The following is a 235,082-nucleotide window of genomic DNA, read 5'->3' on the forward strand; positions in this document are numbered from 1 at the left end:
CACACCTATAAAATCCCAGCACTTTGGGAGGCAGAGGCGGGCGGATCACCTGACGTCAGGAGTTCAAGACTAGCCTGGCCAACATGGTGAAACCCCGTCTCTACTAAAAATACAAAAATTAGCCAGGTATGGTAGTGTGGACCTATGGTCCCAGCTACTCTGAGGCAGGAGAATCGCTTGAACCCAGTAGACGGAGGTTGCAGTGAGCCAAGATCGTGCCACTGCACGCCAGCCTGTGCAGCAGAGCAAGATTCCGTCTCAAAAAAAAGGAAGAGGAAAGCTTCCAATTCATTTTATGAGTACAACATAAACCTAACACCAAAATAGATGGTGGATAAATTTCGTGTATGTATACCACAATTTGTGTATCCATTCATCAGTTGATAATGATACTTCTTGCTTTTAGTTTTTTACTATTATAATGGAGCTGATAGAACATTTAAGTACAGATCTTTTTCCTTTGCTTTTATTTATTTATTTATTTATTTATTTGAGACGGAGTCTCACTCTGTAGCCAGGCTAGAGTGCAGTGGCGCTATCTCAGCTGACAGCAACCTCCGCCTCCCAGGTTCAAGCAGTTCTCCTGTCTCAGCCTCCAGAGTAGCTGGTACTACAGGCACACGCTGCCACACCTGGCTAACGTTGGTTTTTTTGGTTTTTTTTTTTTTTTTGAGATGGAATCTAGCTCTGTAACTCAAGCTGGAGTGCAGTGGCACAGTCTTGGCTCACTGCAACCTCCACCTCCCTTGTTCAAGCAATTCTCCTGCCTCCGCCTCCCGAGTAGCTGGGATTACATGTGCCCACCACCATGCGCAGCTAATTTGTGTATTTTTAGTAGAGACAGGGTTTCCCTGTGTTGGCCAGGCTGGTCTCGAGCTTCTGACCTCAAAGTGCTGGGATTACAAGTGTGCGCCGCCTCGCCCGGCCAATTTTTGTATTTTTAGTAGATACGGGGTTTCACCATGTTGGCCAGGATGGTCTCAATCTCTTGACCTCATGATCCGCCCGCCTGGGCCTCCCAAAGGGCTGGGATTACAGGCATGAGCCATTGTGCTGGGCTGATAATGTCAGCCTTTTACATTTGAGACCTTCTAATGGATGTGTATATCATGGTGGTTTTCATTTGCATTTTCCTCATGACTAATGGTGTTGAATTTGTTTTCATTTTTTTTTTTTTTGCAATCCGTATTTTTTTGAAGACTGTTAAAATATTTTGCCCATTTAAATGTTTTTGGTTTTCTTTTATTATTGAATTTTGAGAATGATTTATATTTTCCAGATATGAGGCTTTTATCCGATATTTTTCTCCCAGAGTGTGGCTTGTCTTTCCATTCTTTTAACAGTGTCTTTTAAAAAGCAGACGTTAATTTTATTGACGTCTAATTTCTCAAATGTTGGTTTAATGAATCACTTTGGGTCATATTTAAGAAATCTTTCCCTAACCAAAGGTCACAAAGATTTTTCCCTTATGTTTTCTACTAGAAGTTTTATAGTTTTAGGTTTTCTATTTAGTTCATAATCCACTCGAGTTAATTTTTATATATAGCATGAGGTACAGATCAAAGTTCATTTTTTGGCTGGGTGCGGCGGCTCATGCCTGTAACCCCAGCATTTTGGGAGGCCGAGGTGGGTGGATCACCTGAGGTCAGGAGTTAGAGATCAACCTGACCAACATGGTGAAACCCCGTCTCTACTAAAAATACAAAAAAAAAATTAGCCAAGTGTGGTGGCATGTGCCTGTAATCCCTGCTACTTGGGAGGCTGAGGCAGGAGAATTACTTGAACCCGGGAGGCAGAGGTTGCAGTGAGCCGAGATCGTGCACTCCAGCCTGAGCAACAAGAGCGAAACTCTGTCTCAAAACAAACAAACAAACAAAAAACAAAGTTCGCTTTTTGTTTAAGAATACCCATTTGTGGCTGGGTGTGGTGGCTCACGCCTGTAATCTCAACACTTTGGGAGGCCAAGTGGGTGGATCACCTGAGGTCAGGAGTTCAAGCACCCTGACCAATATGGTGAAACCCTGTCTCTACTAAAATTACAAAAATTAGCCGGGAGTGGTGGGGGGTGCCTGTAATCCCAGCTACTCGGGAGGCAGAGGCAGGAGAATCACTTGAACCTGGGAGGTGGAGGTTGCAGTGAGCTGAGATCGCACCACTACACTCCAGCCCGGGTGACAGAGTGAGATCTCGTCAAGAAAAAAAATTTTTTTCAGAAGGAGGTCGTGAGCAGTGGCTCACATCTGTAATCCCAGCACTTTGGGAGACCAGGATGGGAGGATCACTTGAATTCAGGAGTTTGAGACCAGCCTGGGCAACATAGCAAGACCCCATCTCTAAACAAAAAAAAATTTTTTTAATTAGCTAGGCGTGGTGGCACATGCCTGCGGTCCCAGCTACTTGGAAGGCTGAGTTGGGAGGATCGCTTGAACTCGGGAAGCGGAGGTTGCAGTGAGCTGAGATCACACCCCCCTGCACTGCAGCCTGGGCAACAGAGGGAGACTCCGTAAAAAAAAAAAAGAATACCCATTTGTTTCAGCACATTTTTTTTTTTTACAAAAGACCATCCTTTCCCCACTGAATTACCTGTGTATCTCTGTTGAAAATAACCTGTATATGAAATGACCTACTTCTGAACTCTGTTTTATTCAGTTGCTTTTTTTTTTTTTTTTTTTTTTGACAGAGTCTCTCTCTGTCACCCAGGCTGGAGTGCAGTGGTGCAATCAGAACTCATTGCGACCTTGGCCTCCTGGGCTGAAACAATCCTCCCACCTCAGCCTCCCAAGTAGCTGGGACCACAGATGCTGCCACCATGGCCGGCTCACTTTTTTTTTTTTTTTTAGTAGAGATTGTAGAGGTGGGGTTTCACAGTGTTGCCCAGGCTGGTCTTGAACTCCTGAGCTCAAGTGATTCACCCATCTCAGTCTCCGAAAGTGCTGGGATTACAGGTGTGAGCCACTGCGCCCAGCTATTTGTCTGTCTTTATGCCAACATCACACTCTCTTGATTACTGTAGCTTTACATTTTGTCTCGAAATTGAGTAGTGCAAGTTTTCCAACTTTTTTTTTCAAAGTTGTTTTTGTAATTCAAGGTCCTTTGAATTTCCACATGAACTTTAGAAGCAGCTAGTCAATTTCTACACCCCATAACCCCCACAAAAACACCTACTGGATTTTAGCTTGGCTTGCATTGAAAGTGTAGATCAGGCCGGGAGCGGTGGCTCACGCCTGTAATTCCAGCACTTCGGGAGGCTGAGGCAAGAGGATCACTTGAGGTCAGGAGTTTGAGGCCAGCCTGGGCAACATGGAGAAACCCCATCTCTACCAAAAATACAAAAATCAGCCGGTCGTAGTAGAACGCACCTGTATTTCCAGCTACTCAGGAAGCTGAGGTGGGAGGGTCACTTAAGCCCTGGAGATGCTGCCATGAGAGCACCACTGCACTCCAGCCTGGGCGACAGAGTGAGACTGTCTCAAACCAACAACCAAACAAACCCAAAACAGTCATTTTAGCTGTTAAATGACTAATGATTAGTCATTTAGTCATGATTGTGTGTGTGTGTGTGGTAATAAGGTAAATTAGCGTGATTTGCAAACACTAAACCAACCTTGCATTCAAAGGATAAACTCCATTTGATCATGATGTTGTAATGTTTTTACATATTGTAAGGATTCAAAAAAATTTTGTTTAAACTTTTGCGTCTATGTTCATAAAGGATATTGTTCGGTAGATTTTTCTTGATAAGTCTTTTTAAAGTTTTCATATCAGGATAATACTGGCTTCTTACACTGAGTTGGGCAGTATTCTCTCCTCTTCAATTTTCTGTTAAGAGTTTATATATAATTGGTGTTATTCCAGAAATGTTTGGTAAAATTCACTAATGAAACTGTCTGGGCCTGGAGTCTTCCTTGTGGGAAGGTTTTTAAATACAAATCCAATTATTGAACATGTAAGTCCGTTCAGTTTATCTGTTTCTTCAGTGGGCTTTGGTAGTTTGTGTTTTTCAAGGAATTTGTCTATTTTATCTAAGTTGTCCAGTTTATTGGAATAAAGTCGTTAATATTTTGTTATATTTTTTAAATCTGTAAACATTTTAATGATGCCATTTTACTAATTTCTGATAATGGCAATTCATGTCTTCTCTCTTCCTGATTATTCTGGCCAGAGATTTATCAATTTTATTGATGTTCAAAAATATCCTTTTTTTTTCCTATTGTTTTACTTTTCTAATATCATTGGTTTCTGCTCTGACCTTTATTGCTTCTCCCTACCCCACCTTACTTTAAGGCAGACAGCTTTTTAAAAAGCTTTCAGGCCAGGCACGGTGGCTCACGCCTGTAATCCCAGCACTTTGGGAGACTGAGGCAGGTGGATCACCTGAGGTCAGGAGCTCCAGACCAGCCTGACCAACGTGGAGAAACCCCGTCTCTACTAAAAACACAAAAAAATACAAAATTAGCCAAGCGTGGTGGCGGGCACCTGTAGTCCCAGCTACTCAGGAGGCTGAGGGAGGAGAATGGTGTGAACCCAGGAGGCGGAGTTTGCAGTGAGCAGGGAGCAGTGATTGCGCCACTGCACTCCAGCCTGGGAGACAGAGTGAAACTCCTTCTCAAAAATAAATAAAATAAAATAAAATAAAATAAAATAAAAAATACTTAGCCAGGCATGGTAGTGCATGCCTGTAATCCTAGCTACTTGGGAGGCTGAGGCAGGAGAATCGCTTGAACCCGGGAGGCGGAGGTTGCAGTGAGCCGAGATCGCACCACTGCACTCCAGCCTGGGCAACAAGAGCAAAACTCCGTCTCAAAAAAAAAAAAAAAAAAAAAAAAGTCATGTTCCCCTGTTGGCTTGCATGGTTTATGTCAAGAAGTTTGTTGTTACTCTTTCCTTGGACTTCTTGTACACTTATCTTTTTTTCCACCTCCTTTACAATATTCTTTTTTCTTTTCTTTTTTTTTTTTTTGAGATGGAGTCTTGCTCTGTCACCCAGGCTGGAGTGCAGTGGCTCGATCTCGGCTCACTGCAACCTCTGCCTCCCGGGTTCAAGCGATTCTCCTGCTTCAGCCTCCCAAGTAGCTGGGATTACAGGCGTGCACCACTGCATCCGGCTAATTTTTGTATTTTTAGTAGAGACTGGGTTTCTCCATGTTGGTCGGACTGGTCTTGAGCTCCTAACCTTTGGTGATCCGCCCACCTCAGCCTTCCAAAGTGCTAGTGTTACAGGCATGAGTGACCGCACCGGTACAATTCATTGTTTTCAACAGGAACCCAGGCATGGCATTTGAAAGGAGGGGCATATCAACAAAGGATGGAAGATGAGGACAGACAGAAGCTTAGGTGTTGGGAAGGTGAAGGGGATCCACAGTGATGAGATTCCATGTTGTCAGGGTATATGAGGTTAGGTCACAGATGGGGATGATGATGGAGGAGGGCCTGAAAGCAGAAGGCTACTGCAGGGAGGAAAAAGTATGAGTTATCTCAATGAATAGGAAATTACACCAATTCAATCAATACAGCATGGTGTTATGAGCTGAACTGTGTCCCACAAAATTCTATAGTATGTTGAAGTCCTAACCTCCATCACCTCAGAATGTAACTGTCTTTGGAAATAGGTCTTTAAAGGAGGTAATTAAGTTAAAATTAGACAGTTGTGGTGGCCCTTAATTGAATATGGTTGGTAGCCTTTTAAGAGGAAATTTGGAAATACAGATTTTTTATTATACAGATCTTAATTTTTATATCTACCTCTTTTAAGCAGATGATATTCAAAAATCTTCCTTGGCATACTGATTCACAAGAAAAAAATATTGACTGAACCAGCCACCAAGTTTAACTATACAAAAACACTAAAAACACGGAATAACTGGGAGTTCAGAGATGCTCCACTTGACTGTCACTCAGAAGCTGACTGCTCCCAGCGTAAACTTGGTAAAGCCGGAACAAGGATTTTCTTGATGATGGGAAAAAGTTGTGTAGAACTCTGTTCTTGGTGCCAGAGTTGAGCCTGGACACTAGGATGTTCAGGAGATTAAGACATCTTTTTGTGCACTGGCCTTCGAGTGTTCTTGAATGAATCATACAGAATTTCACAGCCTTGGCCAAAGGTACCTTGGTTTAACATAAAAGGATTAAGTTTCTCCCAATCATATTTCAGCTTTGAAGTGAAATACAATGCTAAAAATTACCTGAGAATTATATGAATAAAATATAGATGATGGGAAAGGTAGATTTAAGTGCAATAGATATCACTGAAAAACTGTAATCAATGTTAAAACTCCCCATACCCCAATTAATGTCACAAATTAAAGCAAATCCCACTCTCCATCACCTCATACTTATGAGAAACATGAGAATAGTCTTTGACTATTATTTTACAATCTCCAAATCATGTTTTCAAAGAACTGCCAAAAACAAAAGCCTATGAATACCGCAAATTTTAGAAAATAGTTCCATCCACACTGTGTATCAAAAAAAATAGCAGAACATGAAAGAGTACGTATGAAAATTTTAATTAGTATAAAAGAATGCATCAATTATGCTTTACAACCAACTGCTTTTATGCAAAATTTAAATTGTTTCTTTCCAAACTATACCTTCCAGCAAAACAGACACCACTATTTACATACCGTTTATTTTAAAATAGCATATTATCTTTCAGAAAGGTGCTGAAAGCATGATATAGCAAACCATAGTGATGTTTTATGAGAAATAGCTATGCTATGATCAGTGTCTGATGAATTACATTTGTGGTATGAGTCATATATGATTCCTTAAATGTAATTTTAAATAAACATGACCAACATACACATTTTTAAATATAGTTATGACTTTGTTTTGCAATAAACATTATAATGTGATAAAATCAGTTTCTCCCTAGTATTGAAAATCAAAATAGGTATTTGATAGTAAAGGGAGCTAATCAGATTCCAATGACTCTAGCCATTCTCAAGTAATTATCTGCTTTTTAAAATCACTTCTTGAACTGTACTACTTGGATGTCTCAGCATTATCTTGAAAAAAACAAACAAACAATAAAAAAAAAACCACTGCCATTCCTTGAAGACAAATGGTCCTAACCCATCAGACAAGTTTTACTGGAGAAATGTCCAAACTTTGGGGAAATATTTACAACAATGCAGAGTCAAGCCATCTTTTAATACTTCTAGAAACCTACAATCTCAAGAAATGCCTAATTCACCAGAAATCACACAACAAATCTTCACTTAACATCCAACCCAACAGTATTGTTTTATTTTAAAGAATGTTTAACACTAACTGTATGATAATAATCGGGTAAGGTCTAGATATTGAAACCAAATAAATAATGGCAGATATGTTTAAAACTAGACATTATTTTTTATAAGCAAAAGAGATTTGCCTTCAAACAGTTTTTTTCAAGATGAAAAAGATTTATTTGGAAAAATCAGCACAGGACAAAGATATCCTTAATAATCTGTCTCAGAATACCTGAATATTCAGAATCTATATGAAATGTAGCTGGAAATTCCGATTTCACAGAACATCAGTGGTTTATACAAATTAAACTCCCATACCCTCCCACCCCCACATATACTACTCTATCTACCCCTTATTGACATTAGCTTTCATTAATTAAGCTTCTATCTTTAGTGCTATTTGCGCAAATTAAAAAGCAAAATCATTTTCATTTTTAATGATAGGATTAGTTAAAGCAACCAAAGCATTACTGTTACAGCAAAGTTTAGTAAGACCGTAAGAGAATACCACTAATAACAGTTTTAAATTATCCAAAACGATTTCTTTATTGAGATTAAGTAACTACATAGATTTCACAGTACTATGGAATACTTATATTTAGCTAAAGTCACGAACACATTTCAACATTCAAAATGATGAGCATCATTACCATTCTAATCTACAAAGCTCATGAATAAAGAAAAATACAAAAACTTCAAGTTTTACAAAAAAAAAAACCTTTTAAGTCTACATACATTAACAATAAAACCATTTCTTCCAGATAACAGGTAAAAGTATAAAGGCATACCACTGACTTTTTTTTTCTAGATAGCCAGGAATGAACGAATGTTTAATATCTACGACGCTTATTAGGGCCTTCAAAGTTGCCCCCTTGACTTCCTCTACCAAAGCCACCAGGACCACCACTCACAGGACCTACACCACTCATTGGTGCTTGAGGGGTTTCAGAACCTGTTCTACTCCCCATAGGTGAACCCATCTGAGATGGCGGTCCTTGAGGAAATCTGTCATTGTGCTATGATACCACACAATAAGGAATAGAATATGAAGTCCATTTGGAACACGCCAAATATAAGTGACAAGAAAAATTGGCAAAATCCCAAGTGGTGGTGTCATGAAGTTCAGCAGAAAGTCCAACAGAATCAGGATCACACATAGAAGGAAGAAAGGAGCAATTTAATTAGTTACTATGTTTTTTAAAAAAAATGCAGCATCTGAAGATTTACATATTGCTAATGCTATGCCCCAATTTCAAGAACAAAGAACTGATTTCGTGACAGAAGCAAATGTAATCTTAAGCCTAAACAATATTATTATACATCGCTGATTCCTTTTTTCAAAAGTTTATATTGCATGAAACTATGCTATGTAAGAAAAATACTTTTTTTTTTTTTTTTTTGGAGACGGAGTCTCGCTCTGTCGCCCAGGCTGGAGTGCAGTGGTGCAATCTCGGCTCACTGCAAGCTCCACCTTCCGGGTTCATGCCATTCTCCTGCCTCAGCCTCCTGAGTAGCTGGGACTACAGGCGCCTGCCACCATGTCCGGCTAATTTTTTGTAAGAAAAATACTTTTTAAAAAAAATCAGAGAAATAAAGCTGGGGAGCAGCATCAATTCAGTTTTTTAGAAGTAAACATTCTAAAAAAAAATCTTTACATCAATTCCTTGAAGATAGAAAGCACTAATACAAACATACACAAAGAATTATGATTTCAGTATAGAAACTTCTGAGAGTGTTTTCCTTGAAAGATTATCATGGGAAAAGTTTTAAAAATTAATGTAATAACATGCACTAATAAGCACAATTAAATATCTGAATTAAATGTTTTGAAAAACTTCACAATAATCATACATATTAATCTGAAAGGTTGGATAGAACTCCCTGAAGTGTAGCAGTAAAATGTCAGTGCAAAACAGACCAAGGGTGATATTTAAATAAAGTTTACAATTTCAGGGAGACAATAAAAAAATGGGACAGTTAATGTTACTTCTATGTTTCTATTGATGATTATATGCCACACAAAAACTTACTTCACAATAATCATACATATTAATCTGAAAGGTTGGATAGAACTCCCTGAAGTGTAGCAGTAAAATGTCAGTGCAAAACAGACCAAGGGTGATATTTAAATAAAGTTTACAATTTCAGGGAGACAATAAAAAAATGGGACAGTTAATGTTACTTCTATGTTTCTATTGATGATTATATGCCACACAAAAACTTAACCAAAGTAGTATAAGTTTTTACTAGCTTTCAAACATATCACTATAAAATAAAGCCTCTACTGAAGGAAATAAATGCAATCACTGTGTTAAGCGCCATCTGTTCATAGTAGCCGTGCACTGCCTCTTTATCTCCCTGTATAAACTATCATTTTAAAAAATCCAACTGCCAGCATGTCCAATTTCTCCAAATTCTTAAAAGACTACATTTGAAGCAAATAAAATAATGATAAATGCTGCATTCAACTCTGAGACATACAATGCATTGCTTTTAACGTCTCTGATCACGGTGGATTTACAACTGATGACAGGTCTGAGTCTAACAGGCAGTGCTTTCTTTCTTTCTTAGCAGCATTGGCGCCTCAAGATTTCATACAGTAGTTTCAAAACTAAACTGCCTTTTCAAAATAGATAACCAAACAATTTCCCTTTCAAAATGTTATTTAGAACAAGCATTAACAAACACTAAATGAGAAAACGGTTTGCCTATATAAAGTTCGATTTATATAGTGATAGACTTTAATGGAAATGATAAAAAGGTATCATTCTTGCTACTAATATATTTAAATATAATAAAAATTAAAACAAAAAACCTTGTTTTCATAGTATTTAATCCACACAAAGATATATTCACACTCTCAGATCAAGATAAAAAACTGTCTACTTTAAATTTACTAAATATAATTTAAAATCTGTGAAAAGAATGCCACAATGGTGGTTTGGAAATACACAAACACTTTAATGTTAATTTATAGCTAAATTATTTGCAATAAATCATGACAGGTAATATTTTTATCAAAAATATTTACTGAAAACTGTGTGTTCATACATATTGGACTTTTGTCCCCATCAAATATAAGGAGTCCACACAGGAAAAGAACACCATCATAAAATGCTTGAACATTAGAATGCTGGTAAAAGATGGAAACAAATTAAAAAGCACAGAAAAATATCTGTAATTAACATATGCATTTGCTATATACTGAGGTACCACAGCATGCCACAGACAGTAATCCTAATTCTTGGACTACTTAAAAACTATCTCAGCTGGACGCGGTGGCTCACGCCTGTAATCCCAGCACTTTGGGAGCCTGAGGCGGGTGGAACACCAGGTCAGGAGTTTGAGACCAGCCTGGCCAACATAGTGAAACCCTGTCTCTACTAAAAATACAAAAATTAGCCGGGCGTGCTGGCGCACACCTGTAGCCCCAACTACTCCAGAGGCTGAGGCAGGAGAGTTGCTTGAACCTTGGAGGCAGAGGTTGCAGCAAGCCGAGATTGCGCCACTGCATACCAGCCTGGGTGACAGCGCGAGACTCCATCTGAAAGAAAAACAAAAACAAAAACAAAAAAACTATCTCTAATAAATCAACATATGAGGTCACAAAATTTTCTTCTTCATTGGCTGCCAAAACAAATGATATCAAATTATATTAAGTGTGAAGTTATCCTTGATGCAGAAGTGTACATTACTGAATATAATCAAAACAATGTTTATGATACATTACCACTGCTCCATTATCTGGCATCATTGGAGTTCCCATATTTGTGGCTCCTTCTGGTCCCATGGCAGGACCAGGACCCATTGGTGGGCCAGGTATAGTTGCTCTGTTGTTCATATTCATACCCATCATTGGAGGAGGACCTTGGTTACCAGCAGGGGCTGGGCTAAACGCATCTATGTAAAACAATCTATACTTAGAGCTGTCCTATCTTAGTTTAGTAAACATTAACAATTTAACAATATTTATGCAATCTATATACCAAGACCGTTATCAAAATTATTTTCGCTCCTTAAGAATGGGATATGCGTTATCTACTCTGTAATAGGGCATTACCTACACTCTAGAATTAGAATTTTCATCCCCAAGCCAAACGTACATAAAATCAAGGAGGAAACTATCAATTATTTTAGAGCATTTGAGACTGTAACAGTTTGCAAGCTTTGAGACATCACCATTATTTGTTATACTAGACTTTTTTTTTTTTTTTTTTTTGAGACAGAGTCTTGCTCTGTCGCCCAGGCTGGAGTGCAGTGGCGCGATCTCGGGTCACTGCAAACTCCGCCTTCCCAGTTCACGCCATTCTCCTGCCTCAGCCTCCCGAGTAGCTGGGACTACAGGCGCCCGCCACTACGTCCGGCTAATTTTTTTTCTCTTTTTAGTAGAGACGGGGTTTCACCGTGTTAGCCAGGCTGGTCTCGATCTCCTGACCTTTTGATCTGCTGACCTCGGCCTCCCAAAGTGCTGGGATTACAGGCGTGAGCCACCGCGGCTGGCCTACAGTAGGCTTTTAAACCAAATAATCCCTAACAATGGGGACTACATTTTACAGTTTAAATGAGTAACAAATGATTAGCACTTACAAAACCACTTAATTTTTTTTAAGCCATGGCTAAAAATATTAGCAGTAAATTATGCTAAGTTGCCAGAGAGGAAATCATTTCCTGCAATATATAAATAAAGATCATTATAACTAGCCTCTCATCTTAGTTTTTTGTTTTTCCTCCCTGAGTTTATGGAATACCTTGCTAAATTACATGAGGTACTCTTTTTTTAACTTTTTATTTTGAAATATGGAATCTAAACCAAAAAATTGAAATGACTTATAAGAAAACTTATTTTTAAAAGCAACCGCAACCAAATACAGATAAAATATTAATATAGCTATCTGGATCTTTCTGACAAGCTTAAATTCCATAAATGGGGACAATCTGATAATATTTCAAGTTTTTTCATTAAAAAATCCACCTACCTCATATTAATTTTAATAGTGTTTGTGCTCTAATACTACATATATGATGATCTCAGATGCAACACATTTTTAGGTATTTTCTTTGAAAATTTTTTTCCCTTTTAAGTGTTAGTACTTGTTTATCATTAAAAATTCACGACAAAGCCATTCTAATTTAGGATTTTATTCTAGTATTTCATTACATAGGTCAATTTTCTGACAATAAGACCTCAATTTCTCAAATATACATTATAATGCAGCTAAAATCTCTATATGGCTGAGTCCCTACCAGCCCCTGGCATCATACTTCTGCTCTTTGAATCCAATCCCCAGAAACCTAGCAAATTCATAGGAAGGAATTATTTCCTTCATCCCCAAATGCTCTTGCCGATAAATATACTTTATCCAAGAGTCTTTCCACTCCCTCAGTATAGCTCTAAATAGCTATTTTTAATACTTTCTAGAAATGAAGAGAGTATAAGAATAGTATCTAAGAGGTGTCTTAACTCAACTATCCCCTAGAAAACAAATTAAGTTTTCTTTTTCCTCTCTTTCTCTTTAATAGAATGTAATTTTACAATGGTGGGTTCAGAATATAACTATACAACTATAGGTATAAAAAATCAAAAATAATATTTCCAACTAACAATAGTTAGCTTAGAGCCTTACTTTTAGTACTCACATCTTCCACCACATAGCTATAAATAAATTTAAAGATATAAAAAATGTTAGCATTATCTGATTACTAGAAAGGTAGCATTATAATGTAGGTTTCGCTTGGTTATACACACTAGTGATACACCAGAAAATCTGCTGCCACTTTCCATCAATGTAATTTGATGAGTTATGATAGTTTTAACTTCTCAACAACCCAACTGGATGATAATGATTAATAGCTCTACAAAACCAGTATGATGAAGTCCCACAATGAATGAAGACTGAAGAGAAAATTAAATAAACTGGGCTTTAGGAGAGTTAAGTGCTAAAATGTAAGTAAATCCTCTGGTGAATAAAATGTCACAAAAATTTTAAGTTGTCTTCAACTCCTAACTAAATAAGGACTCTAAAGGCATATTTTTAGATTTCTTCTGATAAAATTGCAGAGTATCTCTGCACCATCAGAAATGGTTTTAAGTTTTATACTATTTTAAAGTTTAGCTCTGATGTTAATGTCACTCTAATAATGATAACAGCCTTTTAAACTGCCTATAATCTACAATAACCTTATTCCTAAAATCCTTAAAATTACATGGATTATATTAAATAGCATCCCAGCATTTACTCTAAAAGAAAGACATAAATATTGGACCACTTGGACATCATTATACTCAATTATGCTTCATAATTTAGAACGTAGATGCTCTTGGTTCATTGATTATTTCACGTATCCACTGTAGTAATTTCACAATTAAGTTATTTATGGGCGAGGGCCATGTTTCTTGCTTCCTGCATATACCAGAGATAGTCACTAACTACTTGTTGGTAAAAAGTGACCAAGTAAACAGCAATATATGACTCTACATTATCTGATTAGTAGTATTGAAAAACTGGCAACAGAAGTTTAAGAAAAAAAAAGCTGATCATGGAAAATGTTTATTCCACACATGACTTAAGTTTCATTTGATAGACTATATATGCTGAGAACACACTTGATTTTGTAAATGGGTGTGCATGTTAAGTACATTGTTTGCCATGGTAGTGTAATCTTTAAAACAATATGTACATTTAAGTTATGTAAAGATTTTCAGCTTCATAACAACTTTTGTGGGACAATTTAATGTGGGACAGCTTTTGTGGGACAATTAATTTCATAAAATTTAATTCCTTACCCAACTTTTAAATGTATGACATTTCAAATTTCAAATTTAGTAAGGCCTACGATATGCCACATTTGTTTTTCCTTCAGGTTATTTACTTGGCATTATTTCCCTTGCAACTTGGCTATACGAGCAAATCCATACTAAAGTTGCTAATATGCTTTCTTAAAAGCTTAGTCAACTCTAAAACATGCATTGGCGACACACATGTAATTCCCTTAACGAGTCATAGTCTACAAAACTGAGTGCGCTTCCGTGCACAACACTGTAGGTTAAAGGAAAAAAGTTCAATATTCATTAAAGTGAAGGAAAACAGCTTCAAAGTTACACAAAAAGCTAGTTTAAGATAGAAATGTATAAAATGCTCTCTAAAAGCCTAAAAACACAACTCAGAAACAATCTATTTCCAACTAAGAAACTATCAATTTCCAGTGTCCAATTAGGACATGTGAGGTGGCTCATGCCTGGAATATCAGCACGTTGGGAAGCTGATGCGGGCAAAGTGGTTCAACCCAGGAGTTCGAGACCAGCCTGGGCAAGAAGGTGAAATCCCCACTCTACTAAAAATACAAAAAATAAGCCAGGTGTGGTGGCGCGTGCCTGTAGTCCCAGCTACTTGGTAAGATGGAAGGACCACTTGAGCCCAGGAAGTTGAGGTTTCAGCAAGCCGAGATTGCGCCACTGTACTCCAGCCTGGGCAACAGAGTGGCGTCCTGCCTCAAAAAAAAAAAAAAAAAAAAAAAGCCAAATAGAAGGCATATAAATTGATTTTAAAACTGCAAAGACAGAGCTGTATTACACAATGCAATGACTAAACTACCTTCAGGCTGTATTGCAACCTGGTTTATATGTTTCTTTCATTAAGCCTATGAATGTATAACACATCTTTTAGCCTTCAAACAAAAACAAAATGAGAATTTTCTTCCCAGACATATATTTTTAATATAATTGTATTGTATTCCAGTTTAATGGATGTAAGAGATTTCACCTTTAGAAATGTTGGTTCCGTATTTTAGTTTCTTACTGATATGTAGATACCACAAACAGCATAAACAGTCCCCCCAAAAATGATAAACTACAAAAGCCTTTTGCTTCAAATCCCTACCTCCCATGTTTATTGCTCCACGGGGACCCATATCACCCATTCTCATTTCCTGTTCTCTCTGTAAGTAAACATAGTTGTCACAGTCAACCTATCGATCTTATGACTTTACATTTCCCATCTAAAATCAAAAAGAAAAGAGTGAATTGGGACATCATTTTCCATTAAAGATTTTGAAAAGTTTCCATCATCATAAACTTAATAAGAACGCTGAAAAGAAACTTCAGTCTCCCAGGCTTAATATACTACAAATGTTTAATGCACCCAGTTTATATTGCAAGATTAGATTACTAATGAATCAGATTATAAAAAATATATCACAAATTATTTTTAATGTTTTTATTCCAACAGATGAAAGATATATGCCTAGATTCCAAGCAAAGGAAAATCTAGTAATGATAACCACCAGAGCCAATTATTTTCTCCTCCCAGGTCACTGAAGTCTTAAAATAGAAATGACTGTTACCAAGTTCATATTGAAATGTATTCAAACATATAACACAAATAGCTTTAGGGAATTATGCTAAAAATAAGGTTACAATCTTCATTGTCTAAATATTATAATTCATTCATGTATTTGTATTCATCTACTCAAGCATTATTCCATCCAGGGACTATAGATAGCACACACAAGCAATTACTGAAAGCTCGACATAACATTGCTTTCCTTTAACTGCGCAGTAATTTTATTTGAAAACCTGAATAAAAGTATTACACAGTTAACTATAAAACAGAAATATTCAGAACATTTGAAATTTCATTACAGAAACTGCTTCCTAAAAGCTGTTCATTTACCAACAATAGTGACATAGAATTAACTTCAATGAAATCTCTAAGTGAAATTTCTCAAGATAACATAGGAAAATTGCAATTTTCACTTGGACTTGATGACCATTTCCAATCACAGAAAACTGTTATATGTAGCAATCATGAAAAACATTCCATTATGAGACAAATGCAGCAATGTTTAAAGAAAGCATAATTACTGTACTTTTGAAAAAGCAATCTTATTAAAATCTAAATGTTCATTTAAAGTTCCATTTTATAATACGAAAGACTGTTGAAGAGCACCTATAAAGCTGGAAATAAAATAAAAGCCTATGATGGAAATGTAATTGCCATTAAGCCACAAGTGGCTCCTTAAAAAACTGCCTAACTTAAATGGAGATGTCCAAAGGTAATCTTAATGAAGCTACGGTACAATGAATGAAGCTACAGTACAACAAAAACACCATCATGAAGAGAGAAAATGCTTTCTCACGATACCAATCTTTTTAAAGCTTCTTAAAAAAATTTTTTTTTCAGAGATCCTCACTCTGTTGCCCTGGCTGCAGTGCAGTGGTGTCATCATAGCTCACTGCAATCTCGAACTCCTCAGCTCAAGTGATCCTCCTGCCTCAGCTTCCCGAATAGATGGGATGACAAGCATGCACCATCATGCCTGGTGAATTTTTTCATTATTTTTTTGTAGAGATAGGGTCTTGCTATGTCAACCAGGCTGGTATCTAACTACTGGGCTCAAGCAATCCTCCTGCCTCACGCTCGCAATGTGCTGGGATTATAAGCATAATCAGGAGTTTAAGACCAGCCTAGTCAACATGGTGAAACCCTGTCTCTATTAAAAACACAAAAAATTAGCCGGGCATGGTGGCAGGTGCCTGTAGTCCCAGCTACTCGGGAGGCTGAGGCAGGAGAATGGCTTGAACCCAGAAGGTGGAGGCTGCAGTGAGCCGAGATCAACCCACTACACTCCAGCCTGGGCGACAGAGCAAGACTCCATCTCAAAAAAAAAAAAAAAAAAAAAAAAGGAAATAAGGGTCAGGCATGATGTCCAGTGCCTGTAATCTCAGGGTTTTGGGGGACCAACGCAGGAGGATCCCTTGAGGTCAGGAATTAGAGGTACGGTAACCTATGATCGCGTCACTGCGCTCCAGCCTGGGTGACAAAATGAGACCTCACTCCAAAAAATTTTTTAAAGTTTTGAACTGAAAAGGAAAAAAAAATACATTTATATTGATACAACTCAATAGCATGTAAACTTTCCAACCTAACCAAAAGTGAGTGCTTGGAAAGCTTAACATTTTAAATTCCGGGAATTAAAAACAACAATTTCCAATATACTGTGTTATTCACTGCTAGTTAGTGAGGGGTAGTTTAAAAAATATAAGACAATCTCTTCATATGTATATATATACCCAAAGGCGGGTTTTCTCCCCTCAATACATGCATTCCTAAATATCTTCACCCATGAATATCTGGGAAAATATTCCTCAGTTACATGATTGTTAAAATGAAACTTTACATCGTATGCCATTGATAGAATTGCAAATTACATTGACGGAACTGCAAATTAAAATGAGATAGCACTACAAAACCTACTAGAATGGTGACGATCCGAAACACCGACAAAAACAAATGCTGGCCAAGATGCGATACAACAACAACTTCAACGTATTGCTGAAGGGAATACAAACAAGGGTAACCATTTTGCAAGACAGTCTGGCAGTTTCCGATAAAATTAAACATACTCTTACCATCTGATACAGCAATATCACTCTTTGCATTTTACCCAAAGGAGGTGCAAACTTATGTCTACACAAAAACCTACGCATGAATGTTTATAGCAGCTTGATTCATAATTGCTAAAACCTGGAAGCAACCAAGATGTCCTTTAGTATATGAATGGGTGAACTGTGGTACAACCAAAATATTATTCAGTGCTAAAAAGAAATGAGCTATCAACCCATGAAAAGACATAGAGGAAATTTAAATGCATATTGCCAGGTGACTAGAAGCCAATCTGAAGAGGCTGTATACTGTATGATTCCAACTATATGACATTCTGGAAAAAACTAAACTATGGAGACGATAGAAGGATCAGTGGTTGCCAAGGGTTAGGTGGAAGGGATAAAGAAGCAGAGCACAGAAGATTTTTAAGGAGGTGAAAATACTCTGTATGATACTATAATCATAGGTTCATGTCATAGATTTGTCAAAACCCTCATAATGTACACCCAGAGCAAATCTAAAGGTAAACTATAGACTTTGGTTGATAAGCACGTGTCAATGTAGCTTCAGCAATTGTTATAAGTGTATCATTCTGGTAAAACATTTTGATAGCAGGAGAAGCTGTAGGCATGTGGCACAGGGTAGACGGGAAATCTCTGTACCTTCCACACAATCTTGCTGTGGACCTAAAGCTCTTTTGAAAAAGGCTACTAAAATATTGAAACTTTAAAATGAATCCTTTTGAATAATCAATTACATTAAAAATAATAATAATAAATCAAGACAAGTCTCACTATGTTGCCCAGGCTGGACTTATACTCACTGGGCTCAACGGATCCTCCTGCCTCAGGCTCCCTAGTAGCTGGAACTACAATCATGCCACCACACCCAGCTAATTACATCTTAATTTATACTGCAAGGTTTAGTCAAGAAACAAAAAGTAGTTGTTACTTGTTAAATACTAAATCAGAAATGGAGGCAACGACAAATAGAAGTAGAGAAACTTACTGTGTTCATTAACTTGACATGTGCCTCTTAAACCAAATACATTCAACAATGTATTTTGAAAGCCTCGGTCAGGTAATTGAGTGAATAGATTGCTCTGATATTACTGTCAAATTCAACTGAATGTGTAGCAAAATTAATGGCTGTTTTTTAATACATAGGGTGGCTTTCTAACCGAAGATTAATTAAATGTAAACACAATCTAGCACACATCAAGGGACAGAAGGAAATAAGTATTTTACATAAATTAATTGTTAAAGAAGCTTCTATTCGGCTGAGATTTTAAGAGACGGGCCTTGGTCGGGCAGGGTGGCTCATGCCTACAATCCCAGCACTTTGGGAGGCCGAGGCAGGAGGATCACGAGGTCAGGAGATCAAAACCATCCTGGCTAACACGGTGAAACCCCATCACTACTAAAAATACAAAACAATTAGCCGGGCACAGTGGCAGGCACCTGTAGTCCCAGCTACTTGGGAGGCTGAGGCAGGAGAATGGCGTGAACCCGGGAGGCGGAGCTTGCAGTGAGCCGAGATTGCGCCACTGCACTCCAGCCTGGGCGACAGAGCGAGATTCTGTCTCAAAGAAAAAAAAAAAGAGAGAGAGAGACGGGCCTCTCACTATGTTGCCCAAGCTGGCCTCGAATTCCTGAGCTCAACTGATCCTCCCACCTCAGCCTCCCAAGTAGCTGGGACTACAGGGCACACAACACTGCTCCTAAGAATTTTATTTGTAATGCATACACCTGAGAGCATTTTCAAGATTACCAGTTTCAATTGTCAGGTGTAAACTCACTCTGAAGAGGTTCTTTTAAAACCTAAATTTTTTGCCCATTCAGTATGATATTGGCTGTGGGTTTGTCATAGATAGCTCTTATTATTTTGAGATACGTCCCATCAATACCTAATTTACTGAGAGTTTTTAGCATGAAGCGTTGTTGAATTTTGTCAAAGGCTTTTTCTGCATCTATTGAGATAATCCTGTGGTTTTTGTCTTTGGTTCTGTTTATATGCTGGATTACATTTATTGATTTGCGTATATTGAACCAGCCTTGCATCCCAGGGATGAAGCCCACTTGATCATGGTGGATAAGCTTTTTGATGTGCTGCTGGATTCGGTCTGTCAGTATTGTATTGAGGATTTTTGCATCAATGTTCATCAAGGATATTGGTCTAAAATACTCTTTTTTGGTTGTGTCTCTGCCCGGCTTTGGCATCAGGATGATGCTGGCCTCATAAAATGAGTTAGAGAGGATTCCCTCTTTTTCTATTGATTGGAATAGTTTCAGAAGGAATGGTGCCAGTTCCTCCTTGTACCTCTGGTAGAATTCGGCTGTGAATCCATCTAGTCCTGGACTCTTTTTGATTGGTAAGCTATTGATTATTACCACAATTTCGGAGCCTGTTATTGGTCTATTCAGAGATTCAACTTCTTCCTGGTTTAGTCTTGGGAGGGTGTATGTGTCGAGGAATTTATCCATTTCTTCTAGATTTTCTAGTTTATTTGTGTAGAGGTGTTTGTAGTATTCTCTGATGGTAGTTTGTATTTGTGTGGGATCGGTGGTGATATCCCCTTTATCATTTTTTATTGCATCTATTTGATTCTTCTCTCATTTCTTCTTTATTAGTCTTGCTAGCAGTCTATCAATTTTGTTGATCCTTTCAAAAAACCAGCTCCTGGATTCGTTAATTTTTTGAAGGGTTTTTTGTGTCTCTATTTCCTTCAGTTCTGCTCTGATCTTAGTTATTTCTTGCCTTCTGCTAGCTTTTGAATGTGTTTGCTCTTGCTTTTCTAGTTCTTTTAATTGTGATGTTAGGGTGTCAATTTTGGATCTTTCCTGCTTTCTCTTGTGGGCATTTAGTGCTATAAATTTCCCTCTACACACTGCTTTGAATGTGTCCCAGAGATTCTGGTATGTTGTGTCTTTGTTCTCATTGGTTTCAAAGAACATCTTTATTTCTGCCTTCATTTCGTTATGTACCCAGTAGTCATTCAGGAGCAGGTTGTTCAGTTTCCATGTAGTTGAGCGGTTTTGAGTGAGTTTCTTAATCCTGAGTTCTAGTTTGATTGCACTGTGGTCAGAGAGATAGTTTGTTATAATTTCTGTTCTTTTACATTTGCTGAGGAGAGCTTTACTTCCAAGTATGTGGTCAATTTTGGAATAGGTGTGGTGTGGTGCTGAAAAAAATGTATATTCTGTTGATTTGGGGTGGAGAGTTCTGTAGATGTCTATTAGGTCTGCTTGGTGCAGAGCTGAGTTCAATTCCTGGGTATCCTTGTTAACCTTCTGTCTCGTTGATCTCTCTAATGTTGACGGTGGGGTGTTAAAGTGTCCCATTATTATTGTGTGGGAGTCTAAGTCTCTTGTACGTCACTCAGGACTTGCTTTATGAATCTGGGTGCTCCTGTATTGGGTGCATAAATATTTAGGATAGTTAGCTCTTCTTGTTGAATTGATCCCTTTACCATTGTGTAATGGCCTTCTTTGTCTCTTTTGGTCTTTGTTGGTGTAAAGTCTGTTTTATCAGAGACTAGGATTGCAACATCTGCCTTTTTTGGTTTTCCATTTGCTTGGTAGATCTTCCTCCATCCTTTTATTTTGAGCCTATGTGTGTCTCTGCACCTGAGATGGGTTTCCTGAATACAGCACACTGATGAGTCTTGACTTTTTATCCAATTTGCCAGTCTATGTCTTTTAATTGGAGCATTTAGTCCATTTACATTTAAAGCTAATATTGTTGTGTGTGAATTTGATCCTGTCATTATGATGTTAGCTGGTTATTTTGCTCATTAGTTTATGCAGTTTCTTCCTAGCCTCGATGGTCTTTACAATTTGGCATGATTTTGCAGCGGCTGATACTGGTTGTTCCTTTCCATGTTTAGTGCTTCCTTCAGGAGCTCTTTTAGGGCAGGCCTGGTGGTGACAAAATCTCTCAGCATTTGCTTGTCTGTAAAGTATTTTATTTCTCCTTCACTTATGAAGCTTAGTTTGGCTGGATATGAAATTCTGGGTTGAAAATTATTTTCTTTAAGAATGTTGAATATTGGCCCCCACTTTCCTTTGGCTTGTAGAGTTTCTGCTGAGAGATCAGCTGTTAGTCTGATGGGCTTCCCTTTGTGGGTAACCCGACCTTTCTCTCTGGCTGCCCTTAACATTTTTTCCTTCATTTCAACTTTGGTGAATATGACAATTATGTGTCTTGGAGTTGCTCTTCTCAAGGAGTATCTTTGTGGCATTCTCTGTATTTCCTGAATCTGAATGTTGGCCTGCCTTGCTAGATTGGGGAAGTTCTCCTGGATAATATCCTGCAGAGTGTTTTCAACTTGTTTCCATTCTCCCCGTCACTTTCAGGTACACCAATCAGATGTAGATTTGGTCTTTTCACATTGTCCCATATTTGTTGGAGGCTTTGTTCGTTTCTTTCTATTCTTTTTTCTCTAAACTTCCCTTCTCGCTTCATTTCATTCATTTGATCTTCCATCACTGATACCCTGTCTTGCAGTTGATTGCATCGGCTCCTGAGGCTTCTGCATTCTTCACGTAGTTCTCGAGCCTTGGCTTTCAGCTGCATCAGCAACTTTAAGCACTTCTCTGTATTGGTTATTCTAGTTATACATTCGTGTAAATTTTTTTCAAAGTTTTTAACTTCTTTGCATTTGGTTTGAATTTCCTCCTGTAGCTCAGAGTAGTTTGATTGTCTGAAGCCTTCTTCTCTCAACTCGTCAAAGTCATTCTCCATCCAGCTTTGTTCCGTTGCTAGTGAGGAACTGCATTCCTTTGGAGGAGGAGAGGTGCTCTGCTTTTTAGAGTTTCCAGTTTTTCTGCTCTGTTTTTTCCCCATCTTTGTGGTTTTATCTACTTTTGGTCTTTGATGATGGTGATGTACAGATGGGTTTTTGGTGTGGATGTCCTTTATGTTTGTTAGTTTTCCTTCTAAGAGACAGGACCCTCAGCTGCAGGTCTGTTGGAGTTTGCTAGAGGTCCACTCCAGACCCTGTTTGCCTGGGTATCAGCAGCATTGGCTGCAGAACAGCGGATTTTTGTGAACCGCGAATGCTGTTGTCTGATCATTCCTCTGGAAGTTTTGTCTCAGAGGAGTACCCGGCCGTGTGAGGTGTCAGTCTGCCCCTACTGGGGGGGGGGGGTGCCTCCCGGTTAGGCTGCTTGGGGGTCAGTGGTCAGGGACTCACTTGAGGAGGCAGTCTGCCTGTTCTCAGATACCCAGCTGTGTGCTGGGAGAAGCACTGCTCTCTTCAAAGCTGTCAGACAGGGACATTTAAGTCTGCAGAGGTTACTGCTGTTTTTTTGTTTGTCTGTGCCCTGCCCCCAGAGGTGGAGCCTACAGAGGCAGGCAGGCGTCCTTGAGCTGTGGTGGGCTCCACCCAGTTTGAGCTTCCCGGCTGCTTTGTTTACCTAAGGGAGCCTGGGCAATGGCGGGAGCCCCTCCCCCAGCCTCCCTGCCACCTTAGAGTTTGATCTCAGACTGCTGTGCTAGCAATCAGCAAGACTCGGTGGGCATAGGACCCTCTGAGCCATGTGCGGGATATAATCTCCCGGTGTGCCGTTTTTTAAGCGTGTCGGAAAAGTGCAGTATTAGGGTGGGAGTGACCCGATTTTCCAGGTGCCGTCTGTCACCCCTTTCTTTGACTAGGAAAGGGAACTCCCTGACCCCTTGCACTTCCCGAGTGAGGCAATGCCTCACCCTGCTTCTGCTCGCACACGGTGCACTGCACCCACTGACCTGCGCCCACTGTCTGGCACTCCCTAGTGAGATGAACCCAGTACCTCAGATGGAAATGCAGAAATCACCTGTCTTCTGCATCACTCACGCTGGGAGCTGTAGACCAGAGCTGTTCCTATTTGGCCATCTTGGCTCCTCTGACCTCGAGTTTCTTAATCCTGAGTTCTAGTTTGATTGCACTGTGGTCTGAGAGACAGTTTGTCAAATTTCTGTTCTTTACCTTTGCTGAGGAGTGCTTTACTTCCAACTATGTGGTCAATTTTGGAATAGGTGTGGTGTGGTGCTGAAAAAAATGTATATTCTGTTGATTTGGAGTGAAGAGTTCTGTAGATCTCTATTAGGTCTGCTTGGTGCAGAGCTGAGTTCAATTCCTGGATATCCTTGTTAACTTCCTGTCTCATTGATCTGTCTAATGTTGACAGTGGGGTGTTAAAGTCTCCCATTATTATTGTGTGGGAGTCTAAGTCTCTTTGTAGGTCTCTAAGGACTTGCTTTATGAATCTGGGTGCTCCTGTATTGGGTGCATATATTTTTAGGATGGTTAGCTCTTCTTGTTGAACTGATCCCTTTACCATTATGTAATGGCCTTCTTTGTCTCTTTTGATCTTTGTTGGTTTAAAGTCTGTTTTATCAGAGACCAGTATTGCAACCCCTGCTTTTTTTTGTTTTCCATTTGCTTGGTAGATCTTCCTCCATCCTTTTATTTTGAGCCTATGTGTGTCTCTGCACGTGAGATGAGTTTCCTGAATACAGCATACTGATGGGTCTTGACTCTTTATCTAATTTGCCAGTCTGTGTCTTTTAATTGGAGCATTTAGCCCATTTACATTTAAGGTTAATATTGTTGTGTGTGAATTTGATCCTGTCATTATGATGTTAGCTGGTGATTTTGCTATTTAGTTGATGCAATTTCTTCCTTGCCTCGATGGTCTTTACAATTTGGTGTGTTTTTGCAGTGGCTGATACCGGTTGTTCCTTTCCATGTTTAGTGCTTCCTTCAGGAGCTCTTTTAGGGCAGGCCTGGTGGTGACAAAATCTCTTAGCATTTGCTTATCTGTAAAGTATTTTATTGCTCCTTCACTTATGAAGCTTAGTTTGGCTGGATATGAAATTCTGGGTTGAAAATTCTTTTCTTTAAGAATGTTGAATATTGGCCCCCACTCTCTTCTGGCTTGTAGAGTTTCTGCCAGGAGGATCAGCTGTTAGTCTGATGGGCTTCCCTTTGTGGGTAACCTGACCTTTCTTTCTGGCTGCCCTTAACATTTTTTCCTTCATTTCAACTTTGGTGAATCTGACAATTATGTGTATTGGAATTGCTCTACTCGAGGAGTATCTTTGTGGTGTTCTCTGTATTTCCTGAATCTCAATGTTGGCCTGCCTTGCTAGATTGGGGAAGTTCTCCTGGATAATATCCTGCAGAGTGTTTTCCAACTTGGTTCCATTCTCCCCATCATTTTCAGGTACACCAATCAGATGCAGATTTGGTCTTTTCACATAGTCCCATATTTCTTGGAGGCTTTCTTCATTTCTTTCTATTCTTTTTTCTCTAAACTTCTCTTCTTGCTTCATGTCATTCATTTGATCTTCCATCACTGATATCCTTTCTTCCAGTTGATTGATTCGGCTACTGAGGCTTCTGCATTCGTCACGTAGTTCTCGTGCCTTGGTTTTCAGCTCCATCAGGTCCTTTAAGGAATTCTCTGCATTGGTTATTCTAGTTAGCCATTCATCTAATCTTTTTTCAAGGTTTTTAACTTCTTTGCCATGGGTTCAAACTTCTTCCTTTAGCTCAGAATAGTTTGATCGTCTGAAGCCTTCTTCTCTCAACTCGTCAAAGTCATTCTCCATCCAGCTTTGTTCCGTTGCTGGTGAGGAGCTGCATTCCTTTGGAGGAAGAGAGGCACTCTGATTTTTAGAATTTTCAGTTTTTCTGCTCTGTTTTTTCCCCATCTTTGTGGTTTTATCTACCTTTGGTCTTTGATGATGGTGACATACAGATGGGGTTTTGGTGTGGATGTCCTTTCCGTTTGTTAGTTTTCCTTCTAACATTCAGTACCCTCAGCTGCAGGTCTGTTGGAGTTTGCTGGAGGTCCACTCCAGAGCCTGTTTGCCTGGATATCAGCAGCAGAAGCTGCAGAACAGCGGATATTGGTGAACAGCAAATGTTGCTGCTTGATCGTTCCTCTGAAAGTTTTGTCTCAGAGGAGAACCTGGCCGTGTGAGGTGTCAGTCTGCCCCTACTGGGGGGTGCCTCCCAGTTAGGCTACTCGGGGGTCAGGGACCCACCTGAGGAGGCAGTCTGTCCATTCTCAGATATCCAGCTGTGTGCTGGGAGAAGCACTGCTCTCTTCAAAGCTGTCAGACAGGGACATTTAAGTCTGCAGAGGTTTCTGCTGCCTTTTGCTTGGCTATGCCCTGCCCCCAGAGGTGGAGTCTACAGAGGCAGGCAGGCCTCCTTGAGCTGCGATGGGCTCCACCCAGTTCGAGCTTCCCAGCCGCTTTGTTTACCTACTCGAGCCTCGGCAATCATGGGCACCCCTCCCCCAGACTGGCAGCTGCCTTGCAGTTCAATCTCAGACTGCTGTGCTAGCAATGAGCGAGGCTCCATGGGCGTAGGACCCTCCAAGCCAGGTGCGGAATATAATCTCCTGGTGTGCCATTTGCTAAGACCATCAGAAAAGCGCAGTATTAGGGTGGGAGTGACCCGATTTTCCAGGTGCCGTCTGTCACCCCTTTCCTTGGCTAGGAAAGGGAATTCCCTGACCCCTTGTGCTTCCTGGGTGAGGCAATGCCTCACCCTGCTTTGGCTCATGCTTGGTGCGCTGCACCCACTGTCCTGCACCCACTGTCTGACAATCCCCAGTGAGATGAATCTGGTACCTCAGTTGGAAATGCAGAAATCATTCGTCTTCTGCGTCGCTCATGCTGGGAGCTGTAGAATGGAGCTGTTCCTATTTGGCCATCTTGGCTCCACCCTCTGCAACTCTTGATTTCTGAGTTCTTCCAAGCATCTGAGTTCTTCTTGATGCCTCATTACATCTACAAAATAATGACTACACAGTAATATTTTTAGTTTCCCTTTCCATATTTTTATACCAATAAGCATAGAAGTTCTCTGTCACTGGCAATATATTGGTATATTGCTCATTTTATAATAAATTGTAAGCTGGGTAATTAATCAAATAAATATCCTTACTGAGCACGTTTCTTCATGTATATAAAAAAGAGTATTCAAGTTCATTCTTGGCCAGGTGTAGTGGCCCACGCCTGTAATCCCAATACTTTGGGAGGCGAAGGCAGGCGGACAACTCGAGGCCAGGAGTTTGAAACCAGTCTGGCCAACAAGGCAAAACCCCAACTCCACCAAAACTACAAAAATTAGCTGGGCATGGTGGTGCATGCCTGCAGTCCCAGCTACTCAGAAGGCTGAGGTAGGAGAATCACTTGAACTCGGGAAGTGGAGGATGCAGTGAGTCGAGATTGTGCCACTGCACTCCAGCCTGAATGACAGAGCAAGACTCCATCTCAAAAACAAGTTCATTCTTCTTGGGGAAAAAAAGTGTAATAAACTCCTCTTGGCTGGGCGTGGTGGCTCATGCTTATAATCCCAACAGTTTGGGAGACCCAGGTGGGCAACAGAGTGGGTTGCATAGCAGGACTGTCTCTAAAATAAAATGCAACAGAGCAAATGCAAAAGAGTGAGTTGACTCCATTTCAAAAAATAAATAAATAAATAAAAATTCATCTTTATGTCAAGAAATTAAAGAGGCTGGCTTGTGCCTGTAATCCCAGCACTTCAGTAAGCCGAGGCAGGCAGATCACTTCAGCTGAGGAGTTCAAGACCAGCCTAAGTAACACGGTGAAACCCTGTCTACAAAAAATACAAAATTAGGGCCAGGTGTGGTGCCTCACGGCTGTAATCCCAGCATTTTGGGAGGCCAAGGCAGGTGGATCACCTGAGGTCGGGAGTTCGAGGCCAGCCTGACCAACATGGAGAAACCCCGTCTCAACTAAAAACACAAAAATTAGCCGGGTGTGGTAGGGCATGCCTGTAATCCCAGCTACTCAAGAGGCTTAGGTGGGAGAATCGCTTGAACCCGGGAGGCGGAGGTTGCAGTGAGCCGAGATCAGACAATTGCACTCCAGCCTGGGAAACAATAGCAAAACTCCGTCTTAAAAAAAAAAAAAAGGGGGGGGAGGAGCCAAGATGGCCGAATAGGAACAGCTCCGTTCTACAGCTCCCAGCGTGAGCGACGCAGAAGACTGGTGATTTCTGCATTTCCATCTGAGGTACCGGGTTCATCTCACTAGGGAGTGCCAGACAGTGGGCGCAGGCCAGTGGGTGCGCACACTGTGTGTGAGCCGAAGCAGGGCGAGGCATTGCCTCACCTGGGAAGCGCAAGGGGTCAGGGAGTTCCCTTTCCGAGTCAAAGAAAGGGGTGACGGACGCACCTGGAAAATCGGGTCACTCCCACCCGAATATTGCGCTTTTCAGACCGGCTTAAAAAACGGCGCACCACGAGACTATATCCCACACCTGGCTTGGAGGGTCCTACGCCCACGGAATCTCGCTGATTGCCAGCACAGCAGTCTGAGATCAAACTGCAAGGCGGCAGCGAGGCTGGGGGAGGGGCGCCCGCCATTGCCCAGGCTTGCTTAGGTAAACAAAGCAGCCAGGAAGCTCAAACTGGGTGGAGCCCACCACAGCTGAAGGAGGCCTGCCTGCCTCTGTAGGCTCCACCTCTGGGGGCAGGGCACAGACAAACAAAAAGACAGCAGTAACCTCTGCAGACTTAAATGTCCCTGTCTGACAGCTTTGAAGAGAGCAGTGGTTCTCCCAGCACGCAGCTGGAGATCTGAGAACGGGCAGACTGCCTCCTCAAGTGAGTCCCTGACCCCTGACCCCCGAGCAGCCTAACTGGGAGGCACCCCCCAGCAGGGGCACACTGACACCTCACACGGCAGGGTATTCCAACAGACCTGCAGCTGAGGGTCCTGTCTGTTAGAAGGAAAACTAACAAACAGAAAGGACATCCACACCGAAAACCCATCTGTACATCACCATCATCAAAGACCAAAAGCAGATAAAACCACAAAGATGGGGAAAAAACAGAACAGAAAAACTGGAAACTCTAAAACGCAGAGCGCCTCTCCTCCTCCAAAGGAACGCAGTTCCTCACCAGCAACGGAACAAAGCTGGATGGAGAATGATTTTGACGAGCTGAGAGAGGAAGGCTTCAGACGATCAAATTACTCTGAGCTACGGGAGGACATTCAAACCAAAGGCAAAGAAGTTGAAAACTTTGAAAAAAATTTAGAAGAATGTATAACTAGAATAACCAATACAGAGAAGTGCTTAAAGGAGCTGATGGAACTGAAAACCAAGGCTCGAGAACTACGTGAAGAATGCAGAAGACTCAGGAGCCGATGCGATCAACTGGAAGAAAGGGTATCAGCGATGGAAGATGAAGCGAATGAAATGAAGCGAGAAGGGAAGTTTAGAGAAAAAAGAATAAAAAGAAATGAGCAAAGCCTCCAAGAAATATGGGACTATGTGAAAAGACCAAATCTACGTCTGATTGGTGTACCTGAAAGTGATGGGGAGAATGGAACCAAGTTGGAAAACACTCTGCAGGATATTATCCAGGAGAACTTCCCCAATCTAGCAAGGCAGGCCAACGTTCAGATTCAGGAAATACAGAGAACGCCACAAAGATACTCCTCGAGAAGAGCAACTCCAAGACACATAATTGTCAGATTCACCAAAGTTGAAATGAAGGAAAAAATGTTAAGGGCACCCAGAGAGAAAGGTCAGGTTACCCTCAAAGGGAAGCCCATCAGACTAACAGCGGATCTCTCGGCAGAAACTCTACAAGCCAGAAGAGAGTGGGGGCCAATATTCAACATTCTTAAAGAAAAGAATTTTCAACCCAGAATTTCATATCCAGCCAAACTAAGCTTCATAAGTGAAGGAGAAATAAAATACTTTACAGACAAGCAAATGCTGAGAGATTTTGTCACCACCAGGCCTGCCCTAAAAGAGCTCCTGAAGGAAGCGCTAAACATGGAAAGGAACAACCGGTACCAGCCGCTGCAAAATCATGCCAAAATGTAAAGACCATCGAGACTAGGAAGAAACTGCATCAACTAACGAGCAAAATCACCAGCTAACATCATAATGACAGGATCAAATTCACACATAACAATATTAACTTTAAATGTAAAGGGACTAAATTCTCCAATTAAAACACACAGACTGGCAAGTTGGATAAAGAGTCAAGACCCATCAGTGTGCTGTATTCAGGAAACCCATCTCACGTGCAGAGACACACATAGGCTCAAAATAAAAGGATGGAGGAAGATCTACCAAGCAAATGGAAAACAAAAAAAGGCAGGGGTTGCAATCCTAGTCTCTGATAAAACAGACTTTAAACCAACAAAGATCAAAAGAGACAAAGAAGGCCATTACATAATGGTAAAGGGATCAATTCAACAAGAGGAGCTAACTATCCTAAATATATATGCACCCAATACAGGAGCTCCCAGATTCATAAAGCAAGTCCTGAGTGACCTACAAAGAGACTTAGACTCCCACACATTAATAATGGGAGACTTTAACACCCCACTGTCAACATTAGACAGATCAACGAGACAGAAAGTCAACAAGGATACCCAGGAATTGAACTCAGCTCTGCACCAAGCGGACCTAATAGACATCTACAGAACTCTCCACCCCAAATCAACAGAATATACATTTTTTTCAGCACCACACCACACCTATTCCAAAATTGACCACATACTTGGAAGTAAAGCTCTCCTCAGCAAATGTAAAAGAACAGAATTTATAACAAACTATCTCTCAGACCACAGTGCAATCAAACTAGAACTCAGGATTAAGAATCTCACTCAAAGCCGCTCAACTACATGGAAACTGAACAACCTGCTCCTGAATGACTACTGGGTACATAACGAAATGAAGGCAGAAATAAAGATGTTCTTTGAAACCAACGAGAACAAAGACACAACATACCAGAATCTCTGGGATGCATTCAAAGCAGTGTGTAGAGGGAAATTTATAGCACTAAATGCCCACAAGAGAAAGCAGGAAAGATCCAAAATTGACACCCTAACATCACAATTAAAAGAACTAGAAAAGCAAGAGCAAACACATTCAAAAGCTAGCAGAAGGCAAGAAATAACTAAAATCAGAGCAGAACTGAAGGAAATAGAGACACAAAAAACCCTTCAAAAAATCAATGAATCCAGGAGCTGGTTTTTTGAAAGGATCAACAAAATTGATAGACCGCTAGCAAGACTAATAAAGAAAAAAAGAGAGAAGAATCAAATAGACACAATAAAAAATGATAAAGGGGATATCACCACCGATCCCACAGAAATACAAACTACCATCAGAGAACACTACAAACACCTCTACGCAAATAAACTAGAAAATCTAGAAGAAATGGATACATTCCTTGACACATACACTCTCCCAAGACTAAACCAGGAAGAAGTTGAATCTCTGAATAGACCAATAACAGGAGCTGAAATTGTGGCAATAATCAATAGTTTACCAACCAAAAAGAGTCCAGGACCAGATGGATTCACAGCCGAATTCTATCAGAGGTACAAGGAGGAACTGGTACCATTCCTTCTGAAACTATTCCAATCAATAGAAAAAGAGGGAATCCTCCCTAACTCATTTTATGAGGCCAGCATCATTCTCATACCAAAGCCGGGCAGAGACACAACCAAAAAAGAGAATTTTAGACCAATATCCTTGATGAACATTGATGCAAAAATCCTCAATAAAATACTGGCAAACCGAATCCAGCAGCACATCAAAAAGCTTATCCACCATGATCAAGTGGGCTTCATCCCTGGGATGCAAGGCTGGTTCAATATACGCAAATCAATAAATGTAATCCAGCATATAAACAGAGCCAAAGACAAAAACCACATGATTATCTCAATAGATGCAGAAAAAGCCTTTGACAAAATTCAACAACCCTTCATGCTAAAAACTCTCAATAAATTAGGTATTGATGGGACGTATTTCAAAATAATAAGAGCTATCTATGACAAACCCACAGCCAATATCATACTGAATGGGCAAAAACTGGAAGCATTCCCTTTGAAAACTGGCACAAGACAGGGATGCCCTCTCTCACCGCTCCTATTCAACATAGTGTTGGAAGTTCTGGCCAGGGCAATCAGGCAGGAGAAGGAAATAAAGGGTATTCAATTAGGAAAAGAGGAAGTCAAATTGTCCCTGTTTGCAGACGACATGGTTGTTTATCTAGAAAACCCCATTGTCTCAGCCCAAAATCTCCTTAAGCTGATAAGCAACTTCAGCAAAGTCTCAGGATACAAAATCAATGTACAAAAATCACAAGCATTCCTATACACCAACAACAGACAAACAGAGAGCCAAATCATGAGTGAACTCCCATTCACAATTGCTTCAAAGAGAATAAAATACCTAGGAATCCAACTTACAAGGGATTTGAAGGACCTCTTCAAGGAGAACTACAAACCACTGCTCAAGGAAATAAAAGAGGATACAAACAAAAGGAAGAACATTCCATGCTCATGGGTAGGAAGAATCAATATCGTGAAAATGGCCATACTGCCCAAGGTAATTTACAGATTCAATGCCATCCCCATCAAGCTACCAATGACTTTCTTCACAGAATTGGAAAAAACTACTTTAAAGTTCATATGGAACCAAAAAAGAGCCCGCATCGCCAAGTCAATCCTAAGCCAAAAGAACAAAGCTGGAGGCATCACACTACCTGACTTCAAACTATACTACAAGGCTACAGTAACCAAAACAGCATGGTACTGGTACCAAAACAGAGATATAGATCAATGGAACAGAACAGAGACCTCAGAAATAACGCCGCATACCTACAACTATCTGATCTTTGACAAACCTGAGAAAAACAAGCAATGGGGAAAGGATTCCCTATTTAATAAATGGTGCTGGGAAAACTGGCTAGCCACATGTAGAAAGCTGAAACTGGATCCCTTCCTTACACCTTATACAAAAATCAATTCAAGATGGATTAAAGATTTAAACGTTAGACCTAAAACCATAAAAACCCTAGAAGAAAACCTAGGCATTACCATTCAGGACATAGGTGTGGGCAAGGACTTCATGTCCAAAACACCAAAAGCAATGGCAACCAAAGCCAAAATTGACAAATGGGATCTAATTAAACTAAAGAGCTTCTGCACAGCAAAAGAAACTACCATCAGAGTGAACAGGCAACCTACCAAATGGGAGAAAATTTTCGCAACCTACTCATCTGACAAAGGGCTAATATCCAGAATCTACAATGAACTCAAACAAATTTACAAGAAAAAAACAAACAAACCCATCAAAAAGTGGGCAAGGGAGTTGAACAGACACTTCTCAAAAGAAGACATTTATGCAGCCAAAAAACACATGAAAAAATGCTCATCATCACTGGCCATCAGAGAAATGCAAATCAAAACCACTATGAGATATCATCTCACACCAGTTAGAATGGCAATCATTAAAAAGTCAGGAAACAACAGGTGCTGGAGAGGATGTGGAGAAATAGGAACACTTTTACACTGTTGGTGGGACTGTAAACTAGTTCAACCATTGTGGAAGTCAGTGTGGCGATTCCTCAGGGATCTAGAACTAGAAATACCATTTGACCCAGCCATCCCATTACTGGGTATATACCCAAAGGACTATAAATCATGCTGCTATAAAGACACATGCACATGTATGTTTATTGCGGCATTATTCACAATAGCAAAGACTTGGAACCAAGCCAAATGTCCAACAATGATAGACTGGATTAAGAAAATGTGGCACATATACACCATGGAATACTATGCAGCCATAAAAAATGATGAGTTCATGTCCTTTGTAGGGACATGGATGAAACTGGAAACCATCATTCTCAGTAAGCTATCGCAAGAACAAAAAACCAAACACCGCATATTCTCACTCATAGGTGGGAATTGAACAATGAGATCACATGGACACAGGAAGGGGAATATCACACTCTGGGGACTGTGGTGGGGAGGGGGGAGGGGGGAGGGATAGCATTGGGAGATATACCTAATGCTAGATGACGAGTTAGTGGGTGCAGCGCACCAGCATGGCACATGTATACATATGTAACTAACCTGCACAATGTGCACATGTACCCTAAAACTTAAAGTATAATAATAAAAAAAAAGATAAAAAAAAAAAAACAATTACTTAAATACCTTTTTTTTCCCTCTCAGAGACAGGGTCTCACTCTGGCACCCAGGCTGGAGTAGAGTGGCATGATGGTAGCTCACTACAGCCTCAAACTCCCGGGCTCAAGAGATCCTCCCACCTCAGTCTCCCAAACAGCCAGGACTGACAGGCTTTTAACCTCTCAGATCTTATCACCTTACCTGTAACATTGGTATAATTAGCTCAAAGGCTCCAACAATGAAATTATCAAATAAGCACAATTAGCTAATACTTAAAAGAACTATAGACTTAAAACTACCATTTTATGCTGACTAAATTATAAATTTTTTAAAGTTTCTAATACCCAAAGTTCCCGAAATTTCACTAAAGCTTATACATCTGTACACTGCCATGATAACATCTTTGTAAGGGAAAAAAACTGTAAAAAGTACATAACTAGAGATGTCTTTATCTTTTGATCCAGGAAATTACACTCAGGAATTTTTCTTAACAAAATAAAGCCATCTACAGTCATGAAGGCATCATCTACAGTATTACTTATTACTTACTAAATCAAATAACACTTTGAAATGCTTTCCTGGCTGGGCACAGTGACTTACCAAAGTGGGAGGCTGCCTCGGCCTCTGAAAGTAATCCCAGCACTTTGGGAGGCCAAGGTGGGTGGATCACTTGAGGTCAGGAGTTTGAGACCGGCCTGGCCAACATGGCAAAACACTGTCTCTACTAAAACTACAAAAATAAGCCGGGCATGGTGGCACACGCCTGTATCCCAGCTACTCAAGGAGGATGAGGCAGAAGAATCACTTGAACCTGGGAGGCACAGGTTGCAGTGAGCAGAGATTGCGCCAACGCAGTCCAGCCTGGTTGACGAGTAAGACTGTCTCAAATTAATTAATTAATTAATTAATTAAAATGCTGTCCTAACAAATTTAATGATAAAATTACATGAAATTATATGCTATAATTTCAATGTATCATAAATACAGGTACAGAAAAAAGGAATATAAGCAAACTAAAATTTTGATTTGCTAGACTGTGAGACAGTGTTTTCTCAATTTAAAATTGCACAAGTCATGAAAACTGAATGTATAAGTTCTGATCTAACAATTCTATTTTCTAAAAATACTAGTCTCTTTATTTTTCTTTCAGTTTTTATTTTACCTCTGATCTGTCTGGATTTATGACACTGAATTAATTTTTTTTTTTTTCGAGACGGAGTCTTGCTCTGTCACCCTGGCTGGAGTGCAGTGGCATGGTCTTGGCTCACTGCAACCTCCACCTCCTGGGTTCAAGCAATTCTCCTGCCTCAGCTTCCCAAGTAGCTGGGACTACAGGCGCACGCCACCAGGCCTGGCTAATTTTTTGTATTTCCAATAGAGATGGGGTTTCACCATGTTAGCCAGGATGGTCTCGATCTCCTGTCAGCATTAATGTTCTTTAATCATAAACCACACATGTATTTAAATCCTAATATCTCAAGTAGGTTCAGGCATGACTGTTCTGTTCTTCACTTGTCTGATGTTTATCCTCTTTTGATTTCTTTAAGAAGGGCTCAGAGCAACATATTTGTTTTGTTTGGTTTGTTTTGTTTTTGTTTTTTGAGATGGAGTCTCGCTCTGTCGCCAGGCTGGAGTGCGGTGGTGCGATCTCCGCTCACTGCAACTTCCGACTCCCTGGTTCAAGCGATTCTCCTGCCTCGGCTTCCCAAGTAGCTCACACCTGTAATCCTAGCACTTTGGGAGTAATCCTAGCACTTTGGGAGTGCTCAGGGATCCACCTGAGGCAGGCGGATCACGAGGTCAGGAGTTCAAGATCAGCCTGACCAACATGGAGAAATATCGTTTCTACTACTAATACAAAAAGTAGCCAAGTGTGGTGGTGTGCACCTGTAATACCAGCTACTCAGGAGGCTGAGGCAGGAGAATCACTTCAAACGCAGAGGCAGAGGTTGCAGTAAGCCGAGATTGCACCACTGCACTCCAGCCTGGGCAACAGAGAGAGATTCCATCTCTAAATAAATAAAAGTTTAAAAAAAAATGTAATGGAGCCAGGCACAGTGGCTCATGCCTGTAATCCTGGCACTTTGGGAGGCTGAGATGGGCAGATCACTTGAGGCCTGGAGTTTGAGACCAGCCTGGCCAACATGGCAAAGCCCCGTCTCTACTAAAAATACAAAAATTAGCCAGGTATGGTGGCTCATGCCTGAGGGAGGAGAACCACTTGAACTCGGGAGCCGGAGGTTGTAGTGAGCTGAGATTGTGCCACTGAACACCAGCCTGGGCAACAGAGTGAGACTCCATCTCAAAAAAAAAAAATTTTTAATGTAATGGGATTTGAATCTAGAAAGGACTAAATAACTATCAGTAAAGTATAAATGAAACAATTATTATTATAAGGTACCCATGTGTTCAATAAGAATCAACATTTACGGCTGGGTGTGTGGTGGCTCACGCCTGTAACCCCAACACTTTGGGAGGCTGAGGCGGGCGGATCACTTGAGGTCAGGAGTTCGAGACCAGCCTGACCAACGTGGAGAAACCCCGTCTCTACTAAAATACAAAATTAGCCAGGCGTGGTGGCGCATGCCTGTAATCCCAGCTACTCAGGAGGCTGAAGCAGGAGAATCGCTTGAACCCAGGAGGTGGAGGTTGCAGTGAGCCGAGATCACGCCACTGCACTCCAGCCTGGGTGACAGAGCGAGATTCTGTCTCGAAAAAAAATCAACATTTACAAAAATTTTCTGATACATGCATATATATTCTTTGCAGCACTGCTTTTAAAAACAAACTGAAAAGAGAAATTGTTATCGAAAGAGGATGAACTAAACTAATTATACCCATATAAAAGAATATCATACAACCATTAAAAATATAAGGCGGATATTTACATATATATTCATGTAGAAAGTAAAAAAGGTACAGAAAAGGTAAACAGCTTTTTTTTTGGAGACAGAGTCTCGTTCTGTCATCCAGGCTGGAGTACAGTGGCATAATTACAGCTCACTACAGCCTCAAGCTCCCAGGCTCAAGTGATCCTCCCACCTAAGCCTTCCCAAGTAGCTGCAACTACAGACACATGCCACCATGCCCAGCTAATTTCTGTACTTTTGGTAGAGATGGGGTCTCACTGTGTTACTGAGGTTAGTCTTGAACTGCTGGACTCAAGCAATCCTCCCACCTCAGCTTCCCAAAGTGCTAGAATTACAGGCATGAGCCACTGTGCCCAGCCAGTTTGTTTTTTCGTTATGAATTTTGGGTTTTTTTGCTTACAAATACACACAAACATCTAATGACATATGCAAATTTTTTTCATTAAAGGATACAAAAGAGACTTAAAATACAGAAGAGTGATTCCTACAAAAAAGCAGAAGGTAGGTTACAGTGAGCTGAGGTTGTACCACTGCACTCCAGCTTGGGCAACAGAGAGTCTGTCTCAAAAAAGAAAAAAAAAGAAATATGAAACTGTAGAACAAATGGGAGAAAGTTGTAACTTTTTAAATTTTTAAACAAACTACAACTGAAATTTACCAATTGCAGACTTTGGATCAAATAAGTACAAGTACTTCGGCACAAGTGAACCCAGAAGCCGGGAGTAGGATGCAATAGGCAATGTGATTTTCTAATATTATAAACTAAGATATTGTTAACAGAGGCTTTAAATGAACACACACGATAAACAACAAAAAAACTCATGGGAAATAACTTTGCAAAATTACTCTACTTCAAACATCAAAATACCTTCAGGCAAAGTTTTCTAAGAGCTCAAGAAAAAACTGAAGTCTAAGGAAATGTTCTTTGCCATCAATATATCCTCAGTACCTCAGACATGTCTCCCATAACTGACATTAAAGATGTGCTAAATTAGTGAATGTTATACCACTGTTTGTAGCATCAACACAAATCTTTAGTACAGATGCTTCCACATCTAATCAACATTATTATCTAACTAGGGCACAACCGTAGGTAGGTGGGAAACAAAATGGCAGAGAAGTGCCTAGCAGGCTAAGAGAAAACAATTCATATTGAACAGAAGGGCTAGGGCAACCACAGAGCCCAGGAAACGAAATTTCAAAAATTTCCAAGATGATTCTAATGGGTAATAAAATTTCAAAACCACTGGGCTGGACAAACTCTAAGATCTCTTGGCTGGGCACGGTGGCTCATATCTGTAATCCCAGCACTATGGGAGGCCAAGGTGGGTAGATCACTCGAGGCTAGGAGTTCAAGACCAGCTTGGCCAACATGGAGAAATCCCATCTCTACTAAAAATACAAAAAAACTGGCCAGGCACGGTGGCTCATGCCTGCAATCCCAGCACTTTGGGAGGCCGAGGTGGGTGGATCACCTGAGGTCAGGAGTTCAAGAGCAGCCTGGCCAACATGGTAAAACCCCATCTCTACTAAAAATACAAAAAATTAGCCGAGTGTGGAGGCACACACTTGTAATCCCACCCACTTAGGAGGCTGAGGCAGGAGGATCACTTGAACCCCGGAGGTGGAGGTTGCAGTGAGCTAAGATCACACCAGTGTACTCCAGTCTGGGCGACAGAGTGAGATTTTGTCCAAAAAAAAAAAAAGTCTCTCTTCCAGCTCTAACAACTAATGCATGATTCAGTACCTTTATCTCAAATAACAACTTGCAAATTTTCCACAAAATAAAAGACAGTTTATCTTTTTTTTTTTTTTTTTTTTTTGAAATGGAGTCTCGCTCTCTCGCCCAGGCTGGAGTTCAGTGGCGTGATCTTGGCTCACTGCAACCTCCACCTCCTGGGTTCTAGTACTTCTCTGCCTCAGCCTCCCGAGTAGCTGGTATTACAGGCACCTGCCACCACAGCCAGCTAATGACAGTTTATCTTTAAATCTACTATAAGATATAAATGAGTTCAATTTTGTTAGAAGAGTGAACTTATAGAACTACCAAGCTTAGGGTCCAAATTAAACCAAAACACCTAACTAGTTTCTATGGTTTGCTGGGTTTGATTTTGTTTTAACGTATGTGGCATCAGCACAGTTACTCAATGACTTGATCATAATTGCTCAATAAACATTTACTGAATAGTGATGTACGAAATACTAGAACACACATACCAAAAAAACCTACACTTCATTCTAAAGTAAGTGAGAATTTACCCAAAAGGATTTAGAGAAGAATGATCAAATTTTCACCTGCTAAGAAAAATACTGAATCTAGTACACAGAACGGTTTAAAGAAAGCCAAGATTAGATGGCAGAAATGTTCAGCAGGAATGCTGCTGCAGAAACTCAGGCAGGCAGCTGTGGTATCTTGATCTCTGGGGACAGCCAAGAGAAGGTAAATACAAAAAAATTAGCCGGGCATTGTGGTGTGTGCCTGTAATCCCAGCTACTTAGGAGACTGAGGCAGGAGAATTGCTTGAGCCCAGGAGGCAGAGGTTGCAGTGAAACGATATCACACCATTACACTCCAGCCTGGGCAACAGAGCAAGACTCCACCTCAAAAAAAAAATACACACACACACACACACACACACACACATATGTGTATATATATATGTATATATTCTTGCCAATTACTAACTTTCCCTAAATCCCCATATGAGTCTCCCATGAATCTTTTTCTTCTCTACAAGATTATCCATCTGTACTCTTTCAAACATGTAATAATAATCTTAAATAGCCAGCATTTGTCCAAATTCTTCTTCTCATCAAATAAAAATTCCTGTATGTGCCATGTCTACCTACCAAAATTCACCCACTATGTTTCTGTTTGCCAAGAGAATCATGTATTTGGTACTGGCACAATTTAATATCCTCAAATTACCTCCAACAATACTACTTGCATAAGTAAAACTAATTTTTTTTTTTCAGACAGAGTTTCGCTCTTGTTGCCCAGGCTGGAGTGCAATGACACGATCTCAGCTCGCCGCAACCTCCACCTCCCAGGTTCAAGAGATTCTGCTGCCTCAGCCTCCAACTAGCTGGGATTACAGGTGCACACCGCCATGCCTGGCTAATTTTGTATTTTTAGTAGAGATGGGGTTTCCCCATGTTGGTCAGGCTTGTCTCGAACTCCCGAGCTCAGGTGATCCACCTGCCTTGGCCTCCCAAAGTGCCGGGATTATGGACATGAGCCACCATGCCCGGCAAGTAAAACTAACTTTTAATAAGTTGTGTTTTTTTTTAAGGTAAGTTATCTGGGAAAAGGGAGATTTTCACACCTAATATGTTGGGTTCCAACTTTGTCTCTAAACTCCTAAATGGCACTTTACACAGGAGTACGTGAATGGTACATACACTTAAGGAAAAAAAAAATCATACCACATGTACATGAAAATCCATGTTTACCTTGCCTCATTAGCATTAATTGGTGTTCATGCCTAGCTGCTTCCATTTCTGCCTCCAGTTTCTCTTTGGCTTCTCTGATGTTTCTATCAACCTGCTCACGCTGCTGCTTTTCCATTTCTTCAAGAGCCTTCCATCGAGATGCATACTCAAATTCAAATGTCCCAGGTTGAGCAAAACGTGGTGGTTGTTCTCTTTCCCTAAATTAACATTAAAACATACAGAAATGTATGCTTAAAAGGTAAAACAACAACAAATGAGAACAACAAGCACTTACAATGTCCAAGACACCGTGTGAGACACCGTGTCTACATGAATTACCTCGTGACAATATTGTGATTACAGGCCTGAGTTTAAGAACTGCCCAAGAATGTTCAACTAATAATGGAACAATAATTCAAACTTACACAATCTGATGCTACAACCTGCATTCTCCTAATTATTACCTGCAAAATTTCTGCTTTGGGAGGTTTCATTTTCTGGTTTTCAGTCAATGAAATATTTTACAAAGGAAAGTCTGGAACATATGAATTAACTGTCTGGATCAGATGTTTTCACTAGTAAAACCAGCTAGATTTTATTGAGTGTTATGTGCCAATTAATTGGGTAGGCCCCAAAAATCAAGGCCTAACTTACTACCATTGTAGTTAATTATTTAATACCTCTTTCCCTTGATAGACTATAAACTCAATTGACAACATCAAATGTGGCTGTTAAATGCTGTACCTCAAGTACCTAGAGTGCAGTATATACATTTAATATATATTTCTTGAATGAATAAATTAGTAAACAAATTACCAAATAAAAGGCTATGAATGTATTTGAAAGTCTTCATTTTTTTCATATATACATATATGTGTATATGTAAATATTTATTTTAGAGACATATAAAAAATATGACTGATCTCAAACTCCTGGCCTTAAGTAATCTTCATTCTTCAGCCTCCAAAAGTGCCAAAACTACAGGTGCAAGACACCACACCTGGTCCCCAATCAATTTTTTTTTTCACTTTTAACAATTTTTGTTGTTGTTGCTTTGGGTTTTTCGAGACAGGGTCTTGCTCAGTTTCCCAGGCTGGAGTGTAGTGGCACAGTTAAGACTCACTGCCAAGACCAGGCATGGTGGCTCACGCTTGTAATCTCAGCACTTTGGGCAGCCGAGGTGGGCAGATCACAAGGTCAGGAGTTCAAGACCAGCCTGTCCAACATGGCGAAACCCCATCTCTACTAAAAATACAAAAACTAGCTGGGAGTGGTGGCAGGCACCTGTAATCCCAGCTACTCAGGAGGCTAAGGCAGGAGAATCGCTTGAACCTGGGAGGCAGAGGTTGCAGTGAGCCGAGATCCTGCCATTGCACTCCAGCCTGGGCAACAAGAGTAAGACACTGTCTCAAAAAAAAAAAAAAGAAAGAAAAAAAAAAGGCTCACTGCCGAATCAACCTCCCAGGCTTAAGCAATCCTACCACCTGAGGCTGCAGAGCACCTAAGACTACAGGGGCATGCCACCATGACTGGCTAATTTTTGTATTTTTTGTAGAGATGAGGTACCAGTATGTTGCCCAGGCTGGTCTCAAACTCCTGGAAGCAATGCTTCTGCCTCCCAAAGTGCTGGGATTACAGGTGGGAACCACCACACCCAGCCAACTTTCAAGAAATTTTTGCATAAATATGTTCAATTAGTCTCGCCTATAACAGCCTGTATTTAAAAGTACTCATGGGAAAACAATTCCCACTCCATGAATAAAAGCATAGATACCTTGCTATAAATGTAAATTTTAACTTTTATTTTGGGGTAGGGAGGTGAGGAGGGGTGGGTATGACAAATCTAGGAGAGAAGAAGGCTGTCACAGAGGGAAAGATGTAATAACAAGAGAGGGAAAGATATTCAGAAGCATGTGAAGAAAAATCAAAGACAGCCATGATCCTAGGGACTCTATATCTGAAAACCCTACCTGGATTTTTCTCTGTTTAAAGCACTGACTGGAAAGTGGGAAAGATTGGGAGAATCTACCAACCACTAATTTTCCTAAAAGAATTGTTTACTAGTCAGCAGTTCCGAAGTCAAAGACTGACTATATTTTTAAATTATTTGTTTTCTCCCACAGGAAAAAAACATTGAAATAACATGATTTTTTGAACTTGCAAGTGAATTTGAATCTTGGCTCTTTTGCTTTGTGAACATTTTCTTTTTTCTTTTGCTTTTTTTTTTTTTTTTTTTTTTTTGAGACAGAGTTTCATTCTTGTCGCCCAGGCTGGAATGCAATGACGCGATCTCGATTCACTGCAACCTCCGCCTCCCGGGTTCAAGCGATTCTCCTGCCTCAGCCTCCCAAGTAGCTAGGGTTACAGGCACCTACCACCACACCCAGCTAATTTTTTGTATTTTTAGTAGAGACGGAGTTTCACCATGTTAGCCAGGCTGGTCTCCAACTCCCGATCTCAGGTGATCCACCCACTTTGGCCTCCCAAAGTGCAGGGATTACAGGTGTGAGGCACTGCACCTGGCCCTGTAAGCATTTTCTTCTGGGAATAAATCTTTAGTAATAAAAGTGGGAATATAACTAACTCTTTTTTGGGGGGCGGGGTGGGGGGCGGGGGACAGAGTCTTGCTCTGCTGCCCAGACTGGAGTGCAGTGGCGCTGTGTTGGCTCCAGCTCCCGGGTTCAAGCAATACTCCTGCCTCAGCCTCCTGAGTAGCTGGGATTACAGGTGCGTGCCACTGCATCCGGCTAATTTTTATAGTTTTAGTAGAGATGGGGTTTCACTCTGTTGGCTGGGGTGGTCTTGAACTCCTGACCTCGGGTGATCTACCCACCTCGGCTTCCCAAAGTGCTGGGATTACAGACGTAAGTCACCGCGCCCAGCCATAACTAGCTCTTATTAAGGTTTGCTGAGATAATTAACTATATAAACAAATGTTGTCTATAAAGTCTATTCTTGTAACAACCTCGTACTTCTAGTTCTCTAACTCCCAAATCCAAACGTATGCTCTATTTCAAATTTGTAATGGTGACCTATAACAAGGAAAAAGTTAAGTGAAGAGGAAATCACAGGAACCCTTCAAACAATGGCATTGTGGCCAGGTGCAGTGCCTCACACCTGTAAACCCAACACTTTGAGAGGCCAATGCGGGCAGATTGCTTGAGCCCAGGAGTTCAAGACCACACTGAGCAGCATGATGATAACTTATAAAAAAAATTTAAAAATTAGACGGGCATGGTGGCCCACATCTGTAGTCCCAGCTGCTTGGGGAGTGCTGAGGTGGATCACTTGAGACCAGGAGGTAGAGGCTGCAGTGAGCCATGACCATGCCATTGCACTGCAGTCTGGGCAACAGAGCCAGACCCTGTTTCAAAAAAAAAAAAAAAAAAGCGAGAAATAGCATTGTAAAGGAAATAAGAATAGATATTAATTAGGCCGAGTGTGGTGGCTCATGCCTGACTTTGGGAGGCTGAGGCAGGTGACAAGGTCAGGAGTTCCAGACCAACCTGGCCAACATAGTGAAACCCTGTCTCTACTAAAAATACAAACATTAGCTGGGCATGGTTGCGTGCGCCTGTAGTTCCAGCTACTTGGGAGGCTGAGGCAGGAGAATCATTTGAACCTGGGAGGCAGAGGTGGTGAGCCAAGATGGTGCCACTGCACTCCAGCCTGGGCAACAAGAGCGAAACTCCATCAAAAAAAAAAAAAGATAGATATGAATTACAATCAATGCTAATGCTAATGCTTCCTCCCTGAAATACTCTCCTCCGTTGCTTCCAGGACACAGTCTGATGGTTCTTCCCCCTATTCCAATGAATGAATGCTCCCTTCTCAGTCGTTATTGATTCCTTCTGATCTTCCCAATCTCTACACACTAAAGAACTCCAAGGTTCAAGGTTTGGCCCTTTGACTTTAAAATATCATGTTCATAAATCCAGCCAGGACAGTTGCTCTAAATCTAGGTATAAATCCAACTACCTGCTTGACTACACTGCTAGCACCTAGAACAGTGGCTAACACAAAGGCACTCCAAGTTTTATTTATGTAATAAACAAGTGAACCAGGTGCAGTGGCTCACACCTGTAATCCCAGCACCTTGGGAGGCTGAGGCGGGTGGATCATCTGAGGTCAGGAGTTCAAGACCAGCCTGGCCAATATGGTAAAACCTCATCTCTGTGACAGACCATATGTTAGGCCATAGTAAAGGGCTCTACAAATTTTAAAACCTCAAAATCATATACAGTATCTTCTCAGACCACAAGAGAATTATAGATATCAATAACAAGAGCAACTTTATAAACTGTACAGTTACATGGAAATTAAACATGCTTATGAATGAATACTGGGTCAATGAAGAAATTAAGAAGAAAATAAAAAAAGTCTTCAATGAAAGCAAATAAAAATGAAACACAAAATACCAAAACCTATGGGATACAGCAAGAGCAGTGTTAAGAGGAAAATTTATATCAACAAACACCTATATCAAAAGGCTAAAAAGCTTTCAAATAAACAACCTAATGATTCACCTAAAGAAACTAGAAAAGCCTCATGCCTGTAATCCCAGCACTTTCGGAGGCCGAGATGGGTGGATCAGCTGAGGTCGGGAGTACGAGACCAGCCTGACCAACATGGAGAAACCCTGTCTCTACTAAAAATACAAAATTAGCCAGGCGTGGTGGTACATGCCTGTAATCCCAGCTACTTGGGAGGCTGAGGCAGGAGAATCGCTTGAACACAGGAGGCAGAAGTTGCAGTGAGCCGAGATCGTGCCATTGTACTCCAGCCTGGGCAACAAGAGCGAAACTCTGTCTCAAAAAAAAAAAAAAAAAAAAAAAAAGAAGAAGAAGAAGAAGAAAAGCAAGAACAAAGCGAACTCAAAATTTGTAGAAGGAAAGACATAGTAAAGAGCAGAACAGAATGAAATAGAGGCGAACAAAAAATACAAAGCATCAACCAAATGAATGGTTTTTCAAAAGATAAAGAAAACTAGTAAACTGCTACTTATACTAAATAAGAAAAACAGAAAAGAGACCCAAGTAAATAAAACCAGAAACAAAACAGGAGATTTTGCAACTGATACCATAGAAATAGAAATGATTATTAGAGACATTTATGAAAAACTATATGACAACAAATTGGAAAACCTAGAGGAAACTGATAAATTCCTGGACACATTAACTTACAGGATTTGACAAGGAAAATCTAGAAGACCTGATCAGAGGAATCACAGGTAATGAGATTGAACCAGTAATAAGAAGTTCACAATAAAGTCCCAAACCAGATTATCTTTACTGCCAAATTCTACTAATTCTTTACATTAAAACTAATACCAATTCTTCTCAAATGATTCCAAAATCTTCCTAGTTTATTCTATAAGGTCAGTTTTACCCTGACACTAAGACTAGACAAGAACACATCAAAAAAAAAAAAAAAAAGAAAGAAAGAAAGAAAGAAAGAAAACTACCGGCCAATATCCCTGGTGAATATAGATGCAAAAACCCTCCACAAAATAATAGCAAACTGAATCCAATAACACAAAAAAATTAATACACCATGATAAGTTGGGACTTCTTCCTGGGATGTAAGGATGGCTCAATATATTCAAATCAATACATCTGCTAAATCTCATTAACAGAATAAAGGGAAAAACACATAGAAGTATCTCCACAAATGCAGAAAAGCATTTGATAAGATTCAACATACTTTCATCAGAAAAACTCTCACAAATCAGGCATACAAGGAACAACCTTCAACATAATAAAGGTCACGTATGACAAAGCCACAGCTTACATCATACTGAATAGAGAAAAGCTGAAAGCCTTTCTTCTTAGAACTGGAACAAGACAAGGATACCCACTTTCACCATTCATATGCAACACAGTACTAGAAGTCCTAGCCAGAGCAAGTAGGCGAGAGAAAGAAATAAAGGGCATCCACATTGGAAAAAAAGGAAGTCAAATGGTCCCTCTTCGTAGGTGACCTCATCTCACAGAAAAATAAACCTAAAGATGCTACCAAAAAAGACTTCGGACAGACACACAAATTAGCAAAGTTGCAGAATACCAAATCAGCATACAAAAATCAATCGTGTTTCTATACACCAATAATGAACTAGCTGAACAACTATCAAGAAAGCACTCTCACTTAAAATAGCAACAAAAAGATCAAATATCTAGTAATAAATTTAACCAAGGAGAAGAAAGACCTCTACGGGGAACACTAAACAATACTAATAAAAGAAATTAGAAAAGATACAAACAAATGGACAGACATCCCATGGTCGTGAATTGGAAGAAATCATACTGTTAAAATAACCATACTACCCAAAGCAATCTATAGATTCAATGCAATCCTTATCAGAATAATGTTGTTTTTCTCATAAATGCAAAAAACAATCCTAAAATTTGTATGGAACCTAAAAATGATTCCGAATAGCCAAACCACTCCTGAGCAAAAAGAAAGAAGCTGAAGAAATCACATTACCTGACTTCAAAATACGTTAAGAGGCAATATACTCAAAACAACATAGTGTTGATATGAAAAGAAATACACCAGTGAAACAGAACTGAAAACTGAGAAATAAATCCAGGTATTTACAGCCAACTGATTTTAAACAAAGGCACCGAGAAGATACACTGGGGAAAGAACACCATTTTCAATAAATGGTGCTGGGAAAACTGGATATCCATAGGCAGAATAATGAAACTGGGTCCTTACCTCTCACCATATACAAAATGTACTCCAAATGGGTGCATTCAACATAATAAAATTACTAGAAGAAAACTCAGGATAAATGCTTCAGAACATTGGTCTAGACAATGATTTTATGGCTAAGACTTCGAAAGCACAGGCAAAAACCCCCAAATAGACCATTGAGACTACGGTGGAATAAAAACCTGCAAACAAAGAAAACAACCGACAGAGCGAAGAGGCAATCTGAAGAACAGGTATAAGTATTTTCGAATGAGTCATCCAACAAGGGACTAACTAACATCCAGGATATACAAGAATCTCAAACAGCAGTAAAAAACAAATAATCTAATTAAAGATTAAATCAAGGATCTGAAGAGACATTTGTCAAAAGAACATGTACAAATGGCTAACAAATGGGTGAAAAAATATCCAACATCACTAATTATCAGGGAAATGCAAATCAAAACCACTATGTGATACCATCTCACATGTGTCAGAATGGCTATCACTGAAAAGTAAAAAATAACAGATTCTGGTGAGGCTAAAGAAAAAAAGGGAATGCTTTGACACTACTTGTGAGAATGTAAGTTAGTTCAGCCACAATGAAAAGCAGTTTGGTGATTTCTCAAAGAACTTAGAACTACCATTTGACCCAGCAATCTCATTATTGGGTATATACCCAAAAGAAAATAAATTGTTCTACCATAAAGACACACGTATGTGTTTGTTCCTTGCAACACTATTCACAATAGCAAAGACATAAAATCAATCTAAATGCCCATCAATGACAGAGTGGATAAAGAAAATGTGATACACATACACCATGGAATCCTTTGCAGCCATTATAAAGAATGAGATAATACTCTTCACAGCAACATGGATGGAGATGGAGGCCATTATTCTAAGTGAACACACACAGGAGCAGAAAACCAAACATCACATGTTCTCACTTCTAAGTAGGAGCTAAACACTGAGTACACGTGGACAAAAAGAAAGGAACGATAGACACCAGGGCCTACTTGAGGCTGGAGGGTAAGATGAGGATAAGGATTGAAAACCTACCTATCAAATTCTATGCTTATTACCTAGGTGACAAAATAATCTGTACATCAAACCCCTGCAACACAGAAGTTATCTGTAGAACCAACCTGCACATGGACCACTGAAAGGAAAATAAAAGATAAAAGATTATATTTTAAAAAGAGTCCCCAGGAACCTAGCTCCCCAGGTACATTTTATCCAGGTGGTCTTCAGGTCTGTCTGTAGGTTTGTGTAGATTTGGCTACAAATGGCCAGAACAGGCTTACTCAAGACCGGGTAGACATCAGCATCTGGGCCCATTTTTCTGACCCTCCAAAAGGCCCCAATAACCCTCAGTGCACATCTCCATGGCCTGGCTGTCCTACCTTCCCAGTATCAGGTTCTGTCTCCCACACTTGCAATGTCCCCAACATATCCTGAGACCAATGTCACCAACATATCCTGAGACCAAGCCTTGCTGCCTCTCCATTGTCTGCCCCATCATAGGTGTCCAATAGAAAACCACCTCTCCTGACTTACAGGTTCAGGATAGGTGGACAGCTTTCCCACCAAGGAATGTTAGTCCTTTGGCTTTGTCTGTTTGAAATTGCTGGCCTGCTCTTTGCCAGGGGAATACGGTCCCATAGAACTTGCCAGGAAGAACTCCAGCGGCCTTTTGTTGTCACTTCAGTTACAGGAGAGGACCCAGTTACAGGAGAGGACCCAAAGGCCGGCCAGAAAGCTTGCAGAGCTTCAGGCCTTTGGCCAGATGTTTGGCCTGTGGCCTCAGGGCTCTTTGTATGTCTAAGGCTTTCATGTGCACAATACACATCCATCGTGCTGAAGCCACCCCACCACACAAGGTAGGCACTAGTTTTCACACTAGGATCATCCATCCACCTGGGTAGGCAGTGTCCAACAGTCTGTTTTAGACATGGGGTTCATGCATTTATTTAATTTTATCTCATTTTATGTATTCTTTTGCCTGTCATCTTCTTTGGAGTCCAGAAGTGTTCATCAAGCCAGCTTCCCTTTTTCCCATGCTTCTCGTTCTTATCAAGGAGACCACAGGGAAAATATTTTTTACAGTATGTTTTTAATTCAGGCATTCTTCAGATGTGTGAATGTTTTGTTTGTTTGTTTGTTTTTTGGATTTAGTTGTGAACAGCCCGCATAGACTTGCTCAAGACTCAGTAGCCTTCAACACCTGTGACAATTTTTCTGGCCTCCAAAAGGCCCCAGTGGCCCTCACTGCAGCCCTGCGATGGCCTGGCTGTTCTTCCATACTGGGACCACATTCTGCCATCCACACTCTCAATGCCTGCAAGGACTCAGACCTAGCTTTTTTCCTCTCCACGGAAAGCCTGTTCTCCATCCACACAAACTGAAACACCTCTGTCTGCACACACCTCAGATGTTCAAAAGAAGAGTACCTGTCCTGACTGAAAGGGAGAAGTGAACGGCCTTTCCACTGTGGGATGATGGCCCTTTAAATGAGTCTGGTTAATATCTCTGGCCTGGTAGTTTTACTAATTTGTGTTTTCCTCTGATTGTAAATGCCTACTAGTTCAAGACACCATCTTTTTTTTTTTTTTTTTTTTTTTTTTTGAGACAGAGTCTCACTCTCTCGCCTAGGCTGCAGTGCAGTGGCATGATCTTGGCTCACTGCAAGCTCCGCCTCCCAAGTTCACGCAATTCTCATGCCTCAGCCTCCTGAGCAGCTGAGATCACAGGCTTGCGCCACCACACTTGGCAAATTTTTTGTATTTTTAGTAGAGACGGGGTTTCACCATGATGGCCAGGCTGGTCTGGAACTCCTGACCTCAAGTGATCGACCTGTCTTGGCCTCCCAAAGTGTTGGGATTACAGGCATGAGCCACCGTGCTGGGCCCATCCCCATCTTAATGAATGCCATGGAGAGCAGATCTTTGCTTTCTTTATATCATGGTCACTTCTCTCTGACATATTGCAAACAATGTAAAGTCAAGGGAGTTTAGACATCACCTATTTCCATGGCTGTGAAAACTAAAAGAGACACCAGTCATTTCAAGCCTTCTGTGCCCAGAATGCAGGGCTGTTCCAGGTGTTCTGGGCCACTGAGCTCCCTGAGGAAGAAGCTGCATCCGGCCAACAGGCTACAACCCCTCTGGACCAGTCTTGCAAAGGGAGGGATGCCCAGCTGCCATGCCAGCACAGGAACTCATACCATAGTCTTCTCAGTGTTCTGAGAGTGGGGGCTCCTCCCGTGCTTGAGCTCAGGCCACAGACCTCAGCCCAATACCCCTACACAGTGTGCTTGACTCCTGGGGCACTGAGACAAAGCCTGCAGTTTTGTGTTTGGCCCCTTGGGGTTGAACAGTGACCATCCAAGGGTCCAAACTGCTCCCAGGCCTTTGGTAAAATGCTCAGGCTGGGCAGTGGAGGCTGTGCTGTGGGGTGAGGATGTGGAGAAAACAGAATCCTCATACAGTTAGTGGAAATGTAAATGAGTACAATCACCATGGATAATAGTGTGGAGGTTCCTAAAAAAGCCCTAAGCCTAGAACTACCATATGATCCAGCAATCACACTGCTAGGTATATACCCCAAAGAAAGGAAATCAGTATATCAAAGAGATATGTGCACATTTATGTTTATTGCAGCATTATTCACAATAGCTAAGATGTGGAAGCAATCTAGGTGCCCATCGACAGACGAATGGATTTTTGAAATGTGGCGCACATACACAACGAACTACTATTCAGCCATAAGAAGAATCAGATTCTGTGATTTGCAACAATACAGATGGAACTGAAGACCATTATGTTAAATGAAATAAGCCAGGCACAGAAAGACAGACTTATCATGTTCTCATTCATTTGTGACAGCTAAAAATTAAAACACTTGTACTCGTGGAGGTAGAGAGTAGAATGATGGTTATCAGAGGCTGGGAAGTGGGGAGGGGGTTGGGGAGAAGTAAGGATGGTTAATGAGTATAAAAATATAGCTACATAGAATAAGATCTGCTTTATAGCACAACAGGTAACTACAGTCAACAGTGATTTATAGTACATTTAAAAATAACTAAAAGAGTGTAATTGGAATGTTTATAACACAAAGAAATGATAAATGTTTGAGGTGATGAATTTAGCCTGATGTGATTACAATGCATTGTATGCTTCTATCAAAGCATCTCCTGTAGTCCATAAATACATACACCTACTATGTACCCACAAAAATTAAATTAAGAAAAAGAAATAGGGTACAAGAGATAGAGGTTACAAGTTAGACTACTTTGAATATACTTGTTTTACAGATTGATTTTGAAATTATGTAAATATTCCACATAATCATAAGACAAAATTAAATCTAAAAGAGTAATCGCTATGACTTGAAAGTAAAATAAACTCATACCCACTTGATGTCATAAGTCCTCACAGAGGGGCTATTCCTTGTGCTTTTATTTAAACACATAACAATTTGGAGAAAATGTCTAAACTGCTCATAGTAATTATATGTTGTAGTATTGATATTTTGAGACTCATGCATGTATTATGGATAAATCAAAATATTAGGATGATATCACTAAGACAAAAACAAAAATCTCAACAGAATTAAACTAGAAATTGATAAAACAAAGGTAGCTGGAAAATCCCCAAATACTTGGGAATTAAGGAGCACACTTCTGATAACACATGGGTGAAAGAAGAAATCTCAAGAGAAAATTTAATGAAAATGAAAACACAACTTTTCAAAAATTGTAGGAAGTAGAAAAAGCAGTACCTCATGAGAAATGTAGAGCAGGGAATGCATATATTAAAGAAGAAAGTTTTAACACCAATAATCTAAACTTCCACAGCACAAAAAGGGAAAAGAAGAGCAAATAAAATTTAAAGCAAGCAGAAGAAAAGAAATAATTAAATTTAGAAGAGACTCATTACAATTCAAAATAGGAAATCAAGAGAGAAAACAAAAGCTAGTTATTTGAAAAGGTCAAAAAAACCAATAAGCTAACTTAGAAAAAAAGAGAGAGGACACAGATTACTATTGTCAGAAATGAAACATCACTACATCACTCGTTCACCTCCTCCATGGACACTAGGGTCGGTTTCTGGAGATTCATTTCCCCGGCTTCATACTGGGGCAGAATTTCACCAATAGGCCTGGCTAGATATTCTGGGGGCCTCTCTAACCTTTGTGGGCATACATCTTCTCTGGTCTTGTGCATGTAATTTTCCAGTTCCAGAGGTTTGCCACATTTTCAGAATCTCATAATCTCTTGCTCCTTCTGGTATCTGCCTGCACACAGGCTCTCTGGTACTGCAACAAGATACTGAACTCTCTGTTCTCCATGGCCACCAGTTATTCAAAGTAGGTGGATTTTCTGTCAGCACTCCACGTCATACAACACACAATCCAGTCCCTCAGGTAGCCCCTGAAAAGTCAGAATGTTACCCTTAGATTCCCTTCTTAACTTCTATTCCTGAGGGAGAAGCCAAGAGTTGAACATGTTCTCCTGATCAAACCAAACTATGCCCACTTGAGGAAAGGGCTATATCACGGGTAAAATGCAACATCTTTTCTCATCCATTCGAATGCAGCTGTTCTTGGTTTTGCACTGGCCTGGGTTACTGCTGGTTTCTGGAGCCTCCTAAAGTCTTGCAGGTTGCAGTCAAGATGTCAGCCAGGGCTACAGTCATCTCGCAGGTGGAGGGTTCACTTCCAAGATGACTCAGTCATGTGCTTTTGGCTGAAGGCCTGTCAGTTCCTTGCCACATGTATCTCCCTGCAAAGCTGCCTGAAAGTCTGTACCGCATAGCAGCTGGCTTTTGCTAGAGCTGTTGATCAGAGAGAGGGAGAGAGAGTTAAAGAGGTGGAGGAGGAGGAAGAGGAGGAAACAATGGTGCCTTTTATTAACTAGCTTTCTTCTTTTATTTTCTTTCACCATCATGTTCATCTCTGATATTGTCTAGTCTTCCAACATACACATTGTCACATCCACATCCACTTTCTCTGTTCATTAGAAATGTGCTCATAAGTCTAGCCCATATTCAAGGGGAGAAGTATTAGGCTTTACCTCTCAAAGGGGAAAAAAGTGAAATAATTTTAACATATTTAATAATACATTTTAACATCACCACAAATATAAAACTTTAGTCATAAACACATTTCAATTTTTTCCTATTCTTATGCATTATCAAATGATTTATATATTCGCAGAATGTCCAAACGTTTGGCTGATTTTTAATACATACTTGTTTTGTTATCTTAACATCAATAAGGTAATCTAAAGTGTGTACTTGTAAATTATCATCTAGGCAATCCTTGGATTCCTGTCTTCTTTCGAGTTTTCTCTGTGACTGAAGAAAACAAGAGTTAGTTGTTTTAAATAAAGGTGGTAATTAACAGAAATAATTAAGACTATAGTTGTATACTAATTACAAAACTTTAATATGTAAACAGTCAAAGGTAATGGTAAAAGAAGATGGTTTACTAAAGGGAGTAATTTAAACATAACAATGTATTTTTATTTAAATTCAGGTAAGATGAATCATATCTTAAAATTAAAATCCAACTTTTAAATTCATTATCCACTTACATTCTTATGAGTTTATACATGTCTGAACATATATAATTGTCTACTAAAATAAATTTTGTAATTTCTATGTAGATGAATAAGAAATATGGAAAACTCAATGTTAGTGATTTTATTCATTTCTAATAGTCTGATTTATAAAACCTTAACTAAAAATTATTATATGGAGTATATATAAAATGAGTAGATGTAGACTTGGGGTTTTCTTTTGTATTGTGACCAAACTATTATGTGCTCAGATAAAAGAGATACCCATTTAACAACAAAATAGTATGGCAACTCTGTTGACTTCTGATAAACTCTTAAATGGCTTTGAAAAATATGTTTTTTACTTTCTAAAATGAGTAAAGATCATTGCTACTGATTATTTTGAAATATTACTCATAATAACTGCATTTTGTTTATGCAGCTATGACTTACATCATGACTGCCCCACCTAACAATTATTCTTAACTTTGTGTTTCCTGTATTTGGCCCTAAATTTTCAAAAGTAAAATCACCCAAATGTCTTTTATGCTTATAATATCATTGGATTTGCTGAAATGACCACTGGGTGGCACAAAATTTTGCTCTTTTGCCTTATAAATAGAATGAATAAGAAAATAATTAGATGTGTTTTGGCATTTTCCAAATTTAATAAGTTTAAAATTATCATAAACACTCTTCTTTTTACTTTTAAAAATTTAAGATGTATCCTAAAAAGGAACATCAAGCTTAATCCATTTTATTCCTGAGTTCTACCAGAGTTCAAGAAAGAAATCATACGTTACTTTAATTTTAAGAATACAGAAAAAGATGAAGCATTTTTAAACTCATGCGAAAAGACTAACATGACCATGACTGCAGATAAAGTAAGTATTCAAAATATCAATAGCTTTCCTTACTTTGCCATAACAAATCACAAAAGAAGATTACAATCACAATAGGAAAAAGTAGTTATTAAATTTATAGAAATGGACTAAAATTAAATAAGATGCACTCACTTAAGCAAACTGCAAATCTTTTATGAAAAATCTAAATCTAAATCCTGGGTGAGAAACATTTTTAAAAAATGGAGATAATCTTAGTCCCGAAATTTCTATCTAAAAAGATAGAAATTTCAGCGAGTCAGAGGAAAAGGGTGGATTGGAGACAGGACCAACCTGCAGGTCCCACTTGGATGGACAGAATAGTGTGTAGAAAATCACACTGTGAACTTTTGCTCCAAGAACAACTTCAGAAAAGAATTCACAGACCCTTTGAAAGCAGCATCTTGCTGCTGCAAACTCCATGAGATGGCTGAAAACCTGTGAGCTCCCAAAGTGTGAGAAGGGGAAAAGTCAGCCTCTGAACACACATCCTCACTGGGGAACCTGAAAATCCAGGTCATGAAAGAAGGATCTGACCTTACCTATAGCTGAAATGGATTTAGGTAGCTAAGTGAAATATACAAGTAGAAGAAGCAGCAGGGAGAGCCCTGTAGGCACTCCCTGTCCCCAGCTTAAGACCAGGGAAGCCATTCCTGGCCATGTCTCACAGGGATCCTTGGGGAAGGCAGCCAGCAAAACTTGGGAGGGGCACAGAGTGAAGGACACTCCTAATTGAACTGACAATAATTTCCACTGAGCAAAAATTTTCTTGAGCAGAATTGGGGTGGGGGAGCAAACAGGAAGTGCAGATACCAGCATAGAAGTTGCAGCCAAAGGTGCAGGCAGGTGGGGAGAGGTGAGGCCTGGGAGCCATGCTTGCTTTCTCAGTGGGGAGGCTTGTAGCCTGGGGCAAGATTTCAGCCCTGCTTGCGGCTGCCTGGATGTAAACTTAGTGCTGTGAGTGGGGCACAGCGAGAGTGAGATGGCCTTGCTGGCTGTGTGGGAGCTGGGTGAAGCCTGTCACTGCCAGCTTTCCTCCACTTTCAGGCAACCTTTATGATGTAGCAGAGGCAGCCATAATCCCCCTAAGAACATAACTCCACTGGCCTGGGAACCACACCCCCATCTGCCACAGTGGCAGCAGCAAGCACCATCCAAGGAGAGTCTGAGCTCAGACCCACCTAACTGTGCCCTCACCTGATGGTTTTTCTCTACCCACCCCGATAGCCAAAGACAAATGACATAAACTCTTGGGAGCTCTATGGCCCCACCCATCACCTAAGAAACCCGAGTACTTATCCTGGCCAATCTAGGGCAAGCTTACATCCCCTTTCTCCTACCACAGCTGGTGCTCTCTTCCAAGTGCCACCTGCCGGTTGAAGGCCAACCAACTCAAGCTATTACAGCAACTCATACCAGAACAATCCTGCTCCAAAGAAGCTAACCAGAGCTGTGTCCCCAATCAGCTTCACTCCTAGCATAACCAGCATTCAATAAAGCCAGGGCACTAAACAAAACTACAACCAAGGACTCCCACAGAGTCTGCTTCACTCCCCTGCCACCTCCACTGAAGCAGGTGCTGTTATCCATGGGTGGGAGACTCGAAGACAAATCACATCACAGGACTCTGCAGACATCCCCAGTACCACCATGGAGGCTGGTAGCACTGCTGGGTAGCTAGACCCAGAAGGACAATAACAATCACTGAAGTCTGGCTCTCAGGAAGCTCCATCCCTAGAAAAAGGAGGAGAATACCACATCAAAGGATCACCCTGTGGGGGAAAAAAATCTGAACAACCACCCTTGAGTTCCAGATCTTTTCACTGAAACAGTCTACACAAATAAAAAGAAATCAGAAAAGTAATTCTGGTAATATGACAAATCAAGTTTCTATAACACCCCAAAAAGATCACACTAGCTCTCCAGCAATGGATGCAAACCAAGAAGAAATCTCTGAATTGCCAAATAAAGAATTCAGAAAGTTAATTATTAAGCTACTCAAGGAAGCAACAGAGAAAGGTAAAAACCAACTTAAAGAAATTTAAAAAACAAGCTCTGAGGGAAAAATGGCAGATGGGAAGCAGGACTAGATTCCAGCTCCCACTCAGATAGAGAGAGCAGTGTGTGGAGACTTGCATCATGAATTTTTGCTCCAGAACTACTGCAGGAATAATTCACGAAAGTCAAGAAAACCCACAGACCTTCTGAAAAAAGTGGATTGCTCCTGCAGGACCAGGAAAACAACCCAAATACTGTAAGTGCCAAGCTTTGAAAGTGAGAAAGGGGGAGCATCTGCCCCTGAACACATATCCTCACTGGGAAACCTGAAGGTCTAGATCATAGGAGAAGGATCTGATCTTACCTGGGGCTGAGTCAATTTAGAGATCTGAGCAAAACACAGAGGTAGATGAAGCAGCAGAAAAAGCCCTGTGGGCTCTCTGGGTCCCCCAGGAAGCTATTTCATACCTGTCTCACAGGGGTCCTTGGGGAGAGCTGCCAGAGTTGCGGAAAGACCACAGTAAGAAGGAAACCTCCAGCTGAACGTTGTTAACAATTCCAACCGAAGGCAAAGTCTCCTGGCCAAAACTTGGGGGAGGGCATGAATCCTGTGTGCACACTCAACAGTGGGGAAGCACCAAAACCCTGCTTGTTTTTGCACCTGGGATGCTGGTAGCCTGGGGCAAGTTCTCAGCCTTGCTCACCTACTGTCTGGAAACAGACTCAGAGCTGTTGGTGGGGGTGCACAGTGGGAGTGAGACCGGTCTTTTGGGTTGCGCGGGAGCTGGGTGAGGCCTGTGACTGACAGCTTTCCCCAACTTCCCTGACAACCTGCATGACACAGCGGAGGCAACCATAATCCTCCTAGGAACATAACTCCATTGACCTGCGAACCACACCTTCATCTCCCAGAGCAGTTGCAGAAAGACCTGCCCAAGGAGAGTCTGAGCTCAGACATGCCTAGCCCTGCCCCAACCTGATGGTCCTTCCCTACCCACCCTGGTAGCTGAAGACAAAGGACATGTACTCGGGAGTTCTAGGGCCCCACCCACTGTCTATTCTCCTTATACTACCACAGATGCTCTCTTGAAAGCATCACCTCCTGGCAAGAGGCCAACCAGCACAAAAATAGTGCATTAAACAACCAAAACTAAGGACCCTCACAGAGTCCATTTCACTCCCATGCCACCTTCACCAGAGCAGGTACTGGTATCCATGGCTGAGAGACCTGCAGACAGTCTACATCACAGGACTCTGTGCAGACACCTCCCAGTACCAGCCTGGAGCCTGGCAGCCCTGTTGGGTGGCTAGATCCAGAAGAGAGGTAACAATCGCTGCAGCTCGGCTCTCAGGAAGCCACATCCCTAGGAAAAAAGGGAGAGTACTACATCACAGGAATAGCCTGTGGGACAAAAGAATCTGAACAGCAGCCTTGAGCCCTAGATCTTCCCTCTGACGTAGCCTACCCAAATGAGAAGGAAACAGATAAACAATTCTGGTAATATGACAAAACAAGGTTCTTTAACACCTCCAAAAAATCACATTAGCTCACCAGCAATGGATCCAAACCAAGAAGAAATCCCTGATTTACCTGAAAATGAATTCAGAAGTTCAGTTATTAAGCTAATAAAGGAGGCACCAGAGAAACGTGAAGTCCAATTTAAGGATATCCAAAAAATGATACAAGAAATGAGGGGAGATATCTTCAGTGAAAAACATAGCATAAATAAAAAACAATCACAGCTTCAGGAAATAAAGGATGCACTTCGAGAAATGCAAAATGTTCTGGAAACTCTCAGCAATAGAATCAAACAAGCAGAAGAAAGAATTTCAGAGCTCGAAGACAAAGTTATTGAATTAACCCAATCCAACAAAGACCACAAAAAAAGAATAAGAAAAAATGAACAAAGCCTCCAAGAAGTTTGGGATTATGTTAAGTGACCAAACCTAAGAATGATTGGCGTTCCTGAGGAAGAAGAGAAATCTACAAGTTTGGAAAACATATTTTGGGAAATAATCAGGGATCACTTCCCCAGCCTTGCTAGAGACCTAGATATTCAAATAAAATAAGCTAAAAAGACATCTGGGAAATTCATCATAAAAAGATCATCACCTAGGCACACTGTCATCAGGTTATCTAAAGTCAAGATGAAGGAAATAATCCTAAGAGCTGTGAGGCAAAAGCACCAGGTAACCTATAAAGAAAAATCTATCAGATTAACAGATTTCTCACCAGAAACCCTACAAGCTAGCAGTGATTGGGGTCCTATCTTCAGCTTCCTTAAACAAAACAATTATCAGCCAAGAATTTTGTATAAGGTGGACTAGATGGCTCTCACCTTCCTATGTCTAAGGTGGACCAGATGGCTATTACCTTGCCGTGTCTAAGTTGGATCAGATGGCTCTCGCCTTGCAGCTTCATAAATGAAGGGAAGATGTAGTCTTTTTCAGACAAACAAATGCTGAGAAAATTCACCACTACCAACCCAGCACTACAAGAACTGTAAAAGGAGCTCTAAATCTTGAAACAAATCCTGGAAACACATAAAAACAGAAACTCTTTAAAGCATAAATCTCCCAGAACAAGGTCGACTAGATGGCTCTCGCCTTGCCATGTCTAAGGTTGACCAGATGGCTCTCGCCTTGCCATGCCTAAGGTTGACCAGCTGGCTCTTGGCTTGTCATGGCTGAGGTTGACCAGATGGCTCTTGCCTTGCCATGCCTAAAATTGACCAGATGGCTCTCACCTTGCCATGCCTAAGGTCGACCAGATGGCTCTCACCTTGCCATGTCTAAGGTTGACCAGATGGCTTTTGTGTGCCTATGTCTAAGGTCAACCAGATGGCTCTCACTTTGTTCTATGTAAGGTCAACTAGATGGCTCTCACTTTTCCATGTCTCATAGGACCTATAAAACAATAACAGAATGAAAAAAAAACATGGTATACAGGCAACAAATAGCATGATGAATGGAATAGTACCTCACATCTCAATATTAACATTGAATGTTAATGGTCTAAATGCTCTGCTTAAAAGATATAGAATTGTAGAATGGATAAGAATTCACCAACCAACTATTTGCTGCCTTCAAGAAACTCACCTAACACATAAGGACTCATGTAACTTAAGGTAAAGGGGCGAAAAAAAAACATTCCATGCAAATGGACACCAAAAGTAACCAGGAGTAGCTATTCTTACATCAGACAGAAAAAACTTTAAAGCAACAGCAGTTAAAAAAGATGAAGGACATTATATAATGATAAAAAGCCTTGTGCAACAGAAAAATATCACAATCCTAAATATATATGCACCTAACACTGGAACTCCCAAAGTTATAAAACAATTACTGCTAGACCTAAGAAATGAGATAGACAGCAACACAATAATAGTAAGGGACTCCAATACTCCACTGACAGCACTAGACAGGTCATCAAGACAGAAAGTTGATGAAGAAACAATGGATATAACCATACCCTGGAACAAATGCACTTAACAGATATTTACAGAACATTCTATCCAACAAGTGCAGAATATACATTCTTTTCATCAGTGCATGGAACTTTCTCCAAGATAGACTATATGATAGGCCACAAAATAAGTCTCAATAAATTTAAGAAAACTAAAACTGTATCAAGTACTCTCTCAGACCACAGTGGAATATAATTGGAAATCAACTCCAAAAGGAACCTTCAAACCATGCAAATACAGGGAAATTAAATAATCTGCTCCTGAATGATCACTGGGTCAACACTGAAATCAAGAAGGAAATTTAAAAATTCTTCAAACTAAAAGATAATAATGACACAACCTATCAATACCTCTGGGATATAGCAAAGGAGGTGCTAAGAGGAAAGTTTATAGCCTAAATGCCTACATCAGAAAGTCTGAAAAAGCACAAATATACCATCGAACATCACAACTCAAGGAACTAGAGAAATAAGAACAAATCGAAGCCAAACCCAGTAGAAGAAAGGAAATAACCAAGATCAGAGCAGAACTAAATGAAATTGAAACAAACAAACAAACAAAAATCAGAAAGATAAATGAAACAGAAAGCTGATTGTTTGAAAAGATAAACAAAATTCATAGACCATTAGCAAGATTAATAAAGAAAAGAGAGAGAAATTCCAAATAAGCTCAATTAGAAAAGAAATGAGAGATATTACAAACAACACCACAGAAATACAAAAGATCATTCAAGGCTACTATGAACACCTTTATGCACATAAACCAGAAAGTAAAGAAGATGGATATATTCCTGGATAGACAAAACCCTCCTGGCTTAAATAAGAAAGAAATAGATAACCCGAACAGGCCAATAACAAGCAGCAATATTAAAATAGTAATAAAAAAATTACCAACAAAAATGTCCAGGACCAGATAGATTTACAGTTGAATTCTACCAGACATTCAAAGAATTGGTACCAATCCTATTGACACTATTCCACAGACAGAGAAAGAGGGAATCCTCCCTAAATCATTCTATGAAGCCAGTATCACGCTAACACCCAAACCAAGAAAGAACATAACAAAAAAAGAAAACTACAGACCATATGAACACAGATGCAAAAGTCCTTAACAAAATACTAGCTAACCATGTCCAACAACATATCAAAAAGATAATCTATCATGATCAAGTGGGTTTCATACCAGGGATGCAGGGATGGTTTAACATACACAAATCAATAAATGTGATACACCACATAAAGATAATTAAAAACAAAAATCACATGATCATCTCAATAGATGCAGAAAAAGCACTGGACAAAATCCAGCATACCTTTATGATTTAAACCCTCAGCAAAATTGGCATCCAAGGGTCATACCTCAATGTAATAAAAGCGATCTATGACAAAGCCACATCCAAAATTATACTGAATGGGGAATAGCTGAAAGCATTCCCTCTGAGAACTGGAACAAAACATGGGTGCCCACTCTTACCTCTTCTATTCAGCATAGTACTGGAAGTCCTATCCAGAGCAATCAGATAAAAGAAAGAAACAAAGAGCATCCATATCAGTAAAGAGGAAGTCAAAGTGTCATTGCTTGCCAAAGATATAATTGTATACCTAGAAAACCCTGAAGACTCCTCCAAAAAGCTCCTAGAACTGATAAATGAATTCAGCAAAGTTTCAGGATACAAAATCAATGTACACAAATCAGTACAAAGTTTGCTGAGTTCGTTTATCAGCTCTAGGCGATTTTTGGAGGAGTCTTTAGGGTTTTCTAGGTATACGATCATATCATCATGACAAGGCAAGTGCCATCTGATCAACCCTAGACATGGGAAGACAAGAGCCATCTGGTTGACCTTAGACATGGCAAGGTGAGAGCCTTCTGGTCGACCTTAGACATGGCAAAATGAGAGCTATCTTGTCAACCTTAGACATGGCAAGGTAAGAGCCATCTGGTTAACATTCAACATGGGAAGGTGAGAACCATCTGGTTGACCTTAGACATGGCAAGGCAAGAGCTATCTGGTCGACCTAGACATGGCAAGGCAAGGATGATCTGGTTGACCTTAGACATAGCAAGGCGAGAGTCATCTGGTCAACCTTAGACATAGGAAGACGAGAGCCATCTGGTCGACCTTAGACATGGGAATGTGACAGCCATCTGGTTGACCTTAGACACAGCAAGGCAAGAGCCATCTGGTTGACCTTAGATATGGGAAGGTGACAGCCATCTGGTCCACCATAGACATGGGAAGGCGAGAGCCATCTCATCGATCTTAGACATGGGAATGCAACAGCCATCTTGTCAACCTTAGACATGGCAAGGTGAGAGCCATCTTGTCGACCTTAGACATGGGAAGGTGACAGCCATCTGGTCCACCTTAGACATGGGAAGGCAAGAGCCATCTCATCGATCTTAGACATGGGAAGGCAACAGCCATTTGGTCAACCTTAGACGTGGCAAGGTGAGAGCCATCTGGTCCACCTTAGACATGGTAAGGGGAGAGCCATCTGGTTAACCTTAAACTTAGAAAGGCGAGAGCCATCTGATTGACCTTACTCAGAATAAGGCAACGTCATCTGGTTGACCTTAGACATAGGAAGGCAAGGGCCATCTGGTTGCCTTAGACATGGCAAGGCAATAGCCATCCTGGTCAACCTCAGACATGTGAAGGCAAGATCCATATGGTCGACCTTAGACATGGCAAATTCAGCAAAGCTTCACGATATAAAATCAATGTACACAAACCAGTAGCTCTACTATACACCAACAGTGACCAAGCTCAGAATCAAATAAAGAACTTAACCCCTTTTACAATAGCTGCAAAAAAACCAATACTTAGAAATATACCTAACCAAGGGATGAAAGACCTCTACAAGGAAAACTACAAAACACTGCTGAAATAAATCATAGATGACACAAACAAATGGAAACACATCCCATGTGCATGGATGGGTAGAATCAATATTGTGAAAATGACCATACTGCCAAAAGCCATCTGTAAATTCGATGTAATTCCCTGCAAAATACCACCATCATTTTTCAGAGAACTAGAAAAAACAATCTTAAAGTTTGTATAGGAAAAAAAAAAAAAAGCCTGCACAGTCAAAGCAAGACTAAGCAAAAAGAACAAATAGGGAGGCATCACATTACCTGATTTCAAACTATACTACAAGGCCATAGTCATCACCAAAACAGCATGGTATTCGTATAAAAACAGGTACATAGAACAATTGAACAAATAGAGAACCCAGAAATAAAGCAAAATACTTACCACCAACTGATCTTTGACAAAGCAAACAAAAACATAAAGTGGGGAAAGGATACCGTATTCAACAAATGGTGCTGGGATAATTGGCAAGCCACATGTAGGATAGTGAACCTGGATCCCCATCTCTCACCTTATACAAAAATCAACTCAAGATGGATCAAGAACTTAACTCTAAGACCTGAAACTGTAAAAATTCTAGAAGGTAACATCAGAAAACCCTTTGTAGACACTGGTTTAGGCAAGGATTTTGTGACCAAGAACCCAAAATCAAATGCAATAAAAACAAAGATAAATAGCTAGGACTTAAATAAACTAAAGAGTATTTGCCCAGCAAAAGGAACAGTCAGCAGAGTAAAGAGACAACCCACAGAGTGGGAGAAAATCTTCACAATCTACCCATCTGACACAGGACTAATATCCAGAAATTAACTCAAAGAAATTAGCAAGATAAAACCAAACAATCCCATCAAATAGTGAGCTAAGGACATGAACAGACAATTCTCAAAAGAAGATATACAAATGGCAACAAACATATGAAAAAATGCTCAACATCACTAATGATCAGGGAAATGCAAATCAAAACCACAATGTGATACCACCTTACTCCTGCAAGAATGGCCATAATAGAAAAATTAATAATAATAGATGTTGGCATGGATGCAGTGAATAGGGAACACTTCTGCACTACTGGTGGGAATCTAAACTAGTACAATCACTATGGAAAACAGTGTGGAGATTTCTCAAAGAACTAAAAGTAGAACTAACATTTGATCCAGCAATCCCACTACTGGATATCTACCTAGAGGAAAAGAAGCCCTTTATGAAAAAGATTTTGCACACACGTTTATAGCAGCACAATTCGCAATTGCAAAAATATAGAACCAACCGAAATGCCCATCAATCAATGAATGGATAAAGAAACTGTGGTATACATATATGAAGGAATACTACTTAGCCACAATAAGGAATGAAGTAATGGCATTTGCAGCAACCTGGATGGGATTGGAGACTATTATTCTAAGTGAAGTAATTCAGAAATGGAAAACCAAACATCTATGCCCTCACTCATAAGTGGGAACTAAGCTATGAGGATGCAAAGGCATAAGAATGGCACAATGAACTTTGGGGACTCAGGGGAAAGGGTAAGAAGGTAAGGGATAAAAGACTACAAATTGGGTTCAGTTTACTGCTCAGGTGATGGGTGCAATCACCACTAAAGAATTTATGTAACCGAATACCACCTGTTCCCCAAAAACCTATGGCAATAAAAAAATTAAAAAATAAAGAAACTAAAAACAGTACAGCATGCGGTTGAAAGAGTCTCCAGAGAAATAGATATCACATAGAAAAGACAATCACAACTTTTGGAAATGAAAGACACACTTAGAGAAAAGCAAAATACAGTGGAAAGTTTCAAGAACAGATTTCAAACAAACAGAAGAAAGAAATTCAGAGTTTGAAGACAAGGTTTTCAAATTAACCTAATCTGACAAAAAGAAAAAAGAATTAAAATAAATAAGCAAACCTCCAAGAAATGTGAAATTATGTTAAACAACCAAACATAAGAATACTTGCTGTTCCTGAGGAAGGAGAGAAATTTAAAAGTTTGGAAAATGTATTTGAGAAAATAATAGAGGAAAACTTCCCTGGTCTTGCTAGAGATCTAGACATCCAAATACGAGAAGTTCCAAGAACACCCTGGAAATTCATCACAGAAATTATCACCACCTAGGCACATAGTCATCAGGTTTCCTAAAGTCAAGATGAAGGAAAACAATTTTAAGAGCTGTGAAGCAAAAGCATCAGGTAACCTATAAAGGAAAATAAACCAGATTAACAGCAGATTTCTCAGCAGAAACCCTACAAGCCAGAATAATTGGCATTCTATCTTTAGCCTCCTTAAACAAAAAAATTATCAGCTAAAAATTTTGTATCTAGTGAAACTAAGCTTCCTAAATGAAGAGTGGTAAAGTCCTTTTCCAACAAAAAATGCTGAGAGAATTCACCACTACCAAGCCAGCATAAAAAATGCTGAAAGGAGCTCTAAACCTTGAAACAAAACCTCCACAGACACCAAAATAGAACCTCCTTAAAGGTTAAATCTCATAGGGCCTATAAAACAATAACACAATGAAAAAAACCCAAGGTATTCAGGCAACAACTGGCATGATAAACAGAAGCCCCTCGCATGTCAAAACTAACATTTAATGTAAATGGCCAAATGTTCCACTTATAAGACACGGAATGGCAGAATGGATAAAAATCCACCAACCGTTTCCTGTCTTCAAGAGACTCACCTAACACATAAGGACTCACATAAACTTAAGGCAAAGGAGTAGAAAAAGATATTCCATCTAAATAAAAATGAAAAGTAAGCAGGAGTAGCTGTTTTTATATCAGACAAAACAGACTTTAAAGCAACAACAGTAAAAAAAGATAAAGAGAGACATTATATAATGATAAAAGGATTAGTTCAACTGGAAAAATATCACATTCCTAAATGTATATGCACCTAACACTGGAGCTCCCAAATTTATAAAACAACTACTACTAGACCTAAGAAATAAAACAGATGCCAACACAATAATAGTGGGAGACTTCACTCCTCCACTGATAGTACTAGACAGGTGATCACGACAGAAAGTTGACAAAGGAGCAATGAACTTAAACTATACCCTGGAACAAATGGACTTAACAGATATTTACAGAGCACTATACCCAATAAATGCAGAATATACATTCTTTTCATCAGCACATGGAGCATTCTTCAAGATAAAACATATGATAGGCCACAAAACAAGTCTCAATAAATTTTAAAAAACTGAAATTATATCAAGTACTGTCAGACCACAGTGCAATAAAATTGGAAATTAATTCCAAAAAGAACCCTCAAAACTAAACAAATACATGAAAACTAAATAATGTGCTCCTGAATGATCTTTAAACAATGAAATCAAGAGGGAAATTTAAAAATTGTTTTAACTGAATGATAATAGTGACATAACCTATCAAAACCTCTGGGATACAGCAAAGGTGGTGCTAAGAGGAAAGTTCATGGTGTTAAATGTCTACATCAAAATGTCCGAAAGTGCACAAATAGACAATCGAAGCTCATACCTCAAGGAACTAGAGAAACAGAACAAACAAAAGGCAAACCCAGCAGAAGAAAAGAAATAACCAAAATCAGAGCAAAACTCAATGAAATTGAAACAAAATAGAACAAAAAAACACAAAAGATAAATGAAACAAAAAGCTGGTTCTTTGAAAAAATAAACAAACTCCATAGACCATTAGTGAGAGTAACAAAGAAAAGAAGGAAGAAGATCCAAATAAGCTCAATTAGAAATGAAATGGAAGATTTACGACCAATACCAGAGAAATCATTCAAAGCTACTATGAACACCTTTATGCGCATAAACTAGAGAACCTAGAGGAGATGGATAGATTCCTGGAAATATACAACACGCCTAGATTAAACCAGGAGGAAATAAAAACTCTGAACAGACCAATAACAAGTAGCAAGATTGAAACATAAATTAAAAAATTGCCAATAAAAAAAGCCCAGGACCAGATGGATTCACAGCTGAATTTTATCAGACATTCAAAGAAGAACAGATACCAATCCTACTGAAAGTATTCCAAAAGAGAGAGAAAGAGGGAATCCTCCCTAAATCATTCTATGAGGTTAGTATCACCCTAATACCAAAAACAGGAAAGGACATAACAAAAAAAGGAAACTACAGACTGGAATACCTGATGAACATAGATGCAAAAATCCTTAACAAAATACTAGCTAACTGAATCCATTAGCATATCAAAGAGATAATACACCACGATCAAGTGGGTTTCATATCAGGGATGCAGAGTTGGTTTACCTTATGCAAGTCAAAAACTGTGGTACACCACATAAAGAGAATTTTTTTAAAAATCACATGATCACCTCAATAGAGGCAGAAAAATCATTTGACAAAATCCAGCATACCTTTATGATTAAAACCCTTAGCAAAATCAGCATAGAAGAGACATACCTTGAGGTAATAAATGCCATCTATGACAAACCCATAGTGAACGTCATACTGAGTAGGGAAATGTTGAAATCATTCCCCCTGAGAATTGGAACAAGATAACAATGCCAATTTTCACCACTTCTATTCAACATAGTACTGGAAGTCCTAGCCAGAGCAATCGGACATGAGAAAGAAACAAAGGGCATCCATATCAGTAAAGAGGAAGTCAAACTGTTGCTGTTCACCAGTGATAAGATCATATACCTAGAAAACCCTAAAGACTCATCCAAAAATCTCCTAGAACTGATAAATGAATACAGTAAAGTTTCAAGATACAAAACCATGTACACAAATCAGTAGCATTGCTATACACCAACAGTGACCAAGCTGAGAATCAAATAAAGAACTCAACCCCTTTTAAAACAGCAGCAAATAATAAATAAATAAATAAATAAATAAATAAATAAATAAATAATAAATAAATAAATAAAATAAAATACTTGGGACTATACCTAACCAAGATGAAAGACCTCTACAAGGAAAACTACAAAACACTGCCAAAAGAAATTATAGGTAACATCAAAAAATGGAAACACATCCCATGTCCATGGATGGATATAATCAATATTGCAAAAATAACCATACTGCCAAAAACCATCAATAAATTCAATGAAATTTCCATCAAAATACCATCATCATTCTTCACAGAACTAAAAAAAAAAAAATCTTAAAAATCATACAGAACCAAAAAAGAGCCCACATAGCTAAAGCTAGACTAAGCAAAAACAACGAATCTGAAGGCATCACATTACCCAACTTCAAACTATGCTACAAGGTTATAGTTACAAAAACAGCATGGTACTGGTATAAAAACAGGTATGTACACCAAAGGAATAGAATAGAGAACCAAGAAATAAAGCCAATTACTTACAGCCAACTGATCTTCTACAAGGCAAACAAAAATATAAAATGGGGAAGAGACACCCTATTCAACAAATGGTGCTGGGATAATTGGCAAGCCACATGTAGAAGAATGAAACTAGATCATCATCTCTCACCTTATACAAAAATCAACTCAAGGTGCATCAAATACTTAAAACTAAGACCTGAAACCATAAAAATTCTAGAAGATGACACTGGAAAACTTCTTCTAGACATTGGCTTAGGCAGAGTTCATGACCAAGCATCTGAAAGCAAATGCAACAAAAACAGAGGTAAATAGAAGGGACTTAATTAAACTAAAAAGGTTCTGCACAGCAAATTAAATATTCAGTACAGTGAGCAGACAACCCACAGAGTGGGGAAAAATATTCACAAACTATGCATTCAACAAAGGACCTAATATCCAGAATCTACAAGGAACTCAAACACATCAGCAAGAAAAAAACAAATAATCCCATCAAAATGTGGGCTGAGGACATGAATAGAAAATACTCAAGATATATAAATGGCCAAACAAACATGAAAAAATGCTCAACATCATTAATCATCAAGGAAATGGAAATCAAAACCACATTGAGATACCACCTTACTCCTGCAAGAATGGCCATAATTAAAAAATAAAAAAACAATAGATATTGGTGTGGATGTGGTGAAAAGGGAACACGTTTCCACTGCTGGTGGGAATGTAAACTAGGACAACCACCATAGAAAACACTATAGCGATTCCTTAAATAACTAAAAGTAGAACTACCATTTGATCCAGCAATCCCACTACTGAGTATCTAACCAGAGGAAAAGAATTTAAAAAGACACTTGCACGCACATGTTTATAGAAGCACAATTCCCAATTGCAGAAATATAGAACCAGCCTAAATGCCTATCAGTTATCGAGTGGATAAAGAAAATGTGGTATATAGGTGTACCATGGAATAGTACTTAGTCATAAAAAGATATGAAATAATGGCATTCATAGTAACCTGAATGAGATTGGAGATTATCATTGTAAGTGAAGTAGCTGAAGTCTGGAAACCAAATATCGTATGTTCTCATTCATAAGTGGGAGATAAGCCATGAGGATGCAATGGCATAAGAATGACACAATGGACTTTTGGGACTCTAGGGGAAAGGGTGGAGGGGTGGTAGATTAAAGACTAAACATTGGGTGCAATGTACACTGCTTGGGTGATGGGTACACCAAAATCTCAGACATCAACACTAAAGAATTTATCCATTAACCAGACCCCACCCATTCCTCCAAAACTATTGAAATAATAATAAAAAATTTTTAAAAGATGGAAATTTCAGATGTTAGTATGTATGTGAATTAATAAAGTAATTTTAAAGTTCATAAAGCAAAGATGCCATCCAATAGTAGCTACTTTTTTCTCCAATAGTGAGTGGAAGTCAGCGCCCATTGGACATCAGGAGATATTATAATCCTAGACTACTGTGCTGATACAAAACGCATCCATGGCATCAGCATGATAATCAGACATGACTTACATTATATGCAAGAATTTAAGACATTAGAAATGTAGCCTTTGAAATCAGTAGAGAACAGAATTGTTTTGAGAAAGTTATTTAGAATTTGAAAAAACCAAAAGTATAAATTTCAAATAACATCGACATCAATATAAAAATAAAATTAGTATTATAAGAAAATATAACTTTTTACATTCTTGCAGTAAATTATTCCTTTTACACATGACATGAAATGCAAATATTATGAAGTAAAAGATAGACAAATGTTCCTAACCAAAATGATCAAATCATTTTGTTAGCAATGTATTGATAAACGATGTTAAAAAAATAAGTGAAAGACTGGAAGAAAATGTTTACTATGTATATATAATAAAAATATACTATTCAGAATATACAAAGAGTTCATTCCAATAAGAAAGAACTTGCAAAACCCAATGAGAAAATGGGCAAAGAATATTAAGAGGAATTGCACAGAAGAAAAAGACAAATTGTGTATAAACAAATGAAAAGCTGCTTCACCTGTCTAATGGCCAAAATGTCTATTAAAATATAAGATAGTATTCCCCCATCTCATGGATAAAATTAAAAAGTACATATCCATTACAGAAATTACCTGTAATATCTATCACCTCACAAAACAATGGAAAGGTATTTATTTGTAGTGGAATTCTAAACAGATTCCCCAGATAAAAAATCAATAATGACCAAACTAATTGGAAGAGTGATAAATCTAACAAACCTTATTTTTTGATCAGTGAAGACTAATTTTTTATTTTAATTAAAGATTTTTTGATTTAGCCCTGGATAATAAAGCTAGTTAATATAGAGAATGTTCACTAGCATATATAAATTCAAATGAATTGTTAATTTAGAATGATTATTTAATATCAATAAAAATTGTCTAACCTTTTCAGGAAAAACAATAGATATATATAACTTCAGGTAAGTTTAAGAGAAGGCGGACTGTATCCTGTTTATCATCTTGTTCCTGTTTTTATTCTGATTCAGCATACTACATGAATTTTTTTTAAAAAGCTTCATGTGACTGTGGCCATTCCGCTCCTCTCTCAGGTAATATTTGATCGTTCTGTCAGAAACAGTTTTAAGGTTTGCAGAGTTGTATCTATATCAAGCAGTCTGATTAGAGGAGTTTGAACCTTTAGATCATGAAAGAGCTTACTTTGAAGTGTCATAGCTGGCATGGAGTCTATGCCTTATGATGTGAGCAATGTGAACATCATAACGTCTTTTGAGGTTTCTATTCACGAAGACACTAGCCCAAGAAGTGGTGTACTCATCTGATGATATCCGAGATGAAGAATAAGTAAACCGAATCTTCCAGAAAACCGAATTCATCTTGGATTCTTTGGAGAAATGAATTCTAAGAGATGGAACTTGGGAAAGGTTTTCTGTATTTACCTGAATTACATCTGACTATAGTTTGTTGAGAATTATTCAGAATTAAGCATGTTTAGAGATACTCATGGATTTTGGATATTTGAAGAGTAAGTATTTCTCTGATGGCTAAAACACTTGGAAGATGGTGTTTGTTTAGCAGTAATTCAAGAGTCAAGGCTCCCCAGTTAATTGATTGTACAGCAGAAACCCAGTTCCTGAGATAGTGGTAGAAGATGTTCAGGAAAGAGTTAGCAGCAGTATAAGTGGCTTGCACTTATACTATACTTGCACTTATATAAGAGGCTCTTGTCATGTCAGAACAAATCCTGGATTGAGATGATCCACATTTCTTATTGTTCTGTAGGTGAACACTGTCACACAACAATCAGCATTTTAGTCTTTTAGAGGCAAAATAAGTTGATGAAATGCCTCATAGCACTTTGTTAGTTATTGAAGAAGTGTTCATGGGATGTCTTTATTTAGATTTTGAATTTTGTACATTAATAAAACATAATGGAAGTCCTTGATTTCAGTTTTCATCTTATCACATATTCTCATCTCAAAATCTCATTGTCCATTTCTGAAACCCAACATACTTGGAGTCATAAGGCAAAGAATTTTTAAGCTGTTGGGCTAATCTAATGTGTCAGTCAGAACAAGTAACAGAGCTACTTCACTGGGGTTCACAAGCATTTGAATCTGATATTTGTTTCTGCATGTTTTCAAGGAGGTTATCAGATTATATTTGTCTACTATACATGAACACAGTGTCTTCTAGCCTTGCTAAAATGGAACTATATTTGTTTCTAAAGAATCTACATACTTCAAAGTAGTTTTCTGTACATTTGATGGCCTTTATGTATACATTCACCTCCCCTTTCTGATTTTTGAAAACTCAATTTGTCTATCTCTGATGGAAAGCCAGCTTTTCCTCCAATCTTTCTGTCTCTTGTGTTCATGACAAATGCCATTTGCAAGAAACAATCTAACGGCACCAGATGGACATGATATTCATAGATGTCTCTCTGAAGATCTTCACTAACTTTGTTTTTCTGCTTTCCTTTCACTTATTGCAAAATGAGAAGTCTTTTAACTGTTTTAAAATGGTACAATATTGGAAACCAACATGAAAGAGTTATTCAGCAACCTCATCACTGGTCAAAATCAACTTGCACCTTTGAAAGATGCTCCCAAGAAAAATGTGTTGTTTCACTCAAAGATTTTTAAAAATGTTTTTAACTTCTTTCATTACATGAACTACTAATGAGAAAATATTATTTTAAATTTCCATTCTGTTTCTCCAGATTCCAACCGCATCTTTAGAGATGATCTAAAAACTTTTGACTCACCACACAGGGAGCTAAAAAAGCAACTCTTACCTGATATGTACTCAGAGGTGCTCTGGGTTTTAAACTGTCCATCACACAAGCCAAACCAGACTCCACAAAACAGGAACCAGGAACCTAAGTAGTTCCATTGTTTTGTGCTCAAAAACACGGGGTGCTGTATCCCGAGTTCTGAAGCAACTGAAATCTATGTTGTCACTTGTAATACTAATGAGAGGATGACTGGAGTAAGCTATTTTTTTTCTGCAACTAACGACTCTTTACATAAGTCTTAAGATTCTTGTGATCAAGTTGATACCTCAGGTAACCTGTTGTTTTCAAACCTTCATAAAAGCATGGCCAGTTAAGGTTGTGTCCATATTCAAATAGAGTTTGCACCAAATCAAAAACAGTCTCATACTCTTTTTTTGGCTGTAGAAAAGAGAAAATGTAGGTTTCTTCACCTATGATTTACCTGATGTTTCTTTGGAGGGCTCTCTTAGGGGCTATTTCAACAAACATGACATTTTCCCTTCATTTGGCTGCAGTTGTGAGAGCCTGGATGAAACCAACTGGCTCTGGAATGTTCCTGTATCAATATTTACCAGTAGTCAAATCTTCACAAGCTGTTTTTCCTGTTGTTATTGAAATCAGCTCCATTTCTGGCTCCATCTTCCCCAAATTCCCAATGCTCTCTTTAATGTCTTTGCACACTGGATCCATCATATAATTGTGATTAGCAGCTGGAACTGACAGAATATATGAAAATATCCTGCTTTTCTCAAACTGCTGAGCCACCTCTTCATGACACTTGGCTATAGCTTCTCCCTCTCCTGACAGGGTACAGGAGCAAGGACTGTTAAAGGTGCCTTGCTCATTCTTTTGGAGGACACTAGAGCCTTTGAGATTTCTGTTCTGGGAACCTAAAAAAGCTCTAAAATATAAAGTCCCTTATTAAAAAATAAAATATAAATCATAACTACATACAGTTAAATATATTACATGCTTTACTACTATATCTGTTTCATAGCCACCTCCTGTTGCTATTGCAGTGAGCCCCAGTGTTGCAGGTATCCACTTAAAACACCGAGTGATGCTCATCATCTCCACAGGAGCAGTTTGTCTCGCCGGTAAATCCTGTTTCACAGTGAAAAGTGATCTCTCATGGTATTTTTTAAAAATTATTTTTATATGTGCATAATATATATATATATATGGTACATGAGATGTTATGCTCAAGGCATACAAAGCATAATAATCACATCAAGGTAAATAGTGTATACATCACCTCAAGCATGTATCACTTCTTTGTCTTACAAACACTCTATCTATACTTTTTTTAGTTTTAGGTTTGTTTTTTTTTAAGACTGAGTTTCACTCTTGTTGCCCAGGCTGCAGTGCAATGACGCGATTGATCTCGGCTCACCGCAACCTCCGCTTCCCCGGGTTCAAGCAATTCTCCTGCCTCAGCCACCCGAGTAGCTGGGATTACAGGCATGTGCCACCACACCCAGCTAATTTTGTATTTTTAGTACAGACAGGGTTTCTCCATGTTGGTCAGGCTAGTCTTGAACTCCTGACCTCAGGTGATCTGCGCACCTCGGCCTCCCAAAGTGCTGGGATTACAGGCATGAGCCTAGGGTACAGAGCATGACCCTGTCTCAATAAAAAAAAGAAAAGAAAAAGAAAAAATCACCAATGCAATACTAAATCTAGTGGGTGAAATTTTGAGGCGTAACTAGACCTTTATAGAGCCACAAAGTATTGCCACACAAGGTATCAGTGAAATACAAAAGGTAAACTGTAACTTTACCATGGACAAACCTGACAGATACTCCTTAACCAAAGAAGCAAAGTCAACACTGGCCAGCAATGAAACCAAGTGACAGCCTCCAGATATGCTGCATAAGCCTCCAGATATGTTGTACTGGGAAGAAGTCAGCATCACCTGTGTGACATTCCTGCCTGAATGACATAACCTGAATCTAATAATGAGGAAACATCATATGAACACAAACTGAGAAAAAAATCCATAAAATAATTGACCCATACTCTTCAAAAACGTGAATGTTATGAAAAATCAAAGAAAGGCTCAAAAACAGTCCCAGATTAAAGGAGAACAAAGAAAGAGGACAATTGGACCCAATACATCATGGAATGTGAAAATCCCTCATCTTGGATTTTCTTTGGCTATAAAGGATATTATGGGGGAAATTGGCAAAATCTTCATAAGGTCTGTCAATTAGATGTTAATATTGAATCAGTTTCAATTTCCTGATTTTGATAACGATAATCATAGTTATGTAAGAAAATTTCTTTTTAGGAAATAGTAAAGTATTTAGAAATAAAGAGGCATCATGTCTGTGACTAACAAATGGTTCAGGAAGAGAAATATATATTGTGTACCTAAATTTATATTTATTTAGAAAGAGAAGAAGAAAAGTGGGTGAAGAAGTAAAGCAAATGCAGTAAAATGTTAACATTTGAGGAATGAGACACAAAGATTCTTTGTACTATTTTTAAAATTTTTCCTTAAGTCTGAAATTGTCAAAACATATCTAAGAAGAAAAACAAATTTTTAAAAATATCAACAAATTATATCCCATTGTATGAAATAAACCATGCATCCATGTTGATCTAAGTAAATGAATAAATTGAAGATTTTATGAGGAACAGAGATATTTACATAGTCTTAAATTACCTCCCCACAATATATGAATTAATTACAAGATGAAAAAGTAACACTGCAGAAAAGAAATCCAGCAGATACCATCATTAATTGTCAATGCTAATATCACCAGTAATAAGACAAATCAAAATTATAGGTTATATGGTAGGATGCAATGAGAAGATCCCAGGATCACCTCTGAGATACTCTTGCTGAAAATAACACAATCTAAATCTAATCATAATGAAACATCAGGAAAAAACAACTGAGAGACATTCTATCCTCTGAACTTTACTCTTCAAAAGATTCAAAGCCATGAAGTCAAGGAAACCTGAGGAACTGCTCCAGACTGAAGGAGTGTAAGAGACACAACATCTACATGCAACCCATGGCTCTGAATGGGATCCGTCTGCTATAAAGGACATGACAGACAATTAATAAAAGCTCAAAAGAAGCTGAAGATTGAATGACATGATGTATTAAAGTTAACTTACTGATTATCAAGGTTGTTATGTAGAGTGTCCTGACTTGTGGGAATACCTACTAAAGCAATCAGGAGTGCTGGCCTAATGTCAGCAATTTACTCTCACATGGTTCAGGGGGGAAATTATTTGTAATATAACTTGGAACTTTTCTATAATTTTAAGAGTGTTTCCAAAAGGTTCACAAATAAAAATAAAAATAAAAATAAATAAATAGAAAAGGTGAAAAGCCTAAGGCAACTCATATATTTCCAGAAGAAAAGATCTACATATATCAGTGCTTAAAATTAAGATTATGTAAGTTCGACAGCACTGTAACAGTTGACATACATCCAAACATTGACAATGACCACAGTATCAATATGTCAAAAGGATGTCTGTCTAAATCAAAATCTATCACCATAGAAAAATTATAAAATAAGAATAAACCATCTAACTCCACTGAAGTATTAATGACAACTTAGCTGTTTGGCTGTTTAACCAGCTAGCATTTTGAAAGTTTGAGTATGTAAAACTCAATAATACTCGTTTTCTTTTTCTTTTCTTTCTTTTCTCTTTTTTTTTTTTTTTTTTTTTTGAGACGTAGTCTTGCTCTATCGCCCAAGCTAGAGTGCAGTGGCACGATCTTGGCTCACTGCAACCTCCACCTCCTGGGTTCAAGGGATTCTCCTGCCTCAGCCTCCTGAGTAGCTGGGATTAAAGGTGCGCCACCACACCCGGCTAATTTTTGTATTTTTAGTAGAGACGGGGTTTCACCATGTTGGTCAGGCTGGTCTCGGTCTGACCTCATGATCCATCCACCTCGGCCTCCCAAGTGCTGGGATTACAGGTGTGAGCCACGACACCCGGCCAATAATACTAGTTTACATTTGTAAGATCCATTTGAGAGTTACTCAAGAGGACCAAGAATCATTACTTTACATACTATATAAGTTTTCATCAGACAGGCATGATACAAAAATACTTTCCTTTAATAAAGATTTTCACGTCATATACATAATGGGAAGCAAAATGTCAGGTAAACAGACCAACAATTACATTCTACTGTCTTTCAGATCATATATTTCTGGTTAAAATCAATACATATTTCTTAATATTTCCAAACTATATCTTAATTTATATTTGACTCATCACTAGTTCCTAGATGAGGAACCACATACGATCCCAATTCAAATTCAGCAGCATCTGGAAAAAAAAAAGAAAGAATTACTTATCTCAAATATTCCACAGTTAACTAAGTGTAAGTCAGTAACATGAGTTGAGAACTTCATCAGTGTTCATAAGAATAAAAAATACGTATGCAATATTACAATACAAAATTACTGTGAAATATAATTTGGTCATAGTCACAGATTGAATTACCATTGTGGTTAAGTATCAGAACTCCTGGTTTTCTCATTTTTCATTCATTTATTCAACAACCATATGTTCAGGAACTAGGACAAGCACCGAAATTACAAGACGAAGATGATACAGTCCACCCCTCAACATTGCATGCTACAACCTGAAAAGCAAGCAGACACGCAGGCAATTTCCACAGACAGTCACAGACACTATGGCAGGTATTAAACAGGGCACTGTTGGAACACACAGACGAGACATGTATCTCAGTTTCACGTCAATATTGTAGGCTGTTTGCTGGAGACAATATGTAGGTTAATACCTGAAGGACAAGAGAGAAGAATGGCTGATGGAGGGAAGAACACGTGCAGAGAGCTGGAGCTGAGGAAGGTCCCTGTGTTCTGCGTAGCCGACTTTGGCAAGATGCTAGAGCAAAGGGACAGAGTATGGCAAGTGATGAGAGATGAGGCAGAATAACTTGACAGGAGCCAAACTGATTTGGGTGTTTTTACTCCATGCTAGGAATCTGGAACCTTTCCTGAGAGCAAAAGTAAACCAATGACAAAGTAAATGACTGGAGATTTAAAATGTCACCTGTCACGTGGCTGCCTTTGAACTGGAGTAGCCTGAGTGTTACTAGATGAGCCTGGAGTCTGTCTCTTGGCCTTAAATCACCACCATAAACCTGGGAAGTCGATGATGCCTTTGTTTTCTGAGAACAGTTTCAGTGTGCTGGCTGGCAGGTCCATAGGGACGGTAGAAGTGAAGAAAGTGTAGAGCCAGAGGAAAAAGGATACACAGACTTCTTGAGATTTCTCTGAAGCTAAGGTACATGATGAATTAATGACGAGTTAAGTATACTTTTCATTATAAATGTTAATGCTTTCACATCTTTCATTAGTGGTGTGTATGAAAAAATATTTAACATATTACCTGTTAACCAAATTATGGAAAGGGATGCTTGCTATTTGCTATTCATAGCTTGTTTCAGAAATCAATGAATTAAATTTAGTTCATAAACTTTGGCAACATACCTTTTAGTAGCTCTCTAGCTATACTGTCTTGAAACTCCTGCGGCATCTGAAATATGTCAAATATAATTTATAATGTTTAAGTTAAACAGGAAACATTATTATGAGAATGATACATCACTTATAAAAATGTAGCCTTTTATATAATAATTTCAAAGGCTAGATCTAACTTGAGAATTGCTTAAACAATAACCATATAAATAAAATTCCTACTTATTTTAAGTTTAGATAACAGAGAACATATATGTGTTGTGCTGTTTAGATTAATACTAACAGCATTGATAAAAACTACAATTAATATTGATATATTAAAAATAACAACTATATCATGGTGATAAGAACTAAGCTCTGATTTTTATCTTATCCAAACTCCTACCTAGGAGTCTGGGGAGTCATGCCCCAGAAACCATAAATTCTCATCAGATGGGTTTTATTTAACTCTATATATTGTGACTTTCTTTTCAATCTGACTCTAGCATAACATTATGAGACAAGGAAAAAAAATTAACCCCAAAATATATTTCCTTGCCATACCTTGAAATTGCCCTGCAAAATCTCTTATGGGAAAAATCCAGATTCTATAGAGAATCCCCTGGCCCCTTTCCCTCCCTCCCTCCCTTCCTTCCTTCCTTCCTTTCTTCCTTCCTTCCCTCCCAGATCCAGGAGATAATCGACTGATAGCCAGGCACCCTTTTAAGTCCAATAAAAACAATTTACAACCTGCTGGCTCTAAAGTGTGCTATCAAAGTGCTTCCTCTGCTCAAGGTCTCCACAATCCTGGTTATCTTTAGATTATCTGTCTAGGCTATCCACAATCTAGGTTATCTTTAAGAGGAACATTCCTTTCTATTGATCCCAGGTCTTTAGACAAACTCAACCAATTGTCCACTAGAAACGTTTAAATTTACCTATAGCCTGGAAGCCCCCGCTTTCAGTTTTCCTGCCTTCCGAAGCCAAACCCATGTATTTCTTAAATGTACTTGACTGATGTTTCATGCCTTCCTAAGATATATAAAACCAAGCTGTACCCCAACCACCTCGGGCACATGTTCTCAGAATCTCCTGAGGGCTGTGTCATGGGCCACGGTCACTCATATTTGGCTCAGAATAAATCTCTTCAAATATTTTACAGAATTTGACTCTTTTCACCCACAGTGATCATGATAATATGATATCCAATGCCTTCACAAATTTTGGGTGTAAAGACATTTTTCTGACTAACAGGTTTAGGAATAGAGAGACAGTTTTCTATAACTTTTTGTGACAATAACATTATAGATAGACTTTATAAAATGGGTGACATGACAAAATCATTACTAGCTGGGTCTTATAAAAGTAATAACTCAATACCAGATAAAGGGAGAAGCCTTTATTGAAGAAATCTTACGTTATCATTCATTAACACTGTGTAAAATGTGCAGTTTTACATCACTTGAACTAAGAACCTACAAATGTAATGTTATTATTTTCTTTTCTTCCAAAAGCTCTTCTCCTAAATATTTCCTTTGTGTAATAGATTGTATTAGTTCATTATACCACAGTCACAAATACTTTCATAATACTGACATGTTACTTAGATTACAAATCAAATACTTTTCTCGATAGGCTTCTTACTTTTATCCTCAAGAAGTCTTAACTCTCTAGATAGAGGGAACTTTTTGTAGAATAGATTTAAGTAAAGGTCATTCTTTTCCCTCCTAACTCTGAAAGAGTGTAGAAGTAGTTGCCTCTAGTCCAATCCTGGAGCTGCCTCTCCCTACATAAATCCTCTTCCAGCCTTTTGCTGACTTTTGAATATTTTACCACACAAATGACTGCTGAGGGCAACTCTCTTTGGGAAAGAGATACCAGGTCAGATTTGCAGGGTCAGAGGGAAAAGGGACAGACCAGAACACAGGGAGGCAGCTGTTCTGAAAGGGGCTCCCAAGAGCTGTCAGAAGGGTTGATGGCCCCAGTTTTGTCCTGGCTGGTGGCAGGCTGGGGCAGTTCTGCCCATATTCAGCAGTGAAAACTGGCAAATATGAAATGACTTTTCAAAATCCCTTTCATTTTATTCTTGCTTTTCCATTAAATAATATATTTTCCTAATAATTCCCTTAATAGAAATTCAGAACTGTTGTCACCCATTGAATGACTTAATACAGTGCCTGGTACAGGTTATAGAAGGAAAATGGCGAGAAAAGCGTCTTGGTGACATTAATCACTGTCCTATTCAGTTAGAGACAAAGGTGGCATCAATGGCTTTGGAAGTGTGTAGAGCAACAGCTTAGGAGAAACTGAACGTTGTCAGAGGAAATAAAAAAGCTTAGTAAACTGCTTATCTTCATTTTATGCAATATACCAATCAAATCAAAAGCTAAATTAGCTCCTAATGAATTAAAATACATAAACTTTTCATTAAACACATTCTTCCTTTCTCCGTGGTCTTTCTGTTTATTTCCAGGTGGAGATTATGTTTCAGATGATGGAGGCGGCTTCAAGTCCAAAATTAATAAGGGGAGCACATTTGAAACTTCATTTGTACTTTTTCATTAAAAAAATCAGTAGGTGACAAATTATACACAGAACAATGTACCAACTTTTAGCTAATTAGAAAAATTCTCTCATAACTGGTAGTTTTCAAACTACGTCCCAAAGAAATCTAAGGTTCCACGCAGGACACTGCAGGATTAAAAGATAAGGAAGTCACAGTTTAGAGCTCCCATCCCTCCCTTAGCCAGACAGCTGGACTTCTGTCTTACAGAATACAGTTTCGTAGACGTTTTATTAAAAAGGAAAGTGCTATTCTTCAATTTTTTAAGGTATGCCACCAATGTAGTTAAAGTCCCTAACTTTTCATAGGAGGCAACACAGGCTCAGAGAGATTGTAGCTTGCCTGAGGTCACGTAGTTAAATAGCTACATACAGGCCGGAAATGGGCTTCAGGTCTCCTTACTGAGCCTGGAGTTCTATGCCAGCTGCTTCCTTCTTATTCAGAAAACAGACACAGATTTTAAAATACAACTCAGAGGAAATGCATATGTAAAACTGTCACATAGCTCAATAATGTTTAGGCATGAGACAGAAAACAGTACTTCTCTAAATTTTAAGTTTGAAAGTTATGAAAAAAAACTAGAACAGCAATTAACGTCAGAACTTTTGTTAGTAGCAGTGAATGTACTCAATGTATAAAGAACTTTTTTTTTTTAAGTCACAGGACAGGGAACATGAAATAAAGAGCCTTTAGTTGAACTAAGCAAGCTGAAGTTGAGAAAAATTATTCCTCAAAAGGACTATTAATTTTCTCCAAATAAAACATGGTTTACCACAATCAATCAGTAAGTCAATTATCCATGTTGTTGGTTATTTATAGCAAAATTGAAGACACAAAACAGATTTCTCTTTTTCATCTAGCACACTTCTGTCCACTGCCTCATCATTACAAAGACATGGATTTAATTTCAATTACAATTTAAATCCAGGCAGAAATGATAGGAGAACCTTGGTTTCCCTGGCCTCACATTTCCATGTGAGGACCTACATTCTCTCTACGTTCCTCTTGGAAAGATTTACCAAAAGGGTGAATTTGTGCTCGCTTGGTTCTATGTCTGTCCTGTGAAATGATGTGACTGCCCACAGTGACATGAATTCAAGTCAGCTGTCATCTCTGCAGCAGGCAGCCTGCTTTGGGGATGGGTATCAAGCTTTCTCCACTTATAACTGTGTGGGTGGGTGCCTGATCTGGGATGAAGTGTTCAGAAGCCCACTGTGCCTGCACATCTGAGCCACATCCCTCATTAGTTATTCTGAGTCAGTAATAAAAGCTAGTATGTTGCTGTTCATCTGTCTGACTCCTATGTTCCCAACTTCAAAGGGGATTTGCTGCCTACCTCCCCACAGCCTCAGCAAGAAAGCTGACCTTACAACACGTATACCAATGTTTCCTTCTTCCTCAGTTACATGCTCTTACTGTACATTCTCCAACACATCCCACACTTTAAGAGGAGAAGATTCAAAAGGAAAATTTTAGAAAAAGAAATATAGTGAAATCAATAACAATGGGAAAGCCCATTGAATGAATGAATATAGTTCATTCATTCAACAATAGTGTCTAGTAACAGGCTACTGTCAAATAACACTTGAGATTACTGGCTGGAAAATACTGCTGCATTTTTCGAGACTGATTTAATAAATACATGCACACCACACACACACACACATTTTTATAGCTACTATATTTTCAGTAACTTTTGATGTTTTCAAATTAAACTGTGATAGCATTCTCTATTTTAAGGACCATTCAAGTGTTGTAAAAGTAAATATGCACTCAAGTGTCATAGAATCAAATATGTTTGCCTATTTAAACCACTGCAATTCAATATAAATTTAAATAGGCTAATGAATGGAGGAAATGATATTTGTCAGTCTGTGATTATGAAATACATGTATTTTGTCACAGAGAAAATGAGTGGGGAAGAGTCTGGTGATTGAGGAGCTAAAGGACTCAGCACAGAGCCACGCATATATTTAAAGACCTTCTGAAAAAAGTGAAGAGAAAGAATGGGAAGAAGGTGAGAGATTGCCTGAAACTTTCAAAGGGTAAACTGAGTACTGGACATTTGGTAAGAAAGTACAATAAAGTGCAGACAGAAGGGATTATATAGAACATATATAACTGATGTAACAAAAGGTTTAGCAAACACTGTCTTTGTATCCTGAATAAACAGTGTAACTATTATGATAGCTTCATTGAAGTTAAAATTTGGAGTAGAGAGTCACTGCCTTCATGATGCAAACAGGCCTCTTTTTAGTTAGGAAGAAACGCAACTCACTCTGTTGAGACACAATGCTCCACCATGAAAAAAAATCAAAGATTTAGAAATGTTGTTTTAGCTTGGATGTACCTGTATAACCACATTTAGAAGAAGGTGCTAAATAGAAAGCATCTTTGAGAAATAGAGAAATTACTGAAATAAACATTTCTGAATGTGTCAGTAGTGCACCCCAAATCCAAAACTAATCAATGTAAAAAAGAGTCTTCCTATTTAAAACATTAAAAGAAAACATTTACTCAGTGACTACTGTGGGTTATGCATTCTGTTAGGCACACAAGTGTTAAATAATGCTTGAACATACATAGTTTTTAAACCAGGTAAGTTTTATCTTTTATAAAATTGGAATCATTTTTTAAGATTCCGTGATCAGAAAATTATTATATGTGCAAAAAAGTCCCACAGTGAAGTAGCTGTTCAGGCTAATTTTAAGTTTCGTTTTTATAACAATATAATTAAAAGAGGAACCAATCAAATTTTAAAATTACTCCTCATATATAAAACAAAGCATACCAGAATTAAACTAGAATGTACAAACGGAAAGTAAAAATTAGCCAAGTATATGTACAGGAATCTCTAATCACTCTATCGCTAATCGATTAGTGGCGAAGCTAGACTTCACGGAATAGTGAGAGATGCCTTTAAGGCTAAACATTATGAACATAGAAAAATAACTGCTTCAACCACCAGTACAACTGAAATCATATACTAGAGAAATAAGTAATATAATTTTCCTTAAAGTTAGGGAAAATGCAATCCACAGACCAGGAGACTCTCTCATGTGCCTACACCACCAGGGCCCTGGGTTTCAAGCACAAAACTGGGCAGCAGTTTGGGCAGACACTGAGCTAGCTACAGGAGTTTTTTTTTTTTTTCATACCCCAGTGGCACCTGGAACCCCAGAGAGACAGAATTCTTCACTCCCATATAAAGGGGGCTGAAGCCAGGGAGCCAAGTGGTCTCGCTCAGCACGTCCTACTCCCATGGAGCCAAGCAAGCTTTGAACCATTGGCTTGAAATTCTCGTTGCCAGCACAGCAGTCTGAAGTCAACCTGGGATGCTCAAACTTGGTGAGAGGAGGGGCGTCTGCCATTACTGAGGCTTGAGTAGGCAGCTTTCCCATGACATTGCTAAGGAAGCTGGGAAGTTTGGACTAGGGGGACCTCACCACAGCACAGCAAAGCAGCTGTGGCCAGACTGCCTCTCTAGATTCCTCCTCACGGGGCAGAGCACCTCTGAAAGAAAGGCAGCAGCCCCAGTGAGGGGCTTATAGATAAAACACCCATCTCCCTAGGACAGAGCACCTCGGGGAAGGGGCAGCTATGGGCACAGCTTTAGCAGACTTAAATGTTTCTGCCTGCCAGCTCTGAAGAGAGCAGCGGATCCTGACAAGGAAGATTACCCTAGCACAGTGCTCAAGCTCTGCTAAGGGGCAGAGTGTCTCCACAAGCAGGTCCCTCACCCCCATGCCTCTTGACTGGAAGAGACCTCCCAGCAGAGGTCGACAGATACCTCATACAGTAGCGATCTGGCTGGCATCAGGCCAGTGACCCTCTGGGACAAAGCTTCCAGAGGAAGAAACAGGCAGCAATCTTTGCTGTTCTGCAGCCTCTGCTGGTGATACCCAGGCAAGTGGGTCTGGAGTGGACCTCCAGCAAACTGCAGCAGACCTGCGGAAGAGGGGCCTGACTGTTAGAAGGAAAACTAACAAACAGAAAGCAACAACATCAACATCAGAAAAAAGGACCCCCCCACACAGAAACCCCATCCAAAGGTCATCAGCCTCAAAGATCAATGGTAGATAAATCCACGAAGATGAGGAAAAACCAGCATAAAAATGCCGAAAATTCCCAAAACCGGAATGCCTCTTCTCCTCCAAATGATCACAACTCCTCTCCAGCAAGGGCACAAAACTGGACGGAGAATGAGATTGACAAACTGACAGTAGCAGGCTTCAGAAGGTGGGTAATAGCAAACTCCTCTGAGCTAAAGCAGCCTGCTCTAACCCAATGCAAGGAAGCTAACCAAGAACCTTGATAAAAGGTTACAGGACCTGCTAGCTAGAATAACCAGTTTAGGGAAGAACATAAATGACCTTATGGAGCTGAAAATCATAGCATGAGAACTTCGTGAAGCATGCAGAAGTACCAATAGCTGAATCAATCAAGTGGAAGCAAGGACATCAGAGATTGAAGATCAACTTACTGAAATAGGGCGTGAAGACAAGATTAGAGAAAAAAGAATGAAAAGGAACAAACAAATCCTCCAAGAAATATGAGACTATGCAAAAAGACCAAACCTATGATAGATTGGTGTACCTCAAAGTCATGGGGAGAATGGAACCAAGTTGGAAAACACTATTCAGGATATTATCCAGAACTTCCCCAACCTAGCAAGACAGGCCAATATTCAAATTCAGGAAATACAGACAACACCACTAAGATACTCCTCGAGAAGAGCAACCACAAGACACATGATCACAAGATTCTCCAAGATTGAAGTGAAGGAAAAAATGTTAAGGGCAGCCAGAGACCAAGGTCAGGTTACCTACAAAAGGAAGCCCATCAGACTCACAGCAGATCACACTGCAGAAACTCTACAAGCCAGAAAAGAGTGGGGGCCAATATTCAACATTCTTAAAGAAAAGAATTTTCAACCTATAATTTCTTTTTTTTTTAATTATACTTTAAGTTCTAGGATACATGTGCACAATGTGCAGGTTTGTTACATAGGTATACATGTGCCATGTTGGTTTGCTGCACCCATTGACTCATCATTTACACTAGGTACTTCTCCTAATGCTATCCCTCCTCCAGCCTCCCACCCCCCGACAGGCCCGTGTATATGGGTGTGTGATGTTCCCTGCCCTGTGTCCAAGTGTTCTCATTGTTCAATTCCCACCTATGAGTGAGAACATGTGGTGTTTGGTTTTCTGTCCTTGTGATAGTTTGCTGAGAATGATGTCAACCCATACTTTCATATCCAGCCAAACTAAGCTTCATAAGCGAAGGAGAAATAAAATCCTTTACAGGCAAGCAAATGCTGAGAGATTTTGTCACCACCAGGCCTGCCTTACAAGAGCTACTAAAGTAAGCACTCAACATGGAAAGGAAAAACTGGTACCAGCCACTGCAAAAACATACCAAATTGTAAAGGCCATCAACACTATGAAGAAACTGCATCAACTAACGGGCAAAATAACCAGCTAACATCATGATGACAGGACCAAATTCACACATAACAATATTAACCTTAAGTGTAAGTGGGCTAAATGCCACAATTAAAAGATACAGATTGGCAAATTGGATAGAGTCAAGACCCATAGGTGTGCTGTATTCAGGAGACCCATCTCATGTGCAAAGAAACACATAGGCTCAAAAGTAAATGGATGGAAGAATATGTACCAAGCAAATGGAAAGCAAACAAAGCAGGGGTTGCAATACTAGTCTCTCATAAAACAGACTTTAAACCTACAAAGATCAAAAAGGACAAAGAAAGGCATTAAATAATGGTAAAGAGACCAATGCAACAAGAAGAGCTAACTATCCTAAATATATATGCACCCAATACAGGAGCACCCAGATTAATAAAGCAAGTTCTTAGAGACCTACAAAGAGACTTAGACTCCCACACCATAATGGTGGGAGACTTTAACACCCCACTGTCAATATCAGACAAATCAATGAGACAGAAACTTAACAAGGATATTCAGGACTTGAATTCAGCTCTGGACCAAGCAGATCTAATACACATCTACAGAACTCTCCACCCCAAATCAACAGAATATACATTCTTCTCAGTGCCACATAGCACATATTCTAAAATCAACCACATAATTGGAAGTAGAACATTCCTCAGCAAATTCAAAAGAACTGAAATCATAACAAACAGTCTCTCGGACCATGGTGCAATCAAATTAGAACTCAGGATTAAGAAACTCACTCAAAGGGAGGACCCAAGATAGCCGAATAGGAACAGCTCCGGTCTACAGCTCCCAGCGTGAGCGACACAGAAGACGGGTGATTTCTGCATTTCCATCTGAGGTACCAGGTTCATCTCACTAGGGAGTGCCAGACAGTAGGTGCAGGTCAGTGAGTGCACGCACCGTGTGCGAGCCAAAGCAGGGCGAGGCATTGCCTCACTTCGGAAGCACAAGGGGTCAGGGAGTTCCCTTTCCTAGTCAAAGAAAGGGGTGACAGACAGCACCTGGAAAATCGGGTCACTCCCACCCGAATACTGCGCTTTTCCGACGGGCTTAAAAAACGGCGCACCACGAGATTATATCCCGCACCTGGCTCAGAGGGTCCTATGCCCACGGAGTCTCACTGATTGCTAGCACAGCAGTCTGAGATCAAACTGCAAGGCGGCAGCGAGGCTGGGGGAGGGGCGCCCGCCATTGCCCAGGCTTGATTAGGTAAACAAAGCAGCCCCGAAGCTCGAACTGGGTGGAGCCCATCACAGCTCAAGGAGGCCTGCCTGCCTCTGTAGGCTCCACCTCTGGGGGCAGGGCACAGGCAAACAAAAAGACAGCAGTAACCTCTGCAGACTTAAATGTCCCTGTCTGACAGCTTTGAAGAGAGCAGTGGTTCTCCCAGCATGCAGCTGGAGATCTGAGAACGGGCAGACTGCCTCCTCAAGTGGGTCCCTGACCCCTGACCCCTGAGCAGCCTAACTGGGAGGCACCCCCCAGCAGGGGCACACTGACACCTCACACGGCAGGGTATTCCAACAGACCTGCAGCTGAGGGTCCTGTCTGTTAGAAGGAAAACTAACAAACAGAAAGGACATCCACACCAAAAACCCATCTGTACATCACCATCATCAAAGACCAAAAGTAGATAAAACCACAAAGATGAGGAAAAAACAGAAGAGAAAAACTGGAAACTCTAAAAAGCAGAGCGCCTCTCCTCCTCCAAAGGAACGCAGTTCCTCACAAGCAACAGAACAAAGCTGGATGGAGAATGACTTTGACGAGCTGAGAGAAGAAGGCTTCAGACAATCAAACTACTCTGAGCTACGGGAGGACATTCAAACCAAAGGCAAAGAAGTTGAAAACTTTGAAAAAAATTTCGAAAAAGGTTTAACTAGAATAACCAATACAGAGAAGTGCTTAAAGGAGCTGATGGAGCTGAAAACCAAGGCTGAAGAACTACGTGAAGAATGCAGAAGCCTCAGGAGCTGATGTGATCAACTGGAAGAAAGGGTATCAGCAATGGAAGATGAAATGAATGAAATGAAGTGAGAAGGGAAGTTTAGAGAAAAAAGAATAAAAAGAAATGAGCAAATCCTCCAAGAAATATAGGACTATGTGAAAACACCAAATCTACGTCTGATTGGTGTGCCTGAAAGTGATGGGGAGAATGGAACCAAGTTGGAAAACACTGCAAGATATTATCCAGGAGAACTTCCCCAATCTAGCAAGGCAGGCCAATGTTCAGATTCAGGAAATACAGAGAATGCGACAAAGATATTCCTCGAGAAGAGCAACTCCAAGACACATAATTGTCAGATTCACCAAAGTTGAAATGAAGGAAAAAATGTTAAGGGCACCCAGAGAGAAAGGTCAGGTTACCCTCAAAGGGAAGCCCATCAGACTAACAGCTGATCTCTCCGCAGAAACCTTACAAGCCAGAAGAGAGTGGGGGCCAATATTCAACATTCTTAAAGAAAAGAATTTTCAACCCAGAATTTCATATCCAGCCAAACTATGCTTCATAAGCGAAGGAGAAATAAAATATTTTACAGACAAGCAAACGCTAAGAGATTTTGTCACCACCAGGCCTGCCCTAAAAGAGCTCCTGAAGGAAGCGCTAAACATGGAAAGGAACAACTGGTACCAGCCACTGCAAAATCATGCCAAAATGTAAAGACCATCGAGACTAGGAAGAAACTGCATCAACTAACGAGCAAAATAACCAGTTAACATCATAATGACAGGATCAAATTCACACATAACAATATTAACTTTAAATGTAAATGGACTAAATGCTCCAATTAAAAGACACAGGCTGGCAAATTGGATAAAGAGTCAAGACCCATCAGTGTGCTGTATTCAGGAAACCCATCTCACATGCACAGACACACATAGGCTCAAAATAAAAGGATGGAGGAAGATCTACCAAGCAAATGGAAAACAAAAAAAGGCAGGGGTTGCAATCCTAGTCTCTGATAAAACAGACTTTAAACCAACAAAGATCAAAAGAGACAAAGAAGGCCATTACATAATGGTAAAGGGATCAATTCAACAAGAAAAGCTAACTATCCTAAATATATATGCACCCAATACAGGAGCACCCAGATTCATAAAGCAAGTCCTGAGTGACTTACAAAGAGACTTAGACTCCCACACATTAATAATGGGAGACTTTAACACCCCACTGTCAACATTAGACAGATCAATGAGACAGAAAGTCAACAAGGATACCCAGGAATTGAACTCAGCTCTGCACCAAGTGGACCTAATAGACATCTACAGAACTCTCCACCCCAAATCAACAGAATATACATTTTTTTCAGCACCACACCACACCTATTCCAAAATTGACCACATACCACATAAAGCTCTCCTCAGCAAATATAAAAGAACAGAAATTATAACAAACTATCTCTCAGACCACAGTGCAATCAAACTAGAACTCAGGATTAAGAAACTCACTCAAAACCGCTCAACTACATGGAAACTGAACAACCTGCTCCTGAATGACTACTGGGTACATAATGAAATGAAGGCAGAAATAAAGATGTTCTTTGAAACCAATGAGAACAAAGACACAACATACCAGAATCTCTGGGACGCATTCAAAGCAGTGTGCAGAGGGAAATTTATAGCACTAAATGTCCACAAGAGAAAGCAGGAAAGATCCAAAATTGACACCCTAACATCACAATTAAAAGAACTAGAAAAGCAAGAGCAAATATATTCAAAAGCTTGCAGAAGGCAAGAAATAACTAAAATCAGAGCAGAAGTGAAGGAAATAGAGACACAAAAAACCCTTCAAAAAATTAATGAATCCAGGAGCTGGTTTTTTGAAAGGATCAACAAAATTGATAGACCGCTGGCAAGACTAATAAAGAAAAAAAGAGAGAAGAATCAAATAGACACAATAAAAAATGATAAAGGGGATATCACCACCGATCCCACAGAAATACAAACTACCATCAGAGAATACTACAAACACCTCTACGCAAATAAACTAGAAAATCTAGAAGAAATGGATAAATTCCTCGACATATACACTCTCCCAAGACTAAACCAGGAAGAAGTTGAATCTCTGAATAGACCAATAACAGGAGTTGAAATTGTGGCAATAATCAATAGCTTACCAACCAAAAAAAGTCCAGGACCAGATGGATTCACAGCCGAATTCTACCAGAGGTACAAGGAGGAACTGGTACCATTCCTTCTGAAACTATTCCAATCAATAGAAAAAGAGGGAATCCTCCCTAACTCATTTTATGAGGCCAGCATCATTCTCATACCAAAGCCGGGCAGAGACACAACCAAAAAAGAGAATTTTAGACCAATATCCCTGATGAACATTGATGCAAAAATCCTCAGTAAAATACTGGCAAACCGAATCCAGCAGCACATCAAAAAGCTTATCCACCATGATCAAGTGGGCTTCATCCCTGGGATGCAAGGCTGGTTCAATATACGCAAATCAATAAATGTAATCCAGCATATAAACAGAGCCAAAGACAAAAACCACATGATTATCTCAATAGATGCAGAAAAAGCCTTTGACAAAATTCAACAACCCTTCATGCTAAAAACTCTCAATAAATTAGGTATTGATGGGACATATCTCAAAATAATAAGAGCTATCTATGACAAACCCACAGCCAATATCATACTGAATGGGCAAAAACTGGAAGCATTCCCTTTGAAAACTGGCACAAGACAAGGATGCCCTCTCTCACCGCTCCTATTCAACATAGTGTTGGAAGTTCTGGCCAGGGCAATTAGGCAGGAGAAGGAAATAAAGGGTATTCAATGAGGAAAAGAGGAAGTCAAATTGTCCCTGTTTGCAGACGACATGATTGTATATCTAGAAAACCCCATTGTCTCAGCCCAAAATCTCCTTAAGCTGATAAGCAACTTCAGCAAAGTCTCAGGATACAAAATCAATGTACAAAAATCACAAGCATTCTGATACACCAACAACAGACAAACAGAGAGCCAAATCATGAGTGAACTCCCATTCACAAGTGCTTCAAAGAGAATAAAATACCTAGGAATCCAACTTACAAGGGATTTGAAGGACCTCTTCAAGGAGAACTACAAACCACTGCTCAAGGAAATAAAAGAGGATACAAAGAAATGGAAGAACATTCCATGCTCATGGGTAGGAAGAATCAATATCATGAAAATGGCCATACTGCCCAAGGTAATTTACAGATTCAATGCCATCCCCATCAAGCTACCAATGACTTTCTTCACAGAATTGGAAAAAACTACTTTAAAGTTCATATGGAACCAAAAAAGAGCCCGCATCACCAAGTCAATCCTAAGCCAAAAGAACAAAGCTGGAGGCATCACACTACCTGACTTCAAACTATGCTACAAGGCTACAGTAACCAAAACAGCATGGTACTGCTACCAAAACAGAGATATAGATCAATGGGACAGAACAGAACCCTCAGAAATAACACCGCATATCGACAACTATCTGGTCTTTGACAAACCTGAGAAAAACAAGCAATGGGGAAAGGATTCCCTATTTAATAAATGGTGCTGGGAAAACTGGCTAGCCATATGTAGAAAGTTGAAACTGGAACCCTTCCTTACACCTTATACAAAAATCAATTCAAGATGGATTAAAGACTTAAACGTTAGACCTGAAACCATAAAAACCCTAGAAGAAAACCTAGGCATTACCATTCAGGACATAGGCATGGGCAAGGACTTCATGTCTAAAACACCAAAAGCAATGGCAACAAAAGACAAAATTGACAAATGGGATCTAATTAAACTCAAGAGCTTCTGCACAGCAAAAGAAACTACCATCAGAGTGAACAGGCAACCTACCAAATGGGAGAAAATTTTCGCAACCTACTCATCTGACAAAGGGCTAATATCCAGAATCTACAATGAACTCAACAAATTTATGAGAAAAAAAAACAACCCCATCAAAAAGTGGGTGAAGGACATGAACAGACACTTCTCAAAAGAAGACATTTATGCAGCCAAAAAACAGACAAAAAAATGCCCACCATCACTGGCCATCAGAGAAATGCAAATCAAAACCACAATGAGATACCATCTCACACCAGTTAGAATGGCCATCATTAAAAAGTCAGGAAACAACAGGTGCTGGAGAGGATGTGGAGAAATAGGAACACTTTTACACTGTTGGTGGGACTGTAAACTAGTTCAACCATTGTGGAAGTCAGTGTGGCGATTCCTCAGGGATCTAGAACTAGAAATACCATTTGACCCAGCCATCCCATTACTGGGTATATACCCAAAGGACTATAAATCATGCTGTTATAAAGACACATGCACGTGTATGTTTATTGCGGCATTATTCGCAATAGCAAAGACTTGGAACCAACCCAAATGTCCAACAACGATAGACTGGATTAAGAAAATGTGGCACATATACACCATGGAATACTATGCAGCCATAAAAAATGATGAGTTCATGTCCTTTGTAGGGACATGGATGAAATTGGAAATCATCACTCTTAGTAAACTATCGCAAGAACAAAAAACCAAACACCGCATATTCTCACTCATAGGTGGGAATTGAACAATGAGATCACATGGACACAGGAAGAGGAATATCACACTCTGGGGACTGTTGTGGGGTGGGGGGAGTGGGGAGGGATAGCATTGGGAGATATACCTAATGCTAGATGACGAGTTAGTGGGTGCAGCGCACCAGCATGGCACATGTATACATATGTAACTAACCTGCACAATGTGCACATGTACCCTAAAACTTAAAGTATAATTTAAAAAAAATTAAATACTAAACAAATTAATATCAAAATAAAATAACCGAGCTCAAAAAGATATCCCATAATGCAAAGAAGAAGAGATTGAAATGAGGAAATTGATGATATTCAATGTGAAAAGCAAGAATTTAAAGAAATATATAATATGAACTCGAGATGGAGAGAGTAGAGCACAAAGGAAGAAAAGCAATAATTAAAGTTTTACAGGAAAGCTATATAAATTTAAAGTCCATATTTTATATAATACATTTTTTCAGTTATTTTCCTTAATTCTGAGGATTTGGCAAACCTAAGGAGGTCTGTAACCTCTGTTATATATTCATAAGGTAGAAAGAAGTTAGAGGAAAGGGAGAGAAGCAAGGGAAAAATAAAAGAGCTAAAGGCAAGGAGAAAACAAAGATAAAAATTTATCAGGAGTAACTGCTTTTTGTTAGAGGAACAAAAAATGATCTAAAATGCTTACCATTAAGTTTTGTGATAAATGCAATAAAACATGTTCTTTTATATTCCAGAGAATGTTCAGTAAAGATTTGCATCACTGGTTCATGTAAAAAAAAAAAAAGAAGCTCACTCAAAACCACACAACTACATGGAACTGAACAACCTGCTCCTGAATGACTAGTGGGTAAATAATGAAATTAAGGCAGAAATAAATAAGTTCTTTGAAACCAATGAGAACAAAGACACAATGACCAGAATCTCTGGGACACATTTAAAGGAGTGTTTAGAGGGAAATTTATAGCACTAAATGCCCACAAGAGAAAGCAGGAAAGATCTAAAACCAACACCCTAACATCACAATTAGAAGAACTAGAGAAGCAAGAGCAAATAAATTCAAAAGCTAGCAGAAGACAAGAAATAGCTAAGATCAGAGTGGAACTGAAGGAGATAGAGACACGAAAAACCCTTTAAAACATCAATGAATCCAGGAGCTGGTTTTTTGAAAAGATTAACAAAATAGATGGACCACTAGCTAGAGTAATAAAGAAGAAAAGAGAGAAGAATCAAATAGACATGATAAAAATGACAAAGGGGATATTACCACTGATCCCACAGAAATACAAACTACCATCCGAGAATACTATAAACATCTCTATACAAATAAACTAGAAAATCTAGAAGAAATGGATAAATTCCTGGACACATACACCCTCCTAAGACTAAAGCAGGAAGAAGTCGAATCCCTGAATAGACCAATAACAAGTTCTGAAATTGAGGCAGTAATTAATAGCCCACCAACCAAAAAAAGCCCAGGACCAGACAGATTCACAGCAGAATTCTACTAGGGTTACAAAGAGGAGTTGGTACCATTCCTTCTGAAACTATTCTAAACAATAGAAAAAGGACTCCTCCCTACTCATTTTATGAGGCCACCATCATACTGATACCAAAACCTGGCAGAGACACAACAAAAAAAGAAAATTTCAGGCTGATATCCCTGATGAACATTGATGCAAAAATCCTCAATAAAATACTGGCAAACCGAATCCAGCAGCAAATCAAAAAGCTTATCCACCACAATCAAGTCAGTTTCATCCCTGGGATGCAAGGCTGTTTCAACATACACAAATCAATAAACGTAATCCATCACATAGAACCAATGACAAAAACCACATGATTATCTTAATAGATGCAGAAAAGGCCTTCAATAAAATTCAATACTCTTCATGCTAAAAACTCAATAAACTAGGTAGTGATAGAACATATCTCAAAATAATAAAAGCTATTTATGACAAACCCATAGCCAATATCATACTGAATGTGCAAAAGCTGGAAGCATTCCCATTGAAAACCAGCACAAGACAAAGATGCCCTCTCTAACCACTCCTATTCAACATAGTATTGGAAGTTCTGGCCAGGGCAATCAGGCAAGATAAAGAAATAAAGGGTATTCAAATAGGAGAAGAGAAAGTGAAATTGTCCCTGTTTGCAGATGACATGATTGTATATTTAGAAAACTCCATCATCTCAGCCCAAAAACGCCTTAAGCTGATAAGCAACTTCAGCAAAGTCTCAGGATACAAAATCAATGTTCAAAAATCACAATCATTCTTATACACGAATAGACAAGCAGAGAGCCAAATCATGAGTGAACTACCGTTCACAATTGCTACAAAACAAACAAACAAAAAAACCTAGGAATACATCTTATAAGGGACATGAAGGACCTCTTCGAGGAGAACTACAAACCACTGCTCAAGGAAATAAGAGAGGACAGAAACAAATGGAAAAACATTCCATGCTCATGGATAGGAAGAATCAATATCGTGAAAATGGCCATACTGCCCAACATAATTAATAGATTCAATGCTATTCCCATCAAGTTACTATTGACTTTCTGGACAGAATTATAATAAACTACTTTAAATTTCATATGGAACCAAAAAAGCTTGTATAGCCAAGACAATCCTAAGCAAAAAGAACACAGCTGGAGGCATCACGCTACCTGACTTCAAACTATACTACAAGGCTTCAGTAACCAACACACCACGGTACTGGTACCAAAACAGATATATAGACCAATGGAACAGAACAGAGGCTTCGGAAACAACACCACACATCTACAACCATGTGATCTTCAACAAACCTGACAAAAACAAGCAATGGGGAAAGGATTCCCTATTTAATAAATAATGCTGGGAAAACTGGCTAACCATATGCAGAAAACAGAAACTGGACCCCTTCCTTACACTTTATACAAAAATTAACTCAAGATGGATTACAGACTTAAACCTAAAACCTAAAACCATAAAACCCTAGAAGAAAACCTAGGCAATACTATTCAGGGCATAGGCATGGGCAAAGACTTCATGACTAAAACACAAAAAGCAATTGCAACTAAAGCCAAAATTGACAAATGGGATCTAATTAAACTAAAGAGCTTCTGCACAGGAAAAGAAACTATCATCAGAGTGACCAGACAACCTACAGAATGGGAGAAAATTTCTGCAATCTATCCATCTGACAAAGTCTAATATCCAGAATCTACAAGGAATTTAAACAAATTTACAAGAAAAAACAACCCAATCAAAAGTGGGTGAAGGATATGAACAGGCACCTCTCAAAAGAAGATATTTATGTGGCTCACAAACCTATGAAAAAAAGCTCATCACCACTGGTCATCAGAGAAATGCAAATCAAAACTGCAATGAGATACCATCTCACTCCAGTTAGAATGGCAGTCATTAAAAAGTCAGCAAGCAACGGATACTGGAGAGGATGTGGAGAAACAGGAATGCTTTTACACTGTTGGTGGGAGTGTAAATTAGTTCAACTATTGTGGAAGACAGTGTGGCGATTCCTCAAGCCTCTAGAACCAGAAATATAATTTGACCCAGCAATCCCATTAGTGGGTATATACCCAAAGGATTATAAATCATTCTACTATAAAGACACATGCACATGTATGTTTACTGCAGCGCTATTCACAATAGCAAAGACTTTGAACCAACCCAAATGCCCATCAATGATAGACTGGATAAAGAAAATGTGGCACATATACACCAAGAAAATACTATGCAGCCATAAAAAAGAATGAGTTCATGTCCTTTGTAGGGACATGAACGAAGCTGGAAACCATCATTCTCAGCAAACTAACACAGGAACAGAAAACCAAACACCGCATGTTCTCACTCATAAGTGAGAGTCGAACAATGAGAACACATGGACACAGAGAGGGGAACGTCACACACCAGGGCCTGCCGGGGTTGGGAGCAAGGGGAGGGAGAGCATTAGGACAGATACCTAATCCATGCGGGGCTTAAAACTTAGATGACAAGTTGATAGGTGCAGCAAACGACCATGGCACAATTATCCCTATGTAACAAACCTGCACGCTCTGCACATTTATCCCAGAATCTAAAGTTAAAAAAAATCTTCCCTTGAATCACATCTGCATTTACACACATCATCCTCTGGTAAAATGACAGATATATGACCTGATTTTTCTGGTAAGAACTAATGAGAACATTTTATATTTGCCTCATCCTTAACAATTTACAGAGGTATGTAACATTCATCTTTTCATGCCCAGTTGTACAATTTCATGGCTCTGAAGCACTTAGATTTAAATCATCTCTTATTTTCAGAAAAACAAAATAAGCCAGCAAAATGATGAAAATAAAATCAGCTAGCTAGAATCTCCTAATATATGTACAAAACCAATCATTTTCTTTGTTACCTTTTAAGCTCCTTGGCTGCAATGCTGTCCAAGAAACCCTCAGTTTGCTCTTCTATGTTCTGTCAGGATATAAAGCCAAGAAAAGAAACAAGGTCGAGTCTTCACTTAACATGGGCTTATGCTACTTTTCTCTGCATTAAGGAGGTCATAAAAACCCCACCAAAATTATAAATGAAAGTTCATTGATTGAAATGATTATTTTAGTAACGATACACAAAGAAAACTAGTTGCTGTTTATTTATTTTTGTTCAACCAATGCTTTAAGGGGCCAGGCATGGTGGCTCACACCTGTAATTCTGGCAGTTTGGGAGGCTGAGGAAAGAGAATTGCATGAGGCCAGGAATTTCAGACCAGCGTGGGCAGCATAGTGAGACTCCATCTCTACAAGAAAAAAAAAAAAAAAAAGGTCAGGCATGGTGGCACGTGCCTGTAGTCCCAGTTACTCAGGAGGTTGAGGTGGGAGAATTGCTTGAGTCCAGCAGGCTGAATCAACAGTGAGCCATGATTGTGCCACCATAAGCCACCCTGGGTGACAGAGTAAGACACTGTCTTAAAAAAAGTGTTTTATGGTTTCTGTAATTTTTTTGAGACAGGGTCTCACTACATGATCCAGGCTGGAGTACAGTGGCTATAAACATGCAGAATCATGGCATGCAACAACCTTGAACTCTTGGGCTCAACTGATCTTCCTGCCTCAGTTTCTGGAATAGCGAGAACTTTTAAGCATGTGCCACTGTGACTGGCTTTTGTAATTTTCCCCCACTTGAAAATGGTCAAACATTACACAAGTGTCTTAAACTGGGTCAAGCGTGATTGAACTACCCTTTCCCTTACAATCTCTACAATTGCTATAGCTTGTCATTGTTGGATTTATTTTTAGATTCCCAGAAATGGACTCTTACCATGAGTGAAATCACATGGTTGAACTGGAAGGTTCTTGTCACATTTCCAGGGTAGACGGCGACCATGCATGGCTTTTCATGGAATTCTGGGAAGGAAGAATATAATTAATTCTGTTTGGTGTATTGGCAAGTTAACGACTTTATATCACTACCATATTAGTTGCCAATCATTCAAGTGATGACAAGATAGACATCTGTGAACTTTATTTTAAAAATTCAAATATTTGCTTGATTTAACTACTTAAAAGTTGTTGTACAATTGCCCAGCAATAGACATATTTTACAAAAATTGAGATGAAAATGTTGCAAGTACAACAGCAATTAACGATGTACTCTTATGTAAGAAAATGACAAAACTTTTAACTTAAAAACATAAATTAATCTTGTATAGTGTCACAGGTGTATTTAATTCATAAAAATTGTTTATCTTAGACTCCTTTAAATAATAAACAACCATTTGTGATTAAATGTTAAGGTACCAATCATTTACATAAGATTAGGAGTGGAAAGCTTTACAAGTGTTGTGAACAACAGCCATATTAACATCAGTTAGAAAGTAAGCCAAAGCATCTCTAAGTTTACCTCTAGTTATTAGGCAATAACATTCAATTTCTAAAACCTAACAAATACAGCTTTTAAAGGATTTAAATGCATCCATTTACTTACAGTTATTGAATAGAATTAGCAAATGGGTCGCTCCTGAAAATGAGAGCTCCAGGGACTTAAACTGTAAAATTATTTCCTCCCTTTATTAACACAGATAATTATGACCTTTACTTAACTATTGTGAGGCAATTAAGCAACTCAATATATTTCACTAAATAAACTGCAAGAATTACATCAGAAATCTGAAAGCTAAAGAAAAAAAGATTATATAGCTAACCTTAAACAAGTAGTCATCTACACTGTTATTTGAAGTTCATGAGCATGAGGTAGGGATCCTTAGATTTTCTCTTGGAATATGATTTCTGTTGAGATCTAAACCATTATTAACATTTCACATACAAGGTGACTCTAGAACTGGCCTTGTACTATGAGCAGTGGATAAAGATCTGGTCTTCTCTCTCTACATCAGAGGCTTGGTCGCCTCTACTACCCTCTCATGAGTTCTGTGAAGAGTACAAGAGACGAATGCTTAGTATTTCATTTTTTTTCCTAAATAATTCCTCCATAATTTGCATTTTTGATGACATTCCCAGCAACAGTGTTTTAACTATGAAAATAGGTCAGAGCATGACTACTGTATGCAATTATAGTTTTGAAGTTGTCCTAAAGAATTATACATACTTCTAGGGGGATTTCTAACAAATAAGTAATTCAAAAAAGTAGGGAGTGGGGAGAAATGACTATCAATGATACATGGCTTAACAGATAACACTTGCTGCCTCCTGGTTCTGAGAATGCCATTAGAAATACTGATATATAAAGAAGAACTATGTGAGATGATGAATATGTTAATTTGCTTGACTATAACCACTTCACTGTGTATAAATGTATCAAAATATCATGTTGTATTCCTTAAATATATGCAATAAAATAAATTAAATGAAAATAAGCTAGAGATATTTGTATTTAGTAAACCAGTGTAGAGATTAAAAAAAAATCCCTCAAAGACATTTTCAAGCATTTGCTTTTACCATGTTTGTACATTTCATTCATTATGTGGGAAAAATTAAGCATTTGGCACTGAGGTATAATTCAGAGCAACGCCTCCGAGGGGAGGATGATATAGTGGAGCTGGTGACCAAAGAGATCTAAAGCAGCTCCAAACGCAATTAGCTCCTAACATTGTAAGCCAGCTATTGGAGGTGGGGCCTGCCCATTCTGGCTTCCATACGTCCCCTCAGGCTGACTGAGGTGTTATTTTTAACCATTTGTGAATTATACTTCCCTTTACTCCTGTATTAATCATTCCCTATTTCACAAGTATATCTTTATGTAGAATGGCAAAACTAGACAGGCTATTTTTGTCTCCAGGTGCCCTCTTGTGATAATACCAAAGATCACAATCAAGGAAAATCTAGAAGACCTGATCAGAGGAATCACACATAATGAGATTGAACCAGTAATAAGTTCACAAAAAAAGAAAGACCCCAAACCAGATAACTTTACTGATGAATTCTACTAATCATTTACAGGAAAACTAACACCAATTCTTCTCATACCACTTCAAAATCTTCCTAGTTTGTTCTATAAGGTCAGCATTATCCTGATATCAAGACTAGAAAGGGGATGACAACAACAAACTACAGGCCAATAACCCTGATGAACGCAAATGCAAAAACTCTCCACAAAATACTAGCAAACTGAATCCAGTAACACAACAAAAAGTTAACACCCCAGGATAAAGTAGGACTTCTCCCTGGGATGCAAGGATGGTTCAACATATGTAAATCAATAAACATCATACATCTCATCAACAGAATGAAGGGAAAAACACATACAACTATCTCAACAGATGCAGAAAAGCATCTGATAAGATTCATGAGAAAAACTCTCAACAAATCAAGCACACAAGGAACATCCCTCAACATAATAAAAGTCACATAAGCAAAGCCACAGCTAACATCATACTGAATAGCGAAAAGCGGAAAGCCTTTCCTCTAAGAACTGGAACAAGACAAAGATACTCACTCTCACCATTTGTATTCAACACAGTACTAGAATTCCTAGCCAGAGCAAGTGGCTGAGAAAAAGAAATAAAGGGCATCCACATTGGAAAAAGAAGTCAAATGGTCTCTCTTTGTAGATGACCTTATCTTAAAGAAAGAAAAACCTGGGAGGGGGAGGGACAGCATTAGGAGATATACCTAATGTTAAATGACGAGTTAATGGGTGCAGCACACCAACATGGCACATGTATACATATGTAACTAACCTGCACGTTGTGCACATGTACCCTAAAACTTAATGTATAATAAAAAAAAGAAAATAAAATAAAAGAAAAGAAAAACCTAAAGACTCTACCAAAAAAGTCTTAGAACTGATATACAAATTTAGTAAAGTTGCAGGATACCAAATCAGCATACAAAAATCAGTAGTGCTTCTATATATCAAATGAACTAGCTGGAAAATGATCAAGAAAGCAATCCCACTTATAATACCTACAAAAAGATTAAATAGGAATAAATAAGGTAAAAGATCTCTATGAGGAATACTAAACAGTACTAATGAAAGAAACTGAAGAAGATACAAACAAATGGACAGACATCCCATGGTCATGAATTGGAAAAAAAAATCATACTGTTAAAATAACCATACTATCCAAAGCAATCTACAGATTCAATGCAATCCTTATCAAAATACCATTGTTTTTCACAGAAATTGAAAAAGCAATCTTAAAATTTGTATGGAACTGAAAGAAGATCCCGAACAGCCAAATCACTCCTGAGCAAAAAGAACAAAGCTGGAGAAATTGCACTACCTGACTTCAAAATATATTAAGAGGCTATAGTATCCAAAATAACATAGTGTTGATATGAAGACAGATACGTCAGTGAAACAGATCTGAAAACTGAGAAATAAATCCATGTATTTACAGCCAACTGATTGTCAACAAAGGTGCCAGGAAGATACACTGGGGAAATAACACCGTTTTCAATAAATGATGCTGGGAAAACTGGATATCCATAGGCAGAAGAATGAACCTGGGTCCCTTCCTCTCATTATATACAAAATGCACTCAGAATGGATTAAAGACTTAAACATAAAACCCAACATTATAAAATTACTGGAAGAATACCTAGGAGAAATGCTTCAGGACATTGGTCTAGGTAATGATTTTATGGTTATGATTCAAAAGTACAGCCCAAATCCTCAAAATAGACCATTGAGACTACGGTGAAATAAAAACCTGCTGCAAACAAAGGAAACAGCCAACAGAGTGAAGGGGCAATCTGCAGAATGGGTGAAAGTATTCGCAAACAATTCATGTGACTAGGGACTAATATCTGGAATACACAAGGATCTGAAACAACAATTTTAAAAAGTCCAATTAATGGTTAAACTAAGGATCTGAAGAGATATTTGTCCAAAGAACATGTACAAATCGACAAGAAAGTAGATAAAAAATATCAGTGAGATATCTGTGAGACTGTGAGAAAAGTGAAAAGCAATGTAAAATTAAGGGATAAGTGTCTTGCACAGACTAGACAGCTGCTGAAGCATATGGTCAGTGACAGAACAGTGAGGGAAAGTTTCATGAAAAAGGGAAAATTGGGCTCCAGGTCTGAAAGAACGAGGCTAGATAAACAGAAGCTGAAAAGTCAGGAAGGACAGCATGGGTAATGCAAAGAGATGGTGAAATCAGCCCAATAACTTGAGGATAAAATCCAACAGCAGTGGGGAAAAAATAAACATATGTCCACACACAATAACATTCAACTGATGAATGGACAACTGGTATGTCCACACAATAGAATATTATTCAACCATAAAAAGAAATAAAGTACTCATGCATGGTATGACACAAATGAACCCTGAAAACATTCTAAGATGGTTTCAATACATGTTCCCTCCAAATCTCATGTTGAAATGTAGCTGTCAGTGTTGGAGGTGGGGCCTGATGGGAGGTGTGTGGATCATGGGGGAATGAATGGCTTAGCACCATCCCCTTAGTGATGAGTGAATTCATGCGAGATCTGTTTGTTCAACTGTGTGTGGCACCTCCCCCTCTCTCTTGCTCCCCTTCTTGCCAGGTGATGTGCCTGCTCCCCTTCCCCCTCCACCATGCTAATAAGCTTCCTGGGGCCTCACCAGAAGCTGAACAGATTTTGTGGCCATGTGTGTACAGCCTGCAGTACCATGAGCCAGTTAAACCTCTTGTCTTTATAAATGACCCTGCCTCAGTTATTCCATTATAGCAACCATCCCCAACCTTTTTGGCACAAGGGACTGGTTTCATGGAAGACAATTTTTCCATGGACCAAGGAGCAGAGGGATGGTTTCAAGATGTTTCATGCATATTACATTTATTGCACACTTTATTTCTATTATTATTATATTATAATATACAATTAAATAATTATACAACTCACCATAAAGTTGAATCAGTGGGAGCCCTGAGCTTCTTTTCCTGCAACTAGAGTGTCTCATCTGGGGGTGATAGGAGACAGTGACAGATCATCAGGCATTAGATTCTCAGAAGGAGTGTGCAACCTAGATTCCTTGCATGTGGGTAGTTCACGATAGGGTTCATGCCCCTATGAGAATCTACTGTCACAGCTGATCTGACAGGAGGTGATGCTCAGGGGTAATGCAAGTGATGGGGAGTGGCTGTAAATACAGATGAAGCGCTGCTCACCTCCTGCTGTGTGGCCTGGTTCCTAACAGACCATGGATCAGTACTGGTCCTTGGCCTGGGAGTTGGGAATCCCTTCTTTGTAACACAAAAATGGCCTAATACATGTGCAAAGTGAAAGAAGTCAGTCATAAAAAGTTGCATTTTGTATGATGCTATTTGTATGAAATGGTCAGACAGGTATAACCTATGGAGACAAAAAGTAGAGGGTGGTTGCCTAGGACCAGGCAAGGTGGAAAGACTTGAGTAGGGGATGCAGCCAGTGATGGCTAAGTGAAATGGGGTTTCATTTCAGGGAGAAAAAAATGTTCTAGAATTAATTGTAGTGATGGTTACACAACTCTGTGAATATACTGAGACAGTGAATCATATACTTTAAATGGTTGAATGGTATGGTGTGTGAATTATAGCTCCATAAAATTGTTTTTAAAAAATCCAATGGTGGGATCTAGAAAATTTTCTTCTATCTTAATTATTTTCTTAATTCTTAATTTCTCTATTTTTCATGTACGTACTATACATGATCTGAATATTTCTGTGCTTTTACAATATATTTAAAATAAAAGGAACATAAAGAAAATGCCTAACTTTTCAAATAGCTTGTAAATTAATCTAAAATATTAGCATTTTTGCCAAGAGGATAATGGCTTTTCTGTATAAGTTATCCTGACATCCGTTAAATAAATATACAATTATCCTATTTCTTGTCTTTACTTTTGTGAATGGATACAGTTGCGTATCTGAATGGATACAGATACTGTTGTGTCTGTATCCATTTATAAAAGTAAAGACAAGAAATATTATAATTTTTTTTTTTTTCTAGACAGAGTCTCGCTCTTGTTGCCCAGGCTGCATCTCAGCTCACCGCAACCTCCGCCTCCCAGGTTCAGGCGATTCTCCTGCCTCAGCCTCCCAAGTAGTTGGGATTACAGGCATGTGCCACCGCACTAGGCTAATTTTGTATTTTTAGCAGAGACAGGGTTTCTCTATGTTGGTCAGGCTGGTCTCGAACTCCCAACCTCAGGTGATCCACCTGCCTCAGCCTCCCAAAGTGCTGGGATTACAGGCGTGAGCCACCGCTCCCGGACTAGAAATATTATAGTTTTCTAGAACATTCTATGGAATGTTGAATTTGGTCTTCGAAAACACTTTGTATTGTTTAACCAGCTGTAGATTAACTGTTGACGTGTTCAATTTCGTTTGTACATGACTTCTGATTTGCCCTCATTTCTTCTTTGACTCTTGTGTGCCCTCTTCTAAATGGATGTGACAATGGGATGTAACCTCTAGTGACGCCTCTGACATAGATTGTTTTTAAGGGTATCTGCCAATTCTTGTTGAAGTTGTCTTGCAACTACCTGATTTTTTTCTACCGATTTTATAAATCACCTTATTATTAAATTATGTTAACATTTAATTCTAACATATATACATAACAAATATATCACCATGTACATTGACTTACCTTCTTTTCTTCATGGGTTCACGTTCCTGTTTATTACTGAATTCAGTTAAGGACACAGAAGGTGTTATCTTCCTGCCAAATCTCTATTGTGTTACTTAGACAACAGATTCACCCCCACTATTCATTCATACCCTGATGAATATTCAATGCCTAATAACCTACTGAAGTCTCACAAAGAAATGGGTACGTGGGAGGGTCTGGTGGTGGTAAATTCTGCACTGTGAAATGTTTTCCCTCGTTTTTATTAGAAGCTCAAACCAACCTCAGAGCTCCTCACATAGTCAATCGCCTGCTCAAATCTTTCCAATAGATTCCTATTTCAGAATAAAAGGAAAGTTCCAGGGCCTCCGAGGCCCTAGGTAAACTGGCCTCCTCCTTCCTCCCTGATCTCGGCTCCTACAACTCTGTTCCCCACTACTCACTCCTTTCCCACTATACGTGTATCCCTGTCACCCCTCACTAGTCTGAAAATAGGGTTCCAATGCTAAACTAATAAATCACATAGAGCTACAATGATCTTTGTACAGGACAAAGTGATATTCAAATGATAGTCATGGAGCCTTGAGATGAAAATTATGAACAAATTATTTGTAAAGATATTCAAAGTAAATTACACATAACAGTGAGAAGATTAAATCAAACAAGGCTTTGATAACATTCACCACATTTGTCCCTAATGTTGATTTAATAAAAAGTATATGCCTTTAAAGAATTGAGTGGTCATTGCAACACATAATTTGAGATGGACATATTTTCAGATTCAAGTCGAATGGACATGAATAAAAATAAAATTATGCCAAATAAAATACATAAAAAGCTACTGATGTAGAAGTATTATGAGATTCAGTCATACACTCCAGTTCACCTGGGAAAACTGGAATTAACTGTCAAAATAACTCACTGAACTGAATTTTAAGTTTAAAAGTACTCATTCTAGGAGTAATCATTTCCATTCATCTGCTTCATCATGGTCTTCACATAAAGACGTTAAAATTATTCTATCAGGAGTATAAGACTGCTTTATTAATACTAGTCTACATCTATTAACAACTTGTAACAACCTCCTAAAATTTCATAGGTGACAGCATGTCTTTACTCAAAGTAAAGCATCTCTCAGGTCTAACTTTTATTTACTGAGAATAAGGTATGTTTTTAGGCTGATATAGCACATACCTTGACAATCCATCTATCTTCATATTCAACTCCATTCAACATTTAGCCATAACCAGATATTACTTTACATTTTCTTTCAGAAAGTTTGAAAAGTATTTATCTTTCTTGATACTTACTTCTCTTTCTGCTTTCTCATTTCCCTGTTGTTGAAGCCTTTTAAAAAAATGATTGCATTCGTTGATTAATGTCTGATTTTTCTCTTCTAGCTTTTCTTTCTCAGCTTGAAGATTTTTCACAGTAGCATGAGATTGGTCTTGGATAGTAATTATTGTCTTTTCTTGATTGTCAGCTTTGTTGTAAGCATCATCCAGTTGCTGTGGAAGCAACATATTTTCACTCTGCAGTTGAGACAGCCTCGCCTCTACAGATTCCTGCTTTCCAATGAATTCCTTCAGTTACATTGTTTATTTTGATACATTTGTTGAATTTCCTGGATTTGACACTGGGTTTGGTGTAGGTCTCTTCCCGTGCATTCTGAAACAAACCTCTTTTCTGCTTTTCTGTAAGAGCATCTCTTGTGTGTTGGAACTTAAGGCTTAGGCTTTCCAAGTTACTTTGAGTTCTAGACAGTTGCTGAGAACGAAGGACACTGTTAGCTTTTAGGTCATCAAAATTCATTTTCTCCGGTAAATGAAACCATTCATCTTTTGCTCCCTGGAAAGCAAGTTCCACGTCTCTTTTGGATGTCTCACTTTGTTCACAATCACGTCTAACAGCAGCCAGTCTGCAACGGTGTGATTCAACTTCTGTCTCCAGGCTTTCTTTCTTTTGTTTTTCCCTCTCCAGTTGAGAATGGAGCATGGTATTCTCAGCTGTCAGGACACCAAGCTGTGCAGTATACTCGGATATCATTGTTGTTAATATTTCCCCATTCCGTTTTATTGTCTTTTGCAGGTCACCAATGTCCTCAAAATAGTTCTTTTTATTTTCCTGGTTCTGTTTTTCTATTGTGTCTATTTCCAGTCTGAGGGTGGCAATTTCGTCCTGCAACATGCGATTTTCATGCAACAGATCTTGTACTTTGTCATGGCTGTGAGGAATCTAAATGAAACAAAGGAAGCGCTCACTAGCTAGCACTCAGTAAAAGGACATGTCTTGGTTTCCTCTGAAATTAAATCATACCCTATACATTTGTACAATGAAAGGGTTGCCATCAGTTGATATGCAAAGGGATAAAAAGTTGTATCAAAACCTCAAACCTTATTAAACATAAATTCCTCAATGTCCAAAAGTTTATTTGAAGACAACAAATTCATGAAAGTTAAAAACTAAACCTCTAGAGAACGTTTAAGAATCTCACAATAAGAAAAGTTTTTCCCTAAATTACAAAAAATTCAAAGGCATAACATAAAATATTAATAAATTTGAATCCATTAAAAATTGGGTTTACACTCTGATATCTAACCTGTACACCACCCCATAGCAAGAGCCGTAGCTCTGGGTATCTTTGGACAGATGAAATTTCCCAAAGTTCTTCAAGTTCATTTTCCTGAGAATATTCTACAGATATTCTACTTATCTAACATATAATATTCTATAAGTATTCTACTTTTCTATCATTTTTATAATGTTGTAGTAGTTACATTTATTGATAAATGAGCCATCAAGTCATTGTACTAAGCACTTCTACATACATCAATAAACTCATTTACCACAACTCTGAAAAGGAGAGTTTACAAATAGAAGCAAGCTGCAAGATTTTCCCCAGGTCTTCTGATTCTACTTCTAGTGCTCCTCCCCAAAATCACTGTTCCTTCTGTGGTGTAAATATGTAAATACAAAAGAAGCTTATTTCTCCAAGACACCAATGGTAAATAGATGAATTTTACAGAGCTCTTCTTAGAAAATCATGAGATTACTTGCTGTTTCAATAACTTTTGTTTCCTTCACAATGTTAGAAACAGTATTAAATGTGAGATAGGAGAAAACACTAAACTAGCTCACTAGGAACAAAATACTACTTATCAATAAATTACCACTAAGTATACATTATGGTATCTTACTGTTTTGAAAAGCTTTTTGTACTGAAATAAGATACCACTTGGAGAAAACTGCTATTCTCAAAAGTGAGGAGAATCACATTCAAAATAATGGTCTCTGAATTGGCTGTACTGTCTTGCAAATAATGAACTAACCTCTCCACTAATAAATCAAGGGGATGAAATCACTTCCAAAAACTAGGACATCTATTGTTAGTAGCAAGGGTTTGGAGATAATGGGGAGATCATCAATTCCTATGGAAAATATTAAAAGCCTCTCCTCAGGATGAGGCCATCATGAGAGTCACTGCTTGACCACTGCACACAGATGGAGTTGAATTTAAAACATGACTTTATCCAGTGGCCAAAAATGCCACCACCACCACTCCCCCCACAACTACATGGACACACACCAATGGTTTTAAAATATTCTCTATTTGCCAAGATACATATGGTTGGATTTTAAATATATATACACATACAAATATGTATACGCACACATATTTGAGAATGACTGAAAGAAAATACCTGAGAATTCCTTTTCCTTCGAGCCAGTGCTATCTCCTTTTGTTTGCAAAGGTGATTGGTCAGAATTTCATCTTGTAATATTCTGGCGTTCTGTTCCCGAGAAAGTTGCCTCTGGGTGTCATTTAGCTCTTGTACAACCTAGAAATACATTAGATTTTTGGTCTAATAAACATTGAAAAAGAAGTCTAAAACATTAAGAGCAGAACCTTTAAAAAAACTATTTAATAAGTAGCCTATTAAAACATAAGAACCTTTTTCCTTGAAGAATTACACAGCTTTAATGGTATAAGTAACAGCTAAATTCATCAGAGTAAAAACATTTTTTTAAATACAAGCAGATATAGTATGGTGAGGTAAAATTTCTTCGCAAAATATTTAACTAGTTTCAATACAGTTTTAAAGCTATTTAGCCTGTCTTTTAACTTAAAAATGCCTAAATGAACATTTATGTTAGTGATCAAACTCAACGCACCCTTTACTCAGGAAACATACTGAGCATCTATTTGATAACAATGATGTAATAAGTAACTTTAGCTATAAATGTCATAGGTTATTTTTAATTTTTGATTTTTTAAGCCTAAGATATTAAAACAAAAGGATATTATAAGTAATACTGATGAAGTAAAATTAGAAATGGAAACTTTTTACCACAGATGATTTTACCTGGTTCAAATGATTTCTTACTGTCCTCAATTCCGTATCTCGTGTTCTCAGCGTCAGCTGAAGTTGTTTGTTTGCTTCAACTTCTTTCCTGTACTGCTCTTCTTTTCTTCTTAAGTGTCCCCTGATTTTTTCATACAATGCATTGGCATTTTTTCTCTTCTCTTCTTCTTGTCTTAAGGTAGATCTGCAGTGAAATGTGTTTATCTTGATATTAGTTTCATTAGAAAATAAAAAGTTCATTTTGCAATCTGGCTCTCCACGTGTTGGTTGCTATCTTAGTAAAATGTCTGTGCTTGTGAGTGTTTTTCCTTTCTAGTTCTTATATTTCCAATTTCTTACTTCCATCTCTTCCAAAGGATGTATACTTGAAAGGTAATGAGGAAAGAAAATCCTGGTAACTGGGAAGTTTCTGTTCCTAGTAACTCTGGCAAATATTATAGAAAAGGATATTGGAAATTATTCAGCAACATTACAGGTAGAAAAATTAACTTTTTTTCCCCTATACAGTTGTAATTGCTCCTCAATTAGGGCAAGTAATTGAGAGTTAGCTAATTAAAAAGAATTTGCCATTTATAAGCATGTTTATAAATTCACTAGAAATAAACGTTCATCTTCATGAAATAGTGCAGGTACCCCTAAAAATGATTTACAGCATAAAAGAGCACCTTCAGCTGCTTTTCACACATGTATCAGCAGATTACTATAATGCAAGACTAGGTTAAGGAGTCTAATCCGCTACCCCACACTTTTGAGCTTTCTTTTTTGGGTGACACTTTGGACAGTATGTGTTTTTCACATAGAACTCTGAATTAATTTTATCTGTGGAAAAGTGAGAGATGTGGAATAAACTAATCTGAAATCACTTTCCATTTCAAGTTTTATTTCATGCATAGTAAGAATAAAACTATAAATTTAAAAGAATTAATCTGAGTTTTTAAAAAATGGACATTTCATACTGTGTTGGCTAAACTGCAAGTTAATATAAATTTTCTTGTGAACAACTGAGAAATAGTGACAAAGGCCATTTGTAAAAAGTTTTTATAATTGAACAACAAAAAAAATCTATATTGAAGAATTTATTCAAAGTAAATAACCAAAAATGTAGAAAAAGATTTGTATAAAAGATGTTCCTTGCAACATTATTTAAATACAAAAAACTTTAAAACCCCCAATTCAATTTGCCAAACCAATGATGAGATTTCCATATGGTAAACTCCTAGATAGTCATAAAAATGATGATTTAAAAGAGTAAGCAATTAGTTATTTGTAGAAGTATTCACAGTAAAGAACTTGTTACATCATATCAAAGAATTTCACACTGCAGAAGACTCAGAAGTTCTCTCCCCTGTTCAGCCCCAGAAGGTAAGTCAGTAATTACATATTTTTAGCATAAAGGAAATACTTCAACCATTTCTTTATAACTAGGGTGTCATGCCTCAAACTGTAGAAATCTCGTTCCCATTCATCATTTTGATGTTCTAACTGTAATTTTATTTCTGTTGTTTCAGATAACTCCTTTTGTAGTACATGGACCTCATTTTCCATTTTTTTCATTTTTACTGTAAGTAGTTCACAGTGATTTTTTTCAACTTCTATTGCTCTTTCCCATGAATGAACTGCATCCTGAATTTTCAGTAGGTTAACAGGATCTGTATCAGAAAGAAAACAAGACAGATATGAGATAAATTATAGGAAGAAAAAAATTCTACACAAACTCTCCCCAAAAAGTAAAGAGCAGGAGTACATCCCTATGCATTCTAAAATGCTAGCATTACTCTGAAAAAAATCAGACTTTGATATTACAAAAAAATAATAATAAACAGCTCTCTTGGGAACATGGATAAAAAAATTCAACCAATTTTTTTGTTTCACTTGTGATTGTATTATTGATTTGAGATACTAAAGTAACACATTTCTAAAGCAACCTAAAAGAATTCATTATTTATGTGTGAGGCCAATCACAGTTCGTAACAGACAAAACCAAATATGTCAACATTTTACAGCATTCTTCAAAAGAAATCATGATTCCCAGAATAGAAGAATATAGGAAAGTGTCCAATGCCCCAATTTTAAGCTCTGCCAGCCACTTCTTTAGTGAGACTCCAAATAAGTCCTAGACCTGCACATCAACCCATAACACTGGGTTGATGATATCTAACAGTTGCACAGTTTTACAAGATGCTAAGCATTTTCCTAAGAAAGCACCCTCACATGAACATAAAAACACCTTAAAATATAAAATACTATACACATATAAAACATTGCTATTATTGCATCTGTACAGAATTTTCTCCAATTTGAATTGTTTTAGGGAGATGACCAATTAACTGGCCTGAGTTCCACAAATGATTTGCCTGTCTGTAAATCATGTTGTTTTAGGTCAGTAGTTCTTAATCTCGGCTTCTCTGTCCCTCTTCAAACAGGAGAATTAAATATTTAACCGGGGAGCTTTAAAAACCTCTGATGACTGGCTCTCCTACTCTCTCCTGCCCCCAAATTCCAAGAATATTGGACTGGGGATTTCAAAAGCTCTTCTGTGGGGATCTAACATGCAGCCAGTGTGGAGAACTACTGTGTTAGGTGAGGGTAAGACTTGCCTTTGTAAGCCACTGTGAAAATTCCCTGTGCCTGACATGCCCCCTTCTTGTATCCCTTGTGTTTGGGTAGACCTTGTCATAAATACTTATCTCAATGACTCCTGGGCCACAGAACCTTGGGCATCTCTTTATGGCTAAGTGGTGTCTAAAAATGGGCTTTGGATCATTAAATCACAAAATCACACCTTCTTCCCATGGCAGGCGTCCTCATTGGTTACCGGCTAAAGAAAATTACCATGCAAGCAGGGAGATGCTGCCTGTCCCAATATTATAGATCTTTCCTTTATTTGCTTTCTATCGGTACTTTTTTTGGCCTACTTCCTCAGTTTTATGTTTTCCTAAATATCCATTTCTTCTGTCCTGTCATTGATGGTATTTTAGCAGTAGGCTAGCTGTTACTAGCAACGTTCCAAACTCTGTTTGAGGAGGGGGAGATAAGCACACCATTACCCCACAAGGTAGGGCATCAGATTCAGTGCTTCTGCAGTTAACAGAATAAAAGGGACAGTGAGCCAACAGCTCCAATGCCATCTTTGCTTCATCATTTAAACAAACCACTATTTTAGATAAGGAAATTTATGTTGGATTCTCAGGACAGCCATTGATTATTATTCATTCTGACACAGTCTCGTTAATATAGTCATCCGTGCATCTTTGTCAGGACATCTGTGATGGAGTGTTTAGTTAGTTCCTTTTGAAATAAGGCAGATTTGGTGCAGTATCAAAAATTGATGGATGTCTTATCCTCATTCATTCAAACAACAAACTTTCTAAATGACCTAAAATATACTTGGTGCTCACATAGTCTGCTTTTGGAGAATCAAAATCACAACTCTCGCTGTCCAGTCAAATGCCAAAAAGCAACAATTATGCACCTACTATGCCAAGACTCTTTGTCCAGTTGAGTTAAAATCATCTGTTTGTTTTTGTGGTGCTAAGGACTGCATTCACTGAGATTAATGCAGCCCATCCAACTTGAACAGGCCACCTCATTAATCTAAAAAGAATAAAACATGTGACATGGACTGCTGTTGTTTGCAAACATTTAAAAGTAGAAAAGCAAGTGATGAAATTGAGGCTGGCAACCCTGCACGCTCAGGACTGGCTGTTTTCTGGAGGAGGGAATGACACTGAGTCCTCTCATTCCAGGGAATCCTAGGTAATTGCTGGAGGCAAAGTCTGAATGGCAGTCTTCACTTGTCTGGTAGGGCATGCTTTGACAGACCACCATCATTTATGGGGCCAAGCTGGTGGATGAGGTGTTCTAGCAGAAATAGCAATAAAACTGAAAACTGAAGAAATGTCTGTTGTTACAGTAAAGTCAACTTTAAGGAATGTCCCTGAAGAGAGTAGAAACTTTATCTATCACTAGCAAAATAAACTCTCATGTGAAGAACTTCTTCCCATATAGAAAACAGGTAGCCATGAAGTAACACATGATTATAAAGCTATTGAAGATGTTTGCCCAAGGTGGCCTCATAGCATAGTGACTTGCTTCTGTCTGCCTGTCTTCACTCTCTTGGTTCAGCAGTTCAGTAAAACAGTTATGAGCAACATGCCCTACATTATCGCAAAAGTGCTCCACTATAAAACTATAAAAGCATGATAAACAGTATCATGATAAGTACCATAATAGAAACATAACATTCTTCTTGCCACAGTTTCTGCAAAAGTGGGGAAAACCTCCCAGGTGGTGACCTTCAGGCAAAACAGGCAGTAAAAGGCATTTTTAGAATCACACACATCCTACCAAGGGAAAGGAAACAGCCATAGAAAAACAAATAATGTAGCTAGTAGAAGCACATCACACTCCAGGCTAGAAGACAATTTTGCAAGACTCAATGCCACAGAAAGCCCACACTGTGTTTCTACTCTGACAAAAATGAGGAATAACACCAACATTTAAAGGTATTCATTCCAGAGGTCCAAATAACAGGTTCAGAGTCAGCAATCCGAATGCTGCTCTTTCCTCCCATCATGGGTTTTCACTGTGACACAGCCAACAGTCTCTCTCTGGGCAATGATTTAGGGCGTAGGTTCAATTTTGCTGGAATCAGGAGAGACTTCACGCCGACACATTCTTTCTCAAAGAGGGGTTCTTTTGATTAGTAAAACAAAATAAGCTACTAGATGTAAAGCAAGTAATCTTACAGACTAATGGGATTCATTCTGCATATGAGGAACCCTACGTACGAATTCAGCTTCTGTGTGTGTGACTGTGTTCTAATACTCATTACACTAGAAAAACAGGCCATAGTTCTATACGCATTTCTCCATATGTGCTGAAACATGGTCAGGTCCCATCTGCAAATTTACCTTTAGAAATTAGCTGTAAAGCTCATCCTTATATTCCACCCCTTGTGAAAAGCTGAAAAGCAGATTGGTACCTCACCATTAAAGACTGCAAAAGCACTACTGACTCTGAAATGCTTCATACTCTTGTAAAGTATATCCTTATACTTGCTGTAATAAATACTTTGATTTATAGATTAATGTTTGTGACAGCTGGCATCATCCAGTTTACCCATGCCAGGGGACGCTGTGGAAATAGGACTAATTAACATTTGCATTTCAGCTTCGGCTACCCTAGCAGGTAGGATAAAGGTCTTGGAGAGGAAGGATGACCAGTAGTGTAACTCTTAAAGTATCCCTTAATCTGTTGGCCTCTCTAAGGCTTACAGAATTATACAAGGTTCAGTATGTCCATATTTTATTCCTAATAGCTAGTACCAAGTATGCTGGAACAAATGTCTAATTTGAATGAAGTTTAATTACAAAAAGGTTCTCCATTTCAAGACAAAATCTAAAAGAGTAAATCAAACTCAAGCTCAACTCAGGCCCAAGATGGCTCCACTGCTGAGAACTGAATTGCCACCATATCCGTCCAGTGGTCAGCACTGCTCAAGAGCAGGCTTCTAGTACTGCCTGGGATCCAGAGAGTAGAGCAGGGGAGTCCTGGGACCATGTACTCCCTATCTATAGTAGGCAGATTTCCATTTCAGAGCTGAACATTTGAGGACAGCTGCTGAGGCAAAATGCTTGTGCGTAGCCAGAAATAGTAACCCTAAGGTTCTTGGGAAATCACATTTTGTAGTGTTGGACTAGGCAGACTGGTTTAGGTATTCCACAACTGGAAAGACGGGCACAGTTCGTCTGGGCCACTTAGTTTGCCAGAATGGAGCCCGAATCCTCTTCAAAGGATAGGTACCTGTAGAAGCTGCTGGTAGTGGGACTAGTTGGGGTTAGGGGGTGAGAGTTAAAGTTTTGTTCCCTGATTCTAGAAGACAGGAATCATACTTGTAATCCCAGAAGGTGATCAGAAATGTTATTTTAAAACTCAAAAACAGATCCACAGACCACCGACTACAGTGACAGTAAGTTTGGGGCAGGCTCTTTAAGTGCAGAAGGTTCCCTGTCTTCATGAAAACATCTTATGTCTTGGCAACTGGCTACCTTCATATACTGATTCCTTTTTCACAAATAATGCAGGAAAAAGATTTTATATTCTCCCAGAAATAATTGTCCATTTGTCTCACAAGATTAGAGCTCACTGACAATGCACCTAAGTTAGCCAAGAGCTCTGATGAAGATGTACAAGAATAATGTTGTTTCCATGCCTAACACATCTATTCTGTAGTCCATGCATAAATGTGTAATTGTGACTTTCAAACTCTAATCATTTAAGAAATATGTTTTGTACGGTTACAGTTGCCATAGTCCTTTATATATAAAGTTGCCATAATCCTTCAGGAAAGGATTCACCATTTTAGATGCCAGTAAGAACATTCATGATTCATGGGAGAAAGTAAAAATATCAACATTAACAGGTGTTTGGAAGTTGATTCCAACTCTCACGAGTGGCTCTGAGGGGTTCAAGCTTCCAGTGGAGGAATATACTGCAGAAGTGGAGCCTGAAGATGTGACTGAATTGCTGCAATCTCATGCTAAAACTTGAAGAGAAAAGGAGGTACTTATGGATGAGTAAAGAAAGTGGTTTCTTGAGATGGGATCTACTTATGGTGAAGATGCTGTGAACACTGTCGAAATGACAAAAAAGGATTTAGAAAATTCCATAAATTTAGTTGTAAAGCAGCAGCAGGGTATGAGAGGATTGACTCAAACTTTGAAAGAAGTTCTACTGTGGGCAAAATGCTATCAAGCAGCACTCCATGCTACAGGGAAATCTTTTGGAAAGAAAGAGTCAATCAAGTGGCAAAGTCCATTGCATTATGCCAAGAAACTGCCACAGCCACCCAACCTTCCAGAAACTACCACCCTGATCACTCAGCAGCCATCAACTTTGAGGCAAGACCCTCTACCACTAAAAAGATTACAACATGCTAAGGGCTCAGAAGATCTTTGGCATTTTCTGACAATATTTTAAAATTAAGGTATGTATATTTTAAAGATACAATGCTATTGAAACACATTATAGACTATAGGATAACTTATATATGCATCAGGAAACTAAAAATTTTGTGATTTGCTTTATTGTGATATTTGCTTTATTGCCGTGGTCTGAAACCAAACCCACAATATCTCTAAGGTATGTCTGTATAAGTTCCTAAGCATAGTATGGGGGCATATCTAACTAATGTGTACCATTTTAAGTAGTGGCTGTTCTTGAATTTACACTTTCACATGATTTTAGAATCAGTTTGACTAGCTCTAAGTCCTGTTGAAAGTTTTAAAACAGGACTGAAATGAATTCTTTACAACATAATCTTCCCATTCATGGCCATGATATTCTTCTCCATTATTCAAGTTTTCTTATCTATCTTTCAAAAAAGGACATAAGACACTAGCATATTTCTTGTTAGGCTTTTTCTAGGTAATTTTTAATTGCTATTATAAATAGTATCCGTTTTTCCCATAAAATATTGCTATATGTTTGTATATTAATCTTGTACTGTTACCTTTTTCAACTCTATTGGTTCTGATAACTTGTCAGTTGTCTACCTTTCATCTTCTAGGTAAATATTTCTTACAAATAATGAGATTTGCTCTTACTTTCCAATTTATCTCATTACTTTTACTTGTCTTACTGCACTGGCTAGGACACCCAAGAATACTATTGAATAGAAGTTGTAGAGGGTATCCTTGTTTGATCCCTGAAAAGAATTCTTCTAGCATTTTACCCTTGTATATGATGATTGCTAGAGATAACTTTGAACAAGTTAACAAATTTCTAGTTTGATAAGTTATTTTTTTAACCAAATATGGTGTGGTGGTTTTAAATGTAATCTACTCCAGTTAAAGACTATGATAGTCTATTATTATCACTATCCAAACTCATGAATAATGAACAGTATGTAACAAATAATGCTATATGTTTTACTTTAGCGCCCAGGCAGCTCAAAACCGAACTATCTGAATATAACAACTCTACAGAGCGTAGACTGCTCATCTATACGACATTGACACTATTCCCTCCCCCAAAATACCACCTATTCTAATTTATATTATTCTAAATATTTTTCTCTTATTTTTCTATTTTATTGAGTGGATTTCCTATCAATTGCCATAAATTTTTAATGGAATAAGATAAAGTATAAATAAAAACTTTAAAAAAGTGGCTACCTTTGGATTTAAAGTGAAAAATGTGATACAACCAGGATAGTATATCACATGGAGATCTAACACTATGACTAACAAACCTATTGGGTGATGTGAATTAACAATCTGGTTCAGAGGAAATCAAGTATTTAAGCTGAGGTCTGCTTATACACATGGTTAAACTTATTTGTCATGAACCTGCCATTAGTAAATACATGCTAATTTCATGCAATTAAAAAGAAACCCAGAAACCATTAGCATTTTGATTAATACATGATTAATAAAAGTTTGTTGAACATACAATCTTAAATCATTATAAATCCTTTTTGAAAGGTAGGCTGGGTGCAGTGGCTCACACCTGTAATCCTAACACTTTGGGAGGCCACGGAGGGTAAAAAGCTTGAACTCAGAAGTTCAAGGCCAGCCTGGGCAGCATAGTAGGATGCCATTTTTACAAAAAATACAAATAATAGCCAGGCATGGTGGTGGGCACCTATAGTCCCAGATACATGGGAGGCTGAGGTGGAAGGATCACTTGAGCTCAGAAGGTCTTGGCTCCAGTGAGCCAAGATTGCACCACTGCACTACACACCAGCCTGGGCAACAGAGCAAAACCCTGTCTCAAAAAAAAAATAAAAAAATAAAAAATTCATACTGATCTTATTATTGAGTGATAAAACTAAAAAGAAATCACCTCTCCCAACAAAAATGTAAACAGGACCCATAATTTATGATTTGATTCTTTCCTTTGTCCAGCCTTTAACATACATGTTTCTGTAATTTAAATAAAAATTTATGTACTTTTTCCATTTTAGCAAATAGTTTCTTTACCGAAACAGGTTGCACCATAGTCCCCATATGGTTTTCTACTGTTCCACAACCACTATTTCACAAAGATTGACAAAACTTGTATCAAAGTTAAATTTATAGACATCTTAAGGTATCTTAGGAAATATGTAGTAAAAAAGAATCAAGTCCACAAATTATGAATATTTTGCTAATACACCAAACACCAATTTCAGCAAATCCAATCTACTTAACTTGCATGTTTAATGTGGTAATTTTTCTAACAAAATTTAATGGGGGTATGAATGATATATTTACACCCTTGACAAAGATGACATGTGTGATTTTGTTGTGACTAAGAAAGGAGAGTATGATTTCTGGTGATTATTATATTACTCTGGCTCATCAAAGCTCACAGAATATGTAAGGTTCTGCCACATCCAAACGTGTTAGGCAAACATAATAGAAGGCACACTAGGCTGACACACGTTTTCATCATACAAATCTTCCGGTAGTTCCTCTTCATCTCCATCAGGAAAATACGTAGGGAATGGTAGATTTTTACCGAGATCCTTATATGCAGGCAGTTTAGAATCTCTGACCCTTACTAAGCAATTTTTATGTCCAGGTACAGAGCCGTTTACATAGATTATGTTGTGCTTTGTGTTTATTCTCCACATTTTCAGTCCATATACTGTTCTATATATGTTTCCCATTTTTCCAGGCATTTTAGTTCCAGGCCAGACTCTGCCAATGTCACCAGTTGAAATATCTCCAGGTCTCCTGTGGGTTTTCGTTTGACCATGTGTAGCAGGCTGGCCTTTAAATCCCCATCTTTTCATGACACCTTGAAAACCTTTACCAATAGTTTTGGCTGTGACATCCACATACTGTCCTGGACAAAAGTGAGCAGCATAAAGAAGAGTGCCTGGTTTAATTGCAGCATTATCTGTTACATTAAAGATTATAATTGTCTGTTTTGACGGCAATCCAAGTTCTCGGTAAAATTCCAATACAGGTGTAGCTTTATGAAAACGTGATACAGTTTGCCTCCTACAGACAGGGCTGCCGTTTTTCCATTACGGCTTTCCTTTGAAGTATATTTTAGGACATGACAGTCTTGTACCTGAAGTAATGTGACTACATGCTTTTGACCATCCTTGGTCCATAAAGGCATCATCCCCAGCTTCAAGGCCAACTCTAAAGGAACCTGGTTCCCAAGGATGCATAGGCCATGGTTCATCTTTCAGAGGACACAGTTTACTTGCTAATTGGGTTTTATCTTCATCAGAGACCAACTGCTTAATGAATGGGACATTTTCTTCAGAAAGATGCTCATCCCACCACGTACCACTCTTTCCATGAAGACTTCTAACAAAAAGCCAGATGTGTGTTCTGTTCCCCGGGCCCAGGGCAGCACCCAGGCCATCCCCGACTTGACCCAGCACCTGGGCGCCGACCTGCATCAGCAGCCTCCAACCCGGGATGGATTAGCCCGGGAAGACTCAACTCATGACTGCCGGGTGCCCAGCTGCTCTGCTTTCAGGGCGTCCCCACGCCACCACCACGCGGACGCAGCAGCCATGAGGAAGTCACTGCAATGGCCGCCAGCCGATGCCCTTCCTTCAACCAATTTTATAAGCAACCAAGATATCCTCCGTAGGTGAATGAATAAACTGTGGTACAGCCACACAATGAAATATTCAGGGGTTAAAAAAATGAGCTATTAAGCCATGAAAAGACATAAAGGAGCCCTCAATGCACATCACCAAGTAAAAGAAGCCAATTTGAAAAGTCTACTTACTGTGTGGTTCCAACTATATGACATTCTGGAAAAGGCAAGACTATGGATGTAATAGAAAGATCAGTGGTTGCCAAAGACTTGAGGAGGGTAGGAAAGGACAAATAGGCAGAACACAGAGCATTTTTAGGGAAGTGGAAACACTTTGTGTGATACTATAATGATGGATACATGTCATTATACCTTTGTTCAAACCCAGAAAATGTACACCACCAAAAGTGAACCCTAATGTGGACTATGGACTTGGGGTGATTATGATGTGTCCATGTAGGTTCATCCATCATTGCAACTGTATCTAACTGGTGAGGGATATCGATAATGGGGAGGCTATGCATGTAGTGGGGGGTGCATATGGGAAATCTCTCTGTATCTTCCTTTCAATTTTGAAGTGAACCCGAAACTGCTCTAAAACTGATCTTTAAAAAATTCTAAACAAAACTTTTAACAAATTGAATCCAATGATATATTAAAAGGATAATAAATCATAAGCTAATGTGGTTTATCTCAGAAATGCAGGGTTGGTTTCACATTCAAAATTCACTGTTACTCATCACATTAACAAACTAACAAGAACTATATGATCCTCTCAGTACATAGAGACATTTGATAAAATTGAACATTTATTACCGATTAAGACCAAAAAAACCTCTCAGAAAACTAAGAATACAAGAGAACTTCCTTAGCATGATAAAGAACATCTAGGATAAACCTACAGCTAACATGTGTCATGATGAGAAACAGAATGCTTTTCCCATAAGATCAGGAACAACACAGGGATGTCTGCTTTCACTACTTTTATTCAGTGCATTGAAGATTCTAGCCAGTGCATTCAGGCAAGAAAAAGAAATAAAATGGAAGAAAGAGATGAAACTATATTTACAACCATGATCACATAATAGGGGTGAGTAAACTTCAACCTGTGGGACACCTTCTTGTTTTCATAAATCAAGTTTTACTGGAGCACAGCTATGTTCATTAATTTACGTATTGTCTATGGCTGCTCTCATACTAACAGTGGAGGAGTTGATTAGCTGCAACAGTATCTGTTTTGCCGCAAATCTTAGAATATTTACTGTCTTTAATAAGAGCATACTTCGAGAAAGAAAAGGCTTGACAACCTTTGATCTATGGAGAAAATCTTATCCAATCTACTAAAAAATAGTACACAAAAAGCAAAAGCCATTATTGAACAAACAGGTCAATTGAACTTCTTCAAAATTAAAAACAAAAGAAACTACCATCAGAGTGAACAGGCAACCTACAGAATGGGAGAAAACTTTTGCAATCGACTCATCTGACAAAGGGCTAATATCCAGGATCTACAATGAACTCCAACAAATTTACAAGAAAAAAACAAACAACCCCATCAAAAAGTGGGCAAAGGATATGAACAGACACTTCTCAAAAGAAGACATTTATGCAGCCAAAAAGCACATGAAAAAATGCTCATCATCACTGGCCATCAGAGAAATGCAAATCAAAACCACAATGAGATACCATCTCACACCAGTTAGAATGGTGATCATTAAAAAGTCAGGAAACAGCAGGTGCTGGAGAGGATGTGGAGAAATAGGAACACTTTTACACTGTTGGTGGGACTGTAAACTAGTTCAACCATTGTGGAAGTCAGTGTGGCGATTCCTCAGGGATCTAGAACTAGAAATACCATTTGACCCAGCCATCCCATTACTGGGTATATACCCAAAGGATTATAAATCATGCTGCTATAAAGACACATGCACACGTATGTTTATCGTGGTACTATTCACAATAGCAAAAACTTGGAACCAACCCAAATGTCCAACAACGATAGACTGGATGAAGAAAATGTGGCACATATACACCATGGAATACTATGCAGCCATAAAAAATGATGAGTTCATGTCCTTTGTAGGGACATGGATGAAACTGGAAACCATCATTCTCAGCAAACTATCGCAAGGACAGAAAACCAAACATCGCATGTTCTCACTCATAGGTGGGAATTGAACAATGAGAACACGTGGACACAGGAAGGGGAACATCACACACTGGGGACTGTTGTGGGGTGGGGGGAGGGGGGAGGGATAGCATTAGGAGATATACCTAATGCTAAATGACGAGTTAATGGGTGCAGCGCACCAACATAGCACATGTATACATATGTAACAAACCTGCACATTGTGCACATGTACCCTAAAACTTAAAGTATAATAACAATAATTTTTAAAACCTCTCTTTAAAAAATATTAAGAGAATGAAAAATGAAGCCACAAACTGGGAAAAAAATTCTTGCAAAAATCATAGCCAATAAAGGAATAGAATCCAGAATACATAAAGAACTCTTAAAACTCAACAAATAAGAAAACAACAGCATTATTTATTTATTTATTTTAATCTTTAAAAATTTTCCCAAAAGTTATTGGAGTACATGTGGTATTTGTTTACATGAGTATGTTCTTTAGTGGTCATTTGTGAGATCCTGGTGCACCCATTACCTGAGCAGTATACGCTGCACCATGTATGTTGTCTTTTATCCCTTGCCCTCCTCCCACTCTTCCCCACAAGCCCCTAAAGTCCATTGTGTCATTCTTATGCCTTTGTGCCCTCATAGCTTAGCTCCCACATCTCTGTGAGAACATATGATGCTTGGTTTTCCATTCCTGAGTTACTTCACTTAGAATAATAGTCTCCAGTCTCATCCAGGTCATTGCAAATACCAGCATGATATTTTAAATGGCAATGGATTTGAAAAGACAGTTCTCCAAAGATACAGATGGCAAATAAGCACATGAAATGATACTCAACATTAGTAGTCATTAAGGTAACGTGCATTAAAACCATAATAGTATGCACAATACACATCCATCAGAAAGGCAAAAAAAATTTTTTTAATACCCAGAAGTCCATAGTGTATGTGACAATATAGAGCAAGTGGAGCTCTTGTTTACTGCTGATGGGAATGGATAATGGTACAAATACTTTGAAAAACAATTTAGCAGTTTCTTAATAAGAGGATATGCAGAGGTATCAGGAGACTTTAGCAGGTGATGGATATGTTAACTATCTCCATTACGGTGATGATTTCACAAGTGTGTACGTATGTCAAAACTTACCAAATTCTACATCATATACATGTGCCCTTTATCAAATATCAACTATATATCACTAAAGCTACTGATAGCAGGGCCACACATCTAAGACAGTGGCTGGGACACAAACAGAAAGAAGAGTATGAAATGATGCTGCAGACAGCTGGAAAACTGAGATCTTTAACCTTATAGCAATGAGAGTAATAGCTAGGTTTCAAGCAAAAAGTCCTTTCAAGCAAAAGGACAGCATGATCAGATCTGAATTTTAAAAAATATATAATTATGGTTGCCTAATAGACCATGATTTAGGAAGGTGGGATAATAAGGAAAACAGTTCAGAAGTTATTGCAGTATTCTAGGTAGTGGACAATGGTAACCTGACCTTGAGGAAAGGCACAGGAGAGAAGCAGAGTCCTTCACATGAAGTACAGTGGAATTATCACAGCTCTTGGGCTGAGAGTGCATAATATACAATCATTCTTACTCTATTTTGACATAAGACATCCTTCTGAGATGAACATCACTATAACACCTAAGCACTCTATAGAGCAGTGCTAAGCAAAGTGTGCACACATTAATACAGGATACATAAAAAGACCTTCTATTTATGTAATGGTAATGGTCCTACCTTTACAATCCACGCCAAGTTCTTCAATGAGCAATATAAACTTTTTGTAATTAGAGTAAGGCAGCTCAAAAACTCTGAGGCTATTTCAGATGACCAAGTTAAGTCATCAAAGCCATCCACAGAATGGATTTGGTTTCTGACCTATGAAATAAATAACAACATATCAAAAATTTCCACAAATAATTAGAGCATGTACTAAATGTAAATAAGTGGTAATCACCCATCTTTTGATATGATCAAAAATGTAGGTACAAGAACTGATTTTTGATTAAAGGATACCCTTATCAATAACTACTACTTTGCTCAACTTTTGTTTTAGGTTCAGGGGGCATCATGTGCTGGCTTGTTAGTGGATAAATTGCACATCACTGAGACTTGGTGTAAGAATAATCCCATCACCCAGTTAGTGAGAACAGTATCTGACGATTAGTCTTGCAACCCATGACACCATCCCCGCTTTCCCTCTCCCCTGCGTGTCTTGATCCCATCTTTGTGTCCATCTGTATTCAATGTTGAGCTCCCAGTTATAAATGAGAACGTGTGGCATTTGGTTTTCTGTTCCTGCATTAGTAGGCTTAGGATAATGGCCTCCAGCTGAATCCATGTGGCTGAAAAGGACAGGATTTCATTCTTTTTATGGCTATGTGGTATTCCATGCTGCCTATGTACCACATTTTCTTTATCCAGACAACTGTTGATGGGCATCTTGGTTGATCCCATGTCTGTGCTATTGTGAATAGTGCTGTGATTAACATATGAGTGCAAGCGTCTTTTTGGCAGAAGGATTTTGAGGTTGGGTAGTGTTATGTCTCTGGCTTTGTTCCGTTCACTTAAGTTTGCCTGGACAATTCAGGCTTTTTGGTACCATTTGAATTTTAGAATAATCTTTTCTTATTTTGTGAAAAATGACGTTGGGGCCAAGCATGGTGGCTCATGTCTGTAGTCCCAGCACTTTGGGAGGCTGAGGCAGGTGGATCGCTTGAACTCAGGAGTTTGAGACCAGCCTGGGCAACACGGTGAAACCATGTCTCCACAAAAGATGTAAAAATTAGCATAGTGCCATGCGCCTGTATTTCCAGCTACTTGGCAGGCTGAGGTGGGAGGATGGCTTGAGGGCCGGGAGGTGGAGGTTGCAGTGAGCTGAGATCACACTATTGCACTCCAGCCTGGGTGACAGAGTGGGACCCTGTTTCAAAATAAAATAAAATAAACATGACATTGATAGTTTGATAGGAATTGCATTGAATCCATAGACTGCTTTTTAACAATATTGAATCTTCCTATCCATGAGCATGGATCATTATTCCATCTGTTTGTGTCATCCCTAATTTCCTTCAGTATTATTTTGTAATTTTTATTTTAGAGATTTCACCTCCTTGGTTAGCTGTATTCCTAGGTATTTGATTCTTTCTGTGGCTATTGTAAATGGCAAGTATTCTTGATTTGGCTCTCAGATATTTATTGGTGTATAAAAATGGTATTAATTTTTGTACACTAATTTTGTACCCTGCAATGTTACTGAGGTCATTTATCAGATTTAGGAGACTTTTAGCAGATTTTTTGGGGTTTTCTAGGTATAGATTTATATCATCCGCAAAAAAAAAAAAAAAAAAAAAAAGATAGTTTGACCTCCTCTCTTCATATGTAAATACCTTTTATTTCTTTCTCTTGTCTCATTGTTCTGGCTGGGACTTCCAGTATCATGTTGTATAGGAGTAGTAAGTGTGAGCATCCTTGTCTTGTTCCAGCTCTCAAGGGGAATGCTCCCAACTTTTGCCCATTCAATATAATATTGGCCATGGGTTTACCATAGATGGTTCTCATTATTTTGAGGTGTGTTCTTTTGATGAGTTCTTTGCTGAGGGCTTTTACCATGAAGAGATCTTGAATTTTATCTAAAGCCTTTTCTGAATCTATTGAGATGCTCATGTGGTTTTTACTTTTAATTTTGTTTATGTGTTTAATCAAATTTATTGGTTTCCCATTGAATCAACCTTGCATCCCAGGAATAAAGCCTGCACATTCCTGGTGTATTAACTTTTTGATGTGTTGCTGGATTCAGTTTGCTTATATTTTGTTTAGGATCTTTGCATCCATGTTATTCAGGAATATTGGCCTAAAGTTTTCTTTTTTTGTCATCTGCCTGGCAGGTTTTTGGTATCAGAATGACACTGGCTTCATAGAATGAGTTTGGGAGGAGTCCCTCCTGCTCAATTTTTGGGAATAGTTTCAGTAGGAGTGGTACTAGTTTTTCTTTGTATATCTGGTAGAATTCAGCCATGAATCCACCTGATCTTCAGCTTTATTTTTCATTGGTAAACTTTTTATTACTGATTTCGTTTTGGAATTCATTCGTGGTCTGTCTAGGGTTTCAATTTCTACCCGGTTCAGCTTTGGGAGGCTGTATGTTTCTAGAAATGTTTACCTTTTTTTGTGGTTTTCGTGTTTGTGTGCACAGAGGTGCACACAATAATCTCTGAGGATTTTTTGTATTTCTGTAGAGTCAGCGGTTATGTCACCTTTGTCATTTCTGATTGCAGTTATTTGGATCTTCTCTCTTTTTTTCCTTATCAACCTAGCTAACAGTCTATTAATCTTGTTTATTCTTGCAAAAAACTACCTACCAGTTTTGTTAATCTTTTATATGGATTTTTGCATCTCAAATTCATTTAATTCAGCTCTGATTTGGGATATTTCTTTTATTCAGGTAGCTTTGTGGTTGGTTTGCTCTTGTTTTTCTAATTCCTCAGGTGCGATATTGGTTCTTTATTTCAAAATTTTCTAACTACATATGTAGACAGTAAGCACTATAAACTTTCCTATTTACATTGCTTTAGCTGTGTCCCAAAGATCTGCTATGTTGTGTCTCTATTTTCATTATTTTCATAGAATTTTTTTATTTCTGTCTTCACTCTTTATCCAAAAGTCATTCAGAAGCAGGTTATTTAACTTCCATGTAATTGTATGGTTTTGATACATCTTCTTGGTATTGAATTCTATTTTCATTGAGCTGTCACCTGAGAGTGTGGTTAGTATGATTTTGCTTTTTTGAATCTGCTGAGACTTGCTTTATGGCCACGCATGTGGTTGATCTTAGAGTATGTGCCATGTGCAGATAAGAAGGATGTATTAATATATTATATTTTTGTTGGGTGAAGTTTTCTGTAGCAGTCTATTAGGTACAATTGGCCACATGTCGAGTCTGATCTAACACTGTGCAGGGTTGACCTCTCCCACTATAATTGTGTGGTTGTCTAAATCTCTTTGTACGTCTCTACGAACTTATACATCTTCATGCTCCAGGTTGGGTGAGAGTATTTATTTAGGATAGTTAACTCTTCTTGTTGGATTGAGTCCTTTATAATTATATAATTCCCTTCTTTGTCATTTCTGATTGTTGTTGGTTTAAAGTCTGTTTTATCTTATGTAAGAATAGCAACCCCAGCCCTTTGTTTTGTTTTCTGTTCAACCAATAGGTCTTTCTCCATCCTTTTCCTTTGGGCCAATGGGTGTTATTACTTATGAGATGAGTCTCTTGTAGACAGTTGGGACTTGCTTCTTTATCCAATTTGCCACCGTGTGTTTTTTCAGTAGAGCATTTAGACCATTTATATTCGAGGTTTGTATTTCAAACGAAAAGGATTTAATTTCTCCCTTGCTTACAAAGCTTACTTTAGTGGGACACGAAATTCTTGGTTGGAATTTCTTTTCTTTAAGAATGTTCAAAATAGGCCCCCAATCCCTTCCGGCTTGTAAAGTTTCTGCTGAAAGGTCTGCTTTTAGCCTGTTGGGGTTCCTTTCACAGTAACCTGCCCCTGTTCTAGTCTAGCTGTCTGTAAGATTTTCTCTTCTGTGCTGCCCTTGGAGAACCAAATGACTATGTGTCTTGGGGATGGTCATCTGGTGTAACATCTGACAGGGGTTCTGTGAATTTCTTGAATGTGTGTTTTCACCTCTCTGGTGAGACTGGGGAAATTTTTGTGGGCAATATCTTAAAATATGTTCTCCAAATTGGGTGTACTCTCTTCTAATCTTTCGAGATTGCTACTGAGTCATTGTTTTGTTCTCTTTACACAATCCCATATTTCTCAGAGGTTTGATCATTAAACATTTTGTTTTATATTTTTGTCCGCATGTTTTGCCTTGATGGAGCACTCTTCAATGTCAGAGATTCTTTCCTCAGCTTGGCCTATTCTACTGTTAATGCTTCCAATTGTATTTTGAAATTCCTGTAGGGAATTTTTTACTCCCAGAAGTGGAGTTGGGTTCTTTCTTAAAATAGTTATGTCATCTTTCAACTTGGATTGTTTTACAGCTTTACTTGGATTGGGTTTCAACCTTCTCTTATTTCCTGATGAGTTCCTTGCCATACAAACATTGAATCCTGTTTTGAATATTTCAGCCATCTCCATCTGGTTAAGCAGCATTGCCAGGGAGCTAGTGTGATCATTTGGGGGTAAGAAGACACTGGCTTTTAGAGCTGCCAGAGTTCTTGTGCTGGTTCTTTCTCATCTGTGAAGGCTGATATCCTTTCTTCCTTTTAAGCTGCTGTCCTTTGGCTTTATAATTTCATGTTTGAGGGTTTGACTGTGGTGCAATGTAGGTATAGATGAGTGGCTTCATTTCTGGATGCGTTCAGAGGGCCAAAGCTCAGCTCCACACTCCTGTGCTGAGTGCTCTAACCCTAGGTGGTTGCAACTGGGCCTGTGGCTTTGTTCTCTGGTCTCTTGTGGTTGACCACTGGATGGCCTGGGGGAACCAAGGTGCTCCCAGACCACTGGCAAGAGAACTCCATTGGGTGCTAGGGATGATAGGGCTCTGGTGGGGCAATGGAGGGCCGTGAATAGAAGCACTCCAGAGGGGCTGCTGGGGGCGGAAATGCTTTGGAGGGTAGGTGGGGATTCCTTGGGCAGCAGTGCCTTCAAGGGGTGGCTGGCTGCTGTTTCTAATTACTTTTTCAAAGTAAATGTCTTTACAATCACAGATTCTCTGTTTTTCACTTTACCTCTTATAATGTATTTTTTAACAATCATATTCACGATAACATATTTTTTAACAATACCTTGTCCTTCTCGTTAGATGTTTTCTTTGTAAGCCTAAAACAACAAACAGTTCATATCAGGCAAACAACAAATATGTAAAATACAAAGAATATCTAAAATATTGTCTTGTGTATAAAATCTCTGTATTTGTATTTCTCCTATTCTTAAAGTTTACAGGTAATTTTTTTTTCTTCTTTTGAGACACAGTCTTGCTCTGTCACCCAGGCTGGAGTGCAGTGGTGCGATCTCGGCTCACTGCAACCTCCGCCTCTGGGTTCAAGCGATTCTCCTGCCTCAGCCTTCCAAATAGTTGGGATTACAGGCGCCCGCCACCACACCTGGCTAATTTTTGTATTTGTAGTAGAGACGGGGTTTCACCATGTTGGTCAGGCTGGTCTTTACTCCTGACCTCGTGATCCACCTGCTTCGGCCTCCCAAAGTGCTGGGATTACAGGTGTGAGCCACTGCACCCAGCCTACAGGTAATTTTTTTACGGGGAATGGAAAATACAATTATTTTATACAAGGGAGATTAAACTACAAACAGACAAAGCAATATTAAGGGACAAAGAAAATATACTACTAATTAATAATACAACCAAAAATTAAATTTAGAGTAAGCTTTCTGACAGCCACAGCAAAAGGAAAAACAGGTTACTTGCATTATTTGATAAAAGATATATGCCATTTTTTGTTATTGTCATTTTTGATGAAAACAAGCTATTTGGAAAATATTACTTATGTTCTTATATGAGAGAAACTCCCCTTAAATGATATTACTTAGCTTTTTCAGGCCTTACTAAGCAGTTTGGATGCTTTCTTCTAAGCAATGTACATCTTCTAAAAATGTACTTTAATTCTCACGGCAACTATGTGAGGTAGGTAACATATCAGCTATTTTATGAAGGAAGAAATCAGGGACAGAAAACTCATGTAATTTTCCCTAGCCCATACAGCTGGTCGGTAGCAGACCCAGCATTCAAACCCAGGAATTCTGGCTCTAAAACATGTGTTTCACAACATGCCATGAACTCAATATTTATTTTCAGCTGTTTTTAAGTGATATGATAGCACATTAATCCAGACTTTCATTCTATTTCTGGCCAAAACTATAAGTAATATTTTCTGAATCTTGCAATTAAAAAAAATACTAAGAACTTATACCTAGGCAATTTTAGAAACCTACTTTCAATGAACGAATAATTCAATTTTTCCTAAAGATCCATCAACAGGCATTCATTCATCTATTCAACCGTTTATTCCTGCATCCAACTAATGCTTCTTGAGCACACAATACGTGTCAGTTGGTCCAGGAAAATAGGGTTGTTATACTTGAAAACTGTATAATCTAAGAGTAATAATCCTTGATAGATCATCAGTAGCTTGCTTTTCTATTGTACATAAACAAAATCATCCTCTTCTCCCCAGAAGCCAAACAGCTATAGAGTTGACATATCTGATATTTTTGAGTACCTCACCAAATCATAGCTATTTATGATGCTACTGTCAAAGGCATTGTAATATATACAATCATCAAGAATTATGTAAATACTATTTAGTATGACCTAATGTTTGTACATTTATTATTACATTACTTTAAAAAATCTATCTACAATAGTTTAACTTTTCGGTCATCATTTTTATGTTCAATTTCATTAGAATATTCCATTTCCAACTCAATTCTGAAGGAACAACCTCTTACCATAAAATTATATATGAATAGCAGGAGGGAAAAGAATTAGTTTACTATAAATCTTTAAATAACACTGTATCAAGCTTTCTAACGCTTAGACATGCAAACCAAATTAAATCTCATAAGCATGCCCTTCTCTACCGGATCAATTACAAAAGAATACAAACATACTCTAAAAACTTCTATGTTAAAATAAAAGAAGAAAATACCCTTGAATCCCATATTTTTCTTCACTTATTACCCATTTCTTTATTGCCTTTCTCAGACAATGTTCTCTCTAGAGATGTCTACTGTCATCCACTAGACTCAAGGTTCCATGGTGACCATTTATTGAAACTGCTCCTTGTCAAACCCACTCATCCTTATCTTAATCAATCTTTCAGCAGCATTGCTACTGTTGAGTATTCTGTAGCTTTGAAATATTTCACTGTTCTATTTTCAGAAAAAGTAATCACTGCTAACGTTCCTTTACAGAGAAATAAAGAACTTGTCAATTTTACCTTCTTTCTTCCCCATCTATTTCAGTTAAACTGCTCTCATCAGTCACTTGCAGCAGATCAAGAGTTATTAAATCAGCCTTCTTAAATACTAGTGAAGTCACAGATTCTGTTGTGGTCCATTCTTCATGTTCATTTTTCTTTACTTTCTTCATATGCAAGGCAGGGACACTACTTCAAAAAATTCATTAAAAGGATAATGTTGTCTTTTTTATTTTATTTTATTTTATTATACTTTAAGTTTTAGGGTACATGTGCACAATGTGCAGGTTTGTTACATATGTACACATGTGCCATGTTGGTGTGCTGCACCCATTAACTCATCATTTAGCATTAGGTATATCTCCAAATGCTATCCCTCCTCCCTCCCCCGACCCCACAACAGTCCCCAGTGTGTGATGTTCCCCTTCCTGTGTCCATGTGTTCTCATTGTTCAATTCCCATCTATGAGTGAGAACATGCGGTGTTTGGTTTTTTGTCCTTGCGATAGTTTGCTGAGAATGATGGTTTCCAGTTTCATCCATGTCCCTACAAAGGACATGAACTCATCATTTTTTATGGCTGCATAGTATTCCATGGTGTATATGTGCCACATTTTCTTCATCCAGTCTATCGTTGTTGGACATTTGGGTTGGTTCCAAGTCTTTGCTATTGTGAATAGTGCTGCAATAAACATACGTGTGCATGTGTCTTTATAGCAACATGATTTATAATCCTTTGGGTATATGCCTAGTAATGGGATGGCTGAGTCAAATGGTATTTCTAGTTCTAGATCCCTGAGGAATTGCCACACTGACTTCCACAATGGTTGAACTAGTTTACAGTCCCACCAACAGTGTAAAAGTGTTCCTATTTCTCCACATCCTCTCCAGCACCTGTTGTTTCCTGACTTTTTAATGATCGCCATTCTAACTGGTGTGAGATGGTATCTCATTGTGGTTTTGATTTGCATTTCTCTGATGGCCAGTGATGATGAGCATTTTTTCATGTGTTTTTTTGGCTGCATAAATGTCTTCTTTTGAGAAGTGTCTGTTCATATCAAAAAGGATAATGTTTTCTAATAATTCTACAGACAAAAAATAATAAACCCAATTTTTATAAAACTGCAACTCTTTTCCATCTCAATTCATTTACTAATACAAAAACCTGTTATGAAGTACCAACAAAATACAAGGAAATGTATATTCTCTGCCTCAAAAGACAGGTAAATACACAATTATAATACAATGCAACATGTAAGAGCTGATAAATGAAAAGTTATTTCTGAGCACAAAGAAGGCTTTACAGAAGCAGTAAAATATAAGGGAAGCACATGAGGAAAAAAGTACATGAAAATCATCCTACTTAGAGATCAGGATGTGAGCACAAAGACTGGGTACATGGCATCTAGGTGATTCTTAGGAACCTGAAGAGAAAGTGTAAAATAGAAAGAAGCAAAAAAAAAAAAAAAACAAAGAGGCTTTTCTGTAAAGTTTTAATGAGCAGAAAGCATCTGGTTAAAGTCACCTTCCACTTAGGAAAGGACTGACTGGTAGCCATGGCAACAAGTGGCTACCCAGAACCAGTTTTAAATCTACTCAGTCAATGACCACTGGCCTCATCCACCAACCAATCAATGTCAGCTGCTTGCTTTTGATAGAGAAACAATCAGAGACAAACTCACTCCAATCAGTGAGCCTGGAAATGCCAACCAATCCACAACAATCTCACTCTGATAACCATGCTGCTCCAGATGATATCAACCCATTTATTCCTTTAAAACTCAGCCAATTCTTCAACTCCACTCTTCCCAAAACCCTATGTAAGATCAGCAGCTGCTCCATCAGAAGAGACTGTGCTTGACCAGCACATCTCTCCTACTATAGGTGGAAATGAATTCCAACCTTGCCTCTTTTTTTTCAATCACTGAAGGCTTCTAACGCTTTAGGAAAATGTTTTCAACTCAATTACATCTACCACCCCTATATTTTATTTTGCTTAATAAAATACAAATGAAGTTTGCAATTCCTTTGATCCACAGTACCGTAGTTAAAACTATCATAATTACCAGAAAAAGAATAATTTGTGAATAACCACAATATTGGGCTTTTCTCCCTAGATGGAAAGAGCCAACAGAATCCAAAATATGCATATAACTTCCAGATAAAATTGTCAAAATGAACCCATATCAAATTGGTTTTTAAGTAAGAATCCATTTAATGTCTAAATCAATATACCCAGGGTAAACTCCATTCACTCATTTAATAAATACTTATTAAGTTGATACATACTATCTGCTAGGCACTTTTCTAGGCACTGAGGGTACAGCAATAAATAGGAATCCCACTCAAGAGTGAAGTAAACACACGATAACAAATATAATCGATAGGCAAAATATATAGTATCCTAGAGGAGAAAAACTAAAGCAGGAAATGAAAGGTTTATGGGTTGGGGAGGAGGGCTGGTGGAAATAGTAGAATGACCAGAAAGGGTCTTGCTGAGAATGTGGCTGTTAGGCAAAGACCTGAAGGAATGGGAGGGGCAAGCCAGGAGGATATCTGAGGGAAAACCATCCCAGATAGAGTGAACTGCCAAGTACAGAGGTAAGTCTGGAGTGCTTCAGGAACAGCGAGAAGTTCAGTATGGTTGGAACGGAGCAAAAGGAATAGAAAAATAGATGTTTAAGTTGGAGAGCTAACAGGTCAGGTCACACATTGCCTTTTAGATACTAGAACATTGGCATATATTCTGAGAGAAATGAGAGGCAATTAGGTTTTGAGCAGAGGAGTGCCATATATAACATGTTTTAACAGGTCCTCTGGGCTAAGAATAAATAAACAGAGAACTAAGAAAAAGAAACAAGATCAACTGGCTTCCTGTAGGATCTAGTCTGTTACACTCATCGAGACAGAACATGGTAGTGGCTTGAACATGGAAGATGGAAGGAAGACTGGCTTTTGGATATATTTTGAAGATAGGCTTCATAAGATGTGCTGACAGATTAGATGTCAGGTATCAGAGACAGAGAAAGAGAGAGGGAGATGAATCAAGGGTGACACCAAGGCTTATTGGCAGAGCAACTGGATGAGTTGCCATGTACCCAAGTAGGAAAGACTACCTGTGGGGAAGGTACGAAGAAGAGCATCAGAAGCCCGATTTTGGACCTGACAAGTTTGCAATACTCAATAGGTGACCAAAGAGAGGCGTAAAGGAAGCAGTTTGATATTCACGTCTGAAATTAAGGAGAGAGACCTGGGCTGGAGATACACATTTGGACATCATTCTCAATACACAGGGTAGTAACAGTCATGAGAAAGAAGACTGAGGACTGAGTGGTGGGACATGTCAATGTGTGAAAGGTAGGGGATGAGGAGAAGCAAGCCAAACAGACTGTGATGGATGGACTAGAAAGGCAGGAGAAGCCAGGTGAGGGAGCGAGATCCTGAAAACCAAGAGAGGGAAGTGCTGAGGAGCAGAGAGTTAGAGAGTTCTCTGTTGAGTCAGGCGTTGCCGATAGGTTGAGTAAAACGAGGTCTCAGAAATTAAGGCTGGATTTATTAAAGTGAAAATCAGTGGTAACCTTGAGAAAAACAATTTTGGAGGAGTGATGGGAGGGCAAATTACTGGAGTGACTTTTAGAGTGAATGGAAAGGAAATGTGAGCCCCTTGAGTAAGGCAGTTCTCTCAAGGTCATCATACCTAAGTGGCATGATCATGAACCATCTAATTTTCTTGTGGTTTAGCTGCATTTTTCGAATCTTATATGAGTATACAGTCTAACACTTTGAAGATCTTTTAAATTAAATACATATGGCATTTAAAAAATACAAAACCAAGGTATTATAAGTTTATAAAATTACAGAACTAAAAAGACTACCTGAACATTTCTAGATTATGGAAGCTGATCATCATTTTGCTCATATTCATAAATAAATATCACAGAAAGACTAAAAGTTTCATGGGCAGTATTTTGTGCTTGATAAAAGCCATTCAACTCTAGGATATTTTATCCTCATCAAATATACAGAGTAATGACTCATATTAAAATACTGAGTTCCACAACAGGAATAAAAGGGGATCAATGAAGGAAACAATCTTATTATAGAAACTAAATTTTTGTAAATTATATAATATGAAGTCCTTAACGTGTATGTATTCACACAAGTCTTGGCTTCCTGTAGGATCTAGTCCCAGCACTGAAGGTGTCAGGTGAAAGGAATGACATATTTGAAATTTTGACACACTACTAAATTACCATTCAAGAAGAATTTACCAATTTCATTTACCCACAGCGTATGAGAATCCCTTTTTCCTCACATTTGTCAACACTGGTTATCATTTTTTAATAAAATATTGATACAATTGAAAAAATGGTACCTCTTTTTTTCTGCATTTTTATGGTCAACAGGCAAGGCTGAATATCCCTTGTAAAAGTGTAAAATTTGTCAATCATGAATATTTGCCCAAATTTGGATTACTTTTATAGTACAGTAGAAATGATCTACTGTTAAATATTGCTGTAGGCTTACCTATCACACTTTTCCTGCTCTGTCCTAGGAATTTGCTGACCATCAGTTTTTCCATTCTCTCCTTGTTGAATTAACCCATTATCAATACGGTCATCCGTGGAGACATCATGTAGGTTTCTTGATGCTTCTGTTTCATTCCTTGCATGTGTCTTCCTTTCTCGCTCTGCCTTTAGTGAAAGTTTCATAGATAGGATACTTGTTATCATTTTATTCATTGAAAAATTGTTCTGTTTTCATTGATTTTATCGCTTCACAGTTTAACTTTCACAATTTTAGTCATTAAAATATTTTGTACTTATGTTATCATTATATATAGGATTATATGTAGAATTATAAGATATAAGTAGCATAATTTTATCACTGACATTTGTATAAAGTTAGCTTCATTTCTGTGTGAGTGAATGCGACAGGATTTTCCAAAATTTCAAAAGGGCTCTTCTAAATTTTGTCCTTTTATTTCCATCCATTCTTTGCTACCTCATATGAATTTTCACCCATTTAACTGGGAAGAAACAGAAATAAAAAGACGAAGACACAAAATGTGTCATCTTCTGCCTTTTCCTCCTGGATTTTACATCAAACAGCCAGATTTAGAGGATGTGACATTTGGGGCTTCAGGAAGAGAAAGGAATCTTTCCCCTTTCTTCACTAAGCTATTCTGTTTCCCACCACCTTTTATAATTCTTTTTTCTTTTGGCTCCTGGGATATCAAAAAAAGTGAAGGTGCTCACTGAAATAAATAAATATATATATATATACACATACACACAAACACACACACCCACCCAATCGGCCCAAAGAACACCAGATGAATACTCTGAAAGACTATACCATGCCATATAGATATCAGACTGTCTAAAGTCAACAGGAACGAAAAAATCCTACAATCATCAAGAAGAAAGCATCAAGTCATCTATAAAAGAAACCTGATGAAACTAACAGCCAACTTCTCAGCAGAAGTCTTACAAGGCAGAAGAGATTAGGATCCTATTTTCACGATGCTTTCAGAAATAAACTGCCATCCAAAAATTTTCTCTCCAGCTAGAAAAAGCTTCATAAATGAAGGAGAACAAAAGTCTTTCCAAGACCAGCAAATGCTGAGAGTATTCTTCACCACTAGATCAGCCCTACAAGAAATGCTCAAAGAAGGCCTAAACATGGAAAACAGCTGTCAATGTTCATCATCATAAAAACACACTGAAGTGTAAAATTCACAGCTGGTGTACAGTGGTTCATGCATACAATGTGAGCATTTTGGGAAGCCAAGGCAGGAGGATGACTTGAGGCCAGGGATTTGAGACCAGCCTGTGCTATGTAACAAGATGGCATTTCTACAAAAATCATTTAAAATAAATTAGCTGGGTGTGGTGTGTATGCCTGTAGTCCTAGCTACTTGGAGGCTTAGTAGGAAATTCTTACCTTGCTATAAAGGATTACCTGAGGCTGGTTAATTTACAAAAAAGGAAGTTTAATTGGCTCACAGTTCTGCAGGCTGTGCAGTAAGTGTGACATTAGCATCTGCTCCTGGTGAGAGCCTCAGGAAGCTTAAAATCACAGCAAAAGGCAAAGGGGAAGCAAGCACATCACATAGCAAGAGTGAGAACAGGAGCATGAGGAGGGAGGTGCCACACACTTTTAAACAAGCAGCTCTCATGTGAACTCACTTAATAGCAAGGGGATGGGCTAAACCTTTCAGGAGCCAAATGCTCCCATCATCCAGTCGTCTCCTATCAAGCCCCAACTCCAACACTGGGAATCATATTTCAATAGGAGATTTAAAGGGGACAAACTTCCAAGCCATATCATTCCACCTCTGGCCGCTCAAATCTCATGACCTTCTCAAATTTTGAAATATAATTATGCATTCAAAAAGTTCCTCTAAGTCTTAACTCATTCCAGCACTAACTGAAAAGTCACAAGGCCCAAGTCCAAAGTTGCATTTGGAGATGAGTTCCTTACACCTATGAGCCTGTAAAATCAAAAAGAAGTTATTTACTTCCAAGATACAAGAATGCTACAGGCATTGGGCAACCATTCCCATTCCAAAAGGGAGCAATTGGCCAAAATTAAGGGGCAACAGGCCCCAGGCAAGTCAGAAACCCAGCAGGGAAGTCATTAAATCTTGAAGCTCTGAAATAATCCTTTTTCTGACTCCATGTCTCACATCCAAGGCACGTGGTTGCAAGGTGCGGGCCCCCAAGGCCTTTGACAACTCTGCTTCTGTAGCTTTGCAGGCTGCAGCCCCTGTGGCTGCTCTCACATGTTAGAGTTGAATGCCTGTGGCTTTTCCAGGTGAAGGGTGCAAGATGCCAGTGGATCTACCATTCTGGGGTCTGGATGTCAGCAACCCACTTCTGACAGCTCCGCTAGGTGGTACCACAGTGGGGACTTGGTGTGGGGAATCCAACCCCATATTTCCCTTTGGCATTGCCCTAGGAGAGGCTTTTTTTTCCCTGTGAGGACTCTGCTCCTGCAGCAGGCTTTTGCCTAGGCACCCAGGTTTTCCCATACATCCTCTGAAATCTAGGTGGCAGCCACCAAGCCTCCTTCACTCTTGGATTCTGTGCACCTGCAGGTTTAACAACATGTGGAAGCCACCAAGGCTTATGGCTTGTGTTCACTGGAGTGGCAGCCCAAGCTGTACCTAAGCCCCATTGAGCCACTGAAGCCAAAGTGGCATGGATGTGAGAAGCAGTGTCATGAGGCTGAGCAGAGTTAACAGGGCCCGGGCATGCCCCCTGAAACCATTATTTCTTCCTAGACCTCTGGGCCTGTGATGAAAGGGGCTGCCGGGAAGAGCTCTGAAACACCTTCAGGTCATTTTCCCCAACATTTTGGATATTAGAACTTGGCTATGTTTTAGTTATGATAATCTCTCTAACAAGTGGCTGTTCCACATCCCATTGTATTTCTCTCCTGAAAAGGCTTTTTCTTTCCCTATGACATGGCCAGGTTGTACATTTTCCAAGCTTTACACTTTGCTTCCAGTTTAAATACAAGTTGCAACTTTAAGCCATTCCTTTTCTCCTGTATCTGACTGTAGGCTGCTAGAAGCAGTCAGGCTATTTCTTGAACTCCTAGCTTCTTAGAAATTTCTTCTGTCAAATACCCTAAGTCATCATTTTTAAGTTCAATATCCACAGATCCCTAGGACTTGGGCACAATGCAGCCACATTTTTTCCTAAGGCATAACAAGGGTGATCTTTATTCCATTTCCCAACAACTTTTTCATTCCATCTAAGACCTGGCCTTCACTGCTCAGATTCCTATCACATTTTGGTTCTGACCACTTAACAAGTCTCTAAGTTCCAAACTTTCTCTCATCTTCCTGTCTTCTGCTGAGCCCTCCAAACTCTGCCAGTCTCTGCTCACTGCCCAAACCCAAAGCTGCTTCTGGTTTTCTGGTATTTTTATTGTAACACCCAAACCCAAAGCTGCTTCTGGTTTTCTGGTATTTTTATTGTAACACCCAATCTTTGATACCAATTTTCTGTGTTAGGCCATTTTTGGATTGTTATAAAGAAATACCTAAGGCTGGTTAATTTATAAAGAAAACAGCTTTAATTGGCTCATGGTTCTGCACACTGTGCAGGAAACATGGTGCGAGGGCCACAGGAAGCTTACAATCATGATGGAATGCAAAGGAAGTGCAGGTGTGGCACATGTTGAGTAGGAGAGCATGGAGGGGGGAAGTGCCACACACTTTCAAACAAGGATATGTAAACTCAGAGCAAGAACTCACTTTCACCAAAGGATGGGGTTAAACCATTCATGAGGGATCTGACCCTATGATGCAAACGCCTCTTACCAGGCCCCCCTCCAACATCAGGAATCACATTTCAATATGAGATTTGAAGGGGACAAACATGCAAACTATATCAGAGGCCAAGGCAAGAGGATCACTTGAGCTTGGAAATTTGAGGCTGCAGTGAGCTATGATTCCACCACTGCACTCCAGTCTGGGTGACAGAGTGAGACCCTGTCTCTAAAATAAATCAATAAATAACATAGAATAAAATTAACAGGATTTCTAAAAGCAGTTACACAAAGGGCGAGAGAAAGAAATCAAATGGCAACATGACAGAACTCCATTAGACCACAAACACAGATAGAAGGAAACAAGAAACAAAGAACTTTTAAAACAACCAGGGAACACATAACATTACAACAGGAATAAAATCTCACGTATCAATATTAACCTTGGATTTAAATTGATTTAATGCTCCACTTAAAAGATATAGATTGGTGGAATAGATTTAAAAACATAACCGAACTTCATGTTGCTTACAACAATCTCACATTAACTGTAAGGACACTTGTAGACCAAAAGTAGTGGAAGGGAAAAATATACTCCATGCCAACAGAAACCAAAGGTGAGCAGGCATAGCTACACTTTTATCATATAAAACAGACTTTCAATTAAAAAAAGTAAAAAAGACAAAGAATGTCATTATATTATAATAAATGGATTAATTTAGCAAAAGGATAAAAACAATCCTAAATATATATGCAACCTAAAACTGGAGCACTCAGATTTATACAACAAATATTATTAGAACCACATATAGAGATAGACAGCAATACAGTCTGAGTGGGGAACTTCAATACCCCACTGACACCACTAGAGAAATTATTGAAACAGAAAATCAAGAAAGAAAATTTGAACTTAAATTGGATTTCAGACCAAACTGATCTAACCAGTATTTACAGAGCATTCTACCCAGTAACTAAAAGCCATACCTCCTACTCATCAGCACATGGAACATTCTCCAAGATAGACCATATGTTAGGCCATAGAATAAGTCTCAATAAATTTTTAAACATCAAAATCATATCAGGTATCTTTTGAAAACATAGTGGAATAAAACTAGAAATCTTAACCAAGAGAAGCATCAGAAATTATAGAAATATATAGAAATTAACATGCACTGGAATGATCTTTGGGTCAGCAAAGAAGTGAAGATGGAAATTAAAAAAAAATTTTGACACAAATGGCAATGGAAATATAGCATACTAAGTCCACTGGAATTTTATGACATTAAATGCCTACATTAAAATAATACAAAGAATAATAAATTAACAACCTAACATTGGCCTTAAAAAATTAGAAAACTAACCACAAACCAAATCCAAAGCAGAAAAAAGAAATGACAAAGATCAGAGCAGAACTAAATGAAATAGAAACCAAAACAACAATACCTAGGATCAAAAAACCAACAGCTGACTCCTTGAAAAGATGAACATAATTGATAAAGCCCTAGCTACACTAACCAAAAAAATGAGAGAAAATTCAAATAATCAAAATCAGAAATAAGAAAGAAAACACTAAAACTGATACCACAGAAATAGAAAGGATCATCAGAGACTATTTATTATAAACAATGATTTGCTCCCATAGTAAAAAACCTAGAGGAAATGGAAAAATTCCTGGAAACATACAACCTCCTAAGATTAAACTAGGAGGAAATAGAAATCCCAAATAAACCAATAATGAATTCTGAAACTGAATTACTACTAAAAAACATCTGAACAAATAAAAGCCCAGGACCAGATGGATTCACAGCCAAAATCTACCAAACATACAAAAAAGAGCTGGTACCAATCCTCCTGAAACTCTTCCATAAAATTGACGAGGACAGACTTCACACTAACTCATTCTATGAAGCCCATATTAACTTGATACCAAAACCAGACAAGGACACAACATAAAAAGAGCACTACAGACCGGTATCCATGATAAACAGATATGCAAAAATCCACAACAAAATGCTAGCAGCCTGAATCCAACAGCACATCAAAAAGATAGTAAGAACATTATGATCCAATGCGTTTTATTCCAGGGATGCAAGGAGGGCTTAAGTTAGGCAAATCAGTCAATGTGATTCATCACACACAAAATTAAGGACAAAAACTTTTAATCATCTCAATACACGTGGAAAAAGCATTTGATAAAATCCAGCATCCTTTCATGATAAAAACTCAACAAACTAGGCATAGAAGGAACATATCTCAAAATAATAAAGGCAATATATGATAAACCCACAGCCAACATCATATGGAAGAGGGAAAAAGTTGAAAGCATTCCTCTGTAAACAGGAACAAGACAAGGATGCCCATTTTCACCTCTCCTGCTACTGCAAGTCCCAGCCAGAGCAATCGGCAAAGAGAAAAGAAATAAAAGGCATCCAAATTAAAAAAGAAGAGATCAAATTTTCTCTATTCACTGATAGTATGCTCTTATGCCTAGAAAACCCTAAAGACTCCACAAAAACCTCCTTAGATTTGATAAATGAATTTAGTAAAGTTTCTGGATCAACACACAAAAATCAGTAGAATTTCTCTACTGCAGCAACCTACAGATTCCACCCAATTCCTATCAAAATCAGCGTGAGAACTGAATCAAGAAGACAATCCCATTTACAAATAACAACAAAAATAAAACAAAATAAAATACCTAGGAATATATGTAACCAAGGAGGTGAATGATCTATACAAGGAAAACTACAAAATATAGTGAGAGAAACTGTTGATGACACAAATAAATGAAAAAACCCATGCTCATGGATTGAAAAAATTGATAGCATTAAAACGACCATATTGCCCAAAGCAACCTGCAGATTCCACCCAATTTATATCAAAATACCAACATGATTTTTCACAGAATTAGAAAAAACTAAAATTCGTATGGAACCAACAAAAAGCCACAATAGCCAAAGAAATCCTAAGTAAAAAGAACAAAGAAAAACTGGAAAATAATTAAAATTAGAAAATAATTTAAATTCGACTGTTAAAATTATTACTCTATGTCTAGCTCCTCCTAAATCACTGGATTATAATTAAGAAGTAAAAAATAATTTACCTCGCCCTAAAGTAGGAGAGAAACATGAACCAGCAAACTGTCATTGTTTGTTTGCACTCAACTTAATTTATGATGTGTTTCAATAGGATGGCTGTAGTCAGTAATAACTTAATAATAATAATAATTTAATTTTACATTGTAAAATAACTTAAAGAGTGTAATGTGATTGTTTGCAACTGAAAGGATAAATGCTTGAGGGAATGGACACCCCATATCCATGATGTGCTTATTTCTCATTGCATGTCTCAACCAAAACATCTTGTGTACCCCATAAACATATATATCTACTATGTACCCACAAAAAATTAAAAATAAATACATAAATAAAAATTATGATGTGTTAAATCTACCAAAAATGAATTAGTGGATGATTTGTAGCATTGCAAAGTCTTCTTTATCTAAAAAGATTTTACCATACGACACCTTAAAGACTGAGCCCTACAGTGCATTTAAGCACTTTTTCTAAAGATTATTAACTGGAGAAGAGTAAACTTTAAATTATTCAGAGCTCGAATCAGCACCAATCAGAAAAAGCAAATTCTTAAATTTTAATTCCAATGATCTATCATAATAAGATAGTGTTATGTATCTAGATACACTCTGTGCTTAAATACAGTTTTAATGTATTACAAGGTCCACTAATGACAGTGGATTTTAAAATTAGTAATATTTACTGATTTCCTGCATTGAAATAAGTCACAAAGTTACTGTTTGTATCTTAACACCAAAGGTCCCAATCTACAAGGCACGATTGGGTTGATTTTATAAGCCCATTTTCTCCCTGAATGTAGACAACGAAGTGAACTAGAGACCAAAAGCCAAAATAAATATTTAATGTTGGCACTAATGATTGGCAATATAAATCTCCAAATTTTGAACTACTGGGAATGAGTACTCCTTTCACATGAATTTAGCTCAGCGGCCATTACTGTTCAATTGTTTATCATTTCTAATGCTAAATAGTAAAATGCAACATTCAATGTTACATTCTTTATCATGTAAGGAGGTTATAAAAACGGAAGACCACATAAAATTCTAAAAATTGTTTGCCTCTATATCAAGAGTTAAACAATAGCTATGAGATACTATAGATTCTAAGAATATTTTAAAATTTATATATCATTAAAAATGCTTTCAAAGCTAAATGTTAAATTATGATCTATTGATTCCAAACAGCTAGTGTGAATAATTTCATTTGGTCTATGTCACGTCATTAGAGCAAAGAAAACAATATAAAATCAGTATTGAAGTTCAAATTTTTACGTACCTGTGGCTTGTTATTTTCACTTCCTTCAAGCCTTTCTGGCTCTTGCTCTGACGTCACTTCTAAATCTTGTTCTGCTGACAAATCCACAGTTAGTTAAAATGAACTACTTAGAAGAGTTAGATAAAGGCTAAAGTCATTATAAAAATAGATGGAAAATAACACATAGTATTTTATAAATTGAGAGTTTTAAATGAAGCCTAATGTTTAGTGAAATATTTATTTCTTTAAGAAATACTTTCAGTTATCCAAAACTTCAACAAACCACTCGAGGACACTAGATATCACCAGTGCAAGCCATACAAAACATCTCAAAGATTTTCACACCAATGTATCTACCCAACATAAATAAACAAAACCATTGGAAATGAAACAAAGTGTAAAAATACACTAAGAACATCTATGGTAACACTGTATATACTGTTCTCTACTTCATAATAGTACCATTTTATTTATTTGTTTTCTTTTTTTGAGATGGAGTCTTGCCCTTTTGCCCAGGCTGGAGTGCAGTGGCATGATCTAGGCTCACTGCAACCTCCACCTCCCAGGTTCAAGCGATTCTCCTGCCTCAGCTTCCCAAGTAGCTGGAACTACAGGCATGCACCACCACGCCCAGCTGATTTTTGTATTTTTAGTAGAGATGGGGTTTCACCATGTTAACCAGGCTGATCTTGAACTCCTGACCTCAGGTGATCCGTCTCCCTCAGCATCCCAAAGTGCTGGATTTACAGGCATGAGCCACTGCGCCTGGCCCAGTAGTACCAGTCTTAACAACACACTATGCCTATGATCAATGATTTCCAGAATTACTGTAACCGTTTATACTTTTACCAGTGGACATCCTACTCTGGATATCTGAAATGTTTTCCTCTACTATTCTAACCATTTCTTTTTCATCACTCACATTGCTGTGTTAAGTATTCCTTGATTCTTGCTATCTTTCCTCAGATAAACAGATGTCTCTTTCCTTGGGGCTGCCTTAGTACTGCATTGATTTCTCTAGTATATCTTTATCACCTGAAATGTACATTCTTTCTATGCATGTCTATTATCCCCTTTGTCCTAAACTGTATGGGACAATCTTTCAAATCATTTTTTCTTCTGTTTCATTTTTTTGAGACAGGATCTTGCTCTGTCACCCAGGCTGGAACACAACGGTGCAATCTCAGCTAACCACAACCTCTGCCTCCCGGACTCTAGAGATTCTCCCACCTCAGCCTCTGAGTATCTGGGACCACAGGCACGTGCTGCCATGTTCGGCTAATTTTTCTATTTTTTCCAGAAACTGGGTTTCACCGTGTAAAAAAAGGAAATGAAACTATTGGGTGCAAAAATATTTTATGATTTATTACTATATAGATCTGATCATATACCTGATTAAAGACACTGAATTTAACTGGGACATAAAGTAGAACACATATTAGATGCAGTTATTCAACAGATTATGTGTCCTAGTAAAATTAAAATGTATTTTCATGTTATTTTTTAAATGACACCACCTTCCTTCAAACCAATATTCCTAGTAAATTGTTACTCATTAAAACAAGGTGATACACTATGTGGACACAGCCGAAAAGACACCATCTAGCAAATTCTCAAGGATATCCATTCATACTGGGAAAGTCAATTCTATACTACATAAAGTCACAGAAATTATTAAAAATAACTTAATTTGGGGGTTTGGAAGGTGCTTTTTGGGCTACATTTTATATAGTAACAACTGATACAAATTCAGACCTATGGAAATAAAACAAAGAAACCACATTGTGTTTGAGCAGGCAATCTTTACATCCTTGCCTACATTTCCCCTCCAGTCCCAAAGTTCTACATGTAATCCTTGGACTCACATTCAAGTTTATGTTAAATACTAGCCTAAACAAAATTACTTGTCCATCTCATTCTCTTTGTTATTTTTATGTTGCTTTGGTTAAAGGAAGAACACAAATGCCCTGCTGATAGGTCCTCTGTTTGGTTGTAGCTTGTATAAGGGGGGTGTAAACACAATACACACTTTGCCACAAAATGATTCTTTAAAAGTTACAACTATGGTATTATGAAGCCAAGTACAGCTACACTGGGACTGAATTCTCTATGCTTCTTTATTACCTTCTTTGCTATCTTTGTTTTCTGGTAGCTGTGACTCACACAGGTCACGGAGAGTGTGATTCCAAAATAGAAGCGCACCTACAGTGGTCATCTTTTCTTGATCTATTAAGTTCTTCTGCCCCAAGTCTGTGGATCCCAACACAGTGTTGGTCATTGGTGGAGATACAAATGGACATAGATCACCAACTTTCAAATTCTCAGATCTTTCATGAAGCTCATTACTAAAGGTCAAACTATTAAAATCCAAAGCTGAAAAAGCTGAAAGTAAAGTTTTCATTATTAGAATGTAAATCATAATACACTTTGACTAACGTGGAGAAATTCCTTCTAAAACAGAAGCAGTCCCATGTCCTCCACTCCCCCAGAAACACACCACTCCTGCATGGCTTATTGTATTCTACATGTCCCATACTTGCCATTCACTCACATAGGTTTTATTAATGATCATCTTTGACATTTTTATTTTTTAGTGTTACTTTGATTCACTCAGCGATATTATATATTTTATTTTCCATGAGAGCTTTGTTTATTAATAATAAAGATTCTTCAGGAATATCAACTTTCTTTTACTAACAAGACTTATGTTTAACCATTAGACACATGATGTGTCATAAGATCATGGGTGCTTAATGGGCCAGAGTTATAATGACTATTGGAATGCATGGTGGTGCATGCTTATATTTTAAATTATTCAGCTTCAGTTTCTGATATAGTAAATATCAATAGACACAATTCACTTAAACAACAGCTCTTTGGAATCTGCCATCGTTTTTTAATGTTTTTATCTTTTTCTCACCATGAAGAGAGTTTAATTAAATGTAGTACTGTTATAGCATGAAATACTATAGGAAATGTAAACTCAGCTAGAGCTCCTTCTGAAAATAGCGATGATCTCTTTGGTCAAATCAATGGGTGTGAACAAAACATATCGACTGATCTAAAAAACGTAATGCTGAGTAAGCAAAAGAAAGCTGCTGAATAATATATATAATGTACAATCATTTATATGATTGAAATTTTAGGACAGAAACACCAATGCTACATATGATTTATGGCCATACACATACACAGTAAAACGTATGAAAACTGCATGACAATGACAAACACCTAATTCAGAGTGTTGGTTACTTCTATGCAATAATTATTAATTGTACAAAAAACCCTAAGCGTATAAAGTTTCAGAATCATTCTTTGAAATGAGTGTGTCTGCCAGATAGCCATGAAAAAAAAGATTACTTTCCTCATTTTTGTAATCCAAGATATTCCCTGCACACACACACACACACACACACACACACAAACACACACACACAAAATAATCAAAGCATCCGATTTGCTTCAGATCATCAGTCTAACAACACTAGGATGAAGTAATTAAACTTAGTACAAAATTGACATGTTAGTGAGGAAAGCTTTCCTCTAGGTAAAGATCAGAATTTCAAGAAGCATTCCAAACATGGGAAAAAAAATTGTAGTCTCATAATTCACCTCTGTGAAATCCGAATGAGTATAGGTATTCCCAACTGAGAACTTCAGCGTAGTAATACGTAAAAGAAGATACATCTAAGTCAGAGCTTACATTTTAAAAATCTATCTTATGCTTCTAAATATAATGTTTTTCAAACATAGATACCAATGCAAATGTCTGCATTATATATATCAAATCTATCCATCAAATTTGAAAAAAGACATAGGAATATGAAGACTGTTAGCATTTAGAATATTTTAACGTGCTCCTTTCCAGAGTTAAATTTGTATTGCAAAAATTTTTACCTGATGTGCATGCTTGTACATCTTTCATTCCGACCGCCTGGTTCGAAACACACTCTTTGATTTCAACCTTAGGCTGAAAGGGTTTTGAGACAAAATGATTAGTAAATAATATATGTTTCATATGCTATGTGGTTAATAATTAAAGATAAATATAGAAAAGTTATTACCTTCAAGTGATGATATTGCTCAAGAGAATCTAGAAGGCAAAAGGGATATATAATCAATTATATATAAATATGATAAAGCTAACCATACACTCAGAGTTAGTATCAAGCTGAACCTTAGTGCTTCACTTTAAAAATAATGAGTTTAGATTTAGGGGTGCGTTTCTTTTGTCAGGACAGCAACATGACAGAAATATCCTGAAGAAAACTAAGAAGATAGGTTGAATAAAACATGCAGTTAACATTTCAAAGGCAAGATTCTGATTCAGATATCTGTAACTAAAATAGAAAAGTATGCACACAACCATGTGTACATGCTGAGGAGGAGAAAAGTGATCTTTAACCAGCAGAGCAAATTGTGACCCTGGGCAGATAAATGTCCAAGCTGATGGTAGAACGCTATAGTGTGTCTTTAATGTGACACATCAGAATCATTTATACCATTCTACTACAAGTACCTACTATGTCCTTCAATTGGTCCTAGAATGTAGGAAGCACACAGTTGTCATGACAGTTCATTTGAATGTTTAGTTCATTTCTCATCAGAGAAAGTGTTCTGAAGTGATTACTTTGGATCCACACTTACAGCAAAATAGTTCATAAAAATGTTTATTTTTTTTTCCATACCTATTTGGGCTTACTGATAGGTCTACATTTCTTATATCCTCTAGTTTGGCCATCTTAAATTTTTTTATCCACTCATGCAAGAAGGTATATAAAACATTTCTAAAAATAATGTATAAGAAGCTTTCAACATTGAAATATTAATAAAAAATGCATTGCTACACAATTATTAGCTACTCCTGAACTTTTATATATCAAAATGAGTGTAATATTTATGGAAAATAATGCCTTTTCTATTTGAGGAATAAACTTTGTAATTTTTTTGTTTCTAAACTTAATTTGGGTTGGCATATCATGTCATCCATGATAAACTTTTACAAAACAGGCATCCTATTAAAAAAAATCGGCTGCTTTAAAGAAAAAGCAGCCAAAGCACCTACTTTTAACTTCACCTCAGTTGATTAACTCATATCAACAAAACATGCATCTTTGATGTCTGATAGTCACAGAGAGAAGAAATTAGCTCCTGTGGTTTACCCCCATTCTAGCACTCCCTCCTTCTAGTAATTCCTGGAACAGCAATCACCTAATCTTCCGTTTGAGTGCCAATATATTGCAGCCATCAGAAGTGAGAGCTCTCAAGTTTCCTTATTATCAACTCCAAAATTAACTAGCCAACTTCTTTCTTTCCTCCTTCCTCCTCCACTCACTATCCCTCTTCCTTTGCAAAAGTAATCTCTAGATCTGTTGTCCTGATTCTGACCCTTCTGCCTTCTTTTGATGGACTATTCCCATGACTTCTCTTCTCTTCATTTAGCAGTGGGATCTTCCAGCGATGATTTCTATTTCTTCATCTCTTTCTCCTTCCCCTGTGGCTAGAAACACGCTCAGAAATAAAAGGAAAATCATGCTTTCTCTCGATCCTGTTATGTCTTGAGTGGTGATCCAAGGGCTCTTCTTCCAGATTCCTCTAAAGGCACAGCTATACCCTTGCTAGTCAGAGTGTGGTCCTAGGACAAGAAGGGTCGGCCATCACCTGAGATCTTATTAGAAATGCAGAATCGCAGACTTGTGGAATCAGAATCTGCACTACTAACAAGGTCCTCAGCTGATTTGTTAAAATTTGGGAAGCTCTGGTCTATACTGAGTGTGCTCCCACATTCGTTAACCTCAACCTGCCCTTTTGGAATCCAGCCTCAAGCTCCACCCTATCACGTCCTCCAAATCTAAGCTGCATTACAAGTCGTAAAGTTACTAATGAACTTTTTATCAGGCTATAGCTTCCTTGATCTCTCCATAACTAATCCTACCCTGTTCTTTCCAATGCTCTTCTTTTGGCCCCTAAGATACTGTCCCATGAAGAAACAAGATTTTATAGCACATTAAATTATAGACATGTAATTTATGCATGGCTGACCATACATTACATTCCTCTATCGCAGATGAAACACAGCTCTGCGTGGTCAGGTACCACCATCCTTAATGCATTCCCAAAAGTAAGGAAAATGGCAAGAGTGGCAACATTTTGCTTGACTTCTCTGACAAGTTTCGGTACTGGAAGCTCACTTTATATTCTCCCCCAAATAATTATCTTACTCTATCACCCATCATTGCATATATCTGCTTCTTTTTCCTTCATTTACTCCCTGTATTCTCTGCCTTTTTCACTCTTCATTCCTTCATTTACTCTTTTCTTCTTCCTTATTTTCTGACTTTCCTCAGGTCTTAGACTATCTTGAATTGGAACTAATGATTCAGCTCCTTTAGTGGCACTCTCAATTAAATCGGTTGCTAATGCCTTACAAAATATACAACATATCACTATTTCACTTCTCTTTTTTTGACTATGCACTTAATACCTTATTTTCCTTGGCTACTAGAATGTAACAGAGCTCATGTTTTTAAATAAACATTCTGTCACATTTTTAAATAAAATACAGTTCCTACCTTCTTGTTCCTTTATTGTACTTTTTCCTCTTTGACCATCAGCTCCAGTTAAGTGACTATCATATTTCTGTGGAACATTCTCAAAGGTAGTCTGTTGAAATTATACTGAATAATGAGTTTCAATGAAAAAACAATGAATTTCTCAATATTTCCTAATCATGTTCTGAATTTCCTGATTTAAAAGCAATGAGACCTAGAAATAAGGAAAGCATGTATTGAAAACCAAAATATTTCAATAGAGAAACTCATATATGCTCTCCAGATCAAGCAAAACTTTTATCTCCATATGGCTATTGACTCTGTAAACTGAACATAGAAAGCCAAAGGAAACACTGTGACAGACACAATATTAGCTCATGTGTATATTTCAGCGAGGAACTAACTTCAAATACCTAACTCTACTTTGTGTTCACTACCAACAATAAGAGGGCATTAAAAAAAACCAGCACACTTGATATAATACTTACAACATTCATATTTAAAATATTTCTAATTACATAAATGATCTTAGTGTTAAAATAAGATACTCGGCATGATAGGTAACTTCAGGGTATGTTACATTGAGTGTAAGCAGAACATTGTCAAAGCTGCTTTATTTAGGTGAGGAAGGGCTTGGAAAAATCAAAATATTTTTGGTAAAATTTTTATTGACAGGGAAAATGGCAAAATAGTAAGAAGCTTTTTCTTTATGCCTTGTTTAAATAGAAGCAAGCAAATATTAGATATAGTATGCAATTATTTCCCAATTAAGAAATAACTTCAAGAAAGTAAAGCAAGAGTTAGTAAAAAGGGAAGGAAAAGAACATTTGTTATGAAGCATCTAAACTGTCCCAGGCCCTTATTTACACATTCTCTTTTCTACACATTCTAATAATACACATGAGGACGAGGATGCTTACCACACTTCCCGCTTTTTGGATGTCGAGAACAAAATGAAAAACAGATGGGACCCATTGTTCTCTCTGTCCAGAATATCCTCCTTCTAGACTTTCACATGGCTCGCTGCTTCTTGTCCTCTAGTTGGCAGCTTAAATGTCACACTCAGAAAGATCTTCTCTGAGAACACAGTTCTACTCCCATTCCGGCCCCCATCCTAACTACGCACTTCTTCAATGTGCCCTAACCTAACATTCTCTGTTTTCTTTATAGGAAGCACTTATAGTGACTTAGAAGTGTTTGTTCTTTACTTGATTTTCTGCTCCTACTACTCTATCATAAGCCTTATCTTCTACATTCAGTGTCTCACTGCCTAGCACACAGTCAGGAGTCAAGAACAGAAATTCCTTCAAGGTCAAAAACAGAATCTCATTGGAAAGGTCTCAAGTGCCAAATCGCTGGATTCCCTTAGGATATTCCCATAGTCTGCTGAAACTTAATGTAAACCAAAGTAGAAGTCGACATGCCTGTTCTAACTTTCCCTTTTTTTTCTCGGCACTACTGCCATTTCATTGTTCAGGTTTACAAAAAGAATCCTCAATATTTACTAAATCGCTGAATCCCACTGTGATCATTTTGTCCTACACTTGTATACACACTTTACAGTTTACAAAAGGATTTAACATTTCTCCCCAAATTTGTTCATTAGACATACTTAAGAGGTAATATTTATGAGTGTCATTCTTATAACGTGAATTGCAGTAAGGTACATGGAGAAGTACAGATATATATGGAGACTTTAATTCATAGGATAGCCCTAAAAATACTTATTAGAATTTACAATTTTCTGTAAGTATTTCTCTAATAAAGACTTCAATTGTCTTCCTACAAAATAAGACATTCATTCGGGTAAACATGGTCATCTACCACTATGTGAAAGCTGGAACATTATTACTACAGAGAGATAAAAGAGAAAAGAAATGTTGCATCAATATTCCACCAGGAGAAAGAATAGAAAATCAAAATTATAAAGAGTAATGTACAACCTGAAAAGATATATTTAAAAGAGCATAGGTTGGGGCTAAAAGAAAGTTAAAAAATTTTTCATCTAAAATCCAAATCTGAGCTTACAGTTAGAGGATATTAGAAAAATACTGTAATCTGCTTTCCTACTGATGACATAGTTCTAATTTATTTCCTTCTTATTTATAACATATTTGCATAACTCATGTGAACTTATATCCTAAACATTAATTTAAGCCATATGTTGGAAATGCACTAGATGTTATTATTAGATATCTTCTGCATATTACCTATAACATTCTGTTATATAGAAATTTACTTGTCTGTTCATTTCTTCATGTTCAAACATGATTAAAACACTTCTTACATGCAAGACTTTAGGTACTTTAGGATACACAAGAATACGTTTTGTAATATTCAGTAGTTCACAGTAGTGCAGGACCTTTAAAATGATTATTTAAAGAATGAAATACAAAAACTTCTGAAATTTGAAACTTTAAACTGTGATACAAAGATGCTCTGTGAATATTTTTTACAACTACAGCACAAAAAGTGTTTGAAATTAAAGTCTTACCACATGGTTATTAAAAGTCTCTGCTTCTGGAGCTGGTTGTTATTGGAGGAAAAACATGTATGCTTCAATTAGATGAAGAGCTTTAAATATACGCTTCATAGAATGGCTTAGGAAATACATGGGAATCTCTTTGTAATACAGATTTTGAGACAGAAATTTTAAATTTCTGAATTTCCACATTAAAAGAAAAACTAGAGGTGAGGTCTTCTTATGTTGCCCAGGCTGGTCTGGAACTCCTGGACTCAAGTGATCCTACTGCCTCAGCTTTCCAAGGAGCTGGGACTACAGGCACGTGCCAGCATGCCCAGCTACATGTCCACAATGTTATTGGAGTCTAATTACAGAACCAAGGACGGAAAGAGAGAAAAAGTTTCCTACTAAAAACTGTGTCATCCCACAATAAGCATCCAAGAAAGTAAAAGGAAACCATATGATATGTGCTTTACAGTTTTGGAACTGAAAGACACCGGGGACATTCTATGGTTACTATAATGAGTAATTGAACCCATTAAAAGGTATTCAGGCACAAGGATTATAAAGATCACAATAGTATGACTGAAAAGTTCCAGTAAGAATACTTACCAAATAAACCCAGAGCAAATTTCAAGTTTCCTCTACTGTGGGAAAGCTTTTCCATGCAGTTTTCCTGTCACTATGTATTTTCCAGTTCATGCCATTTTTCAGCCCCAATTCCTCAAAGTATTTACCACCCTTTCCCATTTTCCAAAGAAAAAATGTAAAAGACGTTCAAATAGTCATATTACTATAATATGTTTTTTTCTGACCAACTATTCCCCAAGACCATAAAACAATTATAGATAGACCGCTGCCACAGTCGAAGAGTAAATACTATGCAAAACTAGATTCAGAGCAAGAAAATTTATTTCACAAAAGAGCACTTTACCTTGGTATCAGAATCAAAGGGTTCGTCATCTACTGAAAGCCATGAGTCACCAGAACTCTGTCCACAGGACAGCCTATAGAGAAAAACATACAACAAAAATGAATGAGTTCATTTATCTAAAAAAAAAATGGATTGTTTTGTGTCTAGGTATCATCCCACAAAAAAAAAAAACAAAAACAAAATCTGGGGAAAGGTCAGCTACCTATAGAATAAATAATATTTCTTACTTAATTAAAATTGGCCTCTTTTTCAAAAAGATTTTAGTTACCTATTTCTGCCTCCACCTTTCCCAATCTATGAAATGTTTGATAAAGACTCACCTTTAGTTCCTTAACAAATAGTGACTGGCAATATATTGGCAGAGCCTGAGAATAATTTGTCTTCAGAAGAGTCTGTCCTGAAGGCTGAATTCAATATCCAATTAATGAGTGACATAACCTTTGTTACCTGAATTGGAACCAGCGGATCACTTAAAACAAGGTAGAAAGAGACACTGTGTCTTCTCCATTACCTGTATCTGGTTCAAAGGCTAATCTGTGCCACTCAAAAATGGCAGTCTTGGTTCTTCAGCATGGAAACCACTTAAGTAGGCCCTATTGCTGCCCTTTACCCTAAAACAGTGTAGGCAGTTCCCTGAAATGTCTGAAATGCTTGACACCTTAACGTACAAAAGTTAAAGGAACAAGTGTCTATGTCATTATTGGAAATATGCTTTGCAGAAAAATTAAAACTTTAAAAATGATAAACTTTAATTATGTTCCCTGCATAGGTCCTGCCTAGTTCAGCTCCACACCAACTAGCAAGCCCTTGAGAATCTTCATAGGTGCTCTGATACCCAAGGAGAGAGACTGCTGGAAAAATAGAGGCCTGAAAGCTGTATCTCTGTTTTTCCCAACTGTTATCTCAATATCTTCCTTCCTATGGGCTCCTACTTACAGATCCCTCTAGGACTCAATGACAGTCTCCAACATTGAAGTCTTTCATGTATGAAAGCACCCATTCCAAAAAATGGGTTCAAATGACCAAGAGTAGGAGCTACTTCCCTCCTTCCAGTAAACAAACTACGTGTAGTCTCAGTCATCTGTCCCCAGTACAGACACATTCCCAACCACCCAAGTGAATTAGTACAACCATCTTGGAGAATAGCTTTGAAGTTCCTAAAAAAAGCTAAGAATAGAATTACCATAGGATCTAGCAATCCCACTGGTAGGTATAAACCCCAAAGAAAGGCAATCAGTATATTGAAGAACTATGAGTACATTCATATTTACCAAAGCATTATTCACAATAGCCAAGATTTGGGAAAAAAACTAACTGTTCATCCGTAGAAGAAAGGGTAAAGAAAAAGTGTTATACAGACACACTGGAGTACTATTCAGGCATAAAAAATGAGATCTTGACATTTACAACAACATGGATGGAAATGAAGGACATTATATTAAGTGAAATAAGCCAGCCACAGAAGAACAAAGTTTGCATGTTCTCACTCATTTGTGGAAGCTACAAATTGAAACAACCGAACTAAGGGAGCAGTAGAACAATACTTACCAGGGGCTGGGAAAGGTAGTGAGATTGGAGGAGGGTGGAAGTGGGGATGGTTAACTGGTACAAAAATATATTTAGATAGAACTAATAAGATTTAGCTCTGGAAGGCACAACAGGGAAACTATAGTCAACAATAATTTATTGTACATGTTAAAATAAGCAAAAAGTATATTTGGAATGTTTGTAACACAAAGAATGATAACTGCTTGAAGGGACAGATAGACCCATTTACCCTGATATGATAATTATGCATCACATACCTGTATCAAAATACCTCATGTACCCAAAATACCTCATGTACACTTGCTATGTACCCATGGAAATAAAAAATAGAAAGATAACGCAGAAAAGAACAGCAAAAAAAAAGGGCTGAGATAACAAGGACACATTTTTACCAAAAAACTATTCTTACTTGGATTTCAGAAAACTTTAAGCCAAAGCAACATCAACATTCAAATGAATAAGCATGGCTCATTTTATTCAATATTTAGATGTATATGATATATGTAAATCAGATATTATCAATGATTAATATTAGTATTTAAGACTGTTATAAGGGAGTGGGTTAAATTACTACTATCAGGTACTGTGCTCATGGCGTGAGTGACACGATCTGTCCTCCAAACTTCACCATCACTCAATGTTCCCATGTAAGATATCTGCATATGTGCCCTCTGTATCTCAAATAAAAGTTGAAGTTAAGAAAAGAAAAGAAAAACACTGCTATAAATTTTCAAAAGGGTAGTTAAAAGGTTATCTTTCACAACTTTCTACCTTCAGAAATGCTTTTGTTTGAAAGGAGGGAGGAAAAGCTTCAATTTAGATTAAGTCCTAATAGTCCAATTTTAAATCTCTCAACTTGTTCAGACTGGGCAGGTAAACATAAAGTTTTTAAGCTTGGAAGGGTCCTGAGAGACAGTAGAATACATCGTGGGCATTCAGGTTACATTTAATGAATAAATGGATTAAAAGAATACATAAATGTATTTGAGGAGTTCAATATTTTTAAAGAAAACTCATAAAGATAAGTAACACTTGTGCAATAGAAATGATTTATATTTGCTATTTTTTATTTTCATAAGGACACCGCTAAAATAAAATGATTAAATTATAATTGTTTGCATGTATGTAATAAATCTATCCATAATAAAAGACATGCATAAAAAATATACACAATACAATCTACCAGCACAGATTAAAAGATTCCCTCTGTTTCTGAAGAGGCTAAACCTTGGCAGAAGATACCAATCCACAAAAAAAATTAATAGAAAGCAAAAACTTATTTTTATCTGTTCAAGATTCATATTGCTGTTCTTACCTAGGATTATTTCAGTAATAATAGACTTTTACTAAACCTGTTATACATGCTCATTGTGGATATCACAATAAGAAAAAGGAAAATAAATCACCCGTAATACAAATGTCCCAAAATAACAAAATTTTATCACATTTTGTGTATACTTTCAGCTACCACAAGACCATTCCATCTGTGTGTATGTATAATCAAATCGATTTTTTCTCACTTAATATACCAAAGTACATCTTCCCATGTCAACATACATCCATATCTATTGCCACCTTCAGAAGTTACATATAATTTCATCCTACGGATGCACTGAAATTTATTTATAAAATCCTTTATTTGCCCTCTCCTTAATACATTGCTATTGGAAACAGTGCTGAGAAAAACAAATTGTATGCATCTCTAATTATTTCCTGAAAATATTTTAGTATAATGGAATCAATGGGTAAAGGATACATACCTTTTTAAGAGTGATGTTCACCACCAAATTGTTTATTTAAAAAGTTAACAGCAACTTAAACTTTAAGCAGTGGTATAAGTACTACTGATTTTCCAGATCACTAGTAGATTTGGAAAAAGTACTTTGACCAATTTTAAATTATAGTTCTTATTTCTTTTAAAAAAATTCTCTGTAAAAGGAAGATACATTTTTCATTGCAAATAATAAATGTCTATATTTATGTATATAATGTGAATATTTTGCAAGTATGTTGTCTTTTATTTTGTTAACTTTTTTCTGATGTAAGGGGAGTTTTAATTTTTGTTTTCTAAATCAACCTGCAGAATGCATTCATAGGAAGGTCTTTGTCAACATAAAAATGTATCTGTATAAATAGGCATTCGTGTTTTCTTCTGGCATTTTCTAATTTTGTATATTTAAGTTTTTACACATATTCTATCAATAACTTATTTTTGTAACATAAAAATCTAGCTAGTTTTCTCCAGTTCACAGACATGTCATTTACAAATAACTCATCTTTCCATACACATATGAAATGTCATCAGGATCAGGTTCTAAAATCTTACACATTTTTCAGTATGTGTGCATTTTTTATTCCGTTCCACACATTTATCTGTCTTCTCATCTTTTAGTAAATGAAACCTAATATCACACTTTGATATATAGAAGGGCAAGTCTTTACTCTGTTATAAAAATTTTCTTAATGTCATCATAACAGTAAAAGGTAGCATACGTAACCTAGAAATCTTAAAACCTTGATGCTTTTATTTGGTTTATCTAAAATGAATAGAGTTCACATCTCGAGAAAAATGAGTCTTCCCACATGCACACGTATGTTGACTGCGGCATTATTCACAATTACAAAGACTTGGAACCAACCCAAATGTCCATAATGATAGACTGGATTAAGAAAATGTGGCACATATACACCACGGAATACTATGCAGCCATAGAAAAGGATGAGTTCATGTCCTTTGCAGGGACTTGGATGAAGCTGGAAACCATCATTCTCAGCAAACTATCACAAGATCAGAAAACCAAACACCACATGTTCTCACTCGTAAGTGGGAGTTGAACAATGAGAACACATGGACACAGGGAGGGGAACATCACACACCAGGGCCTGTCGGGGGGAGGGGGTGGGGGGGCCAGGGGAGGGATAACATTAGGAGAAATACCTAATGTAGGTGACGGGTTGAGGGGTGCAGCAAACCACTACGGCACGTGTATACCTATGTAACAAAACTGCACGTCCTGCGCATGTAATCCAGAACTTAAAGTATAATTTAAAAAAAAAAGAAGAAGAAAAAAAGAAAGAAAAATGAGTCTTCCTATTCAAGAACAGGGAACCATTCTCTCACTTCAAAAGATCCTTCTGAGGTCATTCATGAAATAACTTATTACACAGGTGTAGGTGGATACAAAAGGGATATTAGATTTTATCCAAAGAATTTTTAGCCCAGAAGTTAATATAATATAGAAATTATTTTTCTCATGATGCTTGTTTCCATAACATATATAACATTGCTTAAAATATGTACAATAAAAATAAAAAGCTATGTTTCTTAATTTTTTTTAAAGCACTAAAACTTTCAGTAAAGTAACGGGAATTATGAGAGGATCGGACCAGCTAAAGTTTTGTTTTCATCGCGCTGCTCGTAATGATGACCTTGAGGTTGCCACACCGGGTGCTGCGGGCTGCAGAGGGAACAAAGCCCAGCGCTCTCGGGGACAGGGGTGAGCCGGGAGCAGGAAAGGGGGCCTCACCCCGACCCGCCCTCCTCCCTCCCCTGCCGGGCTCCAGTTCCTATTACCTGTTCTTCTCGTCTCTGTCATCCACGCCACTCTTCGGCAGAGAAAGGATCCGCCGCATTGTCTCTGTCCGGTGTCCGCCGGCAGCTCTGCGGAGCCTGTCGAGCCCCTTGTCCGGGTCGTGGCGCCTGGGCTGGGAGGAGGCGTGGTCCGCACTCTCACTCCCGGCGCCCGCGCCCACCTTCCCGGGGCTGCTGACCGAGCCCCAGGGCAGCCCGCCCTTCCCCCTCCTGAAGCCCGAGGTCTTCTTCATGGCTCCGTCTACCGGCTTCGGAGACCCGCTGGACTTTCCGCCGCCTCCGGAACCCTATATGAAGAAGCAAATCGCGTCCGCCACAGCCTCCAACCAGGAAACTCCGCGACTCTCAGCCCCTCAGAAGAGAAACGGAGACGCGCCAAGCAAAGCCGTTACACGGACTGTGCACGCGCCTCCGGTGTCCCCGCGCATGACACAAATTTGGCCCCGAGGGAGCTCCGTGTGCTCAGCCTCAGAGCCGTAGGCGAGAGCGCCTGTCTGCATGAGTGAGCACATGGGTGTCTTTGAGTCTGTAGGTGTCACAGAGAGGAGATCAGGAGCTGCCTGCTCACAGGCACTTTGGGACCCCGAAAGAAAAGGCTGTGCCGAGAGAGTTCTTCCTGTCAGAGGTTTGGGAATGGGGGAGAAGGGAGTGCCCGGAATCCCGACCTCAGAACTGAGCCTCCGAAGTGGGAAACAGTGGCTCCCCCACACGCTCAAGGGCCAGGCAGGTGCATCCACCCTGCCTTGCATGGCCCAGGTGTGAGCCGGTGGGCAGAGGGGTGGCCCTGGGTCCAGCTGAGAAGGCTCCCGGGATTGACAGGGGTTGGGGTTGGGGAGTTCTGCCTTCCTGCTTGGCCCAGTGCTGGGACGGGTAAGGGATGAGGGCAGGGGTCCTATCGCTGGGCCCTGACCCCTCAGGCCACTCAGATCCTGCCCATGTGGGCACTCAGGGGTCAGGTGTTCTTAGAGGGAACTAAGCTGGGCAGGGTCACCGTCCCCTTCTGCAGAGGAGGAAGCTGAGGCCCACGAGGTAAACAGTGGGCTGGGAGTGGGCCTGGTAGACCCCAATCCCAGCCCATGGAGACCAACTACTGAGGGAGCACTACAAACGCCCCTTAACGGCTGGATCCCCCAGTTTTCATGCAATGGGGTCTACACTGACCCTGGGGTCTCACTGGAAGAGAGCAGGAGGTGGCTTGAGGCTGGGCATGGGTGGCCACGGGGGCATGGACTGGCTGACCCCTGTGCATTGACCACACTCTCCATCCCCCAGGTGTCATGAAGACTGGACATGGGCCTATCAGGGCCATGGGCATGATGTCAGCCAAGGAACTCGCAGCCTGCCTCTGCCAAGAGACCAGCATCTCGGCCTGAGCACTCCCAGCCTCCCATCGCCTTCAACCTGGCTGCATTCAGCTGCCATGCCCCTACCTCCTTGTGTGGTCAGCACCCACCAGGACTTCATCTTGGGGCACCCAAAGGCCGAGGACATTGCTGGCCAGCAGGAAATTCATGGTGCATCCAGGAAGACTTCCAAGAGGTGGTGGAGCAGGGGGCGCCACACCCAGACAGCTGTGTGTAATTGCGCAGCTGCGGGTTGCTGTGGGTGCTGGCCGGCAGTGCATTCTGGGCACACTGGACTGTGTCACCGCATGCAGGCTGTGGCCGGAGGGGGAACTGCTGGCCGCCAAGGCCTATGTGCCTGGAAACCAGCAGGGCTGCTGCAGGAGGAGGGCTGCAGGATGCTCCAGCTCAGACCTGACTCAGGGTTTTAGAGGGCACGGGGCATAAGGCTGTGGACATAGACAGCCCTACTGCGCAGGAAGAGCATAAACCAGCCAGAGGGCATGCATGTGGGCTGCTGTTGGATTCTGTTCTCCTTTGAGGTAGGGAAGGATGTGTTTCTATTTTATGGATGAGCAAACTGAGGCAGAATGCTGGAGTGATTTCCCCCAGCATCGATGGCAGATTTAGCTCCAGGGCTTAGATTTTAGGATCCTCCCTCTCAAATACCATGATGTATCATGGGCTTTCTCTCCACAGAAAATTAGAAACTAGGAAATGGAAAGGGAACAATGAAACTTACCCATTCTCCCACTGCTCACATTTCCTTCTGGTTTTTTTGCGTGTGCATATAAAATATATCTCAGAAAATTGAGTTTGTGCTGTGGATGCCATTTATATCCTACCTTTTATACTCAGTAGATCATGAAAATCCCCTTTGTTGCTAATTATATTTCCTGGCAGCCCCATGGCCCGTCCTATGCACGTGCTGTTATTCCTTTGGAGAGTCCTAGATTTTTGCTCTTAGTTGTAACACATCATGAGTGACATCCTGTCTCCACGATGTTTTCTCCTTAAGATGGAGACAGATATAGCGCTCCTGGATCAGAGAGCACTGCCACCTATAGGATCCTTGACTTCAGGAGCTGTCCCCCTAACCATCTGGTCACCTCTCATCCTCCACCCAGCTCTGATGCTCACTGCAAATTGTTTGCCAACCTAACAGGTGAACCCTCAGCTGTTCTGATGAGTACTCCTCTGACTGCTGGAAGGTGACAGGAAGGAGTTTTAGCAACATTAAAACCACTGAGACTGGGGATGTGGGGGCATCATTAATGTCAGCCCCCTCCCCACCAAGCGCGTGCGCGCACACACACACACACACACACACACACACACTCTTACTCTGCCTCCCAGGTGCTTAATTTGTATGGCTTTGGTTTGCTGGTGAGGAAGAATTTTCTTCTTTCTTTTATGTGATTTGAGGCCATTGTATTTGTATCTGGAAATTGTTAAAATTGAGGCTCTGTCTCCTTTTCCCAGTGAGAATTCATGAGCATTCCCAACATTCCCACGTGGACACAGACACATGCCACGTGTGGCCCCTGTGTTACCTTGTTCTGCCTACAAACACACCCGTGGGTCCAGAGCCCAGCAAGGCCATATTGCTAACCCAAATTTTTGTGGAAAAGGAAACTGATGCAGGATCTGCTCAGGGTCAGCCCTGCTGCTGACCATCTATGTAACCTCAAATCTGTCATCTGTAAAGTGCCTCCCCCACAGGGTGACGGAGAGATTGAGGGGAATGCAGGGTCGATGGCTGCACCCCGGGAAGTGCAGCTGTGGGTTCTGGGAATGGCATGGCGTGGGGGTCCCTCCAAAGGGACACAGGTCTCTGCAGTCCTGTAGGAAGGAAGCTACCCAGGCCAGGTGCATAGGGACAGGATTTACCTTGACCCAATCATCTGAGTAGTTGAGGGGTTGTGGGGAAGGGGCCAGCCCATCCTGAGCGACTCTCCCCACAGGCAAGCCCCACGGCATGCACCAGCTGGCCACACTGCCAATGAGTTGGATGTGGAGGACTTATCACACCTTCTGGTGGCCAACAACCTGGTGGCCACCTGGATGAGGCCCACAAGTCCCTGCTGGTAGCCCTCTCCTGAGGACTCAGATGGCCCCGTGCTGGCCCTGCTGGCCTTGCTGTGGCTGGGGAGAGGCTGCTTCTACGATGCCAACCCAGGTGGGCTGCAGCTGGCAGGTAGGAGCAGGACTCTTCTCTGAGGAGGGCACAGGCCTTCTGTGGCCCTTGCTCTCCACTCCACAACCTGGGCTTTGGAGCAAGCAAACCTTGTTCAGCTCCAGTTCTGCCACCTACCACAGGCCCTCACCTCTTTGACCTTCAGTCTCCTCATCTGTGTCCTGGCCTTTCGGGTTGTCATGGAAATTAGCTGGAGCAGGTACCCCAGGGCCCAGCAGGTTTCCTGCATACGGTAAGTGCTTTGTATTTGTTTTTGCTGTGGTTCCGATGATACGGTGAAGGTTTTTGTTTGTCTGTTTTTGTCCCTATGCCCTTCCATACCATACTGCTTTTCAGGTGAAAAGAGGCCATGTATTTTACATGTTGTACATTACAAGAAAACTCAGAAGAATTCTTTTTACAAAAGGCCCAATTCAATTGTATGAAAAGCATCTAACAAGACAGTATAAATTATTGTGACAGTATAATTAAAACTGGAAAGAAGTCCTCACATTAAGAGTTATTCCTATATATCACAATGCTATAGATAGTGCTACTGTTTCTCTGTACAAAAAGTATGAGGCAAAAGCTCACGTAGAGCCCTTGACTTTCCCTCCTCTAAGCTAGAACATCTCCAGCTCCTTTGCTCGTGATGTGCCGACTCTCAAGAACTCATTCTGATCCTGTGCACTTTGTACTCTTCAAGAAGAAAGTGCCAATTGAAAATTTTATGGCTATCAGTGAGTTTCAAATAATAACAGATGAGAATTCTCCTGATATGCCTATTAAAATGGAATTACAGTAAGTTCTCACTACCTTATAATGTTATATCTTCCTCTTATAATATTATACCTTCCTCTTTTCCCACTGGATTATCCTTAGATCATTAAAATTATAACTAATTTAAGGATATATTTATGAATCTTAACAATTCCAGCACTTAGGTTAACTAATTATGATAAGCCTTTGGGCAGTAAACAAGTGCGTTGTTTGCTTTAATTCTAGAAGTGAAAACGGAAGGTCTATGCCCAGGCAATGCCACAGAGGAGGAAGACACTGGAACTCACTGAGTAATTTACTTCTTTCTGATCCCTAGGACTCTATAGAGTTTGCAAAATCTTGCGTAAACCTCAAGCACAGTATTAAAATTCTATCTGTAGACTTTTTCATATTTTAATTTATTTTGCATATCTAACTCTTTAGTGATTTTTTATTTGAGTCTTTTTACTTCAACTAGCATAGTGATCATTATTTTAAATTCTCAGTATTAAATGAGATTGGGTGCAATTATTAGATTAATTGATTTTTAAAAAGAAAAACCAGTGGGTTTTTTTTTTAAAAAAAAACACCTATTTTCATCCCATTACTTTACTGAGCAGCCCTTAGAGTAAAGACAGTTTGTTACTTTTGCCTGATATTTTCAAAAATGGAAATAACAACAGCCTTCTTCAAATGGAGTATGGGAGTCTAAAGTTCTGTATGGCTTCTTAAAGCATACCCAAAACATCAGGTTCATTAGGCATCACATTCAATCTTGTTATATTTGTTAATAATAGTGTTTAAAGAGAAGAAAATCCAAAATGAAAAGTACAAATTATGAGAAGTCTGACTCCTTTATTTTAGAGAGGAATGGACTGTGGTCCGAGAGGAGTGACATAGCTTCTAAGAGTCAGATCCAAAGCAAACACAAGTAGCCCATCCCCAGAGTGTGCGGCCCACTTCTTTCTGCCTCTGCCGCGTGGAGACCATCTTCCAGTGCAGACGCTACAGTCCTGGGTATCTGAGCTGGAGATTATGCAGAGGAGGCATCCAGCTCATTTCAAATGATCTTTTAACAATTTCTGGAACAGCTAAGGAGGCCTTAGGGACTTACCATGTGGACTTACTATGTGTTTTGTAAGGAATCTGTCATGTATTTTGTAAAGATGTACAAGAAAAAATTTATGAAATTCTGTTTAGCCTAAAATTCATTTAATGTTAAAATTTTAATTATATGCTGTACAAATTTCAGGTTTGGTACACAGAATGTTGAAATTCCTCATCTTCCTCAAGATTTTGAAGTTGCAGAATATAACACCTTGGAGAAAGTAAGAATCTGATTTCTAGTTAGCAAAAAAAAAAAACACACCTGTTTGACTGTCTTCTGAGTGTTTTTCCTATTTGATATTTTCTCATTGTTTTGAAAAATTACACATATCCTGAATATCATATATTCCTTAAAATATGAGTTGATTTTATTTATTTATTTATTTATTTATTTTTGTGGAGACAAAGTCTCACTATGTTGCTGGTCTCGAACTCCTGGGCTCAAGCCATCCTCCCTCCTTAGCCTCCCAAAGTGCTAGGATTACAGGCATGAGCCACTGTGCCCGGACCTGATTTTTAACAGCCAAGAAAATGTTTATGTTTAGAATTTAATGTTTAAGTTTTTAGTATTTATATTATAAAAGAAATGCATGCTCATAGCAAAAATTTTAAATAGTATAAAATATCAATATGGCATTAAAAATAAAAGTCCTCTTCCCTGTTATTAACATTTTCTTGTATTTGGGAAGGGAAGGTTTGACACTAAGTATTTACGCTATGTTGCATTTCCATTCCTTTTGCATTAGAAAGAAAAACAAAATCCCTTTTTTTTTTCTTTTTCACCAAGTCATGCAAATGAAAATCAACACTAGTGTCTGGTGTGCCATCACTCGCCTATAGTTCCAGCTACTTAGGGGGCTGAGGCAGGTGGATCTCTCAAGCCCAGGAGTTTGAGACCACCCGTTTGAGGCCACCCTGGGCAATATGGCAAGACCTCTGTCTCTAAAATATATAGAGAGATATAAATCGACACTAGCCTTCAAAGTGATGTTCCATTTGTATTTTTAGGTATGTTAATAAAACATAATTTGAAAATAACATTTCCCTCATTGATAAAGAAAACATGAAAAATGGTACGGCATAAACATATACAGATCTATTTACGGGATGGTAAAAATACAGGAGGGAAATGTACCAAAATATTAATAGTGATTGTATTGCTGTCATAGGATTTTAGGTGATTTTAATTTTCTTCTTGATACTTTTCTGTATTTTCTAAATTATATCTCTAAATGAACATATATTATTTTATAATTATAATGAACATTTTCAAATGGCACATGTAGTTTGATGTTTCCCAAGTGCAGCTTCTGAAAGCACATTCTATTTTCCAGGTGGGAATGGAGGGAGGCCAGGAAGCTGTGGTTGTGGAGCTGCAGTGTTCGCGGGACTCCAGGGACTGTCCTTTCCTGATATCCTCACACTTCCTCCTGGATGATGGCATGCAGGTAATGCTGTTTATATTGAGTCCTATGTGTTTATTCACCTTGTTCATAACTTGTTTCAATGAACCAGCCAGCCTCCCAACCTTTTTCTTCTTACCTGGTGTCTTAGCTCAGGATGCTGTTAATAAATGCAACAGGCTGGGGAGCTTAAACAACAGACATTTATTTCTCACAGTGCTAAAGGCTGGAAGCCAAGGTCAAAGTGCAGCAGGGTTGATTTCTTCTGAGGTGAGGCCTCTCTCTTTGGCTTACAGACGGCTACCTTCTTGCTGTGTCCTCACATGATCTTCTACCTGTGGGTATCTGTGTCCTCATCTCTTCACATGAGGATAGCAGTCATATTGGATCAGGGCCCACCCCTATGATCTCACTTAATTAATCAATTACCTCTTTAAGGGCTCTATGTCCAAACACAGTCCCATTGTTGAGGTCCTGGGAGTTAGGACTTCAGGGTATGCATTTTGTAGGGGTACAGTTCAGCCCTAACACCTGGTAAATAATTTTGCAAAGGGGAAATGTGTTCTCTTTTGGAGTATGGGAGGTGGGGACCTCACCCCCTGAGTAGATCAGCACAGGGTCCCACTAGGAGGGAATGTTTAATGGGTGCAGGGTGTATAGCATTTTTGTTCTTGTTCCACATCACTTATGGGATATTTTCCTAATATTTACACCTCTGAAAGCATTCCACTGATACACTTCATTAAGCACCTGCTATATACCAAGCAATCGACTAGGGCTGACACTCAAAGATAAAAATAGCTTCACACCCTGGCCTCAGAGATCACTGTCTAGAAAGAAATAACACTCATCATTACAATCCACTGTGATACTTCCAATCCTGAATACATATATATGAGGTATTGAGGGCTCAAGGTCACAGAGGCCTGGGAACAATAAGGGAGGTTTGCAGAGGCCATGACCTTTGCCTTAGGTCAGTATCAGTTTAAGAGCACAGTTCCAATCTAAAATAATCATGAAACAAAAATAAATTTAGAATTAATGCCTGAAGTTCAAATAAAATTCCGTAACATTCACCAGGATGCCTTCTCAAGTAGACATTCAGAGTTACAGGTCTATCTTTTTTTTTTTTCCTCAAGACAGATTCTCGCTCTGTTGCCCATGCTGGAGTGCAGTGGTGCGATCTTGGCTCACGCAATCTCTGCCTCCCAGGTTCAAGCAATTCTCGTGCCTCAGCCTCCCGAGTAGCTGGGATTACAGGCAAGCGTCACCAAGCCTGGCTAATTTTTTTGTTTTTAGTAGAGACGGGGTTTCACCGTGTTGGCCAGGCTGGTCTCGAACTCCTGACCTCATGATCCGCCTGCCTTGGCCTCCCAAAGTGCTGGGATTACAGGCATGAGCCACTGTGTGCTGCCTACAGATCTATCTCGGGCCAGGAAACAGTCACTTCTCTGTGGGAGTGGCCCTCGCAGAGGTCCACCCAGGCTCCAGGAGCTTTTCCCTTTGTTTCCTCTTTGAGTGTCAGCTCAGGTACAAGAGAAAGAGACTCACATCAGGTGGATGTGAGATCCACTTGGCTTGGAAGCCCTACCCTACAAGAGCGCATAGCTCTTGTAACATTGTCTTAGGTTCCAGATGCCCTCAAGGGACATACCCAACTATACGAGTCACTGCTCTCTGACAAGCCTGAAGCTTGGGTTTCCCACCATTGAACCCCCTGTCTCAATGCAATTTATCAATGAGAGGTCACAATTACATAAGCAATTTTGCCTACTATTATAGCTGACATGCCATCTTTATCAGACTTCCATGGGAACAGAGCTAGAAAGCTAATCCATGGTCAAATGTGTCCAAGGAGAAAGGGTTTTGTTACCCTTGTACCCAGAAATGTATACTGTATTTTGTGGAGGATTTAGTTGTTTGGGTAAGAAGTAAGTAAAAATGAAGGTGAAAAACATGATAGGATGTGTTATTGTTTTCTTCATTGAGAAAGAAAACTGTAGCATTGTGTAGGCCAGGACATCCCTCAGGGTGCCTTCCTCTCTTAGCAAGCCCGAGTCTGTGTAGAGCACCCCTTGGGTGAGCCTGGTTTGCTGAGCACAGAAGTCTGTCCACCTTGATAGCAGTGAACCTTAGCTAGCTGTTCTGCTGAAGAGGATTTTCCAGCTTACTCTTCTGCTTAATAAAACCATTTTGATGGGAATCTTCCAAAATTACGTTAAACTCTACCTTCTTAAATGGAGTGACTTCAACAGGCACTTCTTTTTTCCAAGTTTCAGAGGTGTCCTGCAGCCCCCCTATCTGGGAGGGTGGTTTATGGGTATCCTGAGTAGTGTGGCTTCCCAGGGCTATGATTTCTTTTTAATGGAAAATTATAAGTGTTGGTGAGGATATAGAGAGACTGAAAGCCTCATACATTGCTGATGGGAGGGAAAAATGATGCAGCCTCTGATGATTCCTCAATAAATTAAACATATGATTAAGATAAGACCCAGCAATTCCACTCCTAGTTCTATACTCAAAGGACTTGAAAGCAAGTACTCAGATAGGTACTTGTACATGAATATTCATAGCAACACTATTCACAACAGCCAAAAGGTGGAAATAACTCAAATGTTCATCAACAGGGAAATGGATAAACAAAATGTGATAAATATATGTAATAGAATATTATTCAGCCATGAAAAAGGAATGAAGTACTGACACATACTACAAATGGGTGAACCTCAAAAATATTACGCTGAGTGAAAGAAGCCACATATTGTATGACTCTGTTTATATGAAATATCTAGAATAGATAAATCCACAGAGACAGCAAATTGTGTGGTGCCATTAGAGGGAGGGATGGGGACTGACAGCCAAAAGGTACGGGGTTTTCTTTTGGGCAAATAAAAATTTTGGAACTAGAGGTGGTGATTACATGACATTTTGAATGTTCTGTACTAAATACTACCTAATTGTACACTTAATGGTTAATTTTATCTTTTTGTAATTTCACTGTAATTTTTAAAAAATCTGGGCAAGGCATGGTGGCTCACACGTGTAATCCCAGCACTTTGGGAGGCCGAGGTGGGCAGATCACTTGAGGTCAGGAGTTTGAGACCAGCCTGGGCAACATGGTGAAACCCTGTCTCTACTAAAAATGCAAAAATTAGCAGGGCATGGTGATACACGTTTGTGGTCCCAGTTACTCAGGGGGCTGAGGCACAAGAATCACTTGAACCCGGGAGGTGGAGGTTGCAGTGAGCCAGGATCACGCCATTGCACTCTAGCCTGGGAGACAGAGCAAGACTCTGTCTCAAAAACATTCATTTCCACAGGCCTTCTCCAGATTTTGTTTTTATATGTAATCAAATTCTTTTGGTTTGACTTTTGACCCTCCCCTAGTTGTCTGTTGAGATCTATACTAATTAAGAGTCCGGTGACATGGAAGGTAGAATCAGGAGGGCAATAAGCTTTCTCCAGGAAGACAGGAAGAGCCACGTCAAGCCCCGGGAGTGGCAGCTGCAGTTCAGCCCTCCAGGGCTACCTGAGCAAGCCCTTGGAGAGCCACCCCACCCCCTAAGTACAAAAGCAGTCACACGACTAAAGTGGGCTTCTTCCTAGGGAAAGATCCTGCTGCTGTGAAAAGTCAGATTTTCTTCATTTCATTTCACTAATCATGATTTCTTTATATTACTTTTTTCTAGTTATAAAACTCATGTTCTTTGCTAAAAGCTTAGAAAATATCTAAAAATATGAAGAAAATTAAAAATCACTCAAAATCTCACCACCCAAAGACAACCCCGAGATAATATAACCACTGTTAACATTTGGGTGTAGAACATAATCCAGCCTGAATCACCCCGATGCTGTTCACCCCGGGGGTGTGCCGGTAAGCCAGCTCTGTGAAGGAAAAGTCCTGGTCTGGAATATTTGCTGGGTTCTGGGAAGCAAATACTCCCACCAAAGCTAATGTCAAGGTGCTGACCTGAGGCCACTGGACATGGGGTTGGGAAGATGTGCCCTTCCTCCCACCACAGCTGCCCTCAGCCATACCCTTGTCTCCCCCAACAACTGCCCCATCTTAGCTACCCACTCAGAGCCAGTGTGGGGTCTCTCTGTCCCTCATCCCCACATAACCATGTTCTCTCTGTCAATTCTGCCTTCAAAGTGTCCTTCATCTGTTGGCTACTTCCATTCACTCTGCTGCCATCTTTAATCCAGATCCTGTTATCCCGTCTACAGTGTCCTTCCAGATGCTCTCCTCTACTCCTGCCCCATCCAACCCATCACAACCAGTGAGGTCTTAAAATACACATTTTATGGTGCCACATTCCAATAAACGTCACCTCCCAACAGAGGCCTTTCTTGACAACCCTTACTCCAAACCTGGTTGGTTTCCTAAACAGCACTTAAAAATAAGGTATTTGATAACTTTTTTTTTTTTTTTTTTTTTTTTTTTTTTTGAGATGGAGTCTTGCTCTGTCACCAGGCTGGAGTGCAGTGGCGCGATCTTGTCTGACTGCAACCTCCACCTCCTGGCTTCAAGTGATCCTCCTGCCTCAGCCTCCCGAGTAGCTGGGACTACCGGTGTGCAGCACCACGCCCAACTAATTTTTGTATTTTTACTAGAGACGGGGTTTCACCGTGTTAGCCAGGATGGTCTCATCTCCTGACCTCATGATCCGCCCGCCTCGGCCTCCCAAAGTGCTGGGATTACAGGCGTGAGCCACTGCGCCCGGCAAACTTTCTTTCTTTTGAGACAGAGTCTTGTTCTGTCGCCCAGGCTCTAGTGCAGTGGCGCGATCTCGGCTCATTGCAACCTCTACCGCCCCCATCCCCCGCCAGGTTCAAGTGATTCTCCTGCCTCAGCCTTCTGAGTAGCTGGAACTATAGGTGCGCACCACCGCGCCCAACTAATATTTGTATTTTTAGTAGAGATGGGTTTTCCCCATGTTGCCCAGGCTGGTCTCAAACTCCTGGGCTCAAGTGATCCAGCAGCCTTGGCCTCCCAAAGTGCTGGGATTACAGGCCTGAGCCACCACAACCGGCCAGAAGTTACATTCTTTTTTTTTTTTTTTTTTTTTTTCAGAGACATGGTCTTGCTCTGTTGCCCAGAGCAAGAACTATATATTCCATATATTGTTATATATTTGACAAAATTGGGATCATACTATGTATAAAGTTTCCTAATCTACTTTTAAATTTTATATTTTACTGTATGCTTTACTACATATCCTTATTTTTTTTAAAGAATTTGATTTTTTTAATACCTGCGTAATACTTCCAAGATAGGCTGTGCTATGACTCATTGAATCAGTTTCCTGATAATGGACATTTGGACTCTTTTGGGATTTCTTCTGCTATAATGACTTTTTGTTTTGTTTCCAATGATGTAATCTAAAGGCTTTTCTTCTAATTCTTACAGTAAGAGCCCAGTGGATGTCTTGCAGATATTTAGAGTTGGCAGAGTGAATGAAACCAGAGTTTTTGAGCAAACCTTGCAATGTGAGGCCCTTGTTGCATGGTTCTCCTGTACGAAACATCGTGGGAATCTTGTGTCAGTAAGAGTAGCCATCTTTATTTTTCAAAAATTTCAGCCTCACAAATGTGAAGTGTTTTACTTTTTTTTTCCTACTTTTTTCTATATTACATGGGTCTTTTCAGTTAAAATCAGCTAGCTTACTGCATTCTGGAGAAAATTACACAGTTTATAATGGTGTAATTTAAATTACATATTTATGGCTGGGCAGGGTGGGTCACACCTGTAATCCTAGCACTTTGGGAGGCTGAGGCAAAAGGATCACCTGAGGCCAGGGGTTCAAGACCAGCCTGGAAAACCTAGCAAGACCTCATCTGTATTTTGAAAAATTATGTATCTATTACTTTTAAAATTTAGTAAATAGGTATGAATTGCTTCTTGAAGACTGTATCATATGAAGAAAAGTGATTCTATATTCATGAGTCTTCCACGTGTATCTAATCTAGGGATAGCCCAATATTTAAAGAGAAGAGTCCAGAAATTAGAGTGCACACCAGACAACACGAGTTGTTTATTTGAAACATAACTCTAAGATTCTATTTGCTTTGAATTACTACTTAATGTTAGGACTGAAACTGAAGTCACAGGAGCAGGAGAAAATACTATTAAATGTAGATCCATTAATTAAGTACTTAGAAGAAACGTAAAAAGAAACATACAAGATTCACCTGGGGGGAAAAAAAAACCATTAAACTGCTACTGAGGGACCCAAAAGACAACTTGCATGAATCAGAAGGATGCCAGTTTTTCCTGGATTAGTCTATAGATTTAGTGCAATCATGATAAAATTACCAATAAGATTTTTTTAAAGAAGTGAAAAGCTGATTCTACAACACATACTTTTTTTAATTTTGAAATTACCAGAATAATTCTGGAAAAGAAGCGTAATGAGGGTGACATTAATATTAAATAGCAATTAACTCAAAAACACAGAAGATTTAGGATATGATACAAGCAGATCTTTGTGGAAGAAAGACAAGTTCTTCAATACTATCTATAGAGATAAACGGGTAACCGCAAGGAAAAAAATATAAAGTTGGACCCTTACCTCATTTCTCATACTTAAACTCCAGATAGAGCAAATATTTAAATATTTAAATTCAAACCATAAAAGTATACTAAATGAAAAATGGGAGAATCTTTTTAAAATAATCTTTAAGTAGGGATGAGTTTGTAAGTAGGACCAAAACCCAAAAGCTATTTTACAAAATTCATTAGATCTCCTAATACGAAATTCAAACAGTAGGTGTTTATAGAATAAAAGGCAGGGGCCGGGAGCGGTGGCTCATGCCTGTATTCCCAGCACTTTGGGAGGCTGAGGCAGGTGGATCATGAGGCCAGGAGATCGAGACCATCCTGACTAACACGGTGAAACCGCGTCTCTACTAAAAATACAAAAAATTAGCCGGGTGTGGTGGCACATGCCTATAGTCCCAGCTACTCGGGAGGCTGAGGCGGGAGAATGGCGTGAACCCGGGAGGCGGAGCTTGCAGTGAGCTGAGATGGCGCCACTGCACTCCAGCCTGAGCAACAGAGCGAGACTCCGTCTCAAAAAAAAAAAAAAAAAAGGCAGAAATCTCCCTTTACTTGTGTTCCGAGAAACAACCATGGCTTCACCCTGATTGCAGAGTTCTCTGAATGCCAGAAGTTCAGTAGGAACCTGCCAAAGTTCTGAGCGAGGGAGAGATGCAATCAGTGTTGGGCTTACACCTTATCCTGCCCTTCTCTTTTCAGAGGGTTGCTTTTACCCAAAGTAGTGGAAGATCGTGATGTGCAAAGAACAGACGTCGGACACCTTGGAAGTGGGATTTATTTCAGTGATTTGCTCAGGTATGTTCGATCCTTAATCACAGAATCATTACTGAGTACTTGCTATGTGTTTTCTTCTGTCTTTCCTTGGTGAGGGAGTTTCTCAACCAAAACACAGATTTATCTATTATATATGACCTCAATATGCCTGGAATACTATTTCATCTTCAACATACTTGATAATATTTAAATCTGCCCTTGGGCCAGACATGGTGGCTTATGCCTGTAATCCCAGCTCTTTGGGAGGCCAGGGCAGGAGGATCACTTGAGCCCAGGAGTTTAAGAACCAGCCTAGGCAACACAGCAAGACCCCATCTCTATAAAAAAATTTTAAAATTAGCTGTGCATGGTGGCGCTAATAGAACCCATAGTTCCAGCTACTAGGGAGGCTGAGTCAGGAGGATCACTTGAGTCCAGGAATTCAAGGCTGGAGTGAGCTATGATTATGCCACTGCAGTCCAGAGTGGGCAACACAGTGAGAAGAACCCCATGTACATCATCTGCCAACCTCATAATTGGTATTGTGACATCATTTTATGCAAGGAAACAGACTCAGGGAGGTCAGGGAACTTGCCTGAGGTTGCAGAGCTAATTAAAGGATAGAGACTGAGTTCAGGCCCAGGACAAAGTATAATGATCCAAGATATTTAAAGAGTTCCTACAAATCAATAAGGAAAAGATAAGCAACCCTATAAGCAGATGTGCAAAAGACTTGAATAGAAACCCAATAGCAAAGAAAATGAGCTGGGGCCAGGCGCAGTGGCTCATGCCTCTAATCCCAGCACTTTGGGAGGCCAAGGCAGGTAGATCACTTGAGGCCAGGAGTTCAAGACCATCCTGGCCAATGTGATGAAACCCCATCTCTACTAAAAATACAAAAATTAGCTGTGCGTGGTGGTATGCACCTGTAGTCCCAGCTACTCAGGAGTTTGAGGCAGAGAGATTTCTCAAATCCAGGAGTTTGAGATTAGCCTGGGCAACACAGCAAGGCCCTATGTCTAAAAAAACTTTTTAAAATTAGCCAGGCATTGTGTCATACATCTGTAATCCAAGCTACTCAGGAGGCTGAGGCAGGAGGATTGCTTGAGCCCAGCAGTCCAAGGCCACAGTGAGGTATGACTGAACCACTACATCCAGCTTGGGAGACAAAGCGAGACCCAATCTTTAAAAAAAAAAAAAGAAAGAAAGAAAAGAAAAAAGAAAAAAAGAGAGAGCACTGTAGTAACAGAACACTGGAAATCATGCAGATGTCCATCGACAGTGGAATGGATCCGTACATTTTGGTGGAGTCCTACATGAAGTCCCATCCTGCAGTTTAAACAAGTGGACTGTGGCTACACATGTCAAATGGATGAGCCTTAGGACCTTAGTGCAGCAAAAGTTACTAGATGATTCTATATACAGGCATACCTTGGAGATATTGAGGGTTTGATTCCACACTGCTGCAATAAAGCAAATATTGCAATAAAGTGAGTCACACACATTTTTTGGTTTCCCAATGAGTATAAAAGGTTTACACTCTAGTCTATTAAGTGTGCAATAGCATTGTTTTTTTTAAAAAATGTACATACCTTAATTTTAACATACTATATTACTAAAAATGCTAATCATCTGAGCCTTCAGTGAGCCATTGTCTTTTTGCTGGTGGAAGGTCAAGACCTCAATGTTGATGGCTGCTGACTGATGAGGGTGGTGGTTGCTGAAAGCTGAGGTGGCCATGGCAATTTCTTAAAATAAGACAAGAATGAAGTTCACCTCAGCAATTGACTCTTCCTTTCATGAAAGATTTATCTGTAGTATGAGATGCTATTTGATACCATTTACCTGCAGTAGAACTTCCTTGAAAATTGGAGTCAATTATCTCAAACACTGCTGCTGCTTTCTCCACTAAGTTTATGTAATATTCAAAATCCTTTGTTGTCAGTTCAACAATGTTCACAACATCTTCACCAGGAATGGATTCCATCTCAAGAAACCACTTTCTTCACTCATTCATAAGAAGCAACTCCTCATTCATTCAAGTTTGATCATGAGATTGCAGCAATTCGGTCCCATTTTCAGGCTCCAATTCTAATTCTAGTTCTCCTGCTGCTTCTGCCACATCTACAGTGACTTCCTCCACTGAAGTTTGAACCGCTCAAAGTCACCCAAGATAGTTAGAATAAACTTCTTCCAAACCCCTTTTAATACTGATATGCTGACTTGCTCCCATAACTCATCAAATGCTCTTAAGGGCAAGGAGAATAGCGAATCCTTTCTGGAAGGTTTTCAATTTACTTTGTTCAGATCCATCAGAGGAATCACTGTCTAAGGCAGCTATAGCCTTACAAAATGTATTTTTTTTTTCAGAGTTGGGGCTTGCTCCATTATTGCCCAGGTGAGAGTACAGTAAGATGCAACCATAGCTCCCTGGAACCTCAAACTGCTAAACTCAAGTGATCATCCCACCTCAGACTCCTGGGATTACAGGCATACCTGGCCAAAATATATTTCTTTCTTTCTTTTTTTTTTTTTTTTTTGAGATGGAGTTTGCTCTTGTTGCCCAGGCTGGAGTGCAATGGCGTGATCACGGCTCACTGCAACCTCCGCCTCCCGGGTTCAAGCGATTCTTCTGTCTCAGCCTCCTGAGTAGCTGGGATTACAGGCGCATGCCACCACGCCTGGCTAATTTTTGTACTTTTAGTGGAGACGGGGTTTCATCATATTGATCAGGCTGGTCTCAAACTCCTGACCTCAGGTGATCTGCCCTCCTCGGCCTTCCAAAGTGCTGGGATGACAGGCATCAGCCACAGCACCCAGCCCAAAATGTATTTCTTAAATAATAAGACTTGAAAGCTGAAATTACTCCTTGGTCCATGGCTGCAGAATGGAAGTTGTGTTAGCAGGCGTGAAAACAACAAACTCCTTGTACCTCTCCATCAGAGCTCCTGGACGGCTAGGCGCTTTGCCAGTGAGCAGTCATATTTTGAAAGGAACCTTTTTTGTTTAGCAATAGATCTCTACACTGGGCGTAAAATTCAGTAAACCATTCTGTAAACAGATGTGCTGTCATCCAGGTTTTGTTGTTCCATTTATAGAGCACAGAAAGAGTAGATTTAGCACAATTCTTTAGGACTCTAGGATTTTTGGAATGGTAAGTGAGTACTGGCTTCAGCTTATAGTCACCAGCTGCATTACCCCCTGACAAGAGTCAGCCTGTCGTCTGGAACTTTGAAGCTAGCCATTGACTCCTCTCCAGCTGTGGAAGTCCTAGATGGCATTTTCTTCCAATAGAAGGCTGTTATGTCTACATGGAAAATCTGTTGTTTAGTGAAGCCACCTGCATCAATGATCTTAGCTAGATCTTCTGGATAATTTGCTGCAGATTCTACATCAGCACTGGCTGGTTCACCTTCCATTGTTATGTTATGGAGATGGCTTCTTTCCTTAAACCTCAGCCAACCTCTGCTAGCTTCAAGCCTTCCTTCTGCAGTTTCCTCACCTCTCTGAGCCTTCATAGAATTGAACAGAGTTGGGGCCTTGCTCTGGATTAGACTTTGGCTTAAGAGAATGCTGTGGCTGGTTTGATCTTCTATCCAGACCATTAACATTTTCTTCATATCAGCAATAAGGCTGTTTTGCTTTCTTATCATTCATATGTTCACTGGAGCGGCACTTTTAATTTCCTTCAAGAATTGTTTCTTTACATTCACCACTTGGAGAACTGTTTGCCGCAAGAGGCCTAGCTTTCAGCCTGTCTTGGTTTTCAACATGCCTTCCTCACCAAGCTTAATGATTTCTAGCTTTTGATTTAAAGTGAAAGATGTACAATTCTTTCTTTCACTTGAACACTTAGAGGCCACTGTAGGGTTATTAACTGGCCTAATTTCAGTATTGCTGTATCTCAGGAAATAGGGAGGCCAGAGAAGAAGGAGGGAGATGAGGGAACCACTGGTCAGTGGAGTAGTCAGAACACACAAAACATTTACCAAGCCCACCACCTTGTATGGGCACAGTTCATTGCACCCAAAACAATTGCAACAGTAACATCACTGTTGCAATTGTGTGATCATTGATCATACATTGCCATTACAGCTATAATAAAAATGAAAAGGTTTGAAACATTGTGAGAATTACCAAAATGAGACACAGAGACACAAAGGAAGCACACACTGTTAAAAAAAAAAAAAAAATGGCACCAGTAGACCTGCTCAACATGGAGTTGCCACAAACCTTCAATTTGTAAAAAAAAAAAAAAAGCAATATCTGCAAAGTGCAATAAAACGAGGTATGCCTGTATGTGCAAGGCTCAAAAACAAGCAAAAGTATACATTACATTGTTGAGGGACATATATCTGTGCATTAATACTATGAAAGAAAATAGGCCAGGCACAGTGGCTCAAGCCAGTAATCCTAACCCTTTGGAAGACCAAAGTGGATGAAATTGCTTGAGGCCAAGAGTTCAAGACCAGCCTGGGCAACATAGTGAGACCCCATAGCTACAAAAATGTTTTTTTTTCAAGACAGAGTCTCACTCTGTTGCCCGGGCTGGAGTGCAGTGGCGTGATCTCGGCTTACTGCAATCTCTTCCTGCAGGGTTCATGCCATTCTCCTGCCTCAGCCTCCCGAGTAGCTGGGACTACAGGCGCCTGCCACCACACCCGGCTAATTTTTTTGTATTTTTAGTAGAGATGGGGTTTCACCGTGTTAACCAGGATGGTCTCGATCTCCTGACCTCGTGATCCACCCGTCTCAGCCTCCCAAAGTGCTGGGATTACAGGCATGAGCCACTGCTCCCAGCCGCTACAAAATTGTTTTTAAAAATTAGCCAGGCACAGTGGTGCACACCTGTAGTCCCAGCCTCAGGAGACTGAGGTGGGAGGATTGCTTGAGGCCAGGAGGTTGAGCCTGCAGAGAGCTATGATTGCACCGCTGCACTCCAGCTTGGATGTAAGAGTGCAAGACCCTGTCTCAAACACACACACACACACACACACACACAAAAGAGAAAACTGTTATAAAAAAGGGGACACAGTAAAACCTCTCCCACCTACCCAGGGTCTCCTCTGTGGCTCCTTATGCAATAAATTCCACATGGGAAAAAAGAGAAAATAACACACACAAAAATCAAGACAGTGATCAAATTACCTCTGGCTGGGAGAGAAGGTGAGCTGTGGGGCAGCATAGAAGTTTTAGGGATGTTCTAGTTCTTAAGCTAAGTGGTAGCTATGTGGATATTTATCTTATTATTCTTTAAATATGTATATCATAAATGTTTTTTCCTATGCACAATATATCAAAGTAAAAATTTTTAGATGTGAATTGAGCCAAATAGCAGTGGATTAAGGAGTAAATGAGCCAGAAGAGATGGTCACTGGCCCCCTCTGCCAGAACGTGGTGAGATAGGAAGCAACAGAGAGAGCTCCAGGGAGAAGTCCAGGGTGGGGCTTAATGAAAAGGAAGGAAGCATGCTTGTAAGTTGCAGGAAAAGAGCCTTCCAAAGGGGAGAGGGTTATAGAAGGAATGGTTGGACTGATTTTTTTTTTTTTTTTAGTGGGTGAAACAAAGAAGGGTCGTCTGGCCATACTTCTGCATTTTGAACTTAATCTTTAAAAAATAGGGCCGGGCGCGGTGGCTTACGCCTGTAATCCCAGAACTTTGGGAGGCCGAGACGGGCGGATCACGAGGTCTGGCGATTGAGACCATCCTGGCTAACACAGTGAAACCCGGTCTCTACTAAAAATACAAAAAATTAGCCGGGCGTGGTGGCGGGCGCCTGTAGTCCCAGCTACTCCGGAGGCTGAGGCAGAAGAATGGTGTGAACCCGGGAGGTGGGGCTTGCAGTGAGCGGAGATAGCGCCACTGCAGTCTGGCCTGGGCGACAGAGCGAGACTCCGTCTCAAAAAAAAAAAAAAATAGGCCGGGCGCGGTGGCTCACGCTTGTAATCCCAGCACTTTGGAAGGCCGAGGCAGGCCGATCACGAGGTCAGGAGATAAGAGACCATCCTGGCTAACACAGTGAAACTGCGTCTCTACTAAAAATACAAAAAAATTAGCCGGGCGTGGTGGCGGGTGCCTGCAGTCCCAGCTGCTGGGGAGGCTGAGGCAGGAGAATGGCGTGAACCCGGGAGGCGGAGCTTGCAGTAAGCCGAAATCCGCCACTGCACTCCAGCCTGGGCGACAGAGGGAGACTCTGTTTCTAAAAAAAAAAAAAAAAAATAGGGATGCGTCTCTAAAATGTTGTCTCCTCTGTCCAAGTGTTCTCATTGTTCAATTCCCACCTATGTAACAAACCTACACGTTGTGCACATGTACCCTAGAACTTAAAGTATAATAAAAAAATAAAATGTTGTCCCCAAAGGTGTGTCCTAGCCTGTGCTCCTAATAGCAAGAGTTGCCTTATTAAAGCTTCTGATTCCCCAAGAAAGATAAAACAACATTTCTCATTTGGATATCATTTGAAATGTTTGTTTTTCCACTCAGGAGGCTTTGTGAGAGCTTGTCTTTCCCTTTGACCGGTTCTTACTCACTTGGTACCCACAGTTCTTACTCCTTTCCGAGCTTTAGTGCAGAGAATTAAATCTACTTTTTCCTAATTAATAAGGCGGTGATTTTTCCTTCTACTTACCACCCCGGTATTTATGACAGCAAAGTGTGTATATTTTAGTAGCTAAAAAAGATTTAGGAGAACAGTAGAATTCATTTCCGTCTGGAAACAAAGTGTTTTGAGCACTGCCTAGCACAACATAAGGGCAATATACATATTTGTCACGTAGAAATGCGAAATAGGCCAGGCATGGTTGCTCATGCCTGTAATCCTAGCACTTTGGGAGGCTGAGGAGGGAGGATCACTTGAGCCCAGGAGTTTGAGACCAGCCTGGGAAACATAGTGAGACCCCATCTTTGCAAAAAATTTTAAAAGTTAGCTAGGTGTGGTGCACACCTGTAGTCCCAGCTACTCAGGAGGCTGAGGCAGGAGGATCACTTAAGCCCAGGAGTTCGAGACTGCAATGAGCTATGATCGTGCCACTGCACTCTAGCCTGGGTAACAGAGCAAGATTCTGTCTTAAAAAAAGAAGAAATATTAAATAAATAAGTGCATAATAAAGTTCTAAATTGAGTCTTTGGAGATAATTTCAATAACAGGAAAATTTAGAACAGTTTACCAGGAAAGTCTTTTCAATAGTATGTTATTGACAAGTCACTCTAAGCTGTAAATATGTGTTTATTTCCTTTCGCATGTAGTACAAGTATCAAGTACTCACACCCGGGAGAGATAGATGGCACCAGACTCCTGCTCATTTGTGACGTAGCCCTCGGAAAGTGTATGGACTTACACGAGAAGAACTTTTCCTTGACTGAAGCACCACCAGGCTACGACAGTGTGCATGGAGTTTCACAAACAGCCTCTGTCACCACAGACTTAGAGGTATTTTTATATCAAGGAACAAGCAAAGAGGGTCTTGAATGCTCAAAGAAGAGCCTCAGTTTTTTGCTCCTATTTTCATTAAATATGCTTAAGTTTAAATAATTGTTAAACATTTACTGCATGAATTCAACATTTTCTAAATTAGCAAACATGCTTTTATGAAAACATCTGCCCATACAGGTTTTTTGTTGCTACTGTTGTTAATCACCTACTGATTTCTATTTGCTCTAGAATGATGAATTTGTTGTCTATAAAACCAATCAGGTTAAAATGAAATATATTATTAAATTTCCCATGCCTGGAGATCAAATAAAGGACTTTCATCCTAGTGATCATACTGAATTAGAGGAATACAGACCTGAGTTTTCAAATTTTTCAAAGGATGAAGGTAGGACAATTTTCTTGAATGCAGTTTTATGTTATTATATTTATAGACCTCAAATGTTATATTTTCAATGGAGTGTATATTTGCATTTGTTTTATCTATGACCTCATTCATAAGTATTTCATTTCTTTTCAATCTCAGAATTGTTTCCCACAAATTTCTCTCAATGTTAACATCAGTCAAACCCCTCTGCCTAATATCAAAATAGAGCACTTAATTTTAAAATATATATATATATATATATATATTTTTTTTTTTTTTTGAGACAGGGTCTCACTCTGTCCCCCAGGCTGGAGTACAATGTGTGATCAAAGTGCACTGCAGCCTCAAACTCCTGGGTTCAAATGATCCTCCTGACTCAACCTCCCAAGTAGCTAGGACTACCATCCGTGACCTGTTTTTTTTTTTTTTTTTGAAACGGAGTCTCGCTCTGTCGCCCAGGCTGGACTACAGTGGCGCGATCTCGGCTCACTGCAAGCTCCGCCTCCAGGGTTCACGCCATTCTCCTGCCTCAGCCTCCCAAGTAGCTGGGACTACAGGCACCCGCCACCGCACCCGGCTAATTTTTTGTATTTTTAGTAGAGACGAGATTTCACTGTGTTAGCCAGGATGGTCTCAATCTCCTGACCTCATGAACCGCCCGCCTCAGCCTCCCAAAGTGCTGAGATTACAGGCGTGAGCCACGGTGCCCTGCCAACATTTTTTAATTTGTTTTTTTTTTTTAGAGACGAGATCTCACTATGTTGCCCAGGCTGGTCTGAAATTCCTGGCCTCAAGCGATCCTCTTGCCTTGGTATCCCAAAGTGCTGGGATTACGGATGTGAGCCACCATGGCCAGCCTCATTTCTTTTTTTATCTTGCATACATAAAAACCAGGATGCTTGAGAAAGGTTAAGCAATCTCAAAATTCCATGTGACTTCATTAACACACTGAAGTTGAGCTTATTCCCTTCAGGAATAGCCAAAGCTAAAACCTGTGGAACCTTGCTAAGATGTCATGGTGCAGAAAGTGTAATGGGACGGGGAGAACAGACAGCAGAGCCGCTGTAGAGCCAGGAAGCCCAGGGTTTGAGTGTTGCCCTTCCACCCTGCAGTCTTGAAACTGCATACCTTTTGCGCTCCACCTTCTCTCCGATGGGAATGAGAGCAGTACCCGCATGACAGAATTGCTGTAAGGGCTGAAGGGGAAATTGAAGGCACTGAGTAAATTGCCATGTGTGGTGCGTGTGTTAGCCGTAGTAATGCGAGCATACAAGAGGATATTCACTTCTCAGAGTATCATGAGCCCAAACAACTACAGTATTAATTAGTAGGACTGTAAGAACACATTAACATTTTTGACCGTGCTCAAATTATTTTTTGTCAGAAATGCACGAGGTCATGTGTGTTCAGAGGTGACTCCAATTTTTTCTCTGAGTGTCATTAAGTGAAATATCTGGCAAGATGATATGTATTTATATTTCCTAACCTTATCTGTATTCTGTATGTTTGTACCACTTAGAATAGGATGTGAACATTTTTCAGTATGCTGCCATAGGAGCCTTGGATTGAAAATCTACGTTGTTTGATGCCATCCCAAAATGCTTGGGTGGCACCATAAATAATAGTGACCGAGCCCTTCCACACTACAAGCCAGGGAATGCAGACACCTGGATTCAGGCTTCAGCCACCCTTGAGACAGTCTGAAGACTTCTGTGTATTTGTGTGTATATTTAAATATATGTCAAGTACTGCTATGTTTTCAAGAGGACACCCCACAGTCTGTACATTAAAAAGTCAGAAGAGCACATGCCTGTAGTCCCAGCTACTCAAGAGGCTGAGGCAGGAGGATTACTTGAGCACAGGAGTTCAAAACCAGCCTGGGCAACATAGTGAGACTCCCATCTCTACCAAAAAGAAGAAAAGAAGAACAAAAATTTAAGCAGAAGGGTCTTTAAAAAAAAAAAAAAAAAGGCAGGCCAGGCATGGTGGCTCACACCCATAGTCCCAGCACTTTGGGAAGTCAAGGCAGGTGGATCCTTTGAGTCCAGGAGTTCAAGACCAGCCTGGGCAACATGGCTAAACCTCATCTCTACAAAAAAATACCAAAAAATTAGCTAGGCATGGTGGTGCATGCCTGTAGTCCCAGCTACTCAGGAGGCTGAGATGGGAGGATCACCCGAGCAAGAGAGGATGAGTCTACCATGAGCAGAGATTGTGCCACTGCACTCCCACCTGGGTAACAGAGTGAGATGCTGTCTCAAAAAAAAAGGCATCTCCCATTTTTCTCATGTGGGTTCACTTGCTTTTCAAAATTGGCTATTGAAAATCATAAAATGCTGTTTATCCATTTTCCCTACAATAAAATGCATGAAGGCGTGGAGAAGGAATAAAGATCAAGATAACAAAAATAGACAGGGATGGTTTTGAAAGCTAATGGTAACATTTTTAACGTTTAGATTACCAGTTACCAGATGCCAAAACTTCCAGCAGCACCAAGGCCGGCCTCCAGGATGCCTCTGGGAACTTGGTTCCTCTGGAGGATGTCCACATCAAGGGGAGAATCATAGACACTGTAGCCCAGGTATGTTGTCTGTGGCTTTATGACACTTAAACTACATGGATGCAAACCATACATGAGAATTTGATTGCAGTTGCCTGAACTGAAGGGAATAGATAGATTTCTAAAATGTATTTATTCAAGAGATATTCACTGAGCACTCCATGCCAGGGACTAGCTAGGCTCTGGGCATCCAGCAATGCACAATACAAAAGCTCTGCCCTTGTGGAGCACACACAGTGTGGGGGAATAGGAAATAAACATGATGAAAGAGTGAAACACATAACATATTAGATGGTGACAGGTGCTAAAGAGAAAAATGAAAGCAGGAGGGGATAGAAGCTGTGAAAGACGGGGGCTTTGAACCTGTAAACAGAATGGCCACGGAGGCCTCCCTGAGAAGGTGACATCTACATACAGACCTGAAGGAAGTGGGGGCTAAACTATGTGGACATCGGGGGATGCTTATTCCAGGCAGCGGGAACATCACCACATGCCAAGGCTCAGAGGTAGGAAGGAGGCTGATCTGGCCCAGGCGCACCAAGGAGATGCACTGTGGCTGCAGTGGGGTGGAAAGGGGAGAGTGCATGGGGACTGAGTCAGAGAGGCGAGGGGCTCTCACATCAGCACACAGGTCATGCTGTCCTTGACTCTGAGTGAAATGGAAGCTTCTAGATGTTTGGCAGAGGAATGACATGAACAGACCTGTTTTAACCGGCTCACTCTGGCCACCATGTTGGGAACAGTAGGAAGAGGCCCAGTGGGAGAAATGTTAGGTCAAGTTCCCTGGAAAGCAGACTCTGGATGGAATTTGTTTTCAGGAAGCCTGTGGAACTGTGCCTGCGGGAGCCGCACCTATGAGGGAGTGAGGGAGGCAGGACATGGCCGAGGAGACAACAGAGTCCTCAGATGATCTTAGGGGAAGCTCTGGGCCAGAGTGGTCCTTGAGAGAAGGTCTGAATCAAGGCAAGGGGGCCGGGCCCCACTGGGGCCAGTCCTGGGATGTGGGCTGCTCCGGGGAGGGGTCAGAACCTTGGCTAAGGCAGTTTGTCTTTGGCTGAGGATGGTTCCTGGGTTGGCGCCCCACAGGTGACACTCCTAGCAGTCTCAGCCGTGAAGGGGACACAGCAGGCCCAACGTCACATCACATAGAGGAGACAATTGACAATTCAGTTAAGGGACCTGGTGATGTGGAGAAGAAGGTTTGCAGTGGGGGTGTAGGAAGTGATGGAGTCTGCCAAGGCCTGAGGGCAGAGCCAATCAGATTTGCTGGTGGGGACGGGACACAAGAGAAAGACAGCGGCCCAGGAAGACAGCAGAGTGTTTTCCCTGAATAACTAGAAGGATCATGTTTGCACTTACTAGAATGGGCAAAGTCACAGGAGGGCAGGTTGGGGGCCATCAGGAGTTTATCTTTGGCCAAGTAGGTCTTGTGACTACATAGGACCAGGGAGGAGACCCCAGTTGGACTTATAAGTGGGGAGTCAGCAGCATTCACATAGTGTTTAAAGTCATGAGCCCAGATTAAACACCCAGAGAATCAGTAGAGCACAGAGGCCAACATGGAGACGTAGGGGAGGAGGCTGAGTCAGCCATGGAGACCAGGAGGGAGCGGCTGTAGAAACACATGAGGACAGCTGAACAGGGAGGGGAGGAAAGGCTGCTGGTGGTCTCATGAATAATGACCAGCCCTAACCATTGGATTTAGCAATGAGATTGTTGGTGACCTTTGCCTTTTGATGGTGTGGTGGGGGTGAAAGGCTGATCAGAGTGAGTTCAAGAGAGAATGGGAGGAAGAATGGGGAGACAGAGGAGAGGATGAGACAGCAGCTGAAGAGAAGTGGGGTTGTGTTTTCTTTCTCCTTTTAAGATGCAAGAAACAACGGCATATGTGGGAGTCAGCACAGGAGGGAAACCTGGCGACCTGGGAGAGGGTAATTGCTGGAGCTACTTCCTTCTCTACACCCTTCTCTATGTTTTATTGCATAAATAGGAAATATTGTTGAAAAGACTTTCCGGGTAAACTGTTCTGAATTTTACTTTTATCAAAATATCTCCAAAGACTCAATTTAGAACTTTCTTATGCCCTTATTTATTTAACATTTCTATGTAACAAACATATATATTGCCCTTATGTTGTGCCAGGCAGTGCTCAAAGCACTTTCTTCCCAGAGAGAGATGAATTCTACTGTTCTCCCAAATCTTTGTTAGCTTCTAAAATATACACATTTTGCTATCATAAATACCAGGGTGGTGGCCGGGTGTGGTGGTTCATGCCTGTAATCCCAGGACTTTGGAGGGGAGGCCAAGGCAGGAGGATTGCTTGAGCTCAGGAGTTCCAGACCAGCCTGGGGAACATGGAGAAACCCCATCTCTACAAAAATTGGCTGAGCACAGTGGCGTGCACCTGTAGTCCCATCTACTTGGGAGGTTGAGATGGGAGGATGGCTTACCATTACTAGAATGGGCAAAGTCACAGGAGGGCAGGTTGGAGGAGGCAGAGGTTGCAATGAGCCAAGACCACACCACTGCACTCCAACCTGGGTGATAGAGTGAGACCCTGTCTCAAAAAAAAAAAAAAAAAACTCAGGGTGTTGAAAGAGAAGGAGAAAACCCCACCTTATTAAATTATCTGCACTGAAGCTCAGAAAGAGCATGAAATACCAAGTGAGTAAGAACTGGTCAAAGCAAAAGACAAGCATCACAGGAGGGTTATCTAATGCGGGTGCTGGGGCCGCAGCCAGGAGCTCGCAGCAGGTTCATCATCCACAGTCACAGGATGGAAGGCAGCGTTTCAGGGGTGCCAAGTGGCCAGATGCAGTGGTAAGAGCTTGGAAAGTTAAGTTTTTGGTTTTCTAAAATTGAATTGGTTTGCTAAGATTTGACCTCATCATCAGCTTCTGACTCTGAAGATTGCATTGAACAACCATAAAGGCCTTTGAGGAGATTAAGAACGTTCAAGTACAGTGCCATGATGTTCTGATCCCTGTAGAGGAAAATCAGTTTCATTTCAGTGATCACCTTAAACTGGGGATATGGGGTGTCGGGTGAGAAGAGCAGTTTGGATATAGCTGACCTCCACCCCTGGGCCCACTCTGACCCATACACACATCCTCAAGGCAGATCAGAGCAACATCATAGACTTTGAAAAGACCCAGCTGTGGGCTCATGGGACATGTTCCATTTCCACCAATCCCTTTGGCACCACTTAGGATCTGTAAACATAATGGTTACCATTTCTTAAGAGTCAGGCGCTCAGCCGAGTTTTCCACATGCAGTACTTAATTCTCTCAGACTCAGATCATTCTGATTTCAACATCCAGATTCTTAACCAGTACACCATAGTGCAGCATGGTAGATCATACAAAGCAAAGGATCCGGAGTTTGTAAGGCTTAGCTTTGAATTCTTGCTTATTCTTTCTAGTGCTGTGAGTTTGGGAAAGTTGCTTAACTTTTTTGCGTCATTTTCCTCATGTGTAAAATGGAAATAATAATATCTGCCCATCAGTGTTGTGGCTATTCGATCTAATAAATATAAAGAACTTAGGGATTGTCCTTACGCGCAAAACAAATTATGACGAGGTTACAGGGAGAGGCGTGTGTCCTCCATGCCTTACTTGGGATTAGATGACTTGTACCGTTTGATATTTCAAACCCGAAGAGGCCTGTTCCCTGGGGAAGTTTGCCCCAAAATAACTTTCGATTTAGCAGTGAATTTCTCACTCATTTTATGATGAAACAGCCGGACTGTAGACCGAGCTTGAGTATCCAAGCAGAGGCTGGGGTGTAGATTCTTGTATGTGCATGGCTGATACATTTTGACCCTTCTTGGAAGAGATTAATGATGTTAAGCTTAGTTACATCATGGTTTTATCTAATGAAAGAAAATTAAGATGTCAAAATTTGTTACATTATATTAGTTTCTGTTCTAAGGCCTGGTAAAAATACTTTTATTATAGTCTAAAATTACTGACCTTTGTGAGTGCCCAGCCACACAGTGTGATATACGAAGAGAGAGCAGCTACCACAGGCCTGATGTCTGGGGACTCCTGCACAAAGGCGGGCCTGCTAACTAGAACAGGCAGGAAGGCTACTGAGTCAGAAGAAACATTAATCTACACCAAGTACAATTAGATGGTGATCCTGATCATCAAACTCAGGGCAAGCATACATGCCTTTGAGGGTTTGGTAAAACTGAGGAAATCCAAGAGAGGATGAGAAGGAGTTCCGTGCACAGTCAAGGGGACAGTGTCTGACGTCCTCCCAGTCAGTGCTAGGTGGGCCCCAGTCCTGGTGTCTCCCAGCCAGGCACACTCTAAGCATTCATTGCAGGCAGCGTAGCCCAGATTGCTGAGAAACTCCAGGACGCACCTTTGCCTCATCTCGGGTGGCTGGCCAGACTGGGATTCCAGGAATCCTACCCACTGGCTAGCGAGGTATTCATTTGCAGGATGCCAAGAGATTCTGTCTCCAGGACGGTGCTGACCTGCTGATTTGGGGAGACTCAAATTGCTTATATTAACAAGGACTCCATGAAAAATTTTGCCTGGCACCCTACACACCCTAGGGGCAGCCAAGCTTGCAGCAAATCCAGGTGTAGACAATGTTTTCAAATAAGTTAGGTTTTTTTTTTAATTTTTCATTTTGGTCTCTTCCCTGGATTATTGATTACAGATCATTAAATATTTTTGCCTTATTATTGTCACATGTTAGAATCTTACTGTTTATTATATGTCTGGGGGGTTTTTTCTTAATTTTCAAACATTTAAAGCCTCCTGCCTTTTCCTGAGTGAGGGAGTGATGAAAACAGTCTGTTGGAAAGATTAATTAGATAATAGAGACAACAGAGAGTAGTGGAGAAGACTTGATTCTGGAAGAACCAACGCACACAGAGATGAGGAGCTAGATGAGGGCTGGGTAGAGAGAGGGGGAAAGCCACAGAGAGGTCCCCAGGAGGAAAGGCCAAGTCCTGAGAGCCGATAGGATAGAAGGACTATTCTGGAATCATTTCCAGCCAACATGGCACGAAGGAGGCATCAAAGCCCACAACATGAAAGGGGCAATTTTCCAGCTGTCTTAACAACAGCTATATTGCCTCTGCTAAGTCAGTGTTGGTAAGACTTCAGGTGGCTTCTATTCCAGTTGGACATGAATGAACCACCTAACTGTGGGACTGGGGCATTTTATCACATGACACTAGCTCTCCATTGCAAAAGTGAAGCCAGGGTTGGGAATTTGAGGGGCATGATACAAATTCAAGGAAATTCAAATAAATATGCAAAATCATTTTAATTTGTCCTTGTTCCTGCAAATGTAGTCCATGTGGTCTCATCAGATGTACGGATTTTTTTCTTCTTCAGGTCATTGTTTTTCAGACATACACAAATAAAAGTCACGTGCCCATTGAGGCAAAATATATCTTTCCTTTGGATGACAAGGCCGCTGTGTGTGGCTTCGAAGCCTTCATCAGTGGGAAGCACATAGTTGGAGAGGTAAGGCAAGAAGATGCATCGTGCCCGCTCTCGGCTTTCAAAGTCAGCTTCCATTTCCCAGAACCTTTGTTTTCGGAGTCCCCATGGCTACAAGGTTGAGTAGCAGCCTTATCATAAAACGAGAATATTCTTTGAAGAACCAGTTCTTGCACAGTGAGCCTTCCTCAAATATCCCTCCCTGATGAAGGGTTTCTATCCCTATCTATCCAGTCTTTATCATCAGTGTCTTGCACATTCTTTCCCTTGGCACTGTAAGTATGAAAAGATTTCAGTATGAAAAGTTTAAAAGGGCCGGGTGTGGTGGCTCATGCCTATAATCCCAGCACTTCGGGAGGCTGAGGCAGGCAGATCACTCGATGTCAGGAGTTTGAGACCAGCCTGGCCAACATGGCAAAACCCTATCTCTACTAAAAATACAAAAATTAGCCAGGTGTGGTTGTGCACGCCTGTAATCCCAGCTACTTGGGAGGCTGAGGCAGGAGAATCTCTTGAACCTGGGAGGCGGAGGTTGCAGTGAGCCAAGATCGCACCACTGCACTCCAGCCTGGGCAACAGAGTGACACTCCATCTCAGAAAAAAAATAAAAAGAAAAGTTTAAGAGAGGCACATTGGAAAATTGGTGAAGTCCTTATATATTTTTGTAAAACCTGATCCCCGGCATCCTGCTATAAAAGTCAAGCTGAAATGAAAACTATTGTAACTTTCTAAAAAAAAAGAAAAAAGAAAAGAAACAACAGTTTATTAATTCTTTGTATATTGTAAGGATTAGACCACAGTTACAATTATAAACTATAATTTACTAAATTTAAAGAAATTATTATTTTTTGTTCAACATAAACTCCCAACCAAAAAAAATTTTTTTTCACTATTGATTCTGAAATATTTTGATCCCAACTGAAAGAGACTTCTCTTTAGTTGGCCTTTCCTGGTTCAAATTCTTATCAGATAAGTACATTTCGATGATCACTTTATTTAAGTTTCCATTCATCTTAGACTCAGTTTTTAGTTTTTGCCTGGGTTTTAATAAACATTGATGTTGTTTTCTTCATTAAAGCCTGAAGTCACTCTTCATGTAAGGAATGATTTAAAAATCATCTTTCCCAGATTAAAGAGAAGGAAGAAGCCCAGCGAGAGTACCGAGAAGCCGTGACCCAGGGCCATGGCGCTTACCTGATGAGTCAGGATGCTCCGGTACGGCTTGGTGTGCATGCCGCTTGCATACAGGAGACGGAAAGAGAGTTAGAACAAGATATGAAATACGAATTTCATGCTAGAGGCTGAGATAATTTACACTGTTGTAGGCCCAGAGTTCCACTTGCTCTAAGTAAGGGGAAGCCATGCCAGTCAGACCCATTTGACTTATCTAAACAAAAGAGGAAACGGCATCAATAGTTCCAGACAAACAGGAAGAGCTAGGCCTGTCATTGGGAACTGAGTTTCCCAGAAGGAATGACAGACAAAAAGATAACATTTGAGGTATATAACTTTCATTAAGAGTGTGATATACTGGCTGGGCGCAATGGCTCATGCCTGTAATCCCAGCACTTTGGGAGGCTGAGGTGGGCAGATCACCTGAGGTCAGGAATTTGAGACCAGCCTGGCCAACATGATGAAACCCCCTCTTACTAAAAGTACAAAAATTAGCTGGGCATGGTGGCAGGCACCTGTAATCCCAGCTACTGGAGAGGCTGCAGCAGGAGAATCTCTTGAACTCAGGGGGCAGAGGTTGCAGTGAGCCAAAATTGCGCCATTGCACTCCAGCCTGGGTGACAAGAGCGAAACTCCGTCTCAAAAAAAAAAAAAAAAAAAAAAAGAGTGTGATATATTTACAATTTCCCTGGAAGTAAGCTCACCTAGCAGATGGTCCAAACATAAAGAAGGGAGGCATTTCTGCCAGGTCCTGTGCGGGCCCAGCTCCTGTGCTTTTAGGTGATTAGCTTTAGCAGGGACGTGACCTGGACAGTGTGGAAGAGGGAACAGCTGGCAGGTCCACTGGACTACTTTCCTTAAATGTCAGGTGTTTTCACGAGGCCTCTGGCAGGTGCTAGATTGCGTGTAGTCAGCGTCTAACTCTAGTGCAGATATTTTAGTTGTTTTTGCAGATGGGGCCATATGTTTGAGTATCACCTCTGAGGGAGACAAATGGCCATGGTGTTTTGAAAATTTAATGTTTGCTGGGGCTAGGGGCACATTCAAGATTAATATAGATCGAAGGGGTAAATTATTGCTCTTGACATCTAAGATATCCACTTGCAGGATGGGAATAGGCAATGAAGAGGTGATTATTGAACAGTTAACAATGCTAACTCTATGTATGGCCAAACTGTATGTATAGAAGCCTGGGGTTCATTATCGGGTTATCCTCCTATGTGAGTTGGTAAATGTTTCCTCCTAAATACCTACGTATTTCCCTAGGAATATGGTCCACAAGAAAACAGTCTTCACAAAAGATATTACCTGTAGGTAAAGTCTGATCAGAACTATTGCTAACCCAAGCCTTCAGGTCTCCCAGAATGTATTTGACATCTTGTGACTATAATGTTCTCATATCATAATATATGGTATTCACTTTGGGAGGCCAAAGCAGGAGGATCGCTTCAGCCCAGGAGGTTGTAGTGAGCCATGGTCAGGCCACTGCACTCCAGCCTGAGTGACTGAGCAAGACCCCATCTTTAAAAATAAACAAAATTTTGAAAAAAGTAAGGCATGTGATGGAGAGTCTGGGTGTGCAGCGGGGGAGCCTGCTCCAAGAAGAGACTGTGCCAGTTAGCACCGCCCATGCCTGGAGGGGCTGGGATCCGTTCTGCTTTTCTGTCGAGTTTTTGGGATCTTTCTAACTGTTTCTCCCTCATCTTCCAAGCATGTGTTTGCAATTATAAACTCTAGTAAAGTGAGCTTCCCAGGGGTAGAGACCATCAGGCCTCCTCCTTGGCGTGAGTCCTGGTCCTCTGAGAGCCGCCCTGAAGGAGCACAGAAAGACTCCAGCCTGCCTCGCTAACAGACGGAAGCTGTAACTACCAATAACCCATGTTAGGGATCTTCTAGTCAATGTTATGATCATCACCAATTAATATGGAGGGTAAAGACAAATCCAGTCTTTATCCATAGGTTGAAAAACATCTTGGAAATTGTTTTCATAAGCTCTTTTTCTGAAAAATAATTGATGTTTTCTTTAATATTTCAGGAGGAATTCCTCTAAGCAAGGAGGTCTTGATAGTTGTAGAATTATTGTAGAGAGACAAGTAATAGGGCACTTGTCATTAAATGTCAGAGATGCTCTTTGCTAGAGTGAGAGTTACTTCTTTATGCCTTTTGCTATGTTGATGTGTATCAGATTTTAAGAGGTAGACTTTATTCACTCTTTGCCAGCTCTAGGCCTTTGGGATCAGATTCAGGTAATATTGTTATTTATGGAAATTAAGTTGATATCTTTGTCAGCATTCTGATACCTTATAGGGTTGTTTTTAGAGTCATCTACTCCCTCCCTCAGGAATTGAAAGTCAAGAATTTCAACTTTTTTCTATTTGAAGGATAAGTTAGTCCTCTGATGGATGGGAACTTAAATTAGCCAAACTTTCAGATGTTTCCTCCCATTATCACTTTCTCTGTTTAACCTCAGCTACACATGAGTACATTCTTCCCCATGTCATGTCTCTCCTGTTGAGTTGTGAGCTTTCTCAACACTGTTAACAGGTACTTCAAAAATATTTCTCCGATGTCTTCAAAATTAAAACATGTGAAATGCAATCAGTTCTACAGCAAATCGTCACATCCTAAGGATTTTGTCCCAGTGTGGTGCTGGAGTATTTGAATATTTTAATGCAAAATCCAAGCGTAGATGGAGAAAACAGATATGTTTTTTAAACATCTGGTTTTATGTTTACATGTGGAAATCTCACATTCTTCCAAGGCTAAGAAATAGGAATATCTGTGTTTCCTTGAGTGAGAGGGGAGCCGTAAAGAGGCAAGCGCTGCCGCAGATGTGAGCCCTGCCTCAGGACTGCACCAGCGGGAACACAGGAGTTCATCATCTGGTCATTCTCCCAGCTCATAGTTTGATTTCTGCCTTAAAAATCATGGACTGATTTTTTAAAAGTGAATTATTAAATATGTTTTGCTGAAATTAATTTTCTTTATTATAAAATTTACCATTTTAACCTTTTTTAAGTGTACAGTTTAGTGCTGTCAGCTACATTCACAATTCTGCGCAACCATCACCATCTTCAAACTATTTCATCAGCCCAAACAGAGACTATGTATCCATTAAACAGTAACTCCACATTCCCTCCTACACCCAGCGCCTGCTACCACGATTCTACGTTCCGTCTCTATGACTTTGCCTGTTCTGAGTATCTCATATAAGTGGAGTCATAGGACATTGTCCCTTTATGTCTGGCTTATTTCACTTAGCATAATGTTTTTAATGTCCATCTATGTTGAAGCATGTGTCAGAATTTCCCTTCTTTTTAAAGCTGAATAATATTCCATTGCATGAATGGACCACATTTTGCTTATCCATTCATCTATCGGTGGACACTTGGGTTGTTTCTGTCCTTTGGCTATTGTGAATAATGCTGCTATGAGCATTGGTATACAAGCGTCTGTTTGAGTCTGCTTTCAATTCTGGATATATGCGCAGCGTGGGATTGCTGGATCATATGTTTGTTCTATGTTTAGTTTTTTTGGGAATTGCCATGCTGTCTTCCATAGCAGCTGCATCATTTTACATTCCCACCACCAGTGCACCAGGATTCCAGTTTTTCCACATCCTCACCAACACTCATCATTCCGGTTTTTTCCATATTGATTGAAATCAATCAGCTTTTCTTTGGTTTGTTTTGGTTTTTGAGACACAGTGTCGTTCGGTCATCTAAGCTAGAGTGCAGTGGTGCAATCATAGCTCACCACAGCCTCGACTTCCTGAGCCCAAGCAATCCTCCCACCTCAGCCTCCAGAGTAGCTGGAACTACAGGTATATGCCACCACTTTTTTTCCTATTGTTTTTTATTTGTCTGTTTGGTTTTTGTTTGCTGTTGGTGTTTTTTGAGACAGAGTATCACTTTGTCGCCCAGGCTGGAATGGAGTGGCGCAATCTTGGCTCACTGCAGCTCTGACATCCGGGTCTCAAGCCATCCTCCTGCCTCAGCCCTCCAAGTAGGTGGGACTACAGGCCCACACCACCACACCCAGCTAATTTTTTGTAGAGACAGCATTTCGCCATGGACCCAGGCTGGTCTCGAATCCCAAGCTCAAGCAATCTGCCTGCCTTGGCCTCCCAAAGTGCTGGGATTACAGGCATGAGCCACTCTGCCCAGCCACCACTTGTTTTTTAATAACAGCCATCCCACTGGGTGTGAAATGGGATCTCGCTGTGGTTCTGATTTACACTTCCCTAATGACTAGTGACATCAAGCATCTTTGCATGCACTTGCTGGCTTTTGTGTATCTTCTTTGGAGAAATATCAAGTACTGGAATCTACTCATACCAAGGCTGCATATTAATAATTAGCTAAAGGCATAATTTCAGGATGCTTTGTAAATGTAAAGGTTATGATCATGCTATTATTTAAAATTCTAGCTGGGTGTGGTGGCTCATGCCTATAACCCCAGCACTTTGGGAGGCTGAGGCGGGTGGATCACCTGAGGTCAGGAGTTCAAGACCAGCCTGGGCAACATGGTGAAACCCCATCTCTACTAGAAATACAAAAATTAGCCAGGTGTGGTGGCACATGCCTTTAGTCCCAGCTACTTGGGAGGCTGAGGCAGGAAAATCACTTGAACCTGGGGGTGGGGGGAGGTTGCAGTGAGCCAAGATTGCGCCAGTGCACTACAGCCTAGGTGACAGAGCAAGACTCCATCTCAAAATAGAATAAATAAATAAAGTAAAATAAAATTCTGTTTAAAATCTTTTCGGGAAAGTACCCTGTAGCAGAAGGGAGAGAAAATACCATAGAGTTATAAAATTCCCGAAGGATAGAACGTATACTTTATTTTAAATGTGAAGTAACTATTTTCTGGATGGAGCATTGAAAGAGAAATAATTCCTCTTTTATAAATAGACAGAAGACCAAATGACCAGGCTATGTTCTCCGAGTTGCCACCCTGTCTCCGTCAAATGGCAGCAACTCAATCCAGATGCACCCAAGGCCCTGCAGGCCCCAGCCCAGGTGCCGTCCTTGTTTTGCAATGATCGACTCCTTGTCTATGGATTCATTCCTCACTGCACACAGGTAAGAAGGCGCAGAGTTTGTTATTCTAAGGGAAGACCAATATATTTTGCTAATTTTTTTTCTGTCTTCTTCCCTCCCCTTCTCACCAGCAGATTTTCTTCTTCTGGGAACACAGCTGGTGGTTAGCCAGGGCTTTGGGGAGGCTTCTAGTTTTTATTGAAAGGGGAGAGGAAATCACCAAAAGAATTTCTGTTAAACCAAGACACTGCAGAGTGGAAAGGCTAATGAGGAATTTATTTTTTTCCCATTTCAGGCAACTTTGTGTGCACTAATTTAAAAGAAAGAATTTTTGTACAATAGTGTTGACTATTGAGCTTCAGAAGACAACTGGAACTTTAAGATTCAAAACCTAAACTATCGACCCCTTGTTTGAAAGTTATGATTTTATATTTCCATATATAATGCTCTATGTCAAGCTTGTCCAACCCACAGCCCAGGGCAGCTTTGAATGCGGCCCAACACAAATTCGTAAACTTTCTTAAAACATTACGAAAATTTTTTGGAAGTTTTTTTTCAGCTCATCAGCTATCATTAGTTAGTGTATTCTATGTGTCGCACAAGACAATTCTTCTTCCATTGTGGCCCAGGGAAGCCAAAAGATTGGATCCCCTGCTGTCTGTGCTTCCTTTGTTGCTTTCCTGTGTTGAAATTTCATTACACGATGTGGAGATGGGCCATCTGTTCAAATGAGTATACTTTCCTTCGGTTTCTAACGCAGCACTTCTTCATCTGAGGTAGTTGGGTCTAGGTGTGTCTATATGGGCATCAGTGGGAGGCAATATCTGCAATTAAATATGGCATTTATGCTTGCAAATTTGTCTAGAGAGGTTCTCAAAGATGTTCATGACTCAATAAAAGTTACATGCCATTGGGGTGCGGGCCCTGCGGGACGGGACGAGGGCGGGGCGCCAGCCGCGAGCACCCCCCCGCCCCCGGGCTCTGCTGGCCTCTGCGCGCTGGGGCCGCCTCTCCTTCCGCAGGGGCAGCGGGGTCTCCTGGAAGCCACGGAGCCTCATGGAAGCCCGGGAGGGCGGCGGAGCGGGGCCCGCAGCGCGGGGCCCGGAGGGGCAGCCGGCGCCCGAAGCCAGGGTGCACTTCCGAGCGGCGAGGTTCATCATGGAGGCAAGTGTCAAGCTAAGGATGCGGTCCATTCCCATTGCCACTGCTTGCACCATTTACCCTAAGTTCTTCTGCTAGACCAGCCTGGACGCCTGTGACCCTTACCTGATTGCCATGTCTTCCATTTACTTGGCCGGCAAAGAGGAAGAGCAGCACCTGCAGACTCGTGACATCATCAATGTGTCCAACAGGTACTTTAACCCAAGCGGTGAGCCCCTGGAATTGGACTCCCGCTTCTGAGAGCTCCGGGACAGCATTGTGCAGTGTCAGCTTCTCATGCTGAGAGTTCTGCGCTTCCAGGTCTCCTTCCAGCATCCACACAAGTACCTGCTCCACTACCTGGTTTCCCTCAAGAACTGGCTGAACCGCCACAGCTGGCAGCGGACCCCCGTTGCCGTCACTGCCTGGGCCCTGCTGCGGGACAGCTACCACGGGGGGCTGTGCCTCCGCTTCCAGGACCAGCACATCGCCGTGGCGGTGCTCTACCTGGCCCTGCAGGTCTGCGGAGTTGAGGTGCCCGCTGAGGTCGAGGCTGAGAAGCCGTGGTGGCAGGTGTTTGGTGACGACCTTACCAATCATTGATAATATTGTATCTGATCTCATTCAGATTTATACCACGGACACAGAGATCCCCTAAGGCCCTGGCCCAGGTCTGCCCAAAGAGAAGCCCAGGATGGTCGGCTGCCTGGGGACATTGCCACCACGTCGCCACGATGGCTGGTCCTCAGAGGACCAGCTGGGAGGACTGGTTGTGCTGCTGGAGAAGGGCTGGAGAAGGCGATAGCATGCTGCCGCTTTGACAGTCCCTAGCAGTCGCGGTCCAGATGATAGTGGGAGCCGCGCCTCCAGCGGGCAGGCCGGGAGTGCACTTTGTGCAGCTAACCCAAGGCAGCCACATCTGCTTTTGTCCTTTGAGAGGACTCTGACTACAATATAGGCATGACATCAATGAAAGGAAAATCATGAAATCGATGAGACTGAATCCCTAGGGATTTTTTTAAAGCCAGATTTATAGCGAGAATGAATGTGCAACGTGGCTGAAATCTATTTTGTGTAATAAAAGGTGATGCTAGTCAAAAAAAAAGTTACATGCCACTGGTCTACTGATGCTACTTAGAAATATTAGTTATAAAAGTACTGGACTAAGAGTAGATCATATCGTATATTGAGGATGTGGGTTTTTTCCATGTTTTGATTAAAAGCAAATGAATTATGAAAGAAAAAAATTCCTGTTTCCCCCATACTCACAGCATTTCTGGTTTCCAGATATGTGTTTTTCCCAACCAATTCTCTGACACCAGTTGCATGTCCTACAATTTAATTCAGTTCTGACACTAGCTGCCTGGGGTTGGCACAGACCTCACAGGGTGAGGGCTCAGTCCCATAAGACTGTTCCCCACTCCAGACACCGGTAGCAAGTAGCGGGTCCCCAGGTTACCCACACTTCTGGTCAGCTCCAAGTCAGTGTTCCCACAACCCTTTCTCAGGTTCAGTAATTTCCTGTAACAGCTCACAGAACTCAGGAAAAGTTTGCCTTAGTATTACTGATTTATTGCAAAGAATATTATAAAGGATACGAATGAACAGCCAGATGAAGAGGTATATAGGGTAAGGCCCAGAATAGTCCCAAGCACAGGAGCTTCTGTCTAACATACAGTTGGGATGCACCATCCTCCTGGCACATGAATGCTGACCCGGAAGCTCCCTGAACCCCTTTAGGTGGGGTTTTTAATGCAGGTTTCATTACAAAGTCCTGGTTGATTAAATCATTGGCCACTGGTGATTAACTCTCCCCTCTCTGGAGGTTGGGGAGTGGGGTTGAAGTTCCAGCCCTCTAATCATATGGTTGGTTCCCCAGCAACCAGCCCTCATTCTAGGGACTTTCTAAAAGTCACCTCATTAACATAAACTCAGGTGTGGTTGAAGCGTCCTGTTAGGAATAACAAATACATACATTTCTTATGTCTGTAGGGAAGTTCAGACTTTCCCTCTGAAGTTTCCATGTTTGGTCTATAAAATAATCCAACGATAGATTAACAGGGGAAGAGACATGCAGATGTCGTTACGTGTGCACGAGCCACATGAGACTCAAAGAAGGGCCAGATGACTGAAGTTTCATACCGTACAGAGAGGGGTGGGATTGTGGGGCTCCTGGGGGAGGTGGGGACAGGTTGTGGGAGGGTGAGGGGAGGAAACACGTGGTGAGCAAAGGCTTTCTTGTGATGCAGATGAAGTCTGGCAGGCAGCAGCCCTGAGGGAATAGAGGCACCTCTGGTAACAGTTTCTCTATCATCCCTTTAAAGTATCAGACTTCAGCCTCCTCTTCCTGGGAGTTCATCTTTCCTAAATCTGGATAAGGCAGATAAGGGGGTCCAAGAGAAAGCCTGTTTGCATCTGCTGTTTCCTTCACTGACATAGGATTCCTCTGCAGATGCAAATATTCCCTGCAAAAGGACTGCTTTTCAGAGCTACTCCTATGTCTGCTGTCCCTCTGAATAGCATCTCAAAATATGCCGAAGAAGTATCTTTTGGGGTGGCCTATTTTACCTTTTTACATATCACAATATCACAAATTATTACCAAGAAGCAACATTTGGACTGGTACTGAATCCACTATAGTTTAGCCTATACATGCTATTTATGTAGTTTTTTTTATTCAAAGGAGTATTAGTATAACCAGATAAATCATTTCCCAGACATTGCTGGGTTTTTTCTCAAAAATGTGTAGCTTACTTTTCAGCACTAAATCGGTATCATTGACTTATTAGTTGCCAGTGACTTATGTATAGAACTTAAGCTCAATATTGCTTTAAAAATTAGATCTTTGTGGGTACTGATAAGGGAGAATAAATTAAAAGTGTATTTTTAAAAGTTAGATCTAAGGGGGAAAGAAGGTAAAATAATTTTACCTGGGAAGAGGTCATTTTCCATAGAGTCACAGCAAGTTGTACTTCCTCTGTGAGAAGCAGCCTTATCAATGACAAAATTACAAGAGTTGGAATGAAGGAGAGTTCCATCTCTCAGTTGTTGGAGAGGAAGCACCTGGTGGTGCACATTGTGCAGTCTTCACCCTTCAGAGTGCAGACCATGTTCACGGACGGGCATCCCAGGGCCAAGGTGGCTCTTCCTATGGTAGAAAAGAAGTTTTCAATTTTTTAAATAAAACGAATTGACAAAATGGCCTTTTATAGAAAAAGCAAAACTCCAGGGACAGAAAACAGATGAGCTGCCAGAGCTGGAGGAAGCTACACAGGGGCACACAGGAACCTTTCAGGGTAAAGAGAATGTTCTGTGTCTTCACTTCAACAGTGGTCACACAACTGTACACATCCCTTAAGACTCATCAAACTGTATATTTAAGAGGAGTGCATTTTACTGTATGCAGGTTATACCTCCATTTTTAAAATTATGTTCTTTGCAAGTCTTGTATTAGAAGCCAAGTGAATCTTTTTTTTTCCTTTGCTACTTAAACACAGATGATCCACAAGCTGGCAACCCGAGCTCTAATCAGAGATTACGAAGATGGCATTCTTCACGAAAATGAAACCAGTCATGAGGTTTGTTCTTTTCATTGTAAAAACTATTAAACATTCTTCTTGAGCATTCTTACATTGATTTATCTGTGGAAATAGAAAGTGAGGTCAGCTGCGTGGAGAAAGAGACTGTGGTGTCAGGGCATTCATCACTGTATCTGTGACACTGTGCCTGGGATGTGGGGTGTGTGGTAAATGTTTGTTGAATGAATTAACAAAAGAGTGGATGTCAGTGGTTTCTGGAAAATTCTGTAATGTTTTACTTATCAGAAAAAGCCCAAGGAGGGCTCAGAGAACCCTCGCTGAGTGCCTGTAGTGGACGTCACCTCAGATCTCTCGTGTGGTAGCGTTAGTATTCCCATCTTACTGATGAGAGGCCTGAGAGCCAAATGCTGAGTGACCTGCCAAAGCCCACCTGACTCCCCCCATGCTGTGCAGACCAGGGCCTCAGCAGAGGGGCCCCTCAGTCAGGCCACCGGGACTGCCCAGCTGTTCTCTGAGGGATGAGATCTTCAACAAGGCTGCGAGCGTTAGTCCTCAATGCCATCCCCACAAGAAGGTGACAGCAGGCCCTGGAGACCCCCACAGACGGTTCTAGAGACAGATAGTCACCTGGTGGTCTCCCTATTCTCCTCAGATGCCGCTGGGTTGGCAGCCTCTGTGTGCTGTTTTGTTTAAGGCCCTTTTATCCTGAACAAGTCATTCCGTCTTTCCAATTCCTCAGCTTTAAATTGGGAGCCACAGACTGTGAAAGAATGAGAAAACCCACTGCCCGGGGGAGCTCTCTGTGAACTACAGGGAGCTGAATAATGAAGAGCGACATTTTCTATGACTAAGTCAGTTCATCTCATTTTAAAGGGTATATTGAGCCACCGATTTAGATGGGACCTGCAATTCAATATTTAGTCTGAAATACGAATCTTAAAATGATTTACTGACATAGCTAAACAGAAATAAACAAAACAGGACATGACTTATGTTTTATTCTATCCTAGATGAAGAAACAAACCTTGAAATCTCTGATTATTAAACTCAGTAAAGAAAACTCTCTCATAATACAATTTACAAGCTTTGTGGCAGTTGAGAAAAGGGTATATATTATTGTTAATTCGAGGTTAAATTATTTTATTTATATTTCCACATTAAGAAAGTCACCCTTGCTTTGATGGTTAATGACAACACCCACGCCCTGGGCCTGTGAAGTGTGGGTTGCAGACAGGCCAGCAGGCCCCACAAGTCCCAGCCTCCCATTCATGGGGGGCTTCGGTGTTGGGACTTAGGGTGATCTTTCTAAATGAGTTGAGTATGTTATCATTTTAATGTTATAATTATTAATAATTAGCTAATGTGTATTTTTTGGATACCCTATAATTTTGTTACAGTTTTGGCATTTATTGTCTTTTTTTAATCCAAGACCCTCAAAAAATAGAAAAGGCCTGGGTTCCCTGAGAGCCCCTTCCCCCTACATAAGTTTAAGGGGAAAATTCACGTAACGTGCCCAGCACAGTGGCCAGCACGTGCCAGTGCTCCGTAAAGAGGAAAGTCACTCCACCTCCCCACTTTCCCTCACGCTTGTGGCCCACGGCACAAGCTCCAGTCCCACACACCAGCGTATCCCAAACCAATACCCCATAGGCTTTAGAATGTGTAATCATCATTTAATTGGATAACGTCTGTTTGATTTAATCTATTTGTGATTCAATATAGGATGAGAATGAATCGCCTTTCCCTGATATTCCAAAAGTTTCTGAAGTCATTGCCAAAGAAGATGTAGACTTCCTGCCCTACGTGAGCTGGCAGGGGGAGCCCCAAGGAGCCGTCAGGAACCAGGTAAATGCTGATTACCAAATAAGTTGATATCGTGCTTTCGTTTGTTCATGAAGATGAAGGGAACCCTTTGCTAAAATAGCTCCCTTCTTACCTGTACATGAAGAAGTTGTTGTATCCCTGATGATGGAAAATATTCATGCATTTATAAAATGTTGAATTACATCATGTTGCATTACAGAGACTTCACAATGTGTGAATGGAGCTGTATAGTACAAAAAGAGAACACCTCTGGCTGTGCTTCTATCATGGGCAAACAGATTGTCATCCAGGAAGCTAGAGTCATTTAGGTAGTATAATAGGTTTGTCATGAAATTATCAATAGAAGTGCTATCTAATAATCTAAATTCACCACCAATATTTCTTAAAGTTTATAGTGCTTTATACTGTGGCCCTTATAACCAGAAACATAATAGAAATGGAAAAATGTGGCTTAAATAAAAATTGGAAGACAAATTCAAAAGCAAAGAAACTGTTTTGTTAACAGTGCTGATAACACTCTTAGGTCTCTAGGTTAAAAAACTAAAATTTCCAAAATTTAAGAATTTAAAATCTAATTGGGCACCATGGTTCATGCCTGTAATCCCAGCACTTTGGGAAGCTGAGGTGGGAAAAATCACCTCAACCCAGGAGTTTGAGACCAGCCTGGGCAACAAAGTGAGACCTCATCTCTACAAAAATTTTTTAGGCTGGGTGCAGTGGCTCATGCTTGTAATCCCAGCACTTTGGGAGGCCAAGGCAGCAGACGGCTTGAGCCCAGAAGTTCAAGACCAGCCTGGGCAAAATGGTGAAACCCCATCTCTCCAAAAAAAATACAAAAATTAGCTGGGCGTGGTGGCGCTTGCCTGTAGTCCCAGCTACTCAAGAGGCTGTGGCAGGAGGATGCTTGCACCCAGGAGGCAGAGGTTGCAGTGAGCCAAAATGGCACCCCTACCCTCCAGCCTGGTTGACAGAGCAAGGATTTGATCATAAATAAGAAAATAATATACGAAAGATGTGCAACCTTGTTGCTAAAAGAAGTTAAAATATAAAAACTGCCATGAGATTCCTTTTTATTTTTTAACTCTGTCAGGTTGGCAAAGATCACAAAAGGTAGATGATTGAAAGTCAATAAATACGGTGGTTAAGATCACAGGTGCTGTGGCCGGCTGCTCAGGTCTGAACCCCAGACCGCGCTTCACTCTGTGGGACTTGACCTTCCCAGTGCCCCAGTCCTAATGCCCGAGTGGGGAGAGTGGTAAAATCCACATCAGGTGGTTGTGAAGAGTTCTGAGACCATTATAACATGTCTAGCTCATGGATATTTGATAAATATTAGCTGTAGTTATTAATTCACAAAGGTGTCTGAAACAGACACTGTTGCCCAACAGACGGGGCAGAAAGCTGACAAGTGGCCTTGGGTTTGGAGGGATACTTGCTTTTTCTTTTTTTTTTAATCTTAATTTTTTTTTTTTTTTTGAGATGGAGTCTCGCTCTGTCACCCAGGCTGGAGTGCAGTGGCATGATGTCAGCTCACTGCCCCTTCCGCCTCCTGGGTTCAAGTGATTCTCATGCCTCAGTCTCCTGAGTAGCTGAGATTACAGTTGTGCGCCACCACACCCAGCTAATTTTTGTATTTTTAGTAGAGACAGGGTTTCACCATGTTGGCCAGGCTAGTCTCGAACTCCTGACCTCAAGTGATCCACCCGCCTTGGCCTTCCAAAGTGCTGGGATTTCAGGCGTGAGCCACCGCCCCCGGCCTTACTTTCTTACAGTGCACCCTTTTGTATATTTTGAATTTTGAACCATTGGCATGGATTGCCCATGAAAGAAAAATAATACTTTAAGCAAACACAAACAAAGAGTTTGGGGAGTCAGGAGGAGTAAGAAGTTCATTGTTTTGGGAAAAAAATTCTGATGTACAATTAAGAATCGACTGTCCTTGAAACAAGAGAGACTCACTGTTAAAATGGGCCCTGGAAAATGTATACTTATCTTATATGTGTTTCAAAAACGCACACCCAGAAGAAGCTCTGAAACTGGAGATGGTCATGGTTGCACAACAGTGTGAGTGTGCTTCATGCCACTAACCTCTAAAATGACTAAAATAGCAAACATTGTTGTATACATTTTTCCCACAATAAAAATTAAATTAACAAAATAAGAGATACGCCTCTACACTCCGCCACACACGTAAGTACTTTGTTCACAGAAAAGGTCTGGAGGGATATATGCCAGAGATCAGATAAGACATTCTGTATGGCTTTTATTTTCTTCTTTGTGTCTGTCTACTTGTGTCTACTTGTATTTTCTAATTTTCTCATAGTGCACATGTATTGTTTTTAGATTTTTGTTTTTTTTGAGACAGGGTCTCACTCTGTTGCCCAGGCTGGAGTGCAGTGGCACCATCATAGTTCACTGCAGCCTCGACCTCCTGGGCTCTAGAGATTCTCCAACCTCGGACTCCCAAGTAGCTGGGATTACAGGAGTGAGCCACCATGCCTGGCCTGTTTATAGAGATTTTTGAAGTTATTTTCAAAATTAGTTATAAATTAATTTAGGTTTTAATACAGTGTGGTGATAAATTATTTCATACTAAATTTGCAAATACTTTGGATCTGAATACTTCCAGATCCAAACATATCAGATGAAAAATATTATCCATTAGCTTGATGACTTGAAAGTTTATATTTATGTTAGATGCAATAAATTTTTTGAATGGACCATGTAATTTAGCAAAAATGTCAAGCCTCTGTTACTCTCCCTCGGTATCTGTTTTACCAAAATGTGGCACCTGCCGCATTCCGCACGGAGTCATTCCACTGAATTCAGTAACAAGCCAGCTGCAATAGAGCCTGGACATCCGGGTCTGTTCGGTCCTTCCCGACTCGCTGAAGCTTGGGGCATTTCCTTATTTGATACATCTTCATTGTGAAATGAGACCCTCCAGGGAGTGCAACACCTTTTCTGCTGGGACGCGTTCAGGAAGGACAGCGCTCAGTGCTGGGTGCTCGCTCCCCTCCCCGCAGCCACACCTGGGCTTAGGCGCAGTGTCTTCTGCACCAACCCCAAGTCCACTTCGTTCCCTCCTGCTCATGAAAGCACATTGAGAACAAGCGAGAGGCAGAAATTTTTAAAACATACCTCCTAATCCAAGTTTTTAAAGTAAATCATTTGAAAAATTCAATGCTATAACTCTTAGCAAGAAATTGAGGGCACTGAAGCTAGGGGTCCAGAGCCCACGCTGTTCCTTAAATCAGGGGTCCCCAACCCTCAGTCCCTGGTCTTTCAGGAACCGGGCTGCGCAACAGAAGGTGGGGGGCAGTGAGCGAGCATTACCGCCTGAGCTCGCCTCCTGTCACATCAGCAGTGACAGTAGATTCTCATGGGAGCCCCGAACCCTGTTGTGAACAGCCCATGGAGGGATCTAAGTGCTCTTTCTGAGAATCTAATGCCTGATGATCTGAGGTGGAATAGTTTCATCCCAAAACCATCTGTCCCACCCCCTCCATGGAAAAATTGCCTTCCATGAAACCAGTCCCTGCTGCCATAAAGGTTGGGGGCCACACGTTCAATGATCAAGGTGTGGGTGTGTGGCTAAGCAAAATAAGCAACTGTGAACTTGAAGGGAAAGAGGAAGCAAGTGGGTGATTTTGGCAAATAGCAGAATCATGACGAGGCCAGGCACAGTGGCTCACACATGTAATCCCCACACTTTGGGAGGCCAAGGTGGGTGGATCACCCGAGGTCAGGAGTTCAAGACCAGCCTGGCCAACATGGCAAAACCCTGTCTCTACTAAAAAATACAAAAATACTATCCAAGAAGCAATTTCATAAAATAACCCATATTTCTCAGTATGATTTTTTTTTTTTTTTGAGATGGAGTCTCACTCTGTCACCCAGGCTGGGGTGCAGTGACTATTCACAGGCTCTATCACAGAGCACTACAGCTTTGAACTCCCGGCCTCCAGTTATCCTCTCACCTCAGCCTCTTGAGTAGCTGGGATGCTCCACAATACCTGACTTAATCAAATTTTTGATCTTTGCAAATCTTACAGGTGAAAAATGTATTGGTGACATTTACGTTTTTGTTTCTTTATGAATGAAGAGGAGCATGTTTTATATTCTTACAGCCCTATGTATCACTTCCTGTGTGTTATCTGTTCATGTCTTTTATCTTTTTTATTGAGATTTTAGTCGTTTTCTTATTTATCTTAGGAAAACTTTTTATGTTAGGGAAATTAGCCCTTTGTGATATGAGTTGTGAAAATTTGTTTCCCAGTATTCCACGTGTTATTCTGATGTTGCTTATTATCTTTTGGTCATGCAGATTTTTTAATGCAGTCAAATTTTTAATCTTTGTGTTTCTTCTTTTTGTTTAGTGTTGTTTTGCTTTTCATCATGCTTAGAAATATCTTTCCTAGTTGGAGATTACACTTAAAAATTTTTCCCTTTATTTCTTTAAATAGTTTTATGTTTTCATGTTTACATTCAATTTTTCATCCAATTGAAATTTATCCTGGCACAGGATGAGAGATATGGAACCAATATTTTTCTTTTCCAGATGGCTATTCCTTTTCCTCCTATTGACTTGAAATGCCACCTTCATAATCTAGTAATTCTCACGTTTTAGGAGCTATTGCTGGACTTACCTACTCTGTTCCTTGATTCATCTACTATAATTATTGTAATTTTATAAGAGACTTTAATATCCGATAGTTCTAGTCCATCACTATTGGTCTTTTCCAGTTTGCTTCTCTGATTTTTAAAAATTTAACCAGATAAGTAAGCATTATTTTTAAATCTGTCTTTTCATATGTTCTATAATATTAATTATTCAGGTATATACTTAAAATTTGACTGAGTTGGGAAAGGACTACTCCTGTTTTAAATAGCTTATATTCACAGGTAAAATTACAGGCTAATTATTTCAAAAATATCAAGGACTAGTCATCCATATAAAACTGGATTTGCTACAGGCAACTTTTTGAGGAACACTCTTTCCATTTAGATTGAAACAGTAATAGTAATATAGCATCCCTCAAAATTTGTTTTGCATGCATATTATTCATACTCCGGTATAACTATATGTTCATTTAATTACTTTAAAGCTTTTGGCTGGACAGAGTGTCACACCTGTAATCCTAGCACTTTGAGAGGCCGAGCTGAGAGGATCACTTAAGCCCAGGAGTTCAAAATCAGCCTCATCAACATAGCGAGACCACATCTCTACAAAAGAATAATTTAAAAATTAGCTGGGTGTGGTGTCACATGCTCACAGTCCCAGCTACTGGGGAGGCTGAGGTGAGAGGATCGCTTGAGCCCAGGAGTTTGAGGCTATAGTGAGTTGTGATTGTGCCATTGTACTCCAGCCTCAGGCAACAGAGCAAGACCCTGTCTCAAAAAATAAATAAGTAAAAAACTAAATAAAGCTTTTGAGACTGTTTTTCCATTTTCTCATTTTCTTAATATTGCTGTAAAGCAATATAAAAGACTAGAATAATTTACTTCAAATGACTATCTTATTTTAGGCCTAACATACACCCTGTGATACTGCTCGTTGTAAAATCTTGGGCAAGTCGCTTCTGTGCTCCTCAGTTCCCTCATGTGTAAAATGAGGGGTGTTTAAAATTCCACAATTCTGAGAACTAAGAAAGAAGGTCTTTCAATCTATTGATTGCTGATATTCTCTCCAGGTCTCAGCTTCCGTGTCTAGAAAAAAAGGGCCTTGTACTGAAATGATCTTGAATGTCTCTAGTGGCATTATTTTCTTTCCTTTTTATCTTTTTTGAGACAGAGTATTGCCCTCTCGCCCAGGCTGGAGAGCAGTAGTGCAAATCTGCACTCATAGCTGCCTCAGCTTCCCAGGCTCAAGCACCCCTCCTGCCTCAGCCTCCCAGGTGGCTGGGACTATAGGCGTGAGCCACACACCCGGCTAATTTTTTATTTTTTGTAGAGATGGAGTCTCACTGTGTCGCCCAAGCTGTTCTCAAACTCCTAGCCTCAGGTGATCCTTCCTCCTTGGCCTCCCAAAGTGCTGGGATTACAGGCGTGAGCTGCCGCGCCCAGCACTGGTGTTATTTTCAACATCCCAGCTCATATTGATGATCCTGATTCTGGATGAGCAACTGCCTGATGGGTGGGAAGTCAAGTGCTGGGAAGAATGTTTGCTTGATTGTTCTTTTTATTCTGTGTTTTCCCCTTACATTAATAATTCTCTCTTCTGGGCAGCCTCTTTTAGTGTCCTCTGAGTGGCAAGAATTACGTTCATCCAAACCAAAACTTAGGGCTAAAAGAAAAATGAAATTATCTAAGCCAGAAATTTCTGAAGATTTTGAAGAGGATGGCTTAGGTGTACTACCAGCTTTCACATCAACTTTAGAACGTGGAGGTGTGGAAAAGCTATTGGATTTAAATTGGACAGAGTCATGTAAACCAACAGCAACTGAACCACTATTTAAGAAAGTTAAGAAACTCCACTGGAAATATCTACTTTTTTTTTTTTTTTTTGACGGAGTCTTGCTCTGTCAACCAGGCTGGAGTGCAGTGGCGCGATCTTGGCTCACTGCAAGCTCCGCCTCCCGGGTTCACGCCATTCTCCTGCCTCAGCCTCCCCAGTAGCTGGGACTACAGGTGCCTGCCACCATGCCCGGCTAATTTTTTGTATTTTTTGTAGAGACGGGTTAGCCAGGATGGTCTTGATTTCCTGACCTCGTGATCCGCCCGCCTTGGCCTCCCAAAGTGCTGGGATTACGGGTGTGAGCCACCGCGCCCGGCCGGGAACATCTACTTCTAGCCTTTTTTGTGTTTCTGCTCCAGCCTTTGGTTCCTCTCTTTCCCCGGCTGCCCGCTCTCACAATGCTGCTTCCTTGCCTTTTGCCTCATATTGTCAGATAGCTAGTTTTGGTTTTGCTGCTCCTTCCAGAGGGTTTGATGCATCTCAATTCAGCCAAGGCCCTGCGCCTGGCAGTTGTGCTGATTGGATCCCACAGTTGGCGTCTTGTCCCACAGGACCTCCCCAGAACCCCTCTTCTGCACCCTACTGTGGCATTACTCTTTCAGGGAGCTCATTGAGCTCTGCACAGTCTGCTCCACTGCAACCTGCTGGAGGCCGTATGACCAGGCCTTCTGCTGGCACCTTCCCTGAGCTGTATTCTCCCCAGCTTCATTTCTCTCTTCCTTACAGACCCTGATCCCATCAGAGGTTTTGGGTCTTATCATCCCTCTGCTTCCTCTCCTTTTCATTTTCAACCTTCCGCAGCCTCTTTGACTGCCAACCTGAGGCTGCCAATAGCCTCTGCCTTACCTGAGCCTCTTTACAGTCAGTCCTGGACTACGCCAGTAGATCTCTGTCTTCTGGAAGAATCAGTAAGCGGTCTCGAAGGAAGTCAATATCCTGACTATGGTTTTCAAAGTTGCTCTGAAACAGAAAGTCATGAGCTATGAGAAGTACTTCTAGACAGCTGCTTTTTACAAATAAAATGTGATACAACAGACAACCATATCCCGTGCTTTCTGGAAGTAAAAGAAGAGGATGAAATAGTGTGCACACAACACTGGCAGGATGCTGTGCCTTGGACAGAACTCCTCAGTCTACAGACAGAGGTATGTGTCTTATTTCTCCTTAAATCTGTGGTTGGCTGGCTTCATAGTTTAGAACGGGGCTCCTCAAAGCAGCTGGTCAAGGAACTGTCTATCATCAGTCTGTAGTGAAGGAAGGGGCTTGTGCACTGGGGTGTAAATCATACTGCTTCCTTCACTGAGGAGCTCTTGCTACAGAACAAAACAGACAGCTGAACAAAACAGTGTGCTTGATGCTGGCCGGTGTTTCCCTACCAACATTAGACCAGAACCTCATGCTGGTGAATGTTACTATTCCTCACATGAAAATGAACATCTCTGAACAGATGATGGGGTGAGATCTTAATTTCCTAGATTCTAGAACTAATGGATTGTAATCCACATAAATTTCCCACTGTGAAGTAGAGCACAAGCACTTGTACCTGTACTCTAAATATTTTCACATAGGTCACGGGAATACAGATATTATTCAACATGTATATTGTGTTAGAGCTTATCACTCCATTTGTTAAGCTAATAAACACCCTGTAGATTTGGCCCCATCGCTGGTACTAAGACCCAGTCCTGCATCTGTGATTACTTGTTTTGGTGTAAAGTAGTTTAGTGAAATGGAAAGGGCTTGATGTAGCATAAAAGTAAGCCTGAGTCCCAGCTCACTTTGTGATTTGGGGCAAGTCAGGTAACCTGTCTGAGCCTCAGCTTCCTCATCCATATAGTGGAGATAATGATAGTGTCTACTTCACAGAGTGGGTTTGGGGTTTAAATAGGATAATCACAGCTGCCCAGTTTCCCTACTTGAGACAGTGCATGCAAAAGCCTGCCGGGAGCATACTGCAGATGGTCAAGAGTATGGATCCCACGGCCACTCCTGGCTCTGCTGCTTGTTAGCTGTGAGACTTTAGACAAATTGCTTAACCTTTCTCTGCCTCCGTGTTCTCATCTGCAATGTGGGTGTGATAAATCATGCTCCACAGGATGTGGCTAAACATATAAAAGAACAGCACTCGGTACCAGTTCTCTATGGGTTGGTACACATTATCACTGCTGTCATTTTTCAAATTATTGCCATAGATCCTTCAACCTGTGCACCTGCCTAGGGCCACACCCTGCTTTCTGCTCCCTGTGTTGGTTTCCCTAGGGCCTGAATTCTGTCTCCGTTGAGGTTAATATCCCCAAGCTCAGGCTTAGCGCACACTCCTCTGCATGTGAGGGAGCAGGCAGATGATGGGGGTGTGCAGGGAAGGTAGTTTTAAAGTGCATGTTTAATATAACAATTTTGTACTTAGAAAAAACTGTCATTTTCATGTTTCAGACTACATCAGGGTACATTTTTATGTTAAACAAAAGGAATCATGCTGAAGATCTACTGTACAATACACGGCCTATGATTGACAATCCGATATGGTATACTGAAGCATTTGCTAAGAGGTCTACCTTATGTTAAGTACTCTTTCCACAAAAGGGAACAAAACAAAACAAAAGGGGTGGAAGAAAAGTTCTGGGAGTGGTGGCTAAGTTCATGGCATTGATAAGTGATGGTTTGATGGTTTCACGGGTGTATACTTATCTCCAAACACATCAAGTTGTATACATTAAATATTGGTGACTTTTTGTATGCCAATCATATTTCAATAAAGTGGGGTTTTTTTAAAGAGGGAATCATGCTATTTAAAAGTTTGAGAAATACCGGTTCAATGCTCATTGCTAGTTGACAATGCAGTAGGGTGACTATAGTTAACAAGACATTGTATATGTCAAAATAGCCAGAAGAAAATATTTGAAATGTTGCCAACACAAATACATGATAAATGTTCAAGCTGATGGAGATCCTAAATACCCTGACCTGATTATTTCACATTCTATGCATGTATCAAAATATCATGTGAACCCCAAAATATGTACAAGTATTATGTATCAATAAAAAATGAAATAAAGCATTGCTAGAAGAAAAAAAGTATGATTTAAAAAAATCTCTACCCATGAGCCTCTTTCCACACTTTTTATAAGTGCCACCAGATATGCAGTGTTCATAGCATTTATGAGGTTCCAAACAGTACTATGTCACTAGTGTATGAAGAACTTTATTTTACAGTAATAAAAATGTTAGAAATGCCTTAATTAACTGAAATTCAATACATGGAAACATATTTATCACATAACTTCTTTTTTCATTTAATTTGTTAAAATTTTATTTTAGATGCAGAGGTACACGTACAGGTTTATTACATGGGCATACCGTGTGGTGCTGAGGTTTGGGCTTCTAATTATCTTGTTGCCCAAGTAGTGAACATATGTTTTTCAACCCTTGCCCCACTCCTTCCCCCACTACATAACTTCTTACGTGATAAAATGTGAATAACATAACTTATATTTGTTTCCTTAATTTTGTAGGATGGCTTCTGGAAACTTACACCAGAACTGGGACTTATATTAAATCTTAATACAAATGGTTTGCACAGCTTTCTTAAACAAAAAGGCATTCAATCTCTAGGTAAGGCACTATGTTTCCATTTATTAAGTCTTTATTTTCATTCATTAATAAGCATGCTCCTAATTGTTATAAACTGTTTTGTAAGCTAGTGTATTAATGTAATAATTATGAAAGTTATATTCAAATGGAATTATATTTAACCATTAAAGGAAATGGGAGATGGGTTTCTAGTCATATTTTTACCACTAATTAGGGTATTATCTGAGCAAATTTATTAGCATAAATAGCACCAACTGCTGTAAAAAAAAATCTCAGAAGCTTAACATGGTAATCAAAGATTACTTTTTTGTCCATATCGCAGTCAAATATTGGTCAGGAAGAAAGTTCCACTTATGTGGTCATTTAGAGACCTTGACTCCTTCCACACTGTGGCTCCACCATCTTCAATATATGTCTTTAAAATTATCCTGGTAAGAGAGAAGAACAAAGATTACCCTGGCATCATCCCCCTGCTAGACAAGAGGAAGAATACTAGTCACATAGCCCCATCCATGTACGAAGGCCTGAGAAATGTACTGTTAAGCTGCGTGTCCAGGAGGAGAAAAGAGCTCTGATGAGCTCCTAGCCAGCCTCTGCCAGAGGCAGTTGTTCAACCTCTGGACCTGTTTCCTATCATGACAACAAGGGGATAGGTGAGGAAGTCCTGAGCATCCTTGACCCAGCAAGTGGTTTGAAGGTCAAATGCTAGCCCTAGGACAGGAGCTGTTTGTTTGTTTTGAGACAAGGTCTGGCTCCCTTGCCCAGGCTGGAGTGCAGTGGTGCTATCTCAGCTCACTGCAACTTCTACCTCCCAGGCTCAAGGGATCCTCCCACCTAAGCCTCCTGAGTAGCTGGGACTACAGGCACCTGCCACCATGCCTGACTAATTTTTGTATTTTTTGGTAGAGATGGGGTTTCGCCATGTTGTCCAGTGTGGTCTCGAACTTGTGAGCTCAAGCAATCTGCCCACCTTGGCCTCCCAAAGTGTTGAGATTACAGGCATGAGCCACCATACTCAGGCTGAAGATTTTTTTTTAATAAAATACACATTATTAAACAACTAGCCAATATTCATGAATAGATAGAACAGCAGTGTCTCACTGGCCACCATCACCTCTAAAATGCCAGAGTTTTCAGATTCCAGGCTGGGTGGGTGGGCAAATGCATAGCCTGTTTGACCTGCAGTAGGCCAAAAAGGGGTGATGACAATTTACATGAGGAGTGAGTGCTTGATCCTGGAATAATAGAAGAGCCTCTATCTGACTAACTCTCCTGCCAATAACAGTTATTAACTTTGAATAAAATGTTTAAAACCATTCTTTGAAGGCCAGGAGAATAATCAAAAACAGGCAGAAACTAGAGTGAACATAATCTTTGAAAGAAAGAAAGCCAACTAGATGGGCTCCACACGTATCCAGCTTGTCACCTAAAGGCATTTCTCAGCTCATGAGACACAGTGGGAGGTTTGAACTAAAACAGAAAGTCTTAATGGGATGAGGACACGGGGTTGGAGTTTGAGGTTGCCTAAGTGGCTGGAAGTTAAGGATTAAAATCCTATAAAGGAGAGAACAACAGAGCAGGGAGCTCTGAAATCTGCATCCAAATACCCCTCAGATTCTTGGCTGTCTCCTAACCTCTACATATACAGGGTGCAACCTCAAGGAATCCAGAAAAAAGCCACAGCTGGGAAGCTACAGAGCTAAACAGAGATTTCAGCTGCTGCCTAGTACTGGCCAGAGTTTACAGTTCAAATTAGAGAGACTTTATGAATATCTTTCCATTGAAACCATAAAAGGGTCATAAGGATCATATCTCATGATCAAGGACTATACCCCAGGACATAGGGATAAACCAAAATAGACCCATCCTAATAAAGCCTAAAACAAAGCCTACACAGGACCCACCAGAACAAAACTGAACACTCTTTAGAGTAAGATAGCATAGCTGAGAGTCTCTACAAGGTGTCATTTTTAATGTTTAGTATGGAATGAAAATTTAATAACATACGAAGAAGCAGGACACTATGACTTGTGATCAAAGGGAAAATGGGCTATAAATGCTGACCCACACATGACCCAGATGTTAGAATTAGCAGACACAGACTTTAAAGCTGCTATTAAAAATATAGTGAAGGATTGATTTACCAGAAAAGGATGGAATGGGTGAATAAATGGCAGAATCTCAGCAAATAGATGGAAACTATAAAGAAGAACCAAATGAAAATCCTAGAACTGGAAGATATAGTATCTACAATGAAAAGGTCATTGAATGAGCTTAACAACAGAATGGACACAACAGGAAAAAAATCATTTAATTCAATTTACAATGTACTCAATAAACTTCTCTAAACTGAAATATAGAAAGAAAAAAATAGAATGAAAAAAGAACAGAGGAGCCAAGACTGTGGAATGATATCAAAAGGTTTAACATTTGTGTAACTAGGATTTCAGAAAGTGAAAGGGTAGACAGAAAAATATTTGAACATTTTTGTAAAATTGATCAAAGACAGCATCTTCCAGATCCAAGAAACTCACAGAACTCCAAGCAGGATAAATTAAAAAATGACCACATTTAGATAGGCCAGAGTCAAACTGCTGAAAACCAAAGATAAGCTGGGTGCAGTGGTTCACACCTGTAATGCCTGCACTGTGGGAGGCCAAAGGGGGCAGATCACTTGAGCCCAGGATTTCGAGACCAGCCTGACCAACATGGTGAAACCCCATCTCTACAAAAATATAAAAATTAGCCAGGCATGGTGACATGCACCTATGGTCCCAGCTACTTGGGAGGCTGAGGTGGGAGGATCACCTGAGCCCTGGGATGTTGAGGCTGCAGTGAGCCATGATTGTGCCACTGCACTCCAGCCCAGGTGACAGAGTGAGATAAAAATTCAAGATAAATATATTGTCATGTGAGGCTAGAGCTCAGGGAAGAGGTCAGAATTGGAAAAGACTGGGAGAATTCTCAATGTCAGTAGTATTTAAAGCCTGGCTCTGGATGAGGTCACCCAAAGAAAGAAGGTGGTCTGAGCAGAGCAGGTGCTAGGACCAGCCTGCCACACAGCAGGGTTTAGTGTTCAGACTGCACAAGAAACAGCAAAGACGCTGAGGAGTGGCCTGAGAAACAAGAGGAAAACTGGAGAAAATTGAATCACAGATGCAAGGGGATGGGATTTCATGGATGTACCTTTTCCATGGGCTTTTCCTGTGTTTCACTGTATTACTCCCTATTATCCATGTTATTTTTCTGTAAGCGTGTGCTTTTCTGTCTTTCTTCCTCTACGTAGAGTCTCAAGCTTATTTTTTTCTCTGACTTGTTTTTATATCTCTGTACCCAACTTTGTCTTTTATCCTCTTCTTCATTTCTCTTTTATCGTCCCTTCTCCTTCTGAATTTGTTTTTTAAATGACACTGATACACGTTAGGCATTTCATCAGTTTATTATTTATTATATTAGTCTTGGAGTTGTATGTTGCTATTATTAATATTGCTTAAAAATTACTCTAACATTTTGTAAATAATACCCAAAAAATAAGCCACAAAAGAATCTAGCAAATTAAACTGCTTTTGTCTCCATTGATTTTCTTTTGTGGGACAATGTATTAGTTTTCTTATTTTGTTTTTAAAAATTTATTCAATTCCTTTTTCCTCTATTAAGAACATTATATTATTTAATAAAAGCCCTCTTATGAGCAGTTTTGGCTACCTCAATGATGTAAAATTAATGGTGTATATGCAGATATGTGCATACTCTGCCAGGTCCTTTTGTCTTTACTCAAAAAAAGTAATTGCATATTCTTAATTATAAGACAAAGATTTGGTTTTTTTTTTTTCTTCCCTAAAACCATTTTTTGGCTGTGTGCTGTGGCTCATGCCTATAATCTCAACACTTTGGGAGGCCAAAGTAGGAGGATCACTTGAGTCCAGGAGTTGGAGCTACAGTGAGTTCTGATCACACCCACTGCACTCCAACGTGACAGAGTGAGCCCGTCTCTCAAAAAAAAAAATGAGGCTTGTATTTTTAAAATAAAAATGGGTTGTTAATTCTGAGTTCAACACATGTAAACATTCATTTTTCAATTTTGATATTTCATAATATAGTAAAATATCTTGATTAGGATACCTGTAGGTACTAACCACTAGAAATAATTTGATACACCAGTGTAACTGGTCATAACTGTTGTTTATCTGTTGAATATTTAGGTTTACTCTTCTAAGCTATTTGTAACAGGAGCCTAAAAACTGGGTTTCTTTCATTGCACTTCATGGCTCACTGGTTATTGAAGATGGCAAACGAGGGGCGCTCTGGATACAGGTCAGTTTCCTGACAACCATCAGGATAGTATGATAGGCACACGGTTCCAACTGTCCTCATTTATTTAAATAGCAAGCTAATTAAGGACCTTGAAGAGTATTAGAGAGTTTCACGATCTGCTCATGTCCTGTGATTTAACCGTATTATAATTCTTTAATGGGAATTTTATAAACAGGCAGTTTGAGATGCAGAGTTTCCAACAGACTTAACGGAGTTTTTTCCCCTTTAGGTGTAGAAGGAAGAGAACGTCTCCTGGACATAATTGCCACAATGCTGGTACTACAGTTTATTCGCACCAGGTTGGAAAAAACGGGAATAGTGTTCAAATCACTGATGGAACTGGATGACGCTTCTATTTCCAGGTGGCTTTAACTATAGTATTAAGGAACTTATTTATATTTTCAACTATTTATTTAATAAACCTTACAAACAAGCTACAGGGAATTATTTTTCATGTGTACACTACTTTATAAGTATGTAGGAAGATAATTTGTTTGCAGGCGACAGCTTGCCCAGTCCCCTGTGGCGGGCAGGGCTGATGTGGTATTTGTGCCTTGGGCTGCACAGGAAATGGGCTCAAAGAGTTTCAGTGCAGCTCCCGCTGGAGCCCGGCGCTTCTGGCTCTGGATGTGCTACTCTTCACTGCAGTGTGCTGATCCTGGGTGCCTCCAGAAGACCCACAGTGTGACTGTTCGGCCCAGCCCTGTTCCCAACAATGGCAGGGCCTGGGACAAGAATACAATACAAGTATTTAAAGTTTATAACTTTATAGTTTATAACAAGTGTTTAAAAGTTATAAATCAAACTAGCAAACTATTAGATTAAGTGTGTCCTAATCTCCTCCCTTGCAAATACAACTTCATAACCACCTGGAAGGCCAGGTTCAAATTCAGCCCTTGGCTGACCCCTAGCACCCTAAGAGGCCTTGCCTGCACACGTGAATACCCCATCCCACCCATCAAAATGCCATCCAGACCCCATGCCAGTGCCCCCTCACACCAGCCACCTTGTAGCACCAGTGAGATGGCAGCACTGTTCAAATTCAGGATGACAGACCAGGGAAGACCCTGGAAGTGGACTCAGGGCCATGTGGTCAGGGACGCTGGAGTTGCAGGGTCTAAAAAGGAAGATATGGGCTCCGGGGTGGGCACATTCTCTTGTCCCTACAGACCCTCCACCCCATGGCGAGAGGGGCATGACCAGAGTAGGATCCCTCTGACATACATATATATGTATATACATACACATATGCACATACATTCACATGTATGTGAAGGCACACATGTGCACATACACATATGCACATATATTCACATATACACATGTATATATAAGTATATACATACACATATGCACATACATACACACATACACATGTATATATATAAATATATACATACACATATGCACATACATACACATATACACATATACATACACATGTAATTGGCTTATGTTCTTTTAAAGGCAAGATAAGGGGAAAACTAATCAAACTAATAAAAATACTATTGTGAGGGAGGTTTGGTAGAGAGGACAAGGATGGAAGCTAGGTTTCTCCTAGTGTGCTTTGTTTTGCAGTTTTGACTTTGGAACTACGTAAATATTTTACATAATAATGGATAAGATTGATATTTATTTATTTATTTGTTGAGACAAAGTCTGGCTCTATCGCCCAGGCTGGAGTGCAGTGGTGCAATCTCAGCTCACTGCAACCTCCGCCTCCTGGGCTCAAGCCATCCTCCCACCTCAGCCTCCTGAGTAAGTGGGACTACAGGCATGCACCACCATGCCCTGCTAATTTTTGTATTTTTTGTAAAGACAGGGCTTCACCATGTTACCCAGGCTGGTCTCGAACTCCTGAACTCAAGCAATCCTCCTGCCTCAGCCTTCCGAAGTGCTAGGATTACAGACATGAGACACCATGCCCAGCCTGGGAATTAATTTAAGGTGACTTTACAACATAGTAAATAATTTGACTGTGTCAAATTATGTCAAATACCCTAGTGGGATAGTGCCTAAGGATTAAAAAATATTACAAAGAAATCTCACTGGGAGTAGCCATGGTGTTAATAACACTTTTGATTTGTTATTTTGGAAGGTAGATACTAATATTGTTAGAAACCAATATGTATAAAATCAAATAAGTTAAACGAAACCCCTTGATTTCTAAACTTGAATTAGATCAGAGAATAGAGGAACATGATACGTGACACCATGCAAATGCAGTCAGCAAAGTCTGGAATGTGGGGAAATAAATGGCAAGAGAAAAAAAGGGTTGAGGAGCAGAACCTGTAAATAAACCTTTAGAGACATGTCAACCAAAAGCAAGGGTAGACCTTGTTTAGATCCTGGTTTGAACAAAATCCACTGCATTTAAAAAAGTGAGACAGGGAAAATTAAACACTACCTGGATATTTTATGATATTTAAAGAAATATTGATAACTATTTTTTATTTTTTGAGACAGAGTCTCGCTCTGTCGCCCAGGCTGGAGTGCAATGACGCAATTTTGGCTCATTGCAAGCTCTGCCTCCCAGGTTCACACCATTCTCCTGCCTCAGCCTCCCAATTAGCTGGGACTACAGGCACCCGCCACCATGCCTGACTAATTTTTTTGTATTTTTAGTAGAGACGGGGTTTCACCATGTCTGATAACAATTTTTTAAGTGTAATGATTAAGAAAAAGTTCTCGAACACAAAACAGGTGTTCAGGAAGTTCTGGACTAGGCACATTGGCTCATGCTTGTAATCCATGCACTTCGGGAGGCTGAGATGGGAGGACCACTTGAGCCCAGCAAGATCAAGCCCAGGAGTTTAAGACCAGCCTAGGTAACCAATGACACCCCCATCTCTACAAAAAAACTTTTTTAAATTACCCAGTCATTGCTGGGCACAGTGGCTCACGCCTGGAATCCCAGCACTTTGGGAGGCCAAAGCAGGAGGATTGCTTGCTTCCAGGAGCTCAAGACCAGCCTTGACCACATAGCAAGACCCTGTCTCTACAAAAAAAATTAAAAATTAGCCGAGTGTGGTAGTGTGTGACTACTCAGGAAGCTGAGATGAGGGGGATTGCTTGAGCCCAGGAGGCCAAGGCTGCAGTGAGTTGTGATTGTGCCACTGCACTCCAGCCAGGGCAACAAAGTGAGACCCTGTCTAAAAAAAAAAGGAGAATCGTAATTTACTATATGTAATTTATACTTCCATTTTTTAAAAAGCAATACCTTCTCATTAGTTTGCCAAGGAAGATGAGAATTTATTCTTTTTTCTATTTGGGGGGTTTTCTTTTTTTTGTATTTATTTATTTAATTTATTTATTTATTTATTTATTGAGGCAGGGTCTCGTTCTGTTGCCCAGGCTGGACTGCAGTGGCATGATCTCGGCTCACTGCAACTTCTGCCTCCCAGGTTGATCACTTGAGCCCAGCAAGACCAAGTCCAGGAGTTTAAGACCAGCAATTCTCAGCCTCAGCCTTCCGAGTAGCTGGGATTACAGGTGCGCACCACCGTGCCCGGCTAATTTTTGTATTTTTAGTAGAGATGAGGTTTTGCCATGGTGGCCAGGCTGGTCTCAAACTCCTGGCCTCAAGTGAAAATAAACCAGTGCCACTTGCCAAGAGAATTAATTAAATAAATATCAAAGAAAAAACACTTTGAACAGCTAGGAGATGGGACTAAAAAATTAGTATTTGACTTAATAGGCACATCCAAAGAGGTACTTATTCTATTTATATTGTTCCTAATTAGTAATATTATAGCTGTTAGAACAAGTATAAACTTTGAACCTGCTTTTGAACTGTAATACCACAAAGTATTAAAGCAAGATTTTCAAAATTGATCAAGTATATTCCAGCATATAGCTCTTGCTACATTACTGCTGTGGTGCTAGCAAAATGGTTTGCTGGCACTTGAGGACATAAGACAATATGATTTCAGGCCAGGCGCGGTGGCTCACGCCTATAATCCCAGCACTTTGAGAGGCTGAGGCGGGCAGATCACAAGGTTGCAGTGAGCTGAGATTGTGCTACTGCACTCCAGCCTGGCAACAAAGCGAGACTCTGTCTCAAAAAAAAAAAAAATTAAATATTTTTTATTTCCTGTTTATTGCATGTTTGAAACTTTGTTCTGTATTTTCTATTTCAGGATGTACGTAACATTGATACAGGAGTGCATTACATGGGGGTGTGGGCACAAGATTTTCTTACTAGTGGAATGTGAACCAAAAAGTGTAGAGGCCACTGGACTAAAGGAGGCCGGCTGAATTAGTGAAAATATTCAAAGCCAGTTTTGTCGTTTTCAGCAGTCAGTAACTATCAGTAGACAAACATTTACCAGGAAATGTTGGTCTTTTAACCACTTTGGGCATGCTTCTTATTTAGTATGTTCATTCTATCATGACATTCAGTGAACATTTATTGAGTGCCTACTGTGTACCAGGGATTAGTAAGCACGTTAAATTTATAAGCTTTGTGGATTTCCACCACAAACCCATAGGACCTCATGTTATTCTCATAATTGAGGAAACTGAGATTCCCAGTGTTGAATGAAAGCCACACAGTATCACATGGCCAATATCATGTGATTGCAGAGTCAGGATTCAAACCCAGCTCTTCACCATCACGCTATACTGACAGCCCTTTCCCAGTTCACAGGGAAAAAACAGGAACAGGGAGAGAATTTTCAAAATATTAAGTTTCCCCATAGAATTTTCTGAAGAACTTTGGTGTATGTTGCCACTTGTTCACTAACAAGTTCTAGCAGATGACAGAACAAATGAGGAAGTAGCTAATTAATATTAATGAACAATCTCAGAATTTTTCTGAGTGTTGAATAGACTTGAATATTCAACAGTCTCAAATATTTGACACCATTTACTGGACACAGACTTGACTCGATATGCTTATTTTACCAAGGTGTTCCTGGTTTATGTGACACAGCTGAACATATGCCAGTTTCATGGGGGACTCTCAGATATTCTGAAGGTACCTAACCAAGTCAGTACAGTGGGAAGGAGAGAGAAACAGAAGCCTCGTTTGTGAAATAGTACTGGAGTTTGTGCGTGAAGAATGGATAGGATTTAGACTGAGAAGCGTGGAAAGGGGACAACCATAAATAACTGTAGAGAGGCTGGAACCTGAGCTGTGCTGTAGGCAGCAGGGATGCCTGGAGGCACGTGGAAGCCAGGAAGTGGTGGGCACAGGACACTTCACAATGCAGTGCATAAGCTCAAGGTCAGAAGGGTAGAAGAACTTCCGTAAGATGTCAAGGAAAACTGCTTTTATTAGATATCTTAATTTTTGGCAGAATCATTTTGTCTGATATAATGTGATGGGTTTAGTACCACATTACATTTCACATGTTATATTCTGAAATCTGAAACATTTATTTTTTTTAATCTAAGAATATTTCCTGGGCTTTTGAGGCAATAAAGAAAGCAAGTGAATGGGTAAGAAGAACTGAAGGACAGTACCCATCTATCTGCCCACGGCTTGAACTGGGGAAAGACTGGGACTCTGCCACCAAGCAGTTGCTGGGACTCCAGCCCATAAACAGTGTGTCCCCTCTTCATAGAGTCCTTCATTACAGTCAAGGCTAAATCAAATGAAACTGAATTTTAAACTTTCTGCATGCTTCTATGTAGAAAATAATCAAATGATAATAGATACTTATAATGAAACTCCATTAAGGTTTTATTCAGTGTAGCAATTAGTGTCTTTAAAAATAAAGTGGAAGCAGAATTACTTTAATCAACTAACAAGCAATAATGAAACTTAAAATATTTCAGTTTTCTGTCTCATTTTTTGTTGTTGTTGTTTTATTTTTTATATTTTTTATTTTTTTGAGATGAAGTTTTGCTCTTGTTGCTCAGACTGGAGTGCAATGGCATGATCTCAGTTCACTGCAATCTCTGCCTCCTGGGTACAAGCAATGCTCCTGCCTCGGCCTCCCGAGTAGCCGGGATTACAGGTGCGTGCCACCATGCCCTGCTAATTTTTTGTATTTTTAGTAGAGACAGGATTTCACCAGGTTGCTCAGGCAGGTCTCGACTTCCTGATCTCAGATGATCCACCCGCCTCTGCCTCCCAAATTGCTGGGATTACAGGCATAAGCCACTGCACCTGGCCTGTTGTTGTTGTTTTAGAGATGGTCTCAATCTGTCTCCCAGGCTGGAGTGCAGTGGTGCGATCATACCACACTGCAGCCTCAAACTCCTGGGCTCAAAGAATAGTCCTGCCTCAGCATCCCAATTAATTGAGACTATAGGCATGTGCCACCACACCCAGGTAATTTTGGGGTGTACTTTTTGTAGAGATGGGGTCTTGCTATGCTGCCTAGGCTGGTCTTGAATTCCTGGCCTCAAGCAATCCTCCCACCTCAGCTGCTGAATGTGTTGGGATTACTTGCATGAGCCTCTGCACCCAGCCAGTGTTTCAGAGCTTTACGGTGATGAGAGATGCTTCTGGATGGTTCTGGGAGCCTGTGTTCTTCTCACATTCAGGAGTCCAGTGGAAAGCTGGCTCAGTTGGACAGAGCAAGCTGAGAAGAAACATGGTCTTTTGTAGGGGATCTGTCAGGGTGGTGGGAGAAATTATAAAAATTAAGTTGTAGGAAATAGACACAAAACTTCTTGGAAGGCTGGGAGGTTTGCATAGCTTCAGTAAAAGATTTGGCTGAAGGCAGCTGAATTCTCTTAAAAGCTTAGGGCGTAGATACATAGGAATGTAGAGGAGTTTATCTAAATAGCTTGTTTACTCATGTGGTCCTAAAACAGACTTTTGATCATTTGCGGGCACATGACTGCTCTCTACTCAGGAGATCAGCAATGTTAATTACCCTCTAGTGGTGTGGTGTTTACTTGAGACCTTTGTCATTAAATCTGTACTGAATAAATGCCTGGAGCCCCAGACTGACAGGGCTGTGCCTGCTGACTCTTTACAGCACCCTCCTCAGTGTCTGGGAGCTGCCCGGTCCCCTACCCCACTCTTTCATGGGATACCTGTGTCTGAGTACATTTCTTCATCCATCATGCAGCCAGGGTCTGCAGGTTGGACCCAGCAAGTTATTGACAGAGTTTGAAAATTATACAGGATTGGTTGTTGAGTTGGATACTTTAGTCAACATTTATTAAGCCCATGCCTCAGCAGTAGTTGACTTTTGTCTAAAGGGAGAGAAAGAAATTCTAGTTTTCCCAAACGTCCAAGGCTCCAAACAAAACATACTGTATCAAGATTTCCAGAAGAAAGTCCTGGCAACTTGGATATTTAATAGGTGCTCCAGGTTATCAAGCACATTAGAGCACAATGGCCCAGGTGCTGTATCTCAAAGTGTGAGTCTGTGGACTGGCATTGTCTGCCTCACTCGGGAACTCATCAAGAGAGGCAGAATCTCTGGTCCTGTTTGAGACTATTGAATCAGAAGCTGCATTTTATTTAGCAAGGCCCCCAAGTGACTCCTGTGCATGTTTATAGTTGAAGGGCTAGTGGAATGTGGTGACAGGAACATATTTGGTGCTTGTTCAGGGCCTTGTTTTAAGAACCCATGATGCTTGTGCCCAGTGGAGCAACCCATCAATCCAATTGTTGGGAGAAAACCTGAGGCAAGACTTGCTAGTCTGACATAATATGAAAACAGCCTTGGAACATGTCCTGGGTCCAGAGTTTAAAACTTCTTGTGTCCTATGGAACACCAGGTTCCATGCTTAAGGGTGGAAGGCTGCCCTGCTGCACTACAACCTAAGCCCAGGGCATAAAACCCCTTGTGGCTTGGATGGAATCCAGGACTCAGTACATAAAACCCCTTGTGGCCTCTGGAACGTGTCCAGACTTGCTGTCTCCTTGCTTCTTGCTCTCCCAGGATCATAAATTGATTGTATCTTGAGGTAGAAGGAAATGTTCAACATTATCTCGAGTAGCAGAACATGTTCCATATGCTTCAAAGAAAATGCTAGACCAACACAGCTATAAACTAAACACTTGATGTGACTGCTTCCTTTCAACCAGCACATCCTCACCACCTGCTTCTTTGTTTAATCACCAATAAATGGTGTGGGCTCCCAGAGTTCAGGGCCTTCACAGCCTCTATACTAGCATTGGCCCCCTGGACCCACTTTATGTACTATTAGCTTGTCTTGTCTCATTCCTTTGACTCTGCCGGACTTTGTAGCCCCCACGGCCTGGTGTTGGGTTTGATCACCTCAACACCAATGTGGATATTTGTGACTGCATTTGTTTTATAATATTTTTATTATTCACCTTGTACAGATGAAGACTTCCAGCTGTAGGGGCCAAAGGGGCCACACTGCAGGTAGAGCAGGCATTCACCAAGGCGTTTGTGATCCTGGGGTGCAGCTCCCACCCTTGGCTGCCTGGGTGCTTCTTTCCAGACCTACTGTCTTGTGACATCCCCTTAGGCACCAAGCACAGGCTGCTGTCTGATTTAGAACTGAGCCTGTTTAGTTGATGGCTCAGTGCAGGCCTCTAAAAAAGCAAGCCTGATGTGGGTTAGTACATCTGTGATTGGCTTACTTATTTGGTGTTCATTTTTTCAGTTTTCAGAAAGGTCAGTTGAAGTGCTGCTGGTGGCTGTAGAATTGATACGTAGGGGAGGTTTTTGATCTGTGAGCTTTCTAAGGGACAATTGCTAAGCCGCACTTATACCTTGAGCCCCTTTCCTTTGGAACAATGTAGAGCCCAGTTCATGGCTCCCAGAAGTTTAGGTCCAGTAATTTGGCTGCAGGCCTAGAGAACGGGAGGCTGCCGACTTGGACTGATGGTGAACTCTTGCCTCCCCCCAGGGATATGTGGTGCCTGTCATAAGCTCCAGAGAGCTGCCTTCCATGAGACCAGCAGAAAAGTGGGCAAACATGAAGTCCAATCCCCCTATCCAGGCTGCCATTGACCTCATGGCAGGGGCTGCAGGTACAGTCCTGTGCCTCATAACCATGTTTCTGATGGTGATGGATGGCATATCTGATGGTGGTCCCATGAGATTATACCATCTTTTACTATACCTTTTCTGTGTTTATATATGTTTAGATACACAAATACCACTGTGTTACAGTTGCCTACAGTATCCAGTACAGTAACATGCTGTACAGGTGTGTAGACTTCAGCAACAGGCCATACTGTACAGCCTAGGTGTGGAGTAGGCTATGCCATCTAGGGTCGGGTGTGTATGCTCTATGATGGCACAATGATGAAATTGTGTAATGACACATTTTTCAGAACATGTCCCGGTCATTAAGAAAGGCCTACGTATAATCCCAGAGAAAACCCAGTCTTCTCTATTCCTCAAGTACCTTCTAAATGAGATCAAATGAAAGTAGTATGAAAACATTACCTTTCTCCCTCCAGAAGCGATGGGCTTTACCTTTGGGATGAATCCATTTGATGGAAGTGAAGTGTTGTTCAGAGTGTGGCAGAAGATAGAGGAGTGTCCATTATTGCTAACACCTTGTGAGTCAGGGTGAGGGGAGGAATGTGCCCAGTACAGCTGGAAAACAGCTCAGAGGTGAAGCCCCTTGTCCATTGTCACCTGGCTGGAATAGGCAGGTGACATGGTTCTTCACTTCAAGCCTGGCAGTCTTCAGAGCCCTTGTAGTGCAAAAATAACACCGTAGCATCTCCCAGGAAACACCACTTACTGTCCCTGCTAGTGTTGGGAAAGAAAGGAGGACACTCTTTAGAAATGTCTTTTACAATGGGACTGATAATGGACTGTATCTTAGAGCCATGAAAGGAAAGGAGAAGTTGTAGGATTTCCTGGGAATGTCAGCTAACCTGAGCCTAGGGGCCTGAGCCCAAGGGCAGACTGAGGCTCCCCCAGCACAGGGAGGTGCTGCCTGTGACAAGGGGGTAGTGCTGGCACAGTGCAGGCTACTCCGTAGAAAGATCAGCTTGAACATGCAGGAAGAGCAGAACCTTCGGGCTGAGGCACAGGCGGAATGGGAAGTGCATGGTGGTAATTTAGTTCTCCTGAGGCCAGAAGTAGGAGGAGCGGTTGGAATGCTGATTGCCCAAAGGGAAACCCTGGACTACCCTGGCCTCCCACAGGACTCTCATAGTAATTGCGGCTCCCTGCAGTGGAGAGGCCAGAAGGAGTGTTGCCCAATGCTGTCCTCATCCAGTCCACCCCCCCACCCACCACACACAGATGAGTATGGTCACCTCACCAGTCATTTGCTCAGTTGTGAAAAAGAAATTGTTCAGAGAAGAGCAAAGTGTTTTTCCATGAGCCAAAGGTCGGCCAAGGTATGCTAATGAGGAGGACTGGAGACAGTGCATCACAGACACTGATAAGGAGCACTGGGCAAGGGCACTTCTCCCAGGGCAGAGCCCACAAGGAGCGTCCTGGCACCAGATGCTCAGGGAACTGAAGGCTGGTAGGGGCCTGCCCAGTAGTCTCTTGCCCACTGCATGCCTTTAGGCTACAGCCTCCCAGGCCCCGTGCCCCCTCCCCTCCCCCGTGCCACACTGGGAAAGATGCTGACCCTGAGAATGGTGCAACCATCTGCCTGCCCCTGGCCACCTCTCACCAGCACGTGAATGCTCTTGGGCTCAGTTCTGTCTCTGCAGTAGGAGGGTGTTTAGCCACATGAGAGAGTCTCACCTTTTGACATTTTATGTCTTTCAGTCTGTCAAAGATCTAGAACATATTGTGATGGAATTAAATAGTTTACTTTTGGCTGGGCAAGGTTGCTCAAGCCTGTAATCTCAGCACTTTGGGAGGCTGAGGCAGGTGGATCACTTGAGGTCAGGAGTTCAAGACCAGCCTGGCCAATATGGTGAAACCCCGTCTCTACTAAAAATACAAAAATTAGCCAGATGTGGTGGTACACGCCTGTAATCCCAGTTACTTGGGAGGCTGAGGCAGGAGAATTTCTCGAACCCAGAAGGCAGAGGTTGAAGTGAGTGAAGATTGTGCCATTACACTCTAGCCTGGGTGACAGAGCGAGAATCCATCTAAAAAAAAAAAAAAGAGTTTACCTTTTCCTATTTATGCGCATACAGATATTTGGGTACCACATTTGTAATTTACAGTTAGTTTGAAAGATAGAAATTGTAACAGTATGGTTGGGAGCCAGGTATGTAAGACAGTTGCTGGTGGGCATGTTTTGAACATGTATTGGGCCCTTATATGTACGATCTCTGTGATCCCATCATTACTGTTCATTTCTTCCAGGAGAGGAATGACACACTTCTCACTTTAATTGCCAGATTATCTCCAATTCTGAATCAGTGGAATATAATTTAATATGATTTTACTATGATTGAGTCATTCTCTCCCAGGTACTGCTGGGCTAGGATAAAATGAGATCTGAATTACATTAAAATAATTAATTATTCCAAGAGAAGAGGTGACAGAATGTTTTAAGTGGGCGCATAATTTAGATAACCTAGATGCAGATAAGCTGAATAAAGCATTTAATCCAGCACATTCATATTTTAACTTAATCATCAGCAATAGGAGTTTGAAACCCAGTTGCAGCTGCAGGTCCCACACAACTGAATTCGGTTCCTTGTGCATAGCAGTGTTCGCTGGAGATGCCTGGAGGTCTGAAAGTGTGCCCTTTTATAGGCAGGAATTCTACCAGGATGGGTGTAGCTTGTTTTTTTAAAAGGCTTGGGACTGGATACGATTGCCCAAGAAGACAGTGCAGACAGCGAGGAGGGCTGAGCATGAATGGGACTACCTACCAGCACAAAAAGGGCAGGCAGGAAGGCAGTAAAGAAACGAGCAGGGCCCAAACCAGGAGAGTGTGGCATGCCACGATGGAGACTGAACAGAAGCAAAACCATGGGCGACTGTAGTGCTGTTCCCTGTTGAAGGAGAGACACTCTATTACAGGAGACCTGGACTTCAGTTCAGTTCAGTTTCCTTAGCAAAGGACAAAATGGGGAGAGAAGACAGGGAATCAGGGAAGAAAAACTCATTCACTTATGTGACGCAAACATCGCATGCAGTCGTACCAACCAACTAAACGTGATAAGCTACAAAGAACTATGGTTTTCGCTGCTCTCAAAATGCTACTGAGATTACCAAGTTTTAAGCTTATTTCAAGATTATTTATAGGTGATCCCCCAACTGGGAAAGTCATTTCTGAATTTCTTCTCTTCTAAAATAGATCTAGAAAAATTAACAAACTTTATTCCAGTAAGAAAGTTTGGGATGTACTGCTTCAGCCCCTGTCCTAAGGAAATTATCAAGCCTGGAGGGTGGGGTGCTATCAATTGCCTGCCAACATGTTACCTTCTGGCATCCAGAAGCTTCCCTGTGCCAGATGGAGCCACCAATGTGGGGAGGAGAGCACAAAGAGCAGAGAATCCACAGAAACCGTACCTGCAGGGAGCAAACACCGTCACACCCCACTGCTGTGAATGCAAATACATTTACTTATTCTTACCATCTCCCTCAGCATGTTGAATCTATTCTGGGATTAGACAAGCTCCCAGACTTACCTGCTATGTTTAATAAAAAACATGGTAAAGGAAGAATCGGGGCTATTAAAATACTTAAGAATGAGAAAGTTGAAAAAAGAAAAAAAGACGTAGATTGTGTTTGGCATGTCTTCTCCCCACTGTAAGGGGTTGCCACTCAGCTGGAGGCCTGCTGGTTCATGTGGGCCAGCCCTCGACACCTCAGTGACCAAACGAAATACGACCCTCACTAGGGCTTCTTGTACTTGGCAAGACCCAGACGTAGACCTGGGCTACCAAACAAAACCTTGTGTTCTTAGAGCCTGGGAACAAGAGCTTTGACAGTTCCCACAAAGAACTCTTCCGCAGCATTAGCATTTCTATTTTCACCTACCTCCAGCCATTACTACATTGACCTCTGGGAATGTCACATCAGCTGTTCTTGAGATAAAATACCATTTGCTATTTTTTTTTTCTCTAGGCCCTGTCCCTTTGATGTTAAGTGGTGGAGGGAGTTAGCGGGATTTGCTCTGGCTTGCGGTATATCCAGTGGATTGTATCAAATCCAGAATTCAAGTTCTTTCCATGTCTGGAAAACAGGCAGGATTTATCAGAACCTTTATAAATGTTATGAAAAATGAAGGTGAATAAACACCTGTTTTTCCAGCATCTAGTATACATCTTAAAATCTGAGATATGAACTTCTCTGTTTTGATTGTAAAAGGAAAGACAACAGTAACACAGAAACTTTGTGTCCCAAATAGAGCACAGATACCTTGTCTATTACTCATAATAATCCTCCCTTAAATATGTATAACGTGAAGTTTTACAAAGTACTTATACCTCCCTTATCTAATTCAATCTTCATAACCACCCTGGGCAGTACTAATACTATAAACCAGTCTCCAACCTCAAGGTTGGTGCTCTTGCCACTGCCCAGGTGAAGCTGCAAAGCTGTGGCCACCTCTGTCTCCATGGTTGCCTCTGTCTGGCTGTCTCAGGCCTCAACTCTGCCCCATCCATATACTAAGAGTTAACCAAGCATGGAATTGGGGTATGTTATCTGAGCATCAGTCAGTTTCGCCAGGAGACCTGATACTTGTCCTTGTTTCTGTTGGTCTATTTAGGGAAAGCTGGGAATGCATCCTTCCATGACTTGTTGGTTTTTAGCACTCTTGCCTGGATTTGCATGTGTAAATATACCTGTGCTATGCAGCTGCATGGGTGTCCCCAAAGGAGGGATTGTTGCAGTCTTTGCTTGCCCTTTTGTCTTCTAGGAATAATGGCCTTATATTCTGGACTGAAACCTACATGATTTGAGCATTCCCTGACAATGGAGCACTCTTTTTGGCCTACGAATATAGCAGGAAGTTGATGATGAGCCAGTTGGAAGCATACTGAAGTGTCTTGGAGGGCCCGAGCCAAGCACAGGTGTTTGAGGACTACTGTTCATCTCAGGGTTTCTTGTAGTACAAGACCAGTGTGAAGTTATTCTGATTTCTTAGGAATTTTGCTTTTTTGTCTTCCCTTATACCCTACATCTTAAATTGTATGGAAGAACTTCTATTTTGCATCATGTCATTTCTGCCCATAATTGTACTGAAATAGAGAAGTCACTGCTCTTTCCCTTGGTAAAATAGAGAGTGGTCAGTAGCCTTATGCACCTAATTCAAAAGACTGAGTACAGTTCTGTCAGGGCTTTTACATAAACCTCTACTTGCACATGCAATTTGGACAGTTATGTGCTGAGGGAAATACAGTTTGGTTCCATGTTTATTTCAAATATTACCAGAAAAACCCAGAGGTGATCGTTTCTCATGAAGATGCTTACAAATGGTTGCTTAACCCATTCTAGATGTAGGATCTGCTTAATGTGTGTACTATTCTAAGTGGTTGATTTTTTTTTTAAATATGGAGTCTCACTCTCTTGCCCAGTCTGGAGTGCAATGGTGCAGTCTTGGCTCACTGCAACCTCTGCTTCCCAGGTTCAAGCAATTCTGCTGCCTCAGCCTCCCGAGTAAGTGGGATTACAGGGGTGCACTACCACACCTGGCTAATTTTTGTATTTTTAGTACAGACAGGGTTTCACCATGTTGGTCAGGCTGGCCTTGAACTCCTGACCTCGTGATCCACCCGCCTTGGCCTCCCAAAGTGCTGGGATTACAGGCATGAGCCACTGCACCTGGCCAAATAAAACATATTTTTAACCAATAAAAATTAAGGACAAAGAAGAGCATTCCTTATAGAATGATAAAGGGCACAATTCAACCAGAAGACTTAGCCTAAATATGTACACACTCAACATTGGAGCACCTAAATTCATAAAACAAGTTGTTCTTGGCCTACAAAAAAGATTTAGACACACAATAACAGCAGGAGACTTCAACAACCCACTGACAGCAATAGACAGATCATTGAGGCAGAAAACTAACAAACTCCATACTTGCACTTGACAGTTGACCAATTGGACCTGATAGACATCTACAGAACACTTTGCCCAACAAACACAGAAGATACATTCTCATGTGCACACAGAACACATTCTAAGATCAACCACATGCTTGGCCACAAAGCAAGCCTCAATAAATTCAAAAAGTTTGAAGTCATACAAAGCACACACTCTGACCACAGTGAGACAAAAATAGAAATCAGTATCAAGAAGATCTCTCAAAACTACATAAATACATGGTAAATACATAATTTGCTCCTGAATAACTCCTGGGTGAAAATCTAAATTAAGGCAGAAATAAAAAAAATTCTTTGCAATTAATGAAAATAGGGACACAACATACCAGAATCTCTGGGATGCAGCTAAAGCAGTGTTAAGAGGAAAGTTTATAGCACTAAAATGCCTTCGTCAAGAAGTTAGAAATATCTCAAATTAACATTCCTACTTTGCACTTAAGGGAACTAGAAAAAAAGAATAAACTAACTCCAAAGCTGGCAGAAGAGAAATAACTAAAATTAGAGAAGCACTGAATGAAGTGCTTTTTGAAGTGCTGTTTTTTTTAGACTAGATACAAAAATCCACACAAAAGATCAATGAAACCAATAATTAGTTTTTCAAAAAATAAACAAGATGGATAGCCTGATAGCTAAACAAAGAAAAAAAGAGAAGAGCCAAATAAGTACAATCATAAATGACAAAGATGACATTACAAACAATCCCACAGAAATACAAAAGATCCTCAGAGAATACTATAAACAACTCTATGCACACAAATTAGATAATCTAGAGGAAACGGATAAATTCCTGGAAACATACAATCTCCCAAGATTGAATTAGAAAGAGATTGAAACCTTAAATAGACAAATGCCAAGTTCCAAAATCAAATCATTAATATAAAATCTACCAACAAGGAAAAGCCCTGGACCAGATGAAGCAACAGCTGAATTCTACCAGATGTACAAAGAACTGGTACTAGTTCTATTGAAACTGTTCCAAAGAACTGAGGATGAGGGGTTCCTCCCTAACTCAGTCTATGAAGCCAGCATCAGCCTAATACCAAAATCTGGCAGAGAAGCACACAAAAAGAAAACTTCAGGCTAATTACTCTGATTAACATAGACACAAAAATTATTAACCAAATACTAGGAAACAGAATCCAGCAGCACATCGATAAGTTAACACACCACAATCAAGAAGGCTTCAGTCCAGGGATGCAAGACTGGTTCAACATACGCAAATCAATAAATGCGATTCACCACATAAACAGAACTAAAAGCAAAAACCATATCATCATCTCAATAGATGCAGAAACAGCTTTTGATAAAGTCAAACATCCCTTCACATTAAAAATCTCAACAGACTAGACATCAAGGGAACATACCTCAAAATAATAAGAGCCATCTATGACAAACTCACAGCCACCAACCTACTGAATGGGCAAAACTTGGAACCAATCCCCATGAGAAATGGAGCAAGACAATGATGCCGACTCTCACCACTCCTATTCAACATAGCACTGGAAGTACTACCTAGAGAACTCAGGCAGGAGAAAGAAAGAATAGGCATCCAAATAGGAAAAGAAGTCAAATTATCTCTCTTTGCTGATGATATGATTCTATATCCAGAAAACGAAAGACTCTGCCAAAAGCCTACTAGAACTGATAAACACCTTTAGCAAAGTTTCAGGATAAAAAAATCAATGTAAAAATTCAACAGCATTTCTATACACCAATAATGTCCAGGCTGAGAGTTAAATCAAGAACAGAATCCCATTTATGGTAGCGACAAAGAAAATGAAATAACTAGGAATACAGCTAACAAAGGATGTGAAAGATCTCTACAAGAACTACAAAACACTGCAGAAGGAAATCAGATAACACAATTAAATGGAAAAACATTCCATGCTCATGGATTGGAAGAATCAGTATCATTCAAATGACCACACTGCTCAAAGCAATTGACAGATTCAGTGCTATTTCTATCAAACTACCAATGTCATTCTTCACAGAATTAGAAAAAAGTATTCTAAAAGTCATATGAAACCAAAAGATGGCCTCAACAGCCTGAGCAAATCTAAGCAAAAGGGCAAAGCCAGAGGCTTCAAACTATAAGGCTATAGTATCCAAAACAGCATGGTACTGGTACAAAAGCAGACATTATAGACCAATGGAACAGAACAGAAAACACAGAATAAAGCCTTACACTTACAACCACCTGATATTGCAAGCTGACAAAAACAAGCAATGGGGAAAGGACTCCCTATTCAATAAATGGTGTTGGGGTAACTGGCTAGCAATATGCAGAATAATGATACTCGACCCATACCTTTCATCATATAGAAAAATTAACTGGAGATAGATTAAAGATTTAAATGTAAGACCTCAAGTGATAAAAATCCTAGAAGAAAACCTCAGAAATACCCTTCTTGACATTGGCCTTGGGAAAGAATTTTTAACTAAGTCCCCAAAAGCAGTTGCAATAACAACAAAGATTGACAAGTGGGACCTAATAAAGCTAAAGCGCTTTGGCACAGCAAGAGAAATGATCGACAGAGCAAACAGATAACCCACAGAACAGGAGGAAACATTTGGAAACTATGCATCCAACAAAGGTCTAATATCCAGAATCTATAAGGAACTTACACAAATCCACACGCAGAAACCAAATAACCCCATTAAAAATGTGGAAAGAACATGACACATACTTCTCAAAAGAAGACATACAAGTGACCAATGAGCATCTGAAAAAATGCTTCACATCATGGATTGTCAGAGAAGTGCACATCAAAACCACAGTGAGATACCCTCTCACACTAGTCAGAATGGCGATTAATAAAAAGTCAAAAACAACAGATGCTGGCAAGGCTGCAGAGAAAAGGGAACGTTTATACATTGTTGGTGGGAGTGTAAATTAGTTCAGCCACTGTAGAAAGCAGCCTGGAGATTTCTCAAAGAGCTTAAAACGAGCTACCATTCGACCCAGTAATCCCATTATTGGATATATACCCAATGGAAAAAAGACCATTCTACCAAAAGACACACACACTGATATGTTCATTGCTGTGCTATTCACAATAGTAAAGATACGGAATCAACCTAGGTGCCCATCAGTGGTGGATTGGATAAAGAAAATGTGGTATATATACACGATGGAATTCTACGCAGCCATAAAAATGAGCAAAATCATGTCTTTTGCAGCAACATAGATGGAGCTGGAGGCCATTATCCTAAGCAAATCAATGCAGGAACAGAAAACCAAATACCACATATTCTCACTTATGAGAGCTAAACAACAGGTACCCTTGGACATAAGGATGGGAACAATAGACACTGTGGACTACTAGAAGGGGTGGAGGGAGAGGGCTGCGGGTTGAAAAACTACCTATTGGGTACTATGCTCTCTACCGGGGTGCAATATACTGATGTAACAAACTTGCACACATACCCCCTATATTTAAAATTAAAGCTAAAATTTTAAGACATGAGTATCATTCTGATCTAAGTTTCTTGAGTTCTTCAAAGAATCATTCATTTTGCATTCTAAGAAAGCAATACCCAAAGAGGCCGTAAATGAGTTTTCTTTGAATAAGCAAAAGCAGAATAGTGTGACAACTCATAATTTCCAGAAATTTTGGTGGGTCTTGGAGGTCTGGGGAAGAGAAACCTTAATGGTAATCTCCTTATTTCAAAAAGGGACATTCTTAAAATAAAAAAGGGGGTTTCCTTCCTTCCTGTATTTCTAGTACTGAAAAAGACATCTTAATCTTCACTGAGCCAGCTAAGTATTTTCCTCCCTATTCACCTAAACCCAGGACATAATCTGCCCTCTGTAGATTATGGCTGTGTGAATTTTAAAGGAAATAGTGTAACCTATGTTGTGCCTACACATGTTTCTGTCATATGAATGGCAGGGCGTAATATTAACATGAAAGGAATTTGAAAGCACATTCTATGATCTTTTCCTCAAAGGGGGAGCCAGGTCAGGGGGAGTAAAGGAAAAAGGCCTTAGTTGGGCTCCTGCAGGGGCAGTTGGAACCTTTTTGGAATACTTAGAGGAGAAAAAGTCACCTGCAGTGAGGCGGCTCACCAGCCTAGTGGGGCTCTTGGCTCCTGACAGGTTGCTGCCTTCCGTGCCCACCATGACTCAGGGCTCTACTCTCATCTGTGCCACTCTGGTACCCACAGCCATTATAGCAAGTATTTTTCTATTTTCACTCAAAAATTAAAAAGCTCTATGGCAAACTCCCGACATTGAGCTGCTGATGTGAGTGGTCCCAGCGGTTAGTGTGTTGGTTAGAAAGTTGCTATGCCAGACAGGTTTGCCCTGGACTCTCAAACCCTGTATTTTCATGAACTGCTTCTTTTTTTAGTCCTTTCTGTAGAGTGCCAGGTTTTTCAGGAATGAGTGTATCATGTTTTAGCAGTGACACTTTTCTTATTAGTTGTTATCTTTCATCTTGGTCTAGATTGTTGAGGGCCTTGCCAATAAAAGGAAAATCATTCAAATAAGAATAATTTCAATAAAGCCAAGATAGAAGGTTTTCAAGGACAATCATGGCCTGAAGATACAGTGGCAATAAAGGTATTTTGAATAAAGTAACACCCACGGACTGGGCGTGGTGGCTCATGCCTTAATACCAGCACTTTGGGAGGCTGAGGCAGGCGGATTGCTTGAGTTCAGGAATTTGAGCTCAGCCTGGGCAACAACAGCAAAACCTCGTCTCTACTGAAAATACAAAAAAATTAGCCGGGTGTGCTGGCATGCGCCTATAGTCCCAGCTACTCGGGAGGCTGAGGTGGGAGAATCACCTGAGCCTGGGAGGTTGAGGCTGCAGTGAACCAAGATCACACCACTGCACTCCAGTCTCGACAACCAGAGTGAGATGCTGTCTCAAGAAATAAAAAATACAAATAAAAAATTTGTTAAAAGAAAAAAGTAGCACCCAGCACCAAAGAAGAAATAATAATGATTTCCTGTAGACGTAAGGCTAACCAGTGTTTATAACGCAAAGATAACCTCCCTTCAGAGTCCCCCCAAGCTTAGGTGAAGTTGGTTGTGAGCAGGAGTAGTGAATTTCAAAATAATACACCTAGATTAAGAATATTTGACTTCACTTACAATTTTATACAAAAGCAGAAGTTACCAAAGATTACTTATCTTCATATTTACCACCATCTTCTTACCCCAACCCCCATGTCTGTGTGTAATTAAAGGAAGCTTGTCAAGTAAGCTACCTATTTAATGCTCGGAATGAAAGAGAGTGTGTGTTGGGAGTTGGGGAACTGCTTATGTGAAACATTTCTCTCTTCTGGATTTAAAACTTAGTCTTTGTTGCCAATCTGTTAACAGACAGTTTGTAAATAAAGGGGAAGAAAAATATATAAATTAGCTTTCTAATAAATCTGAAATTACAAATGTGAACCAAAGCAGGGAATAAATACTTGACCAAAAATATGTAAGTAAGTGG

General features: G+C 39.8%; 2 protein-coding genes, 1 long non-coding RNA gene and 2 pseudogenes across 7 annotated transcripts; 2 read left to right on the forward strand and 3 right to left on the reverse strand.

Moving 5' to 3' along the window:
• Positions 1–7,748: 7,748 nt before the first annotated feature.
• Positions 7,749–53,831, reverse strand: LOC134808185 (uncharacterized). 2 transcript variants are annotated; one of them, XR_010150603.1, is made up of 5 exons: positions 51,774–53,831; positions 39,910–40,106; positions 15,110–15,167; positions 10,963–11,132; positions 7,749–8,248 (listed from the first exon to the last, which is right to left on the reverse strand). It is a non-coding gene; the product is annotated as an uncharacterized LOC134808185 (long non-coding RNA). The 2 variants fall into 2 exon arrangements; XR_010150602.1 differs by lacking the exons at positions 39,910–40,106; positions 51,774–53,831 and having other exon boundaries at positions 15,110–15,232.
• Positions 53,832–75,600: 21,769 nt separating this feature from the next.
• On the reverse strand, positions 75,601–158,187 carry LOC467214 (uncharacterized). 4 transcript variants are annotated; one of them, XM_054664829.2, is made up of 22 exons: positions 157,739–158,187; positions 152,617–152,689; positions 149,240–149,330; positions 146,732–146,760; positions 146,565–146,637; positions 144,792–145,049; positions 142,689–142,759; positions 134,563–134,729; positions 130,058–130,225; positions 127,886–127,919; positions 122,824–122,964; positions 109,820–110,033; positions 108,385–108,568; positions 107,722–107,859; positions 105,331–106,255; positions 102,314–102,371; positions 98,161–98,386; positions 97,278–97,363; positions 96,664–96,756; positions 96,376–96,434; positions 77,428–77,473; positions 75,630–77,129 (listed from the first exon to the last, which is right to left on the reverse strand). In XM_054664829.2, exons 1-12 carry the CDS (start codon positions 157,987–157,989, stop codon positions 110,016–110,018), a joined length of 1,374 nt encoding a protein of 457 aa, XP_054520804.1. In that variant the 5' UTR covers positions 157,990–158,187; the 3' UTR covers positions 75,630–77,129; positions 77,428–77,473; positions 96,376–96,434; positions 96,664–96,756; positions 97,278–97,363; positions 98,161–98,386; positions 102,314–102,371; positions 105,331–106,255; positions 107,722–107,859; positions 108,385–108,568; positions 109,820–110,015. The 4 variants fall into 4 exon arrangements, with proteins under 4 accessions (XP_063648471.1, XP_054520804.1, XP_063648470.1 ...); XM_063792401.1 differs by lacking the exons at positions 98,161–98,386; positions 102,314–102,371 and having other exon boundaries at positions 75,601–77,129; positions 130,058–130,228; XM_063792400.1 differs by lacking the exon at positions 98,161–98,386 and having other exon boundaries at positions 75,630–77,473; positions 130,058–130,228.
• Positions 117,603–118,667, reverse strand: LOC104001767 (large ribosomal subunit protein uL3m-like; annotated as a pseudogene).
• On the forward strand, positions 158,173–215,181 carry LOC129136901 (protein mono-ADP-ribosyltransferase PARP4-like). The gene is given in 22 exon segments (XM_063792402.1): positions 158,173–158,381; positions 159,029–161,528; positions 162,281–162,345; positions 163,287–163,362; positions 164,476–164,589; positions 169,955–170,086; positions 171,803–171,898; positions 179,102–179,285; positions 179,517–179,673; positions 182,109–182,233; positions 187,570–187,701; positions 188,806–188,892; positions 193,761–193,931; positions 198,527–198,607; positions 199,579–199,674; positions 200,291–200,413; positions 206,621–206,874; positions 207,171–207,570; positions 207,572–207,994; positions 210,362–210,461; positions 214,643–214,754; positions 214,984–215,181. Coding segments are annotated over 17 exon segments (2,589 nt in total). The 5' UTR covers positions 158,173–158,381; positions 159,029–161,528; positions 162,281–162,345; positions 163,287–163,362; positions 164,476–164,575; the 3' UTR covers positions 214,657–214,754; positions 214,984–215,181.
• On the forward strand, positions 194,946–195,745 carry LOC743139 (cyclin-Q-like; annotated as a pseudogene).
• Positions 215,182–235,082: the final 19,901 nt, after the last annotated feature.

Source organism: Pan troglodytes, chromosome 14, assembly GCF_028858775.2.
Source record: "Pan troglodytes isolate AG18354 chromosome 14, NHGRI_mPanTro3-v2.0_pri, whole genome shotgun sequence".
Taxonomy (NCBI): Eukaryota; Metazoa; Chordata; class Mammalia; order Primates; family Hominidae; genus Pan; species Pan troglodytes.

Bases quoted from the DNA above. Each gene is read 5' to 3' on its own strand.
- LOC467214 (XM_063792401.1), bottom strand. From the start codon at position 157,989: ATGAAGAAGACCTCGGGCTTCAGGAGGGGGAAGGGCGGGCTGCCCTGG. The intron at 145,050-146,564 runs GTAAAAATTTTT...CTTTACTTTCAG, and splicing joins TGTACAAGCATGCACATCAG to CTTTTTCAGCTTTGGATTTT. The intron at 142,760-144,791 runs GTAATAAAGAAG...ATTTGTCAGCAG, and splicing joins AAACAAAGATAGCAAAGAAG to AACAAGATTTAGAAGTGACG.